Source organism: Brassica napus, chromosome C1 (assembly GCF_020379485.1).
Source record: "Brassica napus cultivar Da-Ae chromosome C1, Da-Ae, whole genome shotgun sequence".
NCBI lineage: Eukaryota > Viridiplantae > Streptophyta > Magnoliopsida > Brassicales > Brassicaceae > Brassica > Brassica napus.
The window spans coordinates 11,495,475-11,783,832 of NC_063444.1; the positions used below are offsets into that span (position 1 = coordinate 11,495,475).

General features: G+C 35.4%; 27 protein-coding genes, 2 long non-coding RNA genes, 4 other non-coding genes and 4 pseudogenes across 44 annotated transcripts in view; 20 read left to right on the plus strand and 17 right to left on the minus strand.

The window, feature by feature from the left end:
• The window catches only part of LOC106398134, a 2,784-nt gene extending 1,861 nt beyond the window's left edge, over window positions 1-923 (minus strand). The window contains exons 1-2 of the mRNA XM_022700382.2: window positions 145-923; window positions 1-71 (exon numbers count right to left, since the gene is read on the minus strand). The exon at window positions 1-71 is cut by the window's left edge and continues 16 nt beyond it. Coding sequence (XP_022556103.2) covers window positions 1-71; window positions 145-300 — 227 coding nt within the window. The 5' untranslated portion in view covers window positions 301-923. The remainder of the gene's footprint in view (window positions 72-144) is intronic.
• Window positions 924-22,795: 21,872 nt separating this feature from the next.
• LOC106399320 (tetraspanin-5) lies at window positions 22,796-24,645 on the plus strand. Its single transcript, XM_013839794.3, has 3 exons — window positions 22,796-23,716; window positions 23,937-24,256; window positions 24,415-24,645. The coding sequence occupies exons 1-3, from the start codon at window positions 23,225-23,227 to the stop codon at window positions 24,449-24,451; spliced, it is 849 nt and encodes a 282-aa protein (XP_013695248.1). The 5' UTR covers window positions 22,796-23,224; the 3' UTR covers window positions 24,452-24,645.
• Window positions 24,646-24,926: 281 nt separating this feature from the next.
• LOC125581040 lies at window positions 24,927-25,090 on the plus strand. The gene has a single exon (XR_007318751.1). It is a non-coding gene; the product is annotated as a U1 spliceosomal RNA (small nuclear RNA).
• A 1,106-nt stretch (window positions 25,091-26,196) lies between these two features.
• Window positions 26,197-28,835, plus strand: LOC106401807 (short-chain dehydrogenase TIC 32, chloroplastic). The gene is made up of 8 exons (XM_013842400.3): window positions 26,197-26,564; window positions 27,265-27,496; window positions 27,585-27,664; window positions 27,765-27,918; window positions 27,996-28,074; window positions 28,162-28,249; window positions 28,342-28,388; window positions 28,526-28,835. Exons 1-8 carry the CDS (start codon window positions 26,459-26,461, stop codon window positions 28,706-28,708), a joined length of 969 nt encoding a protein of 322 aa, XP_013697854.1. The 5' UTR covers window positions 26,197-26,458; the 3' UTR covers window positions 28,709-28,835.
• A 5,694-nt stretch (window positions 28,836-34,529) lies between these two features.
• Window positions 34,530-38,980, plus strand: LOC106397088. 2 transcript variants are annotated; one of them, XM_048744334.1, is made up of 3 exons: window positions 34,530-34,983; window positions 35,409-35,522; window positions 35,876-38,980. In XM_048744334.1, the coding sequence occupies exon 3, from the start codon at window positions 35,955-35,957 to the stop codon at window positions 38,772-38,774; it is 2,820 nt and encodes a 939-aa protein (XP_048600291.1). In that variant the 5' UTR covers window positions 34,530-34,983; window positions 35,409-35,522; window positions 35,876-35,954; the 3' UTR covers window positions 38,775-38,980. The 2 variants fall into 2 exon arrangements, with proteins under 2 accessions (XP_048600291.1, XP_048600292.1); XM_048744335.1 differs by lacking the exons at window positions 34,530-34,983; window positions 35,409-35,522 and adding an exon at window positions 35,613-35,779.
• A 24-nt stretch (window positions 38,981-39,004) lies between these two features.
• LOC106397089 (E3 ubiquitin-protein ligase AIRP1) lies at window positions 39,005-40,828 on the minus strand. Of its 2 annotated transcripts, none has more exons than XM_013837645.3 (5): window positions 40,623-40,828; window positions 39,979-40,078; window positions 39,563-39,899; window positions 39,367-39,476; window positions 39,005-39,275 (listed from the first exon to the last, which is right to left on the minus strand). In XM_013837645.3, the coding sequence occupies exons 2-5, from the start codon at window positions 40,015-40,017 to the stop codon at window positions 39,249-39,251; spliced, it is 513 nt and encodes a 170-aa protein (XP_013693099.1). In that variant the 5' UTR covers window positions 40,018-40,078; window positions 40,623-40,828; the 3' UTR covers window positions 39,005-39,248. The 2 variants fall into 2 exon arrangements, with proteins under 2 accessions (XP_013693099.1, XP_013693098.1); XM_013837644.3 differs by having other exon boundaries at window positions 40,608-40,826.
• Window positions 40,829-51,795: 10,967 nt separating this feature from the next.
• LOC106400550 (probable pectinesterase 56) lies at window positions 51,796-59,155 on the plus strand. The gene is made up of 3 exons (XM_048744336.1): window positions 51,796-52,605; window positions 53,903-54,167; window positions 54,252-59,155. The coding sequence occupies exons 1-3, from the start codon at window positions 52,432-52,434 to the stop codon at window positions 54,944-54,946; spliced, it is 1,134 nt and encodes a 377-aa protein (XP_048600293.1). The 5' UTR covers window positions 51,796-52,431; the 3' UTR covers window positions 54,947-59,155.
• A 2,791-nt stretch (window positions 59,156-61,946) lies between these two features.
• Window positions 61,947-73,109, plus strand: LOC106452707. 7 transcript variants are annotated; one of them, XM_048746273.1, is made up of 9 exons: window positions 61,947-65,754; window positions 65,847-65,932; window positions 66,063-66,162; window positions 66,246-66,332; window positions 66,430-66,505; window positions 66,580-67,001; window positions 67,127-67,187; window positions 67,341-67,632; window positions 67,730-73,109. In XM_048746273.1, the coding sequence occupies exon 9, from the start codon at window positions 71,033-71,035 to the stop codon at window positions 72,947-72,949; it is 1,917 nt and encodes a 638-aa protein (XP_048602230.1). In that variant the 5' UTR covers window positions 61,947-65,754; window positions 65,847-65,932; window positions 66,063-66,162; window positions 66,246-66,332; window positions 66,430-66,505; window positions 66,580-67,001; window positions 67,127-67,187; window positions 67,341-67,632; window positions 67,730-71,032; the 3' UTR covers window positions 72,950-73,109. The 7 variants fall into 7 exon arrangements, with proteins under 7 accessions (XP_048602230.1, XP_048602228.1, XP_048602229.1 ...); XM_048746271.1 differs by having other exon boundaries at window positions 66,074-66,162; XM_048746272.1 differs by having other exon boundaries at window positions 65,855-65,932.
• Window positions 73,110-73,167: 58 nt separating this feature from the next.
• LOC125580448 lies at window positions 73,168-76,125 on the plus strand. Its single transcript, XM_048744885.1, has one exon. The coding sequence runs from the start codon at window positions 74,523-74,525 to the stop codon at window positions 75,087-75,089; it is 567 nt and encodes a 188-aa protein (XP_048600842.1). The 5' UTR covers window positions 73,168-74,522; the 3' UTR covers window positions 75,090-76,125.
• A 142-nt stretch (window positions 76,126-76,267) lies between these two features.
• LOC106401357 lies at window positions 76,268-78,281 on the plus strand. The gene is made up of 8 exons (XM_013841861.3): window positions 76,268-76,588; window positions 76,660-76,681; window positions 76,836-76,892; window positions 76,978-77,059; window positions 77,208-77,303; window positions 77,406-77,530; window positions 77,613-77,631; window positions 77,736-78,281. The coding sequence occupies exons 1-8, from the start codon at window positions 76,489-76,491 to the stop codon at window positions 78,057-78,059; spliced, it is 825 nt and encodes a 274-aa protein (XP_013697315.2). The 5' UTR covers window positions 76,268-76,488; the 3' UTR covers window positions 78,060-78,281.
• A 142-nt stretch (window positions 78,282-78,423) lies between these two features.
• Window positions 78,424-81,080, minus strand: BNACNNG42070D. The gene is made up of 3 exons (XM_013841860.3): window positions 79,849-81,080; window positions 78,798-79,340; window positions 78,424-78,711 (listed from the first exon to the last, which is right to left on the minus strand). Exons 1-3 carry the CDS (start codon window positions 80,785-80,787, stop codon window positions 78,607-78,609), a joined length of 1,587 nt encoding a protein of 528 aa, XP_013697314.1. The 5' UTR covers window positions 80,788-81,080; the 3' UTR covers window positions 78,424-78,606.
• Window positions 81,081-85,954: 4,874 nt separating this feature from the next.
• Window positions 85,955-87,526, plus strand: LOC106398140. Its single transcript, XM_048743654.1, has 2 exons — window positions 85,955-86,392; window positions 86,783-87,526. Exons 1-2 carry the CDS (start codon window positions 85,955-85,957, stop codon window positions 87,524-87,526), a joined length of 1,182 nt encoding a protein of 393 aa, XP_048599611.1.
• Window positions 87,527-90,530: 3,004 nt separating this feature from the next.
• On the minus strand, window positions 90,531-92,427 carry BNACNNG42080D. 4 transcript variants are annotated; one of them, XM_013840372.3, is made up of 4 exons: window positions 91,758-92,427; window positions 91,638-91,679; window positions 91,066-91,195; window positions 90,531-90,974 (listed from the first exon to the last, which is right to left on the minus strand). In XM_013840372.3, exons 3-4 carry the CDS (start codon window positions 91,127-91,129, stop codon window positions 90,778-90,780), a joined length of 261 nt encoding a protein of 86 aa, XP_013695826.1. In that variant the 5' UTR covers window positions 91,130-91,195; window positions 91,638-91,679; window positions 91,758-92,427; the 3' UTR covers window positions 90,531-90,777. The 4 variants fall into 4 exon arrangements, with proteins under 4 accessions (XP_013695826.1, XP_013695827.1, XP_013695825.1 ...); XM_013840373.3 differs by lacking the exon at window positions 91,638-91,679; XM_013840371.3 differs by lacking the exon at window positions 91,638-91,679 and having other exon boundaries at window positions 90,577-90,974; window positions 91,737-92,427.
• Window positions 92,428-92,565: 138 nt separating this feature from the next.
• LOC106400289 (protein SPIRAL1-like 5) lies at window positions 92,566-93,321 on the minus strand. Its single transcript, XM_013840664.3, has 2 exons — window positions 92,968-93,321; window positions 92,566-92,895 (listed from the first exon to the last, which is right to left on the minus strand). The coding sequence occupies exons 1-2, from the start codon at window positions 93,190-93,192 to the stop codon at window positions 92,821-92,823; spliced, it is 300 nt and encodes a 99-aa protein (XP_013696118.1). The 5' UTR covers window positions 93,193-93,321; the 3' UTR covers window positions 92,566-92,820.
• Window positions 93,322-108,896: 15,575 nt separating this feature from the next.
• On the minus strand, window positions 108,897-113,802 carry LOC106351288. The gene is made up of 3 exons (XR_001271235.3): window positions 113,532-113,802; window positions 110,925-113,153; window positions 108,897-109,300 (listed from the first exon to the last, which is right to left on the minus strand). It is a non-coding gene; the product is annotated as an uncharacterized LOC106351288 (long non-coding RNA).
• A 404-nt stretch (window positions 113,803-114,206) lies between these two features.
• On the plus strand, window positions 114,207-117,648 carry LOC106399909. The gene is made up of 3 exons (XR_002658069.2): window positions 114,207-114,400; window positions 114,483-115,336; window positions 115,795-117,648. It is a non-coding gene; the product is annotated as an uncharacterized LOC106399909 (long non-coding RNA).
• A 24,402-nt stretch (window positions 117,649-142,050) lies between these two features.
• On the plus strand, window positions 142,051-146,581 carry LOC106397493 (annotated as a pseudogene).
• Window positions 146,582-151,639: 5,058 nt separating this feature from the next.
• Window positions 151,640-152,464, plus strand: LOC125579801 (glutathione S-transferase T3-like). The gene has a single exon (XM_048743655.1). It carries the CDS (start codon window positions 151,640-151,642, stop codon window positions 152,462-152,464), a length of 825 nt encoding a protein of 274 aa, XP_048599612.1.
• Window positions 152,465-160,155: 7,691 nt separating this feature from the next.
• On the plus strand, window positions 160,156-160,262 carry LOC125581004. Its single transcript, XR_007318715.1, has one exon. It is a non-coding gene; the product is annotated as a small nucleolar RNA R71 (small nucleolar RNA).
• A 10,625-nt stretch (window positions 160,263-170,887) lies between these two features.
• Window positions 170,888-170,994, plus strand: LOC125581011. The gene has a single exon (XR_007318722.1). It is a non-coding gene; the product is annotated as a small nucleolar RNA R71 (small nucleolar RNA).
• A 7,714-nt stretch (window positions 170,995-178,708) lies between these two features.
• LOC106360441 (probable polygalacturonase) lies at window positions 178,709-181,717 on the plus strand. Its single transcript, XM_013800037.3, has 6 exons — window positions 178,709-179,203; window positions 180,222-180,342; window positions 180,425-180,599; window positions 180,685-180,755; window positions 180,838-181,084; window positions 181,154-181,717. The coding sequence occupies exons 1-6, from the start codon at window positions 178,799-178,801 to the stop codon at window positions 181,614-181,616; spliced, it is 1,482 nt and encodes a 493-aa protein (XP_013655491.1). The 5' UTR covers window positions 178,709-178,798; the 3' UTR covers window positions 181,617-181,717.
• Window positions 181,718-181,743: 26 nt separating this feature from the next.
• On the minus strand, window positions 181,744-184,758 carry LOC106435857. Its single transcript, XM_048743575.1, has 4 exons — window positions 184,248-184,758; window positions 184,051-184,171; window positions 183,185-183,785; window positions 181,744-182,598 (listed from the first exon to the last, which is right to left on the minus strand). Exons 1-4 carry the CDS (start codon window positions 184,533-184,535, stop codon window positions 181,980-181,982), a joined length of 1,629 nt encoding a protein of 542 aa, XP_048599532.1. The 5' UTR covers window positions 184,536-184,758; the 3' UTR covers window positions 181,744-181,979.
• A 10,062-nt stretch (window positions 184,759-194,820) lies between these two features.
• On the minus strand, window positions 194,821-196,089 carry LOC106358888 (F-box protein At5g25290-like). The gene has a single exon (XM_013798684.3). It carries the CDS (start codon window positions 196,031-196,033, stop codon window positions 194,936-194,938), a length of 1,098 nt encoding a protein of 365 aa, XP_013654138.2. The 5' UTR covers window positions 196,034-196,089; the 3' UTR covers window positions 194,821-194,935.
• Window positions 196,090-199,217: 3,128 nt separating this feature from the next.
• LOC125579802 lies at window positions 199,218-199,622 on the minus strand. Its single transcript, XM_048743656.1, has one exon. It carries the CDS (start codon window positions 199,620-199,622, stop codon window positions 199,218-199,220), a length of 405 nt encoding a protein of 134 aa, XP_048599613.1.
• A 7,157-nt stretch (window positions 199,623-206,779) lies between these two features.
• On the plus strand, window positions 206,780-210,885 carry LOC111203679 (probable polygalacturonase). The gene is made up of 6 exons (XM_022697636.2): window positions 206,780-206,889; window positions 209,388-209,497; window positions 209,582-209,756; window positions 209,842-209,912; window positions 209,995-210,241; window positions 210,310-210,885. Exons 1-6 carry the CDS (start codon window positions 206,780-206,782, stop codon window positions 210,770-210,772), a joined length of 1,176 nt encoding a protein of 391 aa, XP_022553357.1. The 3' UTR covers window positions 210,773-210,885.
• LOC111204521 lies at window positions 210,857-214,155 on the minus strand (annotated as a pseudogene).
• Window positions 214,156-223,454: 9,299 nt separating this feature from the next.
• On the minus strand, window positions 223,455-224,818 carry LOC125579742 (annotated as a pseudogene).
• A 1,345-nt stretch (window positions 224,819-226,163) lies between these two features.
• On the minus strand, window positions 226,164-229,131 carry LOC125579803. The gene is made up of 5 exons (XM_048743657.1): window positions 228,286-229,131; window positions 228,090-228,207; window positions 227,157-227,835; window positions 226,765-227,080; window positions 226,164-226,673 (listed from the first exon to the last, which is right to left on the minus strand). Exons 1-5 carry the CDS (start codon window positions 229,129-229,131, stop codon window positions 226,164-226,166), a joined length of 2,469 nt encoding a protein of 822 aa, XP_048599614.1.
• An 819-nt stretch (window positions 229,132-229,950) lies between these two features.
• On the minus strand, window positions 229,951-231,407 carry LOC125580978. The gene is made up of 3 exons (XM_048746313.1): window positions 230,863-231,407; window positions 230,624-230,771; window positions 229,951-230,545 (listed from the first exon to the last, which is right to left on the minus strand). Exons 1-3 carry the CDS (start codon window positions 231,034-231,036, stop codon window positions 230,316-230,318), a joined length of 552 nt encoding a protein of 183 aa, XP_048602270.1. The 5' UTR covers window positions 231,037-231,407; the 3' UTR covers window positions 229,951-230,315.
• Window positions 231,163-231,854, minus strand: LOC125579804 (protein PHLOEM PROTEIN 2-LIKE A8-like). The gene is made up of 2 exons (XM_048743658.1): window positions 231,400-231,854; window positions 231,163-231,277 (listed from the first exon to the last, which is right to left on the minus strand). Exons 1-2 carry the CDS (start codon window positions 231,852-231,854, stop codon window positions 231,163-231,165), a joined length of 570 nt encoding a protein of 189 aa, XP_048599615.1.
• A 527-nt stretch (window positions 231,855-232,381) lies between these two features.
• Window positions 232,382-234,493, minus strand: LOC111203680 (protein PHLOEM PROTEIN 2-LIKE A8-like). Its single transcript, XM_048746312.1, has one exon. The coding sequence runs from the start codon at window positions 234,462-234,464 to the stop codon at window positions 233,973-233,975; it is 492 nt and encodes a 163-aa protein (XP_048602269.1). The 5' UTR covers window positions 234,465-234,493; the 3' UTR covers window positions 232,382-233,972.
• An 8,759-nt stretch (window positions 234,494-243,252) lies between these two features.
• Window positions 243,253-243,359, plus strand: LOC125581029. The gene has a single exon (XR_007318740.1). It is a non-coding gene; the product is annotated as a small nucleolar RNA R71 (small nucleolar RNA).
• Window positions 243,360-247,133: 3,774 nt separating this feature from the next.
• On the plus strand, window positions 247,134-248,299 carry LOC125579805 (uncharacterized mitochondrial protein AtMg00810-like). The gene is made up of 3 exons (XM_048743659.1): window positions 247,134-247,264; window positions 247,737-248,130; window positions 248,282-248,299. The coding sequence occupies exons 1-3, from the start codon at window positions 247,134-247,136 to the stop codon at window positions 248,297-248,299; spliced, it is 543 nt and encodes a 180-aa protein (XP_048599616.1).
• Window positions 248,300-250,108: 1,809 nt separating this feature from the next.
• On the minus strand, window positions 250,109-264,020 carry LOC111204523. The gene is made up of 6 exons (XM_048746154.1): window positions 263,006-264,020; window positions 251,870-251,990; window positions 251,206-251,773; window positions 250,756-251,128; window positions 250,525-250,678; window positions 250,109-250,423 (listed from the first exon to the last, which is right to left on the minus strand). Exons 1-6 carry the CDS (start codon window positions 263,855-263,857, stop codon window positions 250,392-250,394), a joined length of 2,100 nt encoding a protein of 699 aa, XP_048602111.1. The 5' UTR covers window positions 263,858-264,020; the 3' UTR covers window positions 250,109-250,391.
• Window positions 252,809-254,965, plus strand: LOC111204524. The gene is made up of 3 exons (XM_022699504.2): window positions 252,809-254,015; window positions 254,091-254,281; window positions 254,397-254,965. The coding sequence occupies exons 1-3, from the start codon at window positions 253,932-253,934 to the stop codon at window positions 254,521-254,523; spliced, it is 402 nt and encodes a 133-aa protein (XP_022555225.1). The 5' UTR covers window positions 252,809-253,931; the 3' UTR covers window positions 254,524-254,965.
• Window positions 264,021-269,129: 5,109 nt separating the features above from the next.
• Window positions 269,130-270,745, minus strand: LOC106384293 (F-box protein At5g25290-like). The gene has a single exon (XM_013824280.3). The coding sequence runs from the start codon at window positions 270,711-270,713 to the stop codon at window positions 269,649-269,651; it is 1,065 nt and encodes a 354-aa protein (XP_013679734.2). The 5' UTR covers window positions 270,714-270,745; the 3' UTR covers window positions 269,130-269,648.
• A 16,034-nt stretch (window positions 270,746-286,779) lies between these two features.
• LOC106389108 lies at window positions 286,780-288,017 on the plus strand (annotated as a pseudogene).
• The last annotated feature ends 341 nt before the right edge of the window (window positions 288,018-288,358 follow it).

Sequence of the window (288,358 nt, forward strand, 5' to 3'; positions counted from 1 at the left end):
TTGAGCAGAGGATGGTCAAAGGCTAGCTGCTTATTAATGTCAATGCAATCCAATATATCACCATGTTCAGTCTGTCGAAATGCAAAGCAATGAACTTGATTCTGGTCGCATAAAACATGATATCATATTTGTAGCAAAACTTACCTGGAAGCTCTTGATTGCAAGTTTATTGATAGAGGTGAGTGATCTCACCAGCTCCTTTTCATCCTTTTCCAGTGATAATGTTCTGTCGCTCTTGGCAACTATAATGAGACCTAATGCTGAAAAAGTCAGCAAAATAAGCTTCTTAGGGGAAATCATGGCAACTAGACAAAGACAAATGAAGGAAATCAACTATATATATGTGGTGCCACATCACTCAGAGACATTTTGTTAATACCAACAAAATGACAAATGGCTCTCATGGATAATCAAGGATCTTTAACTATTTTCTCAAAAGATGAATAAAACGTAGAAACTATATATGGTGTCACACTAATAAAAAATTTAAAAATTAAAAAGAAAATCTGAAACCATTAATAGAATCAGAAAACACCTAAAAAAATTAATAAATAAATGAAAATAAAATAAAATATATCCAAACTATTGAAACCAACAAAGAACCTATTGACTGGCATGGCTCTCTTATGTGGATTCTAATGAGCAGGGGCGTATGTAGGATTTTTTTAATATGAAGGCAAATCATGTATAAATACAAACATAAGGCTAAGATATGAAGTTTGATAGGAAAAAATAGCTAAATTATGGGTTGAGTTGTAAAGAATTTAGAAAATTTGTGGGGGCAAGTGCCACATCCTTAACACAAGTAGATTCGCCACTGCTAATGAGAGTCATAAATGTGCGAAGACGTAACTGGCCAGGGAACGTTCATTTTGAAACTTTTTTTCTTTATCTCAAAATGTAAGTGGTATATTAATGACCAGAGTACACGTGGGCATTTTAACCCGGACCCGAAGATCCGAACCGGAACCGATCCAAAAATACCCGACCCGGAACCGGACCAAAAATTTACAAGTATCTTTTGGGTCTAAGTTTTTTTTACCCGAAAGAACCGGAACCGAAAAGGAACCGACCCGAATAGATCCGGACCCGAAAAGAACCGACCCGAATAGACCCGACCCGATAAGAACCGATTTGTACCTGACTTAAAAACATGTATATCTAAAACTATGATGTTTTTGTGTTCTATTTTATATATATTATTTTATGATTTAGTTGAAATATCTTTTGTTAACAAAATTTGTTATTATTTTTTTAACATTTCTAAAGTAATATAAAGCTTTAAAATGTAAAATTTAGAGTTTTAAAATGTTTTATTTTAATTATTAATAGTTTTATTTAAGTTGTTTTGTAAAATTTTAGATATATATGACAAATATTCAACTAAAATTTATGTAATTGGGTATATCATGTCCTTTTCAGATCCTAAATATCCGAACCCGACCCAGACCCGATATGGATCCGAAAAATTATGGATATTTTATGGATATTTTAATTATAGATCCGAACCGACCCGGATCCGAGAAGAACCGACCCGAACCCGAACCGAAAATTTTTAAGTACCTATTGGGTCTAAATATTTAGAATCCGAAAAGACCCGGACCCGAAAGGAACCGGCCCGAACCCGACCCGAAGACCTGAACGCCCAGGCCTAGACCAGAGTATCTATCTATCTATTACAATAAAGTAACATTTTGTCACTTCTCTTTGAGCCACCTCGGCAAAGGGTGCTTTAAAAATGGACAAGTGTCATCTCATTTCCGTTCAACAATTTTTCTTCTTTCTCTCAGTTTGGGTTCATATTATTTGTTTGTTTGTTGGGCTAATTCAGAAAATATTCATATCTGGTCCATTTTTAATATTCTTCTAACCCTACCAATCTTCTCTCGCCGTATGTGACCTTTCGTCAATCATCTTCTGTTTTGAAAACTCCGGCATTCTCTTCTCCGTTAACTACACACTACAAGAAAACAGCGGTATTCTGACGGACATTCTGACGGAAAATGAAATCCTCGGAATATCCAGAGGAATTTCCGAGGAAATTCCGAGGAAACACAAAATTTGGTTTCCTCGAAATTCCGAGGAAATACTAATCCGTTGGAATATTCTTATGGAATACCAAGGAAAAACATATTCCTCGGAAAAAACCGATGAATTCCGAGGATATATTATAGCCGTTAGAGAGCCGTTGGGAGATTTTAAAAATTCAGAGGAAATTCCGACGAGCTAGCCGTTGGCGTCGGAATTCAGTCGGAATTTCCTCGGGCTGTCGGTAGGATTTCAACTATAAATACAAGCACCCCTCTTCCTCTTCATTCACTCCATATCTTCATCCTCCCTCTTACTCTCTTTACACACGAATTTGATTCATAAAAAACATGTCTTCTTCAAATTATTTTCGTTCTTGGATCGATCGACCTCATTTGGATCCGAACACGAGATTGCTTACGGAAGAATACCAACGAGGTATAACCGAATTCATGGGGTTAGTTCACCGACAACCGGAAGCAAAAACAGGTATGTTAAGATGTCCTTGCTCTAATTGTAAAAATAGAAAGGTTATTAAAGAGTGGGATGTTTGGACTCATCTATATTTGAGTGGGTTTACACGAAGTTACAAAATTTGGTATCATCATGGGGAAACTGATTATGAACATGGTAGTACTAGCGAACCTCAGCCAGCGGTTAGATTAGAAGAACCAATTAGAACGGATGTAGATTATGGTGTAGGTACTGAGCAGATGGTAAATGATCATTTTAGAGGGGAAGATTTACCCAATGCACAAGCTAGGAGATTTTATGATATGTTGGATGCTGGAAAGCAACCATTGTACGAAGGTTGCAGAGATGGTCATTCAGCTTTATCATCTGCTACAAGATTGATGGGCATTAAAACAGATTATAATTTGGCTGAAGACTGTGTGGATGCGATTGCTGATTTTGTAAAAGGTATTCTACCCGAGGATAATGTAGCTCCTGGTTCATACTACGAGGTTCAGAAACTCGTAGCTGGTCTTGGTTTATCGTATCAGGTAATAGATGTATGCAGCGACAACTGCATGATTTATTGGAGGGCGGATGAACAGCGGGTTACATGCAAATTTTGTGGAAAGCCTCGTTATAAAGATACGAGTGGAAGAGTTCCAGTGCCATATAAAAGGATGTGGTATTTGCCTTTGACGGAAAGGTTGCAGAGGTTGTATCTGTCTGAACGCACAGCGCAACCAATGAGATGGCATGCGGAGCACTCAACAGATGGTGAGATCAGACATCCTTCAGATGCAAAAGCGTGGAAGCATTTCCAATCAAAGTATCCCGACTTTGCGTATGAGAGAAGAAATGTCTACCTTGGATTATGTACTGATGGTTTCAGCCCGTTTGGCAAGAGTGGAAGACAATATTCTCTATGGCCCGTCATTCTTACACCATACAACTTACCCCCAAACTTGTGCTTGCGACGAGAGTTTTTGTTTCTCTCGATTCTCGTTCCCGGACCAGAGCATCCTAAGAGATCACTTGATGTGTTTCTTCAGCCACTAATATATGAGTTGCAACAACTATGGGCTCAAGGTGCTAAAACATACGATGTTTCGTGTAAAGAAAACTTTCAAATGCTGACAGTACTAATGTGGACAATAAGTGATTTTCCAGCATATGGTATGTTATCTGGATGGACAACGCATGGAAGGCTATCATGTCCATATTGTCAAGATAACACTGATGCTTTCCAACTAAAACACGGAAGGAAAACGTGTTGGTTTGACTGTCACAGGAGATTCCTACCACCTGATCATCCATATCGTAGGAGTAGGAATTTGTTTACGAATAACAAGAGGGTGTTTGACAGTCCACCTCCGGAAATTTGTGGGAAAGATTTGAAGATACAACTAAGAGATTTTGGTGCAAAAAGGACGCCAGACGTCGGTGGACATGAGCGTTTTCCGGTAGATGCTGTTGGAGACCTACATAACTGGCACAAAAAAAATATTTTCTGGGATCTGCCATACTGGGAGGATCATCTGCTAAGGCATAATTTAGATGTCATGCATATTGAGAAGAACTTTTTTGACAATCTCATGAACACGATCCTTAATGTTCAAGGTAAAACAAAGGATAATTTGAAGTCAAGACTGGATTTAGTCAATATATGTGCTCGTTCAGAACTTCATGTTGATGAGAATGGTAGTGCTCCTTTTCCCATATACCAACTTGATGCAGAGGGAAAAGATGCGTTCTTTGATTGGATTTCAAACGATGTGGAATTTCCAGACGGTTACGCATCAAATTTGCGTAACTGTATCGACAGAAAGGAAGGAAAGTTTACTGGCTTTAAAAGCCACGATTGCCATGTAATGATGCAGCGCCTCCTTTCGTTTGCCTTCAAGGAACTATTACCACGAAATGTTCATGAAGCAATTGCAGGGATAAGTGGTTTCTTCCGCGATTTATGCACGAGATCAGTGACTCTTGAAGGTATTGAAAATTTGAAGACTAACATAGCCGTGATTCAGTGCAACCTTGAGAAGATATTTCCTCCCTCATTTTTTGATGTTATGGAGCATCTTGTTATTCACCTGGCAAGAGAATTGGAACTTGGTGGTCCTGTGCAGTATAGATGGATGTATCTGTATGAGCGGTATATGTTCCATTTGAAGAAGATGGTGAAAAATTTAAGTAGGGTGGAAGGTTCTATAGTCGCACAGATGATCAATGAAGAAACTTCAAACTTTGCCGAGTACTACTTTCCAGCAGAAGTTCAGACCAAAAACAGAAGACCTGCTCGGCATGATGATAGAGGCGAACGGGCAACATATCATGTTACGGTTCCAGACATTTTCACAGACGTTGGACGACTTAGCAGAAAACCAAAGGACCGTCGACTTACTGAGCAGGAGCGCAGTAATTTGCAAACATATTTGCTCACCAACTGCGAAGATGTTCTTCAATATGAGAGGTAAATAAATTAGCTTACAAATTTTTATTTTAACAAGTTGAAATTTAAATCTTAATTAATTACATTATTGTCATCATATGTACAGGATTTTCATGGCAGAAAAGCGGTTCGAATATAGATACGCTACAGAGGACGAGCTAGAAGAAATGAAGCAGAGAGAATTTTCTGGATGGATGTTTACTTATGTGAGTGCTTTAAACAAATTAAAATATCATTTATCACATATTTATACTAATTCACATTTATTGATATAACATATATATGTGCTATTAATCTAGGTGTCGGCTGGTTTGGCCAGAGGTGAAACATTTGACGATTGGATACGCGAGATGGTCGTTGGACCAAACTTTGTTGTGAAGTCATATCCGAGATTTTGTACTCGAGGATATGCATTCACAACTCAGAAGAGGAAACGTTCGAGTACGACTTATGATGTTGGCGTTTGTTCTGCATCAGGAGATGATGTATACTACGGACACATACGTGAAATTTTGGAAATCAAGTATTTGGGCATGGTTGGATTGCGCTGTATTGTTTTCTATTGTGATTGGCACGACAACACTCTAGATCGAGGTGTGAGAACATATGCATTTGGTGTTACATCAGTAAATTCGAGGCGAAAGCTGCAATATTATGATCATTTCATTCTTGCTTCTCAGGCCGATCAGGTAATTAAATGTTAATTATTTAGAATGATTCACCATTATGTGTATTAATTTATAATTTTACTAATAATTTTTTTAATACTACAGGTTTGTTATATCAAGTACCCCCGGGTAAGGAACAGAAATGATCCATGGGTTACTGTTACAAGACTCAACCCGAGAGGCCGAGTTCAGGGAAGTTCTGAGCTGGAAGACCCACTACAACCAAGCACATCCGGCAACTTAACTGCAGCAGAAGATTTAGCTGGAGTTGGCCTTGTAGTCGATTTAACCGACTTCGGAGAGGAAGCCGTCGTTCACGTAGAGGATGAACCAGTGATTGGAGAGTTTCACCAAGATCCAGATTCAGATTCATCTGGTGATGATGACTCGGAAACAGAGTAGCATCGATTTTTTTTTTAATAAATATTCCGACGGAATTCCGACGAAGATAAGGGTTTCCTCGGAATTCCCTCGGAATATTCCGAGGAAATTCCAAGGAAATAGGGTTTTTAAACCGAAAACAACGTTTTGCAGTTTGAATAACACTTATATAACCCTTATTAAGTGTCTTAGACTGATTATGAAGTCAAAAATATGTTCCTTACCCTATAATAAACACTTTTCCGATTGTATGAACGAAATCTCCACAACATAAGAGAAACACTTATACACTTTAATGAACGGTAAAGGGAATACTTTCAATTCGTTTTGAAATTTGTTATTTCATGGTTTATGATCATCTATACAAAGAATCCTCAATGGTATGCATTACAATTGTATAAGAAATGAAATACGGCAAAAAAAATTGATGTTTTGAAACCCCAAACACTAGTTCCTCGGTATTTCCTCGGAATATTCCGACGGAATTCCAAGGAATATAAGGGTTTCCTCGGAATTCCCTTGGAATATTCCGAGGAAATTCCGAGCAAATAGGGTTTTTAAACCGAAAACAACGTTTTGCGGTTTGAATAACACTTATATAACCCTTATTAAGTGTCTTAGACTGATTATGAAGTCAAAAATTTGTTCCTTACCCTATAATAAACACTTTTCCAATTGTATGAACGAAATCCCCACAACATAAGAGAAACACTTATACACTTTAATGAACGGTAAAGGGAATACTTTTAATTCGTTTTGAAATATTTTATTTCATGGTTTATGATCATCTATACAAAGAATCATTAATGGTATGCATTACAATTTTATAAGAAATGAAATACGGCAAAAAAAATTGATGTTTTGAAACCCCAAACACTAGTTCCTCGGTATTTCCTCGGAATATTCCGACGGAATTCCGAGGAAGATAAGGGTTTCCTCGGAATTCCCTCGGAATATTCCGAGGAAATTCCGAGGAAATAGGGTTTTTAAACCAAAAACAACGTTTTGCGGTTTGAATAACACTTATATAACCCTTATTAAGTATCTTAGACTGATTATGCAGTCTTAGAAATGAAATACGGCAAAAAAAATTGATGTTTTGAAACCCCAAACACTAGTTCCTCGTTATTTCCTTAGAATATTCCGACGGATATTTTAGTATCCGTCGGAATTTCCTCGGAATATTTTCATTTAACCGGGCAAATATTTCGCGAAAATTGAAATTAGAATTCCGACGGAATTCCGACGGATAGTATCCGTCGGACCCTAGGTTTTATAACCACGAGCCGCTTCTTCTTCCCCATTTCTCTCTTCTTCCTATGTGCGGCTCCTCTCTCCTCTCCGACGATTTCCCCCTGAATTCCGACGATATCTCCGGCGATCTCCCCATTCTCTTACACAAATCATGTAAGGACTCTATACCACTCTCTTAGGTTCTATTTGTTAGGTTTTTGTGTAGATTTGATAGATTTTTGTTAGGATGATTGGTTAGGATTGTGATTTGGTTGTATAATAGGTTTAGAATTGTGATTTGGTTGAATAATTTGTTTTGTTGAATTGATTTAGAATTTTTTTTATAATTTTTTTATTTTTTTGTATTTATAAAATCGATTTTTGTATATAAATTCGACTTTTGTATTTTACAAAACGATTTTTGTATATAAATTCGATTTTTTGGATTTTACAAAACGTTTTTTGTATATAAATTCGATTTTTTGGATTTTACAAAACATTTTTAATATCTATAAAACTTTTTTTGTGATTAAAAACTATTATTTGGGATTTTAAATATATATATATATATATATATATATATTTTATAAATTTCAATATTTATTAAACATTTTTATTATTATTAAAACTATTTTTTGTAAATATTAAAATATTTTTTATTTATTAAAACTATTTTTTGTTTATTAGAACTATTTTTATATATTTATTAAACATTTTTAGTATCTATAAAACTTTTTTTGTGATTAAAAACTATTATTTGGAATTTTTTTAAAAAAATATATATATATACATATTTATATTATATAAATTTCTATATTTATTAAACAGTTTTAATATTATTAAAACTATTTTTTGTAATTATTAAACTATTTTTTATTTATTAAAACTATTTTTTGTTTATTAGAGCTATTTTTATATATTTATTAAACATTTTTAATATCTATATCTTTTTTGTGATTAAAAACTATTATTTGGGATTTTAAAAAAAAAAAAAAATAATTTATATATTTCTATATTTATTAAATATATTTTTTTTAATTTACAGGTCTCATGATGATCAGACCCAGCCTCGACAGCGTCGTGGTCGTGGTGGTACGGGGAGCCAGTCTCGGGATTTCAGCCATTTTCATGATTCCCCTTCGTCCCACAGCTCCTACCATACATCTCCCTCTGCTGCACACGCTCCTGCTCCTCTCGCTCCCGCTGCTGCACCCGCTCCTGCTCCTCCGGGTCCTCCGGGAGTGATGAGTGTTGCGGAGTTGGTTCGACAGCCCGGTCGTGACCATCTTCCCTATCTCACTCCGTATCCACATGGACGGGGTCAAACATGGTAATTAAACATATTTTTTTTTTCTTTAAAATTTGATTCATTATTAACCGTTTGTTCTTTTTATTAGGTTCAACCGATCCGGGAACGGGATCAGCGCATGGATCAACCGTATGATGTACTCGGCCCTCGACAGGGGACATCCGACTTTCACTCACTTCCCTACCGACAAGCAGCATCTGTGGTTTCGTCAGTTTGCGGTAAGTATTCTAATTTTTTACTTATATTTTTAATCTTTAATATAAATTTTTTATTAATTGTGTTTTTTTTCAGCAAGAGTTCAACTGGAATTCCGATGAGACGCTCTTTATCTATCACCACTTCTTCCATAAAGTTATGGACAACTATGGGAAGCAGATCCACGAGTGAAAGAAGAAGTGGGAAATCAACAAGGTTTGTTTTTAATTTATTAAACAATTTTTTAAATTTATTAAATGATTTTTTAATTTATTTAACTATTTTCTTTTTTTTTTATTAAAAGATCTCAAAGTCGATAAACAACACGGTCTGGACGGAGTTGTGTGCGCATTGGGATAAGGAAGAGACGAAAGAAACTTCTTCCACCAACTCCACCAACTCCACCAACCGCAGGAGCGACCGTAAAGGGAAGGGCGTCTTCAAGCATAACTTGGGTGCTCAATCTATTGCCTCTCTGGGAGATCGCATGGTAAGTTCAGTCGCTTTTTCTTCAATTATTTAAATTTTGAAATTTTATTTTTTTGTGCATTTCTTCTAATTTCTAATGTTTCTTTAATTTATGTTTTTTTCAAGGCGGAAGAAAATGATGGCGAGCCGGTTGATGATCTCGCCCTAATGAAGAGGGCGTATACCAACAAGAAGACCGGCCAAATTGATGACGGTCTTGTGAGGGAAGTGGTCACCCTGGTCCAAACTCAGGTGCAGGACGAAGTGTCTCAGCTTCAAACCGAGGATGACGCTTCGACGGCTTCGACCAACTTGTCCCGGTTTCAAATCAACGAAATCGTTGAATCCGTAAGTTCTTTTTAAAAAACTTTAATTCATTTATTTCTTGATTTAAATTTGGCTATTTTCTATTTCACTCGGTTCCAAAGAAGAAGGGACGTTTGGTCGGTTTGGGTCGTCGCACCCGGTCAGTTCCTCCTTCTTCTGCACCACCGCCCTTTGTTGATCCAGAAGTACTTACGGCTCAGTTGAAGGACAAGGATGATCGCATATCTTTGTTGGAGACCCAGATGGCGGCTCAACAGGCGGGCTATGAGGCACAGAGGAGGTTGAACCAGCAAATGATGGAGATGATGCAGAGGATGTACCCGAACGAGGTGTTCCCGGACGTGCCAGACCCATAGTTTTTTTTTTCTAAAACTCGGAATGTTTTATTTTTATTTGTATAACTTTGAATATTAACTAATATGATTTCAATTTTAATTTTAATTTTATATTTTCGAATTTAAATTTCAAAAATTTTATTTTTTTAAAAAAAATTAATTTTTTCAAAATTCCGAGGAAATAAACCCTCGGAATATACCGAGGGACTAGTTCCTCGGAATTTTCCGAGGGTTCAAATTCCGAGGAAATGAACCCTCAGAATATACTGAGGGACATGTTCCTCAGAATATACCGAGGGACCCTTGTTCCTCGGAATTTTCCGAGGGTTCATTTCCTCGGAATTTTCCGATGAAAATTCCGAGGAACATTTCGTCGGAACTTCCGAGGTAAATTCCGAGGACGTTCTCCCTCGGTATATTCCGAGGAGATTTCTGACGAACTGGTGGTCCTCGGAGTTTCCTCGAAAATTTGTTTCTCGGAATTCCGTCGGAAAATTCCGAGGGATTTCCGAGGAAAATGGAATTTCCGAGGAGTTATTTCCGAGGACTTGTTTTGTCGGTATGTCGTCGGAATAACGTTATTCCGACGACATACCGACGATTTTTTCCCTCAGTATGTCGCTGTTTTCTTGTAGTGACATCAGTAATAATAAAATTCAACACAGTTACAACTAACAGATGAAACTCTCTTCATATTCTCCTGCTTATCTCCCTTTCACGAAGGCCCGTTCATCACTCCTAATCATACCGAAACCACATCACTATTTCTCAAAAAGGCTCCAAATCGATCGTCACCAATCTCCCAACTGTTTTCTTCTATTAAATTTCCCCTGGTGTGTGTCTGAGGGGAATATGATTTTAAGCTGTACTTTTTCATCTGCTCATATCTTTTATTTGATCATATCAGCTATGATATTTATCTGCGGCGAATCCATTTCTTAATATATTCATCGGTATGTGTTATATGTTTCTCATAAATTGCATTCTTTTTATTTATCAAGATCATGTTTTAAACAGAATTTTTGGTTTGCATGATGAGTCCTAATTAATTGGAGCAAATCTTCTACCAAAGACATGGCTATGAAGAAGTAAGTTTTGTTTAGTGATTTTGTTCGAATTTGCTACATGATTTAGCGACATGATTTTCTATTTCTATTGCAGGGCGTTGACAAGGAAACTGGGTATGGAATATTACAGTTATGATCGTGGATCAGAGAGTGAGTACGAGGATGAAGAATTACCTCCAAAGGAAGAATTGGAGTATCTTGAATTAATCCAAAAGACAAAGGAGTCCATCAGGTAAAAAATGGTCAAGGGATATGTTAATGCTCAATTCCAGTATCATTTATGAAACATTAAAGAATATTGATTTCATTTTTGATGACATCTCTTTGTTTGTTTATAGTTTACTTCCATCATTAAACTCATAAGATCTAGCTAGCCTACAATGTAATGTCGAGTTTAAGCAAAGCTTTGAAGAGGTATGGTGTGTAACTGACATCTTTATTTCTTTTGATTTCTATATTTCTTTGTTGCTCAGTTTAGCTTTTGTAGCCACTTACATGTAGCTTATCTATGTTATCTCAAACTATTTACAGTGGACTTTGGATGATAAATCTTCGTCGTGTACCTTTTGTTTTCGACCTTATCTTCATAATACATTCTTTATACTTCATAATTTCAGACAGAAACTTCAGGTCAAAGTTCTGAATATGAGAACGATATTCTTCGACCAAGAAGTGGAGAGTGTTATTCTTCGGAAGACTCCAGCAGAACGACAACCAGTTACCTGAATATGAAACGATGATGAAATTCATGGAATAAATTTGGAAAAAGAAAACGAGTTCTTTGCAATCCAGTATGTCCATTACAAAGAAAAGACTAAAGGCAGAGAATTCAGATAGAAACTTGGATGCATCTGAGAAGGCTAGCTAGGACCCATGGGAGAAATAGAAGTCTAGGTGTCGGATTAAGTGTGATAAGCCGGTTAGTAGAAAGAGCTCAAGTGTTTGGAGATGACACAAAGTTGATGAAATTGAAATCTGGTAGAGTGGAAGCAAACTTGAATCCGAAAAGGGATCTTAGGAGGCTGAAAAGATGTTTAAGACATGGAAAAAGGATTATGAAGGAAGACTGAGAGAAACAAAACGACACTTAACAGACTTGAGAGTGAAGAAACTGGTGGTTCGGTGGAGAAGGTGAAGACAAAGTGGTTGGGGAAGTTAAGGAGCACCAGAGGTATATTGACCTGTTTCTTTTCTCGAGATGCACATTTTTTTACACGTTTTGTGTCATTTTAAATTTTGGTTTTGTTACGGAGAGAGATGAGAAGGCTTCATCGTACTAAAAATGACTCATGTTTCTCAAGTCCATCCAAATTCTAATGAAGAATTCAGTAAATATTTTAATATTAAACATGTGTCTAATGTCAGAGGATATAAAATCATGTGGACCGACTTATGTTGTGAACTGTTTTTTTTTTATCTTGATAAAGCCCATGGATTTTGAAATCAGAAATCAGATTTTAAAGACTTTTAAAACATCATATTTTAGAACTACATTTTTATTTTTATTTCTATTTTACAGAAATTCTAAATTTTTATGTATATAAGTTCACATAAATTCAAGCATATAATACTTCATAACATAAATACTTTTAAGTACAAATAAAATAAATTGATGTTTTTGTCAAATAAATTGATTTATTTAATAATTTTTACTGCCATTTTTTTTTGTTGAAATAATCATTTTCAACATAATAATATTGCACGGTTTAATAATATACAACAACCAGAAAATTAAATATTAACAATAAACAAGTGTCATCTCATTGTTTTAAACCGTTATTGTAAATTTGGTTACGAAACTGGCAGAAACTTTCAATACATATTTATTTGCAAATTTTGTCCGTCAATGATACATATATTACATTACTTAAATTTTTAATATATAAATATGTATCAAAATAATATATGTAAATGGCTTCCATATAGATAGATAAAAAAATATATTAAAAACGAGAAAAAATATATTTCAATTAGCCGAAATGAAGCAGTACTAAATACATGCCAAAAAACTAAAGCATAAAACAGTTATACATTGTAAATAGAAAAATTTACAAATATTATTTCTCATGAAAACATATACAATCTCAAAAAAAATTAATTACATTTTTAAAAACTTACTTAAAATTTTACATGCATAAATAACTAATTTAAGTTAGTTAGCTATACGCAAAATGTCCTCTAGCTGTTTAATAATGATTACTATGTACCACATTCTGAATATTAAAATATAAAGCTAAAAATAAAAAATGAACTAATTAGTAGAAAAAATACTTATCATATAAACAAAAAAATATATACATATTTTTTTGTGCTTATGAATGAAATCAGTTTACAACAAATATACAATATGAATAAAATGACTTAAAAACAAATATACAAATGAATCATTAAAATAATTAATTATTATGAACTGCATAAATGCATTATATTTTTAAATTATATTTTTTATATGTTTTAAAAATATTTACATCTTATTATATACTTATTAAATTTAAAAATAGGCATTACGCATTTTTCTATTATTACTTTCAAAACAATTGAACTAAACATTTCAAATGCTCATTAAAATCTATGTATATAAAGCAGAGATTTTTCTTTTCTTATAACATGTCAAATGACGGTTTGATGATTCCTGTCGAATCTTTAGAAAATATTGTTTCTTTTTGTTTTTTTTTTTTTTTTTTGTTTTTTGGCTATAAATGTTGATATGTAAGATTATTTGGGCTGATAAAATTGACAGTTTTTAAGAAAATGGAAAAGTTAAAATATTTTTCAGTCGATAAAACTAATCTTTAGTCTAATAAAAATAATTTATTCATATAAAATATCTCAAATTTAAAATTTAACATACTTATCTAAAAATATAAGAAATGAAAAAATAAACCTAAACATTAAAAAAGGGTTTGGAAAGGCACGAGTGGATAGCTAATGTCTGCATAGTTTTCAGTGTATCCCATAGACTAATATAACACAAAAGATTGAGTAGTCTAAATTTTTTGGATTTAAGTGAGTAATGAATGGAACGAGAGAAAATTCAGATCGAGTAAACAATGGTGTTGTTAAAGAGAGAAGTGGCTAAATAGTTGCACAAAATGGTTTGGTGTATATAAAGGCCAATTGTGATTAAAATGATATACATGGTAGATTGTGGGTCTCACGGAATATGAACACATGGTATAGTTCGTCGATTATGATTAGAAGATAACAATTATACACAAACCTAATGGTGAAAGACAATGATGACGAATATACGATTACAATAAATAAAATTAAAAGAAATCAGATAAATAACATTTATGGAAACTAAATAAAAATGTGGAAACATAAAAAAGAAACTATATATTTTTTAAAGCAAAGTAGACAAGTTTGTTCAAAAAAATCAGAAAGTTTTTATTTATTGCTTATAATTATAATAATTAATTTAAATATTTACACCAATTTCATAAAGTATGCATTAAAGATTTCAATCAAATTATAATAGTCAGATAACCAGATAATCTTTTTTTATTGTCAAACTAATAATAAAAAATCAATAAGTATATTAAACCAAGATTGCATACTATATATTTATTTAGAATCATAAATTTAATTTTGAAATAAACCAAGACTCATTGGTTTATACTTTCTTTGAGACAGAAGATAAATAAAATGGAAACTCAATGATTGTAAAGTCATTAAAAATTAAATCAATAGAAAATACAACAATTATAAAATAATTAAATAATTCAAAATAAAAAAAATTAGAAAAAACTAAGGTTTAATTAATTTCTAACTCACACACATTTATCTATAATTTGGAATAAAAACACACACAACAAACTATGAGTTCTAACATATCAAATTTAAGACAAAAATATTTAATATAAATAGTGTAAATTTAATGATAAATTCTGATGTTTATATGCAAATATATATATATTCATATAATAGAAAATAATCAAAATTGTAAAACAAAAAATTCCGGGCGTAGCCCGGGCAAACCTCTAGTACAAAAATAAAGCTAAAACAAACAACAAAGACATGGTAACAAAACTGCTCATGTACACGAATTTCAAATGGGATAATTTACAATTAGGCTCATAATCTGAAACAAAACTGCAAAAACATGGTAACAAAACTGCAAAAACATGGTATAATTTCCTTCATAAATAGACTCATAGTCTTTCTTCATCTTAGAAAGTAAGTGATGTCAACTAACATGATATAGCTCAGGGGCCAGAATATACGAATCTAAAGTGAAAACCAAACACACAAAACTTCTCCGATCGACAAGAATAAAATTTCACATTTACCTTGTTCCATGTAGGCCTGGGAATTTAAATCAAAGCCTGCGGGGCCCGCCCCATTTGACCCGCCGCGGGGCGGATGCGGGTCGAGCGTTTTGAAAAAATCAAGTCGCTGGTGCGGGTGCGGGTTAAGACTATTTTATGCGGGGCGGGTTGGTGGATTTTGATTTGCGGATATCCGCCAACCCACAAAATAAAATAAAAAATAAAAAAAAAATCTTTTTTTGAAAAATACGATTTTATTAGAAAAATAATTAATTTTTAAAAAAAATAATTAAATTTTTAAAAAATAATATAAAAAATTACTTATAAATATATTATTTTATAGAAAAACTAATTAAATGATTATTTTTTAATTAAAAATATAACCCGCGGGTCCCGCGGGTTACCCGCAAAATAAAGCAGGGCGGATGCGGATATTAGTTTATTTCTTTGCGGGTTGAGCGGGTCGAAATTTGAACTAAAAAAAAAGAAACGATCCGCGGGTTGGCGGGTCGTGCGGGACGGGTTGACCCGCAAAGCCAGGCCTAGTTCCATGCAGCACACATGTAAATCTTATGGGGGAGAAAACATTGCAATGTCTAAATGCTTGGTGCTTTTCCACATGGTACTGGTAAAATTCTACTAATAGAATCAAAAAACCGGATCTAGTCACATCTTTCAATTGTTTGATGCATCAACTCGGCCAAGAAAGTATGAGGGTTCAGGTTTCAACTACGATTGAGAAGCCCTAAGAGAGAGAGAGAGAGGATCTTGTGTAGCTTCAAGCGGATGGACGGAGGTTTCTATACCTTTCACACTACAAGAAAACACATGCTTAGCGAGGAAATTTAACGAGGAAAAACAATCCTCGTAAATTTACGTCGATTTTACGAGGAACTTACGTGGAAAACTAAAGTCATCGTTATTTCTTCGTAACGTAACGACAAAAGTGTTTCGTCGTAAAGTGGATGTAATTTAACGAGTATTTTACGAGGAAAAACTATTTCCTCGTAAATACGACGTAAACTTTGCGTGTTATTTACGAGAAAATAGTTTACGTGTATTTATCGAGGAAATTTTGAATCCACCAGCTTTGTAGGTGTTACACGTTTTTTTTTGCCACCTAATTAATTTTCGTCGTAAATTCATAGGAAAATTACAACTACTAGATTCGAAATTTCCTATAAATATGGATGTTTGAACATCATTTTAAACACACCAACAACAAAAAACGTGAAAGAAAATAAATGGCTGGCTCCGAGACTATTTACGAGTTGCGGAAGTGGATGTATATGCATAGAGATGCTAACGGGAGAGTGACGAAAGAATACCTTGCGGGTCTGGAGACATTTATGCATCAAGCAGATTCAACACCGCTCGCCCAAGAAAGTGGTAAGATGTTCTGTCCTTGTCGGAAATGCAACAATTTGAAACTGGCAAACCGTGACAATGTTTGGAAGCATTTAATAAATAGAGGTTACACGCCAAATTACTATATCTGGTTTCAACATGGAGAAGGTTTTAATTATGATCAGAATGAAGCTAGTAGTAGTAATAGCAATTTTCAGGAAAAAGAACCGATTGATCATCATTTGCATAATGAACATAGTTACCATCAGGAGGAGATGGTAGATTATGATAGGGTTCATGATATGGTAGATGATGCATTCGTAGCTCATGATGAAGATGAAGAACCTAATATAGATGCAAAAAAGTTTTACGAAATGTTAAACGCGGCGAATCAACCACTTTACAGTGGTTGTAGAGAAGGTCTCTCTAAATTGTCGTTAGCCGCTAGAATGATGAATATTAAAACTGATCACAATCTATCTGAAAGTTGTATGAACGAATGGGCGGACTTGTTTAAAGAGTATTTGCCGGAAGACAATGTGTCTGCTGATTCTTATTATGAGATTCAGAAACTGGTTTATAGTCTTGGGTTGCCTTCGGAGATGATAGATGTTTGCATCGACAACTGCATGATCTATTGGGGAGATGATGAGAAGCTAGAAGAATGTCGATTCTGCAAGAAGCCAGTAACTATGGAATATGTGTGAAAGGGGAAACAGATTTCTACGGGATCTTGACGGAGATTATTGAAGTCGAATTTCCAGGGATACTGAAGTTGAAATGCGTCCTCTTCAAATGTGAATGGTTCGACCCCGTCTTCAACAGAGGTGTTCGGTCAACAAATTCGGTGTAGTTGATGTCAACGGTGGACGAAGGTACAACAAATTCGAGCCTTTCATCTTAGCTTCACAAGCAGACCAAGTTAGCTTCCTTCCATACCCTCGGATGAGAGATTCAGGTATAAATTGGTTAGCAGTGATCAAAGTTACACCTCGAGGACGAATCAACAGTGGAGAAGAACCACCATTGCAAGAAAACAGATAAATGAAGTCGAGGAACCTGAACAAGAAATTGATGACATCCTTCTCATTGATCCGCATAATCACGAGTACGAAGATCTTACCGATGATGCCACAGACAAAGCTGTTGAAGACGAGTTTAATGAAAATGATGATGTTTCTAGTGATGACGAGAATGTCGATGTATCCGATTGATGTATTTGTTTTATGAATAAGATGAGGGAGTTTGTTTTATGAATAAGATAATGTGGGGTTTTTTTTATGAATAAGGTAATGTGGGAGTTTGTTTTATGAATAAGCAAATGTGGGAATTGTGGTTTGGAATAGAAATAAAGATGGGGTTTTAAATATATGAAGTAGAAAATAAGGAATAAGGGGTTTGGGGTTTGGGGTTTCGGATTCTAGGGATTTAAACATAACACTCGTTAATTTCACGTAAGCCAACGAGGAAATAACGACAAAATATTAAAATAAAGAACGCAGGCTCGTTAATTCCACGTAAGCACAAATCGTCGTAAAGACCACGTATAAGAAATCGTCGTAAATTCCACGTAGGCAGAAATCGTCGTAAAGACCACGTATAAGAAATCGTCGTAAATTCCACGTAAGCAGAAATCGTCGTAAATACCTCGTAAGCCAACGAGGAAATAACGATGAAATTTAAAAATAAAGATGGAGTTTGGAATATATGAAAATAAGGAATATGGAGTTTGGGGTTTGGAATATGGGGTTTGGGGTTTCGGTTTTGGGGTTTAGAGGTTTCGGGGTTTGAGGTTTGGGGGTTGGGGTTTCAGGTTAGGGGTTTTGGGTTTGGGGTTTGGGGTTTGGAGGTTTCGGGGTTTGAGGTTTGGGGTTTGGGGTTTCAGGTTTGGGGTTTGGGGTTTGGGGTTTGGGGTTTGGGGTTTGGAGGTTTCGGATTTTAGGGATTTAAACATAATACTCGTTAATTCCACGTAAGCAGAAATCGTCGTAAACACCACGTAAAGGGATTTAAACAAAACACTCGTTAATTACACGTAAGCAGAAATCGTTGTAAAGACCACGTTGGATGAAATCGTCGTAAATACCACGTAAAAGGATTTAAAAATAACACTCGTTAATTCCACGTAAGCAGAAATCGTCGTAAATACCTCGTAGTGTAAAAACTAGAGAAAAAGGGAAAAGGATAAAAATATCAGATTAACATGTGTCAAGACTTCCAGCAATTATAATACGTAAGTCTCGCCCACATGAATTCTAATATCTTATCATTTTCCTATTTTTTTCAAATATTTATAATTTGAATAGGATTTTACTGAGGAATGTGATTTCAGATAGGGTGTGATTTGGGAGTTTGTGTGTGGTTTGAGATTGAGAGTTGTGGGTATATTTATAGGAAAGCAAGGCTCGTTAATTCCACGTAAGCAAAATCGTCGTTAATACCTCGTATATAAAAACACGGGCCTTTGCGATTCCTCGTAATTTCCTCGTATTGAAAAACACGGGCCTTTGTAACTGCTCGCTATTTCGTCGTAACCTTACGACGAATTTGCGACGATATGTAATCTTATATATACCTCCGAGCGTTCACTCTTTCTTTCCTCTCTACTTCCTCTCCACCTTCTCTCCATTTCGTAGCAATGGTAAGTCTCTCTAATTCCTCTCTAATTTGGTTAGTTTAGGATATATTAGGTGGTTAGTATAGGGAATTTAGATAGGTTTACGGATTTTATGTTATTTAGTGTTCATTAGGTGGATAATGTTGGGAAATATACTATTGATATTAATTTTAAAAATTTAATTTTTTTCTCAGGTTCGAAAAGGAAGACTTACTGCCCATTACAGAGAGATCTTCGGTGAGCCCGGTAGTCGTTTAGACCCGGCCTCTTCTTCAGCCTCCGGTTCTTCGGGTCAGGAGACTGTCCCCGAGACTCAGTACACTCAGAGAGTCTCTGGGTCTACTTCTTCTAGTGCACCATCGGCTCCTCATGTGCCTTCCCCGATGGCTCATCCGACGATGCCTCCTCCTGTGCCTCCTCCGATGGCACCTTCGATGGCCGCCGATATTCATCCCGATTTGATGGTGCCTCCGAGTGCTCCTTACTCGCAGTACACTGTAGAGGACATTCTCCGTCTGCCAGGCAGAGAAGGTTTACCAGTCATCGACCCCGACCGACCGGATGGAACTTTGTGGTATGTTGCATTAATTTTTTTTTAATTCGTTTAAAATTCTTTTATAACATTAAAAAATAATTTATATTTTAAATTTGTATTTTCCAGGTGGGGGGTTGACGGATGTCTTGCATCGGACGTAACCGACACAATCAAAGGTTACTTCTCCATGGTACATCCGAACTGGAGTAAGACGCCTCACTACGTCAGAAAGACGTGGTTCAAAATTTACGCTGTAAGTTTCTATTAATTAATTATATATACTTTAATTTTTTCATGATTTATATATATACTTTCTAAAAAACTAATTGTTAATTTATTTTTTCCAACAGCAAAAATATAATTGGGCCTTGGGGATCACTGAGAGGGTGAGGAAGAAGTTTAACGCGAAGGCGGTTCGCTTGTTGGACACGGTCTCCAACTGGAAGGGTGACTGGATCGTGAAAGGGTATGAGCGTGGCAAACCCGCTGAGCTCACCACGGATGTGTGGGATGGCCTCATCCGTTATTGGCGCCTTCCTGATTCCATTAGAATCGCCCAGGCTTACTCTAACTCCCGTAACACGGTCGATGAGCACGGAAACGGGCCGATGCTTCACACTACGGGCCAAAAAACTCACGCCGGTGTCCGTTTGGAAATGTTAATTAAATATTTTATTAAATAATTTTTTTAATATATTTATTTTGATTCTAACTTTCTTAAATGTTTTTTAGGCCAAAGAGACGGGACATCTCCCGTCTCTTATGGAACTTTACGAGAGGACCCACAAGAACAAGGCGGACGTATTTGTAGATGGCAAGTCCGAGCAAATCTACAACGACGTGGTTGCTTGGGTTGAAGACCGCCAGACTCAGCTGACCCAGCAGTCTACCGACGGATTACCCGTCACCTTATCCACACTTGAAGTGGATAAGATTTACGAGGAGGTAAATTTTCAAAAATTTTAATTTTTTATTATTCATTTAATATAACTTTAAATTTTTACTAACAATATTTATTTTTTGTTTTTAAGGTTGTCCCTAAAAAAAAGCGACGGATGTTGGGGATTGGTTCCGTCAACGATGTTCCGAGAGCGACATCGTCTTATGGTCAGCGACGGGATGATGAAGTCACTGAGCTGCGTAGAGAGTCCGCTCAGCTGCGCAACGAGTTGGCCGCGACAAAATCTCGTATGGGTGGAGTCGAGGGCTTCTTGGACGTTATAGCGGCCACAAATCCGGAATGGGAGTCCATGTTGAGGAACATGCGACAACAACATCCCATTCGAGGCGAGTCATCCGACGTACATAACGAGGCGGATGTTACGAGGAGTAGTGATGAATTCTACCAAGCGATGAACGACCCTTAGTTTTTTTTTTCCGGTTGTTTTATTATAAATTCAAAACTTATTTATATATAAAATATTTTCATATTGATTTATTTTTATTTTAAATTTTAATTTTATTAATAAATTAAATAATTTTAATTATTTTTTAATTATATTTTTAAATTCTATAAAATAATAAAAACGAAGTAAATTCGAAGCTAATGTACGACCTATTTACGTGGAAACCTTACGAGGAAATGACGAGAAATAATAAACGAGTATTTTACGAGAAAACATTTACGAGGAAATAACGAGGAAAGATAAACGAGTATTTTACGAGGAAACACTTTCAAGGTATTTACGTGTAGTTTACGAGGAATTTGTTTCGAGGTATTTACGAGGAAATATAGCGACCTTCTTACGTGGAATGTTGACGTAGTCTTTACGACGAAATGATCTACTTCGTCTTTACGACGAAATATATTCCTCGCTACGTTACGACGAATTAGCGAGGAAATATGTGTTACGACAGATGAGTAACGAGCAAACGTGGTTCCTCGCTAATTCGCCGTAAAGCTTCTTTTACGATGAACTCACGAGGAAAACCGCCCTCATTAAGATTATGTTTTTTTGTAGTGTCACATCAGTTTGGTTGATTTGTTTCTTATATTCTTTTAATTTGTTCGATTGTCAATTTATTTTAAATCTGGCAAAGTCTTTTATTTTCTTTTGTGCATTTTTCAATGGATTTTGGAAGATAAAATTTTTGGTTTAATTAAACCGTTTAGAAAAGGTAATTGAAAATCTTAAAGCATACGGTGACGATGGTTCTTACTAGCATGGTGATAGAGTTCTTCCCGTCAACTGTATGGAATAGTGATCTCTTTAACTTTGTTATTGTCAATGGAATAATATAAAAAGTTGATTTTGTCTGGGTGGCTCCCACTAGAGCAATAAAAATGCAGCAACCGTTATCAATTTGAAGTATGATGTTTTAGATTATTATGAAAATTATCATTTGAGATTAAACTATTCTAAAAGTAAATATGTTGTTTTTGTATAAAAAAATTTAGTTATCTATACACAAAATAGATGATGTTATTTAATTTTGATCCTTATTGGTGTATTCATTTTCTAATTTTGTTTTCTAATTTTCATTGCGTAAGAACTTCTGCCTACATGGCTTAATAATACAATCATACCTTAAAAATAAAAAGTGTTTGACCTTAAGATAATACGTACTTACTGCTTTTGCTAAATGATACTTATCTGCCAAATAGTAATCAGAATAGTTCATTGTTTATTCTGTTAAAATCCCTTGAAATTTCTTCCTAATCCCTAAGAGACCAATGAAAATTAAGAATGGTCATCTAACTGATAAAGATAAATGGTTGATTAGCATCGAATATCCTGCAACTCACAAACAATTATGATGTAACTGTAGTTGATAAACGTAATATTATTTTAAAAGAATAGTTTTATCTTCCATATGTTAAAATTTTAAATTGTTGTGGCCACGTATATTCAACTTCGGATTAATCCGTCAGCAAAATTGCTATAAAAGTTGGGAGGGAAAAGTTACTTAATGGTTAAGAAGTTTGGCTTATGATTGCCCACTTCGTGAAATATGGACTCTTTTTGATCGATAGTCGAACTGAGTGAAGGTTTCTTAATCGCCAAGTTCCAACCAAAAAACCGTAAAGCCTATTTGAAAAAGACTCTCAACCAACAGTTTGAATTGATATGATATAAAGTTTCAAACATCCACATCTACGAAATAATAAAAATAATATTTCAAATTTTTAAATATATCATTTGAGAAAAGATAAAGCCACTCACCAAGATTCAAAAGCGATGAAATTAAAGCAAGTGAAGACGCATGCATTATTACATAAAAAGTAGGAAACACCAAGAAATTACATAAAAAGATGGGAGAATAATTTCATCAACTTTTTTTATTCATATGTTTTTATTTTTCTATGTTCAATCATATGTGTAAAAGAAAAAAATCCCAATTATATTAAAAATTGTATACCAAACAACATCGATTAATATTATTTTTATATAAAAATCCCAATTATAAAGTAGCTAAAACATATGTGAGTCAGATATATAGAGAGACAAGCAAGTTAGAGTGTTTAGTACACACACATACAAAAAGATTCATAAGAATCATTTCAAAGATTTAGAGTAACCAAAAAGAGTGAAAAAGAATGAACAGAATGAGCAATACAGTAATAGGATTCTTGAATATTCTAACACTAGTCTCATCCATAGTTATAATAGGATCGGCTCTATGGATGGGTAAGAGCAAGACAACATGCGAGCATTTCCTTCAGAAGCCACTTCTGGTCTTAGGCCTAGCGATCATGGTCTTATCACTAGCTGGTCTGATCGGTGCATGCTGCGACGTGGCTTGGGTCTTGTGGGTGTACCTCTTTTTCATGGTCTTCATCATAGTTGCCCTCATGGGTTTGACCCTTTTCGGGTTTATTGTAACTAGCCATGGAGGTGGTGTGGGTGTGACTGGTAGGGTTTATAAAGAGTTTAAGCTTGAAGAATATCATCCATGGCTTAAGACAAGGGTTATGGATGCTAATTATTGGTTGACTATAAAGACTTGTCTCTTGAGCTCACTCACTTGTTCCAAGCTCTCTCTTTGGACTCCTATTGATTATCTCCAAAAGGACTTGACTCCTCTACAGGTACTCCTAATTTTAATCTATGTTTGTAATAATTAATAAACATGTTCGATTGATCATCTAACGAATAGTTCTCCGGGTATGACAAATCATTCCAATATAGATAGTCTATATATGTATTAAAATCAATAGCTAAAATGAGTGTTCACTAGATATAGTATGACAAAGATATATAAAATGAAAGTTCAAGATATTGAAATATTCTAATATTATTGGGAAATAGTCTGGATGCTGCAAACCACCGACGTCGTGTGTATACAACACGGAGACGCCAATACAACAAGAATCCGATTGTTACCGGTGGAACAACGCTGCAACGGTGCTATGCTACGACTGTGACTCGTGTAGAGCTGGCGTTTTAGAGACAGTGCGGCGCGATTGGCATAAACTCTCTATAGTTAACGTCGTCATTGTTCTCTTCCTCATCGCCATTTACTGCGTTGGGTGTTGCGCGTTTAAAAACGCCAAACGCCCTCAATATTATGGTTTTCCTTACGGACGTTACGGCATGTCCAAGTCTCGACCCGGTTGGGAACAGTCCTGGTGAGATCAATTGTTTATTATTTACTCTCGATAATTACAAAATAAAAATTTAGAAATTCTTTATTTATTTTATTGAAAGTACTTTCATATATAATTGATAGTTTTCTTTTATTATTCTAATGAAACAAATGAATTATTTTTCTTTTCGTGGAATGTAGGTCGAGGTGGTGGCATGGTAGAGACCGGTATTACTAAAGATATATTTATGTAATGTGCATATCGAGTTGTCACTGAACTCATGGCCTCTAATTTATAAAATACATGTTGTACAGAGAGCCTTGTTTTTTTTTGTAGTGAAATGGCGATCTTTGTTATTTGTTGTTGAAAAGAATAACACTAATAGATAGATGATAGTTACAATGTCAAATAATAGGGACGTGTTGTTTCGATGAGGTGATTTATGATCTACCGAGGAAAAGAAAACAAAATCAAGAGCTAATCTTTTTAATCGAAGGATAATTGAAATCGTATAATACTGCAGCATGTTTGGGCTAGTCACGAAGGAGGGCCTTAAGTTGAGGCCCATCAAGATATAAACTATGGCTAATAAAAAGTTAAAAAGGTTAAAACAATTCAAATGTCCGTTAGCGCTCGTCCCACATCGGAAGTCTTGAGATGAACACTCCTCTTTCCCGTAGTATAAAAGAACACGAAGGTCGAACCATTAAAGGTACTTACCTGGACGGGGTCAACTCCTGATCAAGAAGATGAGTGGCCTAAGCTAGTGACCTCCATTGCACATAACGGAGGGGTGCTTAGCTTAAGGTCTCCCCAAGTGGGAGAGCCTGCGTCATTATTTGTGGCAGTTGGGGCCTGCGTTCGCGCGGCCCCTACCATTTTCCATAGTCTAATTTTATGAGATGGATGTCAGGTTCCAAAGCAGCCTCTTTGTGCTAGATCTATTTTATTCCCAGAAACACCCAAGACATTGTTGTCCTGGGCATAAAAATGTTAAAGTGCTCATTTTCATGAACAAAAATGTTTGTCCGAGATCCTTGCTAATTTTACTCATCTATTGATGGATGGATGTGTCTGTCCAATTATAGGTTCAACGGTATAGGAAGAGGCTAATCTCAGTCATAGTTGGAGAAAACAAATTAATCTCCATTCCTAGTATTGCAACCTTATTATTTTCTGAGTGATTTATCTAAAGCTTAATGAACACTATGATTAATACTGGAACCCAAACCACTGATATGGGGTGGTTCTGTTCCACATTGACTATGTAAGAGTTTATTAGAACAGTCTCATTGCCTTTCGTCATTAGTTTAGTACTACTGCACATGAAAAACAGTGGAAACAATTAGGAGTTTCAATATAGCCTTTGACATCCCACATTGGAAACTCTCTGAGACAGCTAGCACTTGTACAGTATCAAATAAGATGTTTTGAGTGGCCTGGGCTAGTGATATCCACTGCACTGTGGAAGTGTGCTGTAGCTTATGGTCTCTCCAAGTGGGAGACATCGAGGCCCCTCCCAAATCTCTGCAGTACAATTTCATAAGCGCACTGTTTTATTCTGATACATCTGAGGCCACTAAGCAGGACCTATCGACACATGCATCAGATTATGATTTAAATGGCAACAAGTTGTGAGCTTGCGAGATTAACAGCAATGGCAAACACCGCTTCGACTTGAGCCACAAACTACTAACTTGATGGGATCTTGTGTTGCATTTCATCCAAAATATCAGACTTTTAAACAGTGATAGGCGTTCTCATTGTTCTGCTTGCAAACCAGTAAGAAAGAAACAAGTTTGGTCAGAAAAATAAAGTCAACTACGAGCCACTATAGACCGGCTTGACTCTTTAATCTAAGTAAACAAACACACAAACATTGTCCAAGTTATTATAAGGTATGAACAGTTGGGAGACATTTTGTAAAAGTCGTTAAAAATGGAAACTTTAAGACTCTTGGTTCCAAAGGTGTGACGTGACGTAAGCTCATTTCGTGTTGGATTTGCACATCTTTCAACCTTTCTTTCTTCTCCACTTGCGTGAGGGATTCTATCTTCCTCTCATCGCTTTCTATTCTTTCTTTTACTAAAAAAAGTGATCATATTTCACATATGAACGAACAAAAACGTTACTAGATTAAATTAAAAAAAATAAAAGCGAAGTCTCTGAACCACTCGAGAAGAAACGTTCACCCTAGACAGTTTGTTATTGATCTTCATCTTTCTCTGACTCGGACAAAAAAAGATGTGGTTTTTCGGAAAGAAAGGAGCATCAGGATTCTCGGCTCGTTCCACAGCAGAAGAAGTAACACATGGTGTTGACGGAACTGGCCTCACTGCCATTGTCACAGGTTCCTTTCTTCTCTATCACAAAACCTTCACACATGGACTTGTTCTTTCGTCTAAAGCTGTTGACTTTCGTATAATTTCCCCATATCGGGTCTTCTCTGATTCTCTCTCAGAAATTGATTTTCACCTTTAGGCTAAGAGCCTAAGAGATTTGACTTTTATTGTTTATACACTTTGGTATTACCTGAGTCAAGGTCTGTTTTTTTTTAATTCGGTCTTTGTTTAAAAGTTGTCTTCTTTTCTTTTTTTCTTTGGTGTAATTCGATGTAAAACATGTTTGGAAGATAACTTCAGATCTGCGAAAACAACCATGTGCTTGTAGATATACTACTGTCTCTGTTTCAGCTTATTCATATCATTACAGAGACAAAAGTAAAGCTTAAAAAAACTATGTACCGTCTCTGTTTCAGCTTATTCATATCATTACAGAGACAAAAGTAAAGCTTAAAAAAACTATGTACTTCAATCCAGAATAATCTAATCCTTTTTGCTAAATTAGAGTCTAGCATCATATCAGAGTTGCTTATTTTCTTGGTATATTGACTTCTTTGGTTGATCATAATTGATGTGTTAGTAGACATATGAAGCAACTAAACGTTATGTAACAGATTATCACTGAATTGAAATAGCTACATTTATCTTGCTGGACTTGTTTGGTTTCTTTAAGGTTGTCTTTTTGTTTTGTGTGTTTTATGTTTTCAGGAGCATCGAGTGGTATAGGAGTGGAGACCGCGCGTGTTCTTGCACTGCGTGGTGTGCACGTGGTTATGGCGGTGAGGAACACTGGCTCGGGTGCTAAAGTCAAAGAAGATATTGTCAACCGGGTCCCTGGAGCTAAACTTGATGTCATGGAGTTAGATCTCAGCTCAATGGACTCTGTCAGGAAGTTTGCATCTGATTACAAATCATCTGGTCGTCCTCTCAACCTCTTGGTGTAAGCTATCACAAACACCGTGATATCAGTTTTGAATTCTATTAACTTCTTGGTTAATAATGTTACTGAATTCTCTCAATCTTGTAAGCAACAATGCTGGGATAATGGCATGTCCCTTTATGCTCTCCAAGGACAACATCGAGCTTCAGTTCGCAACCAACCATTTAGGTCAGTAAGATAATCAAACCAAAGATTATGACGTTGTCCTAGATTTATGAAGCTTGGTCATCATTAGTGTCTAATCACTGACATGGATTTAATGTTTCAGGTCATTTTCTGTTGACAAAGCTACTGCTAGATACAATGAAGAACACATCACGTGAGAGCAAAAGAGAAGGCAGGATTGTGAATCTATCATCGGAAGCTCATCGGTACTCGTATCCAGAAGGAGTCCGCTTCGATAAGATCAATGACAAGTCAAGGTACTAATGGTGAAACCAAATAGTAATCCGTACTTCAAGATGTAACATTGTTCCTTGGTTTTGTGACTCCACTGCAGTTACAGTAGTATCCGGGCTTATGGACAATCTAAACTCTGCAATATATTGCACGCCAACGAGCTTGCAAAGCAACTGAAGGTAACTGCAACACAACAGGATCTATCAGAGCAGGAATCTATGTTCCCATTGTTATCTTGACTTCGATAATGGTATGAATGTAAACAGGAAGATGGAGTCAATATAACAGCAAATTCACTTCATCCAGGAGCCATTATGACTAATCTTGGCCGCTACTTCAACAGCTATTTGGCTGGTATAACTTCTTTCTTCTGATTCCACGTTCATTATCTCTACTTATACTTTTGATTTACTTCTGATCACCTCTCTGTCACTGGTTTGATGCAGGAGCTGTTGGTGCAGTGGCTAAATATGTGCTCAAGACTGTCCCGCAGGTATGCTTCCAAATTCTAAACCTCACACTAACAACCAGTGAATTAAAAACCGGTCACAAGATTTTTCCGGTTAAGTTAAAGATGAACTCGTGTAGCTTTAGGTGTTGATTTGGTTTGTATTATCTTTGACTTTGTAGGGGGCGGCAACGACTTGCTACGTGGCATTGAATCCTCAGGTTACAGGAGTTACAGGGGAATACTTCTTGGACAGCAACATTGCTAAACCATTATCACTTGCTAAAGATTCAGAATTGGCCAAGAAGGTTTGGGACTTCAGCACTAAGCTTACCGAGTCCCAGTCAGGAGAAAGTAGTTCTTGAAACCATAATGTTCAGTGAATCTTTACGTTGTGATTTCTATTTGAGCCTTTACCAAAATAAATAAAATGTAATAACAAATCTGAATCATCTCAACTCTGCAAAATGTTGGTTTAGTTTTGGTTCTACCCGGTTTGGTTTCTAGCTTTCACCAAACCTTCCTTGGTATAGTCTAATAGAGAGCAGAGAGACTCAAGAAAAATGTTAAACATTTTGTGAACAATCATGAGAAAGATGTTAAAAACAACTTTTGAATTCAAACAGAAGAAGCTAAGGGGAGACAATACTGCCAATGCATTAATAAAGAGACATCAGAAATGAATATCAGTGAGGATTAGTTTAGTTTAAAATCACCCTTTAATAATTCTTCTTAGCAAAATTAACTTTTTGAGTTTTTAATTAATCTTTTGTGTTTAGACTGGAGCATTGACGTGCAGGTTTACGGACATCGAGTGTTATTTATTACTCCCTCCGTTTGATATTAAGTGTCGTTATAGAGAATTTTTTTCGTTACAAAATAAGTGTCGTTTTCGACTTTCAATGCAAAATTTATTAATTTATTAGTTTTATTCAGTAATTTATTTTTCTATTGGTTGAAATATGGTTAGGTGTATTGGTAATTGTATTTTTATATAAAAAATGTACAAAACTAATTGTTTATTTAATCTGTGTGCACAAACCCAAAACGACATTTAACATGAAACGGAGGGAGTATAGAAGATAGTCTCTGTAATTAATTCTGTTCACACCTCTATGTATAATTGTCTGTCCCTATAAGCTTTTTTTATTTGTTTGATTTTGGACCAAACGATATTCACATGATTTTGCATCTTCTAATATGCATATCTAAATGTTTAAATCTATAGTATAATACTATTTGTGATTGTTACATTGGACATAGTAAAACTGTGCATTATAATTATCTTTTGTATGTAAATACTGTTTGCAACAAGAAAATGTTTCCATGAAGTTCACATGTTCCAGTTTGAAGAGGTATAATATTTGTCACTAGATTCAGTGACAATGAAACATTACAATTCATTGCTATCGTCGGAAACATCAAAACAATTAACTTCCAAGAAGTCCAATCAATAATCACAGACCTCTACATTTTGGAGGTGATGGGTTTCTGAGTAAAAAATTTCCTCTTACTTGTTATCTTGTAATTTAATCCTTCAAGTTCTTTTCCGTTAGATTTTGTTATCCTCCGTCTATTGTTCCGTTATTTATGGACGGATATCGTTTACGCAGAGTTTTATTTTAGTGATAAATCCCCCCCCCAACTAAAGATTTTTCGAAGAAAATCTCCTCAACTTGTTATCTTGTAATTTAACCCCTCAAGTTCTATTATGTTAGATTTTGTTACCTCGATCTATTGTTCCGTTATTTATGAATGGATACCGTTTACACACAAATGCAAAGTTTCATTTAAACCTAAAAAAACATGTTTTCTTTATTAAATGTGTTTAGTCGAGTTGTTTTTTATTTTTGTTCTAGTTTAGTTATGAAAATTTAATTTGTAAAACATAAAAGAAATCATCGTTTGACACTAAATAAAGAGCAAACAACGCTAATTTTTATCTAAATTAGCGTTATCTTTTTTCAATGCTCTGTTTTATGGTTTTTTCAATGTTTTATGATCTTTGCATTGCTATTTTGGAACACCTAACTTTCGATTTGGGATTTTGAGCTTCATTGTCTGCTCTATTTCATTTAATAAAGAAAACATGTTTTATAGTTTAAATGAAACTTTCCGTTTGTGTGTAAACGGTATCCGTTCATAAATAACGGAACAATAGACAGAGGTAATTAACAAAATCTAACAGAAAAACTTGAGGGGTTAAATTACAAGATAATAAGTTGAAGAGATTTTGTACGAAAAATCTTTAGTTAGGGGAATTTATCACTAAAATGAAACTCTGCGTTTGTGTGTAAACGGTATCCGTCTATAAATAACAGAACAATAGACGGAGGGTAACAAAATCTAATGGAAAAGAACTTGAGGGGTTAAATTACAAGATAATAAGTTGGAGAAATTTTTTACGAAAAATATTTAGTTGAGAGGATTTATCACTAAAAACCCATATATATATAATTATTTATACTTATCTCTAGTAAAAGAACGTTGTTGGGCTCAAATAAAGTCTTTGTTCTTCTTGTATAAGTCTATCGGGCTGTGTACTATTTTGCTTAGTTCGTGGAAATAAATCCGGCTAGTCATAAACTGTTAAGTTTTTGCCCTTTTTATCTAGTGTTGATTTGTTTCTGGATTTGTCGAAGGAGTTCAGGATTTGGTTTAAATTTTAGTTGTTCATGTATCATCTGTCTGTTTGGGTTTTAGATCCTTTTTTTGGGTTTAGCTTCCGAAAAGATTTATGTGTTCTGCCGACTTCAGTGTTTCAACCTTGTATATTTTCTAATGTTATCAATGAAATACAGATGAAAAAAAAACAACGTTCGCACATTTTATTTATAAATAAATAGAAAAACTATATTCAAAATAACATGTTTCACAATCATAGATCGGCTCGTTGCGGGTTGGACTAATAATGAATATACAATAGTAATATTTCAGAACTCTCTGAGCAGAGCAGCCACAAAACCACATAGAAGAAAGGATACTAGTTCACACCTTTGTTTTACTCTCTATGCAAACTAATCCGTGGTACTACAATGTAATTTATTTTTGGTAATAGTAAGTTCCATATTTCTTATTACATTTTACTATTACCAAAAGGTCAATCATGCATGTTGTATTATCATAAGTACATGTACCATTCGGCCGCATTCGTTGTATGCTTCTGCCGTGCATACAGTATAACATTTTGCTATATAATACGTACTTTTCTATAGTTTGACATCAAAGGTAAATTATAGTACAACTAATCTCCATAATTGAGAGAGCTCATTTGACGTTACTCTTTTGGGTTAAGCCCAGTTTTCTTTCTTAATTAAGATAAATCTAAAGGTTTGTTTTCATTTTTAACCTAATCGTGTGTGCTTTCATGAGGACGATGGGCCACTTTCTAATTTTGAAGTGCGAGTGTTGGAGACGCGCTAATTTGGAGCCGTGGATGACTCGTGTGAAAATGGAGTGATCGAAGGAATCATGACCGTAGGTTAAATATCACGTGAAGACACGTGGGGGAGTGAGCATGTAGATACAAAATTGTCTTTTGGACCGACTTGGGAAGCAACGAGGGAAACATCGAACATCATTCGGTGTACCATGAAAACAACACATATCATTGAGTTGGTTTTGTGACTCCCAAAAAAACATATGGTATCAATAAGAAGACAGTTGCCTATTGTTGATTTCACATCTTACTACATTGTATAACCATCCAATCTTCTCAAGATTCGAGTTAGGGCTAGGCACTAGTTCATTACCAAGCTTTGTCCAATTGTGATTTTGACCAAGCAATCATAAGGGGCACAAAAAGAAGAAGAAAAAAGAACTCAAATGTAATTTTTTTTTTTTTTTGTCAGTGAACTCAAATGTAATACATCTACTATAATTGAAACTAGTTCAGATTATACGTTTAGTAGTTAAACCCTTTTGCAAATTGAGCCACGTCTAGATTATTCGTCTTCTTTATTAACCAAAATTTAAGCCGTACCCAATTTTAAGGCTCTAGCATAAATATATACATATCATAAACATAATGTAATGGAATTTATTTAAGGGGCTCAATAATTATTGATTGGAACGGCAGAGATTTGCATGAACTGCGTTCATGGGAAGGTCTACGTCTTCAATTATTGACCCACCCACAAAAACATTTGTCGTCAACACGTCTGATTAATACTAATTACGACCCAAATGTGCTAACATGTGTGTCATTCCGATCAGACTAGAACATTAGTTTTACGACTTCTTATGGACTAGGTAGATAGAATCATGAATGTAATATATATGGTTTAATTAATATTCGCACATGAATTAACCGAATGAAAAAGAAGCCTTAATCAGTACTACATATTATCGAATTATTTATTTCATATTTAAATTAGCCTGTAAGTATAACAAAAGCAACAAATCTTTAAGATCATTTGAATAGTAGATGTATAGTACGTTAAAATGTATGAATCAAATCAAATGTTATGTCAAATGGAAGTATATTGTCATAAACAAACAAATAAGAAGCACACTTTAATTAATAGAAAAATCAAACCAAACGATTATAATATGTTTCTAATATTGTCGTGCCATTATACAGAACGTGTGATCTATCAATTTGAATTGACCCGACCGTTAGTAGGCAAATTAACAAAGAAATTATCTAATTAATTGATTGTTTATTGTAATGCAAGTATTCAACTATGCAAGGTTCTTCATAATAGTAATAGTACATTAAACTACTAATAGTTATCTATTAATAAGTTTCATATCGTTGTTATTGATAAAGCCCCACCATATTCCATTTCTAATGGATAATTCATGCAACGAATTTATTATCTACGTGACCCTTTTGGTTACGACTTGCACGTCACAGCGTTTCATATTGTTGTGTCAACTATTCATGTAGGTTTTAAAGTCATCTATATATTGTCATTTTGTCAATGTCAACAACAATATGTATACAAGTAACAAGCATATGATGAACATTTTCAATCATTTTTTTTATAATTTATTATTTTCAGTCATACTACTGCAAATATAATCATTTGTTTGTTAACACGTTGCAGTTCATGTTTGAGAAAAGAGTCCTGTTATAAGCAAAAAAAAAAAGAGTAGAAAGAAAAAAATTCCCAAATCTATACACTATAAAATTTATCAAATCTCGGTCGAAACTTACCAAGCAATTAAATATAATTCAAATATATTTTAGCTACATGTAACTATTTTTTTTGTTAATCAGGGATACAAAATCTATGAAAGAATTCAGACTAATTAATCTCCAAAAAAGGTACAATCCACAAGTTGCTTTTTCTCGGATATTTAAAAGAGATCTAAAAAATGATTCATATCCGTATGACCACACATGTTTAATATCGTGAGGTTATTTCGAACCAGAGTCGTTTAACTCATCAGAATCCACCTATTACGTACTAAACCACATGTGTAGTTAAATGTAACTATTTCTGACAGTTTTGTAACTGGTTTTACAGCTGATTAAATACTTTATCGTCTAATTCACAAAGAATTTATAATCATAAAACTGTAATTATAATCTGAATTACATTTGGCAAAAAAAAAATCTGAATCACATCATATTTAATTATTTATGAAAATACTAATATTTATTTTGATTATGTTTGTCATATAGTTGATATTATGTTTTATATAATTTATGTATATATTTAGCTAATCTCTTTCTGTGTTACTCCAATTGTATAAACATTATTAAACTTAAAAGTTAACATACATGTTTAAAATTTTAATGTAAATTTTAAAATAATTAACAAAAAAATTGAATAGAAAAATTGAATTTGTTACTGTGAATCTAGATTTTAAACTTTTTTCTGCTGATTTGACCTCAGTGAGCTATTTGATATCATAAATCTATGTTTTGATATTTTTTTTGCTAATTGTTATTTTATAAACTTTTCACAATAATAACTATTGAATTAGTGAAATTAATTTACTACTCTTTCTAGTTGTTTTCTATTTTTTTTTTGTCAAAGTTGTTTTCTACTTAATAAAGTGTTTTTCTACTATTCTTTGAAATATTTTACTATTTCAAGAATATTTTATCAAATTGTATTTACCCATTAATGTGCAGCAAGATGGAGAAAATATATCAGTTGGACTATATATGCACTTAAAAAAATTATCAACAGTATAGCAGCTAAAAGGCACAGCGACGCCCATATCCTGATAGGGGAGGGACGTGACAATGAAACTCTGTTTTTATTTCTACCCCCAGAGACTAAACTTATGAAATTTTCTTATCAAAAACATTGTTCATCAGAAAGTCTCGAGACAGAAAGAAAGGATTGAAAATATATATAAAAAGAAAAAATGAGACTTGTATTGTGATGTGGAGCCCACAAGCCTTGAGCTCTCTTTTCGTTTTAGGTCTCAATTCTTTGTTTGTTTAATTTCGAAAATTCACTTCTCCCAATCTCTGTCTCTTCTTTCTTCCTTCTTTTGTAACAATTATAATATTTCAAGAGCGAACAGAAGAACAGCGAGGGGAAAGAGTGAGACTTTGTGTGTTTCTTTATGTGATTTGACAATGCCCATGTTTCTGTTTATTGGATAAGAACCCCCTAAAGACTAACCTTTTCCTACACATATTATCTTCTCTCTCGGTTGCTTCAAACACAAAACTGTAAGCCTCTCTTCTCTAAATTGATCAAAAATCTTTAAAAACCCCACGCTTGATAGATTTTTCCTTTTGTGGGTATCAGGAACCACTGCTTGTTCTCATCTTGGTTTTGCTCAAAATTCGATGTTTTTTTTATCTTTTGAATATTCCATTAAGACATATCTCAGTTTTTGTCTCCCCTGTTTTTGTTTTAAGAAAATAAAATAAAAAGAGAGTCCTTTTCAAAGTCTATCTGTAAATGGCGATGCACTCGACTACACCTCTATGAAAGCTTTTCTAGTGTTTTAATTCTTCTTCTTTATTCTCTCTCTCTCTCTCTCATTTACATCTCTCACTTTCAACTCCTTTCTCATTGATTGATACACTCTCTTAAAAGACTTCACAGACGTCGTTTTAATTCGAGCTGGCTTCTTCTTCTTCTTCTTCAGGTGGATTCTCTCATTCTTCATTCAAGTGGCTTCTGAAGTACCTGAGCTTTGATTGATTCTTGAACACACAGAGCTGAAGAAATTGATGGTTTCTTATTCAAGACGCAGAGCTATGTAAGTTCTCAGATCTAAATCCCTCTGTAACTTTCATTTTTATTAAAAATGATTATTTTATTTCCCTTTCTGCTTAGATCTGCAACGTCCTCAAAAATCAATTATTTTCCTTAATAAAAAGAATCATTTCTTCTTCTTCTTCTTATTATTATTATTGCTTTTGAGAAAGTGTTTTTATTTTGTGAAACTATTCACTCAAAAATAGAAAGTAGAAAAGCTTTATGGTAGTATACACTGTGGAAGATTTTCATCACCGTGTAATGTTCAATTTCTTGCCAAACCTACGCACATAAGCTGTTAACTTTCCTTGTTCTGTCCAAATCTTGACTTTTTGTTTCCTTTTTGTAAATCAGATTAGCTTCGATGGATTGATAGGGCAGCAGCATTGATGGGATTTGATAGACTATCAATAAAGGAAAAACAGTGGTTATTATGGATTCACGAGGTGACAGTTCCAGGTTCGGACATCAGCAGTATCCGACAAAGCCCTCCAGGAACATGTCTTCATCATCCTCAGCAGCTTTCTTCTCAGCTAACCAATCTCCCTTCTTCTCCCCGAGATCTCCCAAACTCCAACAAGAACACTCCGAATCAACTCGCTCCGATCCTCAATGCGACAGCTTCGATCCCCTCACCTCCAGCTCCGACATCGTGTTTCAGAATCTCGAACCTTCGAGCAGCGTGATCCCAAGATACGCCAGAGGAGGAGGAGGAGGGCATGACTCGTCTTCCTACACTCAGACATCTTCAGTCTCCGTCTCTTACAACAGGGTGAGATGCTGCGACGTGTTCTTAGGCCTGCACGGTAACAAACCATCTCTCCTTCGGTTCGCCGATTGGCTAAGAGCCGAGCTAGAGTTCCAAGGGATGAGCTGTTTCATGTCGGACAGAGGAAAGTGCAGAAGCTCGCGTAAACAGAGAATCATCGAGAGAGCCATGGACGGCGCTTCCTTCGGAGTCATCGTCCTCACCAGAAAGTCTTTCAAATCCCCTTACGCGATCGAGGAGCTTCGGTTCTTCTCCGAGAAGAAGAACCTCGTCCCCGTCTTCTTCGATCTTTCACAAGGAGAATGTCTCGTCCGCGACATAGTCGAGAAGAGGGGAGAGGTATGGGAGAAGCACGGAGGCGAGGTTTGGGAGTGTTACGGAGGGATCGAGAGAGAGTGGAGAGAAGCCGTTCACGGTCTATCTCGTGTAGTTGATGATTGGAAGCTCGAAGCTCACGAAGGTAACTGGAGAGACTGTGTTTTCAGAGCGGTTACGTTGCTGGCGATGAGGTTAGGGAGGAGGAGTATCGTCGAGAGGTTGAGTAGATGGCGCGATAAAGCTGAAAAAGAAGAGTTTCCTTATCCGAGGAACGATGGTTTCGTCGGGAGGAAGAAGGAGTTGTCAGAGCTAGAGTTCGTTTTGTTCGGAGACGTTGGTAAAGATTCCGAGAGAGATTACTTCGAGCTCAAGACAAGGAGGAAGAATAAGAAGAAGAAGAATGTGACGTTAGGGTGGAACAACAAGAAAGGGAAAGAGAAAGTCGTGTGGAAAGAGTCTGACAAAGAGATCGAGATGATGCAAAGCGCCGAGTTAAGACGGAACAACACGAGAAGGAGGAAACGGTCGACGAAAATCGCTTACGGGAAAGGCGTGGCGTGCGTCTCGGGCGAGTCCGGGATCGGTAAAACCGAGCTGCTTCTCGAGTTCGCTTACAGGCACCACCAGAGGTACAAGATGGTGCTTTGGATAGGCGGCGAGAGCCGTTACATCAGGCAGAACTATCTCAACCTCCACCACTACTTGGAGGTCGATGTCGGCGTTGAGAATTGTTCCGATAAGACGAGGATGAAGAGCTTCGAGGAGCAGGAGGACGCCGCGGTTTCGAGGATCAGGAAGGAGATGATGAGGAACATACCGTTCTTGGTCGTGATCGATAACTTGGAGAGCGAAAAAGACTGGTGGGATTCGAAGCTGGTGATGGATCTTCTTCCTAGGTTCGGAGGAGAGACGCATATTTTGATATCTACGCGTCTCTCCCGGGTTATGAACATGGAGCCGTTGAAGCTCTCTTACTTATCCGGCGCGGAAGCTATGGCCTTGATGCAGGGAAACAGCGTTAATAAAGACTATCCTGTCCCTGAAATGGACGCGTTGAGAGCGATTGAGGAGAAGCTTGGGAGGTTAACGTTGGGATTAGCTGTCGTGGGAGCGATTTTGTCGGAGCTTCCTATAAATCCTAGCAGGCTTTTGGATACTATAAACAGAATGCCGTTGAGAGAGATGTCTAGTGGTCGGGACGGGAGCTTGTTGAGGAGAAGTGTGTTTCTGTTGCAGCTGTTTGAAGTGTGTTTTTCGATCTTTGATCACGCGGATGGACCAAGGAGTTTGGCTACTAGGATGGTCGTTGCGGGCGGGTGGTTAGCTCCAGGGGTTGTACCGGCTTCTTTGTTAGCTTTGGCTGCTTATAAACTCCCTGAGAAACATAAGGGTCCGAAACGGCTGTGGAGGAGACTGAGACGGGCTATAACTTGCGGTTTTGCGTCTTCTAAGTCCAAACGATCAGGAGCTGAAGCTGCTTCTATGTTGCTTAGGTTCAACATTGCTAGAACCAGCAGTTTCAAGCTAGGGTTTATACAGATACACGAGCTGGTGAAGCTCTACGCCAGGAATCGAGTAGTGGTGAATGAGAATGCTCCGGCTATGGTTCGAGCTGTGATAAGCCGCGGCTCGACGGTTGAAACAGCAGAGCAGATGTGGGGGGTTTGCTTCTTGCTGTTCGGTTTCGGCAACGAAGCTCCAACCATTCAGCTTAAGATAACAGAGCTGCTGTTTCTTGTGAAGCAAGTAATCTTGCCTCTAGCGATTAGAACTTTCATAACGTTTTCTCGTTGCAGCGCTGCGGTTGAGCTGCTTAGAGTCTGCACTAACGCACTCGAAGCGGCTGACCAAACGCTGGTGACGCCGGTGGAGAAGTGGCTGGACAAGTCTCTTTGTTGGAGACCGGTTCAGACAAGCGCGCAGTTAAACCCTGTTCTGTGGGAAGAGCTTGCTCTGACTCGTGCCACTGTGTTAGAGACTAGAGCTAAGCTGATGTTACGTGGGGGGCAGTTCAGTGTGGCTGATGATCTGATTAGAAAAGCCATCTTTATAAGAACTTCGATCTCAGGAGAGGATCATCCTGCGACTGTGTCGGCTCGAGAGACATTAAGTAAGTTAACGAGACTCTTATCCAATGTTCATCAGATTCAGAACAGTTCACCGTGATAGATAGAGGTTTCTTAGGGCTGTCTCTTGTTGTAAAAGTTATAAAAGGTTAGAGTTTCTTGTTTTTTGTCATAATTATCATTATTTTTTAGTTATAAAAGTTAGATTTATACAGAGGCTTTAGTAATAAAGAAAACTATTATGCAAGAAAAATTGTCAGAGAATCCTTCTTTTTACACAGTAAAAATCTCTGTATTTTCAGGCTATTCTCAAACTGATTTAGAATCAAATCAAGAATTTTTTCAAAGTATATTAAACAATCAAATGTAATTTCTGTCTACATGCTAATGTCTTCTTCTGTATCTTTTGTCTGATGTGAATAATCCAAAGATTGGTAAGAGATAACAAAAGAAAAACAATCAAAAGGAAACTTCATAGCTGATGAATGAAATAGAGCAAACAATGTTTCATCATATACCACCACACTATAACCTAATGCCATCTAATCAAATCTTCTGTACCTTTCTGTCCTGATTATGACTCAGTGAGTAGTACCAATTCCTGCTCAAAAAACAAAAGAAAGAGACACTGTTGTCAAAGTGACTCGTAAAAGAAAACATGTGGTAAATGGAGTTTTTGAACTGACACAAACCTTGTCACAGACTGGACAAGCCTCGCTTCTTTCCATCCATTCAAGGATGCACGCGAGATGAAAATCGTGGCCACATTTAGTGAGTAACTTCGGGTTGTCAAAATCATATTCTGCAAGACAAACAACACAAAATGAAGATATTTAACTAAAGCTATCTTTGGTAATGTAACTTTGAATGATGCAAAACAAAACATACCTTCTAAGCAAATTGGACACTCGTCTATCGTCTCTCGATTCTTTTTCTTTAGATCAACTTCAGTAAAATCATCAACAGGCCAAGTTTCCTTTTCTGAGACCTTTTCTGGAACACTCTGTGTTGTGATTACACGAGACCCTTCGCTCGAGTTGGTCTGAGTTGTTGGGGGTTTCGATGGAGTTTGAAGATTTCTAGGCGCAACTGATACAGGAAGAGGCGGCTGAAGAGGAGAAGTGTATAGATTAGAGGCCAAATTTATATCTACTTCTCCTGTAGGTACAACAGAGGAAGGAGGGGCACGAGATAGAGGAACATGCTCATCTATAGTTCTTGAGCTCTGCAGAAAAACACAAAACATCAAGAAAAGAGAAACATCAAAACAACATTTTTCAGAATCATTTAGAAGACAGTTTTACTTCGGGTAGAATCGGGAAACAACAGCAGCAGCAACCCATTCTTTGGATGGTTATACCGGGTGGGTTTTCGACTATTCAAATATCAGTGAGTTCCTAAGACCTGAAAGTACCAGAACAAATATATTTAAACACTTCAATGTAACGTATAGCTTTGCACTAACGATGAGATAATAGCTAGCCATGAGATTCAAAAACAATACAATTGTACATACACTCATTGTAATCAAATTTCATTGGTGAGGGAAAAAACTATTTATATATCAATAGTATTAGTCATGGAAAGTAATATGATCCTTAGAACATCTTAAGCTTACAGATAAATCAATTAGGTTTACTATACCAGAGATACTATAACTCCCTAAATCAATTACAAAACCCTAATAGACTAAGAAAAAAATAGAAAAACAGAGAGATCAAAACCAGAGACAGTAGAACAAGAAACTAAACCAAGGGGTTGAAACAGAACAACGACAAAAAAACCTTCTACCTCAAAACTACCAAAATAAAAAGAGAACAAACAGAATTCGTGATCATACAAAACAAAATATAGGTACTTCTTTTGTAAAGAGGAATACGAAGTAAGAAGACTAAATTACCAGAAACACAGCAAAAAAAGCTTCGATCTTTACCTTAAAGGTCCTTACTTTTGATAGGATCCTCCTGCCTGGGAAGCTCTTGAGGCTTTGTGTTGAACAAGAAAAAATAGGGAGAATTTTCAGAAAAAGCTCGAAAGAAGAAGAAGAAGAAACACTGGGCTGCCAAGGCAGGCGACTTTATCAAAGAGATGAAAATCAAAACCACGTTAATTTTTAATGGTTATTTTTGGTTGTTAATCAAACTTTTTGTATTTATATTCATAAAAAATCACAAACCATATCGTACAAGGAAACTCGTCTTTTTTTTTTACTTCTTTAACAAAAAACATGAAAAAGCCTCCGGATTTATGAGACATTTTATTTTCTATTCACGCTCCTAGTTTATTCTTAATATTAATTAGTGTTACTTAAATCAATTGAAAAAATTAGATTAATAAATCAGCAATATATTTTAACACATTAAAAATGTTGGATATGAAATCACTAGATTTAAAACATTATCTATAGAGAAATTAATATAATATCTTGGTGGGGCCAGTAAATATTTTATTCAATTAGTAAAAAAATCTTTTGATATAAAATGAAAGAAAATATAAAATCTCAACTGTACGCTAATATAAGAATTAGACTTAACCTAATTATTGATACCGAAGAAATAATACATGAAACCGAGCTGTCGATAATCTAGATATTACGTCCATATATTTAAAGATTTAATGTAAAGTTTATCAAAACAAATTACAAAATAAGATAAAAACAATTTGGTCAATATCTTATCGTGAGTATAAAACAATCCTAACCACTATATAACAAACACGCTCGGTTACGGAAGCTGCTTATTCATTTAATACAAAGCGCCTGACTAAACTCTTATATTCGGTGGCATTACTCCCATGTCACGCTACTACACTGTCCTCATGTTTACGGGTTCAATTTTATTTGGTTTTTGCATTAGATTTTGCTAATATGAGCCTTGTATTTGACCTTATGTAGGTCTCTGAATCTTCTTCACTCATCATATCAACAATATCAGGAAGCTTATAACCGTATGTTACATAAGAACAATGATTCATACTAAGATACTCAACGTCGGCATAACGAGCACATTGTCTATATGCATCCATCTTGTGCATATCTGTTGTGAAGAAAATACCGAATTTTCAAACATTACAAGTAGTTTACGTGTAGGAATGTCTTTCGTTTCCACTTGGTGAACTTTTTGATTACATGTCGGTCACAAAAAATTACTAAATAACATTTTGCTTATCAGTTATCAGTATAAGAAGTCACCATCACAGAAGTAAATCAAATCAACAAGAAAATTCGCGTACATACCCCTAAATCCAACCTATATTAGCGAACTATCTCTTCTTTCTTAAACTCATTTTCATTCCAACTGGGGCCTATTGAATGTTGAACCCAGCTACAAACGCGTAACCGTAAATTAGAGATTGTAGAACCGGTTCGCAACTCCGGACAAATATCATTGAACCGGGTCATATTCATGTAAATTTCCAAGATTAAATAAAATACTTAGTTCAACGCATGAGCTCCATAAAGAGAGAGAACTCACGTTCACACCGGAAATTCATATAGTCGCCAGCCCTGAGACGACGAATCGGACTCGGAGTTCTGCCAACCTCCGACGGTCAAAATCTCACGTCAACGTATTCACCAAAAGATTTTGACTGATTTTAATTAAATTCTAGACCGACCCAAATCGGTAATTTGAACATTGAATCGGGTCGAATATTACGATTTGGACCGGGTCTTTTTAAAGTCAACGTTCGATCGCAGAATTTGGTGTGATACTTTCCATATTTGTGTTGTTTTACTTCCTTTAAAATAAATGTAAATTTGCAAATTTTGCTAGCAGAATTATTTAATTATGGCACATTACCTATTTAGCAACTAGTACTACGGCAACAAAGGAAAGAAAATAAAACAAAATCCGTGAATGTGAATATTTAGCAAAGATTTAATTCGTTTCACGAAAAAAGAACAAGTCAGTCGACTGTCGACCTAAATAAATCCTCATAAGTTGTCCAACTTTGGCAGCCACACCTTTAACATTAACATTGGCTCTACGCTTGCAACGGCGTCTACTTGTAGAGACGAGCTGTTAAATTTCAAGGCTAGTCCTCCAGAGCTCTTTAAGGAGAAACAACCCGGTATAATAATGTAGACCTTATGGTCACGCAATAAATCAACCGATCCTAAGATTATATGGTAGCAGAGATAGCTAGATCAAAATTTAGCGCGTGAGAGTCTCTTTTCAAAGAGAGTTTCTTTCTCCTTAAACACCAAGAAAGATGAGTGACCGAAATCCTCCATCGAAGAATCCAAGCCGAAAGAGAGTTAGTTACTTTCCCCATATTATCTGCATCCGTCGGACGTTCCGGGAACAACAATCTCTTCTGTACAACTCAGTGAACTCACATGGGAACAGCTAATTCCCTCTTTTTACACTCGCTTTTTGCACTATAAATAGTTTCCCATATACAGTATGTCCTAATTAACTAAAAAATTAGACCTCATGTGAACGTATATGACGAGCTTCACTATCCACGAATAGATTGTTACTCTATTTTTAAGCGTAAGTGTTGCATGTTAATAAAAACCACAGTTTGGCCGACTGGTCTTAGATTCTGGTCCGAAATGTCTTTTTTTTTTCTTAAATAGATCGTGACACTTGAAACATTCTCGCTTCTTCACTCTTCCAGTGAGTCAGTTGCGCCAATTTATATTCCAAATCCAATTGGCGAGATGGATATATGTGTGTTTTACTTCTCCGTCCACTGAGAATATATGTAACCAAGTTTCAAACTGAGTTTCAAACATTTAAAATGTGGAGAATTCACATCCACTGAAAAGTGTAAATAGCAGATCTATAATTTTTATTATCATATAGTGCTCTTTCAAAAGAAAATCTCATTGCGTAAAGAAATAATCAAAGACTTTTATTATATTAGTTTTCTATTATTATATTAATTTTCCTTTATATGTAACAGATTGTTAAAAAAACAAATTGGTTTGATATTAAGTTATTAACACTCATGTCCGATATATGCATGGATAATTATACATATCCTTTATTGATGGTCTTAATAAATATTTTTCCCGGACCATAGTTTCACATTAGTTTTGATCAAGTTTGTGTTTGAAAAGTATAATACCGCTAAAGAATATAATTAGATACAGTATTTAACATATTATTCTCAAAACTTCAGTAGGAAACTTGCCTCAATATAGATGTATGAGAAGGTATATTACGGTGTGTATGAACTATACATTTAAATGTTATCATATATAAATTTTGAACAGAAAGTGAAAATGATTTAATTTCAGTTGCAAGAATTGAACTAGAAAAACAAATAACCATCTTTTTGGTCTTAGGAGACATTAAAGAAAATATTGGAGCAAAGTCTTTACAAATGGCCAAAATAAAATATGAGAATATAAATTTTTGGGGAAAAAAAGAAAGATAAGAAGGTAACTAAGGATAATATAAGTGCTACAAAATCGAAAACGGGTATGTGACAGTGTACGGAGGGGCGTATCGAACACTTTAGCCTGGGGTTCAAAAGGAAAGAGTTTAAGGAAAGTGTACGGAGGGGCGTCTCAAACCATTTTATATTTTTAAAATATCAGTTGCAGTCTTCTTGTTTTTTTTTGGTTTTAGTATAAAGGTTGATGTCTTCTTGGTGAGCACACTGTTCAAAATAACAAAACAAAAAGATTATTAGATTGTATTTTACCAAAATAAATAATTTTCTTAAAATTGAACAAAAAATATGCAACGATCTTAGTTACTACTCCTTTTTTGGAACTCTAAAAAAAATTATCTTTAATGTCCCGAGAGGAAAAATATGATGGTGTTAATCGATAAAACGTTACAAACTATCTATATACGTTAAAAGAGTTTTATAGAGCCTCTTTCGATGGCGACGACGACTTTCTATTTCTAGGGTTTCTTGGGTTTGATGTTGATTTTTGAATGGGATCCGGGGGTCTATGGGAGTCGACTTGATCTCTATCATTATGATAGGATTGGAGGGATACATAATCATAACGAAGTATTGGAATCAAGGGTTTTCGAAGGAGAACATGGCATTGACGGGGTTAGAACAATGAGGGGGCTTCAATGGATCGGGATTTTTACGCGATCAAAGGAGAAGATGAGGAATTCGGAATATCAATCACGAGATCCGAGAGAGGAGCATGAGCAGGGGGGGACTGGAGAGCAGAGTATTCAAGAAGGAGATGAGGAGAAGAAGAAAGGAGCACGCAAGGCCTTGTTCAAGAGAATGACGGCGATCGCAGTAGGGATCTCTAGGATGAGGTTTGTCCAGGCAGTGCTTCCACCATGAAAGAATGATCCTGCTAAGCCAGGGAAGGGTCGGGGAGAAGGAGATGGAGCAAGGCAGACAGAGGATAAGGGCCCATTAAACCCTAAACTTTCCTCTTCCAAACCGTTTAAGACTCAGGAAGTATTGTGGTGGGGTTGGGGAGTTTTTCATTCTTTTTTATCAATAAGCTATATGAGCATTTCTTTGTTTTTGGGGCTTGGGGTTTTATGGCATTGGGTTGGACGTTTGGTTTATGTATTTCTAGTTTATCTGGTTCTGGTTTTATGCTGGAAGAAATTTGGTGTTTTTGATGTTTCTTGTATCTCTCGTTGGATATGTTTGATATGGACTATGAGAGACTTGGTACTGTACTGGTATATATTTAGGTGGAAGGAGGGATATTGGTCTTTGGATGGTTCTCAGGTTTTTTGGAATCCGAAAATGGATCACGGAAGGAGCTTGCAGATGTGGTCTCTGGTCTCATCAAACCGAAGACGGCCACATCGCGCATTAGTTGGATTTGGACATGGAGGTCATCAGCGAGTAGTGGGATATAGAGATTCTCTTGGACTTAGATATGGAGTTCAAAAGTGGGTACTTGGACTTATGGTTTTGTTATGGATGAAGTTCTTTTATAAACAACGTATTATGGGAATTTTTAGATCATCATGGCCTTATGTTTTGGAGTTTCCCCGATGCCACAAAGGATCACTTGTAATGGGTTTTATGAATTGGTGTAATATTTTATTGCTCATGATATGGAGCAGGAGTTTTATAAGTTATTTAAATTATAACTTTAGACAGATATTTTTGTTACGTATTAAAGGCTTTACGGAGGATGCTCGAGGTGCTTCAATGGGATCTTATATGGTATTTGGAAGAATAACGAATCACAACAGATGGTTGGAAATTAGGAACTTGTTGTTGGCTAGAGACCATTCTAATATTTTATTTCATCACGGGACACACAAGTGTTTTCTTTGGAGGTTTCAAGGAAAATTATTATGGGATGGGGAGATAGTAAAGTTAATAAGCTTGAAGGCGTTAACGTGGCGGAGAGCCTTTTTACTATGGGGGTTGGAGAGTTCAGGGTATCATTACATCCAATTTTGTCAGCTCAAAGGAGCCTTTCTATATATTTTTTAAATGAGAGCACTAAGTTGGAATTGTCGAGGAATGGGAAGTAAGTGGACTATAAGTTATTTAACGGAGATATGGCATAAACATAAGCCAGATTTTTTATTTATAACGGAGACAAAGCAAGAGTTTGAGTTTGTCCAGAAATTTCAATCTCATTTCGGATTTGATAATCTGGTCACAGTGGATCCAGTGGGACGAAGTGGTGGACTAGCGCTTTATTACAATAATGAGTATCAGGTTAATGTTTTATATTCAAGTAATCGAATGATAGATGTGGAAGCAGTGGCTATTGGGAAAATGGTATATATGACGTTTGTGTATGGAGATCCAGTTCAAGACCTACGTTTGTGGGAACGTTTAACTAGATATGTAATTTCGCGATCCGAACCTTGGTTTATTATTGGTGATTTAAATGAGATCACAGGAAATCATGAAAAAGAAGGTGGAGCTTTGAGAAGTGCGAACTCATTTGTTCCTTTTAACAATATGATAAGGAATTGTGGTTTACTGGAGTTTCCTGCCAAAGGAAATAAGTTGTCATGGCAAGGAAGAAGAGGCAAAGGCAAAGGGGCAGTAATGGTTAGATGTCGTTTAGATCGTGCATTAGCGAATGAGGAGTGGCACACGCTATTCCCCTGTTCGTATACAGAATATTTAGGGTTGGTGGCATCGGATCACCGCCCAGTGGTGGCTTATTTAGAAGATAAAGTTCTCAGGAGAAAAGGGCAGTTTAGATTTGATAAGAGATGGGTTGGACAAGAAGGCCTTCTAGAATCAATTACAATGGGATGGTCCGATAATAATGAAGGAACAAGAACTGGTATAGTGGCAAAAATTAGTAATTACCGCCATGAAATAGCCAAATGGAGGAAAAATAATCCACCTTATGAGAAGGAAAAAATATCAGACTTACAGAAAGCTCTTGAAGAGGTACAAACAGATGATACTAGATCTCAGGAGGATATTATGGAGGTGTCTAGGAAGTTGCAAGAGGCATACAAGGACGAAGAGGAGTACTGGCATCAAAAAAGTAGAAATATGTGGTATTCATCTGGAGACCTCAATACAAAATTCTATCACGCTTTAACTAAGCAACGAAGGGTCCGTAATAGGATCGTAGGGCTATATGATGTTGAGGGAAATTGGATTACAGAGAATAATGGAGTAGAGAAAGTTGCGGTTGATTATTTTGAAGAATTATTTACTACAACTTCTCCATCGGAGTTTGATGATTTTCTCTCAGAGGTAATACCGGGCATAACTCCACAGATGAATCAACGATTATTGAGGATAGCAACAGAGGATGAGGTCAGAGAGGCTCTGTTTATGATGCATCCAGAGAAGGCACCAGGACCGGATGGTATGACAGCTCTGTTCTTTCAGCATTCATGGCATATTATTAAAGGAGATTTGGTGGAGATGGTGAATGATTTTTTGGTGTCTGGAGAAATGGATACAAGGTTAAATATTACTAATATTTGCATGATTCCAAAGACAGAGAGACCTACAAGAATGACGGAGTTGCGACCTATCAGTTTATGTAATGTAGGGTACAAGATTATTTCAAAAGTTTTGTGTCAACGGTTGAAGGTATTGCTGTCTTCCCTAGTTTCAGAAACGCAATCGGCATTTGTGGCAGGGAGACTGATCTCTGATAATATCCTTATAGCACAGGAAATGTTTCATGGATTACAGACTAATGAGGCGTGTAAAGGAAAGTATATGGCAGTCAAAACGGATATGAGTAAGGCTTATGATCGGGTTGAATGGGACTTTATTAAGGCATTATTACAAAAAATGGGGTTCCATGATCATTGGATTAAACTAATGTTGGAATGTATATCATCAGTTCAATATCGAGTTCTTTTAAATGGCCAACCTAGAGGACTTATTATACCACAGAGGGGCTTACGTCAAGGAGATCCGTTATCTCCCTATTTATTTATTCTGTGTACCGAGGCGTTGATATCGAATATTAAAAAGGCGGAGAGGGAGAAACAATTAACGGGAATAAAGGTGGCCAGGGCATGCCCTTCAATATCTCATCTGCTTTTTGCGGATGATAATCTCTTCTTTTGTAAAGCTAAAAAGGAAGAGTGTCATACTATTCTAAGGATCTTAAAGGAATATGAGAAAGCTTCGGGTCAACTAATAAACTTTGATAAGTCTTCAATTCAATTTGGACACAAAATTGAAGAATCTGTCAGACAGGAGCTAAGAGATATTTTGGGCATACAAAATTTGGGAGGAATGGGAACATACTTAGGATTACCGGAGAGTCTTGGGGGTTCTAAGATACAAGTTTTTGTCTTTGTTCAAGAACGGTTAAATAATAGGGTCAATGGTTGGACTTTTAAGTTCTTTACGAAAGGAGGAAAAGAGGTGATTATCAAATCCGTGATTACGGTTTTGCCAAATCATGTGATGTCGTGTTATCGTTTACCCAAGGCTACTGCAAAAAAATTGACGAGTGCGGTAGCACAGTTTTGGTGGAGCCCATGCGGTAGTACAAGAGGGATGCATTGGAAATAATGGGACAAAGTATGTGTAAGTAAGGAAGATGGAGGTTTAGGTTTTAAAGATATCACTGACTTTAACACTGCGATGCTTGGTAAACAATTATGGCGGCTGATAGAAAAGCCAAATACTTTATTTTCTTGAGTTTTTAAAGGTCGGTACTACAGGAATGCTTCACCCCTGGAACCGATCCGTTCATACTCTCCGTCATATGGTTGGCGGAGTATTGTTTCTGCTAGATCTCTGGTAAGTAAAGGACTAATCAAAAGGGTGAGAACAGGATCTTCTATATCAGTATGGAATGATCCTTGGCTCCCAACCACTCGCACGAGACCAGCCAATAAAAATCAACACAATCTTTACCCAGACCTTACAGTGGAGTCACTTATTGATCCTCATTTGCGACGATGGAATTCGCAGGCGATTCAGGCTTTGGTGGATCCACAGGATGTGAAATTAATAGAGAGTATACCATTGAGTAGAACTCGGATAGCAGACAAGGATGGATGGCATTTCACAAATAATGGAAAATATACAGTTAAATCTGGATATCAGATTGAAAGGATATATCCAGATAAGGAAAAACCACCAGTCGTGTTTGGACCCACAGTGGATATTTTGAAAGCATATTGCTGGAAAATACGGTGTCCACCAAAGATTAAACATTTTATATGGCAATTGGTGACAGGGTGTATAGCAGTCAAGAAAAATCTGCATAAGCGAGGGATAACCAGCGACATTGTTTGTGCAAGATGTGGTGCGGAGGAGGAATCGATCAACCATGTGTTTTTTGAATGTCCTCCTGCACTTCAGACATGGGCTCTTTCAAAGATTCCAACATGTCCAACATTGTTTCCAACAAGTTCTCTCTTTGTGAACATGGATCATCTTTTTTGGAGAGTTGTTCCACAGATGGAGGGTCATCAATTTGCATGGATACTATGGTATATATGGAAGGGAAGAAATAATAAAGTCTTTAGTAATATGGATGTGGATCCGTTGGATACCCTTAAACTGGCTGAAACGGAATCAAAACTTTGGGCTGAGGCTCAAATTTTGAATGATAACAAAAGGATCCAATCGGTAGGGGCAATGATTCTTCCGTCAACCCCAGGAATATGGTGTTTTACGGATGGTTCCTGGAAAGAAAATGATATTTTTTCAGGCCAAGGATGGTATAGTACTCTAGAGGGATTTGCGGGTTTGATGGGTGCAAGGAATGTTCGGGCGTCACTTTCTCCCCTTCATGCAGAAATAGAAGCCTTATTATGGGCAATGCAATGTATGAAAAACTTACGACAATTTCAGGTTACGTTTGCAACGGATTGTTCTCAATTGGTGAAGATGGTTTCAACACCAGAGGAATGACCAGCATTTGCAAGTTATTTGGAGGATATAAACATCTTGAAAGAGAGTTTTTCCCACGTAGAGATTATCTATGTACCAAGAACGCAGAACAAGAAGGCGGATAGCTTAGCCCGTAGCGATAGGAAGGAAACGTCTTTTGTAGTTCACATGGATCAAGATCTCCCAGTTTGGTTCACAGAGTCTATACGAGTCTGTAAAGTTGTTGACAAAAAAAAAAAAAATCGATAAAACGTTACGACCGTAGCCAAAAACTGGTTATTAGACAAAACCGAATCCTTAATCCAAAGAAAATAAAAGAAGCACAATGGTTTATTGTTATACCATTTTACATATGAAGCTGATTTGAAGGGATAATTTTGCAAGCTGGTTATTAACAACAAATATATATATATATAAGTATATATGAAGGAATATTTATTTTGTCTACCTCAGTACGACTTGAAGTCAACATTATATTTCTTCTAGTCCTTGACATATGTTTTTATTTTAATACGCTTATTTCTGAAAGTCTTAGAAAACAATTCAGAATTAGAATGTGAAAATGAATATGTTGAAAAGCTGCATGTGATTACCTCTATACCTTTTGATTTTCGTTTATTGCCTGCTGACGTTGGAATGATCAGAGACCACATTAGAGAGTTTTAGTTTTTAGCAGTTTAGGGGTTGAATAAAATTATAAAAGACAAGTAGATGTTGACAGGGAATCTTTATTAATGTTACGACACAAATTAAATTAATTTCTTTACTGCAGTAAAACAACGGTTTTTTTGGTTAAACAAGTTCTTATCAGATTATAGTGATATTTACCAAACTTTGTAATTTTTGTAATCAAAATATTATTTTCTTTTTATAAATATATATACTTGATTTGAAAAAAAGAAGCAAAAACTGTTTGAGAAACATTATTCAATAAATTGTGGTATGTAAATTATCTTTTTATCCGTATTAAAATTCAGAAATAGAAGACTGTAGCTATATACGTTGTCTATATAAACTATCTATATGTCTCATCACTACCAATTGCGTTTTCTGTAAATAAAACATTTACTGGAACTAACACTAGACACAAAAATTTATGCATAAAACTACAGATGATCCAAATTTGAACCTGCATATTTTTACAATTGAGAATTTATTTAATTGGGTACACACAATGCGGCGGCATCCATTGCTCTTCGTTTAGGTGACATAACTTTATGAAAATATAGTTTAAAAAATAAAATAATTAATAATTAATAATATAAACCCTTTAACAAAAAAAAATACCGGATGACTAAGAAATTGGAAAAGTTAACAATAAGGAAAACTAACAGAAGAACTGGTGAACATTTTAAGTATACCTATGCTACTGCATAAATTAGTCATACATCATAACATAAAGACTTTCATTAATCTACGAAAATAGGTGTCAGTGGTCCATTCTCTGCGTTTCATCGAAGCACCGGTAATGATAAATCATAAATCTACAGTAGATTATCTACTATACACATCGTATACGCTTAGTATTATCCATTTGATTTTCCATTCCATAAGGATTCTTCAGAAAGTGCTTAAAATGTTGTTAGAAGTAGCTTAAAATCTAGCAATCGATTAGTTGGATAGCGCCGCTTAGATTAAAAATAGTGCGTAATTAGTATACGCAAGAAACATATGCTTTATATTATTGCAAGCTGACCAATACTTATATAGTTATATTTCTTTTTGTAACGCACACAAATTATCCTTTAGGCATGACTTCATAATTATTCATTGTATTATCAATTTAGCATTCACAAACATGAAAATTTGTGTGTCAATCATTATAGATTTTCCCTACCAAAAAAAAAAAATATCATTATAGATTTTAGGATGGGGAAAACCGGAAAAGTAATCAAACCCGAAATCCGCGTCTGACCAAAAACACCGAACCGATTTATAAACATAACTGAACGGATCCTGTTAGGCGATATTTTGTTTATCACATATATTCAAATTCCACCCAAACGAATACATGAAAGCCTCTATGAACATAATCCAAAAATCTCGAACCAGTTTTTTTTATTAAAAAAAACAAAAACCGGAAAAAATAAAATATCCGGAAAAATTCAAACCCGAAAATGAAAGAACATTAAATCTGTTAATTAAACCCGACCTGATTTTTAAAATTTTCCAAATAGGACTTAAACTTAGGCGGTCGAAAACTCAAAACCCTCTGAATCAACCCAACCCTTATAAATATAATCACAGAAAATTCAGTACCGTCTATTTCTTTTTCTTGCATGCATGCAAAATACAGTATTAAGTATTCCAATAACGTTTGAATACGATTTTATAATTATGTTTCATAAGTATTTGTTTTGTATCATAATATGTATTTTCGTACGTTAATATCATAATATGTATGTTATACAATTATACCTGTATATAAAAGCTACTTAATACAGCTTTAACAGTTTCCACAAGTTATATACAGGTATAAGTATAACCTATGCTACTATATATATATGTGTAAGTACCAAACCCTTCATCTTTCACATTTACACTTCTTCTTTCTCTCAAAAATGATGTTCTCAAGCGCCAAACCCTTAATCTTTCTCATGATCTTCACAAGTTGCTTGGCTTTGGCGGTTGATGAATTTCCTTCATGGATCGAGAAGAATTTCCTCCAAACTTCCAAGGTAAAAAAAATGATCTTATTCTACATATTTGATAAACCCCTGCATGTGTGATGTGTTAATGAATTGAGTTTCTTCTGCTCGTTTTGATATGAGATTTTTCGTGACCATTTTACAAAAAAAAAACTTGGAAGTCATTAAGAATTTCTTATAGAGAGTCTAGGCCCATTATAAAGAACCGACGAATATGTTTATAAAGAACCGACGAATATGTTTATTGTATGATCACATAAAAATTCCTTCCAAAGCAAACTGTTTCTCGCCATATCTGTCTCTCTTGTCTTTGTTTCAATGTCTTCTCCTTTGCCTCTTGATAATCTCTGAAAACTAGGAACTCTGTGTTTTTATGAGCTTGAAGACAAAGCAAAGAAAATCAGAGCAGTGTGATAGTTTTGGTAATTAATTAACTAAAAAGGGTAAAAACTTGTTTATTAGTTGTACATCGCTTTCTCAGTGACTTCATAAAACTATTAAATTCTATAACTTTTTCGTATATTAAAATTTAAACTTATTTCTTATTCAATTTTTCATTAAAAAACTGTAATTGAAGTTACTAAATGTTACGTTCATGAAACATTAATAGGCAAAACTTAAAGTAGATGTCAAAGCTGATGTCACTAACTAGTTCACGGTATACTTGAGGTACGAGTTTATATTACACTAAGCTCATTGTATAAGCACTAGTAGAACACAAAAATGATTTAAGTTTTTTGTATAAGCGTTTGTTGTTGCACTCACAGAGGTAACAAGTTGTTGATGTTTCCCGTTTTGGCTAAGCCTCTTTTGTGGAGAGTCGAGCTGCAATATGCCTCTTTTCAACCAGATAATCTTGTTCCTTAAGACAGTTGGTCTTGTATCTCTGATGAGATTTATAAACCCATTAGTGTTCCACAGTAGTACATCAGGAGAGTCATTAAGGGTTATTGTTATGAGATACTGCCATAACCTGTTTCATTGGATTTGATCTTGCAGGGGAGATTTTATTATTATCAATATAATCATCATGCATAGTAAAAACGATGTGGTAGTATGTTTTGAAATTTTTCTCGACAGATAAATCTTCAATTTTGGTTGTTCTGCTTCTATTGACTTTAACTAGCTGATCAAACTTGTTATTGTTTTGAGATACTGCCATAACCTGTTCCATTTGATTTGATCATGCATGATAAACTTATGTGGTAATATGTTTTGAAAATTTTGTCAATAGTAGATTTGTGTTGAAGTCTGATAACAGATGCTTCTATTGACTTTGACTAGCTGATCAAACTTATAATTGTTTCTTTGTGAAACTATTCTGTAGGTACTCAAGATGAACGCCAACCTTGTCGTGGCAAAAGATGGTTCTGGTGACTATGTGACCGTAAAGGAGGCGGTTGGAGCTGCTCCGGAGAATAGCCCCACGCGATTTATCATCTACATCAAACAAGGGGTTTACTCGGAGATTGTTGAGATTGGGAGTTCAAAAACAAACATCACCTTTGTTGGAGATGGCCAGGATTCGACCATACTCACTGGGAGCCTTAACAAGAAAGACGGTGTTAAAACATACTCCTCTGCCACACTTGGTATTGTTCCTTTTCCCTGTCCTTTTTAGCCAAACCATTCTTCATATGCAATTTTTGATTGTTGTTTGGATTTTTGTTCTGCAGCCGTTAATGGAGACGGATTTGTGGCTCAAGATCTCTGCTTTCAGAACACTGCGGGCCCCTCAAAGTCTCAGGCCGTAGCACTACGTGTGAGTGCTGAAAGAGCCGTCATATATCGCTGCCGCATCGACGGTTATCAAGACACTCTCTACGCTTTTAGTGGAAGCCAGTTATACCGCGAGAGCTACATCACCGGAACAGTTGACTTTATATTCGGGCATGCATCGGCTGTGTTTCAGTACTGTCAAATAGTGGCACGAAAGCCTAATCACGGACAGAGCAATATGGTGACGGCTCAGAACCGCGACAACTCAGGCGAAAACTCAGCATTTACATTACAGCGGTGCAACATAACCGCAAGTGCGGATCTTTCTCCGATCAAGTCAACAGTGAAGACATATCTTGGTCGTCCTTGGGGTGTTAGGTCAACTGTAGTCGTTATGGAGTCATTTATTGATGATCATATCGACCCTGCCGGTTGGTATCCATGGGACATCGGCAAAGAACCTTCACCTTCTATATACTATGGGGAGTTTGCTAATTATGGCCCTGGAGCAAACACAAGTGAACGTGTCGCATGGAAAGGATTTAGGGCAATACAAGATCCAAAGGAAGCTGAACGGTTTACAGTTGGTCAACTGATACATGGGGAGTTGTGGCTGAATACTACTGGAGTTCCGTATGAAACCGGTCTCTGATCACTTTATAGTATAAGGATATATGCTTATAATATGCTTACTTTAATTGTTTACAATATAAGCTTAGTTGTGGCTGAATTCTACTGGAGTTGTGGTTATTCGTACTTTAATTGATGACTTATTAGGTTATTATTTAAATATAAATGACTTGGTGGTTGATATATAACAGGATATCATCGTTCGTGTTGTTTGTTTGATCGAGTACATGTTTGTCAAAGCATAACTAATGTTGTGGTAAGAAAACTTGGACTCAAGCCATATAAATACTTAGTTGTAAAGTAATCTGTAAACAGAATGTGACCAACCAATGTTGTCAAAGCATAACTAATGTTGTGGTAAGAAAACTTGGACTCAAGCCATATAAATAGTACTTAGTTGGAAACTGAAGAAACCAAATGACCATCAGAGATTCAGAGAAAAGGGAGAAAATCAGAGATGTATCTTTAGTACAGATACAATAACTAAGTAAGAATCATTTCCTTACAAATGTGTCTTACAAGAACATAATGAAACGTAAGTATAAGTGGAAGTAACAAATATCACACATCTTGAAATGAAGCAAAGGATGAGAACACATCAAAGATAAATTAGCAAAGGATGAGATCACATCTTGGTCTAAATATGCTAGAGAGAAATGATGGCCTTAGCCAATTAAACTAAAAATAATACATTCTCACGTGAAACTCCTTGACATGTATCTAAAGTGACTCAGGCCCTGTTCTTTTTGGAGACGCGGAGTCAGCTTCAAGCGGCAATAAAATATAAAAGGATTTTAGATGCCAAGTCAGCAAGAAGTTACGATAGAGATTTAAAAGACAAGGATTTATGACGCGATCCACAGGTCAGCACATGTATTGGAGCAGCTAATATTCACGGCGACGATGAAAACACTGAAAATCAGCAGCTGAGAGTCGCCGGCGGCAACTTCATAATGACGCTGCAATTAAATTTCTCTGTTTTGTTTGTATTTTTTGGTCGCTTAACGCCGCGTCAGCGTTAGAGAAACGAACAGAGCTTCAATCAACCTTGCAGGCAGGTCAAATTCGGAGTTTGCAACAAACGACGCCGTCCAAGCAACAGATTCATCTTCAATATTAGAGAACAAGCAACAGAGAGAGAGAGAGGCATTATTAATTCATCAGAAAACTTGACCCAATACAACAATCATTTACACTATCCTTCTTATGACCCTAAAACCCATAATCAAAATGAAACAACACGACTTAAAGTGGCTACTCCACAACCAGAAACATATCGCTAGAATCCAGAAAATCGTCAAAATCAATTCGAGAGAGAACTCACTTTCACGCCGGAAATGTTTATAGTCGCTAGCCTGCGGCGACGAATCGGAGTCGGAGTGCTGCCATCATCGAATCCACCAAAAGATTCAACTCATCTTTTATATACTAAAGCACAAGTCAATTGAGTAATCAAAATTTGACGTGTGTAATTTTTTTTCAAAACCTTAAAAAAAATCAAAATTGTTTTTAAAAAGTTAAAATTCAACATTATACAAAAAAAGTCAAATCTCTATCACGTTGCACGTTGGTTTGATTTTAATGTTTAGTAACTGCAAAAAAAATTTGTTTCATCCCCTTTTTCTGCAATTCAAACTACCTAAATTTCTATTTTTTCTCATAATTTTGAACCCACGTTCAGGTTTACTTTTCCATCATCAAACTGCCTTTTCTCAAACTGTTTTTTTCTCTATATAATTTGGAATCGTCGTCAAGCTCCGCCATATTACTCTTCGGGTTTCTCTATATTCTCATAGTTTCAAATATTTTGGTTATCAATATAGTAAAGAACTCCTAAAATGTTTTACTGCATTTCCTTTGTGTCCTTATTCTCACAGTTTCACTTCACCATTCTCGACTTACGTTGCGTAGTACGAGAGGCGACATACTAAGATATTCAGACTGAAAATGGCACTTAAATATATTCTGGAGTCTGGTGTTTGAAGTTATAAAAGAAGTGGAAAAAGATTTTGGTCGAAAGTGGAAACAAAAAGTTAACAACAAAGAAGGTAACGAAGTATTTCTCTACTTTTTCTCGATAGGTTGTTTTTAATATCTGTTTTTGTGACTTATCTTTAGAAAATTTCTGTTACCTATTTCAAATGGAGAAAACATATTTGAAAAAAAAAATATTGTAGCTATTAATAAGGAACAAAAGAGAATGAAAAAAGAAGAAAATGAGTAACCATAAAAATATATAAGGGGTTTTTAGAGTTCAGAGGATGATGAACATGTTAGAGAAAAATGATGAAGAAAAAATTTCAAATGTTTTTCTATAACATCAAAATATGTATATTTTTCATAATTGATTTTTACTATTGGGTCTCTATGAGCTGTTAAATAATAAAAAATAGGTATACATTTTTAATAATATGTTGTCATAATTATAATGATTTTACTGTAACAAAAATAAGAATTATGGAAAATTTATTTATAAAACAGATACAAAGAAACAGAATGAATCAAATATAGTACTTTAAACTATATTTATATGTGTTGGTATATATCTTAATTTCTAAATACAAGAAATATTGTTATACCGTGACCAACTTTTTAGTTTGAATTTTACCAAAAAAAACTTTTTAGTTTGAATACAACTACCTCACAAGCCATTCATAAATATGTTTATATAGTATTTCGTTAAAATAATAATATATTCTGATTAATAATTATAAAATTACTATTTATTAATAAATAATTTTAAATTAAATTATTTTGACCCATGCATAGCATGGGAGTAACACTAGTTTTAGCTAAATCGAAAGCAACGGTGGTGGGTCAGGATATAGTAATTAAGACCGACCCAAACCGGTGGTTTGAACATTGAATTTGCTAATTCGAATTTTCTGATTTGAACCGGGTCTTTTTTTAAGTTTACGCAAAAAAGGGGAAAGCAAACTTAATTTAACCACAAAGTTTACGAAGAATTTTGCGTGATACTTTCCAAATTTGTGTTATTTTTATTTCCCTTAACATTAATGTAAATCTGCAAATTTTCACAAGTTTCACATTAATTTGCCATTTAATTATGGCACATTATCTAGTAGCATCTACCCAACAAAGGAAAGAAAATCTGTGAATATATATATTTAATTCGTTTCACCAAAAAATGGAAATTTTTTAAGTCGGTCGACCTTATATAAATCTTCATAAGTTGTCCCACTTTATTCTTGACCCTATCAAAAAAAAAGTTAGAAGAAGAAAGATGGTTGCATACATCAAAAATAACGTTTTTTTAGTTTTTATGATTGTTTTGCTTCGTGTTGTTTCATCATATGCAAGACTTAGTATGATGGTTACAAAAGGTGAGATCGAGTCCATTTGCAATAAAAAAGATGTCGATTCTACACTCTGTTTTGAGGTTCTAAAACCAAACCCTACGATTGTAAAGTTGGATTTTACTGGTCTCGCCAACTTTATGATCAATTATACGTCTCGAAACGTTTCGGATGTATTGAAGGAAATAAAGTTGTATGAAGGCAACACGACGGATTTACAGACAAATATGCGAAGAGATGTATAACCTTTCTCTTATTTGGGATGATCATGCTCTGAAAGCTTTGGGAGCCAAGGATTACGACAGCGTAAACTTTAATGTCGGAGGTACATTGGGCAACATGATTACGTGCAATGAGGAATTATCAACAATGGAGCCAGTACCACAATCCTTGATCGCAAAGAATACTGTTATAAAAAATCTGTCTAATATTATTTTAACGATTCTGGAATGTTTCATAAGAAAGGGAAGCATCTATTGTAGTCATTAGCCCAACTAATGAAGTTGTTTGGTTTTTAAGTTTTTTTTTTTCATTCAAGTTGTTTTTCTTAGCTTGTTATGCTTTAATCTTTATTTATCTACTAGGTTAAGAATATTATATATAAATTATTTTCAAGTATTATATATTTTTTACATATTATGAAATAATAAATTTATATTAAATAATTAAAAATTTAGTAACTATTACGTATATAATTAAATTGGTACAAATACTTAAATAGATTTTATTAATCCAACCAAACATTTTTGTCTATTTTATATGGCATAACATTAACTTTAAATGATATTAACATAGATATATAGTACTTTTTTAATATTAACATATGTTAAAAAATATTTTATACTCATATTATTTTTGATCATTTGTATTTATTTATAAAAAAAATTAAATCAATGATAACAGTAAAAAGATTTTGGGATTTGTTTAATAGTTTTATTAATTTATAATTTTAAAAACATTCAATGCAAAGTTTAAAATCTAAATATTAATTTGTCAATAATTGTTCAAAATGTTTATCAAAAAAATTCAAAACAAATTCGAAATTAAAATACTTATGTATTTTATATGGTATATAATTTATTTTTTTTTAAACTATTAATATAAATATATATAATATTTATTAAATGAGACTTCCTACTTATGTAATTTCGTAATCATTTGTATCTTCTTATAACATAAATTTTAAATCATGGATCATAAAAGTTTCTATGTGAGATTTTTAATAACTTTAGCCATTAATATTCGTTTTAAAAAATTCAAAATATAACATATACGAAAAAATATAAATTTTTATTATATAGTTAATGTAGTTCTTTAATTTATTTTAATAAGTTAAAGTTTTTAAAAAATGATAGAGAATATACTAATTTTTATCAAATCTTTATTATTCAAAATCATAAATTGTCATATATGATTTAGCCACATTAGGTAATTCCGTGATTTTTATTTAAGGAAACAATGAAGAACATTTATGATTAATTTATTGTTAGTTTAATAAAAAACTTATTATATATTTATATAGACCAACATATTTTTTTAAAGATTTTAAGAATGATTGTGGTGATGACATGTGGCTACAAAAATATGTTGTAATGCTTCTCTTTTAATATCTAGGGAATATACGAAAAAATCCAAATTTTTATTATATAGTTAATGTAGTTGTTTAATTTATTTTAATAAGATAAAGTTTTTAAAAAATGATAGAGAATATACTATTTTTTATCAAATCTTTATTATTCAAAATCATTAATTGTCATATATACTTTAGCCACATTAGGTAATTCCGTGATTTTTATTTAAGGAAACAATGAAGAACATTTATGATTAATTTATAGTTAGTTTAATAAAAAACTTATTATATATTTATATGAACCAACATATTTTTTTAAGGATTCTAAGAATGATTGTGGTGATGACATGTGGCTACAAAAATATGTTATACTGCTTCTCTTTTAATATATAGGGGATACTATTATTTATTAAGTGATTTTGCTGATTTGTCGCATTCTCCATGATTTTAGCTAATTTTATTTATTTGTCATATTCTTAGTAGTTGTTAGATTAAATCATCAATTTATTAATTTAGATAATATAAATATTTCAATTTCTAATTAATTTATTAATTTAAATAATAAAATATTTTGAAATTTCTAATTGGAATTATGGTAATAATTATTTTAAACAAGTTAGGACCAATTCTTATTTTCACATGATGTAAGATGTTTTAAACTCTATAGTTTCATTTTTTTTCATTCATTCCAAGTTGTTTCGATTATAGTTTTTGACATCTATATTTATGTACTTTTGATATTTGTTTCTTAGTTGGAGTTCTATGTTTTTTTTTTAGTTTGAAATACTAGGAGAAAATCGGTTTTGTTACATGGAGTTTTAGAATTATGAATTAGGTATTCTGATTTTTTTTCAATAGTTATTTCACATGTATGTTTTATTATTGTTTAAGCTGTAAGAAAAATATGCTTTGATATTAAGTTTAGAGAGTTGCCTATGTATTAATGTTATGAGCATGTGTTTAATGGTTTAGTTTCTAAAACGGCTAAAAGTAGATATATTTTTAATGAATAATTAGATTAATCATTATGTTTTTTTGTCATGAGCATAAACAGATTCATACAGACTCTGTGAACCAAACTGGGAGATGTCGATCCATGTGAACGATGAAAGACGGCTGTTTCTTGACACTACGTGCTAGGCTATCCGCCTTTGTATTTTGCATTCTTTGCACATGGACAATCTCTGATCGGGAAAAACTTTCTTTCAAGACTTTAACATCATCTAAATAACTTGCAAATGCTGGTCATTCTTCTGGTTCCGAAACCATCTTCACCAATTGAGAACAATCTGTTGCAAATAGGGCTGGGCAAATAAACCGAACCCGAAAATCCGAACCGAATCCGATCCGATAAAAATGAATCCGAACCAATCCGAACCCGACATAAATACCGATGGATCCTGTTTTTTGGTATTTTGGGTTATGGGTATTATCCGAACCGAACCCGGACATAAATGGATATCCGATAGAACCCGAAACATTTAAAATCACAAAAAAACTTCTACTAAATATGATCTTAATTCTTTATATGTATCCAAAATACTTTAAGATATTATTGAACTTCTAAAATAATTATATGTTACATGAAGGTTGATGGTGGAATATGGCAGTTGATGCCTGAAGTTTTTAGATTTTGGTTTTGTTTTTATTGAATAATGTTTCTCATTTCATGAGAACTTATTTTTTGTTTTATGATTTTATTTATCTGGTTTTCTTTTTATCACTAACTATGTTTATCTTTCGCTTGATTTTGAATGATCACGTTTGATATTTTTTCTTATTTTTGAATCGATTTTACTTATGTTTTGGCTATTAAAATATGTACAAATCATGTATTTTAAATCCGAAGAACCAATTTCATTTATGTTTTAGTTACAAAATAGGTACAAATCAGGTATTTTTATACCGAAGAACCGATTGGGACCCGAACCCGAAAGTACAATCGGTTATACCGGTTCTTTGCAGATTTACTAACCCCGACCCGAACCCAATAGAACCCGAACCGATCCCGAACCGAACTTTTATATAATCCGAATGGGGTTGATTTTGATAAACCCGAAAAACCAAAACCCGAATGGATAAAACCGAAACCCGATTGGGACCCCGAATGCCCATGCCTAGTTGCAAATGTAACCTGAAATTGACGTAAGTTCCTAATGGATTCCATTGCCCAAAGTAATGCTTCCATCTCCGCATGTAGAGGAGATAGACTAGCCCGAACATTCCTTGCCCCCATCAACCCTTCAAAACTTTCTAAAGTACTAAACCACCCCTGCCCGGAGAAACCGCTATCCTCTTTCCAGGAACCATTAGTGAAGCACCGTCTTCCTTGGATTAACGGTAATGCCAAAACCTCTGCATGTGGCCCTGCCGAAAAGATTTATCATTATGTAATTAACCATAAATTAACTTTAATAATAAAATTATCATTATCTATTGTTTCTTTTATTAAAATTAAACTTATGAAATATTAAGATAAGTCAATGTATATATTGATCAATTAAACCAATAAAATATTATCATTATCTCTATTTCATTTTTTTAAGTTTTCTTCTAAATTATCATTGAACTTTCTTTTTTATTTATTTTGTTCTTACTTGGATTGTGTGTGTTTCAGTTTTTTTTTTGGTTCAAAAATACAAAGTAGATTAAGAGAGATCAAAAGTTTACATTCTTACTTTACGTTATTGTGTGGAGTATTTGATATGTAATTATGCTTTTACGGTCTCATAGTTTTATAGCTTTTCTTTGTGTTAAGGAGACGTAGATCGAAATAAAAATCGAAGAAAACTAAAATGATTAAGAATGTAAAGAATAAGTTATCATGATGTTTAAATCATATTACATATATTAATAATTATTAGTAAAACGATAATGTCCGTGCGGGCAAAATATCTAATTTATATTAATAAAAGAGTTTAAATGACAATTCCACATTTTTTTAATATTTAAATCAGTATTGATATCAGTCCAAGGAAAACAAAAAGAACGTTCATCAAAAGAAGCTGAGGGTATAGTAATTAAGACTGACCCAAACCGGTGGTTTGAAAATTGTCTCATCATATGCAAGATTTAGCATGATGTTTACAGAAGGTGAGTTCGAGTCCATATGCAACAGAAAAGATGTCGATTCTACACTCTGTTTTGAGGTTTTAAAACCAAATCCAAAGTTGTCGATTCTACACTCTGATCAACTATACGTCTCGAAACGTTTCTGATACGTTGAAGCAATTAAAGTTGTATGAATCCAACACGACGGATTGGCAGACGATCAGATTATGCAAAGAGATGTATGAAAGCTCTCTTTATCGTGATGACGTTGTTCTAAAAGCTTTGGCAGCCAAGGATTATGACACCGTAAACATTAATGCCGGAGCTGCCTCGGACAATATGATTTCGTGCAATGAGGAATTGTCAACGTTAAAGCCAGTACCACAATCCTTGATCACAAAGAATACTGTCATAGAAAATCTGTCTAACATTGTTTTAACGATTCTTGAATGTTTCATAAGAAAAGAAAGTAGATTATGCAGTCATTAGCCTAACTAATGATATTGTTTGGTCTTTTTCTATAAGCTTTTTCATTCAAATTGTTTTTCTTAGCTTGTTATGCTTTAATCTTTTTTTTTTTAATATTAGAGAACAAGCAACAGAGAGAGAGAGGCATTATTAATTCATCAGAAAACTTGACCCAATACAACAATCATTTAATTACACTATCCTTCTCATGACCCTAAAACCCATAATCAAAATGAATCAACACGACTTAAAGTGGCTACTCCACAACCAGAAACATATCGCTAGAATCCAGAAAATCGTCAAAATCAATGCGAGAGAGAACTCACATTCACGCCGGAAATGTTTATAGTCGCTAGCTTGCGGCGACGAATCGGAGTCGGAGTGCTGCCATCATCGAATCCACCAAAAAATTCAACTCATTTTAGCTAAATCGAAAGCAGTGGTGGCGGGTCAGGATATAGTAATTAAGACCGACCCAAACCGGTGGTTTGAACATTGAATTGGCTAATTAGAATTTTCCGATTTGGACCGGGTCTTTTTTAAGTTTACGCAAAAAAATAAAGGGAAAACAATAATTTAACCACAAGTTTTTTTTTTGTAACTTAAAATGAGCTTTGGGACATTCGAACCTGAGAACCACTACCAGCATTTAATCACAAGTTTAGGAAGAATTTTGTGTGATACTTTCCAAATTTGTGAGTGTTCCAAAGAAATAACTTTCTAAATTTGTGTTATTTTTATTTCCTTTACCATTAATGTAATTCTGCAAATTTTCACAAGTTTCACATAATTTTGCTATTTAATTATGGCACATTATATATTAGCATCTACGGCAAAAAGGAAACAAAATCTGTGAAAATGTATATATTTTTAATTCGTTTCACAAAAAAATGGAAACTTTTAAGTCGGTCGACCTTATATAAATCCTCATAAGTTGTCCCACTTTTTTCGTGACCCTATCAAAAAATAAGTTAGAAGAAAAAAGATGGTTGCATACATCAAAAATAACTTCTTTTTGGTTTTTATGATTGTTTTACTTCTTGTTGTTTCATCATATGCAAGACTTAGTATGATGGTTACAAAAGGTGAGGTCGAGTCCATTTGCAATAAAAAAGATGTCGATTCTACACTCTGTTTTGAGGTTCTAAAACCAAATCCTACAATTGCAAAGTTGGATTTTACTGGTCTCGCCAACTTTTTGATCAATTATACGTCTCGAAACATTTCGGATGTATTGAAGGAAATAAAGTTGTATGAAAGCAACACGACGGATTTGCAGACAATCAAACTATGCGAAGAGTTGTATGACCTTTCTCTTTTTTCGGATGATCATGCTCTGAAAGCTTTGGCAGCCAAGAATTACGACAGCGTAAACTTTAAAGTCGGAGGTACATTGGAAAACATCGTTACGTGCAATGAGGAATTGTCAACAATGAAACCGGTGCCACAATCCTTGATCGCAAAGAATAATGTTATAAAAAATCTATCTGGTATTGTTTTAACTATTCTCGAATGTTTCATAAGAAAAGGTAGTAGATTATGTAGTCATTAGCCTAACTAAGGATATTGTTTGGTCTTTTTCTACAAGTCTTTTCATTCAAATTGTTTTTCTTAGCTTGTTATGCTTTAATCATTATTTATTTATATTAATAAAATAGTTTTAAGTGACAATTCCATTTTTTAATATTTAAATCAGTATTAACATCAATAAAGGAAAACAAAAAGAACATTCACCGAAATGTGGTGGCGGCTGAGGATATAGCAATCAAGACGGACTGATGGTTTGGACATTGAGTCGGTTAATCCGAATTTTCCAATTTGGACCGGGTCTTTTTTAAGTTTAAGCAGAATTTTGGGTGATACTTTCCATATCTGTGTTATTTTTATTTCCTTTACCATTATTGTAAATTTGCAAATTTTCACAAGTTTCACATAAATTTGCTATTTAATTAAGGCATACTATCTATTAGCATCTACAGCAGCAAAGGAAAGAAAATCAAAGAAAATCTGTGTATCTGAACAGTTTGTTCTCTTCTCATTAAGCCACATAGGCATCCACCTAGATAAGTCAATCTCTGCAGCGGTGACACGTGTTGAGTTTTGTCGAAACTCATCGTTTCATTAAAATAAGAGAATGCGAGTAGATCTTCTTTGATATTTTCTTTTTCCTTTCTAAAATCCTAAGCGTTTCACCTCCTACGGTTTCCAGATTGATAGTGAACTTTAATAATCATCAATAGAAACGTTCCCTTCAATCACATGTCCTAAATTCACATCTAATCCCTTTCAAGCTTTCTCTATCGTCATGAGATTCAAAGCTTTTAGTAAAAAGTTGGATTCATAAGATTCCTTAGTCCGACGTCACCGTCGCTCCAACAAATGAAGCCTCTGCCAGCCTCAGTCGTAAATGGAAGTGGAATCAAGGTATCGGATCCCTCTCCCCAGCTTCCTGTCTTCTTTAACGAACTATTTTCTCTTTGATTATTCTGAAGGAAAACAAAATTGAAACGTTGTAGTTGATCAGGTTGATTCAGAACGCTGTGCTGATTGCAGTCAGTTGATTGGATTGAAGGAAAGACATCTCTTTGCAAATCGAAATTAGGTTAGAGCTGGATATTGTTGCTTCCTTTTGCTTACCGATAAGATTGAATATTGATATTGACATCGTCTCTATGTATTAAATTTTATGATACTTTGATGATGATATATATTTTAATTTGATTGGAAATAAGTGGTTCAACAGATGCCACCAACTTTGGCTTCAAGCTCTATAACCACAGCTGGTGGTCCGCCTGCTCTAACTCCTGCACCACCTTCCAAACTGATGTTCAGGTAGTTTAGTTATCCAAAGTGTTTTTCCTCTCTTTCTTTTAGTTTATCACTCAATATATATCTCAAAGTCGATAGATCAACAGACCCGAGTTCTACCAAAAGCAGGAAGAAGTGACGCTATCAATTTTCTCCAAAGCATAACGTAAAAAGTCGAGTTTGATGACCAGATTGTGAGTATCATTCGATCAGATAAATGCATTACCTTTAACTGAACCTATCTTGCTTTGTGATTTAGCACTTACGTACTGATTTGAGATATCTATTCAGGTTATGTTTTCCAGTTGATGTTTCTCATTTTGCTGGAGAAGAAGCTTATCTTTCCTAACCAAGTTTGTTTGGGAAGGTGTATATATTCGTCAACTTGAATAGTGGGTTTTGTCCATGCCTTTACTAAATCAATATTCATGTGTTTTATAGATAGTACGTGAAGTGCATATATACAGTTTTTGGAACCAAATGTTGAGATCTGTCTCGCAAAAGCTGAGATAGTAACTTGGGCATCCCTTGAATATGGAAAAGGGATAGCTCTTCTGCCTAGACCTAATCTCGCATCAGTTTTTTTAAAACAGCGAAGTCTTTATTTCTGCTTACTTTTTCGCTTTGTTTTAATCTATTCATAACAGCCGTGTGTGCCGTGATACAGGACTCGGTGGACGTTGTGTTTATGAGAAGAACTGATGAATTCCAAGCTATGAAGAGACACAACAATGTACTGTTGCATCATGCATGGACGGTTAATAGATCAAAAGATTCTGGATGGAAATACTGAGGTTGCTCCTGTTGCAACTCGAGTCCATGTAAATGGATTGAAGGAAGGATTGAGAGGACTGTTTCCATTGGTATGTCCAGCTATTTTTTTTGTCTTTCTTTCCTTCACAAGAGAATAGTTGAGTTTGCTAACTGATTCTTTTGATGATTGCACTCATAAAGACTAAAACAAGCCACTGATTGTTGTGACAAGCAGTTGGAGGCAGGAAAAGAAGACTAGGAAGATGCACATCTCCTTCTGTGAGACACCTTCCAATGTAAGTGTTAATGACTCAGAGCTCGAGTCCGATGTAAGTGTCTGTGACGAATTTGATATGGTTTTATCTCTCCTTTGATGAATGTATGTGTTTACTGTATTAATTGTTTCTATATGGATAAAGAAAAGTTTTACATCAACATTGTCGTCGTAGGCCAAGACGACTCTGGAAAATCGACAGACACTGGTCACTTGATCGACAAGCTTCATGGTTTAGGAAGTTTTAGACCACCGAGTACTACTGCACTGTCTTTGCTGCTTCTTAACATCTTGATTTCATCAAGAACATGGTTAGTGGTACCTCCCAGGATGATTGTGCTGTTTTTATCATTGACTCCACCATTGGTGGTTTCGAAGTTGGTATCTCTAAGGATGGACAGACCCATGAGCACACTCTCCTTGCTTCACCCTTGATGTCAAGTAAATGATTTTTTTTCTGTAACAAGGTGAACTAGCTTTTCATTTTTCATTGCTTGATGTGACCATACTCTTTTGATACGATACTAACATCAATTCATGTCTTTTGTTGTTTTTCTGTTGCAGATGAATGCAACTACCCCCATATACTCCAAGGGTAAGTACAATGAGATTATCAGGGAGGTGTTTTCTTACTTAAAGAAGTTTGGATACGACACTTGAAAAATTTCAATCGTCCCCATCTCTGCTTTTGAGGATGACAACATGATTGAGACGTCCACCAACCTTGACTGGTATAATGGACCAACTCTCCTTGAGGTTTTTGACCAGATCAACGAGCCCAAGCGGCCCTCAGATAAGCCCCTCCGTCTTCCACTCCAGGATGTTTAAGGGTTGTATTGGAATGGTGCCAGTGGGTCGTGTGGAGCCTGGGTATGGTTGTCACCTCTGCACTCTGGCCAGCGTGTTGGATATGATCAGAGACAGATGTATTAATATACAAAAGCAGATAAAATGAGCAGAGAGTCATGCGTTTGTGGAGCAACTCTATGGATGAGAGCACTTTACTTTAGAAAAGGAGGCCACGATGGATCTGTATTTGTACAGCTTCATGGAATGCATAAGGAGCATCTTTTGGACATCACTTTTCCAAACATCCTTCACTTGCAAGTAAATGACGGTCAAAATATCTTTAATCAAGATTTGTGCTCACAAAAAATTATATGTATTTATTAAAGGTTTACAAGTGCTTTCAGTATTGTAACTGTGATTGGTCATATACGTTCTCTTCTGGGGAAGTTAGGAGAGGTACTTAGAACTAAAAGAGGAAGAGGATGTATTATTATATTAAGGCTCCCAAGAATAAAGATACAATACTTTGATCCAACCCAATAAAAAGAAACATGATTTTGGTAATGATAGTCTTAGTAGTTGTGTTATCCAATATTGTTTGTTCTCAATTACGTACGAGTAGTAAGTTTATGTTCACTTTTGGAGAATAACATATCATATGGTATAACATTTTTGTCTGGAAAAAAATTCAAGGGGGAAAGGTTTGGCTAAAAAATTTAGTCTATAGATATTCATATACTATAGAAAAACTACAAGAACAACTGACAATTTGAGTAGTTAATTTTTTTGGTTTAACTGGTTTAGTTTCTAGACAAGACCTTTTGATTGTATAGTTTCAACCTTCTCAGTTCTCACACTTTTTGAATATAATGTTATCCCTTAAGACTTCATTTGGAAGGCTTAATATTTATTTAAATTATATTTAAGGAAATATAGGAAATTGATATATACAAAAAATTCATTTGTCGGCGACTCATGTAATTTCAAACGGATTGTGTTTGTTAGAATTACAATTTTTAAATGAAAACAAACATCATCTATGAACAATCAATTTGCCTGGAAAACATATATTACTATTTCGTTCACATTACAAAAACAAAATGATGAGTTCAAATACAAATATTGGCAAAAAATAATAAAATATACAGGCGACGTAATTTTTTCATCAAATTTCATTTGATATTGAAATAGTTTTTATCTATGTTTTCAGTCTTTCAACCAATAAATATTAAAATAAATAAATTATTAACAATAATTTTGTGAATATATGGATGAACATTAGATGATACTAATATTGGTTAAGAAAAAAAATAATTTAAGGAAAATATCTATGTTTTTACTAAATTTAGAATTTTGTGTCTTGAAATGATACATCAGTTTTTATTACTAATTTAATATTTTTTTATAAAAGATATATTTTACCATATCAAATGCACTTAAATTGGGAAAATAACCTTTTTGTATAATATTTTATTCTATCATTATTAATAACTGTATTTCAGTTTAATTTTAGTATATCATATAAGGTGAAGAATGTGTATATTGCATAGATTTATTAGCCTAGAATTTAATATGATTCAAAATGTTTGTTGAAATAAAACAAAAACAATTGAATCACAACTAATTTTAGTTAATTATACATTCACCTTCTTATTGTGTACCATCCAAAATATGCTTTGTGTTATTTTATTTTATTTTGACTAAAGGCTTAGGCTTTGTGTTATTGTAACAACCAATTTTGAATTCTAATCTTCTAACTTCATTTTATAATATATTTTTATAAAATATGTGCATTACTTTTTCAAATAAAAAAAATTAAAATTAAATTTAAAATTTATGAAACTTAGACTAATATATTTTTATAAGGAATTTTTAGTGTATTTAAATCATTAAACTTAAAAAATATTTTTTTATTTTAACCATTGTATGTCTCTGTTTCGAAAAGGAGATACATCTTTTAATGATTATATTAAATAGACCATATTTACTATAATAGTAAGAAAACATGTTACAATCGTAAGAAATATTTATGAAAACTAATAATATATTAATAAAACAGGATTTGATAAATAAACAATAAAAAAATACATGTATAACAAAATTAAATATACAATGAATATATTTGTTCATTCTACTAATCATTTTATATATACTTTCCAATAAAAATGAATACAAAATTTAGATTTGCCTAAGACAAAAAACAATGAATAATTTAAAATTATTTTGTAATTATCTACCTACTTATATTTTTATGAAAGATTATATCATTTTATTTTAAAATAAACATACTAAATATATAATTAAAATTAAAATTCAAACAAAAAACCCGGGCGTAGCCCGGACCCGATCCTAGTATGTATATATTTAATTCGTTTCTACAAAAAAATGGAACTTTTTAAGTTAGCCGACCTTTATAAATTCTCATAAGTTGCCCAACTTTTTTTGACGCAAGAAAATAAGTTAGAAGAAAAAATGGTTGCACACATCCAAAAGAACCTTTTTTTTTTATGATTGTTTACTTCTTGTTGTCTCATCATACGTAAGATTTAGCATGATGGTTACAGAAGGTGAGACCGAGTCCATATGCAACATAAAAGATGTCGATTCTACACTCTGTTTTGAGGTTCTAAAACCAAACCCAAAGTTGGATTTTACTGGCCTCGCCAACTTTTTGACCAATTATACGTTTCGGATACGTTGAAGCAATTAAAGTTGCATGAAGGCAACATGACGGATTGGCAAACGATCAAATTATGCAAAGAGATTATGAAAGCTCTCTTTATCGTGATAACCTTGCTCTAAAAGCTTTGGCAGCCAAGGATTATGACACCGTAAACATTAATGCCGGAGCTGCCTCGGACAATATGATTTCGTGCAATGAGGAATTGTCAACGTTAAAGCCAGTACCACAATCCTTGATCACAAAGAATACTGTCATAGAAAATCAAAGCGACCTCGAACCCTAACAACGAAGCTCGTTCTCGTCGACCTCGCCGGCTGCAGCTTTGCTGGTTGGTCCCAGCTTTCACATCCTTGCCGTCTACTACTCATCTCTCCCTCTCTATCAATTTCTCTGCCATGGCCTCTCCGAACTCCACCTTGCCGTCTCCGTCGAGTAACAGTGGCAAGCTTCAAGATCATCTTCTTCTGACCTCAGGAGCTTCATCGGCAAAGTCTAATGGTGCTACGGGCTCTGAATCCTTGCTCCACCAAGAGACCAACTCAGCTACTCTGGCCTCTGTCTCTCCTCCTTTGTCTCCGTCTCCATCTGTTGAAACCAGCGGTACACTTGTTTCTCTGCCAGTTCTCAATGCACAAGCAGCTCCACTGGTTTACAAGTGTGACTCACAAGCACCTGTAGAAGCCAGTGACATTCAAGCACCCCATCATGTGCCTGCTCCTCCACTGATTGCTACCCAAGCTCCTCTTTCTCAGTTTGTGCCTTCTTTGGGTTCATGGGCTAAACCACTCATCTTTAAGCCCTCCGTTACTCCTCCTGACCCAAGTACTCCAAGAGGTTACGACCCTAACCTTGTGGGAAATCAACTTGCTGCTCTTTGGCCAACTCTTAATGATGAAATCTTGAACAAGCAACACAAGAGCAAGCATCCTACTCGCTCCCTGCAGATTCCGATAGAGAAAATGCCACTTCCGGAGCTTAAAGCTGATGGCACTCTCCGCTTCCCATGGGCTGCAAGATTGGGTCTCAAATCACGCAATCTGTATCGGGCAGCTTCACCTACCTACCAGCTCGATGGTACACCTGAGGTATCAATCCCTTCTAAAGTCCTTAAATTAGGACCCGAGAACAAGGATGAATATGTTATTGGAAAATTTCATAAATGTTCTTTACCTCCGGGTGGCCTAGTACATGCTGTAGTCAATAGACTCTGGGGAAGAAGCTGTAAGATTTCTTGTAAGAAGCTCAATGATTCATCGTATATGTTTCATATCCCACATCAACCTACTCGTCAATGGATTATTCAAAGAGGAGTATGGCATATTGACAATTGCTTGCTTTTTGTGTTGCCGTACACTCCAGAGGGTTCATTCAAAATTCCGGAATTTTCAACTCTTCCGGTATGGGTGACTTTGAAGGACATTCCCGATTGCTGCTACTCTAGATTGGGTATTAGTCATGTTGCCTCTGGTCTCGGTGAGCCCATCTTAACACATAAACCTTGTCTAGATCCTACCAACATGGGTGAAGCCAAAGTATTGGTGGAAATGGAATTGGATAAGGACTTTCCAAAGCTTATAGCTCTTGATGATAAACAAGGAAATATTTTTCTAGTTAAGGTTGACTATACTTGGATCCCTACTACATGTGAGAGGTGTGGGTGTTTAGGCCACAAAGAGAAGAGGTGCCTTCAGCCTCCCAAAGTTCCAGAAAATTCTACCTTGCCGTCAAATTCAGTGGCTATTAGTGCGGATGTACCTGTTGTGGATATTGATATAATTAGTCATCAAAATAAGAATGATGCCCCATCCACTTCAACATTTCAACAAAAAGAGCTCACTCACCAAAAAACCACCACTTCTAAAGTTGCTCCAAGCTCAGGTTCGGATTTTGTTACTAATCATGAACCACTGTTTGTTTCCTCAGATGTTTCTACGGAAAGCCAAGTTGCACCTGCCGCATCGCCAAGCTTGATCACTTCTACAGCCATCTTAGCAGATGTTCTATCTGCTCATGCTGCCACTACAACACCCATTATGGAATCTGTTCCATCAAACAATATCATCAAGGAGGTCCAAAAAACCTCGGTTGTTGACCCTGTAACCACAACACCTAACGCTAATTCATTCGAGAGTCCTTCTTGTTTCTCTGTGCTAGGTGACGTAGACGAAGCTGAGATAGAGCCGATGGGCTCTCTCAGCTTGACAAGAGGTGGGAGAGAAACAAAACCTCCCATCAAATACCAAGATTTGGAATGGAAGACATTACAAGGGAGAGGAAAACATGGTCCGCGTGGCCGTGGATCCAAACGCTAGCTACTGTCTTTTATCTCATAGTTGGTTTTGCTAATTACTACCTAAGAAGTTTTTTAGGTATAAGATTTTAACTATCATGATGTGCTCATGCAAGCTTTATCTCGCTATAGGGTTTTATCACTCTATCATGTAAACCTTTTATGCTATTTAAATTTGAAAGCCTTTAGTCAAAAAAAAAAAAAAAAAAAAATCTGTCTAACATTGTTTTAACGATTCTTGAATGTTTCATAAGAAAAGAAAGTAGATTATGCAGTCATTAGCCTAACTAATGATATTGTTTGGTCTTTTTCTATAAGCTTTTTCATTCAAATTGTTTTTCTTAGCTTGTTATGCTTTAATCTTTTTTTTTTTTTGAAACACGCTTGTTATGCTTTAATCATTATTTATTTATATTAATAAAAGAGTTTAAATTACAATGCCACGTTTTTAATATTTAAATCAGTATTAATATTAATCGAGGGAAAACAGAAAAAACGTTCATCACTTGTTTTTTTTTTGGTTGAAATGTGAATATTATTAATCAACAAAGGAACAAAAAAAATACTTACAATATCAAGCTCTAAGTCAAGGCCTGCAGAGAATCTCGATGGCTTCACAAAAAAATAAGAGGAGCTTATCTCAGGGGTTGGAGTCTTAACAGCACATATTGAGACCGGGTTGACCAACCGAGCACTTCTTGGCTTCCGTGAAGAACATGTTTGAAGCGGCAAGCAAGTCGAGTGTTGACTCCTTCAGCATATCACCAATGATCCAAATCATCTATCAAGATTCCAACATAGCAAGAGTATGAGTTTCACTGACATAAGATTTACTACGGCTCTAGCAGCTTCCAGCTATTTTACACCACACGAACAAATTTGTTTATTACCTTAGCTTCTGGTTCGCCCAATGTGTCTAGACTCTCACATAGTGTTGCAATTATGGACTCTCATACCTGTACGTTGCTATGAATGATCAAGATTAAAGAGGGTTATAGCACTTTAAGTTGCCACAGAAATATAAACCGACTTACGTGTTTGGATATCTTCTAAATATATCTTTGATGACTATGATGGCCTCTTGAACAACATAGTTTACTTTGATCTTGATCACTCAAGTAAAGCAGCGGTGGTGGGTAGGATATAGTAATTAAGACTGACCCAAACCGGTGGTTTGAACATTGAATTTGCTAATTCGAATTTTCCGATTTGGACCTGTACTTTTTTAAGTTTACGCAAAAAAAAAGGGAAAACAATAATTTAACCACAAGTTAGGAAGAATTTTGTGTGATACTTTCCAAATTTGTGAGTGTTCCAAAGAAATAACTTTCTAAATTTGTGATATTTTTATTTCCTTTACCATTAATGTAAATCTGCAAATTTTCACAAGTTTCACATAATTTTGCTATTTAATTATGGCACATTATATATTAGCATCTACGGCAAAAAGGAAACAAAATCTGTGAAAATGTATATATTTTTAATTCGTTTCACAAAAAAATGGAAACTTTTAAGTCGGTCGACCTTATATAAATCTTCATAAGTTGTCCCACTTTTTTCGTGACCCTATCAAAAAATAAGTTAGAAGAAAAAAGATGGTTGCATACATCAAAAATAACTTCTTTTTGGTTTTTATGATTGTTTTACTTCTTGTTGTTTCATCATATGCAAGATTTAGTATGATGGTTACAAAAGGTGAGGTCGAGTCCATTTGCAATAAAAAAGATGTCGATTCTACACTCTGTTTTGAGGTTCTAAAACCAAATCCTACAATTGCAAAGTTGGATTTTACTGGTCTCGCCAACTTTTTGATCAATTATACGTCTCGAAACATTTCGGATGTATTGAAGGAAATAAAGTTGTATGAAAGCAACACGACGGATTTGCAGACAATCAAACTATGCGAAGAGTTGTATGACCTTTCTCTTTTTTCGGATGATCATGCTCTGAAAGCTTTGGCAGCCAAGAATTACGACAGCGTAAACTTTAAAGTCGGAGGTACATTGGAAAACATCGTTACGTGCAATGAGGAATTGTCAACAATGAAGCCGGTGCCACAATCCTTGATCGCAAAAAATAATGTTATAAAAAATCTATCTGGTATTGTTTTAACTATTCTCGAATGTTTCATAAGAAAAGGTAGTAGATTATGTAGTCATTAGCCTAACTAAGGATATTGTTTGGTCTTTTTCTACAAGTCTTTTCATTCAAATTGTTTTTCTTAGCTTGTTATGCTTTAATCATTATTTATTTATATTAATAAAATAGTTTTAAGTGACAATTCCATTTTTTAATATTTAAATCAGTATTAACATCAATGAAGGAAAACAAAAAGAACGTTCATCACTTGTTTCTTTTTTTGGTGAAGAACGTTCATCACTTGGTTAATATTGTAAAACTCAAAGTCAAGGCCTGCAGAGAATCTCGATGGCTTCACACAAAAAAAAAAAGAGGAGCTTATCTCAGGGGTTGGAGTCTTGACTGCAGATATTGAGACCGGGTTGACCAACCGAGCACTTCTTGGCTTCCGTGAAGAACATGTTTGAAGGGGCAAGCAAGTCGAGTGTTGACTCCTTCAGCATATCACCAATGATCCAAATCATCTATCAAGATTCCAACATAGCAAGAGTATGAGTTTCACTGACATAAGATTTACTACGGCTCTAGCAGCTTCCAGCTATTTTACACCACACGAACAAATTTGTTTATTACCTTAGCTTCTGGTTCGCCCAATGTGTCTAGACTCTCACATAGTGTTGCAATTATGGACTCTCATACCTGTACGTTGCGATTAAAGAAGGTTACAGCACTTTAAGTTGCCACAGAAAGATAAACCGACTTACATGTTTGGATATCTTGTAAATATATCTTTGATGACTATAATGGCCTCTTGAACAACATAGTTGACTTTGATCTTGATCACTCAAGTAAAGCAGCACTGATGCAGCGTTCAGCTCCTCTTTCTAGTTTGATGGCACTATTGCACGAACAGCCTTCGCGAACAAAATCAACATCTACTTCCGTGGCATACTCTTTGAACTCCAGAAGAACCTACATTAGCAATAGTGCATAATCAAAAATCAAGAACCGCAAAGGCACGTGGTTGACAGTTTACAAAGAAGCTTAAGTTTTTTTTTTCTTTCTGTTTGGTTAGGAAACTAAAACGAGAAAGAGGAAGTATTTGGAACTGTGGCTCGTAAGTTACAAAAAACAAATGGAGAGGATTGATTTGTTAATTTTATAAAGTTAAAGAGTTTAGTTTAAAATTAAAGTTAACTTTTTCAATATAGTCCTTAAACTATTAGTATCTGCGAAACTGCCTTGTAACTTCTTCTAGTCAACGCCAGTTGTTTTCTTGTGTTTCTTTTTTTTTTTCCACAAGTTGATGACGATTGAGAGGGAGATGAAGTCAGATATACGTTTCTGAGAGAGAGAGGGAGCACAAAAAAAGAAAGAGCTGTAGATTTTGATTTGATCAGATATTCTCAAGACTTTTACGAGTCTGATCTGATCTGATCATCATCCTCTTCTCTCGCCTGTGAGTCACAGTGGTCATCGAAAATGGCGCCGAAATTCGACACGGAGAAGATGCAGGAACGCCAGAACTTCCGCAACGTCTGGCACACCGATCTCACTCACACCATCCAGGGCGATACTCCTTGTACTCCCTCTCTCTCTCTGTTTGATCGGGTTTTGGGGATTGATTGATTGATTATGTGTTGTTGTTCGCAGATTGCTGCTTTGCGCTGTGGTGGTAAGTCTCCGCTTCGATCTGAGCTTCTTCTCGTTGCTTTGAATGTCTCAAGTTTATGTGAATTGACCAAGATTTGACTTTAGGAGAAAAAACTTCACCACTGTATGATTCTTTTTATCTGTTTGTGTCATGTGTGTTCCTCTTCACCTTGCAGTGCCCCTTGTGCGTCATATTTGCTACGCAAGCGTGCGCTTTACAATGACATGTCAAGGTATTCAAGTGCCTTCGCATAGATGCATCGCAATTCGATCTTCTTTAGTTTTTTTAAAAAAAAAGGATGCTTCTTTGTCTCACAGGTACACTTGCTGCGCCGGTTACATGCCTTGTAGTGGCAGGTGTGGAGAAGCGAAATGTCCTCAACTCTGTCTTGCCACTGAGGTAAGGATCTTGAAGATCATGTCTTTTCTTATAACTCCAGTTATTCTAGAACGTTCATTTTTAGTATCTGAGTATTTTTATCTAACATAAGCATTCAATCTCAGTCATGACTAGTTAGCTAGTTCTAAGTAGCAGAACCATTTTGCAGGTCTTTTGCTGCTTTGGAACCTCTGTGGCATCCACTCGTTTTCTTCTTCAAGATGAGTTCCAGATTCAGACGACGCAGTGTGACAACTGCATCATTGTAAGTACCCTCATTTCCCAAGGCCACAAGCCATGCCATTTCAAGCAATTAGAGTGGAAACAAACAAGACTCATAATCTATGATATCTTCTTGGCTGTGTAGGGATTTATGGTTTGCCTTAGCCAAGTGGCGTGCATATTCTCCATAGTTGCATGTATCGTCGGCATTGATGAGCTTTCTGAAGCTTCTCAGCTGCTCTCTTGTTTAGCTGACATGGTTTACTGCACGTAAGAACCTCCCCATCTGTATTCTCATGTTCATTCCCTTTAACTTATTGTCCCTGATGATTCTTTTTTTCTTTGTTTGCAGGGTTTGCGCTTGTATGCAGGTAAAGTAATGAAATTATCAAACCCATTTCAACCTTACCTACTCAGAAAAGTAATATGTACAGTCTTCCTAATAAAATCTTGTTCATCTATTATGCTTTTGTAGACACAACACAAGGTGGAAATGGACAAGAGAGATGGCAAGTTCGGTCCACAGCCGATGGCGGTGCCTCCGCCTCAGGTAATGTCACGGATTGATCAAGCAACTCCACCCGCAATTGGTTATCCTCCACAAGGTTACCCACCTTCTGGTTATCCGCAACACCCGCCACAAGGTTATCCACAACACCCACCTCAAGGTTATCCACCTTCTGGTTATCCGCAACACCCTCCACAAGGTTATCCACCTTCTGGTTATCCTCAAAACCCTCCAGCATATCCTCAATACCCTCCCGGTCCAGCTTATCCTCCTCAGGCTTACCCAAAGTAACTACTCTTTGCCTGGTTTCTCTGGAGACTTCTTTTTCATCGTCCTTTTAAATTCACATTCAAGTCGTTGGTATATGATGTGCTCTTGGTCAAAAGTGTTGAACGTTGGCGGATTGTTTTGAGGTCATTGTTTGTGTAAGACATTACCTCTGCTGTTGTTGTTGTTACTGTCTGAGACATGCCTCTTGGACTGAGTCATTTGATGATTTTTTTTTCTTAAGTCTTCTAAATTCTTTTATGGTAAGTACAGAGTCCAGTACAATTCACCAACTGTTTACATTCAGTGCTAACAAACTGTTTCTCATAATAGAAAACAAAAGAGATCTTGTGGTTGTGGGTGATAAACTAAATTAGATAAAGTGTGCTTTGGAAGAATGTTGTATGAACCATCATCAGTAAGAGAATAACTACGACGGGATCTCAATGATTACAATGTTAAATAACGTGGCAAGAAATTACGAGGGGGTAAAGCAGCCTAAAAACTAATTTTCCTTCCCTTTCAAAAAATAAAATCAATACAAGCAAATAAAAATAAACTATATAAGAAGTTACTTAAGTTCAGTGACTTCAGCTTCTCTACATACACCAACATTGATCCATAACGTATTATTCCTCTTTGTTTGTAATACTCTGCAACAGTTCCTCCTCGGTGACTGTACCAAAACATTTGAAAACCATTAAGTCCATAACATTATTCACATTTTAACCACATGCTATTAAATGACATTGCGTTACTTACCCTTTCCCATAGATGCGGGTCTGGTTTCTTGTAGACTACGATGGTATTAATCTCAGCTGGATTCGTCATCTTCCACCGACACGAAGGATGAGGAACACGGTGTCTCGTGTATTCGCTAACAGTAGTATTCAGCTGCTTATCGAATCTCGTGGACGACATGTAGAACACGAACGGTTTCTGACACGGGTTACGGCTAACCGGCCTGGTGTTAAACGCGTACGCGGTGTAATCCGCTCTTTTGTACCAATTCAAGAACGTCCTCGAAGGCATTTCCATTTCTCTAGGAGAGAATATTCCGCGGAATATTTGGACTGCATAGCCCCACGAGACCGAGATGGACCAGCTCTTGTGCTTGTCGTAGCATATAGACTGCTGGAGAAGCCCAGCTGAGTCGAGCTTCATCGGTACGGTTAGCTTCTTGAGGGCACGGACTCTGGTCATGTTTGGGAAGATCGGTTCCACCACGTCGAGGTGGTGCATTGATACGAACGGTGTTACTGGGTGCGCGGCGAGGAGGCCGAAGAGGTTCCCGTAAACGTCGTACTGAAACGGTAACAACAAAACTTAAAACGTGGAGCGTGAAACGTACGCGTCATATGTGCGCGTAGTAAATAATGGGAAGAACCAAATCATTCAAGTATGGGAACAGAAAGGCGGGTCCCTCTCTTACACCTGTATTTAACCATCTAACATAAGTAAATTTGACGACACTGGGCTACTCACGCGCCGCTTTGTCGGTACCAAACCACGAAAAAATTGCCAAAACAGCGTCAAAGCAAACGAATTTGAAATCACAAAACCAGCATAAGCTTCTCTCACAAGAACATAATAAAATTGAATGCCTCTTCTAAGTTTAGTTACTCAAGACATTGCGCCCAAAACTTGTAGAGTAGATTCCATAACAAAAGTTAACTAATTGAATGAAACCCATTTCAATTAACATCAATACCCAATGTCACAAAATCATTGATAACGCTAAATTAGCCACAAATCATCAAAATAAGTTAAATTCTCTACACTAAACCAAACACACAAATCATTAGAACTGTACCTGGTGAAAGCCGATTTCTTTAGTGAGTGGAACACCGAGTTCAGCCATACAAGCTTGCATGCGATCGTCAGAACCATACAACGCTGGATACCTCTGTATACACCGATCCTGCATCTTACTCAATGCCTTAGCCAACGGGTAGCTAATCGCAAACCCTCCTCCACCGTAAGCCATACTGTACGAGAAAAATATGTTCTGTAGATGAGACTCCGACAAGCTCCCGATGTAATACATCTGCTCGTGGTCGTACTTCCTCAACACCCTTATGAGATTATCCGTTACGAACACCGTGTCGTCATCGCCCATCACGAACCACCTCACGTTCTTCAGACCCAAACGCAGCATCTCCGACACGATCCTCGAGATCCGCAACGCCGAGCGTTGCCCTTGTTTGTTCGTGTAAGGGAAATAAGCGGTCCCGGCGGAGATTTTTATCGGTGGAAGTAGATCGTCGTCGTCTTCGTCGTTGCTACTAATGTTCTTCTTCACCTCTTTGTCTAACCACACGTAGCCGCGCATGTGTTTCGGTTTGTACCAGATCTTGATATACTCTTTCCTCTGTTTCCACAGCTTCGCCGACGCGGCGATCCCGAACACCACGTGGTTGAGATCGGTCGGCTCGTCTGCGGCGTCTACCTTCTCCTCCTCCTCCTCGCGACGCCGCCGTGAAGCTACCTTTATGGAAGAGGAGGAGACGTTGGAGACGTTGGTGGAGAGGGCGGAGACTGTGGTGAAGGTAACGGAATCGTCGCAGGTGCGTGAGGTGGAGACGAGCTTAAGCATGTAGATAATGTAAGTGAAGACAATGAAGCAGATTAGCCAGACCATTAGCTTTGGACCGGGTCGGGTTACCGACAGCATTCCGGGTATGGAAGTAGTACTCGACGAGGTTCGATCCCATGTCGGTTTCTCCGACGAGTCTTTCTGGTTACCTTTCATCCACACAGATTGAAGAAACAATAACTTTTTGTAATGGAAAAAACAAACCCTCTATCAAGTATTGATTTGGGTCTGTTTTTGAAATTGGTGAAGACAGGAAGGCAAGTGTCTCTCTAGCTTCTTGATTCGTAACCCAGAGGGAGAGAACGAACCGAAAATAATGGATCTTTCTTTCCTAAATAAGAAAGATTAATGTGAATGAGCTTGGTGATTTCCTGAGAAATCGAGGGAAATTAAGGGAAAGACAATGTGAAACTCTTTTTATTTTTTTGCTTCTCTGTGGAGAGAGATAAAGGTGAGAGCGAACAGAAAAATAAAAATAAAAATAAAAAAAAACAGAAAAGAAGAAAATATTATTTAAATAAATAAATTGGGGTTGTTGTCATTATTTTGGTTGTTTCTTAATTTGTTTGACAAATTATCATGCTAAATAAATATTTTAATTTAATATTTTCGAGTTGTTTTGGTGCTAACCTAAAACCAAAAAGGTTTGTGTGTGAGATTAGTGTGGTGCAGATGTAAGGGAAAAGCATTAGTAAGAAAAAGACGAGCGGTCGGGTCAATGAATATGTGTGGGTCCTACTCTGACTCGTTTCCCCACGTGGGTCATTCGGAACTATCTACGTGTCACTTTCATTGCTCCTATAATTTAAAGTGAAAGCTACGTCGTTTCATAGGCTCGTCAGCAAAGAAAGGCTGTGGCTTTTTGCATTGGCTAGCTTCACCGTTGTTTCAGTGGAGGTAGCTAACTGGTGTACACCGTTCGATGTTCATTTTATTTTGGCGTTGCTCGACAATTTTAAAACAGAAGAAATGGGTTTGGGTAACACAAAACAATTAAAAAGGTTGTATAGAAAGAAATGACAAAGAAAAAGTAGTCTAAATTTATGAAAATAGACAAGTAAAAATGGACATTGTTTTCATAACAGTTAATTCTACGTGTTTTTATAATCGCTAATCACTAAAACGGTCTTTCAGGCTGCAATAAATTAAATGATTATCAATTCATAATCATTTATAGAGTTTAATGGGCTTCAGATTTAGTTATTAAAAATTTGGATATCTAGAGTAAGAGATAATTATCATGTCAATAGTAGAAATTTAACGTTATCAGGCATTAATGATAAAGAAAATCTCACTATGCAGCGCGTTATCGTTTTTATGTGAAAAATAGTTTCACAATTCAAAGATCCTCAACTGCTTGCTTCTTCATTGTCAGGTTATATTATTAATTTTGAGTATTATGATTTATGAATCCAAGTTAGTTAATAGATTTAGGTTCTCTTATTCTATGTTACAAAAAGGTTCTTTTATTTATTGTTGTCATCTTCTTTGGAAAAATCTCCAAAGAAACTTCTTAGAACAGGATTAACACATGTGCTTAGAGAGTGTTTAATAATTTTTGGATTTAAAAAAAAAAGAAAAAAATAAATAAGAGAAGAATCGCTGCTTAATTAAGCGGTACAAGCAACGCTGCTTGTGAGACACGTGTCATTAAACGCGTCCATCTCTCCCTCGACGATTCGGTTTCCTCATTTTTTCCCTCGACGACTCCGCTTGATTCTCTCTCTCCCTCGGCGACTCTGCGTTTGTGGATTGGATCGTCGACGATCCGAGTCGTTCTCCGTTAAAGTCGACGAAGCCGCTTCTCTCTTTCTCTTCCTCGACGACTCCGCCTTCCTTGATTCTCTCCGTCGACGACTCCGCCTCGTGTTGGTGAAACCTCGACCAATCGGCTTCTCTTTTTCTCTTCCTCGGCGGCTCCGCCTATCTCGATTATGTCCCTTGACGACTCCGCCTCGTTGTGGTGAAACCTCGACGACTCGCTTCTCTCTTTCTCTCCCTCGATGATTCCCCGCTTCTCTTGTGATCTTTCCCCGATGATGAAGAGTCCGCCTCTGTCTCGTGATCTTCCCCCGACGATGAAGACTCTGCCTCTATCTCCTCATCTTCCCCCGACGATGAAGACTCCGCCTCGGTCCTCTCCTTCGGTGGATCTCACAGACGGTCAGAACTTGTACATCTCTCTCTTTGTTATTTGATTTGGTTTGTTGTGTCCTTGTGATTAATTTTAATTTGTCTATGTATGTGTTTCTTAAGATGGAAGGATCAACAGACATGAAGGTTAGTTGAAGAAGATGACGACAACTGTAAAAAGGTAAACATATGTCTCTGTCTCTTGTTTTTATTTGCGAAATGTATTGAAAGTTTGTTCTTGTTTGTATTGATTAGATGATGTTAGGACTGTGGTCTCAAATGAATAGATTGTCAAAATATTTGTTCCTCGTTTATGATATTGAGTGAACGTTTTGTAGGACTGTGGTCTCAAATGAATTGATTGTCGCTCTTGTCTGTATTGATTAGATGTTGTTAGGTTAGTTCATATGTGTTTGCTGTTTTGGTTCTCATTTGTGAATTGCTTTTGTTTGTTTCTCTGTTGAGCTGCATGGATCAAGGCAAATGACGAAGCAGAGGAGTGCATATTCATGGATCAAGGCTAATGAGGAAGGATCGTCAATACATGTAAACGTTCTGCTTCTTCTAATAGAATTTATTGTCTTTTTGATGTTATGGTTGAGTTAGAGAGTTAATGTTTTGCTCTGGTGGTTAGAAACTGTGTAAAAAATAGGATTGATTGTCTGTTTGATGTGTTGAAATGAATAAAGGATTGGTTATGGTTGAGGAAGAGAGTTAAATGAATTGCTTGGTGTTTGATAATGTATTGAATAGTCAAAAATTAATGACTTGCTATGCCTTTGATAATGGTTGTGAGATGGTAATTAATATAAGTTAGATACATGTCAACTCGAGACTGTTTGTTGTTAGTTGTTGAATGATATCTGTAGAATGATATCTGCCTTCTTCCATCTCCATCTTCTTTTATAACTAAAACGACCTCTTCCGGAAATAACAGATTCCTATCTGTTATTTCTCTTTCACTTTGGAAATAGATTTTAATCCGTTTACATCGTCTTCAAACTTTGTTGCTCTGCTTAGCAGTCAACAACAAATGTTGTCTTCGGTAGTGTATCAGACAGTGTCTCATTGTCTTCATTGCAACCTCCCTTCTTTGGTGTTCAAGGCACCGAGAACTCAAACTTTGGGGTAGACACTCAAGCCAGAAGGAAAGAAAGAAGAACATGGTCGCCTACAGACGACGTTGTGCTCATCAGCTCGTGGTTAAACACGAGCAAAGATGCAGTAATAGGGAATGAGCAAAGGTCGCTTGCATTCTGAAATGATTATTTCAGTGAAACTTCAACGTATCCTGAAAATTATTTCAGACGGCGTTTTAGAATGAACAAGACATTGTTCATGGACATTGTTGATCGACTCTCCAACGAAGTTGACTTCTTTCGCCAAAAGAAAGATGGTCTTGGAAGGCTTGGTCTCTCAGCACTCCAAAAGTGTACAGCATCCGTTCGTGTTTTGGCATACGGTACTGCGGCTGATACAGTCGATGAATACCTCTGGCTCGGTGAAACTACAACTCGGTCATGTTTGGAGAATTTCGTGGAAGGAATAATTTATTTATTCGGCGGTGAGTACCTAAGAAGACCAACACCGGCTGATCTTCAACGTCTACTTGATGTTGGAGAGTATCATGGATTTTCCGGGATGATAGGAAGCATCAATTGTATGCATTGGGAGTGGAGGAATTGTCCCACCGCTTGGAAAGGGCAATATTCTCGTGGTTGGGGTAAACCAACAATCGGTTTAGAGGCGGTTGCTTCATATGATCTCTAGATATGACATGTGTTTTTTGGACCTCCAGGTACTTTAAATGATATCAATGTTCTTGATCGTTCACCTATTTTTGACGACATAATAAAAGGTCAAGCTCCGCAAGTGACTTATTCTGTCAGTGGAAGAGAGTATCATTTGGCTTACTATCTCACCGATGGTATCTATCCGAAATGGACAACTTTTATCCAATCTATCTCACTACCGCAAGGGACGAAAGCAGTTTTATTTGCTCAACGTCAAGAAGCTGTCCGAAAAGATGTCGAGCGTGCTTTTGGAGTCTTGCAAGCTCGCTTTGCCATCGTTAAAAATCCAGCACTTTTTTGGGATAAAGTCAAAATTTGTAAGATTATGAGAGCATGTATCATACTTCATAATATGATAGTAGAAGACAAACGAGATGGATACACTCAATTTGATGTTTCCGAGTTCCAACAAGGAGAAGACCACGGAAGTGCACATGTCGATTACACGTATTCTACAGATATCCCTACAAATATCGCCAATATGATGGGTGTTCGAACTAGAATTCGTGATCGAAAAATGCATGAACAACTAAAAGCGGATTTGGTTGAACATGTATGGAGTAAATTTGGACGTGATGAAGACAACAATTGAGCTCGAATTTTTCTTTCAAATTATTCTCGACTATTGTACTAATCTTTGTTTTTATGTTTTTTTTTCAATCTATGTTTTAAATATTATCATTAAATATGTTTTATATAATAAATAAATTTTATCTTATATAAAATAATATTAAATAATTATACTATTTTAAACACCTCAAAATAAGAAACTTGCATTGGAGGTCAAAAAAGTAGAAGTTTCTTAATAAAATGCTTAACACATTTTTAATACTAAAAAAGTAATGGAGGTGCTATGGATAATGGTGCTATTAGATAAATCAGAATTTGGATTTGATAAGTACAAATGCCAACTTACATGTATATCGGTACATATATATAAATATATATATATATTTTTCCATTATAGACGTATATGTATGTCTAAAAGCTAAAATGTCAAATTTTGGATAAATCGAAAGTCTATTGGATTTCTGATGTTGTGAAACTATAGCGATGATTGTTTTCTAATGTTGTTAAAGAAGATGATAGTTAATTATTAGTGGAAAATACGGTGTTTGCAAGTGAAATAGTTCATGGCTATCACAAGAATAAAGGAGCAAAAAAAAATCACCATTAAAGTGGACATTGCTAAAGCTTTTGATACCATCTCCTGGGAATTTCTCTTCTCCTGTCTCCAAGGCCTACAACTGCCTCCGCCATTCATCTCCCTGCTTAGAGCATGCATATGTACCACAAGCTTTATGGTTGGTTACAATGGAACAGTTAATGGATTTTTTAAAGGAAAAAGAGGTCTTAGGCAAGGGGATCCCCTCTCTCCATACCTGTTTGTAATCGCCATGAACTGTCTATCCTACATGCTAAATCAGGCGGCGGCTCAAGAGAAAGTGAAATATCACACTAACTGTCGAGCCATGAAGCTTACTCATCTCTCATTTGCCGACGACCTGCTTATCTTCATAGATGGATCGCTGGAATCTGTGCAAAATGTTCTTCAGGTGCTACACGAGTTCGAACAGAGATCAGACTTGGCAGTGAGCTTTCAGAAAACAAGTTTCTTTGCCTCCGGCCTAGATGACAGTGAAGTTGCAACTATACAAGCATCAACGGGTATGGTTTGTGGAACGCTGCCGGTGCGGTATCTTGGGGTCCCTCTCAGCTCGAAGAAGCTCAACCTCACAAATTGCGAACCTCTGATCCATCAGATAAAGGCTAGGCTCTCAAACTGGTCAGTCAAATCCCTCTCTTTCTCTGGTAGACTGCTTCTCATCAAAACAGTAATCACTGGCATAACAACTTTTTGGTGTTCTGCTTTTATCCTCCCTAAAATCTGCATATCAAGAATTAACTCTCTTTGTAGCACTTTTTTATGGAAAGGCAATATCGATAGTCATAACTCTGCAATGGCCTGGGACAGAGTGGTACTTACAAAATCTCAAGGAGGACTTGGAGTGAAGGATCTTTATACTTGGAATAAAGCTTGTTGCCTGAAGCTAATATGGCTTCTCTTCTTCCGAGGGGGCTCAATCTGGGTGGTCTGGTTTATAGAAGTCATTTTACAAGGGTCAATTCATAACTACTGGACAACCAAACCGAAAGTCTCATTCTCCTGGCTTGCGAACAAGTTGCTGAAATTAAAGGATGAAGTTTTCCCGCTTATCAAGTAGAGACTAGAGAATGGACTTACGGCAAGATTTTTGTTCGATAATTGGTCTCCCTTCGGGAACTTGGCAGCTCATCTTAATCTCTCATCTTCACGACTGGGAATCCCTCTCAGAGCAACTGTAGCTTCACTCCGCAGGAACGGCGTTTGGCGAATCCCTCAGGCAAGATCAGACGCACAGCTCGAGCTCCATGCCTTCCTTACAACAGTTGAGTTCTCTGAAAATGAGGATTATTATGAGTGGGAAATCGATGGTAAGGTCTCAAAGAAGTTCAATACAGCGGAGGCTTACACTTTCCTGCGAGGAAATATTGATGAAGTTAACTGGTCCTCCATAGTATTGATGCAATACAGCATACCTCGACATAATTTTCTTGTTTGGCTAGCAATTCTAGACAGATGTCCCACCAGAGATCGACTTATAAAATGGGGATTAAACGTGCCACCGACTTGTCTTCTTTGTAACTCAGCTGAAGAGGCTCGGAATCACCTCTTTCATGAATGCAACTTCAGTTTTGATCTGTGGTCATTGAGCGCAAACAGGCTAGGGATTCAGCCAAACCGACAATGGGATCATACAGTCAGTCATATGAGGCAGTTACCTCGACAACGAGCTCACCGGTCAAAGCGACTTCTCATCCTCCTTGCCTGGCAATCGACGATCTACTGGACTTGGTCTGAGAGAAACACCAGGCTTCATCAGAATACTTTCAAAACGGTTGACGCTATCTTCACTGTGGTTGATTGACAGCTTCAGAATAAAATTCTCAGTTTTAGAGAAACGAATCCGGTTCTCTCCTCTGCCATGATGCAACAATGGATCTGACACGCACCTTTTTCTGATCAACGAACCGTTCCTCTCTCGAATCATCCGCTTACCCTTTGTAATTTACCTCTTCAATTGGGTTCTGGGTTTTCTTTCTGTTGGGTTCTTTTCACTATGAGTTTTGGGAATTGGGCTGTGCCCTGAACTAAAGCACTTTGCTTGTAAACATTTTATTTTCCTGCATTTTAATTTGAAAGCTTAAGTTACAAAAAAAAAATGATAGATAATTGTAACTACTAATTCTTTTGGTGTTTGACATTTGTTAATCCATGATATAAAAGTATAGATGGATTTGGTAGATTTGTTTTTCTTTTGGTGACTTTCAGATGAATGTGATAGATACGAATACGTATCGAATTCAAAACGTCTTCTTTGAGAAAAGGAATTCAAACTATTTCCACAACTAACTAAACAAAAATTCGTAAGAAAACGATGGAACTCTTTGTTTTTTTGTTTAAATTCAATAATTAAGAACTAAGAAGATCAACGAGAGGGATTTGCCCCTATTTAATATTGTATTTACATTCTCCTTTGGATTCTTGATTCATAATTGCTTCTGTCGTCTCGTTAACAGCTTATTCTTAAAATAGAATTATAGTAATAGAATAACTAAAAGGTGTTTATTCACCTGCTCTATATTCTCTACTTATTATGATCTGGAGAGCTTTGGTCCCAGCATTAGGGCAACTGCACATGGATATCATATTTTATGACAACCTTACATTATTTGGTTTATAAAATTGTTCCCTACTAAATTATTTGCGTTGTTAGAAAACATTATTAAAACCTCTAAAAAGAAGAAGAACAAAACATTAGTATTTGATGTACCTGAACTGGCCAAGCCCATGAAACACCTTAAGCTCATTGATGTCTTCACAAAAATTACTCAAGTTCGAAATTGGTATACTCATGATTCATTTATAATGTCTTTTAAAAACAGTGAAGAGATTTTTTGGTCTTTGATCTGTAAATCATTCCAAAACTAAATATAGTCTTGATCTCTAAAGCCACAAGAATCACTAAACAAACATGTATCTATCTTGTTAAATTAGAATTACTTTAAGCTTTTGTTTGCCAACATAGATAATACTTAAAAGAAAATATAATGTTGTTTGAAAACGTATATAGCAATATATTTAAAAAAAAAGTAATGGACTTATGTTATCAAGAAAAATTAAAAATTCATTATATTATGAAAACTATATATATGAGCCAGCTTTAAAATATACGAAAATGGCTGGTCTAATCTAATTACCTAAAAACATCTTTGTCTAAAATAATCATAAAACAAAATTTAAATTTTATATACATATTTTAAATCAAAATATTAATTTAAAATTGATTTATATCAAAAATTGACTCAAAAATATACATATATTCAAAAATAGATTTTACTATTTTTTTTATAACCATTATAAAAATGTTTTAAATATATTTAAGAAAATACAATACAAAACAATTTCAAACACCAACGTAAATTATGATTTTTATATTTCATATTAAGTTTTAAAAATATAATATATATGATTATTTATATGATGGTACATATAAAATACTATTAATTATATGATTACTTATATGGTGGTAGGTAAAAAAACACGATTAATTATATGATGACACATATATGATATTTAATAATGACATGAAAAAATAAATAACAACATATTTTTGTAATATTATATGTTCTATCTTATTGAAGTAGAAGTACCTTTGGGAATGTTTGAAAACAAGAATAACATAATTAAAAAGAAATATAATGTTGTTTGAAAATATGGATAGCAATATATTAAAAAAATAATAATTGTCTTATATTATTAAAAAATCAAAGTCCATTATATTTTTTATAAATTATCTGTTTGGACCAGATTTAAAATATACGAAAATGACTCAATCTAAATTTTTTTTTTTTTTGCAACTGGTCCAATCTAATTAACTAAAAACATATTTTGTCTAAATTAATCATTAAAAAATTCAAAACAAAAATTGATTCAAAAATATACATGTATTCAAAAATTGACTTTTACTAATTTATTTTCCAATAACCATTATAAAATTGTTTTCAATATATATAAAAAATACAATACAAATGAACTAATAGATTGAGTAAACCTTCTTTTTAATTTTTTTATGAACCACCGAAATAGAATTAGATATACAATACTATAAATAATTATAATATTTGAGTTACAATATCAAATAAACAATGAAACAAAAAAAATGAATGTATTAGTATTACTTTATTCGTATTACAAATACAATAATAGTCAAACAAAAATATATAACGGGACCATAATTTTTAAATTCCAACAATTACCAATTAGTTCTGAATTTATAATGCTTTTACAAATTAAACGAAACACCCGCAAGTTAACTTTTAACTTGCTTGTCTACAAAGGAAAGATGTTACATTTATTCACGATGATTGTGATTATCATCTAGGCCTAGACAAAACTCAAAAGTTGGAGAGCAAAGAAGCTGCAACAATGGTTATTTGATTTCTCCGCGAGCTATTCAAGGCAACATTTGAACCACCATCGACTCTCCAGTTCACCATGTAGTATTTAGGTAACTCGGTTTCTTGACAAACACGTCATCTCTACCTACTTACCCAAATTTGCTTAAGAGAGTCAAGCGGCTAGCACAACCTAATTTTTGTTAACGAGTAGTGGTTTTGTTACTAACTTGCAAGTGTTAGCTACACCGTAAGACAAAAAACAGAGTAATACACAAATGTTCTCGTTTAGAACTTTTTGCTTCCATAGGATTTGGATCGCTTCTACATTCAGTGTTTTCCCAACAAGACTGATCACAACAAATGATGCGTAAACATGTAATTTATGTCACGTGTTCTTAAAATTGGTCCCAAAAAATTAGAAGCGAGTGGAACCAGATCATTTTTAGCTTTTACTAGATGCATATAACCACGTTGCTAAGAAACTCGTTTGATCACTATTAATTAGTACGCATGAAGCTTACAAAAACAAAACAATTGATCGGTTTACTATAAACAACATCAGACCTTTTAATGTCTCAGAGGAAAATCAGAACATATATCACAAGATTATGCTAAAAGGCTCGGTTAATATCTAGATTTTAGAGATTCTTGTCAAGAAAACTTAGGCATACATCTCATATAGTTATATATTAATATATGTATGCATTCCACGAAGTAACTAGCCATCTTCATCGCGGCTAGACCATGCTTGAAGAAGAGAATACATGACCAATGGACCAATAAATGGTGCAAATGGTGGTGGCCTACTGAAGGCAACCAGTGGCTCTACCGATTCCTCAATCTTCTTCATTGTTTCTCTTTCACCATTGCTCTCGTTCCCCGGTTTCTTCGGTACTATGGTTCTCACAACTTTACCTGCTTAACATACAACACAATCACCTGTTTCATTTTCTTCTTCATTAAACTGACATCGGATGAAAATGTACAGGATTAATACACGAGTTACCGTTTGATCCCGAAGCCGGGAAGATTGGTTTGAGATTGTTTATAAGAGCAGGAAAACGCCGCATGAGATTACGACCTACGTGATCTCTCTCTCTAGTTTGAGCTGTTTGAAAATGAATTTAAAAGATTACCTGGAACATCAAGAACATATAAAATAACAAATCAGCTCTCTGCAACATATGAGACACTCTAATATCTTAAAGAAAACCACCAACACAGATCAATATTTACACTTTGAAAACAACAAAAAGCGAAGGAAAGATTATATGTATATATATATATATATATATTTCGAGGCTTAATTTAATTTGAAACTGTGATCAAGAAAATAACTTCAAGAATCGCTTGTTTAAGACCTAGCTAGGAATTTATCAAGCAAAAAAACACACAGCACAAACCTTAATTGATTTAAAGAAGTTATACTGATTAACGAAGTTGACCTTCTTAAGAGAATCTAACAACAGAGGAACTCTAAAAACAATACCACTGATTAATTTCAGAAATATTTTGCATCAAACAAAAAATCAATTAAACCTAGAAACAAAGAAATTAACATTAATCTTGTAACTTAACATGAGGTGTTCTTCTTCCTTGGATATGTCTTGCATAATGTAACTAAAAGACAATATCAAATGAAAACAAAATCAGAAACCATCACAAAGATTAACGTACAAGATTAAGATGGTTTATTACAACAGCTGAGTAAAATGAAATGAGAGTCTCAATTACTCGTGTCGTTTTCTTCCAAGCTTTGTTTTGAATTGGATAATTTTGTTTTGTTTTTAGTGGTAGAGGAAGGTTTGAGAAGTTGATCAAAAAGAAGAAAGAGGAAGGTTTGAGAAGGTCCGGGACTCACGGAAAATTACACAATTTTATAAAAATAATAGCATATTTTGTATTTCTTTCCTATTTACCCCAATTATATAAATATAAATATATCTTTTTCGTTGACAAAAAAAAAAAATATATATATCTTTTTCAAACAGATCTAAATTTTTTTCCACGTGGCATTCATGCGGCGTACCACTGTCGTTGCCGGTCTGCTTCTTTGAAGACTTTACGAAGAATTTTTTGTTTGTGAACAAATGATTTATATTACTTTCATGAAAACGTTTCAAACGTTCTGGGACTTAGTTTCCTGACATTATTGTAAAATGATAAGAGAATCCGGCAAGAAAACATATATAGCATGTTATCTTCTAAGAATAAATTACAAAATCTATAAAACTGGAGTAAATTTATACAATTCTTGTGATCTAATAGTTGAAATTTTGTTTTGCTGGTCTGATAGTTTACTAACACTGTACATGACGATAAAATTCAGTTGTCTAACTCTAAATACTTTGAATTTAGTTTAGGCTTCATAATTACATTTTACAGGTATACAAACACACACAAATCTCATACGACAAGTCTAGCTAGTTTGCATTGCCTTGTGCAAAAGGAGAAGGTTTACTTTCCCAATTACTAAAGAGGAAAGAACTTCATGTGATCAGAAATGTATGGCAATATGCAATCTATTTGTAAAAAAGAAACTGAAAATGCATACAAATAAAAATTCATGAATCATGAGTTCATGACTAGAAAATCAATTATTCCACAACTTGAAAAAAATAAACTGCAAACTCAAAACACACGTCCGTACGCACAAATAAATGAGAAATACGTAGAGATCTAGACATGGATCACTACTACATATAAAATACACACAAGATCACAATACAAACCCTAGTTTTATAAATTCATTTGCCCTCCCTTATTTATTTCCGAACAAGTATCCAAGCGATGAACCTCCACCAGGAACCGATTTAACCTTCGTCGTTGGACGAGCCTGAATTTTTATTTATTTTTAAATGTTCAGAACTTGAATAATCGAATACTAAAAAGAAAAACAAAGACTTACTGTGACGAAGTTGCCAGAGTTTTGGCCCTGAGCTCTGGGGTAGTTGTTGTTTTCAGACAACGTAGGCTTTTGGTCAGATTTGTTGTCACCGTCGGTGAAATCTACACCGTACGGTGGTGTAGGCTTTGGGGCAGCCGGTGGGACACTTTTTGGAGTCTCATTGTCTGGCCCAAAAAGATAACCTAGCGAGCTTTTTCCGCCTCCAGAGCTCCCACCTAGGCTCATTATTCGATTAAGTGGCTTGATTGATTTACCTAGCTGTTGATCAAACTCTAGTTTGGCTTGATCAGGAATGCTAAGTATGAAAATATAAATATCAGAGATCTAGAGAGAAGCTTAAATAGATGCAGCTGTGGAGAGTAATGTGTAAGAAGTGATAAGAGGTATATTCTCATAAATAATCATTCCAACATTTAAAATGATTTTGATTAATTTTCAATTATTTTGTTTATTTTTAGAGTTAGTTTATAAACTTTGTTATATATGATTATTATCTAGAAATATTATTTAAACCATGAAGTTTTTTTATTATTATTTTAAATTGACTTTAAATATCTTTGTAAATGGAGGACCTAAAACCTTTTTGATAACATAATATTTGTAGGGTTTTTTTTGAAAAATGGTTTGAAGAATCTTATTTATAAGATTTATTCATAAATATTATGGAAATTTCTCAAAAGTACCACATTAAAAAAATAAAATAAAACATCACACATTTCAAAAGCTTAGTAATAGTTATCCTAACTATACGTTATGAAGTCTTCCTAAATCTAAAATTTGTTGGAACGTTTTAAACTTTAAGATAGGTGGGTATGTTTTGTGACTAGAATTTCATTTTGTTTTATTTCTAAGATATTCCAGAGGTTTTTTAATTAACATTTGTTACAAAATCAAACTAACAAATTTATATATGCAAGATAATATAAAGATAAATGCTAACTTATTAAATAATTTCGAAGAGAAATATTTTGAAGAAAGTACCACTTTTTTTTGGAACGCGAAAAATGTACCACCTTGAATTTGTTAAATCAATCACTCCTTCTAGCCCAACCAATGTTCCAAAGCTGAGAGCAATATTCGAGTATGATGATGAAAGAGACGATATTATTGGATTACGAATTTATGGCAGTTGGGCGAGCGTAGATTCCATACGTGATACTAAATGTGTTTTACCTACATGGTTTTATTCTAGTTTGCATTGCAACGGTCGAGTTTGAGTTGACTTAGTCAATCGATTTAGATCCACCGTTTGTCAAGTCTGACAGCTCGCATAGTATTTTTTGGACATTATGATGGTACATCCTCTAGGTTTACAAAATTCCAAAATGATTTTATGATTAACTTCTATAGAGAAACTCAAAATCGATTTGTGATTTCTAGACGTTTAACTTGTATAATTTTTAGGCTATGAAATCTAAAGGTACACGCACACTCGGAAATTTCAATCGAAGGAACAAAAAGAGAAGGAGTAGAGAAAACACAAGGGATAACGAAAAAGAAATATGATCATAGTCTAATTTTATTGTAACAAAACAAAATATCTTAGATACTTTTATGGTCTTTTTATTTTTAACAATATAAAATTTTAATTGTAACTAATATTTTCACAAAAATATGAAAATATAACAAACAAACATAAAATCTAAATATGATAAATAATTATTTATCAATTATAAATGATTAAAATATTAAATCAAATAGTAAAATAATATATATTACTCAAAAATAATATATAGTATCTTACATCTCTAAATATGTTATGTCTGATGTTTTACAACACTAGTGTGAAATTTGATGTTATGATTAAAAATAATAAAATATAACATCAAAACATTAAATCTAATATATTAATTTAGAGTCCTATTTTTTATCTACCATAAAAAGTTGTGACTTAAATTTTGTACCTATTCTAATTTGTGTCATTTATATTACACGCTAATGATACAAAATTATTCCTCATATCAACCGAGTCACTTAAATCAAACTAAACTTACACAAACCATAGTTTGGTTTTCTACTGATACAATAACAATACAAATTTCATAAATAACCAATAAACCGACATTTCACAAACAATAATGAGCTAAGCGTATGTTCATCTCTTTTTCTCTGAGCTAATCATTTGTACATCATCTTAATAGAAAAATCATACTCTCTCTGTTCCCTGAAAGTAAGATTTTATAGAGTATGCACGCTTATTAAAAATTTAATAAATGTTTATAATTTAATTTATTTTTTACTTTATTATACACTTTCCAATAACTTTCCACCAATGAAATTTAATCAATTCAAATATTTTCAATTAATGTTCATCAAAAACATAAAAAAGTACCTTAACAATATAGAAAATCTATCTTTGTGGAACAAAAAAAAAATCTAAAACATCTTACTTTCAGGAACGGAGGAAGTATTTGCTTATCTTTAGTACACAAACTAGACCTGCACCATCAAGTGCTTACCATTATCTAACCTACCATTATGAAAAGAACATATAGTCAGCCATGAAACTTGATTGTCCAGAATCATTTAATTCTACATCCGGTTCATCAGTAACATTACAAAAGGTGCAGTTTGGTACAAAGATAGTTAGACAATTCTTTATATTTCGTACCTATTCATCACGTTTACGTTTATAATATTAGCTAAAGTAATATATTTAAATGAAAAATATGTTAGTTAAATAAAAATCCATACACTGGAAAATATCGTATTTTCAAATTTTTAAAAATCTGTATATCTGACAAAGATCTACATTCAGTCAATTTAGGCAGAATATTCTAACTACATTTTAAGCCCATGTGATCAAATCTACACTGATTAATCTTCCTAAATTAATTAATTTTGTAATTAATAATATAATATTGTTATTAATCAATTTTACCTAAAATTTTACTATAAAAAATTAAAATTATAGACTCTTTTTATAAATACTATATTTATATTATGTATAATATAAAAATAGAAATGCTATATGAATTAAATATGACAAAATTATATTAAATAGGTAAATTTGAAAATTTATTTTTTAAATTGTTTCATTTTAATAAATTACCAGTCATCACTAAAATGAGTTAAAATTTGCAAACTATATAATATTTTATACACAAAAATAAATTTATTACCATAGACTAAAATTTTATATCTACAACTATATATTATCTTTTTTATTTATTTTTAAACTCTCAATATATTGTTTAAAATATTTATATACAACAATATAACAGCATATAATAATAACCTTTATTTCATATACTATTTAAAAAATATGTTATTAGAAAACTATGAAATTTTAGTAAATCATTAAAAATATAAATGACAAATCAAAATTTAATTATAGTTTTTTTTAATTATAACAAAATCTGTCGAGAAAAATTTATAAAATATTACCTAAAATTCAAATGTTTTTTATAAAATAATGTATTAACGTAGTATCAAAAAAAAATTCAAAACTCATGTAATCTTCCAAACTCGGAAATAGTAGTGTAATTTTTCAAAGTTTTCTTGACAAAATATAAAATTTTGAAAATTAAAATTCAAACCCAAAATGATAATATTTTTAAATTTTACAAAAGATAAAATCATATATAATAAAAATAACTTTTTGAAATGCACCACGAAAAAAACTATATATGTTGTAAAAATCAAACAATATAATATTTTGAAATCTTAATTAAAAATAAAAAGAAACTTAATATCATAACATCCAAAAAATATCATATATCGATAAATTTTACTAAAATAATATGATAGATGCTACTATGTATAATATTTACTATAATAATAAGACTATATTATTTAAACAAAATATTATTTTTACTTATAAATCCCGTAAAATACTAAAATAATATATGTTAAAGTATGTTTTTTAAACAAAATATGTAAATATAAATTATCTTAAACATATTTATTTTATATAATATAAATAAATTTTAATAATGTGTGATAGCAAAATATATAAATTAAAGAAAAACATTTTTTGAAGGAGGTTATCTATTTGATAATTTCATGTTATTATTTTATTGTAACTAACTCGAAAATATATTAGTAAGTAATAAAAATTAATAAAAAAGTAAAATGTATTAGACAAATCACTATATATTAATAATACCGAATAGGAAATATAAACAAATCACTATATATTTAAAACATTTGTAGTAATATCAATCCTTAATATCAATAAATTTATAAAATGAAAAATATCCGCACGGACGTGCGGGTTAAAATCTAGTTTAATATTTATTTCGACAACCAATTTGATATCATAGTTAGAGTTGTCCATAGAATTTAAACAAACCTTTCCAAAATAAGTTGGTAATCAATCCTGTCAAAACTAAAGACAATATTATCCATGATAAATCGGCTTAATCGACAGGACCATGTGGGCTGGGTCGAATCTTTATTTAAAAAATTTACATCTAAACCTTTTATCATTTAGTGAAAGGATGGATAAGAAATATATAGTATCTTAAAATAGTGGGGTTAAATCGAAGAGTGTGATTGCAACTTAGAAAATATTATATTACTTCTTTAAATGCGAAAATAATAACTAGAGAAAAATTACTAAATATATATTCCAGACCTAGGACTTTTATTGTTTATTTTGATGATTGTGTTTGGGTTTGTTCTTAAAGTTATTGTAATGTAAAGTTGTATAACCTTGATGGTTGTATATTTAAACTACACTAGATTGAGCGGGTTTTTTTTTCATTTATTTTTACATAAACTTTTTGTTTTCAATTCTAAATTGCTATATATTATAATATATATGTGTCTATCAATTTTTAAAACATAATAAGTTTACGGTATATTTTTTCATTGAATAGATTGTTTCAAACTATCACATGTATTTGTATCTTTTTCTATATATATATTTTCGAATTATTATTTCATTATTAAAAACGTAACTGTATATATAAAGATTAATGAAATATTGTTTTATTGTCATATTCAAAAATATTGTAACATTTCACAAATTTAGAAAGTGTTTTAAAAATTAAAATTTTTGCTTCATAGATTTATATTATAGAGTAAATAATTAAACATTTAGTTTTTGTTTAATTTTTAAAATAAACTATATAGTTTAAAATTTGTTTTCATTGGTTTAAGGTAGTAAAGATTAATCATTGTTAGATAATATGATTTTTGTTATTTAAGAAAAAATCTTTATAATTTTAAAAGTTAACATCGACAAATATTTAAATAATTAACATATGGACGTATAGTATTACAACATTAAATTATATCTATTTAATTTATAATATCTATAAATCCAATGGATCATTTATTGTTTAAATCCAATTATTGATAGCCCAATAAAAATTTCTGATCCAAAATTTAAATGATAAAATTAGAGATTAAATGTAACATGACTTCCTAGGAATATATCTATTTTTTAAAAAATCACATATGAATCAAAGTTCTGACTTCTGTTTTAATATATTAGATATGATAAAAATATAAACTAAAAGAATGATTAAAAAGTAAATAAATAAATATTTGGTAAACCGGCGGTTATAAAAAATACAAACATGTGTTTCATCCGGATATTCGTTTGTTTGATAATTGAAAGCGTTTCCCCCATCTTTCAGTCATAATCATATACTAAACCAAATAAATATCAAATATTTCTAACATATATATTAAAATATCCCAACTCTAGACGGCTACAGATTAATCTACAAAAGCAAATAAAAACCGTCCGCACATATCGTCAAATAAAATTTAACAAATACTAAAAAATGTTGGAGCCGTGCAAAGGAGTATAAGCTTCGCCCACTACGATAAGTTGGGTTGGAAGGGCACTGGTAGGACATCTATAGGAGTGAGCCATTGGTGCACAAAAAAGAAGAAAAAATGAGCCATTTCATTAACAATATTATTAAAGATAGATTGATCTTAAATTCTTAATAGCTAACATCTTGTAGGTAGTAGGTATGTCCTTAATTACATCTAATTAGTCTTTTTTAAAGCCACTTTAACCAACTAATCTATATATCTATCTATTACTATAAAGAAGAGGGTATCTCTTCTTCTAGGCTGCTACTTCAGAAAATAGTCTCACCAGAGCGCTGACACCTGTCCACTTAAATAAAACTTGCGTTTCATTTATTCATACTAGGAGTTAATCCGCGCTACGCGCGGAGCTATTTTGATTTTTAAATGTTAACTATATAGCTATTCATTTGGACGTTGTATTCTGAACAATAACAAAATTCTAAATTGTATGTTTGTGTAAATAGTTATTTCTTTTGAAAAAAACAGAAAACTATACATTTTTCATATAGATGTTTCATATAGTTTTCCATTTTTTATATTATATATTTACTTATTAATTAATTTTTCTTAATTTGTAGGGCAATTCTTTCAAATAGTCGTTTTTTCAGTTTTTGTCACAAAATAGTCATCAATAAGGAAATGATCAAAATAGCCCATTTTATTTTAAAAATTTTAATATTTCATTTTTATTTTAAAAATTTGAAATCATATCCACAAAACTACACCCCATAACTCTAAAGTCCAAGTCTAACTTAACCTTATAGCATAAATGTATTTTTACTCTTTAAAAATGTTTAATTCAGATAAATGTTTAATTTAGTTTTTCTATTTTTTATATTTTATATTTACTTACTGTTTATCTTCTCTTATTTTGTATAGTTATTTATTCTAAATTTCTTGTTTTTATATCAATCATAATATTACGATATATATTTAATATAATATTTTATTTCTTATATACTATATTTACTTCTTATTTATTTTTCTTATATTTTATATTTACTTATTATAATATATAACATTTCTATATGATTAATATTACTAACAATAATATTAAAATATTACATAATATTAAATTATAAATCTATTATAATATTAGAATAAAAATAAAATATCATAATAATATTACCTATTATTTATTTTTATACTAATATTTTATGTCTTTTTTTTACATCAATCATTTACAGACTCATGCTGACTCTGTAAACCAAACCGGTAACTCTGTCCATGTGAACGACGAAAGACAGTTGTTTCCTAGCATTGTGTGCTAAACTATCCGCCTTTTGATTTTCTGTATGAGGTACATGAACGTCTCTGGGTTTAGAAAGCTTCTTTTCAGCAGCTTAATGTCTTCCTGATAATTGTCAAACACTGGCCATTCTTCTGGTTCCGAAACAATCTTTACCAATTGAGAACAGTCTGTCGCAAATGTGACATGAAATTGCCGTAAATTCCTCATGCATTCCATTGCCCATATTAGCGCTTCTACCTCCGAATGAAGAGGTGAAAGACTTGCCCGGACATTCTGTGCCCCTAGCAATCCATCAAAACCCGCTAAAGTGATGTACCAACCTTGTCCAGAGAATTATTCTTTATCTTTCCATGAGCAATCTATGAAACGCCATTTTTCTGGTATTGTTGGTACAATTCTTTCATGTACTTGATTTGCAACCCTCTGATTATTTGTTACATGTGCCTCCGTCCAAAGTATTGATTATAATTCCGCTAGTTTAAGCGTATCTCTTGGATCAACATCCAAATTGCTAAAAACTTTGTTGTTTTGACCTTTACAATAATTACATTTTAAGATAGATGTTTAATATTTAATGTACTCTTTCCATATTTTAAAAATTGTGCATTTACTTATTATTGTATATATAATTCATATATTTATATATTTATAATATTTAATCATTATTTATTTTTCTATATATTGATTATTTCTCTTTCTTATACTTTATATTTAGTTAATATCTATATTTTATATTTTAAGATAGATATTTAAATCTTAATGTTTTTTTCTTTTTTTAATGTAAAACAGCAATGTTTAATTGAAGAAACTTGGACAAATAGTCAAATAGTTATATTTATGTTTTTTTTCTTTTTTTATAAAATGGTAATGTTACATTATGGAGATAAGCCGTTTTTTTTAGTGAAAAATAGTAATCTTACATATGTTTAATGTAGTTTTTCCATTTTTTTATGTTGTATGTTTACATATTATTATTATTTTTAAATGTAAAATGGCAATCTTACATATGTTTAATGTAGTATTTCTATTTTTTATGTTGTATGTTTACATATTATTTATTATTTTCGAAATTATATATAATGTTTTTTCTTACAAAATAGTAATGTTACATTATGGAGATAAACCGTCTTTTTTTAGTGAAAAATGGTAATCTTACATATGTTTAATGTTGTTTTTCCATTTTTTATGTTGTATGTTTACATATTATTTTTTTAAAATAAAAATGTAAAATGGTAATCTTACATATGTTTAATGTAGTATTTCCATTTTTTATGTTGTATGTTTACGTATATTTATTATTTTCGAAATTATATATAATATTTTGTTTTTTTATTATAAAACGGTAATGTTACATTATGTAGATAAGCCGTCTTTTTTTAAGTGAAAAATAGTAATTTAACATATGTTTAATGTAGTTTTTCCATTTTTATGCTGTATGTTTACATATTATTTATAATTTTCGAAAATTAGTAATATTAAAATGTAAAATTATATTTTATGCCACGTGTCATCTTTCGGGAGAAGTTTTTTTTTGCAGATGTGGACGTTCTATGGAGCCTTAAAATGTCCCTTTTATTAGTAAGGTTTAAGATAGATGTTTAAATCTTAATGTTTTTTTCCTTTTTTAATGTAAAACAGCAATGTTTAAAAGAAGAAACTTGGACAAATAGTCAAATAGTTATATTTATGTTTTTTTTCTTTTTTTTATAAAATGACAATGTTACATTATGGTGATAAGCCGTTTTTTTTAGTGAAAAATGGTAATCTTACATATATTTAATGTAGTTTTTCTATTTTTTTTATGTTGTATGTTTACATATTATTGTTATTTTTAAATGTAAAATGGTAATCTTACATATGTTTAATGTAGTATTTCCATATTTTATGTTGTATGTTTACATATTATTTATTATTTTCGAAATTATATATAATGTTTTTTCTTACAAAATAGTAATGTTACATTATGGAGATAAGCCGTCTTTTTTTAGTGAAAAATGGTAATCTTACATATGTTTAATGTTGTTTTTCCATTTTTTATGTTGTATGTTTACATATTATTATTTTTAAATAAAAATGTAAAATGGTAATCTTACATATGTTTAATGTAGTATTTCCATTTTTTATGTTGTATGTTTACGTATATTTATTATTTTTGAAATTATATATAATATTTTGTTTTTTATTATAAAACGGTAATGTTACATTATGTAGATAAGCCGTTTTTTTTTAAGTGAAAATAGTAATTTTACATATGCTTAATGTAGTTTGAATTATTATATTATATAATTGTGTATTTACTTATTATTATATATATAATTCATATATTATATATTTACATTATTTACTTATTATTTATTTTTCTATATATGTATTTCCATTTCTTGTACTTTTTATTTACTTAATATCTATATTTTACATTTTAAGATAGATGTTTAAATCTTAATGTACGTTTTTCGTTTTCTTTAAATTGTATATTTCCATTTGTTATACTTTCTATTTACGTAATATCTTTATTTTAAGATATATTTTTAAATTTTAATGTAATTTTCCATTTTTAAATTGTGTATTTTCTTATATCATATATTTACTTATTATTTATTTTTCTTTATATTGTGTATTTCTATTTCTTATACTTTCTATTTACTAATAATTTTATATTTTAAAATAGGTATTTAAATACTAATGTACTTTTTCCATATTTTTAAATTGTGTATTTCCTTTTCTTATACTTTCTATTTGCGTAATATTTATATTTTATATTTTAAGATAGATGTTTAAATATTAATATATTTTTTCCATTGTTTTTAAGTTATGTATTTCTTTTTCTTATACTTTCTATTTACTTAATATCTATATTTTACATTTTAAGATAGATTTTTAATATTTAAGGTACTCTTTCCATATTTTAAAAATTGTGCATTTACTTATTATTGTATATATAATTCATATATTTAAATATTTATAATATTTACTTATTATTTATTTTTCTACATATTGAGTATTTATCTTTCTTATACTTTATATTTAGTTAATATCTATATTTTATATTTTAATATAGATGTTTAAATCTTAATGTTTTTTTCCATTTTTAATGTAAAACGGCAATGTTTAATAGAAGAGCTTGGACAAATAGTCAAATAGTTATATTTATGTTTTTTTTCGTTTTTTATAAAATGGTAATGTTACATTATGGAGATAAGCCGTTTTTTTTAGTGAAAAATAGTAATCTTACATATGTTTAATGTAGTTTTTCCATTTTTTATGTTATATGTTTACAAATTATTGTTATTTTTAAATGTAAAATGGTAATCTTACATATGTTTAATGTAGTATTTCTGTTTTCTATGTTGTATGTTTACATATTATTTATTATTTTCGAAATTATATATAATATTTTTTTTACAAAATAGTAATGTTACATTATGGAGATAAGCCGTCTTTTTTTAGTGAAAAATAGTAATCTTAAATATGTTTAATGTAGTTTTTCTATTTTTTATGTTGTATGTTTACATATTATTTTTTAACAATAAAAATGTAAAATGTTAATCTTACATATGTTTAATGTAGTATTTCCACTTTTATGTTGTATGTTTACATATATTTATTATTTTCGAAATTATATATAATGTTTTTTGTTTTTTTTTATAAAACGGTGATATTACATTATGGAGATAAGCCGTATTTTTTTTTAAGTGAAAAATGGTAATGTTACTTATGTTTAATGTAATTTTTCCATTTTTATGTTGTATGTTTACATATTATTTATAATTTTCGAAAATTAGTAATATTAAAATGTAAAATTATATTTTATGCCACGTGTCATCTTTCGGGAGAATTTGTTTTCGCTGATGTGGACGCTCTATGGAGCCTCAAAAGGTCTCTTTTATTAGTAAGGATATCATTATTATTTTCGAAATTATATATAATGTTTTTTGTTTGTTTTTTATAAAACGGTAATGTTACATTATGGAGATAAACCGTCTTTTTTTTAAGTGAAAAATGGTAATTTTACATATGTTTAATGTAGTTTTTCCATTTTTTATGCGGTATTTTTACATATTATTTAAAAATTAGTAATATTAAAATGTAAAACTAAATTTTATACCAATAAAATGTAAAACTAAATTTTATGCCACGTGTCATCTTTCGAGAGAAGTATTTTTTGCTGATGTGGACGCAGCATGGAGCCTCAAAAGGTCTCTTTTATTAGTATATATATGTTTATCTTTTCTTATTTTGTACATTTGTTTATTCTAAATTTCTTGCTTTTATATCACTAATAATATTACGATATATATCTAATGTAATATTTTTATTTCCTACATACTATATTTACTTATTATTTATTTTTTCTTATATTTTATAGTTATTTATTGTAATATTACGATAAATATTTAATATAATATTTCTATTTCTTATATTGTGTATTTAGTTATTATTTATTCTACTATATATTTTTCATATATATGTTTAATTTAGTTTTTTTTATTTATTAATTGTATATTTACTTATAATTTATTTTCTTTATATTGTATATTTATTTATTAGTTTAATGCAATGTTTCTGTTTATTTATTTAATTATTATTTATTTTTTCTTATATTGCAAATTTACTTATTATTTATTTTCTACTTTTTTAAATAATAATGACACGTGTCATCTTTCAGGAGAATTGTTTTCGCTGATGTGGATGCTCTATGGAGCTTTAAAAGGTCTATTTTGTTAGTATAGATTCCGTTAGGGTTCATGTTCTTCTTCCACACTGAATCGAAAAGTCTTCTCCTTCGATCTCAGATACCAGCTATGGAGTTTTGAGATTTTCAATCCACGTGATGATTCGCTTTGTAAATCTTCAATCTCGACGTTTTGCCTTCCCTTCTATCAACGGAAATGTAAACCGTTACACATTCTTTAATGCATTTTTACTCCTGCTCTATCACTCGAAATGTGTATATATACATCGCAGGTGATATTTCTTGGCAAATCACTCTGAGATTTCCTATTATTATTACTAGGATGAATACCCCCGCGAATTCGCGGGGGAAACGATGCAATTTAAAATTACTAATCATATATATATATATATATATATATTTGGGTTGGTAATCTAAATGAATGTGAATTATAAATTTGGACATTATATTTGCACCCTTTATGTTTGCACTCTTTCAGTGACATTATGTTTGCCTTTCAGTGACATTATGTTTGTCCCTTTTTGGTAACTTTACTTTAACACACTTTCCATAATGTTATATATGAACCCTTTCGGTAAAGTGATGTTCACACCTCTTCAGTGATGATTCGTTCTCACACTTTCAGTGACAACATTTTGCACCACTTCGGTGATGATACATTCACACTTGTTTGTTCACAAAACGTTTGCACCTCTTGGACACAACACATTTGCGCTACTTTGGACACGACACGTTTGTGCCCCTTTGGACACTGTTCGCACCCTTTTGGTGACGAACTATTCGCACCTCTCTAGGCAAGACATGTTCGTACACCTAAGGTGATGACCCATTCACACCTCTTTGGTGACGACACTTTTCACCTTTTCGGTGACGACCTATTTGCACTCTTTAAGTGATAACTTCTTCGCACTCCTTTGGTGATGATCCGTTCGCATTTGGTATGTTGCACCTCTTCGGTGACAACATGTTTGCACCTCTTCGGTGACGATACATTCGCACCTCTTCGGTTACGACATGTACCTCTTCGGTTACGACAGGTTCGCACATGTTCAGGGTATCATAAGGTTATTAATAATTTCTAAAACAATCAATAACTTTATAGAATAGATATTAACAACTCTTTGGTATTTTATTCGATTATAGTATTTAAGATATGTGTTACACTGTCTAGACACTTAGAAATTTATATCATTTTGGTTAGAAATACAGAAGTATCGAATAATGAAGATGAAGAAGAAATGCGGAAGTGGTCAATATATATGTGTGTGAAAATGCAATTTTCAAAAGAGTGTGCATTTAGAAAAGTGTTGGTTAACAAAAGAAACGAAAAGACACCTTTTGCATTAGTAATTCGATGAACTCACACCTTTATCGATCAAATAAATTATATGAATTAGATTGCATAACCAAAACAAACTTAACCATAAGTTTTTAGTTAAACACTTCAATTTATTAATCAATAAAAAAGAGTGTATCACTCAAAAACTAAAAAGATATGCTAAAAGGTGCGTTGTTCAGAAAACTAAGGATGCACATGAAAGACTGTTTCATTCATAACTAAAAGAGTTGTATGAATAGGTGCATCGTTCAGAAATTAACAGATGCAAGGTGCATCAGAGAAAGACATGTTGTTTGCTAAAACATGTTGATGATGTTATGTCGTATTATTATAAAGAAAAAAAAATCGTGTTTGTTACATTATAGAACTGGGATAAACTAAACTATTGGATATAACTTTTTTTCCTATAAAAAAAATGATCACATCATCAGTTAAGAAAAAGAGGTTTACTAAACCATGTTGTTAAATAAACGTTCCGAATTTTAGTTTATCACAGTTCTATAATACGATCCGCACCGCACTGCAGTTAACAATAACAAAAATCTTTACATATACCATATACCTATACGTTTTTATTATTGTTTTAACCACACTGCAGCTCTACCGTTTGTCCCGCATCGCTCAATCCGTTGTTACCCTTCAGAGGCAAAGTTCATAAGATGTTTTTATTATTAAAGTGTCTTCAATTATTCAAATTTTCCAGAATCATTTTATTAGCATGGAAAATATGTTTTGTCAAAATTTAAATTAACTCCAACTAAATAATTTGATCGCATATTTTTATATGATAATCTATATTTAGCTTGAGACATTTCTATGCATATATTATCCCAGAGTTTCTTAAGAACACATATTGACAGATATATATATTTTTTTAATGTTTTCTCTATTGATGGTGTTGGAGAAATAAAACAGTAGTGGGATGGATACAAATTATGTGGTTATTGATATATTATTTTGAAGTTTCTAAGTACACATTTTGACACACACAAATTATTTGCGTTTACACGAGTTATTTGCAGATACAAGTTATTTTCTTATACTCCCTCTGTGTATTAAAGTACATTTTGACACATAATTTTAAAATATAGCAATCATTAATCATTTAAAAGTTATTTAGAAAATATTTGTAATCAAAATAAAACAAAAAAATATTTATGCTACTATGCGTCAACATATGTTTTTAAATGAAACATTTTTATGTGTGAGAATACACTATTTATAGAATAATACTATCTAAATGGTTTTCAAGATATAATGGCCAGTATTAATCATTATATGGAACCACTTTGTTTAAAACCATATCACTTACTTACTCAATGGGCAGTCCAAACTCTAGCAACATATAGCACCAGAGCCGATTTAAGTGGTGGGGCGAGACCTCCCAGGACCCATGCACAAAAGGAACCCATAAAATTTGTAATTTACTTATAGCGTTAAATTTTTTAGGTTTTAAAGATAATCATTTAGGGTTTAAATCTCCGCATTGGCCGATTGAAAATGGGTAGCGACTTGAATAAAAGATTTTGTAATTTCTCAATTTTAGACTTTAAAGTTATGTTTTCTTGTTTTTTACACAGTCATAAGATTATATATAATGCTTGTAGAGCAAAACCGAAACCATACTATGATACCATTATTGTTATTTGGTTATTTGTTGACACGTTTTCATCAAAAATCAGTGTATGCTTGAAGGTGGTCAGGAAGAAAACCCATAAGAGTAGGCCATATAGAATCACGAGTGTTTGTGAATGCATTTGTTAACGTTTTCTGTTTTTCTTAATATATTTTTGTTTCTTAAATACAGTTCATCTAATATTTACTGGTCTTTCCCAGCTTTGCTTTTTTCTTTTGGACGTTCAGATTTCTATTCCTAAGTGTTATTTTTCCTTTTATTTGAATTGTTTATTCAATCACACAAAAGGTGCTTCAAGTAGATTTGTGACAAGCTTAAGTGCTGATTAAAATTCGGGTTTGATAATGCTTCTCAGTCAAATGATTTCGTTTCTGTTGGTTTTAGATTACGACATTAGTTATTTCAGTGAGCATAATAAAATGCTACACATTTTTTTGCTTGTTTTGATTAACATCGTTGTTTTATTTAATTTGTTGCAATAAGCCATATTTTTCTTGCTTTACAGGGACAAAAATTTTTTTTGCCGCAGGCCCTAAGAATAGTTTTTTCTTCTCTTAGGGCTCAGAAAATGTTTAGAAAACTGCTATTTTCCAAAATAACATATCTCATCATCTTCTACAGATGTGTTTAATAAATCGATAAGATTCAGAATACTAATACGGTAATAAGACTTGACCAGGAAAATATATATTAACAAATAGCCTAGTTCATTACACAAAAATCTGTACAGTGGTTGAAATTGTGTATACCTTCTAAAGATCTCACTCAAAATTGTATACTATTACAAAGAGAAAAAATGTAACCACATTTATGGATCACTCTTTCAAATAATTTAGTTTTCATTTAAAAAGCATACAAAGATTCTTAAATTAAGAAGATAAATGAGAAATATATATGGTTTTTATTTAAAAAGCATACAAAGATTCATAAATTAAGAAAATAAATGAGAAAGATAATTTAAGTATATGTGACTTGTAGTTTGACAGCTTTGGTTCCAGTCTGCCAAGCTTTGCAAGTCGTTTTTGGTTTATGATCTTTTGAATGGCTGCTCGAGTGTCTGAGTCCATTTGGTTTAGTTTAAATTTACGGCTGGTTTCATAGGCAGAAGCCTTTTATTGTATTTGTTTCAGTTGTAACTCCATCTTTTCTTATCAATATTAGTTCAGACGTAAAAGAAAGGTAAAATTTGTTTCCATTGTTCTTCCCTCACAAAAGCTAAATATGGAATTTAAGGTTGTTCATAGATTAATTGTGTATTAGTTTTACATTTTATTTTTCTCTTCCCTTTTCCATGTTTATATATGGCCAACTCATCTTCTTATAAAGCTTCAAAACACACTTATTAATGTATTTTCATATATTTTTATGGATTCATTAACCCAATTCCATTACACAAGACGAAAAAAAAAATGATTGCTACAAAAAATGTTCACTCAGTAAGCTTCACACCGTAAAGTGAAAGGAAAAAATGAATGATTCAAAAAAGAGTAATGACCACAATGAACCCATCTCCATAACATAATGAACAAAAAAAACACACTTTTATGAATTTTCCAACGTTTGTTCACTTGATCTTGTTCTTCCCGTAACTTGGCTATTCCGTGACTCAGCTATGTTCTTCAAATACTCTAGACATATCTGCAAGAGACAAAGATGGCATCGTCAGAAAAACTGCAGTCAACTCATATGAACAAAGCTTAAGGAGCCAATCAGCATTTAAGGCGTCATGGCAACTTCCACTGAAGATGAAGCCATCATACTTGTTGAGATCCTTACCATCTTTAAACTCGCCATCTATCAACCAGATATATCAAATAAAGACAGGGAAACAAAAACAGATAATTCAAATTCAATCCAGAAAGAGGCAAACACGATAACTATAGAATAATCGTCTCAATTAATCAAATAATGTAACCATTCTCAATTAATCAATCACAATAATGGTTCTCGATAACACAAAATTTATATGAGAAAAGTTAGAGTTTGTTATTACTTGTATCATTTATTTTTAAGGGTAGTCCTACAATAAAAAAAGTTAGAGTTTGTTTATTTAATAAACATAAATTATAAATTCATAAAATATTATCACCTTGCTCATTATAAAATTTTGGTAACATAAATTTCTCATCTTCTTTACCATCATACATGGAAAAATACTTATTATTAAATCAACCCATTCCATAATTCTTCAATATGCATAGACAACCTCACACATCTCTCTCTCGACAGAAAAACTCTCAAACTCTTTTTGTTTGTTGTTATTTTGATATATTATTGAATAAGCATATAATTTAATACGCAATTAATGTCTTCTTCTTTCTTTCTTCCTCTTCTCCTCTCGGCAATCAAACCCCATTGTCCCAGGTGAAACCATTAGGTTCATTTAATTTTTCTGGTTATCAATCCTACACACAGGCCTGGGACGGATCGGATATCCGGGCAATTTTAAGGTATCCGAATCCGGATCCTTAGCCGATGGATCCATAATTTTATTATCCTTATCCGGATCCGGATCCGGGGTTCTCGGATATCCGGGTGTCAGATATCCTTCTAAAAATTGTAATATCCGGCGGATATCCGAATCCGGATTTGGATCCTTAAAATAAATAAAATAATAATAATAATATATATAAAATATTAAAAATAATTTAAAAATATATAACGTTTTAATTATTTCTATGTAGAATATTACAAAATTTACATAATATTTACATAAACTATTAAAAAAATGAAAATATATTAAACAAAGTTAGTTTTTATATATAGATATTACTATTTTTGAAATAGTTATTAATAAAACTTACGGATCCGGATATCCAGACTAAAAAATCAAGATATCCGGATCCGGCTTTGACGGATCCAACATTTTATTATCCGGATCCGGATTCGGCCCCGCCGGATATCCGGATTTTCGGATCGGATCCGGATCGAATCTCAGATCGAATCCGGATCTCGGATAAAAGTCTCAGGCCTACCTACGCACACTTATTTTCCCTAACCTAAACGTGTGAACTATATCTTTATATAATACATTTCCTTAATGCCACCCAAAGGACATTATCAATCTGCTTAAAATCAAATCAAGCCACTAATTGATAACTGTAACGATGTGCCATCACAGAGTTTTACAGATCAAATTGAAAAAGTTATAATTCGATACAGAAAGAGTTCGTCCCCAATCACTTTCAAAGACATTAAATCAGATAAGTTCCAAACCAAACACAGAGAAAGTAGAATGAAAAATAAACAGATATTTAGGAACCTTGAGGTTGAGTTGTGTAGGAGAGAGATGAAAGCTTTAAGAGTGATATAAAAAACGTGTACTCAATCCTTTATCTTCTTCTTTCTTTGGCCTTCAATCCTTTATGATTCCCTTTGATGAACAAAGGAATCTAAACCCTTCTATTACGTTTATCACGGTGGCTTATATGTTACGTATGGTTTTATTACCGACACAAACGTAATTCTTATTTATAAAGAAGCGATAGAGAGAGAAAGCGCAAAACCAAGAGACAGAGGTACAGAGAGAATAAAACATGTATTATGTAGTCCCCTTTTTTTTCTCGTGGTATTTAGGGTTTTCTCTTATCAATTGTTTTTGTATTACGATTTTCAGTTTTACTAAACGATTTTGTAAAACATTTCAGCCGTAAAAAGTAAAATATATAGATTATGAAGAGGTACATCAAAGGCTACTCAAGAAGGTATGTGTTGTTTGAAAAGAAAACTCTTTAGAAGGAGTTACAACAAGAAACAAGATATTTAAACCAAAATAGTTTTAGGACCATTTGATAAAAGAAACATACAATTATGACGGCCAGATTGTAACTCTTTGATTTTTTAAATAATATATATAAAATAAAATTATGAAAAGGTATGTTGTTAAGAGATGTGTTGTTTAAATAGATAACTGCTTAAGGAAGAGTTGCTATTATATTTTTTTAAGTTATGAAAAGGTATGTTTGTTAATGCATGTGTTGTTTAAATTGATAATAACTGTTAAAGGAAGAGTTGCCAATATAATTTTCTTGTTGACATCATCAAAAGTATTTTATGTCCGTTAGATCAAAGAAAAAAACAAATTCTGACCATTGGATTAATTTTTTTTTCCTATAAAAAACTGATGACGTCAGCGGCTAACAAAAAAATGGTTTTCTATATAAATCAAGCCACTAATTGATAACTGTAACGATGTGCCATCACAGAGTTTTACAGATCAAATTGAAAAAGTTATAATTCGATACAGAAAAAGTTCGTCCCCAATCACTTTCAAAGACATTAAATCAGATAAGTTCCAAACCAAACACAAAGAAAGTAGAATGAAAAATAAACATATATTTAGGAACCTTGAGGTTGAGTTGTGTAGGAGAGAGATGAAAGCTTTAAGATTGATAGAAAAAACGTGTACTCAATCCTTTATCTTCTTCTCTCTTTGGCCTTCAATCCTTTATGATTCCCTTTGATGAACAAAGGAATCTAAACCCTTCTATTACGTTTATCACGGTGGCTTATATGTTACGTATGGTTTTATTACCGACACAAACGTAATTCTTATTTACAAAGAAGCGATAGAGAGAGAAAGTGCAAAACCAAGAGACAGAGGTACATGGAGAATAAAACATGTATTATGTAGTCCCCTTTTTTTTCTCGGGGTGTTTAGGGTTTTCTCTTATCAATTGTTTTTGTATTCAATTTACGATTTTCAGTTTTACTAAACGATTCTGTAAAACATTTCAGCTGTAAAAAGTAAAATATATAGATCATGAAGAGGTACATCAAAGGCTACTCAAGAAAAGAAGGTATGTGTTGTTTGAAAAGAAAACTCTTTAGAGGGAGTTACAACAAGAAACAAGATATTTAAACCAAAATAGTTTTAGGACCATTAGATAAAAGAAACATACAATTATGACGGCCAGATTGTAACTCTTTGATTTTTTAAATAATATATATAAAATAAAATTATGAAAAGGTATGTTGTTAAGAGATGTGTTGTTTAAATAGAGGAAAAGTTGCTATTATATTTTTTTAAGTTATGAAAAGGTATGTTTGTTAATGGATGTATTGTTTAAATAGATAATAACTGTTAAAGGAAGAGTTGCCAATATAATTTTCTTGATGACATCATCAAAAGTATTTTATGTCCATTGGATTAATTTTTTTTTTCCTATAAAAAACTGATGACATCAGCGGCTAACAAAAAAATGGTTTGCTATTATATATAGATTAAATAAATCTTCTAAACACTCACAACTCAAAAGCGATAAATGCATTAAACTCGTACATCATATTATGAAGAGATTATATATGTATTGTTGTGTAATGATTTTGAAACCTTATAAATATTGAATTCTCATCGCAACTTGGCTTTCCACTTGTTGTTCATGTACAATCTTCCCCACTTAAACGCATGCACAGACAAGTGTTGCACTTGAGAAATATCAGTTTACTGAATAAGAAGAATAGATACTTAACTTCTTCGCGATTATCTGTTCTGGCGAAACGTCACGAAAAAACAGAATTAGGAAAATAAATACGAATCAATGAAATCTATTAGACTGTAATACAAAAACTGGGAGAGAAAGTACCAAAATCAGAGACGAAAGAAGTCAGTACCAATAAATTAATAAACTGAGAAGAGAGAAAAAAGCTACAAACGGAACCTTGATCGGCCAAAAAAATAAACGAAATTCACCCCGTCTCCTCTCACACATTACTAACCATTCAGAACGAAATCGGATCACAGAAACATTCAAATAGCTACAAGCGGTGTAAAGAAAACTTGCAGAAACAAAAACATATACCAAAAAAGGAGGAAATTAACAAAAGTAAAAAGGCAGAAAATAATCAGATATTCTGTTTGGAAAAGTACCTTCTCGATTTTAAGATAGGGACTGAGTTGTTCTGAATGTGAATCCTACGAAGACTAATTAAACAATGAAGCATGCACCAAGGCCATCTAAGCAATAGTATGCCCACTGTATTTGCAGAAACTCAGAGGGAATAAATTTAAGAATTAGAGAATTGCAGAGAAATAGTAATACTTTAATGGACTCTGTAATTGGAGAGAAAGGGCGAGAGAGAAAATTATCTGCAGCGGGACTGGAGAGAGTTAAGAAACAGAGAGGAGATTCACAAAAAAAAAAAGAAACAGAGAGGATAATCAAAGAAAACTTGAAACAATTAGGAGAACATAAACAATTTCTTTAATATATAAGCTTCTGATAAGATACCACTTTTAAGGGAAGATGATGACGTTGAACTGAAACGCTGCTTGTGAAAGTATACAACTCTTGAAGGGTTATAGTTTCTGCAGGGGACGCCTTTGAAGAGATACGGTGAAGGCGTCGATTGCAAAGCGATGGCGTCACATCCTTAGTCCTAAACAAAATTATATCCCTTAGATTATATTCTCAGAACTATCTTCACCGTTAGATTCTGATTTTTTTTTTCCTATAAAAAACTGATGACGTCAGCGGCTAACAAAAAATTGGTTTGCTATTATATATAGATTTTATAGTTTCTAATTTATAATTTATTTGACACTTTGATTTCTGATTAAGCTATTCCTTGAATCTTTTATTACTTTCTTGTTTTCAGTTATTCAAATCGGTGATTACTCTCTTTCGCTTCTCTTCTTTCCATTTTTAAAAAAATCTCAGGATATATGCGACGAGGTTCGATCGGTAACATCAGCTCCACAGGAACCTTCACGCCGCTTTCGGAACCACCAAATGGCAGGTTTCATTCTTTCTCTCCTTCTCTGCTCTCACTCTCTCTCATTGTGTAACGTTTATTGATTGTCAGTATTGTTTCTCTGTAGTTAGATGAGTTCCAACGACCTGTTCAATCTAGCTATGACAATGGTTTGAAAGGCGAAAATCGAGACAGGCATCGTGAGTTTACTTTCGACTCATGTTGTGAAGATAGAAAAGTCTCACAGAGAAGCGGGCAAAGGAAATCCGAGATGGGTTTGTTTGAACGAAGATGATCGTAATGAGCTTGCCCTTTCCTTGGCTGGACCATCTGACCCTGAAAGGAAACAACTTTCCACAAATGGTGTTAAAGTAAATCAGCTTCAAGGACATAGAAGGACGGCGAGTGCTACTAATGATATCGGTGCTTGGATTGCGGTTTCTAATGATGGGGTACTCCACAAAGCTTTGGGGAGCCATTTGTCCGACCTCCACGAAAAGTTCCCAGCTTCTCTGGCTTCTTAAACTATATGGAGTCTGGCTACAAAAAAAAAATCGTTAGAAAGTGTAAGGCCTTAGATTGTTACCTATCCAAACTATCCGAGCAAGATCTTCCAACGTAAGATCATTACCACGCCTAAATCATCTATTCTACTCGCTACTTCTACCGTCGAGGTGTGACTGCTCAGGATTTGGGAAGAAAGAAACGTGAAACCCGCTGGCGAGCTTTACGTAACCACTGGGATGTCACTGCTCGATTCTTCAACGACACGGAGCTTCCCATCCGGAGTTGACTCCACCGTAGACAACGATCAAGGAACATTGAGTCTGGTCAAAGCAAGCGGCGAAGGTACCAAAATTAGGAAAACCTGCAGAGGAGGAGGCGGAGGAAAGACTGATGTAAGGTACAAGTATCGGCAGTCGGTACCAGCTCCTCGGTGTGAGGGAGAGTCCACTCAGATATAACGAAATCTTCAAACAAGTAATCACAGATTCTACTCTTTAACAGTCTTGCGTTTAAAAGTTTTTTTTTTCTTTTCATATGACTTAAGTGAAGTGATTGTTTTCAAGCCATAGTGGATTATTCAACATGTCTGTAGTAGTTCTTATTGATGTAAACAATATAGCTGAGGTCCTGCATGTGTGTAGTAGTTCTTATTCATCATCGCCACTCTGATCATCTGATGAAGGTTATTTACATTTTTCTTATATTGCTGAAGTCCTGCATCAAGTTTACTTGCCATAAGGTTATTATTATATAATTTATCATCGGGGATACGTTGTTTCAATCTCTTAGACTTAATCTCTTTTTTAATGTGGGTGGTAACCAAATGGTTAGAGGATCAACACTATGATCAAGACTTTTCTTACTCTACTGATCAACTGTCTAATGCAATAGCTAAGAGAGTTGCTTCATTTTTGATTGATTGTCCATGAGAGGATGACGCCGAAGCTGGCGCAACCACCGCCGCGAATGGCCCAGAACAAATCTTCACCCATGGAGGCACGGTTCAAGATCTTGCCGTTGACATCAACTAACTGAGCATCGACCACATGATCCACCGAGATTCCGTATTTTCTCATCAGGTTTCCGTACCCTCCGCCGCTGATGTGTCCTCCAGCTCCTAGAGTGGGACAAACGCCAGCCGGAAACGCTAACGGTTTACTCGCTTCAGAGATTTTTGTGTAGAGCTCTCCCAGGGTCGCACCAGCTTGAACCCAAGCTTTCTTGCCGGACACGTCAACGGTAATAGAACTTAGATTGTTTATATAGAGAACAGCAACCACAGGGAAGAGGTGTATGAAAGGCCTTCATAGTCGTGACCGCCGCTTCGGATACGGATCTGGACTCGGTTGGACTTAGCGCATACCACGGTTGCTTGAACATGGGATTCATGTTTTGCGGCAACAGGTTTGTGTCGTTAGGGTTTGAGTACCTTTTGTTTTTCGTGTAGGACACGTAAGACGAGGCGAAGGTTGAGTTTTGGGGAGTAAAGATGGCTTTTGTGTTCGGATTCTTTGGATCGCTACGATCACGGAGGCACTGGAGGAAGTTTCCAATATTTGGTTTCTGTACTACTGCTTGTGATGAAACTGAAACAAGCAGAGCAAGAAACATAACAAAAACTACTTTTATTGGCATTGCGATTTATATATAAAAAAACTCTACAGAGAAAATTAATTCTAGAGTCTATTTTTGGTCAAATGGGTTTTACTTTTAATTGTAAAGCTAAGAAATCTGGAAACTGAATTAATGAAGGAATTAAATACAAGAGATTAGTGAAAACTTTCATTAGTGTATATTCAAGAAAGAAACAGACAGTTTGATGAAAAGTTATGATTTATTAAGTGAGGTGAAACTTCATTAGTATATTCAAGAAACATACCTTTTGTTTGATGAAAATCTGTTATGATTTAATTTTAGTGATTAAATTTTAAGATTTTCAAATCTACAATATTATCTTCTCTTTCTCTTTTTGAACTTTGTGTTGATTTTCTCTCCTACATTTGTTGCAGAATGGTGCATGGTTATGCTTACTCTGTATATGAATGCTACAAGATTATTGTAAAGAACGGGCCTGAGCAGCTTTGCCTTGGATGCCAATATTGTTATATGTTTGTTTATTCTTTCCTCTGTTCAAAAACTCGGGCGCCTAGCCGCCTAGGCGCCCGTTTAATCGCTGATCGGACTTAAGCCGCCGCGACTTTACTCAATTCGGACAAAAAAATCGCCAACTGAAAAATCGGCCCAACAAACCGATTAATCGGCCTATTTAGCGATTAGTCGGCCCATTATTTGGTTAGTCGGCCCGACTAAAAAATTGCAAACTATGAATGTATTTTTAGGCCTACTAAGAAGCCCAAACACTTGACTAAGTCTCTACTAGGAAGAAGACTATATATAGATTACAATTTCCCTTCTTTTTCCCTCACTCACCGATGTGGGACTTTTGTTAAACAACTTGATTAATAATCGAAAGTAAATAAAACACACACCCCTGCGGTTCGAAGACAGGTTGATTGGCGTCAGCACAAGGTCCAAGCCACCAGGAGACGTCAACTTGTTTGTCCATTCACACATATATTAATATATATACACATATAAATAGAATAAAAATATAAAAACTAGGCCCCAATTAATCCCCGCTTAATCCCCGATTTCTTGGTAACTCGCTAGGCCCGGGGTTCCCGCCCGACTAGCGCCTAGCGTAGTTTCGAACAGAGATTCTTTCATTTGATATTTATGATGATGTGGCTATTCTTTGGAAAATACGAACTATAGACCAAATAAACATTTAAAAGAAAACAGTCCCACATTTACCGAAATTTTTAAAAATGTTGAGACCGGAGACAACCACCAGAGTTCAACAGGGTGGTGAGATAAGAGCCTCTGTAATTGTCTGCGATGGGAGCGAAAGATTGGTCGTGGTGTGAGATTAACTCAGTGAATGTTATCGACTTAGCATCCATATCACTTAGCTGGTCATATACCAAAGATGGACTCACAAGCTCACTACTCGAAGTGTAAACAAACCAAACAAAGATGAAAAACATTAATTAATTAATTTGAAGGGTATCTCTTCTCTTACAATAGGATAGAAAATAATTATTAGTTTACAAATTAATCGATAGAAAACTTAGCAAATTGTTTTTTTTTTCATTTTAATTTTTATCTAAGAAACATATTGTGGTGAATAAACATCGATTAATCGGAAGTTAAAATAAACATTTGTTTTACCATGTTAAACATACACTGGAATTTTATTTTAAATAAAGGACAAATCTAACAAATAATTAAAATATTTAATAAAAATGTAATAAGATTCTCAAATTAAATAATAAATTTAGTATATATGGCATAATCAATCTTAAAAAAATATTCAAAAATAATGAGTAAATTTTATTGTTAAAAATATAATTGATTATTTGGATAATAAAGTTTACTTAGTCTATAAATATAGTAATATATATAATTCAGTAATATATTTATCTGAATAATAATAATATATGTTAAGATATATATAAATATATATATATGTTAAATTTTGAGCAAACATTTAAAAAACTATATAACAATTACAATAATAAAATTATTTTCTTCCTAATACAAATTATGATCTCTAACAAAACTAATAAAAATATAAAACTGTTAATTTTAATTAGATGTATACAAAGATGAGACGAGGATGTGTTTGCAAAAAGTATTAACAAAAAATAATATATGGATTGACTTTACTAAAGTGCAAATGTACAAATAACACAATAGATTGGTCTAGACAAGACTTATCAGTTGTATCAACTGCCAAACAAATGAACATACAAAAATTGTCACAATTTTTTTATATTTCCTCTAAATAAAAATCTCATTCTCCACTATTTTATAAACTCTCACAAAAAAAAGACGATACAATAGTATTAAAAAACTCGATCTCATTCTCTTTTGATCGAATCCGATTGATTTATATATTTTATAGTGTTATAAGACTTAAAACACTATAAAGCTTACAATTGAGGATTAAAACAACAACAATACCAAGAATTTGATTATTTTTAGTTATATAATTGAACTTTGATGTAAACAACATAATCATACTCACACTCAACTTAACATAAAAGAAAATTTACACAAAATTATATTTTTTATAAAAACCAATCCATCAAATCCCGCGCGAAGCGCGGACCTGCCCTAGTTTATCTATCTATCTATATATATAAAGAAGAGTTTTCTTCACTCCTATGCCATCCACATAGGATGCCACGTCAGAAAGTCGAAGGCTGTCGTCACGCCACGTGTCCCTGCATTCAAAATACATCACTTTCTTAAATGAATATATCTCTTCGCATTTCCATACATACAAGTAGTATGTAACTTACACTTTAATGCACATCAATAAGCGCTTATATGTATATAGAGAGATCCATCGCAGCCATTACATATCCTGGCAATATTCTAAGATCTTTTTAAAATAACTTTTAGTTATGGCCAAGAGATAAAACAGAAGAAAGGCTGGAGTAACAAGCAGATAGTGGATTAACATAAGACGTCGTCATCCTTTCTCAGTCACGAGCGCATATAACATTACCGACACCGCCTGACATCGGGTTCATTCTGCTTATGTATCTTTAAAACATCCAAAAGTTTTTTTTTTTTGATCATTGAAAAGTATTCTTATTCAGAGATTATATGTTTTTAGTATTGATTGTATAAGATATTTAGGCATATATATTAAACACGTATGTTTAAAGATACAAAATAGTACTCGATTTCTATTACATATTGTAATAGTGGATAAGACTAAAAAGGAAAAATGTGCTTATAATATGTTTTAGTTTTTAGTTTGAGGGAAATAAAAATAATAATAATAAATAGATGTAGTGTATTATACAGGGATTATTATGATTTTGAAGCTAAAACAAATATATGGGAAAATTACACATTTTGGACGCGAGTGTAATTCATATTAACCGGGTTTAGTTTAGAGTGCAATATTATCCTCAGAAAAATATTCAGATAGAAATTATATTTATATCACAAACTAGATAATTTTAGTTTTATAAAAAAATTTACATTTGTGTACATTAATTATTGGGGCCCCTTAATTATTTTACTTAATTTTTAAAAAGTTATGTTTTGAACTTCAGAAATATTATTATCACTATTTTATAAATATATTCTTAGTTTTAATATTTAAAGATTTGATGAGATAATTTATAAGAAAAGTCTTCTTTTACTATCAATTTGAGATGTTAATATATTCATATTTTAGATTTAAAAAGAATATTAATACAAATATCGAAATATATATATAGTTATTCTATTAACTAACGTGTACTATAGGGTAATAAAATAATTTTAAAATAATAGTTAGTTTAATATATATTTTACTGATTTATAATATTTTTGTACATAATAATATATGGTCGTATAAGTCCTGTTTGTGCATAATATTCTATAGCCAGTTTAAAATTTTATGTAAGTATAAATATATAATCATCAAAGCATACTATTCTTCCGTTTATTTGATGTGTTTTACATTTGATTTAGTTTATCTCTAGCAAATTACTGACATAATATAAAGTAAAAATAAATCCTCAAATATAACATAAATATAAAAAAATAACAACAAGTACTAATAGTAGCAACGACATTGTCCTAAACAACTACAAATATATTTTGAGTGACTAAGATTATCTCAAAGTTAAAACTTTATTTTTCACGGTATTAGATACTCTAACATAAAAAAAACAATTATGGCAATTGAAAATTCAATCTCATTCTCTTAACATAATCACACTTACAACCAACTGAACATAGAAGACAATTTACACAAAATTATATATTTCATAAAGACCGATATATTGAATTCCGCGCGTAGCGCAGACCTGCCCTAGTAATTAATAAAGTTGCCTTGACTCTTTCCTTATGCATCCATGTCATTATTCACGCAGGGGTATTTACTGCCGCATGGCAGCTTAACTTCGTTAGTACAAATAAACCGAATTGTGTTGTGTGTTATTTAATGGGCTTATGTACCGTAAGTTCCATTTGATTGCATACACTGAGCCTTATGTAACCAGTTATGACCCATTAATTTGTGATCCTTTATCAGACCTATTTCTTCCTGACGTAGAGATCTCCGCCTGAGCTCCGTACCTTTTGAACTTCCGATTTCATTTCACATTCAAGTTTCTGTGTATATATAGGCCGTCTGAGAAGCGTTGGTAAATCATGCTCTTCTTCCAGGTTAGTAGCTTACTTTCTTTCTCAAACAAAATCACAATTGCATTCCTCTAAGTTTAGACATATCTTGAAAGAAGCTTTATGAACCGAGTGTTTGATGTTACAAGATGCAACCTGAGTGTCTATCAGATTTTAGAGATGAAACTGTGTTCGTTGAAGTTGCAGAAACTATTCACCCAATCCCGACGGAGGGCTTCCGGTTCGGTAATTCTGACCAACTCATGCTCTTGCATAACACGAACACAGAATCGCAAGGTCCTTTTTTTTATTTTCTAACCTCATTAACAAATTTAAAGAGTTATTTAAAAGTTAAATCATGTAGGAAACTACCTGAAATTATAGTTTGTGGTGTTATATTTTGGTCAAGTCAGTTTGAGGTAAGAAATTGTCTCCGATAGAGCTTCATCGAGAGGCTATTCCTTCAGATACCTTGGAGATGTGTCGAAATGGAGATAACCGAGTTTGATGGCAACAACTGCTCCGGCTGTGGAGATGCGGTGGTTCCGAAACCTATAACCGCATTAGGTGATGATCAGATCCGATTGGGAGGTTGGAGACTGGGACTGTGATCAGAGCCATTAATTGCAAAAAGGTTCAAAAAATTTGCGAAAGTTTTTTCCTATAGAATCGTTTGTCAATGGCCCAAGCTATACTGAGTAGCCACCGTGACTGATGCTAATATTATTAATATACTCACTTCTACTTCTTTATTTTTTTTAAAGACTATGAATCGAATCTTCATGTATGGTCTATGTTCAGTGTTTGCTTCAGTGTGATGCTGTGAAAATGTCGAGTCTTGCTACAGCTTGTGCTGCTGTGTCTTTCCTTTTTGATTCTTTTGATGAAGACTCTTCTGTTAAACCTACAGACTCTGGCCTCTCTGTTTTCTGCAAACCAGGTTTGCTTTTTATTTCATATTCTTGCCTAATCTTAACTATGATTTTCTTGTCACTATTTTAGAGAAAATCTAGCTTGGTAAATGATGTTATGAGTATCTGGCTAGCTGCTTATTTAGTAACATGTATGTATTTCAGTTGTTTACATGTTCATTGTTTTCCAATGCCGTAATTCCAGATCGCCTTTTCGTTAAAGCAACCTCTGGAACTGATTTTCATTTCGACCATGAATTTGTTACAAGCCAAAGTTACCTCAAAAAGTAAGGTCTCTATCTTTTATTTTCTTTGTTAACACTTAACAAAAACGTATCAGTTATCTTCTGCAACCATTGGTATCACCAGGTGGGTCTCTTCAAGTAAAGAAGGTTCCATTATACCAATGGTTAACAAGTCTCTTATATTTCAGAGAACATAAACCTAAAGGTTTCAAACACCATATGCAAACAGTCTTGGTTAACAAGTCTCTTATATCCACATGGTTAAAAAGTATCTTATATCCACATTATTGGACTCTCATCGTTGAAAAATCACTGGATGTTTAACAGTCTTGGAGATGTATACAAAAGAATGGTGGCCAAAAAAGTGACAACCACAAAGGTTGCCGGTGTGAGAAGTTTTGTTTCAGTCTTTATACATGAAAGGAGAACAATATAACAACAAAACTAGATTTCGTTTGCCTAATGGCATCTCCAACCCTACTCCAAAACTCACTCCAAACTCCATTTTGCAGTAAAATCATCTCCAACCCCACTCCAAAATGGAGTAATAGATATGATTACTCCGAATATGGCTTCATTACTCCAAAATGGAGTTGAACTTTTTTATTTATAAAATGGCCTTCCATATTTAAATATTTTCGTTTTTAATAAAATATTATTATAAATAAATATATAAATATTATTTCACTATATATATTATAAAAATTACTGTTAATATTTCTTAATTATATAAATATCCATCTAGTGAACTATTTTATGCAACAAAATATATATAATATAAAACATAAAAGACCATACATATAAAAAATAAAAGATAAGCACTATATAAAAGATATATAATATAAAACATAAAAGATCATACATACGAAAATAGACTATTCTGCAAATAGTATAAATGAAAGATGATATTACTAATTTTTTTAATAACATAAAACATAATATATTAAAAATATTCTATTTTATAGTAGGAAATGGAGTAATACATTGGAGCAAAACTCAATTCCATTTTGGAGTTACTCTATTTTGGAGTACAAAATGTAGTAATACATTGGAGATGCTCTAAACAGTTTATTGTTGTTAGATCCTCTGTGTAATCAGTGCTGTATCAGCTGTAAATATAATATTAAATTGTAACAGATAAATTGTTAAAACCAAAAGCTAACCAAAAAGATCTACAAGACAAAACACTAATAAGTGATATATCGAGAGTGGACCATTAGCCTTGACAACATGCACATCATTAATACTCAAATTAACAAACCTTAACTCACAACATATATACTAAGCTTCGTCTTCCTAGCCACTCTCATATCTATTGGACAATGTTGAAAAAAAAAAAACCGAGTCGGAGAACAGAGCATAGTGAAAAACTAAAAGTTAGAGAAGTTAGCTCTTTGTCAGATAACTTCCCCCCCGATGAACTACAACTCAACCGTTTCTTATAAATAAACATAACAACTAAGGTGGGTACGTTAGACGGCCAATGTTAAACAACAGCTACGTGAACTCAAGTGGCAACCACCCAAACAAGTTCAAAGTCATGAAAGTTTTAGTTACACTATAAACACAGTAAGGACGACTTACAATATACACTCAATCGTATCAAATAAGTATCTTTCACCCGTATAGTGACTCTTCGAAAGATTTCCAGCAGTGTCAGGATGCATAGATGCAGGGCCAGCAGCTCAGAGGGCAAGCGGCCGATTAGGGCATACAGTTTTAAAGCGCATTTATTTATTTTGTTAGTATTTGTATGTAAATATAATTTATAACTATTTTGACAATAATAATATTTGTAAGAATTTTATCATTATTTATAAAACTTTTACTAATAAATATAAATAAGCGTACTGTTAGATAATTATTATTTTAAAAATGAAAAATTTTATATGAACAAATTCTTTTACTAAAATTAATTTACTACAATGAAATATTTATGATAACATTGACTAATATTTTTATGTATTTAATTTGATAAAATTTTATTTACCAGTCGTTAAAGAAATTGAATTATTTTATAAAGATTTAATATGACTTATATTATAAATATATGTATGATTTTGGATAAAATATAAAAGACATGTTGTTGATATTACATAAATTGCTCGGGACATGGTCACATCTCACATGCATAAGATTATTCAACAAAATATATGACAAAAAGTTAATAACACGAACACACAAATCTAAGCTCCCAAAAAGTTTTAAGAAATATTTTTTTAAAGAGAAACCTGCCAAACAACTACGATGTCTAACAATTCACATTACTAACATAACACACGAAAATAAGTTATTGTCCAACTTGTCCCACGCACCAAATCTCCTACAATCACATGGCACATAACTCAAATCCACGAAACCTAACAACAAAACATCTAAACACATGCGATGACATACACAATGTTCAACTTAAATCCAACACACATTACAATCAACAACCCGCACGAAGCGCGGACAAACCACTAGTTACTCCATACTTCGAATCAAAGGTCCAACCATGTATCATGTCATATTTAGACTCTTGAATGCAAATACGATGTTGCTATTCAAAAAATCGTTACCTGATTTATTAATAAGGGATATAAAAGAACTAAAAAGAATGAAAATGATAAGTTTCAAAACAAGAATGAAAATGATATCATTTAAAATGGATAATTTGGTAAAATTTAATTGAAAACCGAACATTTGATATCTTAAAAATACAAAAGAAAATCAGGGGATAATACTCATCCGTAAAATCTTTATCAATGGCAATATATATATATATATATATATTCCCAGAATATATTTTAATTTTAAATATATCAAATATTCCATTTGATAAAAAAAAAATTATCAAATATTTCCTACTTTCATTGGGTCTTTTTGCCAAAGGTTTCATTAGCAATTCTGAGTTACAAAGATAAATTAAGAAAAATGAATTACAAATAACAACTCGGATTTGAAGGCACTCTTCACTTTGTGGCCACGTAAATATGAAATCATACATTGAGCCTTATTTGAATATTCGGAGAAAATGTCTATCGGTAGGCTACACCTCCCGTTAAAAATTAGTCCAGATTTTACTTAGGTTTAAGATATCTTTAGACTAATCAGAAAAATGCAAAGTGATCGAGCTTTTGGGCAATTAAAAATATTTTTTTGAGATTAATTTAAGACACCTCAACAAATCTTTGTCAGATCATTTTCCAATATATAGAAGATAATTAGGGTACTAAGTATCTTCAGGATGAAAAACTCTGTCCCTTCAGACTTCGAATCCTTGGTCCCGTAGACCATCTTCAATGGTACACAAAAAATTTCTATATATTTCATTATATAATAGGGTTACTTTTTTTTAACTACTTTGCTCAAATAGTTAACTCTATAATACAGTTACTCTATAGTAGAGTGAAATATAAAGTAATGTTATTCTTTTACTCTATATTTGAATTAAAAAAGCAACATTATTCTATATTTCACTCATTTATAGAGTAAACCATTGGAACAAATCCAGCTCTATAATAGAATTACTCTATTTTAGAGTCATATATAGAGATAATTTTTGTGTGCTGTTGGAGATGTGTAAGATAACAAACTAAGTCTCACATTGGAGAATTAGACAAAGAATGTCTAATATATAAAGAGATGTCCAACTCTAATAGTACGAGGTCTTTTGGGAAGGAAACCAAAAGTAAATCAATGCGGACTTGCTAATTAGGTCCAAAGTGGACAATATCGTACTAATCAGATAATATATAGTTGGACATGGATTTCACAATCCCAACAATTGGTATCAGATCGGTTGACGAGAAATCTGCAAAAGACCAATATACCCTTCGAGAGATGAATGGTATCCTATGAGTTAGGATGAGAGGTGTCTGGCAGAGATCAAGTCAAAAGATTCTGGAAGTCAGTTGTGGAACACGAGATGAATGTGATCCTTAGTTTGAAGGGGAGAATGTGAGATAACAAACTAAATCCCACATTGGAGAATTAGACAAAGAGTGTCTAATATATAAAGAGATGTCCAACTCTAATAGTACGAGGTCTTTTGGAAAGGAAACCAAAAGTAAATCCATGCGGACTTGCTAATTAGGTCCAAAGTGAACAATATCGTACTAATCGGATAATATAGAGTTGGACATAGATTTCAAAATCCCAAGATGCCCTTATAAACAAGGACAAGCGTAATGAGTTTGAAGGAGTGATCTATGACATTTTTATGTTGTGTAACTCATTTGATTATATGTATCTAGACTAGGGAACGCTAAGGCAGTTTTTTGTACTCAAACTCGCCATTGCAGACTGAATAACTACTTTGGTCATTTATTTTGAATTTAAAAAACTAGGGTACTAGTTACAAAAATACGCTAAGCAATCTGAAAACTAGCGAGTATTCGTATGTGTATGACTAGGAGTAGTGGGTCAGAGACGAAGAATTGCCTCAGATATTTCCTTACAATATTTGATAAATAGCATAATTGACTATGATTTACAACTAGGCGGACTATCTATACTGATGCGCATCGACCGGATATGGCTTATAAATGGGCCGAATTTTTAATCAATGTGTCTGACATTATAATTGTTGGATCGGACTAGTCTTTAAACTAAATAAATTGGTTCTCGTAAGTCGTAATCCCAATCAAATTTTGGTAATAATATTTTCTTATTACAAGGGTTATGTTTTTTAACAAATCGATATATTTTCTTTTTCTTTTTAGATTAGGAAAACGTTTACAGTAAACTCCATTTTTGACCTGCCAATGCAAAGTGTCGAGCTAAATTCGATTTAAGGATGTATAGAAAACTGATAATTTATTTTTCTTAATTATAAATTCATTATTAGAATAATTATCTCTCTATATATCTCGTGTACTCCAACCACTATCGATGCGTAGCCGGTTGCTTCAAAATTTCCCGTGACTTGTGTATTTCCTTTTTTCAGGGTTTCGCAATTTTTATTATTATACCTATCCGACTTCGTTATACAAAATAATACTTTTCACAAACACAAAGGAATAAAGATTCTTCATCTGTAAAAGGCTCTGTTACATTATTCCATTGTATTGGTATAACAAATCTCCATCCATATGTACTTTATAATTTTATTTGCAAATATAGCTCATCTAAGAAGGAAAAAAAAAATCAAAATTACAAAATAAAGCGCGTAAATTATCTTTGAAATGTTCAAAATTGCATAAGCGTGAACATATCGTACATGACCTCCATCCATATGTATTTTATAATATGTTTGTATGTATTTTATAAATTATAGCATGTTTGTATGGAAAACAAACAAACAAATAATCAAAAATACAAAAATAAAGCGTAAATTCTCTTCGAAATGTTCAAAATGTCAATCAACTTGCATAGCCGTGAATTATACAATATAGAAAAGTAAAGATGAGGCATGTTGATTTTCCTTTAGATGTACTCTATCCAAAAAAAAAGTTATAGTACTTCTTAGGTCCTTTTTTGCTAAACACTTCTTAAGTTCTTGCATGTGACGGAAGATAAATACCTAAAAACAAGATAGATAAGAAAAAAATATAAACTATAAGAAGTGGGATAAGATAAAAAATATACTTCATGGGTTCATGTTATTGCTGAGGCTATCTCACGGGTAATGGGCAGAGTATTCGCGTGGCGTGCAAGCCGACATAGAAAGCTCAAATCATTATTCACTAATCACTATCACTTACAGAGTCCCTTTGCAGACACTATTCAGCCCCACTTCCAAAATCTCAGTTTCTCATATCAGACTCATCCATCTCGCTGGTTATAGTTCTTTTGTTAAACACTAAACTAATTAATCACATTTTCAGTAGGTTGATTTTAGTCTATTAGGTTTAGTTTGGTGTTCTTTTTGACTTTTGAGTTTGACAGGGTTTTGGATAAAGGTAGACTGGAGCTTGGAGGTGTACGTACCGGTTAGTTAGAAATTTTAACGATGAAAAGTCTCAACTACCAATAACATATCTATTCTATTAATTTGTGATTTTTTTTTAATTTGAACTATCTTTTAGAAATTTTATTAAATGTATTTTATTAAGACTAAAAATATATAAAATCTTTGAACTAATTTGATCATAATATCGTTTGATATCCTTTCATTAAATTTAAATATAGAGTATATATTTTAAAAAGTCTAACAAATCTGTTTAATTTTTTTAACAAGATCTTAATTTTCGAAAATTATATGTAACTGTTTTTACTAATTTCATAATTAGAGGGGTGTATTCAACTGAGAGTTTTAGGTGATTTGTATTAAAATGACAAATCAACTGTTATTCAAATATGAATTTTAAAAACTCATTTAAAATTCACTGTTATTGAACTTAACATTTCGTAGAGTACTCTAGAATTCACTGTTATTGAATATATTTTAAGTTGTGGAGTTTTAAAGCTTTCAGGTGACTTTAGGGTGTTTGGGTAGAGTTTTTTAGTTAAAAAAATTAAAACCCAAATCCCATGGTTTTAGATTATATTTTAGAGTGGTTTAACAAAAATCACTTAAATCTCTGCAAATTATTAAAATCATCTAAAACTCCATTAAAAATCAAATCACCTCAAATGTTATATTGAATACATCCCCTTAGTTTTGAAATATTATTATACATTAATATATTCAATTATCGTTTATAAAATAAAAAATAAAGATTTTATCCTAATTTTAGGGGATAAATATGGTAAAACAATTAAATTAATAAATTTATATATAATTTATTTTCATAATTATAAAATATTTATGTTCAAAAATATAATACATTGGTAAGACGGATTAACATTAAGAAACTAAAAAATACATGTATAAAAAATTAACATGTATTTCATTAAAGCTAATAATATAAAATCTTTGTAACTAGCTACTTTAATCATGATATATTTTCATTTAAAAAATACATATATATATATATATATAATTTTTTTTTTTTTTTAAATATATTTTTTTTAAACAAATATGTTGATAAATATGTTAACAATATCTTAATTTTCAGAAAGTTTATGTAAATATTTTCACTAATTTTGTAATTTGAAATGAACTATTAATATATAATTAGGTATCATTTATAAAATAAAATAAATTATATCCTATTTTTATCTATTTTATAATCATAGTCAATCATGTTAATAAAATTATTATATTGAAATAAATAAGATAAAGTTATATTAAATTTATAAATTTACTTTCATAAATAAAATATTATGTTAAAATATAATATGATGACAGAACTGCTTAATTATCAAAATATATAATTAATATATAAAAATTAAGATATTTCTATATACAATAATATATCATCTAAAATAAATAAGCGTAAAAAATATTGATAAAATAAAATCTATAAAAATTAAGATATTTCTATATACAATAATATATCATCTAAAATAAATAACATAAATTAAATACAAAATAATTTTCAAATATGTTGTTTTATGCATATATTATTTTGTTTAATAACTAAATCCAAATATAGTAAGATAAATATATAATAAAAAGCAAAAATACATATGAATTTTTTAAACAATTGATTAACTACAACATATAAACTATGAAATTATTAAATTATTTTATTTGAAATAGTTATATAATCATTTAAATATATAATGAACGTTAAAAATGTCAAATAATTATCTAAAACAAATATTTATGTTTATAAAACTGAAAACAAACATTCGCGCAGCCGCACATGATCTAGTCTCATTTAATAAGAACTAGATGATAACCCGCGCGCATGCGCGGATTGAGTTATTATAATAATGTTTGTCTGTGAAATGGTTTTAACATTTTGCAACACTGATATCATGCATATTTACATTATTTTGATCATCTATTCTTGTACATTTTAATCATTTAGCATTTAGGTTTGTTTAGGTTGTGTTGCGTTGCATTGCATTTGTGTGTTTTTAGGTTTGGAGAAGCATTAATGAGGTTTTGGAGCCAAATGAGTTATAAAACATTCAAATGAGTGGAGAATGGTGCAGTAGCAGGCAACTACCGCATGCAAATGGAGGCTGCTACGGCGCCGCAGGCTACTGTTGCAGGATAAGTCAGGTTGCGACCGTGTGTTGACGAAATTAGACAGGGCGTTTCGCAGGCTGCTGCCGCAGGATGTGGAGGTTGCGGCCGTCGTCCGAAATATAGCTTTTTACCATTTTACTCTTGAGTTTTTGAGCTATTATAAATACATTGTAAACCTAATTTTACGAGGTTATCTCATTTTCTCTCAATAATTTTTCTAAACTTGTAAAAGCTTGAATCTTTTGATAATCTAAGGAAGTACTTCATATTATATTTGTGTTTCTCTTGCTCATTAACATGATTAGCCTTGATCCTTACATGAGTTTAAGGTTTTTCATGGAGATTAGTGAGTAGTGACCTTGTGATTCATAGGTAAGATAGATTATGGTGATTAGGTGGATATTTAGGATGTTTATGGCTTGATTAACATTGTTCTACGCTTGCTAAGTGTTCTTAATGCTAGATTAGACTTGATCATTCTCATCTAGACCTTAAGCTATTTTACGCCCGAAAGGTGTTTGTTAAAATGCTTGAATGAACTTAGTATTGTCTTTTACATACTTGGCCAACGACAGTTGATGTCCGAGATGTTTAAGTGGTTAGTAGACTTGTGATTCGTGCATTCTTGATTGCGTTAGCCAACGATAGTTGATGTTTAATTCATGATTAGCATAGGGGTTTTTGCCACGACAGTGGATTAATCTATATTGAATGAGATCTAGACCTATAGACTTGTTGATTGTTTTGTTTGAACATCCTAGATTGAACTTTGATCACCTTATATCAATTATCATTGCCCATGGATCCATCCTTATAATTTGGTTGAATTCTTGCACTTATTTCTTGACTGGATTTGAGATCACCTTGTTTATATTCCTAGGACATTGGCTTGTTACAAAATTATCCATATTCTTGTTTGCTTAGATTAAGGAAGCTTGTGTATTATTGGTGTTATAGATCATTAGTTCCTTGTGGATTCGATCCTAAAATGCTACAATGACATACCATTCGATTGTGGTATTGTTGGCACATTAGGTTAATTGGTGTGTGCTTAAACGCATAATCAATTTGGCGCCGTTGCCGGGGAACTAAGTAGATTTGTCATTAGGATTTCAAACTTTCTTGAGATTAAGCTTTATTTTCTTATGTTTTGTTTTGCTTTTGTATAGCTACTAACCTTTTATTCTAGCTTTTGCTATTTTCAGTGATGGCAGCAAGCCACTTTGCTTGGCCACAAGAAGAGGAAGATACACTTGAAGATCACATTGATGATGATGATGAGCCATATATGGAGGAGCCATTTGATGAAAGTATACTCACACCAGAACAGAGTGTAAAGGTGGATGAGCTTTGCAAAGAGAATCCAATATTGACAAGGGAGGACATGGCAGTGATGCTTAGGTTAAATCTTATGTCACATCGGGCAGCACTAGAAGGAAGAGAGCTCACCGGCATTGAGATAAGAATGGCTCAACAGCTCAAAGAGGAATTTCATTGGGTTCCACCAACCGAGCTGGAAGGTATATGCAATTCGACTTTAGAACTTAATTTTGAGGATATTTGCTTGCCATGTGTTGAAGAGATAGCCTCTGATTTGAATTCTCATGTGCTCATCAATGAATGTCTTGATCTGATATGTGAAACTAGAAAACTAGATGACTTGAGAGTTGAAAAGCTTGTTAGATATCATATTGAAGTTTGTTTTGACAAGAACTATCTTTGTGCTTCGATTGATCTTGAATCTGAGTTTTTGATGCTTGATGAACCTAGACCTCTTCTTGAACTAGCTGATTTAGGGGATGAACTTGATGTTGATAGGCTCTTGTTTGAGATAGAAAACCCCCTTGTCAAAAACTTTCATGAGAATGAGAACATTGTGTTTTATTTGATTGATGGAGATAGAGTTGACTAATTTGTTAAAACTTCGTTTGAGCCTGTAGTTGAATTTGTGTCTCCACTAAATGCTTTTGATTCTTATGATCATCTGAACCTCAAAGAGCATTTCATAATTCATATCACATCTTTAGTGAAGCTCTTTGAGTAAAAATCTGTCTATTTTCTATGGACAGTAGTGTGCTCCTTTGCATACTTGGTTCCTTGTTCTTGTAGGAGAAGGACCAAAGGTGCATTGGCTCAACCTTTTGATACTTATGATTAGCAAGCACACAAAGTCAAGGTAGAGACTTAAAACAAGCTCACTTGGGAGGAAATCCCATGTTATCCATTGTATATATTTCTTAATTTTTCCTTTTTAGGTTATTTAATAAGTATGGTTGAGGATTTTCAAGTTGAATCTAGACACCTTCTTTCACTTCTCCGCTTCAGCCCATGTCTACAAGTGAAATAAATCTGAGGCCAAGGGTCCTCTACCACCCAATTTAGCCAATAACTCCAAGTAGGTGTCACCACAACCTTGTACATATTTAGTTTTCATGTTTATTTCTTTCCCTTAGATCTCTTCTTTGAGCTTACTCTCACACAAGGGACTGTGTGAAGTAAGTTTGGGGGAGAGTCTACTATCTCACATCATTTTCTTTTTTGTTTACTTGCCATGAGTCTCATGCATTGCATTGTGAATACTTATTTGCATAGAAAATCCATAAAATTTTGATTTTCTTTGAAAATATTCATGTAGTTTCACTTGATCCATTTGCATCTTTAGGATTGAGTCTAGAAACATTTAGACTGTATTCATGCATTGGGAGAAACCTTGTAAAGAACACATGTTTAGAACTCAATTTGACATCCTAGCTAAACATATCAAGTAGCTTAAGCATCTCTTGAAAAAGATTGTAAGCTTTGAGCCTTGAAAACTCTTCTTGAAACTTGTTGCTTGCTTGATGATTGACATTGTTCTTGAAACCAACTCCAAATGAACTAAAGCTTAATGAACTTAATCTCTCTTGCATATGGGCATTTGCATACTTGATCATGGATATTATACACATTTGGGTTATCTTTCTCCTTTGTACCAATCTTTGTTAACCCAAATGGCACTCCATACCCATTAACCCTCACCATTCTTTGAATCCAACATTAATTTGCTTGAGTGAGGTCTTTTATTGATAGCATGTCATATGCAAAATCTTGAGAGTATTAGGAGCGACAATGGGTTGTTCTCATCTTAGGCTAGCATTAGGACTTCATTTGAGGTAGTCTCTAGGATGGTTGTTGGGTTTGTGAGCTTAAATTCTTTTGATCTTGGGAATGAGAGAGATTGAGTGAAAGAGATGAACCAAAAAGAGTGGTTAAAGTAAGAAACCCCTAGAGACAAATAAAGTTAGAAAAGAGAAGCGCTAGAGTATAAATAGAACCCCCTCTCAAATTTAAAAAAAAAAAGAAAGAAAGAGAGAATCAAAGAAACAATAAGTGAGTGGGAAAAAGAAAAAAAGAAAAGAGCTGAGCCAAAAAGATCTAAAGTCTATATAAAGTCCCTACTTGGTTGAATCAAAGGAGAGAAAAGAGTGTTCATTGGGTGAGAGATGAAAGTGAGTGCATTTTGGGTTTGGGAATGATGAAAAAGAAGGGTAGAACTTGAAATCATTTGGGAAAAGGGTAAAACGATGAGAACAAAGCATTGTATGCATAAATTGCTCATTTTCTTAGATAAATTTTGCATAATGATCTTGCTCATATTCTTGAGTGTGAGTCACTATAAAAAAAATGCATTTGAAACCCATCTTTCTTCACATTAGACCATCTTCTCTCACCAAGCCAAATGACTGAGATCAAATATCCATTTGCAAGAGTTCACCTTGTGTGTGTGCGTTTGAATTAATGTGAGGGTTGTATAAAGAACTTGTTGGTTGAATGGCATTACAACTTGTGTAGAGATAAAAGAGTCTTGATAGGCCTTGAGAAGCCAGAGTGTAATAAAAGTGTTTGCTCATGCTATTTGCTATGTTTTTCTTAGGATGTCAACTTGAAAGCTAGAAAGTGTCTCTTTTGTTTATAAGCTCTCAATTTCAAATTTCTTATACTTGATTGATCTTAAATGTTTACTTGTGGACAAGTAAAGAGCAAGTTTAGGGGAATTGATATCATGCATATTTACATTGTTTTGATAATCTATTCTTGTATATTTTGATCATTTAGACTAGCATTTAGGTTTGTTTAGGTTGCATTGCATTGCATTTGTGTGTTTTTAGGTTTGGAGAAGCATTAATGAGGTTTTGGAGCCAAATGAGTTATAAAACATTCAAATGAGTGGAGAATGGTGCAGTAGCAGGCAACTACCGCAGGCAAATGGAGGTTGCTACAAATGGAGGTTGCTACAGGGCCGCAGGCTGCTGTAGCAGGCAAATGAAGGCTGCTACGGCACCGTAGACTACTGCCGCGGGATAAGTTTAGTTGCGGCCGTGTGTCAATGATATTAGACAGGGTGTTTCGCAAGCTGCTGCCGCAGGATGTGGAAGTTGCGGCCGTCGTCCGAAATATAGATTTTTACCATTTTACCCTTGAGTTTGTAAGCTACTATAAATACATTGTAAACCTAATCTTAGGAGGTTATCTCATTTTTCTCAAGACTTTTTCTAAACTTGTAAAAGCTTGAATCTTTTGATAATATAAGGAAGTACTTCATCTTATATTTGTGTTTCTCTTGCTCATTACAATGATTAGCCTTGATTCTTACATGAGTTTAAGGTTTCTCATGGAGATTAGTGAGTAGTGACCTTGTGATTCATGGGTTAGATAGATTAGGGTGATTAGCTGGATATTTAGGATGTTTATGGCTTGATTAAAATTGTTCTATGCTTGGTAAGTGTTCTTAATGCTAGATTATACTTGATCTTTCTCATTTAGAACTTAAGCTATTTTACGCCCGGAAGGTGTTTGTTAAAATGCTTTAATGAACTTAGTATTGTCTTTTACATACTTGGCGAAAGACAGTTGATGTCCGAGATGTTTAAGTGGTTAGTAGACTTGTGATTCATGCATGCTTGATTGCGTTAGCCAACGACGGTTGATGTTTAATTCATGATTAGCATAGGGGTTTTTGCCACGACAGTGGATTAATCTATATTGAATGAGATCTAGACCTATACACTTGTTGATTGTTTTGTTTGAACATCATAGATTGAACCTTGATCACCTTATATCAATTATCATTTCCCATGAATCCATCTTTAGCATTTGGTTGAATTCTTGCACTTATTTCTTGACTGGATTTGAGATCACCTTGTTTATATTCCTAGGACATTAGCTTGTTACAAAATCATCCATATTCTTGTTTGCTTAGATTAAGAAAGCTTGTGTATTCTTGGTGTTATAGATCATTAGTTCCTTGTTGATTCGATCCTAAAATGCTACAATGACATACCATTCGATTGTGGTATTGTTGGCACATTAGGTTAATTGGTGTGTGCTTAAACGCATAATCAAACACTACAATCTTTATCGATTATAAAATGATGAATACAAATATTGGTCTCTTAAATATATCATCGTTGTTAAAGATTTAACGTATTACATCTCATTTTAATTATTTTTAAGATTTCATATGCGCAAAATAAAATTAATTTTTGCGGCTGACACAAATCACCAAAGCCAAATAGGCAACATCGATTGTATAATGATGAAAGATGATTAGGTTTTCTGCTCTCGATTTGTTTACTATTGACTTTCCATAAGTGATTTCATTTTCTACCTCTATAGAATTTTGATTTCGTTCTTGTCTTTGTTTCATTGATATGAGTTAAGTTTCTTTTTTAACTTCTTTTATGAATTCAGTAAATTACATAAGTGTCAATTAAAAAATGGATATCTGTAAAAATTAATTTCACTCCATATACATATCTAAGAATCAAAAGTTTGAAAAAAAAATCACTGGCAAACTATATTAACAGTTTAGTGTTCAAATTTAATATATCAAGCTGTTATAGAATATAAGCTGTTATAGAATATAAGTGCAGACTTGAAATATAAATGTTTGTTTAGTATATATTCACCAGCTCGGTCTAAAAATCATCTAATTAGAACAACAAAATAAATTACTTATTTCACCAGTTCGAGTAATATCTGAACCCGAACGGATAATATCCGAACCCGAATGGATATCCGAAGATAACCAAACATAAGTATACTTGACTCTATATTTTTAGTTTATTTCTCTCATTTTATTCAAAATATTTATATTAATGATTCTTATTGCTCAAAATTAGATAATATACATATAATTATGGACAAAATCACTTGCTACTCACTTAAAATACATATCAAGTTCTTGTTTCTTGTATTAACAAAAGTTGCATCTAAAATTTCCAAACAACAACTAAATTACTGTCTTTCTATTTTTAAAGTTTTGTCTCCAAACCTATTAATAGTTTAATCTCTTAAAAATTAAAAATAAAACAGTTAAGTTAAAATATATTTTAAATACAAAAAACTTAAACAATGAATAATTTATTTATTTTTTCTTCAAAATTTAAATATCCGAACCCGAACATAAAATACCCGAACCCGACTCGAAGTGTAGAAATACCCGAACGGGTTCTATACCTTTATATTGAAATATCCGATACAAACCAGAATGTGTATCCAAACGCCAACCCCTATGATATATGATCATTTGTATCTTGCTTGAACAAAAAAAAAGTTAAACCATTGATCAAAATTTTTTAATGTGAGACTTTTACTTTTTTTAGTAATTTATGGTCGTTTTTAAAAATTCAAAATATAACATATAAGAAAAAAAAATCTAATTGTTTTAATTATATGTTTAATGTGATTGTTTAATTTCTTTTAATAGTATAAATTAAACAAAAAAGTGAGAGGTTGGAACTTTTTTATCAAATATGTATTATTTATAATCATTAATTGTCATATATATATTAACCATATTAGGTAATTCTGTAGCTTTTATTTAAGGAAAGAAAAAATGTTCTTTTGTACACTATTAATTAATTTGATAGTTAGTTTAATAAAAAACATAGTATATATTTATATGGACCAACTTATTTTTCTAACAATTCTAAGAATCATTCTCGTGATGATAGGTGACTACGAAAATATGTTGTAATGTTCCAAGATTAATATACATGGGATACTACACACAAATATTCACATAGATGTGCATCTACGTAATAGATCTTTTTTGGGTAAAATACGTAATAAGATCTTTCTAACCGTTACTGAGTTTGGCAAACGATATTTTACATTTGGACGATTAGGTAAGTTGTCCAAAGCAATTTTATATAGGTTATTGACATTCATAGTAAACTAATGGACATCACAGATCTGCAAATGAAATAAAATACACCATGGACATGTAAGTGAACTAGTTACAGACCATTCATTTGGGTTAAATTTTCAGGGATCCAGTATTAGTTCTTTTAAGTATACTATCAACAGGTTGTGGATCGTACATATTTTGGATCTTGATCACAGCTTATGCATATTATTTAGAGTAAGTAATAATATATGGTATAAATATTCTTTGTTCCTTATTTAGTAGTATATCAATACACAATTGTTGTAATTTAACAACCAACGGTAGGTCGATTATTTTAGAAAAGTAAGGAAATAATCGAAGTGGCGTAGCGGGTAGCATAATTTATGTCTATAGTTGCTGGTCCAATATACATAGAAATATTGGCAGCCACATATATTCTTGAAAATAATAAATTGTCAAATACAGTACCATCACTATTTGATAATATGCACTTTTCTGGACTTTGAAAAGGGAATTTAGCAGCCCACTATCTCCTAAACTCAAGTCTTTTTACATTTTATAATCTATTAGTTCCAAACAGTGTAGTTTGTTTTGTTTATTTAGGCAAGATTTTTTTATCAGCCCAATATATATATATATATATATATATTTTAAACCTTTTCTTGGTATACTATCATCTTTTTTTGTGCACCTTGGTATACTATATATCAACTAAAAGCACACATTTTGATCTCAACGGATTTTACGAGGTGTTCATGATATTCTCAGAAAACATATTTTAATAGTTGTTCTTTAGAGCGAAAAATGATTATTTGATAAATGGCGGACAATGCAAGATCTTAAAAGATAAACAGTCCAAACAGTTGACGTCAAAAAAGAAAATCCAATCAGTAACAAAATCTTCAACATACAATTGCTCAATTGTGGAAGTTTGATCCTAATGCTGGTTTCAAAGTTTTTTTTTTTTTTTTTTTTTTTTTTTTAACCTGGGGGTATCCCGGACATATAGAAGGGCCCAGACTAATCTACAAGGAGAGGTGCAACCCACGGATAGACCCTCTCTCCAGGTATGCAAATGGACCCTAAAGCATGGACTCATATCCGTGTGGGGTGTCCAGAGACATCATGAGGTAGTTCCCTCCGGCAGGGTTCGAACTCGCAACCTGGGTGCAGGAAGGAGCCTGTCCTAACCATTGGGCCATGATGTTCCGGACCAGTTTCAAAGTTAAGGGAGGTTACTGGTTGCATTTTCCAAATTATTGAAATATGACCCATCATAGGTCAGGACTATAGTGGTTCGGTTCTATTCTGAAGACGATAATGTATCCTTGTAAGGCATAGCTAGTTGTATTTATTTAATTTAAACAAAAGAGTAAACTATATATACTCCTAATATTGAAATAGTACTACATGTAAATACTAATATGATAAAAATATATATACATCTATATTATTATTTGAGAAGTGAATTTACTTATTTGTCATCTTTTCTACGATTTTAGTTAATTTACTTACTTGTCATCTTTTCATTGATTTTAGGATAAGTCATTAGTTTAATTAATATAATTATTATTTTTTTATTTTGATATCTATATATTTATCATGATATTAAGTTAATTAATAAACATTAATATATTTTAAAAATATATATACTATTATTTTAGTAATCAAAATTGCCAATAAAAATCATAGAAACATACTATAATATTAGTAATTAAAATTAAACTAAATATAAGATATAAGTAATGATGATATTATCGGTATATATTGTTAATATCTATTTATTAACTAAATGTCCTTAATATCATGATTGAAAAAATACTAATGTTGTTTTATCATATAATTCATAAATTTTTTTACTATGACTAAATTTTGTTCGAGATGCATGATCATGTAAACATTTCCAGTTTGCAAAACACGTAAACTAAAGTAATTAATACAAAAAATTGGTAGACATGAGGCAATTAGTCTCAAATCATTTTTAAAGTATGGATTTGAGTTTAGTCATAAATGTTTACCAATTAGTCTATTTTTTTTTGACGTGGAAAGGCCAATCTATTATTCAAGATAGATGTGGTCTGGCCGTCTGGGTAACCAGACCGGAATAGAACAACCAATAAAAAATAAATCCCTATGGAAGGATCTTGCAGTTTTTGCTAAAAAAATCTGAAATTTGATTGCGCGCTCTTGGCACATGAGTGATGCTAAAGTCTGGGAAGCATATTTGAAGCGTCTCTATCCTCCCAAATTCCGTCGCAAAGCTTGGCCACGCATGAGGTTCCTTTATCATTGCGATCAGGTCCTTACAGTCTGTCCCAAAGCTCTGACATGTCGAGTGTTGAAGCATATTCTCCATTGCCCATCGCAGTGCTTCTAGTTCCGAATGCAGGGCTGATTCGCGTCGAGTGATATTTCTGGTCTCCATAAGCTGTATGTTCCCACCACTGTCCATCCAAACCTATACACATCCGCTAAAGTGAGCAGCAGATGTCCAAGATCCATCTAACAAGCAGATATTACCCAAGCTTAAGACTTGGGGTTCCTCAGTATTGTTTTCCTGTATCACTGGTTGTGGCACTTCATTCGCATCAAACCAGGCTTGGCGTTCACTTTCTGCATATCTAACCAGCTCTAATGGGTCTCTGTCTATCCCCCTGAAGAGCTTGTCATTCCTAGCCTTCCAGATATACCAGATTATCCATGGATAATGATCTCTGTCTTGTTCTGGCTCAATGATGTCGTTTTTCCTCCAGAATAGGTAATCCATGTTTGTGTAGACGCTTGATACTGAGAATAAATTTGGACTTGTTGGAGTTGATGATAATGACCAGGCCTGCAGAGCTGGTGGACACTCAAAAATGGCATGGGTTACTGATTCTTCAGGTTCTCCGCATCATGGGTAGTAGTTATCACACCTCATATTGCGTCTTACTAAGTTCCTTGTTACTGCCACATGACCAGTTAACAATTGCCATATAAGATGACATATCTTCTTTGGCGCCTTTAGTTTCCAAGCAAAGACTTGAAGCTTAGTGATACTTGGCTCCAAAACTTCTTTTTCATCCTCAGTCGTTAATAAATTCTGAGCCACCCAGTAACCAGATTTAACTGTGTATTTTCCATTCCTGTGTAATTCCTGCAGAATTTATCCCGACGATGAGTTGAGCTGACGGCCAAACTTCTTATAAGTGGTATATCAGTAGGATTGACATATTGTCCCAAGAGATTAACATCTCAATCCATCGATACCTGATTAATAAGATCACTGACTCTCATATTATGCATAACAGGCACTATAGGAATGGGTGGTCTCGCAGAGGTCGTTGGGATCCACGGATCCTCTCATACTTTGACTTCATAGCCTGAATGGATCTTCTGCCTGATACCCAGTAGTAGCAATTTTCTTGCAGCAGAAATACTAGTCCACACATAAGATGGGCTACTGGTCGAGTTTACTCTCGGTGGAGAGCTCAATCGGTAATATCTTCCTCTCAAGACCCTGGCCACCAAAGAATCATGAACTTGAACTAGCCTCCATAATTTTTTTGCCAAAAGTGCCAGATTGAATTCATGAATCATACGGAAACCTATTAGTCTATTAACCGGGCAATTCAACTACTTTTTCACATTAATTAGAAAACAATACAAACTCGGATCAGACAATATAGTTCATTATGTAGTACTACTAATTACTAAATGCATTTTACTGGAGCTGATATATAAATAAACAAAAGAAAAAATTTCCAATTTTTTTAATTGAAAGGAATCGGAAAATGAGATAATTTACTTACTTGTCATCTTTTCCATGACAAGTAAGTGAATTATCTTACTTGTCATCTTTTCCATGAATTTTCTTACTTGCTTATTTGTCATTTTTTCCATGATTTTAATTAATTTACTTACTTGTCATTTTTTCCTTGATTTTAGGATAAGTCATTAGTTTAATTAATATAATTATTTATTTTTTTATTATTTTGATATCTATATATTTATCATGATATTAAGTTAATTAATAAACATTAACATATTTTAACAATATATATACTATTATTTTATAAAAATATATATTTACTATATAATTATCATGATATTAAGGACATTTAGTTAATAAATAGATATTAACAATATATACCGATAATATCATCATTACTTATATCTTATATTTACTTTAATTTTAATTGCTAATATTATAGTGTGATTCTATGATTTTTATTGGCAATTTTGATCAAATACAGATTATTATAAAATTTATATATAAGTATACTAATATATCTTAATTAATCGGTTTTATTGGTTTATTCGGTTTGATCGCTTAATATACTGAACCATATTCATATACTGCGGTTTCTTAAAAATAACATTCATTCATTTTATTCAGTACTACCAAATCCAAACTATTTTTTTTTTAATTCCGGTTTGGTTCGGCTTTAAATAGTTCGATTTTACTGGATTGAACACTCATAAACTATCGTTATTTTGTTAATGTTTTATATTTTTGATTTTTATCATCTTTTCAGTACTACATGATTTATTTTCAGTCCAGATAAAACATATGTTAGTTTCATATACAAATTTGTCCCTTTTCTTGCTTGACGATACGCTTTTAACCAAGCCTAATTCCTAATTTAATTATTAATATATAAAATATTTCGATCCAAAAGCTACATCACATAAATAAAACTGTAGAGCAAAATAACATAATTTAATATATTGATTACCAATATGAATATTGAAATTTTATAATTGATAATAATTTAAAGTTTGAATCTAATTTAATTATTATTATTTTAAAAAAAAAATTAGAATAAAAATTGTTAGATATACTTGTGCGGGACATCAACTATTACAAACATATTTTAGTTTAATGCAATCAGAAACTCGGTGTATTTATAAAAAAAAAATATTTTTTTTTGGTGAAAAATGTTAAGAAATTTATAAATAAATATGTATTGGGGTCCGGTCTCTTATATATAAACTCATCCTTTCATACAAAAGAAAAATAATACTACAATACATTTCTCATATTCTAAAAAACCGTCATGCGAAGCCTTCTCTACACCATCGGTTCCCTTCTCATTCTCCTTCTCAGCCACGATGGTGGCTTTACCGGAGCCGCCGATGCCGAACATACCTTCAGAGCCGCCGATGCCGAACATACCTTCAGAGCCACCGATATACATACTCATCGCCATCGTCGCAACCATGGCCACCGTCGCGGAGAAGAGTTTGAGTACTCAGCCTTATCGTGTAGAGCTTATTCAGCGTCTCTTGACGAGTTCGGCGCCGTAGGAGACGGTGTGACCTCAAATACAGCGGCGTTTCGCGATGCAGTGTCGCAGCTTAGTCGTTTCGCAGACTACGGTGGCTCATTGTTATTTGTTCCCGCCGGACGGTGGCTCACCGGAAGCTTTAACCTCACCAGCCATTTCACGCTTTTCCTCCACCGCGATGCAGTTCTCCTCGCCTCCCAGGTAAGTTTTTATTTATTTAATTAATTTTGTTCCATAAAAACGTTATTTTAATTTTCTAAAAATACCATAATTAATTAGGAATATATACCCCGTGACACAAAACTCCACAAACGTCTTTGATGAGTTAATTATTTTCCTTTGCAATTTTTTTGTTGTTTCAATTTATACATACAAAAGTTTCAAAAAACAAAAAAATTATACATACATACATTTATTCACGTGACATTTGCTTGACAGCTTCTGATGATATATGGTTGGGCCATTTAGTTTATGTTTATTTTTTCTTTGGTGAATAAATACTTTATATCAAAAGTAATACAATGCCCTGTGATGGCAAAACAATTTCTACCTGCAAATTAAGAGATTTGAAGAACTCGGAGTCACTCTGACAAAAAGAAAAAAAGAAGAACTCGGAGTTTTTAGTTGACCTATACTGTAAAGATTTCATTATTTTTTTGTTTTCTTTCTACTAAAAGCAAACTATTAGGTTTAGGATGCGTTACTATAAAAGTAGAGGGTAGAGTAATGAGGGAGTTACGCAAAGACACAAAAATAGGCAAAGACGCAAAGTTAGCGGGGATCGTTATCGGGCGGTTTTAAAAGTTTGAGACCCATTCATGTTAGGAAGATCTCACACGTCCATTTATACTACAAATCTCAGCCACATGTTACTTTTGGGCCTTAGCCTAAAATAGCTCTCCCATTTCATGAGCCCACAATATCACCAGCATACGAGACCCTTTTCAAAAATTTCCATGTAAAACCTTCCGAAGCTCCTGTAAAATAGCTGACAAAAAGCTGTAAAATACTGGTAAAATACAAAAAGCTGTAAAATACTGGTAAACTGTCTGCTCGGTTTTATATCATGATTTAGCAATTTAAAAGTTAATTATGGTTATAGAAGTTTACGTTCACGTTTACGTTCACCTGTCAATCCTATATCTTCAATACATTTCTCATTTTTGTGTCATTTTTTTTCATTTTGGCTATTGTTCGATATAAATATTGATTTTTTAGTTTATTCTCATTTCGTTATTTTGTTCTGGCCTGAGATTTAGAAATTGTTTTAGATTTAAAATTATTAAAGAGATACATACTTAGGTTAAGATCCACGCCTTGTTTATTCGCAATCATTTTAGGGTAAATAAATCAAAACAATCAATCTTATCTATCATATATGATATATAATTAAATTTAAATGATATTAACATAGATATATAGTATACTTTTAATATGAATATTTATTAAATGAGGTTTATACTCATATGATTTTATGATTATTTGCATATTTGTGTAATAAAATTTTACACCAACAATTTTTTTAATGTGGAATGTTTAATGGTTTCAATAATTTATAATCATTTTAAAAGAAGACAACGAATATTTCAAAATTAAAATATTAACTTTTCAATATATGTTCAACGTAAATATCAAAATATAAGTATATATTTTCATATTATGTATAGTTTAATTTAAACGAATATATATATATATATATATATATATATATATATATATATATTAACATAAACACCTATTAAAATAAAAAAAATTATTCATCTGATTTTATCATCATTGTATCTTATTATAGAAAAAAATTAAACCCTGATTACAAAAGTTTATGTGAGACTTTTAACAATTTTAGTAATTTATACTCGTTTTGAAAATTTGAAAATACAACATATAAAAAAAAAATCTTAATTTTTATTATATGATTAATGTATTGTGTAATTTATTTTAATAATAAATAATTAAACAAAAATGATAGAAAGTATACATATTGTTAACAAATCTAAGTATGTATCTTAATAACATTAGGTATTTCCGTAGGTTTTATTTAAGGAGAGAATATATAATAATTTCAATTTGATAAATGAATGGTCTATAATGAACATACTATATAATATAACATTCCCTAACAATTTAATTTTGGACTAACAAAATTCTCAACTGATTCTCAAGCCGTCACGTAAGCAAAATTAGTATTCCAATTACGTGACAACTCAGCATGACACTTTTTTTAATTAGTACAAACTACGTGTTATAATTTTTTAAATGTTTCTCTATTAATATATAGGGGATGTAGTTGTAAGATTATAGATTTAGAAATGTAATATTAATATGTGTTATTATGTCAAGTGAATAGTTAATAGTTTCTGTCAAGTGTGAAATAATAAAGTTTAACAAATTCTATACTAATTATGAAAATTGTTTGTCCTAATGTTATTTGTAGGAAGAAAGTGACTATGAAGTGATAGAGCCATTGCCTTCGTACGGACGGGGGAGAGAGACAGATGGTGGAAGAAGATTCATCAGTCTACGTTTCGGTTCCAACTTAACCGACGTGGTTATCACCAGTTAGTATCTCACTTAGTATCAAATTAACCAAAAATATCCGGAGATTCCCTGAACCGAATTGCAATTTTTTTTTAATTAAAAGGTGAAAATGGCACGATTGATGGACAAGGAGAGCCATGGTGGGGAAAATTCAAGGGAGGAGAATTAAAATACACAAGACCATATTTGATTGAGATTATGCATTCTGATGGTATTCAAATCTCCAATCTCACATTCTTGAATTCTCCTTCTTGGCACATTCACCCGGTCTACAGCAGGTTAAAAAAAAAACTCATTCGGTTTAACTATTCGGTTATCAAAATTTAAGATATATAAACCGGTTTTGTTTATGTTTTATACGCAGCAATATTGTTATCCAAGGCTTGACGATATTAGCACCGGTCACGGTACCAAACACGACGGGATCAACCCTGGTACGAAATCATACCGATAATCTCAAAATACCGATAACCGGTTTGTAAAATCTGGTTTAAAATTCGTTCCGGTTTATCATAGATTCTTGCACGAACACGAGGATCGAAGACTGCTACATTGTGTCCGGAGACGATTGTATGGCTGTGAAGAGTGGATGGGATCAGTACGGAATCAACTACGGCATGCCCACGAAACAGCTTTTGAGCCGACGGCTCACATGCATTTCCCCCGACAGTGCCGTGATCGCTTTAGGCAGCGAGATGTCCGGTGGTATTGAGGATGTTCGAGCTGAAGATATAGTCGCCATCAACTCTGAATCAGGAATAAGGTACGTAACCAAAACTCAAACCGGTTTAGTTCAGTTCGGTTTGATTAAACCGGAATCAAATCCGACAGGATCAAAACAGCTATTGGTCGAGGAGGGTACGTGAAGGATGTGTACGTAAGAGGCATGACGATGCAGACGATGAAATACGTTTTCTAGATGACCGGAAGCTACGGTTCGCATCCCGACGAGCATTATGATCCTAATGCATTACCGGTGATTCAAAACATTAACTATCAAGACATGGTGGCAGAGAACGTGACGATGCCGGCTCAATTGGCTGGGATCGCGGGAGATCAGTTCACTGGGATATGTATCTCTAACGTGACGATCACGCTTTCTAAGAAACCTAAGAAAGTGCTTTGGAATTGTACTGACGTGTCTGGTTACACGAGCGGTGTGACTCCGGAGCCGTGTCAGTTGTTGCCGGAGAAGCAGCCGGGGACGGTTGTGCCGTGTAACTTCCCTGAAAGTTCGATACCCATTGATGAAGTGAAGCTCCAACGTTGCTACTCCAGGAGAAGGCTCATGTGAAGATGAAAACGTTTTATTTTTCTTTTATAAATACATTTATTGGCTTATAAGAGAACGTTTTAACGAATGGGATGGACTTTAATGAATAAATGAAAAAGCTTTATGGGACAAAACTACCTGAGTCGGATCGTACATCTTTGATTATTTGAAGTAAAGCAATACAGAGGGTTAACGTGACACCCAAGTACCAAATAAAGCGTGTCCGGTCTCTAACTCAAAACATGTTTGCTTCTGAAGTTGTTTAGTCTGTAAATTTAGAGTAAAGGTATCTATATTTTAAGAGACGTAAAAGAAAACAGAGTAGTTATTTAACGAGGTATGCATATTGGACTTGCTAGGGATTTGAAACTGGTTTATGTGATATTGGTGATTTTGAGATGAGACGTTATCAAACCGTTGTTGGGGTTGAGATGATTCTATTTCAAGGACCCGGGAAGGCTCTTCAAATCTGCTGATACCGGGATGATTCAGACCAAAACCCTGCAGAGAATTAATACATAGAGAATGTCATAAGAAACCTGACTAAGGAATTCGAATGAGTCAGAACACCGAAAATGGACCAGCTTTTCAAGAGAATCCAAGTTCAGACATACTAGATTAGTGTGTCTTTTTAGGCTCAGAGATATGAGACCATTGTGCATCTCCGTGAAGCCCTCAAGGTCAGTAATTTCATGGTCTAGAGCTTGTAAGAACGAAGGTAGGGAGTAGAATAAGTCATCATCTAGGGATTTGACTGTTGGTATTGCTGGTGATGACTTCTGTTGATGCATTATAGGCTTTTCTTCAATCACTTGATTAGTAATTATATAGGAACTAGACTTCTTCGGTATAGCCTTAATTTCAAACAGTTCTTTGACCTTGGTCACGACATCAGTGAAGAACACTGGATCAGATCTGCAATTAGAAAACACAGTAAGTTAGAACAAATGTTTTTTTTTTTTTTTGGACAAATTTAGAATAAATGTTGACATAGAAGCAAACATATGCATTTATTTTTATTTTGTTTGAGTTCAAATCTTCCAAAAGATCCTAAAATGAGATTTTCGACCCAAAACACATACAACACACACAAAAGACCAAAACAGATTTTATTAAAGAGAGAAAATACCATTCTACATTTATTTTACAGATATATAAATATACATAAATATTTAAATATAAATCAGAATTTCTCGATTTTTTTGAATTTGAAAATTTTCAATTTTTTCAAAAATTAATTTTGAAACTCGAATTTTTTGAAACGATTTTTAATTATTATTTTAAATTTTAAATATTATTTAAAAAAAAATTCTAAACCTCTCATTCCGAATTCGCACACTTCAAATTCAAATCAAAATCATAAGTCTAGATTAGTTAATATATAAATGTTTTTCACCTTTTTAACTAAATAATTTGGTTATTTTGACCTGATATATTTATTATAAAAACTTTTAATGCTATTATAAGATATTTTTCTTTTTGAAACAGCATATGCATTTATTTATTTTTTTTCTGTGGGGCCAGGATACATATGCATTTATTTATATACCTATTTTCATTGCTCAAGCCTGATCTTGAGGAAATGGACGAGATAGCTTGTCTCCATTCCCAGATTCTAGCTTCGATATCTAGTATAGAGTTCACATTGTCCCTATTGACGGTTTTGCGCACTTCCTGTTCTATCTTAAGAAGCCTATTACGGAAACAGTACCCTTCAGTTGTTTAACTGATTGAGCTAGCCTAGGAACATCCTTCAGCTTGTAGAAAATAGGCGGAGGAGGGTTTATCATCATTGCAAAACGTTTCATAATGTTGCATAACAATGAAAAGCAGGTCAAAGAACAATCGGCGTTTTTATCTACACCAAGACGGTTCCAAGTATTTTCATTACTCTCTGCCATTGCTAACACATCTGCATATTCCGCTAAAGTTTAATCCAGAGGAATTAAGGATACATGTAACCAAAGTTCTAAAAATTGGCTGTATACGAAACAATTTTTTAAAAGTTGGTCTAGACATAGTATATATGTTTTGAATATATTCCATTTTGAGAGAGTTGAAAAATAGTGGAGCTTTAATTATCTATCAGAATTTGACCCGCGCTTAAAAAGCGAGAGTTTGTTTTCGAAATCAAATAAATTTTTTTGAAATTATTTTTTATAGATAATATATAGTTTGGGCATATTTATCCCGAACTGCGATCGAACCATACCCAAACTAAAAACAACAAAACCAATTGAACTGAATTTCATAAATAACCTAACAAATCATATATCTCTGGAATAAAAAAATGAACCGAACCGAAAACCAAACAGATACCTGAATTTTAAAAATTCAAATAATGTACTTAAAAATATTGGATTAGTTAAAACCTATTTATATATTCAAAGTTTGACAAAATCCAAAAACTTTTCATTAACCCGTGAACCGACACCGGTTAACCTGACAAAGACCCAGAACAATATTATAATATTTTCAAAATTTTGATTAAATTTCAGATATACATTATAATAGTATATAAAACCGAATCAACTATTTGATCCGCGATTTTAAAGCGCGAAAATATGTTTTGACAAAATTTTACTTTAACAAAAATAATGATATTTGTTCCTTGCGTTTTTATATTTGCAATATTTTATTTAAATACAAATTTTAAAATAAACTGCATCCAAATTTTATTTTCAAGAAATCATTTTATTAGAGAAAAATATAGAAATAATATTTTGTTGACAATATATTTTGAGGTGAATATTTTGTTTATTATTTATGGAAAAATAATATTATTCACCTAAAATAAAGAATTACGACACATATACAATACAATTCTAATTAATGATAATATAAAATTTGTTACTTCTAAAATTATACACTATTTATTCCATTTTTTTGAATGAAAGTATCTTCTTAAACACACAAAATATTTTGTGGCGTTGCAATTATATATACACACAATATCTGTCTCTTCTTACTGACGTTATTGTGTTCTCTTTCGTCCATCTCAAATATTGACTACCAGCTTTTTTCCATGACTGATGAATTCTCCCAAAAACGGTGGTATTATATTGTAAAATTTGTTACTTCTAAAAACTATATAATATTTATTCCATATTTTGAATTTTCTTATGTCCGCACAGGGTGCGGACCGGTCACCTAGTATATTTCTTAAAAGTTAAATTTGTAATATTTTATATACGCTAGAAAATAAATGAAGACATGTATTTAAGGAAATCAAATATTCTACATGTTAAGCTAGAAAATTAAATGAAACAACACGTTAGCAAATTATCTCAATAGATATGGTATTGTTAGAGAAAATAAAGGTAAGACCAAACAAATATTAATGAGTAGGTGCAACAACCTTTCATAAGTAGATTTTTTGAGGATTCGTTCTCTTTTAATAGTATAGATAAATGACCTAATTACTGCCTATCGATTTTTTTAACATAAGTATATAACGTGTAAGAGCATGCGCAACGGTGAGTTTTAGTGAGTCCTTAGCGCTAAATTATAGGGTAATGACATTAAAAATAAATGAAAAAAGGCAAATAAGCGAAGGATCAGTCCGTGTAGAAGGAACTTAAGGACTTAATCCTTAGAGCAGCTGGCACGCTTTGATTGGGTCGGGTTGTGTTTCGTTTAGACGGAAAAAAAATCATTCGACAGAAACTTTGAAAAAAAAACCTCTCGAGGAAACAAAAGGCGATTTTCGATCCATCTCCTTCCATCTTCTTCCCTCGAGTTCCAAGGTAAATCGATATACTATCTGTAGATTTATGGTATTAGATTAGGTTCCATGTAGTTTTCCTGTCAATTTAGGGTTCGTTTTGATTTTTTCAATTGAATTGGGGATTTTCGTTTCAAGTTAGGGTTTCAAATGATTTGGGTTTTCAATCGATTTGTAGAAGTTTTGGTTAGTAGTTACGGTTTCAATACTGAAATAGGTTTGATTAACGATTTGCTTTTCTGCTTTTAATCAATTATCCATCTGCTTCTGTCTGCTTTCAAACGATTAGTCAATCGATGAAGGGATCTTCCCTGATACTCGATCCCTTCGTCTGCTTTTCTGCTTTTACTCAAGGTTTTCTTTTCATGTGAAACTTAAAACACGATCCTTCGGATTTCTTTTCAGGGGATCTTCCGTGTGTTTGCTTTTCTGCTTTAGTTAATCTTCTGTGTGTTTACACGATCCTCCTCATCTATGCTTTGATAAATTTCTGTTTGGTTAGTCGTCTGATGAGGAATGCTCTGTGACAGTTGTTCTTTCACTTTTGTTGTTGTATTTTGTGCTTACATATTTTAAAATTTCAGGTTTAACAAACATGGGACAAGACTATAGCTACACCCAGCCTTCCTCATCAGACGAGTATGACTTGACCTCACTTCTTGAAGCTGAAGCTGCTTTGTACGCCGAAGAAGCTGAGAGTAGCTACAACATTGTTGAGCCTGTTCAGTGCCCACCTCAGCCGTTTCAGTACTTATGCGGGGGACATACAAATGCGGAGGAGATGCGTGCCTTTGAGACACAACTTAGTCTTCTTAAGGATCAAGTTCGTGAGAGTGACCAGAAGCTGGCTAAGCTCGAGAAGACCCTGTGTGATGAGTTATGCAAGAAGACATCATGGGTTACAATTCTTGGAGTTTGTCTTCTGCTGAGCCTTTTACTTTTAATAGCGGTGATAATTCTTGGAGGTTAGTTTCAATCCTTGTATTTTTTGAATGTTTATCTGCGGATTTTTAAAATTTTTTTTTGATGTTTTTCAGGAACAGCTTCGAAGGATAGTAGAAGAGTATCTGACGTGTAGACTGTCTTTAAGGTTAGAAACATATAAACTGAAGCTCTTAATCTGGTTTTTGCTTAGAGTATTAGATGTTATTCTCTGTGAAAAAAAACAAAACATTTAAACTGAAACTCTTTATCTTAAATGCTTACCTTCCTTACTCAGATTTGATAGGATATTAAACGTTATCACACTGGTACTTGTTTACTTTCTGTGTTACTAGTAGAGAACTTATTAGATTTGATTGGTGATAAATGCTTGTTTAGAGTTTTCTATCTGCCTAACTACTTAGTTTTGATTGATGATAAATGTTAGTTTAGAGCTTTCTTTCTTCTAGCTGGCTTATTTAAGGGTTGTGTTGCTAATAGAGTAACACAGACAATTAGATAAAATGAATAACAGCAGTGGTTTCCGTAACCTACTGTATAGTCAATGTCCCATTGACCTTGATTCACCTGAACGAGTTTGGTTCGGTAGCCAACCACCTGAGCCTGTTGGGTTCGGTAGCCAAGCTCCTGTTGGCGAGTCTGGTGAGGCTGTTGTCGAGTCTGCTATCAAAGAGAGGAGGAAATGGTCCCCGCAAGAGGATTTAATACTGATTGGTGCTTGGCTCAACACCAGTAAAGATGCAGTAAAAAATACTGAGCAGAAAGCTGGTGCATTCTGGAAGAGGATCATCGACTACTACAATGCAAGCCCTCTTCTGGTTGGGACAATTCCGAGAGAGCTTACTCCAGCCAAGCAGCGGTGGGCTAGGATTAACGCAGATGTCTCCAAGTTCGTTGGTTGCTATGACCAGGCTATGAGGGAGCAGAAAAGCGGTGAAAACGATGATGATCTGATGAAAGCCGCACTAGACTACTACTTCAAGGATCAAGGCCACAAGTTCGGCATGGAACACGCCTGGAGGGAGCTGAGGCGTGACCAGAAATGGTGCTCATCATGTAAAGACAGTGGGAAGGATAAGCGCAAACATGTCTTGGAGGTTGATATAGACGAGGACGAGGGTAGACCGGTCGGGGTCAAGGCAGCGAAAGCTGCTTCTAAGAAGAAGAAGAGTGGAAAAGAAGAGGAGTTGTCTCGTTTACAAACCATCATGGAGATTAAACAGAAACTCTCTAACCAGAAACTTCTCGATCGTTTATTAGCCAAAAAAGTGCCATTAACTGAGATGGAAACATCACTTAAGCTCAAGCTTATGTCTGACATGTTATGATGTTATTCTCTTTAAGGTAGATACTTGTCTTTGTGTTGCTTTGCGTAAATACTTGTCTTTGTGTTGCTAAGTCACATGTCTTTGTGATGATTTGTTAAGTCACATGTCTTTTTGTTGGTTTGCTAAGTCACTCACGGGTCTTTTATGTTTCAGGTTCAGCAGTAAAAGTGAAGCAAGTCCGGGTGCCTTTGGAGTGGTGAAAGTCTTTTCTTCTGTAGCTCATGTGAAGCAAGTCACGAGGAGTCCTTTTTGTGCTATAAGTTTGTGTTTCGTTTTCTATCTTGCCATCACTTCTTCCTTCCTTTTTTTCCCGATTCTACTCTGGTCGCGAAGAAGTTGTTTTAGATTGTTGGTACTAAAAGTTGTTGTAACATTTGGCTACTACTCCAAGTTGTAAGATATTGCGTATTTTTAGTAAGGTAACTTAATCCCTTTTGTTGATTATATAAGTGGTACGATAACTCAATCCCTTTAGTAACACATTTTTTTTTATGTTATTGCTTATATAAAAGGCTGTATATAACGCTTTAGTAATGTTTTAGTTGATTATATTAAGGCTTTAGGTTGATCAATTTTGTTGATTATTTGTTTGTTTGTTGATGAAGTAATCGAATTAGGGACAAACTTATATAGAGGTGTTATTCAACGATAGTGGTGGTTACCTCGTGAGGGCCATGTTCCTTTTTCCATTTTATATTGGAGACTTTTGTCCGTGCTGATTGGGATTTGTTTCAATTTCATTGAATTTTTGCAATAGATCTTTGAATACGAACTAGAGAAAGCAAGTCAAATTATTGTTTAAGTGAAGTTTTAGAATATCTAGAACATAGCATTCAACTATGTTTATGTAGAACCAAATTTTTTTTTTTTATAAACCATAATAAAATGTGAGATTAACTTATAGATAATTTTATTATTTTCTAGATATGTCATCATCTTCATCCGATGAAGTCGATGAAAGATTAGACGAAATTTGCGAAGAATACATAGAAGAAATATACAACGACATAGTGGAGGTCCAAACCATACCGCAAAGGACACGTGCGTATGTAGAACGACACCGCGAAGGAGGACAAGACCAATTATGGAATGACTACTTCAGAGAAGATTCGACATTCTCGACTTAATTATTCAGACGCCGTTTCCGCATGAATAAAGAATTATTCTTGCGTCTTGTTCATGGCCTATAAGCGTGCTTTCCATTCTTTCAGCAAAGAAGAGATGCAACCGGGAGGTGGAGTCTTACTGCACTACAAAAATGTACTGCAGCTATTCGTCTGCTCGCTTATGGTACTGCGGCTGACACCGTTGACGAATATCTCCGACTTGGTGAGACCACTGCACTTTCGTGTTTACATAATTTTACTGACGGAATAATACAGTTATTCGGAGAAGAGTATCTACGACGACGACCCACACCAGAGGATCTTCAACGACTACTCGATATTGGAGAGAAACGAGGGTTTCCTGGGATGGTCGGGAGCATTGACTGTATGCATTGGAAATGGAAAAATTGCCCAACCGCTTGGAAAGGACAATACGCACGTGGATCAGGAAAACCGACAATTGTATTAGAGGCTGTAGCTTCCCAAGATCTTTGGATATGAGTCCTAATTAGAGGCTGGTAAGGTGCTCGCCCAATGATCACTTTAAACACTTCTTTTGAACTCCAAATGCACCCAAATGTCTCCAAGAACTCCATGTGGTACTCCAATACCTGATAAGGACTCATATATGCAAAATGCAACCTAAACATGGCTAAATCCTAATCTATATGATCAAAATGCACATGGGTGAATGGATAAAACAATAGAAATATGCAAGATATCAACTCTCCCAAACTTGTTCTTTACTTGTCCACAAGTGAACTTTCTAGAACTCATAGGGAGAGAGGTTTGAAGGTGGGAGCTCATAGCCAAAAGAAACACAACTAGCAAACATAATTAGCACACTCTCTAATTACACTCTAGCTTCTCTAGGCCTATCTCAACTCCTTTTGCCCCTACACTCATCATCAAGCATCCACACATTCAAATCAACCAACTCTCACATTCATTAAGCACAAAACATCTAGTGAATTCTTGCAAATGGTCAGTCGGTCCAAGTCATTTGGGTAAGGAAAGGCTTTTATTCAAGTGATTCAAGAGGTTCGAAACATAAAATCTTTAAGGTGGTTTACTCTCGAAACAAGTAGCCTTGACATTGCACATGATATATCTAAGAAAGGGACCAACTCATGCATACAATGCTCAATCTCCATTGTTCTACCCTTCTCCCAAACATAAAATTACACAATCTTTCCCCAATGTCAAGCCCAACTCACATCTCTCACCAAAAGATCCCAAGAACACCCTGCACACAAAACTCTTTTCTTCGAAATCTCATAAGGATTTTTCTCAACTTCAAAAGAAAACTTAGCTCTAAACAGTTTTGCTAGCCCCATTTCTTTTTTTTTTTTTCTTTTTCTTTGTATATATATATTTTTTTTTTCTTTTCTTTTTCTTCGAACTTCTTTTTTTTTTTTTTTTCGGAGGCCAAGACTTTTCATAAACTGAGCTAGAAGTTTATCTACTTATCCCATAAAGACTAGTCAATTAAGCACAAGAGTTCACTCTTTTCCTTCCACTTTCTCATACTCCCAAATCAAACTTTACAACACTCACCCCCATCTATGGCTAGACAATGATGTGCCTAATCTAGCAAGAATGAAGATCAAGCATTGTCGTTCCCGATACTCTCAACATTATGCACATGTAAGACTTTCCTAAGAAGGCCTCACTCATCAAACAATGAAAGCTTAAAAGGAGGGAAAGGTTTTTGGGAGTGGTCTACCACTAGAGTTTGTCAAAAAAGATTGGCATAAAAGATGTGACAACTCAAGTGTGTATAGCCATGACTCAGTACACAAGGGACCCTAAGCAAGAAGCATTAAGTTCGTTTAGTTCAAATAGGTGATGTTAGGAGTTTTCAAGGCTCCTAAGACAAATGTTGTAGTATAAATGATTGTCGAACCAGTTCTGAGGGATATCAAAGCAATGATAATGCAAGTACTCACTTAATCTAAGTGCAACCAATGATTTAGATGGGTTTTAAGCTATGACTAAAACTAGAAAGCAATAACAGAATGATACTTTCTTGACTAAGGGAAAAGAGAACTCATGGGCATAGGGATTAGACCTTGGGTGATCAAGTATCGAACTAAGGATGGCAAATGATCAATCAAACTATCAACCTTAAGCCTAGACACAATTCTAAGCAAGCTCTATGTCTAGATGAATGCTCATTTGCTAACATATCTCAAACATCAAATGTCTTTGGTTGAATAATATGAAAGCAATCATTACTAACAAGTCTATTAGCTATCTTAGCACATTTAACAACAAATGTCTTTGGCAAAGTATACTAAAAGCCTAGGAGAGTTGTCTCAGGCATTTCATCAAACACCTTTTGGGTGGGAAATGTCTATTGATCAACTTTTGAGTGGCCAACTCAGAAGATGCATTATGAATACTCTACTAGCAAGGAACAAGAATGATCTACACTAAAACATCCTAGAACTAACCTAATCACCCTTGATCTCCCTAACCCATGAATTCAAAAGGTGATTACTCACTAATCTCCATGATTCCTCTTAAACCCATATTGGATTTCAGATTAATCATGTAGGGAAATAGATAAGAAATCAACAAGAACACAAGAACATAACAATAAAAATCCAAGAGATGAACTTCTCAAGAGAGTTTTTGTGTATTTCTCAATAGATCAAAAGATAATCTGCCTGCCGGCTACAAAAGATGTTTAAAACATAGGTTTTTCCAAGTGCAAAACGTCCAAAATAAATTGCAAAAAGGTCCTTGAGAAATCATGATTTTCGGCAGCAAAATAACACGGAGCGACTTGCAGGTGTCGCTCCCGGGCCGATTTTTGGTGTCTCCGGTCGAGAGGTCCCGAGCGACTTTGGTGTGTCGCTCCAACGGGTCGCTCTGGATCGGGAGCGACCTTGGTAGGTCGCTCTGAGAGGTCGCTCCATGGTCATCTAAGACTGTTCGGAGTAACGAGAATGCGAGCGACTTCATGGCGTCGCTTTAGGAAGGTCGCTCTGAGAAGTGGGACACAACGACTTCGTGATGTCGCTCCGGGAGGTCGCTCCCATGCTCGGTTCATCCAATGGTCACCTTTTCACCTCTTTTGAGCTCCAAATGCACTCGAATGTCTCCAATAACCTCATGTGGTACTCCAGTACCTAATAGAGACTCATGTATGCAAAATGCAACCTAAACATGGCTAAATCCTAGTCTATATGATCAAAATGCACATGGACGAATGGATAAGATAATGGAAATATGCAAGATATCAACTCCCCCAAACTTGTTCTTTTACTTGTCCACAAGTGAACTTTCTAGAACTCATAGGGAGAGAGGTTTGAAGGTGAGAGCTCATAGCCAAAAGAAACACACAAAACACTCAAATCAACATCTAAATTCAGCATTAGTACACCCTCTCTTATTATACTCTAGCTTCTCTAGGCCTATTCAACTCTTTTCATCCCTACACTCATCATCATGCATTCACACATGCAAATCAGCCAACTCTCAAGTTCATTAAGCATAGCATCAAGTGGATTCTTGCAAATGGTCAATTGGTACAAATCATTTGGTTGAGTAAAGGAAATCTTTTATTCAAGTGGGTCAAGAGGTTCAAAATCCATGATATTTTAAAGTGGTTTACTCTCAAAACAAGTAGCCTTGACATTGCACATAATATATCTAAGAAAGGGATCAACTCATGCATACAATGCTCAATCTCCATTGTTCTACCCTTTTCCCAAACATACAATTACACAATCATTCCCAAATGTCAAACCCAACTCACATCTCTCACCAAAAGATCCTAAGAACATTAACTCATTCTCTTTGAAATCTACAAGGGATTTTTCACAACCTCAAAACATTACTTAGCTCCTAACAACTTTGCTAGCCACCTTTTTCTTTCTTTTTCTTTTCTTTTCATATTTTATTTTTTTTTTTTTTTTTTTTTTAGATGGGGGCCAAGACTTTTCATAACTTGAGCTAGAGGTTTTTCTACTTATCCCAATAAGACAATTCACTTAAACACAAAGAGTCATTTCTTTTCCTTTTTCATTGCTCCCAAATCATAATCACAACTCTCACCCCCCACCTATAGCTAGACAATAGAGTGCCCAATCTAGCAAGAATGAAGATCAAGCATTGTCGTTCCCGATACTCTCAACATTATGCACATGTAAGACTTTCCGAAGAAGGCCTCACTCATCAAACAATGAAAGCTTAAAAGGAGGGAAAGGTTTTGGGAGTGGTCTACCACTAGAGTTTGTCAAAATAAGATTGGCATAAAGGATGTGACAACTCAAGTGTGTATAGCCATGACTCAGTACGCAAGGGACCATGAGCAAGAAGCATTAAGTTCGTTCAGTTCAAATAAGGTTGTAGTTGGCTTCAAAGACTGAGTTTCAGCAATCAACAAGTTTCAGGAAGAGTCTTCAAGGCTCGAAGCATACAAGTGTTTTTGAGAGGTGCATAAGCTATTCAGGTGCAAAGTAATGTTCTTTACAAGGCATTTCAAATCATTGCTCCCAATGCAAGTAAATGCAACCTATATGCTCTAGACTCTCCTAGAAATGCCAATGATGCAAACTAAATGAATTTTTTTTTTTTTTATGCAAATATATATGTATAATGCAATGCATGAGACTCAAAATCATCAAAGCAAACGTGATCAAATACTTGGTACCTCCCCCAAACTTAAATGACACAGTCTCTGTGTTGTCAAGGAGAGAGAGATACCCAAAAAGAGAAAACTAATATGCAAAAACGAAATGGTATATACAAGGGAAAGTAGTGGGTTACCTTCTATGGAGAATGAGTAGAGGGAGATGCTCCCTCCTCGTCGTCCTCAGGTGGTAACTCTTCAAGGTGCTCATCAGTAAGAGTGCCCATCTCTTCAATGTAGAAGGCTTGCCCGAACACAGTTGGTTTCTTCATTTTCTCCTTGATGTCAAAGTGGAGAACATGCCCTTTACCCAAATGGAGATCAATCGTGCCCTCTTTCACCTTAACAATTGCTCCTGCTGTAGCTAAGAATGGCCTTCCAAGAATCAATGGGTCCTGAGCCTCCTCACCCATCTCAAGCACCACAAAATCTGTAGGTATCTCATACCTTCCAATCTTCACAGGTAGGTCCTCTAAGATGCCCACAGGGTACTTCACTGAACGATCAGCTAACACCAGAGAGAGTTTACACTTCTTGTACTGAGTGAATCCAAGCTTCTTTGCAACAGACAAAGGCATCACGCTGACACTAGCTCCCAAATCGCAGAGACATTTCTCAAATACCATAGGTCCAAGAGCACAAGGTAGTGTGAAGCATCCTGGATCCTCTAACTTCTCTGGAACATCAAGCCTTTGGATGATGGCACTGCACTCATGGGTAAGAATCATCATGCTTTCCATTTCCTTCTTCTTTGCAGCTACAACATCTTTCAGGAACTTGTTGTATTGAGGAATCAACATGAAAGCATCGATGATGGGCATTGCAACCTGAGCTTCACTCATTTGCTTCTCAAACAAAGCCTTGTACTTCTCTAGCAGCTGCCTCTTGAATCTACCAGGGAATGGTAGTTTGGGTTCATAGGGAGGAGGAACAAAAGATTTCTCACTTGCTGGAGTAAGAACTTCACCATCTTTCACTGTTTTCTTCTCTTCCCCAACCTTTCCTTTACCCTTGGCTTCCACAATCTTCTCCAAGATTTCATCATTGATTTTCTCATCAACAATCACCACTTCATCATCTAAGTTGATGGCCACCTCCTCACCTAGTTTCTCAGCATCCCTGGTGAGGGTTGTAGGAGGTAACTGCTTACCACTCCTAAGGGTGATAGCTTTGGCCTCCTTGGGGTTTTGGTCAGATTTTCCAGGTAGAGATCCTTGCTGGCGAGTCTGGTGAGTGTTCATGGAAGCAAACTGATTCTCTAAATTTTGACTGTAGAAGCAAGATGTGAGAACTTGTTGTTGAGCTCATTGTAGCTCCCATCAATCTTGGAATGAAGGTTCTTCAACTCATAACCAACATGCTTCTCACTTCTAGTCTGAGACTCCAAGATTTGTTTCAGCAGGGTGTCAGTGCTGCTCTCTTGAGGAGCAGAGGAACCAGATGAGGGGTTTTGCTGAGGTTGATAGCTGCCTTGCTGGTTGTTTCGAGGCGGATAACCACTCTGTTGGTTGTTGGGATAGGATTTCTGTTGGTAGTTGTTGTACTGAAAGTTGGGCTCTTTTTTGTACCAGCTACCATTGTTGTTGATGAAACACAGCTCTTCCTGACCTTCCAAACCCTCAACCTCATGGACAACAGGTGGTGTCTCTTGGCTTGGGTTACCAACAAAGTGCAGCTGCTCTTGTGTGGCTTTATCAGCAAGGAGGATGTCTATCTTATCCTGTAGAGCTTTCAACTCCTTCCTCGTCTGCTTATCATCTGTTCGACTGCTTCTGTCGTGGTCTCCACTGTAGACTGCATCACTCTTTACCATGTTGTCAACCAGCTCCTCTGCATCTTCCTCAGTTCTCCCCAAGAAGAACCCATTGCTAGCTGTATCCAGTCTGGCCCTGTACTTAGGAAGAGCACCACGGTAGAATGTGCTCAGCAAGCTCTCCTTAGAGAAACCATGGTGTGGGCATTGAGCTTGGTAGCCCTTGAATCTCTCCCAGGCTTCACTGAAGCCTTCCAAGTTCTTCTGTTGGAAACTGGAGATCTCATTTCTCAGCTTAGCAGTTCTTGAGGATGAGAAGAATTTCTCCAAGAATGCTCTCTTGCACTCATCCCAAGTAGTGATAGAGTCGCTGGGTAGAGACTTCTCCCACTGACGTGCCTTATCCCCCAAAGAGAAAGGGAATAACTTCAGCTTTAAGGCATCCTCTGACACACCATTGGTTTTTGACAACCCACAGTAGCTGTCGAACCTGTCCAAGTGATCGAATGGGTCCTCTAAAGCCAAGCCATGATATTTGTTGTTCTCGATCACGTTGAGGAGTCCTGACTTGACCTCAAAGTTGTTGGCTGCCACAGCCGGTGCTCGGATTCCTAGTCTATGACCAAGAATGTTGGGCCGGTCATAAGTACCAATGGGTCGAGCTGCCCGCGGTTGGTGTTCTGCCCCTTGCGGTGGATCTGCCATATCAATATCCAATATCTGCAAGTGGGCTTGTTGTTCTTCTTCTCTTCTAGCTCTAGCACACTCCCTCTCGAAAGCTCTGATGTCTGCTACTATTGGAACTAGGTTTGATGGACCTCTGCTCCTCAAGTTCATACACCTGAAAGTGAAAGGTAGGTGAAGAAGAAGAATCAGTAACAAAACAAAATTAAAATGACTTAGTCTCAAGCAAGTGACTAAATCTCAATGTTTAAATCTACACAGAATTTGGCAACGGCGCCAATTTGATGTTAGGAGTTTTCAAGGCTCCTAAGACAAATGTTGTAGTATAAATGATTGTTGAACCAGTTCTGAGGGATATCAAAATAATGAGAATGCAAGTACTCACTTAATCTAAGTGCAACCAATGATTTAGATGAGTTTTAAGCTATGACTAAAACTAGAAAACAATAACAGAATGATACTTTCTTGACTAAGGGAAAAGAGAACTCATGGGCATAGGGATTAGACCTTGGGTGATCAAGTATCGAACTAAGGATGGCAAATGATCAATCAAACTATCAACCTTAAGCCTAGACACAATTCTAAGCAAGCTCTATGTCTAGATGAATGCTCATTTGCTAACATATCTCAAACATCAAATGTCTTTGGTTGAATAATATGAAAGCAATCATTACTAACAAGTCTATTAGCTATCTTAGCACCTTTAACAACAAATGTCTTTGGCAAAGTATACTAAAAGCCTAGGAGAGTTGTCTCAGGCATTTCATCAAACACCTTTTGGGTGGGAAATGTCTATTGATCAACTTTTGAGTGGCCAACTCAGAAGATGCATTATGAATACTCTACTAGCAAGGAACAAGAATGATCTACACTAAAACATCCTAGAACTAACCTAATCACCCTTGATCTCCCTAACCCATGAATTCAAAAGGTGATTACTCACTAATCTCCATGATTCCTCTTAAACCCATATTGGATTTCAGATTAATCATGTAGGAAAATAGATAAGAAATCAACAAGAACACAAGAACATAACAATAAAAATCCAAGAGATGAACTTCTCAAGAGAGTTTTTGTGTATTTCTCAATAGATCAAAAGATAATCTGCCTGCCGGCTACAAAAGATGTTTAAAACATAGGTTTTTCCAAGTACAAAATGTCCAAAATAAATTGCAAAAAGGTCCTTAGAAATCATGATTTTCGGCAGCAAAATAACGCGGAGCGACTTGCAGGTGTCGCTCCGGAAAGTCGCTCCAGGGCCGATTTTTGGTGTCTCCGGTCGAGAGGTCCCGAGCGACTTTGGTGTGTCGCTCCAATGGGTCGCTCTGGATCGGGAGCGACCTTGGTAGGTCGCTCTGAGAGGTCGCTCCAGGGTCATCTAAGACTGTTCGGAGTAACGAGAACGCGAGCGACTTCATGGCGTCGCTTTAGGAAGGTCGCTCTGAGAAGTGGGACACAGCGACTTCTTGATGTCACTCCGGGAGGTCGCTCCCATGCTCGGTTCGTCCAATGGTCACCTTTTCACCTCTTTTGAGCTCCAAATGCATTCGAATGTCTCCAATAACCTCATGTGGTACTCATGTACCTAATAGAGACTCATGTATACAAAATGCAACCTAAACATGGCTAAATCCTAGTCTATATGATCAAAATGCACATGGACGAATGGATAAGATAATGGAAATATGCAAGATATCAATAGGGTTGTAGTTGGCTTCAAAGACTAGGTTTCAGCAATCAACAAGTTTCAAGAAGTGTTTTCAAGGCACGAAACATACAAGTCTTTTCGAGAGGTGCATAGCTTTTCAGGTGAAACATAGTGTTCTTTATAAGGCATTTAAAATCATTGCTCCCAATGCAAGTGAATGCAACCTATATGCTCTAGACTCTCCTAGAAATGCAAAATGATGCAAACTAAATGAATTTATTTTTTTTTATGCAAATAGGTATGCAATGCATGACTCCATGAAACAACATCAAAGCAAACATGATCAAATGCTTGGTACCTCCCCCAAACTTGAGTTACACAGTCTCTGTGTTGTCAAGTAAAGAGAGAGATACCGAAAAGAAAAACTAATATGCAAAAAGGAAATGGTATATACAAGGGAGAGAAAGAAGTACCTCCTATGGATAGTAGGTGGGGGCAGATGCCCCAGCATCGTCGTCGTCAGGTGGAAAGGTGGTGTAGTAACCACCGGATGCTGAACCGGAGCCTCCATACCATGGTTGGCTCTCAACCTCTTCAATCTCGACCTCACTATCAGAAGAAGCGAGGGATGGGAACTTGTTACCGGAAGTGGAAGGTTGAGTGGGTGGGTTCATCCACTTACGCTGAAGTTGCGCAGCAGTGAGGGGGAAGCCAAGAGCATCAGGCGGAGGTGGAGGCTGAGGGTTTGAGGTGTTCGCGAAAGCGAAGTCTGCTGAGCTACATCCAGCTATTCCTCCCCTGGTTAAGACATCAGCTACTTTTTTCATGAATTTGGCTGAGGTCTTTGCCTGCTTCTTTACTGTCTTGCTTAGCGCCTTGCACTTATCCTTCAGCTTTTCTATCGTTCTGTCCTGAGCCTTGTTCCACCTCTGAAGGCGACCAATGTGGTCATGAGCATCACGAAGAGCTCCAGGGGGAAGAACTCCGTCATGTGGCTTGAAGTAGTAGCGCGGAGGTCCATAGATATGCTCAGAAGGGTCTGCAACAGGCGAGTCATGTCGCGTAGGAACACTCCTTCTCCTTGATGGAGCAGCATTAACTGGATCGAGAGGCCCGTGATCTCCAAGAAAGTACTCCTGGGGTATGTTGAAGCTGATAGCTCCAGGTATCTCTAAACTCGTCAGGTTCCGGTTTGGAAGAACCACTTCGACTGGCTTGCCGTGCAAGTAGTAGTGGTAGACGTAGTCCTTCCTATACATCCCACTAAAATAGGTAGCAATCCTCAAGTAGGTGCCATCAATGAACTTAGGTCCCGCTGCGTCCTTTCTCAAGGGAACATTCAGAAATTGGAGCAGTGGTGTGATCATTCCACCTATCCCCATCTTTGGGCGCGAATCAGTGGTATACCATGCCCAGTCTCTGTAGTGCTGGAGACGACCCACAAAGAAACTGACCATCCCGAAGGTAGCATAGATGTCGGTGCTGGGAAGGGGTAAAACTCCAGGTTGGGCGTAGGGACGGATAGCCGGACAGAGCAGTCGCATGTCTTCCTCAGTAACCGTACCAGCTTGCTTCCGTGGGTAGAATGCATGGACGAGCATCCTATGGAGGTAACGTACGGATAGGTGTCGGATGTGTGAGTTCTTGTCAGCCCCGGTAGTGTGTTTGTTTCCAGTGATCAACTTCCAAAGCTCCGTGGGAAGGTTCTCACACTTGGGTAGGGAGTGGTCTTCTAGGTCTTGGAACCCCATGACTCTCCCAATGTCCTTGAAGTTCATGTTGTATTCTCGTCCATTGACCTTGAAACTGATTTTGCCCCATCCTTGCCTCACATGCGCGGTGTCGTGGTAAGTGACCGCAAGAGAAGATAAGAACTGACAAGTGACATCCTTGTAGAAAGGATATGCCATGGTGAGGAGTTTTGGCATCTTCAAATGTCCTAGCATCTCTTCAATGTCAGATTCAAGACCCAACTCCTTCAGCAGATCAAGGTCGGCGAACCTGGTTGGAGTCCAAGTGACCTCATTCTTCAAGTGATCATACAGCTCCTCCACAGATGGAGTTTTCGCCCTATCTCGATCAACCACAACCCTTTTGCCTTTGGACATCTTGGCTTTCTTCGTAGGTGCCTGCTCATCAGCACTCTCAGTTTCACTTTCCTCATGGTTGGGAACTGCTACACTTTTCCCTGCCCTCTTCTCCTGTTCTTTCGATTTCCTTGCAGCCAAAGTCTGCTGTCGAATAGTCCTCTGCGTCCCTGAGCCAGTTGGCTCACAGGGTAAAGCTTTTCCTCTTAGTGCAAACTCTTGTCTTTCAGTTTCTTGCCTCTCAGCTTCCAACTTTCCCTTTGTCTTCTTAACCATTTTCACCTGAAAAATTAAAAACTTGAAAAGGGATAAGTAGACGGAAGTAAAGAAGGGCAAGACTTTGCAAGTGAAAATTACAAAAGTGAACTTAACAAATGAATTATCAATTTAAACTCAAGTTCAACACAATGCAACAATTCTCACTCTTGTAACACCTTAACGCATCTAGTTCACCCACAAACACACCCAATTAAGGTCAAATTCGAAAACCCTCAAATCCATGAACCCTAATTTTGCTAAAGTGCAAATTAAACTCAATTTCACCATTTATTCGACAACCCAACTTGATAGATAAGCTTTCCCTAGTCTATTTCACCACAATCTAGCAAGAAAATGACCAAATTTCGATTTTCAAATCCTAGGGTTCATGGACCTACGAATTTGAATTTAAAAACTCAATACCTTGCTTTGGATGAAAGGAAATGGTGAATGGGTGGTGAGGAATAGGCTACAGGGGCGAAAACTTGGATTTAGAAACAAGAACTAGTTGATTTGGGTGAGAATTGAGAAAGTTTTGGGATTTTTGGTGTGGGTGAGTTTGGGAGAGTTTGAGAGTTTATGAGAGGAGGGGAGAGTGATAGAGATGGAGTCGCGGGGGTTGGGGAGTAGGTTTAGGGTCGTCCGGTTCGGTCTAGGGTGGTTAGGGTCGGTTTACTTGAACTAAACCGGGGTTTAGAGTTAGAAAACTTACCTGGACCGGTTCGGGAGCGACGTGAGGGTGTCGCTGCGAGAGGTTGCTCCCGAGTCGTTTTCTCGCGTCGTGATTCGACGAAAATGCGAGCGACCTTGGAGTGTCGCTCTCGAAACCTCACTCTGGAGCTGGAGCGACTTCGAGGTGTCGCTCTAGGACGTCGCTCTAGGCCAGTTTTTGAGCTCCGTGACGACGAAAACGCGAGCGACTTCGAGGTGTCGCTCCCGTAATGTCGCTCCCAGCTGGAGCGACTTCATGTGCTCGCTTTGAGAGGTCGCTCCGAGAGTGTTTTTGGAGCACAAAACGTCTTTAAGCCGAGCGACCTCGAGGTGTCGCTCCCGTAACGTCGCTCCCAGCTGGAGCGACTTCGAGGTGTCGCTGTGAGACCTCGCTCCCACGCACGATTTTTGCTCAAACCTGCATCGATCAAGCACCTGCACACGACTTCTCTTTTTTTTTTTTTTTTATGCAATAAGATGAAAATGAAAATACCAATGCAATATATACAAGGATACGCATGGGACTTCCTCCCAAGTGAGCTTGTTTTAAGTCTCTAGCTTGACTTTGCCTCTTTTTGGATCAGGCCGGGGTAGGGTCAGACAGTGGAGTTGAAACCCCATCTTCCTCTGGTGCAGTAGCCATGTAGAGCTTAACCCTTTGCCCATTGACTGTGAAGTCTCTTCCATCAGTACTCCACAAAACTATTGCTCCATATGGCCTAACCTCTTTGACTTTGAAAGGACCTGACCACCTTGACTTAAGCTTTCCTGGAAATAGCTTCAGCCTAGAGTTGTAGAGAAGAACTTGATCTCCTTCTTTAAACTCTCTCTTCAGGATATTCTTGTCATGGAAAGCTTTAGTCTTCTCCTTGTAGATCCTTGAGTTCTCAAAAGCATCCATTCTTATCTCATCAAGCTCATGTAGCTGAAAAATCCTTTTCTCCTTGGCACTCTTGATGTCAAAGTTCAGCAACTTTATTGCCCATAGTGCCTTGTACTCAAGCTCCACTGGCAGATGGCAAGCTTTCCCATACACTAGGTTGAAAGGTGTGGTGCCCAGTGGTGTCTTGTACGCTGTCCTATAAGCCCAAAGTGCATCATCAAGCTTATTGGACCAATCCTTCCTTGTGATCCCCACAATCTTCTCCAAGATAGACTTGATCTCCCTGTTAGAAATCTCAACTTGGCCACTTGTTTGGGGGTGATAAGGAGTTGCCACCTTGTGCTTCACACCATTCTTCTTGAGAAGTCCCTCAAGCAGTTTGTTAATGAAGTGGGAACCTCCGTCACTGATCACAACTCTTGGGACTCCAAACCTTGGAAAGATGATGCTCTTGAACATCTTGGTTACAACTCTAGCATCATTGGTGGGGCTTGCAATAGCTTCCACCCATTTGGAGACATAATCAACAGCCACAAGGATGTATTTGTTTCCAAAAGATGATGGAAATGGTCCCATGAAGTCAATACCCCACACATCAAACACTTCAACTTCAAGGATTGGATTCTGAGGCATCTCATTCCTCTTGGTGATGTTTCCTCTTCTTTGGCAAGAATCACACTTTGAAACAAAGTCTTGTGTATCCTTGAACATATGTGGCCACCAGAATCCAGCTTGTAACACTTTCGCAACTGTCTTGAAGGTGGCAAAGTGGCCTCCATAAGATGATCCATGACACTGTGTAAGGATCCCATCAATCTCCTCATTTGCAACCACTCTTCTATAAAGCTGATCCTTGCAGAGAATGTAGAGATAGGGTTCATCCCAGTAGTATCTCTTCACATCCTTGTAGAACTTCTTCTTGGCATAGCCCACAAGATTCAAAGGTTCTCTTCCTGTGGCTAGGTAGTTCACCAAATCAGCATACCAAGGTTCCTTCTCTTCTGTTGCCTTGACTTCTTCCAGCTTCCTACCAGTCTCACAAACTGCTATCACTGCTTCAATAGCCATGATCTGCTCCTCAGGAAGTCCTTCGTCAATAGGAATACCAGACTCTACCCTCAACCTGGACAAATGATCAGCTACACCATTCTCAACTCCTGGCTTGTCCTTAATCTCCATATCAAACTCTTGAAGCAAAAGGATCCACCTCAAAAGCCTGGGTTTTGCATCCTTCTTGGCCAAAAGGTGTCTCAAGGCAGCATGATCTGTGTAGACAATGACTTTAGACCCAACCAAGTAGCTCCTGAACTTCTCAAAGGCAAAAACAATTGCCAGCATCTCCTTCTCTGTTGTGGCATACCTCATCTGAGCATCATTGAGGGTTTGGCTGGCATAGTAGATCACATGGGTTTTGCCATCTTTCTTCTGCCCCAAAACAGCTCCCACAGCATAGTCACTAGCGTCACACATGATCTCAAAAGGGAGATCCCAATCAGGTGGCTGGACAATTGGAGCACTAATGAGTTCACCTTTCAGCTTCTTGAAAGCTTGTAGACATTCCACATCAAAACTGAAGGTGGCTTCCTTGCACAGCAGCCTGGTCAAAGGTCTAGTGATCATGGAGAAGTCCTTGATGAACCTCCTGTAGAACCCAGCATGACCAAGAAAACTCCGGATGTCTTTCACTGTCTTTGGTGGGGGCAAACCAACCATAACATCGATTTTGGCTTTATCCACCTCAATCCCCTTCTCTGAAATCTTGTGTCCCAGCACAATCCCTTCCTTGACCATGAAGTGACACTTCTCCCAATTCAGCACAAGGTTGGTGTCTTCACATCTCTGTAGGACCCTGCACAAGTTTGACAAACAAGCAGAAAACGAAGATCCGTAGACAGAGAAATCATCCATAAATACCTCCACAACATCCTCAATCAGATCAGAGAAAATTGACATCATGCACCTTTGAAAGGTGGCTGGAGCATTACATAGACCAAATGGCATCCTTCGATATGCAAAGGTACCATAGGGACATGTGAATGTCGTTTTCTCTTGATCATTGGGATGTATGGGGATTTGGAAAAATCCTGAGTACCCATCAAGAAAGCAATAGAATGGGTGATTTGCAAGTCTCTCAAGCATCTGATCAATAAATGGTAATGGGAAATGATCCTTTCTAGATGCGGAGTTTAGTTTTCGGTAATCAATGCACATTCTATGACCTGTGATGGTTCTTGTTGGTATCAATTCATCCTTGTCATTTTTAATCACAGTGATACCACCTTTCTTTGGTACAACATGCACAGGTGATACCCATTTAGAATCTGAGATAGGGTAAATAACACCAGCATCTAAGAGTTTAAGAATCTCTTTCTTTACAACATCCTTCAGGTTAGGATTTAACCTTCTTTGATGCTCGATAGAAGTCATTGATTCATCCTCAAGATGTATCCTATGCATGCACAAAGAGGGTGATATTCCCTTGATGTCATCCAGTGAGTAACCTATTGCCTTTCTAAATCTTTTAAGCGTTTTCAAAAGTTCAGATAGCTCAGTTTCAGTAAGTTCACTACTCACAATGACAGGATAAGTTTCATTAGGACCAAGGAATGCATACCTTACACCATGGGGGAGAGGTTTAAGCTCCACTTTAGGTACCTTAAGCTCACTCCAGTCATTCTGCTGGGTGTCATCTTGCTGAGTGGCTGAGACTTCTTGGTGAACCATCTGTGGAAGCTCCTCGTACTGATCCTTACTGACAAACCCCTGGTGTGAATCCAGCATCATCCCATAGGCAGTACTCTCCAGGTTCTCAATCACCTCAGCCTCTCTCTCTACAGTCAAAGCATGCTGTAGAGGGTCCTCTAGTGACAACTCTTCAAGGATTTCATCAGCAAGGGCGTCCATCTCTTCAATGTAGAACACTTGCCCTTGAACTGTTGGCCTCCTCATTACCTCCTTGATGTCAAAATGGAGAATGTGCCCTTTACCCAGATGGAGATCAATCTTGCCTTCTTTCACATTAACAATAGCTCCTGCTGTGGCTAAGAAAGGCCTTCCAAGGATTAAAGGGTCTTGAGCTTCTTCACCCATTTCAAGCACCACAAAGTCTGTAGGGATCTCATAATTTCCAACCATCACTGGGAGGTCCTCTAAGATACCCACAGGGTACTTCACTGAACGATCAGCCAATACCAGAGAAAGTCTACACTTCTTGTACTGAGTGAAGCCGAGCTTCTTAGCAACAGATAGGGGCATCAAGCTGACACTAGCTCCCAAATCGCAGAGACATCTATCAAATACCATAGGTCCAAGAGCACAAGATAATGTGAAGCATCGTGGATCTTCTAGCTTCTTTGAAATGACAAGCCTCTGAATGATAGCACTGCACTCATGAGTGAGAATCACCATGCCCTCCATCTCTTTCTTCTTTGCAGCTACAAGATCTTTCAGGAACTTGCTGTATTGAGGAATCAGCATGAAAGCATCAATAATGAGCATTGTGACCTGGACTTCACTCATTTGCTTTTCAAATAGAGCTTGGTACTTCTCTAGCAGCTGCCTCTTGAATCGACCTGGGAATGGGAGCTTGGGTTCATAGGCAGGAGGAACAAAAGAACTTTCACTTGCAAGAGTAACAACTTCACCATCCTTAACTGTTTTCTTCTCTTCTCCAACCTTTCCTTTTCCTTTGGCTTCCACTATCTTCTCCAAGATCTCGTCATTGATCTTCTCATCAACAATCACCACTTCATCATCTATGTTGATGGCAACCCCCTCACTTTGTTTCTCAGCATCCTTGGTGAGAGCTCTCTGAGGTAACTCCTTACCACTCCTGAGAGTGATAGCTTTCATGGTTTCCTTTGGGTTTTGCTCAGATTTTCCAGGTAGAGAACCTTGTTGGCGATTTTGTTGAGTGTTCATGGCAGCAAACTGGTTCTCCAAAGCTCTGAACTTGTTGTTGAGCTCATTGTAGCTCCCATCAATCTTTGAGTGAAGGTTCTTCAACTCATAGCCAACATGCTTCTCACTTCTTGTTTGAGACTCCAGGATTTGTTTCAGTAGAGCTTCAGTGCTGCTGACTTGAGGAGTTGAGGTAGAGGGATTAGATTGCTGTTGGGAAGAATGGTTGCCCTTGTTGTTGAAACCAGGAGGAGGGTTTTGCTGAGGTTGATAGCTGCCTTGCTGATTATTCCGAGGCTGATAACCACTCTGTTGGTTGTTGGAATAGGATTTCTGTTGGTAGTTGTTGTACTGAAAGTTGGGCTCTTTCTTGTACCAGCTACCATTGTTGTTGATGAAACACAGCTCTTCCTGACCTTCCAAACCCTCAACTTCATGGACAACAACTGGTGTCTCTTGGCTTGGGTTGCCAACAAAGTGCAGCTGCTCTTGGGTAGCTTTATCAGCAATGAGGATGTCTATCTTATCCTGTAGAGCCTTCAACTCCTTCCTCGTCTGCTTATCATCTGTTCTACTACCTCTGTCGTGGTCTCCACTGTAGACTGCATCACTCTTAACCATGTTGTCAACCAGCTCCTCTGCATCCTCCTCAGTTCTCCCCAAGAAGAACCCATTGCTAGCTGTATCCAGTCTGGCCCTGTACTTAGGAAGAGCACCACGGTAGAATATGCTCAACAAACTATCCTTAGAGAAACCATGGTGTGGGCATTGAGCTTGGTAGCCCTTGAATCTCTCCCAGGCTTCACTGAAGCCTTCTAAGTTCTTCTGTTGAAAGCTGGAAATCTCGTTTCTCAGCTTAGCAGTTCTTGAAGTAGAGAAGAAATTCTCCAAGAATGCTTTCTTGCAGTCATCCCAAGTGGTGATGGAGTCGCTGGGTAGAGACTTCTCCCACTGACGTGCCTTATCCCCCGAAGAGAAGAGAAATAGCTTGAGCTTTAAGGCATCTTCGGACACACCATTGGTTTTTGACAACCCACAGTAGCTGTCGAACCTGTCCAAGTGATCAAATGGATCCTCTAGAGCCAAGCCATGATACTTGTTGTTCTCGATCACGTTGAGGAGTCCTGATTTGATCTCAAAGTTGTTGGCTGCCACAGCGGGTGCTCGGATTCCCAATCTATGACCATGAATGTTGGGACGGTCGTAAGTGCCAATGGGTCGAGCTGCTCGCTGTTGGTTAGCCGGAGCATTGTTACTAGCGCCATTGACGCCCGCATCATGCTGATGAACGTCTCCCATATCAGTGTTCAGTCTTTGCAGTTGAGCCTGTTGCTCTTCTTCTCTTTTCTTTCTAGCACACTCTCTCTCTAAAGCTCTGATGTCTGCAGCTCGTGGAACTAGGTTTGATGGACCCTTGCTCCGCAAGTTCATACACTTGTAGATTAAAGGGAGGTGAAAAAGAATCAGTAACAAAAGAAAATAAAAATGACTTAGTCTCAAGCAATTGACTAAATCTCAATGTTTAAATCTACTCAGAATTTGGCAACGGCGCCAATTTGATGTTAGGAGTTTTCAAGGCTCCTAAGACAAATGTTGTAGTATAAATGATTGTCGAACCAGTTCTGAGAGATATCAAGACACCGAGAATGCAAGTAATCACTTAATCTAAGTGCAACCAATGGTTTTTAAAAGGGTTTTTAAACTATAGCTAACTAAAAGGAATAACTAAATGATACTTTCTTAACAATGGGAAAAGAGAACTCATGGATATAGGGATTAGACCTCGGGTGATCAAGTTTCGAACTAAGGATGGCAAACGATCAATCAAACTATCATCCTTAAGCATAGACACAATCCTAAACAAACTCTATGTCTAGATGAATGTTTATTTACTAACACAATTCAAACATCAAATGTCTTTGGTTGAATAATATGAAAGCAATCATAACTAGCAAGTCCAATGGCTATCTTAGCACCTCTAACAACAAATGTCTTTGGCAAAGTATGCTAAAAGCTTAGAAGAGTTGTCTCGGGCATTTCCTCGAACACCTTTCAGGTGAGAAATGCCTAAGGATCAACAACTGAGTGGCCAACTCAGAAGATGCATTATGTTCACTCTGTTAGAAAGGAAATACGAATGATCTACACTAAAACATCCTAGCTCTAACCTAATCGCCCTTAATCTCCATAACCCATGAATTCAAAAGGTGATTACTCACTAATCTCCATGATTCCTCTTAAACCCATGTTGGATTTCAGATTAATCATGTAGAGAAACACAGAAAATAGATATAAGAACACAAAATTTCAATAACAAAACTGATCAATTGATTCAAGAGATGACTTTCCAAAAGTTTTTGGTGGTTTTTCTTAAGAACAAAGATGATCTGCCTCCTCGTGGCTTACAGAGTATTAAAACATAGGTTTAGAAAATAAAAACGTGCATAATGAAATGACCAAAAGGCCCTTGAGAAATCATAAGTTCGAGCACAAATAAGACGCGCAGCGACCTCCGCTCGTCGCTCCGACAAGTCGCTCCATGCTTCGGGAGCGACCTCGCTGTGTCGCTGCGAGAGGTCGCTCCGGACTCGTTCTCGCGTCTCTGGGTGATGAAAACGCGAGCGACTCTTCCCTGTCGCTCCGACAAGTCGCTCCATGCTTCGGGAGCGACCTCGCTGTGTCGCTGCGAGAGGTCGCTCCGGACTCGTTCTCGCATCTCCGAGTGATGAAAACGCGAGCGACTCCTCCCTGTCGCTCTGGTAAGGTCGCTCTGATAGGGAGATCAGAGCGACTTGATGGTGTCGCTCCGGACTGGTCGCTCTGGTAAGGTGCTCGCCCAATGATCACTTTAAACACTTCTTTTGAACTCCAAATGCACCCAAATGTCTCCAAGAACTCCATGTGGTACTCCAATACCTGATAAGGACTCATGTATGCAAAATGCAACCTAAACATAGCTAAATCCTAACCTATATGATCAAAATGCACATGGGTGAATGGATAAAACAATAGAAATATGCAAGATATCAGGCACGCCTTTTTTGGTCCTCCAGGTACCTTAAACGATATTAATGTCCTCGGTCGGTCTCCTGTTTTTGATGACATTTTACAAGGTCGAGCTCCGAGGGTAAAGTACGTGGTCAATGGACACACGTATAAGTTGGCGTACTACCTCACAGACGGTATATATCCAAAATGGTCAACATTTTTCCAATCTATCACACTCCCTCAAACTCCTCAACAAGAGTTATTTGCTAAAATTCAAGAAGCAACCCGAAAAGATGTGGAGCGGGCTTTTGGAGTATTGCAATCTCGATTTGCAATTGTGAGAAATCCGGTCAAAACATTGAACAAAGAAAAGATAGGGAAGATTATGCGAGTATGTATCATACTCCACAATATGATAGTCGAAGATGAACGGGATGGATACTCTCGTATTGATATATCTGAATTTGAAGAATGAGACGTCCCCAGATGTTCAGAGGTGGAATCCGAGTGGCCAACAAATCTGAATAATATATTTCCTAGTCGAAATGATCTTCGTGATAGGCAAACGCATAAAAGATTGAAAAATGATTTAATTCAAAATATTTAGAATAAATTTGGTGAAGAAGATTAGAAATTATTCTATCTTTATGTAAAATTATTGTTTTTTTCTTTAATTGTTGTATTTTTATGTTTAATTAATGTATTTTATGTTTAATTATTGAATTTTATGTTTATTTATTGTATTTAATGTTAAGTTATTATATTTAATCATCCAATATATAAAAATTATATTTTACAAAAAAAAACATTTTTTTTCCAAAAGATTCCAACTTCGGGATTACCATTGTACACCTATTTTTCACAAGAGTCCTTAACAATTCAAAAAAAAAAAAAAAAAAGACTAATCTAATCCTAAGGACTCCACAATGGGTATGACCATTGTGGATGCTCTAACAAAGCTGTACGTTCATGAAAGGAACTTACTGCTGACTTGAACTGGTGAAAAGTAGCTTTGCTCTTGAATTTCTTGAGGGGAGACAATAAGCTTGTTACCAGGAAATAGTCGAGGTTTCCTGGACAACAAGCGAGGCTTGAAATCAACATCCTACAAAAGTGACAATACCACATTAAATTACTATAACAGTTCAAGAAAGAAATATGGAAGGCTGAGAAAATAAACCTCAACGGAGCCGTCAACAGAACCTAGCAACACCAAGAAAATCATTCCATCCTGAACACGCTTGATTAGCCGCTGACCGAGGATAGGATTTTTAAGAGAGATCAGGTCAAGAAAAACCAGATGATCAGTGCCTCTGGTCTGAATGAAGGCAACCAGTCTGGCTCTTGATGGAGGCAGATTTCACTTCGTAGAATACAGGAAAAGCGTCAAGATACCCCGTCTCCATTTGCTTCTTGATCTCTACAAGCTCGTCTAAGCACCACTCTGAGTCGGAGTACTTGTTTGACAAGAGTATGAGTGCAACACCTGACTCTCTGATTGTTTCAAAGAGTGTTGTTATCCGTCTCCCTCTCGTCTCATCCTCGTCAATGAAAAAGTTGATTTTGCTCCTCTTTAATTCTTCTTTTAGATGGCTCACAAAAAAATTTCTTAAGCTAAAACACATAAAAAAGTAGAAAATAAGGTTTTGCTGAAAAAAGGAAAGTAAAAAATTAGGTAAGTACCTATAACACTAAAACGTGAAGTTTTCATATAATATAAAGACACAGTAAGTTACTTCTGTACCCCTACGAAAATTTGCTCTTGATTTTTTTACCTAAGATAAAAAATAATTATTAAAAATTTGTTAAATTTTTTTATATTTATCTAGATTTTGTAATGCAATAGGGTAAGGGTTGTTTGTTTCTCCATCCAGATGAGTTATCTGAGTGAAGATGAGAATTTTATTCATTTATACATTAAAAATACAGGTCATCTGGATGGCTCATCTAAATGAGTTTTAAAAATTTAGGTTTAATTTTGAAAATCAGCTGGCTGATCCAAATTGGATCATCTGGATGGAGATGAGTTTGTCAAAATTGTAAAATCCCTTAGACTATATTTGCGAAGTGATTTTGCCACATGAACAATTGCATTTAATGTTAATTTATACTTTTGGTAAAGTTTTTAAAATATGGTAATAACTCATATATTACAATTAATGTCAATTTATATTTTTGGAAAACTTTTTTAGAATATGGGAATAACTCATAAATCATCATTAAAATAAATATATTCAAATATAGCATTATAAATTTCGAAATATAATTTAATTATATATTTTTAAATTATACAATTTTATTACTAAAATTTCAAAAATGTATACAATTTTTTTAGAAAATTATAAAAATTGAATCGTAAAATCATTATTTTCTTATATATTTACAAATTTTATAAACATTGTTTAATTTTAATTTTTGGTAATTATGCAATTTTTACAAATTTATTTACTATATTTAATTAAAATAAATAGATAGAAAAATCTATCTAAGATTATAATTTCAAATATATACATGCATATTCTTAAATATAACTTTTATGTTTAATTAACTCAAATTTATATTAAATATTGATACAAAAATGAAAATTTACAATATTAATAAAATTTTATTTTAAAATATAATATATATTTATCTGTTAAAAAATATTTTAAATTTTATTTACTGCACATGGAGCACGAAGACGCCTAGTGTCTATTATACCTCACGTATGTAATTAACAAATTACAAACTCAAACCTAATATCATTTTATCACTCATAGAATAAGACAAAACCACAAAAAAAAAACATTTTTCCGCCAACACCACAACACAATTTTTCACCAAAATCGCACTTTTTCGTAAAAATGTATTTTCCCGCCAAAAAATATTTTCCCGTCAAAACAACAAAAATGCACTTTCACTTCAAAGCACGTTTTCCCGCAAAAACTGCAAACTAGCAAAAACATATTTCCCGCCAAAACCGCAAAAACGCATTTTCCCGCCAAAAATGTAAAAACGCGTTTTTCCACCGAAATCGTAAAAATGCGGTTTCTTGCCAAAAACACAAAAACACATTTTCCGCCAAAATTGTAAAATGTAATTTCCCACAAAACCGCAAAACACATTTTCCGCTAAAACCGCAAAAACGAAGTTTCCTGACAAAACCGCAAAAAATGTGTTTCCCACAAAAACCGTAAAGTCACATTTTTCTACCAAAACCGCAAAACACGTTTTCCGCTAAAACCGTAAAACGAAGTTTCCTTCCGAAACTACAAAAACACATTTTCCGCCAAAACAGCAAAAAACGCGTTTTCCACCAAAACGTAAAATTGCATTTTCCCGCCAAAGCCGCCAAAACACTTTTTCTGCTAAAATGAAGGTTTCTGCCAAAACCGCAAAAAATGCGTTTCCCACAAAAACCGTAAAGTCGCATTTTTTCGCCAAAACCGCAAAACACGTTTTCTGCTAAAACCGTAAAAACGAAGTTTCCTTCAAAAACTACAAAAACACATTTTCCCGCCAAAACAACAAAAAAAGCGTTTTCCACCAAAACGTAAAATTGCATTTTCCCGCCAAAACCGCAAAAACAGTTTTTCTGCTAAAACGAGGTTTTCTGCCAAAACCGCAAAAATGTGCTTTCCCGCCAAAACCGAAAACACAGTTTCTTCCCAAAACTGCAAAAACGTATTTTACTGCCAAAACCGCAAAAACGCGTTCCCCCCCCCCCAAAACCGCAAAACGTGTTTTCCAGCCAATATCACAAAAATGTGGTTTCTTGCCAAAACTGCAAAAACGCGTTTTACTGCCAAAACTGCAAAAACGCGTTTTTCCGTCAAAACCACAAAAATACATTTCCTGTCAAAATCGCAAAAAATGCGTCTTCCCGTATATATCATATACGATTGATTGGGTTGATTTATTTAATTTGAAATAATTGCGAGCAAGCAAGAGCGGTCATTTAATTTATATGTGCAAGCTAATTTATTATATAATTGTAACTGATTTCTTAGTTATTTAATATATAATTATTATTTTATTATTTCATAATATGCAGAAAAATATAAAATAAGTATTTATGTTGCACAATGCGCAGATCTTAGCCTAAGTATTTATCTCTTTAATAGTTTTGAATCTTAAACATTTTCTAAATCTGAGGTCAAAATAAAAGAAAGAAATGAGAATAAACTCAAAATCAATATTTATATCGAACAATAACCAAAATGACACAAAAGGAGAATAAACTCAAAAATCAATATTTATAAATTTTATTTTAATAGGTGTTTATGTTAATATATATATATACTTCATATCATTTAAATTTAATTATATATCATATACGATAGATAATATTGATTTTTTGATATATTTATTATTTAAAAAGATTGCGAATAAACAAGAGCAGTCATTTGATTTATATGTGCAAGCCGATTTATTACATAGCAGTAATTGATTTCTTAGTTATTTAATATATAATTACTATTTTATTATTTCATATTATGCAGAAAAATATAAAATAAGTATTAATTCTGCACAAGGCGAAGATCTTAACCTAAGTATGTATCTCTTTAATAATTTTGAATCTTAAACATTTTTTTAAATCTTAGGCCAAAATAAAAGAAAGAAATGAGAATAAACTCAAAAATCAATATTTAAATCGAGCAATAACCAAAATGAAAGAAAAATGAGAAAAATATCGTAGATAGATAAGATTGGCACGTGAACGTAAACTTCTCATAACCCTAATTAACTTTTAAATTGCTAAATCATGATATAAAACTGAGCTGACATAGTTTCATTGTAACCAAAGAGTATGCATGAGATTCTTCGGCCTAAATGTTAGGTTTCTATGCGATAAATAATTTTTGACCTAAAATATTTTTAAAAATAGGATCAGTTCATTAGTAAACAAATTATGTTATTAACAAAAAAGTTTTTAAAAATTGTTTTAGGGCCATATATATTTAAAATTTAAAAAATATTATAGTTAAATTCAGAAAAATAGATGCAATCTAATATACCCAAATGATAACTAAATCAAATATAAAAAACAACAAAACCGTCTAGATATAACATATCTAATATCATATGTCTAATTAAAATAATATAATATTATTAATACAAATTATGCATACAAATTATAAATTAATTTAAAATTAAAAAAAAAATAACAATCCATTATTATAGTATGTTTATTTTATGAATATTTATGTCCAAACAGTTGACGTCAAAAAAGAAAATCCAACCAGTAACAAAATCTTCAACATACAATTGCTCAAATTGTGGAAGTTTGATCCTAATGCTGGTTTCAAAGTTAAGGGAGGTTACTGGTTGCATTTTCCAAATTTTGTTGCTCATTTAAATTGAAATATGACCCATCATAGGTCAGGACTATAGTGGTCCGGTTCTGTTCTGAAGACGATAATGTATCCTTGTAAGGCATAGCTAGTTGTATTTATTTAATTTAAATAAAAGAGTAAACTACATATATACTCCTAATATTGAAATAGTACTACATGTAAATACTAATATGATAAAAAAATATATACGTAAAACGTATTTTAGTTTAATGCAATCAGAAACTCGGTGTATTTATAAGAAAATTGTATTGGGGTCCGCTCTCTTATATATAAACTCATCCTTTCATACAAAAGAAAAATAATACTGCAATATATTTCTCATATCTAAAAAAACCGTCATGCGAAGCCTTCTCTACACCATCGGTTCCCTTCTCATTCTCCTTCTCAGCCACGATGGTGGCTTTACCGGAGCCTCCGATGCCGAACATACCTTCAGAGCCACCGATATACATACTCATCGCCATCGTCGCAACCATGGCCACCGTCGCGGAGAAGAGTTTGAGTACTCAGCCTTATCGTGTAGAGCTTATTCAGCGTCTCTTGACGAGTTCGGTGCCGTAGGAGACGGTGTGACCTCAAATACAGCGGCGTTTCGCGATGCAGTGTCGCAGCTTAGTCGTTTCGCAGACTATGGTGGCTCCTTGTTATTTGTTCCCGCCGGACGGTGGCTCACCGGAAGCTTTAACCTCACCAGCCATTTCACGCTTTTCCTCCACCGCGATGCAGTTCTCCTCGCCTCCCAGGTAAGTTTTTATTTATTTAATTAATTTTGTTCCATAAAAACGTTATTTTAATTTTCTAAAAATACCATAATTAATTAGGAATATATACCCCGTGACACAAAACTCCACAAACGTCTTTGATGAGTTAATTATTTTCCTTTGCAATTTTTTTGTTGTTTCAATTTATACATACAAAAGTTTCAAAAAACAAAAAAATTATACATACATACATTTATTCACGTGACATTTGCTTGACAGCTTCTGATGATATATGGTTGGGCCATTTAGTTTATGTTTATTTTTTCTTTGGTGAATAAATACTTTATATCAAAAGTAATACAATGCCCTGTGATGGCAAAACAATTTCTACCTGCAAATTAAGAGATTTGAAGAACTCGGAGTCACTCTGACAAAAAGAAAAAAAGAAGAACTCCGAGTTTTTAGTTGACCTATACTGTAAAGATTTCATTATTTTTTTGTTTTCTTTCTACTAAAAGCAAACTATTAGGTTTAGGATGCGTTACTCTAAAAGTAGAGGGTAGAGTAATGAGGGAGTTACGCAAAGACAAAATAGGCAAAGACGCAAAGTTAGTGGGGATCGTTTTTATCGGACGGTTTTAAAAGTTTGAGACCCATTCATGTTAGGAAGATCTCACACGTCCATTTATACTACAAATCTCAGCCACATGTTACTTTTGGGCCTTAGCCTAAAATAGCTCTCCCATTTCTTGTGCCCACACCATCACCAGCATACGAAACCCTTTTCAAAAATTTCCATGTAAAACCTTCCGAAGCTCCTGTAAAATAGCTGACAAAAAAGCTCCTGTAAAATACTGGTAAATGTAGTTGTAAGATTATAGATTTAGAAATGTAATATTAATATGTGTTACAACATTTAAGTATTCTTGATAATATTAAAATTTTGTTCCTTATTATGTCAAGTTAATAATAGTTAATAGTTTCTGTCTAGGGTGAAATAATAAAGTCTAACAAATTCTAAACTAGTGATGAAAATTGTTTGTCCTAATGTTATTTGTAGGAAGAAAGTGACTATGAAGTGATAGAGCCATTGCCTTCGTACGGACGAGGGAGAGACACAGATGGCGGAAGATTCATCAGTCTACTATTTGGTTCCAACTTAACCGACGTGGTTATCACCGGTTAGTATCTCACTTAGTATCAAATTAACCAGAAATATCCGATGATTTCCTAAACCGGATTGCGAATTTTTAAAATTGGAAGGTGAGAATGGGACTATTGATGGACAAGGAGAGCCATGGTGGGGAAAATTCAAGAGAGGAGAATTAAAATACACAAGACCATATTTGATTGAGATCATGCATTCCGATGGTATCCAAATCTCCAATCTCACATTCTTGAATTCTCCTTCTTGGCACATTCACCCGGTCTACAGCAGGTTAAGAAAAAACTAATTCGGTTTAACTATTCGGTTATCAAAATTTAAGATATTAAAACCGGTTTTGTTTATGTTTTATACGCAGCAATATTGTTATCCAAGGGTTGACGATATTAGCACCGGTCACGGTACCAAACACCGACGGGATCAACCCTGGTACGAAACCATACCGATAATCTCAAAATATCGATAACCGGTTTGTAAAATCTGGTTTAAAATTCATTCCGGTTTATCTCAGATTCTTGTACAAACACGAGGATCGAAGACTGCCACATTGTGTCCGGAGACGATTGTATCGCTGTGAAGAGTGGATGGGATCAGTACGGGATCAACTACGGCATGCCCACGAAACAGCTTTTGATCCGACGGCTCACATGCATTTCCCCCGACAGTGCCGTGATCGCTTTAGGCAGCGAGATGTCCGGTGGAATTGAAGATGTTCGAGCTGAAGATATCGTCGCCATCAACTCTGAATCAGGAATAAGGTACGTAACCAAAACACAAAACCGGTTTAGTTCAGTTCGGTTTGATTAAACCGGAATCAAATCCGACAGGATCAAAACAGCTATTGGTCGAGGAGGGTACGTGAAGGATGTGTACGTAAGAGGCATGACGATGCAGACGATGAAATACGTTTTCTGGATGACCGGAAGCTACGGTTCGCATCCCGACGAGCATTATGATCCGAATGCTTTACCGGTGATCCAGAACATTAACTATCAAGACATGGTGGCGGAGAACGTGACGATGCCGGCTCAATTGGCTGGGATCACGGGAGATCAGTTCACTGGGATATGTATCTCTAACGTGACCATCACGCTATCGAAGAAACCTAAGAAAGTGCTTTGGAATTGTACTGACGTGTCTGGTTACACGAGCGGTGTGACTCCTGAGCCGTGTCAGTTGTTGCCGGAGAAGCAGCCGGGGACGGTTGTGCCGTGTAACTTCCCTGAAAGTTCTATTCCCATTGATGAAGTGAAGCTCCAACGTTGCTACTCCAGGAGAAGGCTCATGTGAAGATGAAAACGTTTTATTTTTCTTTTATAAATACATAAGTAAACGTTTTATCAAATGGGGTGGACTTTATTGAATAAATGACAAAGCTTCACGAGACAAAACTATTTGAATCGGATTGTACATGTTGATTATTTGAAGTAAAGCTAGACAGGGCTTAACGTGACGCCCAAGTACCAAATAAAGCGTCCTGTCTCTAACTCAAACACATCTCAAAACATGTTTGCTTCTGAAGTTGTTTAATCTGTAAATTTAAGTTTAAGGTTAATATAAGTATCATCTATATTTTAAGAGACGTAAAAGAAAACAGAGTGGTTATTTGTAACGAGGTATGCATATTGGACTTGCTATGGATTTGAACCTGGTTTATGTGATATTGGTGATTTTGAGATGAGACGATAAGACGTTATCAAACCGTTGTTGGGGTTGAGATGATTCTATTTCAAGGACCCGGGAAGGCTCTTCAAATCTGCTGATACCGGGATGATTCAGACCAAAACCCTGCAGAGAATTAATACATAAGTTTATTGCAGAGAAATAAAGAATGTCAAAAGAAACAACCAAAAGTTTATTGTAGTTGAAGAGAACAAAGTAGGGTTGGGGAGAGACCTGACTAAGGAATTCGAATGAGTCAGAACACCGAAAATGGACGAGCTTTTCAAGAGAACCCAAGTTCAGACATACTAGATTACTGTGTCTTTTTAGGCTCAGAGATATGAGACCACTGTGCATCTCGGTGAAGCCCTCAAAGTCAGTAATTTCAAGGTCTAGAGCTTGTAAGAACGAAGGTAGGGAGTAGAATAAGTCATCATCTACGGATTTGACTGTTGGTATTGCTGGTGCTGTCTTCTGTCGATGCATTATAGGCTTTTCTTCAATCACTTGATTAGTAATTATATAGGAACTTGACTTCTTCGGTATAGCCTTAAATTCAAACAGTTTTTTGACCTTGGTCACGACATCAGTGAAGAACACTGGATCAGAGCTGCAATTAGAAAACACAGTAAATTAGAACAAATGTTTTTTTTTTTGGTGTAAATGTTAAAAAGTTAGAACAAATGTTGACATAGAAGCAAATACATATGCATTTATTTTGTTTGAGTTCAAATCTTCCAAAAGATCCTAAAATGAGTTTTTCCACCCAAAAAACACACACACACACACACAAAAAAAAAGACCAAAACAGATTTTATAAAAGAGAGAAAATACCATTTTACCTTTATTTTACAGATACATAAATATTTAAATAAATCATATTTTTTTGATTTTTTCCAATTCGAAATTTTTCAATTTTTTTCAAAAATTTTATTTTAAAATTCGACTTTTTAAAACTATTTTTAATTATTATTTTAAATTTTAAATATTATTTAAAAAAAATTCTAAACCTCTCATTCCGAATTCCCACTTTTCAAATCTAATATAAGTCTGGATTAATTAATATAAATTTTTTTTTCATCTTTTTTAACTAAATAATTTGGTTATTTTGACCTGATATATTTATGATAAAAACTTTTTAATGCTATTATAAGACATTTTTCTTTTTGAAATAGCATATGCATTTATTTATATACCTATTTTCATTGCTCAAGCCTGGTCTTGAGGAAATGGACGAGATAGCTTGTCTCCATTCCCAGATTCTAGCTTCGGTATCTAGTATAGAGTTCACATTGTCCCTATTGACGGTTTTGCGCACTTCTTGTTCTATCTTGAGAAGCCTATTACGGAAACAACCCTTCAGTTGTTTAACTGATTGAGCTAGCCTAGGAACATCCTTTAGCTTGTAGAAAATAGGGAAGGGAGTGATCTCTCCTACGTCCATAAGCTTCTTGATCTCAACGAGCTCATCAAGACACTCTGGTGACTCAGGGTACTTGTCTGAGAAGACAACTATTGCAACCTTTGACTCTTTGATCCTCTCCTTTGTCTCATCTTCTATATATACCGAGATTTCGTTTGATTCAAATTCTGTTTTCAGAGAACTTACTAGGTTCATTTCGAGCTGCTTCTCGCCGAAACTGATGAACACTCTAGGCGGAGGAGGATTTATCATCATTTCAAAACGTTTCATAATGTTGCATAACAATGAAAAGCAGGTCAAAGAACAATCGGAGTTTTTATCTACACCAAGACGATTCCGAGTATTTTCATTACTCTCTGCCATTGCTAACACATCTGCATATTCCGCTAAAGTTTAATCCAGAGGAATTAAGGATACATGTAACCAAAGTTCTAAAAATTGGCTGTATACGAAACGATTTTTTAGAAGTTGGTCTAGACATAGTATATATGTTTAGAATATATTCCATTTTGAAAGAGTTAGAAAAATAATGGGGCTTTAATTATCTACAAATGACCTAATTACTGCCTATCGATTTTTTTAACATAAGTACATAACGTGTAACAAAGCTGTACGTTCAGTCATATGAAAGGAACTTACTGCTGACTTGAACTGGTGAAAAGTAGCTTTGCTCTTGAATTTCTTGAGGGGAGACAATAAGCTTGTTACCAGGAAATAGTCGAGGTTTCCTGGACAACAAGCGAGGCTTGAAATCAACATCCTAGAAAAGGGACAATACCACATTAACTTACTATAACAATTCAAGAAAGAAATTATGGAAGGCTGAGAAAATAAACCTCAACGGAGCCGTCAACAGAACCTAGCAACACCAAGAAAATCATTCCATCCTGAACACGCTTGATTAGCCGCTGACCGAGGATAGGATTTTTAAGAGAGATCAGGTCAAGAAAAACCAGATGATCAGTGCCTCTGGTCTGAATAAACGGCCTTGTAATAAGATCTTCAAGATCTGACTTCTTAATGTTTAGAGCTTGTAATAAGGACGTTAATGCCTCCTGGGGATGCATCAGAGACTTCTCTATGATAAAAAGATAATTTCTTCGATAAGAAATTTCATCTAACATTTTCTTAAGTTGAACCACAATATTAATAATTAAAGGCCCGTCCGGGTCTTCTTTTTTATGAGAAAAGCCGAATGATCCACCAATATAGACTAAAGCTTGCCTCCATCCCCAAATCCTAGCCTCTGTTTCAAGTATGGACTTGTAGCTTCCACGATCAACTTTTCTGCGAACTTTATTCTCAGTTTTAAGGAGAGTGTTACCGAAGCAACCAGTCTGGCTCTTGATGGAGGCAGATTTCACTTCGCAGAATACAGGAAAGCGTCAAGATACCCCGTCACTACAAGAAAACAGGGGGATTCTGATGGCGGAAATCGTCGGAATTTTCGTCGGAATAGACCGATTCCGACGAATTTCCGACGAACCCGTCCGTCGATATCGTTTCGTCGGAAAAAAAAAATTCGTCGGAATTTCGTCAGAACTTCCGACGACTTTTTGACGAATACCGAGAAACGTCATTCTGACGAACTTCCGACGATATTACGATGCGGATACACGAGACCAGAGTTCATCGGAAAAACTACGTACCGACGGAGAACGTTTCTCGGACAATTCCGACGTAGAGTGTTCCTCGGTGTATTCCGACGAACTTTAGGCGTCGGAATTTACCGACGGACAACGGTCGTCGGAATATACCGACGAACGAGTTCGTCGGTATATTCCGACGGAAATGGGGTTCATCGGTAAATTCTGACGGATATATGTCCGTCGGTATATTCCGACGACCACTGTCCGTCGGTATATACCCATTTTTAAAAAAAAAAAATAATTTTGCATTTTTATATATTTTTCGATATTAATAAATTTAAAAAATCAGAAATTTAAAACTAATAATATTATAAAATTTAAATTCATAAAAACCGAAATAGGAAAAAAACATTCATAAAGTTTAAAATTCATACAAACCGAAATAGAAAAAAAAACATTCCGAAAGTTTTAAAAAGCCGAAATAAACTAAGATGAACTCGAAGACATCAAACGATCTAGCTTCTGCATAATCTCGGTGTTGAACTTCTTCTGGGATGCCAACTCAGCAAGGATAGTGGCATTCTCCGAACGGATAGTGGCATTCTCCGAAAGGATAGTGGTGTTCTGCTCCTCCAATGCCCCAATCCGTTCATCTTTGTCATGTAGCTCCTCGAGAATCATGGGATCGGCATACGGAGCTTGCGAAGAAGATGCCGGATACGAAGAAGCACGACGGGCCAACCCAACTAAACGGCCTCCTTTCCTTTTAGGAACCGCCTACAAAAATATTTAAAGTAAGTAAATAGGGACAAGTAAGTAATCGACATTATAAAAAAAATATATTAATAAAAAAAATTACCTTTTCAACCATCTCATTTATTTGCAATAGAGACAGGTTGGTTGAAGCTCCCGTGGATTCGCCGTCATCAGAGAGAGGCTGAGATTGGGCAACTATTTCAGCTTCCACCAAATCAACTACACCTTTGATCACGGGGTCCTGAATTTGACCCGTCGTCTTGTTAGTGTGAGCCACCTTAATGAGTTGGAGACGATCAACGGGATTACCGTCATTTGCTTCGATCTAAAAAAACCGCCATTATTAGCCAAAAATATATAAAATATTTATTTAAAAAATATAAAGATAAATAATAATAAAAAAACTTACAAGTTCATCCTCCTTAGTAGACATAGAGCAAGCGCCGAGGTTGTGCACATACATACCTTTCCCGCCACGATCGCTCTTCCGGTTCCTGGAGTTCCTAGAAGACGTCTCTGCAGTTTCTTCCTTCTCCCAATGAGCTATCAACTGCTCCCACACCGTCCCGTTGATGAACCGTGGCTTCTTGTTCTTCTGCCAAACTGTCTTCCACGCGTTTATCTGCTTTGTGTAAGAGTCCATGGCCTTTTCGTTGAATTTCTTACGGACTGTTTCCGTAAGATCGGAGTGCCAGTTGAACTCTTGCTACAAAACAAACACAATTTAATAAGTAAATATATTTAAAAAAATGTAAAAACTTAAAAAAATGAAGAGTTACTATACCGCAAACTGACGAAACCACAACTCTCGTTCGTCGTTAGGGATCACACTCCACTTTGGATATCCAAAACGGAGCATGGAGTACATCATCTGGTTGATGCTCCGGCTAATGCCATTTTTCGACTTGGTGAACCTTTAAAAAAAATACAAGTTAGCAAGTTAATTAAAGGAAAAAATATAACGGTACAAATAAAAAAAATACTAACCAAGTGCTATGGCCTCGTCGTGGGTTGGGTTGGAGAAACGGGAGATGCTCTCGACCTGGTTGTTGAACCAATAGATGAACCGGCATGACCCCCGGATCCTGTTGAGCAGCAGCGTGAGGGGCAGAGGGAGCTGGAGCGGGAATATATGCGGGAACCGAGTCATGAGACGATCCCGATGCACGGGAACTGCTCACCGAACTACGTCGAAGACGGGCTGCAGGGCGGGCTTCATCCTCGGCCCTTAAAAAAAAATTAATACATCAAACATATTCTCAAATCATTTCTATTTTTAATGTTTTCATTTATATATTTACAAAAGGTTTTATAAACGTTTTAAAAAAAACTATTAAACCTTATATATATATATATATATATATGTATACAAAATTATTAAAAATTTATAAATATAAAAAATGTTGTTAAAAATTTATAAATGAAGAAAAATGTTGTTAAATATTATATTTTTTTTAAAAAAAAAGTTTTATTATACATAGTGTATTAGTGGAAACTTATAAAAATTATAAAAAATTTTAAAATTTTTATTATACATGATTTACATATATATATATATATATGTATACAAAATTATAAAAAAATTTATAAATATAGAAAAATGTTGTTAAAAATTTATAAATGAAGAAAAATGTTGTTAAATATTTATATTTTTTAAAAAAAAATGGTTTATTATACATAGTTTATTAGTGGAAACTTATAAAAAATTATAAAAAAATTTAAAATTTTTATTATACATGATTTACATATATATATATGTATACAAAATTATAAAAAATTTATAAATATAGAAAAATGTTGTTAAATATTTTTAAAAAATTTAAAAACGTTTTATTATATATATTTCATTACTGGAAACTTGAAAAAGGTTTTTAAAAAAAAAAAAAAACGTTTTAAAAAATCAAAAAACGTTTTTAAAAATCAAAAAACGTTTTTAAAAATCAAAAAATGTTCCAAAAAAAATAAAACAACAATCCAAACAACAATCCTAACTTATATATCCTAAACTATCAATCAAACAACCTAAAATCCGAGATCTAACATCCAAAACCCTAAACAATTGAGATTAAAGAAGGTTTGGGATGATTCTTACATGATTTAGGGTTTGGGGGAGGAATCGCCGGTGTAGAGGGATGAATCACCGGTTTTGGGGGAGGAATTGCCGGTGAATCGCCGGTGGAGAGAGGAATTTAGAGAGAGAGATGCGGAGATAACGAAGAAAGAAGGAGGAGGGTTATTATATCAGACGATTCCGACGGACACGGGTTCGTCGGTATTCCGTCGGTATAATTAAAATATACCAAATGCCAATTCGCGAAAATTTTCAAGCGGTTTGGTTCTCCCGGGCAAATTTAAATTCCGACGGAATGTGTCCGTCAGTATATTCCGACGGACACATTCCGTCGGTATATTCCGACGGAATTCCGACGACTTAGTGTTTAGGGTGTTGATTTCAAGTTTCTAAATGCAAAATCCAAATCTTTGATAATATATATAGTATTTGCATAAAGATTTAACAATAAAAATGTTTTATAACACGATTTTACACAATAACATTTTTTGTAGTGTAAGCTTATATAAATATGATTGTATAAGTATATAATGTTAAGATGAGATGTTATGAAAACAATGATATGCATACATAAATATTTTAATGAGTTGTTATATTTGAACGGTTGCGATCTAATACTATACTAAACACTTATTATGTGTTATTTTCATAGTTTTGGCATCTAAATTTATAGATTTTTATGATTGAAACTTTATAGAAACATATGTCGTCGGTATTTTCCGACGAAATACCGACGACCTTTCCAATTTTCAATGAAACCCATTGTCGTCGCTATGTCGTCGGTATATTGCGAGGGATTTCCGACGGACCATTAAAAAAAAAAAAAAAAAAAACTAATCAGAATCTTCTGAATCTTCATCAAACTCCCCAACCTCGGCTTCCGGCTCTGAATGTACGACAGCATCATGTCCAAACACAGTCAAATTCTCAACGAGTTGAACATTTTCCAAATCTTCAACTGCCTGGGCGTTGCTGGTAGACTCTGGTTGCAATGGTTCATCATCATCAGAAGTTCCATCCACTCGTCCTCTTGGGTTGATTTGCGTTACAGTAACCCATGGATCGTCTCTGTACGTCACCCGAGGGTAACTGATGTAGCACACCTATACATATCAATTATACAAGTATTAGTAAAATATATAACATTAATTAATTATATTGGTAAAAAATTATGAATAGATTGACATACCTGATCAGCTTGCGAACCAAGAATGAAGGGATCATAATATTGAAGTTTCCGCCGCGAATGAACTGATGTAACACCAAACGCATCAATCTTCACTCCTCTATCTGGGGTGGTGTCATACCAATCACAATAGAATACTACACAACGCAATCCAACCATTCCAGGAAATTGGATTTCCAATATTTCTTTTATGTTGCCGTAGTAGACATCGTCACCAGAAGAAGATGAAACACCAGCATCATATGTTGTCTTAGAATGACCTTTCCTTGTGAATGCATATCCTCGCGTACAAAATTTAGGATATGATTTGACCACATAGTTTGGTCCCTGCACAAATTCGCGTATCCAATCATCGAACACAAGACCTCTGGCCAAACCATCATTCACCTATAAATTAAAAACATATATGATTGAAAAGTTAATTAGTTTATATATATTAAATTTAAACTAATCATTTGCATAGGGTAATATGATATATGACTCACATAACTACGAAGCCACGCAGCAAATCCGTTATCTCTAAGTTGTCGAAGCTCATCTTCTGTTGCATGCCTGTGAGTCATACGCAACTCCGCCATATATACACTATATACAAAAATATTATCAATATGAAATAAATTTATTGAATATTAATCTAACAATAAATGAATAAATATTTTTACCTCTCATATTGTAGAACATCTTCACAGTTGGTGAGCAAATATGTTTGCAAATGAGCGTGCTCAGTGTCCGTAAGTCTCCGCTTCGTGAATTTTCCACTAAGTCGTCCTATTTCCTTGAACATGCTTGGGACAGTAACATGATATGTTGCTCTCTCCCCTCTATCATCATGCCGAGCAGGTCTTCGGTGTTTTGTATGCACTTCTGGTGGAAAATAATTTTCAGCAAAGATTGCAGTTTCTTCATTGATCACCTGTGCCACTATAGATCCTTCCACCCTGCTTTGATTTTTGACCATCTTCTTCAGATGATGCATATAACGCTCAAAAATATACATCCATCTGTACTGCACAGGACCACCAAGTTCCAATTCTCTTGCGAGATGAATAGCAAGATGTTCCATTACATCAAAGAATGATGGAGGAAATATCTTCTCAAGGTTGCACATGCTGACTGGTGCGTTTGTCTTCAAATTATTAATACCCTCTTCAGTCACTACTCTGCTGCATAAGTCGCGGAAGAAAACACTAATCCCTACATAGATAAAAGACATAATTTTCGTAAGTATTAAGTTTTTATAAGCATAATTGTTAAATATAAAAATAAATTAAATTGTAAAAATATAATATACCTGCAATTGCTTCATGAACATTACGTGGCAATAATGCTGAAAAAGCAAACGGAAGGAGGCGCTGCATAATTACATGACAATCATGACTCTTCAAGCCAGTAAACTTTCCTTCGCTTCTATCAACGCAGTTCCCCAAATTTGATGCATATCCGTCAGGAAATTTCACTTTATCTGTAATCCAATCAAAGAACTCTTCTTTTCTAGCACCATCCAGCCGATAAATGGGAAAAGGGGCCGTACCGTTCTCATCAACGTGAAGTTCAGAACGATCACAAATATCGACTAAATCCAACCTTGACTTCAAATTATCCTTCGTTTTACCTTGGATGTTAAGGACTGTGTTCATCAGATTATCGAAGAAGTTCTTCTCAATATGCATGACATCTAAATTATGCCGCAATAGATGACTCTCCCAATATGGCAGATCCCAGAAAATACTCTTTTTGTGCCAGTTATGTAGCTCTCCAACCGCATTGACTCGAATGTTTTCATGTCCACCTACATCTGGCGTCCTTTCTGCATCAAAATACCTAAACTGCTTCAACAAATCTTTCCCACTAACTTCCTCAGGTGGACCATCAAACACCTGCTTGTTCTTCGTAAACGAAGTCTTACTCCTGCGGTATGGATGATCAGGTGGTAGAAATCGTCTGTGACAGTCAAACCAACACGTTTTCCTTCCGTTCTTTAGTTGGAAAGCATCTGTGTCATCTTGACAATATGGACATGATAGCTTCCCATGTGTTGTCCATCCAGATAACATACCATATGCTGGAAAGTCACTTATTGTCCACATAAGTACTGCCCGCATCTGAAAGTTTTCTTTGCGCGAAACATCGTATGTCTCAAAACCATGCGCCCATAGTTGTTGCAACTCATATATTAGTGGTTGAAGAAACACATCTAGTGATCTTTTAGGATGATCTGGCCCGGGGACGAGAATTGAGAGAAACAAAAACTCTCGTCGCATGCACAAGCTCGGCCGTAAGTTGTACGGTGTCACAATAACTGGCCATAGAGAATACTGCCTTCCATGCTTTCCAAATGGGCTGAAACCATCAGTAGATAATCCAAGATAAACATTTCTTCTCTCTTCCGCAAATTCTGGATATGTTGACTGGAAATGTTTCCAAGCCTTTGCATCTGAAGGATGTCTAATCTCACCATTTGTGGAATGCTCTGCATGCCATCTCATTGCTTTTGCTGTGCGCTCACACTGATACAACCTCTTCAATCTTTCCGTCAAAGGCAAATACCACATTCTTTTGAATGGGATCGGAACTCTTCCCCTCGTCTCCTGATAACGAGGTTTCCCACAAAATTTGCATACATTCCGTGTCTCATCCGCTCTCCAGTAGATCATGCAGTTGTCAATACATACATCTATCACTTCATACGGTAGTTGAAGACCTGCAACAAGTTTCTGAACCTCGTAGTATGAACCCGGTGCAAGGTTATCCTCAGGTAGAATACCTTTGACAAAATCAGTAATCGCATCCATACATTCTTCAGCCAAATTATAGTCTGTCTTAATACCCATTAATCTAGTTGCAGATGATAAGACTGAATGACCATCTCTACAATTTTGATACAAAGGTTGTTTTCCTGCATCCAACATGTCAAAAAATCTCCTAGATTCGGGGTTTGGTTCTTCCCCTCTATAATGATCATGTACCATCTGCTCAGTACCTACACCATAATCTATATCCGTTCTAGATTCTTCTAACCTAATATCAGGCTGAGGTTCACTAACAGGCTGAGGTTCGCTAGTACTACCATATTCATAACCAGTTTCCCCATGAAGGTACCAAACTTTATAATTACGTGAAAACCCTTTCATATACAAATGAGTCCAAACATCAAATTCTTTTATAACCTTATTATTATTGCAAGAAGAGCAGGGACATCTTAACATACCACTTTTTGCATCCGGTTGCTGTTGAACAAGCCTCATGAATTCTCCAATCCCTTGAACGTATTCTTCCGTAAGCAAATTGGTGTTCGGATCCAAATGAGGTTTATCCATCCACGAACGATAATAAACTTCTGAAGACATGATTTTCACGGAATTGTTATGACTAAAGAGAATGAAGAGAGAATGAAGTGTGAATGAGTTGAATGAGGAGGGGTTGTATTTATAGGAAATTGCTTACGGACCTCCGACGACTTTCCGACGGAATTCCGACGGATGTAAAGCAGTCCGTCGGAATTCCGTCGGTATTGTCCAATCTCAAACGGCTATACAACGGTCATATATATTTGTCGGCAACGGTCACATGGTTCGTCGGAATTCCGTCGGAATTTTCCGACGAATTCCGACGACTTTGCTGTTAATCGGAATGTCGTCGGAAATTCGTCGGAATATACCGACGAACTTCCGACGACTACAACGGTTACATTTTTTATCGGAATGTCGTCGAAAAGTCGTCGGAAAGTTCCGACGAACCATATTTCGTCGGAATTCCGTCGGAAATGGCCGACGGAATTCCGACGACTTAATTTTTTTGGATTTGGTCAGAAATTTGTCAATATTCCGTCACAAATGTCCGACGACCTTGGTGTCCGTCGGAATCTCCGTCGGAATTCGGTGTGTTTTCTTGTAGTGCGTCTCCATTTGCTTCTTGATCTCTACAAGCTCGTCTAAGCACCACTCTGAGTCGGAGTACTTGTTTGACAAGAGTATGAGTGCAACACCTGACTCTCTGATTGTTTCAAAGAGTGTTGTTATCCGTCTCCCTCTCGTCTCATCCTCGTCAATGAAAAAGTTGATTTTTCTCCTCTTTAATTCTTCTTTTAGATGGCTCACAAATTTTTTTCTTAGAGGTTTACCTCTGAAACTGATGAACACTTGATCATGTTTCCACGAACGAGAGAAGTTCGTCATTTTGTGTTATGGTTGAAATATGTGTTGAAGACATGAAAAATGAAGAAGGATAAGTGTTTTATAATGTTTGTTATCGGTTACCTATTGAAGTCAATACACCAAAATTGTTCTTAATTTATCGATTATTTTCTTGCAAATGTCTAGACGTGGTTAGTGCACATCAGAACATGGGTCCATTTCTGTGGAAATAATGAAACGTAACCATGCGACGTTTGAAATATGAATGCTGAAATGTCATTTTTAATAACGAGGATAACAAACGGTACAAGTTGAATATCTGTGTTACTACTTGCGAACGATTATTGGCTCACGTTATACACGTTATCCATACTACAAGTGTTTCTGTAGAGCTTTTTATTTACGTGATACTAAATCCATACAAATCTCAAGCAAATGTGGGTTGCATCTAAAAGACATCATCTCCAACAATGGAATATATTACTGGTTAGAAGAGTCTCAATCTCCTTTTGCATTTATCTCTCTCCAACTTGCATCCTCATCTAGCCAACTGCTACATTGATCATATTAGGTTATACCTAAAAATAGGTTTTATATTATATCTTTGATGTGAAAATTTAATATAGTGGCAAAACACACCTGTAGCTAATTTTTTTTTTTTTTTTGCTGAAAACTTGTAGCTAAAATTGTCTAAATAAATGTTTATTATGGAGTCTTTGGTCTCTTGGTCTTAAACAAATAGTATTGTAGCCTACCAAGTCTTTCTTTATCTTATATCTTTTCGTCAACTAATCTTTCTTTGTCTTATTCGATTTGGCTAAATGATGTGTTCCTTTCATATAATATGACAACAACACGGTCCCAAAAAAAAACATATATATCATGTTATTTACTCACAGGTTCACTGTCCGATTAATCGATCTTTCTTTGACGTAAAATTAGATATAAGTATATACTCTCACTAAGGTGTTACATTTTCAGACAATAGTCACCGGTAGAAGATGATTAATAATTATAAACTTTTCTTAGAGAAAATCATTGAAAACAGAGGCTTTCTTAGTAAATATGATACATAATTAAAATAAAATGAATTTAACACAAAAAAATATAAATATATGAATTATTTATATATTTTTGATAGTTTTAATAATTTTTATCAGTTTAGTAACACTGAGATCCAGTCCGGCTACATGGTCAAGATCTAACCAATTATTATATTCAATCTGGTTATGTAATTGGTTCATGGTCGAATCTGGTTCAACTATCGGATTGGTCCAGTTTTAAAAACACTGAAATTAACCAAGATCAAATCCAAAGATTTTCAAAACCGAATTGCAATTTTTGAACTGAAAGATGAGAATGGAATAATTGATGGACAAGTAGAGCCATGGTGGGGAAAATTCAAGAGACGAGAACTGAAATACACAAGACCATATTTGATTGAGATTATGCATTTCAATGGTATCCAAATCCCCAGTCTCACATTCTTTTCTCCTTCTTGGCATATCCACCACCCGGTCTACAGCAGGTTAAAACTCACACGGTTTAACTGTTAGGTTATCAAATTGTAAACTACTAAACCGGTTTTATTCATCTTTAATTCATGCAAGTATGTTGATGACCGGCACCATTCTCATTCTCTCCACCACTCACTACGTCTTAATGTAAACAAAATGTCCAGCAAGATATGATGTTTCGTTAACTAAACAGAGGGGAAGTAGTAAGTCAACATCATAATTTTTTTTTTCAAAAGCATAAAATAAAAGGAAAATAACACAAGAAGAAAGAACTAATTCCCAGGGAGAAACCATCGAGCATCCATGAGATCCATCTTGTTAAGATTGTGATAGCGATGGAGGGACTGGGTTGCAAGATTGTACACACAGATGTCAAGGTCGCGAGGTGAGCAATGGCAGGGACGAAAGTGACGGGTGAAATAGATGGAGTCAGGTTTGATACCAAGGGCCTTGTTAGCAGGCACAGTGAAACCCAAGTCAAGAAGCAGAGCCTCACCACCAAGAGAATGTACCTCAGTAACCGTGTGGCAGGCGTGATCTGGGTCTTGTACATCAGGATCCTTCTTGTAGATGCGGAACCAGGTCCTACTGGATGGATCACTCTCAACCAACAAAACCTCTCCTGATGATGTTGTAACCGCAATGCTAGAATCGTAGGCGTAATCATGATGAGAAAGCATTGGGAATGGTGTTTGACCGGTAATGTCCTTGAAGAAACCTTGCGGTCCAGACAGATCAAAGATTCGAACAAAACGACGACTTGTTGAGACGTAGAGGCGGGTACCACATAGCAGCATATCGGACAAGCCATCAAACTTGTGAAAGGCATAGTCATCGAAAACGAGAGGAATGTCAGTGTAATGAGAATCCCCATTCTTGCAGAAGCTCATGTAAGAGTGGCCAGGGAGGTCGAAGAGCCACAACACGACGTACTCTTTTCCACTCTCGGAAACCCACAAAAGTCCCCTCACCACATCAGCACTCAGATCCTTGTAAATAGCGCCAGACTCATCCCTTATAAATTCTCTATCTCCCACGCGCTTGACAATACAATCAGCTGACTTAATCGAATCTAGAGACGGAAGAGGGATCTTCTTTTTCTCGCTAAACGCATCCACCATGTACAAATCGGATCTAGAATCTAACACCAAGAGCCAGTTACCCGAGTTTGCCAGGAATCGACACCCTGAAAAGTCTCCCACGTTCCTCTGGATATTGCCTTCTTTAGGGTCGTACAGCACAAACCCACCGTCCTTCGGAAAAAGCATCAGCCCTGGAGATCGGCTAAACTGGGGGATTGTCCGCCTTAGACTCCTCGGACGTAGATCCGGCGAGCTCCAGCTTCGTTTGAGGGAAGAAGATATCTTCATTATTATCACGAGGCAGGCTGATTCTCGCGTTTGTTCCCTGAGCAGCTATTGTGTCTGTCTTATATATAGATAGGGTACCGCTTAGGGTTTTCTCTTGCGCTACGAAGCCCGTTTTTTCTTGGGCTACGAATACAACTTAAGTTTATTATAGTTATTAGGATCAGATTTGTGCAATTTTGTTGAAGGTTTGTTACTAGTTGGACCTTTTCTTCTTCTGAGAATGTCATTTACTAACTCAGATGAACACCTCGTAGAATCCGTGGAGATCATAATGTATGCGTTTAGTTGATAGTAAACTGAGAAAATGTAATATATAAAAATATTGGATGCAGATATTGGATGGTAATACTTTATTGGCTAAATAAACTACACAAGACATTGTTTTTTTTTTTCTTTTTGAATGAAACAGAAGACAATTTTTGGCTTGAATAGATTATAATATGTAACAAGGCTTGGTTATAAGGAGATAGTGGGCAGTCAAATTCACTTTTTAAGTCCAGAAAAGTGTACATTATTATATTATAACTTTTACCAAACATAAGTGTATATTATTATAAAATAGTGATAGCAATATACGTAACAATTTATTAATTTCAAGACATACGTGGCTTCCGATAGGCATGCGCACGGATGTCGAATACTATCATATTTTTCAGTATTTTTGATTTATTCCGTACTTCACGAATATCTGATTTTTTATTTGTTTTGTTTCTAAAAAATACGGATATAAAATCGAATATCCAATTTTTTTTTAATATTTGTGAATATTTACGGATATTTACAGATACTTTATTCATTTTGTCTAATACCAATTTATTTTTTAGAAATATCTGTTACATAAAAAAATATAAAGTAAAAAAATATTAATAAAGCTATATATTTAATATATTTTTTTTTAAATTAAGAATTTTTCTTATAAAACAAATAATTTTAGAAAAATTGAAATTTTGTATAAAATTTTTACATTCTTTTTAATTTAATATTTTACCATATTTTATAAGTAACTTTTAAAATAAAATTTAATAAAGTATATGTTAAATAATTATTATATAATTTTATACATTTAAGGATTTGTATTTAATCCTAGATATACGTCTATTTGTATAAAATTTGGAGCAGATTGGATATCCGTTTCAAATTTATTAGTATTTGTGATTTTAGTATTTGCTTTATTTCGAAGACTTACGGATATCCAATTTTTTTTGGACGCAGTCGAAACAAATAACAAATCAAATTTAACGGATAAAATGCACATTTCTAGCTATCAATATCAACACAAAACTCAACCTAAAAAATCATGGGTTTGAGTGCCGCTGTGAGGTGATTATCTTAAGGTTTCAGACCCAATACGGAGAAGTCTGCTAACGTGTGGTCACTGGTGAAATTTACATGGGTGATCACCAGTCCTTCTGCTTGCCTCGGCAAGTTCTCCGACTAAGTTTCGATGGACAGTCATTGTTGCTAATCAGATCCTTTGGAAGCTTCGGATACCAGGATCATCAAAAAAAAAAATCTACTCAAAATAAAACAAGATAACAGTTATATATACAGTACGTATATTGGACAGTGTTACAAAAAAAATGTATATTGGACTAGCAACTACATACGTAATGCTACCTGCTACGCCACTTCAATTGTTTTCTTACTTTACCGCGACGTTGCATTCGGGTATTTCTTTATTTTCCTAAAATAATTGACCTACCATTGTTGTTTAAAAAATATTTTCGATAGATCATTTATTGATATTTAAAATATGCTAAACCGTAGTTATGAAGTTACCTATGCACAACTAACCGAAAAATAAATATACTATGGTAACATAATAGTCGAGTCAATAATTTAAAGTTTCTCCACGTGTATTTTTGTATATCAAAATTCTGAATACTTAAAATAAATGTCAAACAACTGATAAACTAAAATTTTCACAAATTTTTTTATCCACGAAAAATTGATGAGAAAAGAAAACGTTATATATGCATTTTTCAATCATATGTTTACTATTTTCAAAATGACTGAAAATTTTGAAACTGAAATTAAAAAAAAAAAAAAAAAATATATATATATATATATAAATATCAACCAAGAAATTTTAATGATAAAGCATCAAACAAAAGAACCACAAATAGTGAATAAAATTAGAGCCTGGCATATTTTATAAAAACTGAGTTGAAAGTTATAATATTATGATTTAATAATGTGGTTTGTGATTTTTGTCAAAATATAACAAACAAAAAATAATGTATTTCAGAACCTGTTATCTGAGATTCCTATTAGTTTATTTATTCTTGATAAAATATTCTATTGCTATTTTTTTTTATCATATATTTTAATGATTTATACAATTCACTGAATTGGGTCAAAAACAAGTAATTTGTAGAAGATGATGTAATTAAAGATATATGAAACTTAACGAGGAAGAAGAGGTAACGTTTACCAAAAAAAAAGAAGAGGTAAGTTAACGGCAAATAAATTAAAGAATAAACTTATTCAACTTGTTTTGCGTTTGCCCCGGGATCATTGGGTTAATTGGTGACAGAGAAAAAAAATTCTTCTAATTAAAGAAGTATCCAACTGATTTGATTTTTAGGTTTTAGAAGCTCTGATATCTGAATCCTTGCTTCCTTTTTTTTTTTGTTTTGTTTCTCTCTAACGTTCCTAAGGTTGTGTCACGAGAACTACAAGTACGAATTAAGGATCCTTTGAGCTCAGCAAAACTCAAGAGAAAGCAAATACTAAAGAAATATGTTCTCTGTCATAGCTTAATCCTAAAGAAAAATGTAAACTGTTTTAAAGTTTTGAACAGAAATCGATGGAGTCTCAATTGTTCTGCTACTAGTTGATCAACAACTGATACTCTATCTCTCTCTCTGACCTCGCACTGCTCCTCTCTTCAACAGATGCCTACGAATGTAAGACAAAAGAATAATCAAGGTGCGAATTTATAAGGGAACTGTGAGCAAAAATCGCAAATATGAACTAAGATTATTAAGTCAAACACCAATACCAGAGAGAATATATGAATGAGGTAAGGGCATCAACATCAGGGAATAGCACTAGACTGATTTTCTAATTAATTTATTCAATCAAACAGATAAGCGCACTACTACAAATTGTGTTTTTAAAGTGAACAAGGATAAAATCTCAACCGGAATTACTTACGTGTACGTTTCTAGTTGTGGACAGGTCAAAGGAACCTCTCAGAATATTGTCTGAGTCGGGCTTCAATCTTCTCGTGTGATTTCTGAACAAAGATATCATCTTCTAGTCTCTGATCAGCTAGCATGTTAAGGAGGTTGAAAGCTGGACTCCTGTGAGCATTCTGGGCGATAACCACCATATGAGCCGCAGTGAGGTTAAATTCAACCCCCTTCTTCACAAAAAATGTGAAGATTTTGTAGGGAATAGATATCTCCCGTGGCACTTCCCAACCGCATCTCTTCAAAAACGCAAGGTCTTCATCAGTGTCGAGGTTATTCACATAAGCCACCACTTGGTTTGTGTAGGCTTCTTTCGCCTCTTTGCTTTGATCCCACCACACTCTTCGTAGTTTATACTGCACAATGACCAAAAACAAAATGGTCACTATCATGATTAAGACACAGGAGACTAAAGAATTAGAAACAAACTTACATCGCCAGTGAAACACTCCTCAAAATTGTTGGAGTTAGCTTGAAGAAAACTTGAGGTGCAAGAAAGTCTTTTACTAGTTGGACTTGGATTAGTTTAATGGATAATGATCATAATATTTTTATGTTTATCAACTAGGATTAGGACTTTGTGGTGGCTATATATAAAACCTATCGTGTGATGATGATTTGTTGTGACTTTGGTGATTGAACATTGTGATTGAATAAAACTTGGACTTGTTGATTGGAACTCAAGATTCTATATTTGGTATCAGAGCCATCAAGATCTTTGAGACCTTTACACAAGAACGATGAGCGACGGTAAAGAAATCAAAGACGTAACCGTGAGCAACAAGGATGCAGGACCAATCCTGCTCAAATTTCCTATGCTCACGTCAACGAATTATACCGTCTGGGCTATGCGAATGAAAGTGGCTCTGAAAGTTGGTGAAGTTTGGGAAGCTATCGATCCAGGGTGCAAAGACGAGAAGAAGAATAATATGGCTATTAACTATGTGTTTCAATCCATACCAGAAGCTCTAATCTTACAAGTTGGAGACATTGACACAGCAAAGGCGGTGTGGGAAGCAATAAAGGCAAGGCACCTTGGAGCTGAAAGAGTGAAAGAAGCTAGGTTACAAACCTTAATGGCAGAATTTGATAGACTGCAGATGAAAGATGATGAAACAATTGATGCGTTTGCTGGAAAACTTTCTGAAATTACTTCAAAAGCGGCTTCATTGGGAGAAATAATAGAGGAATCAAAAGTTGTGAAAAAATTTCTTAAAAGTCTTCCATGGAATCGTTATATTCAGATTGTTGCCTCTCTTGAGCAAGTGTTGGATTTAAATACAGTTGCCTTTGAAGACATAGTTGGACGACTAAAAGCTTATGAGGAGAGAATCAATGTTGGAGGAAATAACATACCTAATGAACAAGACAAGCTAATGTATGCTAATAGCGATGCAGGTCAAAGCAGATATGATACAAGTAATAATGAGGGTCGAGGCAGAGGTCGCGGTGGTCGCTCTAACTGGAGAGAACGAGGGCGAGGCCGTACTGGAGCGTTTTACAGTCAACGAGAAGCATACAAACAACGTCAGAGTGGAGATCTATCTCACATTACATGTTTTTGCTGCGATAAACAAGGACATTACGCGTCTGAGTGCCCTGATAAGAAGCTTAAGCTCCAAGAAGCAGTCGAAAAGAAAGAAGATGACACTCAAGAGGCTGATGAACTAATGGTACACGAGATTGTCTATCTCAACGAGAAGAAAGTAAACCCTGCAATCTTTGAGTCGGATCTTGACACTGAAAAAACATGGTACCTAGATAATGGAGCTTCAAATCATATGTGTGGGGATCGAATGTTCTTCTTTCAACTTGATGAAGCAGTAGTAGGCAAAGTGAGGTTTGGTGACGATTCACGGATAGACATAAAAGGAAAAGGTTCCATCCGTTTTATCTTTGATGAAGGAGAGAAGAAGATACTAAACAATGTCTACTTTATTCCCGGATTAAGGAGTAATATTATCAGCTTGGGACAGGCAACTGAAGTAGGATGTGAGGTCAGAATGAAAGACAATAAGTTGATGCTATTTGACAAATATGGGGATCTTATGGTCCACACTACACGAACTCAAAATCGGCTCTACAAAGTAACCTTGAATGTTGATCGGATACAATGTCTTCAACTAACTACAGCATCAGCCTCTAGTATGTGGCATGCTCGTCTCGGGCATGTTAATACCGAGACATTAAAGCTAATGGCAAGAAAAGAACTCGTAGCCGGCCTACCTGAAGTTGTGATCAGAAAAGAAACCTGCGTCTCTTGTTTGCTTGGAAAACAAGCGAGAAAACCATTCCCGCATGCGACGTCTTTCCGAGCAGCGAGCTCACTTGAGTTGATACATTGCGACCTGTGTGGCCCAATCTCTCCACCTACACCGAGTCAGAAGAGATATGTTATGGTCCTTATTGATGATTATACAAGGTACATGTGGACCATATTGCTGAAAGGAAAGAGTGAGGCGTTCGAAAAATTTGTAACATTTAAGAACCTTGTCGAGCAAGAAACAAAGAACAAGATCACGATGCTGCGAACTGATAGAGGTGGTGAGTTTGTATCACAAGAGTTCGGTGCCTACTGTGACAAGAATGGAATAAAACGACACCTAACAGCTCCATATTCGCCACAACAGAATGGAGTAGTTGAAAGACGAAACCGCACTCTTATGGAGATGACAAGGAGTATCTTGAAGCATATGCACGTGCCAAACGAGATGTGGGGAGAGGCTGTGAGGCACTCAACTTATTTGATTAACCGACTAGCAACTAGATCACTGGATGGGATGACGCCATACGAGATGTTAAGATCAAAAAAGCCAAACATTAGTCATCTAAAGGTGTTCGGCTGTGTATGCTTTGCAAGAACAGAGACAGCAGGTAGAAAAAAGCTTGATGACAGAAAAAGGATGCTTGTCCATCTGGGAACTGAACCGGGATCAAAAGCATACAGGCTACTTGATCCGGTCACGAGACGTATAGTAGTAAGTCGTGATGTACACTTCACAGAAGAAAGAGAATGGAAGTGGAGCAACAAAGATAAAACAGAGCTTTCAAGGACGGGAGAGCTTGAAATGAACATATGGTTGCTCAATGATACGGATGATAAAATTGATGATGATCCGCAAGAAGAAGAAACACATGAAGAACCTGTCGTTGGTGAAGATAACTCGGAAGAGTATACTGTTGAAGAAAACGATGGGTCGCAGGCCCCAAGAAGGTCGCAGAGAGTTGGTAGAACGCCTTCTTACCTTGATGATTACGTTTTGATAGCTGAGATTGAGAGTGAACGACTTTTGATGGTTATAAATGAGGAGCCATGGGACTTTGATGAAGCTAGGAAGATGAAAGTTTGGATAGAAGCCTGCAAAGATGAGATATTTTCAATCGAAAAAAACAAGACATGGGTACTAACTGATCTGCCTGCAGGGATGAAACCGATTGGTCTTAAATGGGTCTTTAAGGTGAAACGCAATGCTGATGGGAGCATAAACAAATTTAAAGCTAGACTGGTGGCAAAGGGGTACGTTCAAAGACACGGAGTAGATTACGATGAAGTATTCGCACCGGTAGCTCGAATCGAAACCATACGCTTGATCGTAGCTCTAGCTGCCTCAAGAGGATGGGACGTTCATCACTTGGATGTTAAAACCGCGTTCCTTCATGGTGACCTGAAAGAAGAAGTGTATGTAAGTCAGCCAGAGGGTTTTGTTGTCAAGGGACAAGAGGATAAAGTTTATAAGCTCCACAAAGCTCTATACGGCTTGCGTCAAGCGCCGAGGGCGTGGAACGTGAAATTGAATCAGATTTTGCGCGGTTTAGGCTTCAGTCGATGCTTGAAGGAACCTTCTCTGTATCGTAAGGAGGTGAACAAAGATCTGCTTGTCATAGTTGTCTATGTAGACGATCTACTTATCACTGGTTCATCAAACCGGATGATAGACGGTTTCAAGAAGGATATGGCCACTGAGTTTGAGATGAGTGATCTAGGGAGATTGTCTTACTACCTGGGCATTGAAGTTCATCAACGAGAAGATGGTATTGTTCTTAGCCAGGACTGTTATGCACAAAAGATCCTTGAAGAAACAAAGATGGCTTCGTGTAATCCCACACATGTGCCCATGGAGATGAATGCGAAGTTTTCTAAAGCTTCGACTGAGACAAGTGTTGATGAAAAGGAATATCGACGGAGTATTGGTTGCTTGCGATATTTGCTGCACACACGCCCTGACCTCTCCTTTAGTGTTGGGGTGCTTAGCCGATATATGCAAGAGCCAAAAGTGTCACATGCTGCAGCTTTGAAGCAAGTACTAAGGTACCTACGAGGAACGTGCAGTCTTGGTCTTTTCTTTGAGCGTGGTGGTGATGTTGTACTCGAGGGATATAGTGATAGTTCACATAACGTGGATGAGGATGACGGTAAAAGCACAACGGGGCACGTGTTTTACTTTGGAAAGAGTCCGATAACTTGGTGCTCAACCAAGCAAGAGATCGTTGCGTTATCAAGCTGCGAGGCAGAGTTCATGGCTGCTACCGAAGCCGCCAAGCAGGCCATTTGGTTGCAGGAGTTGCTGAGTGAAGTCGTGAACAAGGAAAGTCGACGTGTGACTCTACATGTTGATAACAAGTCAGCGATACAGCTAGCCAAGAATCCTGTGTTTCATGGCCGGAGTAAACACATCCACAGAAGGTTCCACTTCATTCGTGAGTGCGTCGAGAATGAACAGGTTGAAGTTGAGCATGTACCAGGAAACGAACAGAGAGCTGACATACTAACCAAACCACTTGGAAGGATCAAGTTTGTTGAAATGAGAAATCTGATTGGAGTTAAAGATGTGAATGAGTTCAAGCTTAAGGGGGAGAATGTTGGAGTTAGCTTGAAGAAAACTTGAGGTGCAAGAAAGTCTTTTACTAGTTGGACTTGGATTAGTTTAATGGATAATGATCATAATATTTTTATGTTTATCAACTAGGATTAGGACTTTGTGGTGGCTATATATAAAGCCTATCGTGTGATGATGATTTGTTGTGACTTTGGTGATTGAACATTGTGATTGAATAAAACTTGGACTTGTTGATTGGAACTCAAGATTCTATAAAAATCAATCGGAGTCAGATGGTGCACTTTTTGAGCATCAATTTTTGTGACAGTGTTCCTATTGTGAGAGTCGGCACATCCAAACCGGAGATGGAAAATGGACAGCTTACTGATTCCTTCAGGAAGAGTACTGAACTGATAATGTTTGTGATCACCAATAACGCCATTGTTGTTCTCAACGAACCATACCAAGCATCCTGATGCTTCCTCTGTCCGGATGAAGACGGTGGGTGTGGCACCACCAAAGCCAGTGAGTTCGGAAGAAACGGAGCGGTGAGCAGATAGTGGGTGATCTAGTATATAGACCGCCGCTTCTTTCTTTGCATCTCTGGAAGCCTTACAGAGACACACAAGCTTGCCTTCATCATCGTAGACCTGTCCGACGTGTTTAAAAACTCGAAATATATCGAGTGTAGGAGTCTTGCTTTTAGTCTGTAGATAACAGCGAATCATTTCTTCAAACTGGCTAGCAATGCCCGGTGGAACCTCATCAAGTTTTGGGAACACCTCGAGTATTCCATTATCCATTTCCTGGAAAAGAACAAACACAAACAGTTCACTTCCATGTAAGCATCGATTGATGAAACAGTCTGGTGTCCCATTGCAAATCATAGAGAAATATTTATTATAACAGAAATGATTGGTGATGACTACACTAAAACAATGGGCCCTAAAAATTTGAGGCCTAAAGTTCCAATGGCCCTTCATCAAAGACGAATAGCGTTTTTCAGACCCTTTTTATTTTCTCTTTAAAAAAACTAGCAAGCCAAAACTGGTTTCAAGCTCGACATATGGACAAAGATTGTCACTTTCATAGAGACAAAGTCGTCAAGCCACTAAAGACGCACTCAGAAGCGTACAGACGCATTCAGAAGCGAGTACATGAAAGATTTCCATACAGATTTTCAAGTTTGTACTCGCTTTGGACTTTGTTTCTATGAAAGATTTCATAAAGATTGTCACTTCGTTTCTATCGAGAATCACTAAGAAAACTAGCTAGCAAAAACAAAACATCATTTCAAGTTCCTTTGTTGTTTACATAAAGTTAGATGCTTTCATAAAGTTCGTAACTTTTTTAGTCTACACAAAGACTAAAATTAGAATAAAACCCGAAATATACCCGAAGATTTCAGATCTAAGCAAAAAAACAAAACCCTAAATAGTAGATGAAGGTTCTATCATTTGTCATAACCGGGATTCATGGAAAAGACGAGCTAGGAACAAGATAAGACCTGATGACTAGGGAGACAACAAAAAGGAAGGAGGTGAAATTAGGGAGATTGTCTTTCACTCTATAGAGAATTTAGGGCAACATTATTGCAGGAACTTTAATTTTAGTCCTTAGAATTTTTTATTATTATTGTTATGGTAAGGACATTGTTAAGAAACTTTATGTAATGTGATGATTATTGGTGGGACTTTAACATATCCGACAACTTCCTCTTCTGCGTGTAAAATAAAGATTATCCTTGATCCTTGTACAATTTTTCCCGCAAAATAACAACAAAAATTGCTAGCAGACTAGAGACAAGTGTAACACAATGTCACCTTCTTGAGATAAAAATGGAACAGAAACAGCAACTCAAAAGTCTAGCAGACATCTAAAGATTGGTATCCTTCTGCAACATAACTTTACAATTTTGTTCACAATCAAATCTTTGTTGAGAGTACACGAATCATATAACCTAAAGTCAGCTTGCCCAGTTGAATATTAAAGAAAAGAGCTTACCCGTCGTTTGGTTTTGCTCATACTTTCTTCCTCTTTCTGAGGAGAAACATCTTTAGGACGCGGAGTTCTCTTGTACTTAGATTTTGTTGATCTTGAAGGCGCCATTAGCTAAGCCTCTTCTATACAACCTTTTCAAAACTGAAATCATGTTTAGTTTTACCAAAGATTCAAAACCCAATAGCACTATAAATCACAAAAGCTCAATCCTACATCTATCTGTTAATACAGCAAGCAGAAACCTAATTGATTCTACAATTGCTTCATCTATCAGTTTCAACAGTACTTCCGCTCAAACCCCGAAGAAATGATTAAGATATAGCTTTCTCCGAATTTGAAATCAATCTCCTTAAGCAACTCTAGGTTAGTTTATACTCGGCAAATTCGAATCACACGACCTGAAACCTCTCGATTTTAAGCTTCAAATTTCAAATCGAAAGCTCACAAATTCAAAGAAACAATGAATTGAGCTCAATTGTTTCAATATTTCATGAGAATAAACAAAATTAGAAATCAAAACTAATTGATCATAACAAAAATCAAACAAATTCGGTATACTGTTATCGTTTAGATGTATTCATCGACGAGGTAGATCAAAGATTCAACAAAAATTCAACGGAAAACAACATACTTTTTTTTATCGAAAACGGAGGAGAATCCAAGGATGTCGAGTCTGGAGACAACAGATCGGTCTTGTGTTGCGAACTAACCGAGAGGATTTCGTTTGCGGGATGAAATCGTCGGAACACCTATCTCCAAATGCTTCACCGTCGAGAGCGAAGCGAATCGGGAGAGGAAGAAGCACGACTTCAATCCGTGCTCACAAGCTGCCAGCTGGCACGTAAGGACCAAAAAAAAAAGTTCTTAGTTAAGGTCGTCCTTCATTTTATTGCTTATTTTTTATTTTTTTTCAGCCCAAAATATCTAAGGACGCGGCCCAAGGACATCAATAATGTTGCCCTTATAGAAAGTTCTATAAGTAGTTACACGATGCCGTTTAGGCCCAATCGGTTCTTTTTCTCTTGCATCAACCACACTTAAGGAATTTAATAAATTATAAATATATTTTAATAATAATGTGACAGGAAAATTATAAATACATGTTAGATAATGAGAAATCACTGGATACACATTTTTAGTTTATTTTCACATAATACCTTCCAAATTTTCTTGAACAGTCATTTTTAAATTTTTGTTACCACCAAAAATTTTTATGAAGAAAAATGATCAAAATAAATTTAACTAAAAACGTAAAAAAAAAACTCTTCTTCCCTTTGTTTTATAGATATATACTATATATAAACTCATGCGTTGCAACATAGTTTATTTGATGCTTTAATTTAATAAAAAAATATAAAATAATAAATCATTTTATTAGACTTTTATTATTTTTTTATATATATTGTACGAGATTTATTTTATTATTTAAAAAATCATAAATTTAAGGTAATATTTTTTATTTTATAATTATGGTGCATAAATGAATTGTTATCAAATTTGTATTTTAGATTAGAGAAAACACTATACCTAAAAATTTAAATTGAACCCAACCCGAAATAAGAAATTGAATGAAAAATAAAAAACAAACAAAAGTCAAATAGCGCCAATCGAGTCAATGACAACATCATACATTTTCTTATGTATTAATTTAATGTTTCATTAAATAATTTTTAAAAATTTTATGTTAGGAATTTTTTTTTACCAAAAGAACATATTCTATTTTATAAATCTACTTTTTATTTACAATTAAAAAAAACTATCAAATACTCTTTTACCTTTTTGTTTAGGATTTAGAAAAAGAAAAATTATTGTTATATAACCTTTTACAATTTATCTTCTCTTTGTAATTTTAGAAAAAAAAAATGCTATCAAATTTTTTTTTTCTAGCTGGGTAATTCTCCTAAATATACCATTTTCAAATTTTGATCACAAAAATAGACCACAAGGAGGAAAACGACAATAATGTTTCTTTTAATAGGTAAAATGATCCTAACACCTTAAATATATATGGGAAATTGCCACAAATAGCACATTCATAATACTATTTTTCATGTTTACACTAACCACTTTTACCCTCCCTTTTAATGAAGGGTAAAAGACAATTATACCCTTACGGTTAACTAATCTAGACTTAGGGTTTAGAGTTGAGGGAGTAGGGTAGGGTAGGGTTTTTGAAATGTGAAATTTAGGATTCTAATAAATATATAAATAAATACTTAAAAGATATATAAAAGATTTTAAAAAATAGTTTCAAACATTATTTTCGTTTTTCAAAAAGAAATTTGAAAAAAAATAAAATGAAAATTCTAAAAAAAATAATTTCAAAAAAAAATTTATAAAAAGTTCGAATTTGAAAAAGTATAATTCGAAAACATAAAAAAAATTACTTTTTCATTTAAATAATTATTTATTATATATATAAATAACAAGGGCATAAGAGTCTTTTGCCACTTAATGAAGAAGGTATTTTTGAAAATGTATCTTTAGTGGTAGTAAAAAATTAAAAATGAAAAATGGTACCATGAAAGTGGTAAACATGTAATTTCCCCCATATATATAAAAAAATAAAAAAATTATAAATTTTAGAATATATGTTTTCAAATTCGAAATTTTTTATAAGTTTAAAAAAAAAATTGGAATTTTTTTTTCAAATATTCTTTTTGTATTTCGAAAATATTTTTTGAAATTATTTTTAAAATTTTTATTTTCAAAATTTTAATATTTATTTTTTATTTTATAAAATTTTAAATCTAAATCCTAAATCTCCACCCTTTAAATCTAAATCCTAAGATTTGGATTAGTTAACCCTAGGGATATAAATGTATATTTATCTATTTAATGAAACATTTTGGTCATTTTGATACTTATAGTCTATATTTGTGACATAAACCTTTTAATGCTATCTTAGGGTATTTCCTTTCTAGTTACTAATAAATAATTTTAAAATTATGATTTTTACAATTTGTATCAATATTAATTTTACACTTCTTTGGTTGATTATAATTTTTAGTATCATATTCATCATCAAATTTTCTTTTAAAAATATTATTAAGTAACTTTTTATAACTCTTTTTTGGTTAGAGCATGTTCAATAGGTGAACCCCTAATTGGGATCTTAATGAATTTTTAAGTAATAAACTTAAATTAAGAACTTTTGTTATTTTGAATGCTCCAATGGTAGAACTTAATTAAAGGGTTCTTAAAAGTTTACACAAGCAAACAAATTTCACTTGATTCTTCCACTTCTAAAATTTCGCTTATGTCTTGTAATTAGAACGTGAGAAAGTGTATAAGTGTAAAAAATTCAATGTTATTTGTAGGAAGGAAGTGACTATGAAGTGAAGTGATAGAGCCATTGCCTTCGTACGGACGGGGGAGAGACACAGATGGTGGAAGAAGATTCATCAGTCTACTTTTCGGTTCCAACTTAACCGACGTGGTTATCACCGGTTAGTATCTCACTTTGTATCAAATTAATAAAAAATATCCGGAGATTCACTGAACCGAATTGCAATTTTTTTTTTAATTAAAAGGTGAAAATGGCACGATTGATGGACAAGGAGAGCCATGGTGGGGAAAATTCAAGGGAGGAGAATTAAAATACACAAGACCATATTTGATTGAGATTATGCATTCTGATGGTATTCAAATCTCCAATCTCACATTCTTGAATTCTCCTTCTTGGCACATTCACCCGGTCTACAGCAGGTTAAGAAAAAACTAATTCGGTTTAACTATTCGGTTATCAAAATTTAAGATATTAAAACCGGTTTTGTTTATGTTTTATACGCAGCAATATTGTTATCCAAGGGTTGACGATATTAGCACCGGTCACGGTACCAATCACCGACGGGATCAACCCTGGTACGAAACCATACCGATAATCTCAAAATACCTATAACCGGTTTGTAAAATCTGGTTTAAAATTCATTCCGGTTTATCTCAGATTCTTGTACAAACACGAGGATCGAAGACTGCTACATTGTGTCCGGAGACGATTGTATCGCTGTGAAGAGTGGATGGGATCAGTACGGAATCAACTACGGCATGCCCACGAAACAGCTTTTGATCCGACGGCTCACATGCATTACCCCTGACAGCGCCGTGATCGCTTTAGGCAGCGAGATGTCCGGTGGAATTGAAGATGTTCGAGCTGAAGATATCGTCGCCATCAACTCTGAATCAGGAATAAGGTACGTAACCAAAACACAAACCGGTTTAGTTCAGTTCGGTTTGATTAAACCGGAATCAAATCCGACAGGATCAAAACAGCTATTGGTCGAGGAGGGTACGTGAAGGATGTGTACGTAAGAGGCATGACGATGCAGACGATGAAATACGTTTTCTGGATGACCGGAAGCTACGGTTCGCATCCCGACGAGCATTATGATCCGAATGCTTTACCGGTGATTCAGAACATTAACTATCAAGACATGGTGGCGGAGAACGTGACGATGCCGGCTCAATTGGCCGGGATCACGGGAGATCAGTTCACTGGGATATGTATCTCTAACGTGACGATCACGCTTTCTAAGAAACCTAAGAAAGTGCTTTGGAATTGTACGGACGTGTCTGGTTACACGAGCGGTGTGACTCCGGAGCCGTGTCAGTTGTTGCCGGAGAAGCAGCCGGGGACGGTTGTGCCGTGTAACTTCCCTGAAAGTTCGATACCCATTGATGAAGTGAAGCTCCAACGTTGCTACTCCAGGAGAAGGCTCATGTGAAGATGAAAACGTTTTATTTTTCTTTTATAAATACATTTATTGGCTTATAAGAGAACGTTTTAACGAATGGGATGGACTTTAATGAATAAATGAAAAAGCTTTATGGGACAAAACTACCTGAGTCGGATCGTACATCTTTGATTATTTGAAGTAAAGCAATACAGAGGGTTAACGTGACACCCAAGTACCAAATAAAGCGTCCTGTCTCAAAACATGTTTGCTTTTGAAGTTGTTGAATCTGTAAATTTAAGTTTAAGGTTTATATAAGTATCATCTATATTTTAGAGACGTAAAAGAAAACAGAGTGGTTATTTATAACGAGGTATGCATATTGGACTTGCTAGGGATTTGAACCTGGTTTATGTGATATTGGTGATTTTGAGATGAGACGATAAGACGTTATCAAACCGTTGTTGGGGTTGAGATGATTCTATTTCAAGGACCCGAGAAGGTTCTTCAAATCTGCTGATACCAGGATGATTCAGACCAAAACCCTGCAGGGAATTAATACATAAAGAATGTAATAAGAAACCACCAAAAGTTTATTGTATTTTAAGAGAACAAAGTAGAGTTGGGGAGAAACCTGACTAAGGAAATCGAATGAGTCAGAACACCGAAAATGGACCAGCTTTTCAAGAGAACCCAAGTTCAGACATACTAGATTATTGTGTCTTTTTAGGCTCAGAGATATGAGACCATTGTGCATCTCGGTGAAGCCCTCAAGGTCAGTAATTTCAAAGTCTAGAGCTTGTAAGAACGAAGGTAGGGAGTAGAATAAGTCATCATCTAGGGATTTGACTGTTGGTATTTCTGGTGCTGTCTTCTGTTGATGCATTATAGGCTTTTCTTCAATCACTTGATTAGTAATTATATAGGAACTAGACTTCTTCGGTATAGCCTTAAATTCAAACAGTTCTTTGACCTTGGTGACGACATCAGTGAAGAACACTGGATCAGAGCTGCAATTAGAAAACGCAGTAAGTTAGAACAAATGCTGACATATAAGCAAATACATATGCATTTATTTTTATTTTATTTGAGTTCAAATCTTCCAAAAGATCCTAAAATGAGTTTTTAGACCCAAAAACACACACACACACACACACAAAAAGACCAAAACAGATTTTATTAAAAAGAGAAAATACCATTCTACCTTTATTTTACAGATATATAAATATTTAAATAATCATAATTTTCGATTTTTTCTAATTTGAAATTTTTCATTTTCTTTTCAAAAAATTTATTTTAAAATTCGACTTTTTAAAAACTATTTTTAATTTTAAATATTTTTTAAAAAAAATTCTAAACTTCTCATTTCGAATTCCCACTTTTCAAATCTAAATCATAAATCTAAATCATAACTCTAGATTAATTAATATATAAATGTTTTTTCACCTTTTTAACTAAATAATTTGGTTATTTTGACCTGATATATTTATGATAAAAACTTTTTAATGCTATTATAAGATATTTTTCTTTTTGAAACAGCATATGCATTTATTTATATACCTATTTTCATTGCTCAAGCCTGGTCTTGAGGAAATGGACGAGATAGCTTGTCTCCATTCCCAGATTCTAGCTTCGGTATCTAGTATAGAGTTCACATTGTCCCTATTGACGGTTTTGCGCACTTCTTGTTCTATCTTGAGAAGCCTATTACGGAAACAACCCTTCAGTTGTTTAACTGATTGAGCTAGCCTAGGAACATCCTTTAGCTTGTAGAAAATAGGGAAGGGAGTGATCTCTCCTACGTCCATAAGCTTCTTGATCTCAACGAGCTCATCAAGACACTCTGGTGACTCAGGGTACTTGTCTGAGAAGACAACTATTGCAACCTTTGACTCTTTGATCCTCTCCTTTGTCTCATCTTCTATATATACCGAGATTTCGTTTGATTCAAATTCTGTTTTCAGAGAACTTACTAGGTTCATTTCGAGCTGCTTCTCGCCGAAACTGATGAACACTCTAGGCGGAGGAGGATTTATCATCATTTCAAAACGTTTCATAATGTTGCATAACAATGAAAAGCAGGTCAAAGAACAATCGGAGTTTTTATCTACACCAAGACGATTCCGAGTATTTTCATTACTCTCTGCCATTGCTAACACATCTGCATATTCCGCTAAAGTTTAATCCAGAGGAATTAAGGATACATGTAACCAAAGTTCTAAAAATTGGCTGTATACGAAACGATTTTTTAGAAGTTGGTCTAGACATAGTATATATGTTTAGAATATATTCCATTTTGAAAGAGTTAGAAAAATAATGGGGCTTTAATTATCTACAAATGACCTAATTACTGCCTATCGATTTTTTTAACATAAGTACATAACGTGTAACAAAGCTGTACGTTCAGTCATATGAAAGGAACTTACTGCTGACTTGAACTGGTGAAAAGTAGCTTTGCTCTTGAATTTCTTGAGGGGAGACAATAAGCTTGTTACCAGGAAATAGTCGAGGTTTCCTGGACAACAAGCGAGGCTTGAAATCAACATCCTAGAAAAGGGACAATACCACATTAACTTACTATAACAATTCAAGAAAGAAATTATGGAAGGCTGAGAAAATAAACCTCAACGGAGCCGTCAACAGAACCTAGCAACACCAAGAAAATCATTCCATCCTGAACACGCTTGATTAGCCGCTGACCGAGGATAGGATTTTTAAGAGAGATCAGGTCAAGAAAAACCAGATGATCAGTGCCTCTGGTCTGAATGAAGGCAACCAGTCTGGCTCTTGATGGAGGCAGATTTCACTTCGTAGAATACAGGAAAAGCGTCAAGATACCCCGTCTCCATTTGCTTCTTGATCTCTACAAGCTCGTCTAAGCACCACTCTGAGTCGGAGTACTTGTTTGACAAGAGTATGAGTGCAACACCTGACTCTCTGATTGTTTCAAAGAGTGTTGTGATCCGTCTCCCTCTCGTCTCATCCTCGTCAATGAAAAAGTTGATTTTGCTCCTCTTTAATTCTTCTTTTAGATGGCTCACAAAATTTTTTCTTAGAGGTTTACCTCTGAAACTGATGAACACTTGATCATGTTTCCACGACCGAGAGAAGTTCGTCATTTTGTGTTATGTTTGAAATATGTGTTGAAGACATGAAAAATGAAGAAGTACAAGTGTTTTATAATGTTTGTTATCGGTTACCTATTGGAGTCAACACACCAAAATTGTTCTTAATTTATCGATTATTTTCTTGCCAAATGTCTAGACGCGGTTAGTAGGTGCACATCAGCACATGGGTCCAATTCTGTGGAAATAATGAAGTTGACAGACCACGTAACCATGCGACAGTTGAAAATATAAATGCTGAAATGTCATTTTTAATAACAAGGATAGCAAACGGTACAAGTTGAATATCTGTGTTATTACTTGCGAACGATTATTTTTTTTTTGCTAAAAATGTAAATATCATATAATGAAAGGAAGATTTTACAAGAAATATCTTAAATCTAAACCATTTTGACAAAAAAAAAAAAAAAACAAGATGTAACATAAAGTTTGCAACCTACAAAGAACCTTATCTCAACCACATCAACATGAGTGAATGAAAATGCTTACTACTTCTTCTAGCTGAAATAATGTTCCTCGAGTATTTATCAAAGACATAAAAGACAGATCTCGGCGACACCGAAATCTGATTATGCATTAACTCTCCTTGCGAACGATTATTGGCTCACGTTATACACGTTATCCATACTACAGTTCTGTAAAGCTTTTTATTTACGTGATACTAAATCCATAAAAATCTCAAGCAAATGTGGGTTGCATCCAACAAGAGAAAATATTACTGGTTAGAAGAGTCTCGATCTCCTTTTGCATTTATCTCTCTCCGATTTGCATCCTCATCTAGCCAACTGCTACATTTATAGGTTATACCTAAAAATACGTTTTATATTTTATATATCTTTGATCTGAAAATTTTATATAGTGACAAAAGACACCTGTAGCTAAAATTGTCTAAATGGATGTTTATTATGGAGTCTTTGGTCTCTTGGTCTTAAACAAATAGTATTGTAGCCTACCAAGTCTTTCTTTATCTTATATCTTTTGTCAACTAATCTTTCTTTGTCTTATTCGATTTGGCTAAATGGGTAAGAATATTTTATATTCTATATGACCTATGTATCTATTAGTTTAATATAAAGTTAAAGTTCATATTATTGTTTTAGATTCTAATATAAAAGACGATACCGTGATGGATCGGTTTCGATTAAGAATTAGAATCCGGGTGTATTGATAACCCTCATATTTTACCTTATGTTTAAATATGTCTTTAATCTCATAATCATATATATATGTTAAAGGTAATGATAATGGAATACATTACCATTATTAATATATATATCACTATACGTACGTTGTGGTACCGTTAATATAACGAATGGTTGTGATGAAGTCTTAGAGAGTTGTGTTGGTTAAGACTCATGTCTCTTTGACTAATATAAAACACAACACTCGTTCATCATTTTCTTCTTCACGTAAGACGAGAGTCTTTCTAAAAGATACACAAGAAAAAAAATACTGATTATTGAAGGAGAGATTAAAGGAAGGTTTGGGGTTTCTTGTCCATCAAGAAAACCACCAAAGAAAGAAGGTTAAAGAGGAGAACATCAATTGGTGGGATTGCATCCAAGCATGGATCAAGGTTAGTGTTCCTACCTTCTTTAGAATCATGTTAGGATTGAATTAAGTCAAATCTAACTTAGGTCTTGGTCTTGAAATAGATTAACATATGGTATCAGAGCCTATGTAGATTAGATTAATTCATCTGGAAATTTGTTTTGTGTTAAATGTTAACGGAAGTTACGAAACAAACCAAGTGCGTGCATGAAGTTTGTAATAAAATTTTTTTTTATTTACCTTCATGCGTTTATGAACATGTACGGATCAAACCATTTTAATGTGTGTTCATAAGCCGTGTCTAACGACATCGTAATTGGATCAAGCGTATGTTCTTGATTGCCGTTGCGTTAAAATTCTGGAATGCATTAGAAAGTCGCGTCGGTTCGTAAATGTTTAGAAGTAACTAACGTAAAATGCATGATTAAGTAATTCTGGAATATTGTTAATTCATGAAGTTTACATTTTCGGTAATAACCGTAAAGGAATTGCATTCATAATTAAACCGTTACGTGTTGTTGCATGCATGAAAGAGTGCTTTCTGTTATTCATTAACATTTGATAGCATACGCGTGACTGTTAATTAATTCTGTCTAGTATGCATAAACAGAAATCATTTATCAAAGTAAATGCATATTTGAATTAATAAAGTTGTTATTTTATTAAATTAAAATAAATAGTTAAAAAAAAATGCTTCCGCTGCATTTTAATGATCAAATAATTGTGTTATGAAATATTAACACAATTTAAGTAGTTTTCCTTTAGATATTTTAAGTTTATATATATATAATATGATAGTCACCAAAGTGACCTTGTTATATGACATATAGATATTAAAAATAATTATAAAGTTTATAATTGATCAAGATCAAGGATGCTAAATGAGATAAAAGTTTGATTGATCAATTAAATTATTATTTATATTCTAGGAGATCACCCAAAGGTGGATCATTGAATATAATTAATAATAAGAAAATAATTAATCATTTTTCTACTATAGTGAATAATATGTATATCCAAAGATAACATATTTATTTGACTAGTGTTGATTTGATTAATATTAAAGAATATATAATTAGCATCAATGAAAGTACTTATATTTAAATATTGCCCAAAGGTTATTTAAAATATAAGTGTTAAAAGTTTCTATTAGTCTGAATATATATTAAAGTCTCAAAGCACTAACGGGTAAACATGTATGAATGCTTGCAGCTTCATCAAAAGTGTTTGCATCTGCTATCTCTGTTGTAAAGTTTAATGGCCTCAACTATTGAGTGGTTCGAGCAAATCCGGTTTACACTAGGTGTAATGGCTTTGGACTCTGCCATACTAACTGATGAGGAACCCTCAGCTATTACAGTAGATAGCTTCGAATCTGAAAATTCTCGTTATGAGAGATGGGAGCGATCTAACAGGCTGAGCTTGAACCTTATGAGGTTGACGATGGCAGAAAGTATTAAGCCATCAATGCCTAAGACAGAGAAAGCAAGGGAATTCATAGAGAAAATTAAGGAGTGTTCACAATCGGAATTGGCTGACAAGTCGATTGTAGGAAGTCTCATGAATGAGCTAACTACAAAGAAGTTTGACTGGTCTCAGCCAATCCATGATCATTTGACGCACATGTCTAATTTGGCAGCAAAGTTAACGACCTTGGGAATGGAGGTACATGAGCAATTCTTAGTCCAATTCATCATGAACTCTCTACCTCTTGAATTTAACCAGTTCCAGGTGAATTACAACACCATTAAGGATAAATGGAACTTTAAAGAATTAAAGGCTATGCTAATTCAAGAGGAAGGGAGACTAAGGAAGATGAAAGATCAAGTTGCTAACCTCGTAGATCTTGGAAGTGCCAGTAGCAGCAAAAGAACATCAAGTAAGAAGGACAAAAGGAATGTAAAGAACTTCGTGAAAGGACCTCAAAGTCAAATCCAGAAGGAAAAGAAGTGTTTCTTTTGTAAGCAAGTAGGACACTTCAAGAAGGATTGTCCTAAAAGGAAGGATTGGTTCGACAAGAAAGGTAAACATTGCAGCTTTGTTTGCTATGAAATGAATCTTGTTGAAGTTCCTAATAATACTTGGTGGTTAGATTCTGGTGCTATTACTCATGTGTCTCATATTAAACAGGGATTCAGTTCGATCCAGCCCATAAGAGGACCTGAACAGTACTTGTTCATGGGAAACAGGATGAAGGCACAAATAGAAGGAATTGGGACGTATAGATTGATCTTGGACACTGGAAGTCATGTGGATCTTGAAGGGTGCTTTATGTACCTGAGTGTGCTAGAAATCTTGTTTCTGTTAGTAGGTTGGACAATTTAGGTTTTAGTATTAAGGTTGCACATGGTATTTTCTCATTGTACCGAAATGATTACTTTTATGGTAGTGGTATTTTATTTGATTCACTTTATAAGTTCAACCTTGATGCAAAGTTTTCTGAATCCCTATTTAATGTTGAAACTCGAGGCATTAAGCGTAGCGCAATTAATGAAAGTTCTGCTTTCTTGTGGCATAAACGACTAGGTCATATTTCCAAAGAAAGAATTAAGAGGTTAATAAATAATGAAATTCTTCCTCAGTTGGATTTTAGTGACTTAGATGTATGCATAGACTGCATTAAGGGTAAGCAGACGAAACATACTTTAAAGAAACCAGCCACAAGAAGCACTCAGCTTCTTGAGTTAATACACACCGACATATGTGGCCCTTTCGATGCTCCTTCATGGAGTGGCGAAAAATATTTCATCACATTTATTGATGATTACTCACGGTATGGATATACCTATCTACTGCATGAAAAGTCTAAGTCTGTGATTGTCCTAGAGGTATTCATTGACGAGGTGAAAAGGCAGTTAGATAAAAGGTGAAAGTAGTGAGATCTGACAGAGGTGGTGAATTTTATGGAAAATTCGATGAAAGTGGACAATGTCCTGGTCCATTTGCAAAGTTACTTGAAAGTAGGGGCATATGTGCACAATACACAATGCCTGGTACTCCTCAGCAGAATGGTGTAGCTGAGAGGCGGAACCGTACCTTAATAGAGATGGTTAGGAGCATGTTGAGTAATTACTCATTACCCCTTTCTTTGTGGATATATGCATTAAAAATTGTAACTTATGTGCTGAACCGGGTTCCTAGTAAGGCAGTTCCTAAGACTCCTTATGAGCTGTGGACGGGAAGGAAACCTAGTTTAAGACATCTACGTGTCTGGGGTTGTCCAGCAGAAGTAAGGCTATATAATCCACATGAAAAGAAACTTGATTCTAGGACTGTCAGTGGATTTTTCATTGGCTATCCTGAGAAATCAAAAGGGTATACATTTTATTGTTCTAACCATAGTACGAGAATAGTTGATTCGGGTAATGCTAGGTTCATTGAAAACGGTGAAACTAGTGGGAGTGGTGAACCACGAAAAGTGGACATTAATGAAGTTCAGGTTGAAGTTCCTTCACCTGTAGTTCCACCTGAAGTAGTTGTTCCTATTGTTGCATCAGACTCTAATGACACAATAGGACAACATAATGATGAGTCAATTCCACTAGCTGAAAATACTGTTGATGAACATGTCATAATTCAAGAAGAGAATAGTGAACCACAAATACCTTTAAGGCGATCTGGAAGAGAAAGAAGATCTGCCATTTCAAACAATTACGTGGTTTACACTATTGAAAATGAATGTGACTTAAGCATGGATGGCATGGATGACGATCCGATCTCATTCAAAATGGCCATGGAAAGTGACAATTCTGAAGAGAGGTTTGATGGCTCAAAAGAAGAAATGAAATCTATGGATGATAATCATGTATGGGACTTAGTAGAGTTGCCTGATGGTTTCAAAACCATTGATTGTAAATGGGTCTATAAGACTAAATGTGACTCGAAAGGTAAACCTGAAAGACGCAAGTCTCGCCTTGTTGCCAAAGGTTTCACCCAGAAAGATGGCATTGACTATAAAGAGACCTTCTCTCCGGTTTCAAAGAAGGATTCTCTTAGAATTGTTTTGGCTTTGGTGGCTCATTATGATCTTGAGCTTCACCAGATGGATGTGAAAACCGCCTTTCTGAATGGAGATCTTGAGGAGGAAGTATATATGGACCAACCAAAAGGATTCGTGGTCACAGGAAAAGAAAATTTGGTGTGTAAGCTGAGAAAGTCAATATATGGACTAAAACAAGCTTCTCGACAATGGTATATAAAGTTTAATGGTACCATCACATCATATGGTTTTGTAGAGATCATTGTTGATCGATGTATCTACATTAAGATCAGTGGGAGTAAGTTTGTGATCTTAGTCCTATATGTTGATGATATTTTGCTTGCTGCAAATGACATGAGTATGTTACATGATGTGAAGAAGTATCTCTCTAAGAACTTTGAAATGAAAGATATGGGTGAGGCATCTTATGTGATCGGGATAGAAATATTTCGAGATAGATCACAAGGACTGTTAAGTTTGTCTCAGGAAGGATATATCAATAAGATCTTAAAGAGATATAAAATGGAGAAATGCTCTGCAGGAATAACTCCAATTCAGAAAGGGGACAAGTTCAGTAAAATGCAATGTCCTAAAAATGAATTGGAGCGTAAAGAAATGGAAAGAATCCCTATGCATCGGTGGTTGGGAGTTTGAACTATGTTCAAACATGTACTCGACCTGATATCAACTTTGCTGTTGGAATGTTGGGTCGATATCAAAGTAATCCCGGAATGGACCACTGGAAAGCTGCAAAGAAGGTTCTCAGGTACTTGCAAGGCACCAAAGAGAACATGCTTACATATAGGAGATCTGATCAGCTGGAAGTCATTGGATATTCAGATTCAGACTATGCCGGATGCGTTGATAGCAGAAAATCGACGTTTGGCTACTTGTTCCTATTAGCTGGGGGAGCAATATCATGGAAGAGTGGAAAGCAGTCTGTCATTGCTACTTCCACTATGGAGGCTGAATTTGTGGCATGCTTTGAGGCCACAATTCATGCACTATGGCTGCAGAACTTTATCTCAGGGCTTCGGATTGTCGACACTATAGCCAAGCCGCTGAGAATTTACTGCGATAATTCTGCAGCTGTCTTCTTTTCGAAGAACGACAAGTACTCGAAGGGTGCTAAGCACATGGAGTTAAAGTACCTGTCAGTTAAAGAAGAAGTTCAGAAACAGAGAGTGTCATTCGAGCACATAAGGACGGACATGATGGTAGCAGATCCGCTAACTAAAGGTTTACCACCCAAGGCGTTCAATGGCCATGTAGAACGTATGGGTATTATAGATAAGGCTTTGCTATTTTAGTTATGGGATGCTCATTATGTATTTGACACTAAGAATTCACTTAAAGATTATGTTTCTGATTTATTAATTATGTTATCAATAAAGTATGTGTATACACTTATGGTTTGTAGATAACATATGTTTGGTTTGAGAAATAAAAGTTCTTCTCATATAAGGATTGATATAAAATTAAAATTGATTATGTGATACATGGAAGGGACTATGCCGATTAAATGACATACAACCGCCATGATTCGATCAATTTAAATTTTAATAAAGATCAAGTGAACTTGATATAAAAGTGCGCATTAAAGTTATTAAACTCTTAAGTTGATACAAAGGTCAAGTGGGAGAATGTAAGAATATTTTATATTCTATATGACCTATGTATCTATTAGTTTAATATAAAATTCAAGTTCATATTATTGTTTTAGATTCTAATATAAAAGACGATACCGTGATGGATCGGTTTCGATTAAGAATTAGAATCCGGGTGTATTGATAACCCTCCTACTTTACCTTATGTTTAAATATGTCTTTAATCTCATAATCATATATATATATTAAAGGTAATGATAATGGAATACATTACCATTATTAATATATATATCAGTATACGTACGTTGTGGTACCGTTAATATAACGAATGGTTGTGATGAAGTCTTAGAGAGTTGTGTTGGTTAAAACTCATGTCTCTTTGACTAATATAAAACACAACACTCGTTCATCATTTTCTTCTTCACGTAAGACGAGAGTCTTTCTAAAAGATACACAAGAAAAAAAATACTGATTATTGAAGGAGAGATTAAAGGAAGGTTTGGGGTTTCTTGTCCATCAAGGAAACCACCAAAGAAAGAAGGTTAAAGAAGAGAACATCAATTGCTGGGATTGCATCCAAGTATGGATCAAGGTTAATGTTCCTACATTCTTTAGAATCATGTTAGGATTGAATTAAGTCAAATCTAAATTAGGTCTTGGTCTTGAAATAGATTAACAAAATGATGTGTTCCCTTCATATAATATGACAAAAACACGGTTCAAAAGAAAATACAGATCATGGATCCATTTGTGTCGGTGCTTAAACTTCCACAACTGCGATGCTTAGAACATATACTCACAGGTTCACTGTCTGATTATCGATCTTTCTTTGAAGTAAAATTAGATATAAGTATACTCTCAATAAGGTGTTACATTTTCAGACAGTAGTCACCGATTCACCGGTAGAAGATGATTAATAATTATAAACTTTTCTAAGAGAAAAAAAATTGAAAAACAGAGGCTTTTGCTTAGGACACAAGTACAGGTAAGAGTAGCAGTTCCTTGCAAGCTGAGCGGATAGTTCATCTCGACTAGTCCTCAGTCATCTTATTTTGCTGCCTATGTAAGAGCGAAACAATGTTCGAAAAAGTAACACAACAATGAAATACAATTCGTTTTGTCTCCCTGCTTCTCCGCATCATTAGATATTGGAAGCATAAGACAGTCCATGCTTTGGTTGATATGGTATGGAGCCTTCCTCTTTTGACTCATCACACAACGGAAATATACAATTGTCCAGGCATGCTTGATGATGCATGGTAGGGTATTGGTTTACACCCATTTCATCTGTTGATTTAAAAATTCGAAGTCGTTAGTCCCTAGTCAGAAGATATACCCAGGTATATGTCAAAGATCTGAACTTACAAGGTGAAGGGTGATATTGATTTATATTGTTATATGAACTGCTTCGTATATAACCTTGATGCACTTTAGGCTCCAACAGACTGATAAGTGATGCACATCAGTTAGATTTGATGCTTCCCTCTATAAAAATTCAGCCACAATGTCTAATTATAGAAGAAAAAAAACTACTACATCTACATGTATTTCAGAAGGCAAAACTAAAAACACACCTTAGACGTCTCAGGACTATTTCTATCCTTTGGTGCAATTTTTGCTTACGTAAAATCCTTTCAACAATCTTCTTGATGAAATCCAACTCTGAAATTGAACTGCAAGAAAATACATGTTTAAATAAATAACCCTTTAAATCATCAATCTTGTAGGTACATGTCCTAAATCACACATTCTTTTAACAAAAAAACATAATAACTAAACTTTAAATCAGACCTAATTATGTTCCTTATTATGTCAAGTGAATAGTTAATAGTTTCTGTCTAGTGTGCAATAATTTTTTTTAAACAAATCCTAAACTAATTATGAAAATTGTTTGTCCGAATGTTATTTGTAGGAAGAAAGTGACTATGAGTGGTAGAGCCATTGCCTTCGTACGCACGCGGGAGAGAAACTGATGGTGGAAGATTCATCAGTCTACTTTTCGGTTATCACCGGTTAGTATCTCACTTAGTATTAAATTAAGCAGTGTTTTTAAAACCGTAACGGAAGCTGAACAAGATAATTTTTGGGTCACGGTTCAATATGGTTTGACCGATCAAACCTGATTCAACAATCTGGTTTATAGATTTTTGATAGTTTTAATGGTTTTTATCAGTTTAATAACTTTGAGATTCAATTCGTCTACGTGACCGGTTTATGGTCCAACCAATTACTAGACCCAATCCGGCTATGTAACCGGTTCATGGCCGAATCCGGTTCAACTATTGGGTTGGTCCGGTTTTAAAAACACTGAAATTAACCAAGAATATCCGAAAGATTTCCTAAACCGAATTGCAATTTTTTGAATTGAAAGGTGAGAATGGCACGGTTGATGGATAAGGAGAGCCATGGTGGGGAAAATTCAAGAGAGGAGAATTGAAATACACAAGACCATATTTGATTGAGATTATGAATTCCGATGGTATCCAAATCTCCAATCTCACATTCTTGAATTCTCCTTCTTGGCATATCCACCCGGTCTACAGCAGGTTAAAACTCACTCGTTTTAACTATTAAGTTATCAAATTGTAAACTACTAAACAGGTTTTGTTTATCTTTAATTCATATAAGTATGTTGATGACCGGCTTCATTCTCATTCTCTCCACCACTCACTAGGTCTTAATGTAAACAAAATGTCCAGCAAGATATAAGTATGTTGATGTTTCGTTAACTAAACAGAGGGGAAGTAAGTCAACATCATAAAGTATAAATAAAAGGAAAATACCACAAGAAGAAAGAACTAATTCCCAGGGAGAAACCATCGAGCATCCATGAGATTCATCTTGTCAAGATCGGGAAAGCGAACGAGGGACTTGGTTGCAAGATTGTACACACAAATGTCAAGGTCGCGAGGTGAGCAATGGCAGGGACGAAAGTGACGGGTGAAATAGATGGAGTCAGGTTTGATACCAAGGGCCTTGTTAGCAGGCACAGTGAAACCCAAGTCAAGAAGCAGAGCCTCACCACCAAGAGAATGTACCTCAGTAACCGTGTGGCAGGCGTGATCTGGATCTTCTACATCAGGATCCTTCTTGTAGAGGCGGAACCAGGTCCTACTGCGTGGATCACTCTCGACCAACAGAACCTCTCCTGATGTTTTAACCGCAATGCTAGAATCGTACCTCTGATCATGACGAGAAAGCATTGGGAATGGTGTTTGACCGGTAATGTCCTTGAAGAAACCTTGCGGTCCAGACAGATCAAAGGCTCGAACAAAACGACGACTTGTTGAGACGTAGAGGCGGGTACCACGTAGCACCATATCCGACAAGCCATCAAACTTGTGAAAGGCATAGTCATCGAAAACGAGAGGAATGTCAGTGTAATGAGTATCCCAGAAGCTCATGTAAGAGTGTCCAGGGAGGTCGAACAACCACACCACAACGTACTGTTTTGCACTCTCGGAAACCCACAAAAGGCCCCTCACCACATCAGCACTCAGATCGCTGAAAATACTGTCAGAATCTTGCCTTACAAATTTTCTATCTCCCACACTCTTGACAATACAATCAGCTGAATCAATCGACTCTAGAGACGGAAGACGGATCTTTTTCTCGCTAAACGCATCTACGATGTACAAATTGGATCCTGAATCCAACAACAAGAGCCAGTTACCCGAGTTTGCCAGGAATCGACACCCTGAAAAGTCTCCCAGTTTCCTTTGGAACGTGCCTTCTTTGGGTTGTACAGCACACAACCACCTTCTTTAGGAAAAAGCATCAGCCCTGGAGATCCGCTGCGTCGTTTGAGGGAAGAAGTCATTATCAGGAGGCAGATTATCGCGTTGCAGTTATTGTGTGTAATATAGGATACCGCTTAGGGTTTGTGGCACACACTGAAAAAGTGATAGTTTGTAATTAGTCCCATTTTTTTCCTCTTTTCCTATATGAACAAATACAACCTATTCATCAAAAATTCAAAATTTCTATTTCATTTTCACAGAAATAATGTTTATTTGATAGATGAGTGCTAATGTTATTGGTTAATTTATATATTTTGATTGATTTATAAATCCATGTAGTATTTATAAATCCAAGTAAAATATGCAGATTTTTAATTTTTTCGGATTAGTATTTACAAATCCGGAGGTTTATTTTCGGATTTGAGTCTTTGTATTTTTAACAAAAAAATCCAAAAAAATCTATTCAAATCGATTATAAAATCAAATTTATTAGTAAATCCGTACGATTGAAGAACACTTGATTTAATATAGAATTTATGAATTATTAAACCAATAACACATGGTTTTAATACAGATTTAAAAATCATAGAATCAATAACACTAGATTTAGTTCAGATTTTCAAATCCATTAAAATACAACAACCAATAACTCTTCATAGAATTTTTTATCAATAGATTGTATTTTTTAAATAATTTTTTGAAATCTTTTCTAAAATAGAAGTTTTTAAAAGTTTATTTTAAAAAATACGACCAACAGAAATGTAACGGTTTTATCTTCACATAAGCCTTCTCTTGGACTCAAACACAAAGTTAGATAGCAATAACATTACATTTTTGTTTGAATGAAAATGTTTTATTTTTCTTTTACAAATCCATTTCTTGGGTTATAAGTTAACGTTTTATGAAATGGGATAGACCTTATTGAATAAATGACAAATCTTCATTCATGGGACATAACTACTTAAGTCGGATCGTACATCTTTGATTATTTGAAGCAAAGCAATATATAGGCTTAACGTGACACCCAAGTACCAAATAAGAACTCCTTTCTGGCGACCTGTCTCTAACTCGACCCATCTCAAAACATTTTTGCTTCTGAAGTTGTATCATCTGTAAATTGAAGCTAAAGGTATATATATACGTACCATCTATATTTTAGAAACGTAAGAGGAAACAGAGTGGTTATTTAACGAGATAGGCATATTAGTAGGGTTTTTTAAAATTAAATTGGTGCATTATATTTGAAGTAACAAAGTTTACAATTGTTAGACAAGATCTTACAATTGAGAAAGCATACATTTTGAACACATACGAGAAAAGATAGTTTTTTTTTTGTGCACCACGAGAAAAGATAGCTAGTAACTAGAAGATCTTGAGATGACTCTCCAGAAACCCTAAAATGGTGGGCCACAGCCTCCTCGGCCTCCACTTCCCATGTTCTTATGTCCTTCTCGCCAAGGTCCACTGCATCTCTAGGACTTTTTGAGTAGGTTTTATTAACCTTCCTCCTCGGGTTCTTTGGGAAGTATCACCCTTCTCAAATCTTGAACCCGTGTCTAAAGCCTCAAAAGTGCTACCAGATACATTTCCTTCAACTTCATTGGTCAATGAATTTGAAATAGGAGCAGGGAGAGTTACCAAATTAGTAGTAGTGAGTTCACTCGTAGTGACAGGAGGAGTTGCTGGTTCTGCTTCTACTGGAGAAGTTGGAGTAAATGTAGCTACATCAGATGCAACAACAACAGTGCTAGAGGTGTCATCAGCTACTCCTAGAGGAGTATCAGGAGGAGCAAAAGCCAGTAAAGATCTTTGCGGCGTAGTGGGACTAGCAACATGTCTACTACTAGGGTTTTGAACCTGGTTAATGTGATATTGGTGATTCTGAGATGAGACAAGGACCCAAGAAGGCTCTTCAAATCTGCTGATACTGTGATGATTCATACCAAGACCCTGCAGAGAATTAATACATAAAGAATGTCATAAGAAGCCACCAAAAAGTGTATTGTAATTATGAGAACAAAGTAGGGTTGGGGGAGAGAACCTTTATAAGGAATTCGAATGACTTAGAACACTTAAATTCGACCATATTGTCAAAAGAACCCAAGTTCAGAAACACTAGATTAGGGTATCTTTTTAGGCTCAGCGATATGAGACCATTGTGCTCCCTGAAGCCTTCAAGATCTGTATTTTCAAGGTTTAGTGCTTGTAAGAACGAAGCTAGGGAGTAGAACAAGTCATCATGCTGATGCATTAGAGGCGTTTCTTCAATCATTTGACTAGACTTCTTCGGTCTGTCCTTAAATTCAAACATTTCCTTGACCTTGGTCATAACAGCAGTCAAGAACAAAGGATCAGAGCTGCGAAAAGTAAACACAGTAAGTAAGAACTATTGTTGACATAAATGCAATTATACATATGCATTTATTTAAATACCTATATTCATTGCTAAAGCCTGGTTTTGAGGAAATGGACCGGATAGCTTGTCTCCATCCCCAGATTCTAGCTTCGGTATCAAGTATAGACTTCACACTTTTTCTATTGACGTCTTTCCGCACTTCTTGCTCTATCTTGAGAAGCCTATAAAGGAACCAGCCTTGTATTAGCTTAACTGATTGAGCTAGGTTAGAAACATTTTCCATCTTGTAGAAAATGGGGAAGGGATCGATCTCTCTTGCGTCCATAAGCTTCTTGATCTCAAAGAGCTCATCAAGACACTGTGGTGACTCAGGGTACTTGGCTGAGAAGACAACTATTGCAACCTTTGACTCTTTGATCCTCTCCTTCGTCTCATTTTCTACATATACCGAGATTCCTTTCGCTTCAAGTTCTATTTTAAGAGAGCTCACTAGGGTTTTTTCAAGCTGCTTATCTCCGAAACTGATGAACGCTCTATCCGGGGGAGGGCTTATCAGAGAGCTCACTAGGGTTTCTTCAAGCTGCTCCTCACCGAAACTGATGACCGCTCTATCCGGGGGAGGTCTCATCATCATTGCACAATGTTTCATAATGTTGCATAAGAATGTAAAGCAGGCCAAAGTATCATCATCCGAGTTTTTATCATCACCAAGACGGTTCCGAGTATTGTCATTACTCTCTACCGTTGCTAACACGTCTGCAGTTTTTTGTCAAATTTAATGCATACATTTAAAAAATTCAATGTTCAAGAAAGCTTTAGTTAGGCTATATGTTGAAAACTATCCTAGTTTGATTATTAGGAGCCTAGGAATTAACAAATTATTGATTTATTTTTATATATTTTAAAAAATTGTTTCGGTTAGGAGAGATTTCCCGTTTTGGCGTTGTCTAGACCAATTTTTAGAACCATGAACAAATCTATACATTGAATCATATGCAAAATAAACTTACTAGTGACTTGAACTGGTGACGGGTAGCTTTGATCTTGAATTTCTTGAGAGACAACAGGTTTGTTACCAGGAAACCGTTGAGGTTTCTTGGACAACAAAAGAGGCTGGAACTCAAATTCCTACAGAAGTGACAAAATACCATTTAACTTTCTATAAACAATTCAAAGAAGAAACTTTGAAAGGCTGAGAAAATAAACCTTATCATAGACGTCAAGAGAACCTAGCAACAACAAGATTATACTTCCAGCTTGACCATGCTTGGTTAATCCCTGACCGAGTTCAGGATTCTTGAGAGAGATCAGGTCAAGAAACACCAGATCATCAAGTATCATGGAAACGGAATGAATGGACGGTTTGGTAATAAGATCTTTAAGAACTGATTTCTTAAGGTTTAGAGCTTGTAATAAAGACGTTACTGCCTTCTGGGGATGCATCAAAAACTTATCTATGTTAAAATGATCATCTCTTGGATAAGAAATTTCGCGTAACCTTTTCTTAAGTTTGACCACAATATCAGTAACTAGAGGCCCCTCAGGGCCTCCTTTCTTATGAGGAGAGCCTAGTATACCTCCAATATAGACTAAAGCTTCCCTCCATCCCCAAATCCAAGCCTCTGTTTCAAGTATCGACTCGTAGCTTCCCCGATCAACTTGGTAGCGAACCAAATCCGCCGTTTTGAGTAGGTTGCTGCCGAAGGAACCAGTCTGTCTCTTGACAGAGTCAGGTGCCACTTCGTAGAATACTGGAAAAGCGTTAAGATTACCTATCTCTACTTGCTTCTTGATCTCAGCAAGCTCGTCTAAGCACCAGTATGACTCGGGGTACGTGTTTGAGAAGAGGATGAGTGCAACACCTGACTCTCTGATTCGTTTGAAGAGTGTTGTGATCGGACGCCCTCTCGTCTCATCCTCGTCAATGAAATAATTGATTTTTTTCCTCTTAAATTCTTCTATTAGATTGCTCACTAAATTCTTTCTTAGACTTTCGCCTCTGAAACTGATGAACACTTGATCATGTTTCCACGACCGAGAGAATTTCGTCATTTGTGTTGTGTTTGAAATGTAAGTTGAAGAGTTAGATATGAAAAATGAAGCAAGAGAAGTGTATATGTAATGTTTTTCTTATCGGTTAAATGTTGAAGTCAACACACCAAGAATGTTCTTTATGTTACTATTGTTTTCTTGCCAAGTGTTCAGACGCGTTTAGTAAGTACCTCAGCACATGGGTCCATTTATGTGGTAATACTGAAGTTGACAAACCAACGTAACCAACGTAACCATGTTGAAAATATGAATGCTAAAATGTCTTTTTTAACTAAATAGAAATTAAAAAAGATAACAAACGGTACATGTTGAATTCTGTGTTACTACTTACAAACGATTAATGGCTCACATATACACGTGATCCATACTACATGTTTTTCTGTAGAGCTTCTTGTATACGTGATATGGAATCTATACAAATCTAGTCAAGTTAATCTGGGTTGACGCTCAACGTAATACGTTGCTAACCAATATGTAAACTCTTTAAAAATTGTATGAATTTAACAGGATTACCAGTTAATTAATCTGGGTTGCATCTAAAATTATATGATCTCCAACAATGGAATACAGTACTATATATTGTTTCAGAAGAGTCAGTTTACGTTTACAACTTGCATCCTCAACTAGTCAACTGCTACATAGTGACAATTCTGTAGTTAAACTGTCTTAATAGATGTTTTATTATGGAGACCTGGGTTTCTTGGTCTTAAACAAATAGTACTTCAGCCTACCAAGTCTTTCTTTATCTTATATCCTTTTGTCAACTAATCTTTCTCTGTCCTACTCGATTTGGCTAAATGATGTGTTTCTTTCATATTATATGACAACGACGCGGTACAAAGTTCCAAATCATGGATCCCTTTGTGTCTGTGCTTTTAACTTCCAAAACTGCGATGCGATGCTAACACACAGATTCACTATTTGATTGATCGATCTTTCTTTGACGTAAAATTAGATATAGCGCTCTACTCCCAATAAGGTGTTACACATGCAGACAGCAGTCACCGATATAGGTTGAAAAGTAATCATAAACACTTTTATTAGAGAGAAAAAAACATCTAAACACAGAGGCTTTTGCGTAAAACATCTAAGTAGCAGTTCCTTGCAAGTTGAGCGGATAGTTCATGTCGACTAGTCCTCGGATAGTTCATGTCGACTAGTCCTCAGCCATCTTATTTTTATCCCTATGTAAAAGAGAAACAACGTTCGAAAAAGTAACACAACAATGAAATACAATTCGTTTTGTCTCCTTGCTTCTCCGCATCATTAGATGTTGGAAGCATAAGACAGTCCATGCTTGGTTGATATGGTATGGAGTATTCATCTTTTGACTTATCACACAACGGAAATCTACAATTATTGTCCACGCATGTTTGATGATGCAAGGTAGGGTATTGGTTGAAACCCATTTCATCTGTCGATTTAAAAATTCGAAGTCGTTAGTCACTAGTCAGAAGATATATCCAGGTATATATCAAAGATCTGAACTTACAAGGCGAAGGGTGATAATGATTTATATTGTGATATGAGCTGCTTCGTATATAACCTTGAGGCACTTTAGGCTCCACCAGCCTATTCCATCTTGGTACTTCCACGAAAGAACCAAAATTTGGGGACAAAAAAGGCCTCGAATGAAAACCCTGTGGAGTCATACCCACATATTAAAAAGTGAGAAACATTCTAGAGAACAAAATAAATCAAGAGACACGGAACAAAGACAGAGATACAGACCCAATTGTAGTCCCTAAACTGAAGAGGGTTTCCATGATGAGAAATTCTGAAACTAGGGCTGCTACTATGCATCGACGAGATAACCGCATCTTTCCAGACAGAGCCAACCATGAAGCCTTGATAAGAAGATCTTTCCAGTTGCAGAGCTTCCAGTGTCCTTGACGTGTGGATCATCTCGTTTAAGTGATGCACATCAGTTGGACTTGATGCTTCCCCCTGTAAAGATTCAGCCACAATGTCTAACTATTGAAGACAAAAAAAAAAAAGACAAACTATCTATATGTATCTCAGAAGACAAAACTAAGAACACACCTTAGATGTCTCAGGACTATTTTTATCCTTTGATGAAATTTTGGTTAAAGTAAAATCAACCCTTTCCACAATCTTCTTGATGAAATCCAACTCTGAAATTGAACTGCAAGAAAATACAAGTTTAAATAAATATCCCTTTAAATAATCAATCTTGTAATTACGTCCCAAATCACACATTCTTTTAACAAAAAAAATAATAACTAAGAAAAAGACTAAAAATCAGACCTTCTTTTCTCATAAGTCAGTCCAATTGATTTAGCCACGTATCTCACAGCTTTCTTCCATCTCTTGACCTTAGATTTGCGATGCTTCTCCTGCAAAGCTACAAACTTCTTTCCGAATTTTCCGCTCAGTTTCTTGACATGGGAAGTCTCAACTTTATAAAAGATTGGTATGGCAAAGTCAACCTTCTTACACTCCAAGCATTTCTGGATCTCAACCAGCTCGTCTAAACACCAATGTGACTCCAAGTAGTTAATGGAGAAGATGACGATCACAGTCCGTGACCTTCTAATATATTTGAAGATCTTCTCAACTTGTTCTCCAAAAGCGTCGTCGTCAGTGAACACATTCACATTTCTATCTTTCAAATGATGTTTGAGATGTGGCAATAGTTTCTTCCGCACGTCTTTGCCCCTGAAGTTGATGAACACTTGTGGCCTGTTCTTCCTTTTCCCCATCTCACACCATCACTATTTTGGATTTATTCTTGCTTGTTTGGGATGATACTTTTAAGTTTGAGAATGATTAGAGAAAAAGTCAATAAAAATTATTAACGCTCACTTTACCAGGCTCGGGTATTATTATTATTATTATTTTATTTTCACGACAAACACAATTCTTAATTAATTAAGCAAAAAGATTCTTGCCGCATTAACAACTAATCATAATGGTAAAATCGTAAAAAATGCATCGTACTATTAAAATAAGAACATGATCTATTAATACAGGTGTGGTTCAACTATTTTAATATAATTATTAAAACTTTTTATTAATCATTTAAGATAAATATTATACGAAGAAAAAAATATATATTACTAAAAACACAAATATAAAAATTAAATTTCAACAAAAATGTAAAACAAAAAAAAAAACGGATTAAAATCTAGTACAAATTAAAAGAGAAACAGTAAAGCTAGTGTAAACCAAAGCAAAGCATAGTCGGGGGGGGGGGGGGGGGGGGGGGGGAGCCATCTCTGGATCATATATCCCATTCACAAAGCCTTTGTGGAGATACTTAGATTTGTGTGTAGTTGAATATCTAAAGTTGTGATTGCATTATAATTATATAGTTCTATACAAGTGTATGTATCTGAACCTTTTATCAATATGAATGCAAATCCAAGTCTTCCAATAATCTCCCATCAGTCTAACACCTACATAACCTAATCCTGATTTGCAGATCTCATTTATTTTGCATATAAATATTATTTATGAATATAATTATGGATATTTTTCTCTAATAGAAGGCGTTAGACAATTTATCAATTAACATTATAGATTATAGAAATTATCTAATTTATTCATTCTGTACAAAGTTGATCGTTTGATATTTCTTCTGGATAAAGTCCATAAAATTTATACATTCATTCTATACAAATTTGATAGACTTATCCATTGAGGATATTTATAAATACTTCACTAAGATTTGTATTACTATGGGAGTGCATACTATTATTTCAATCATATCACTCAATTACAAACAAATAACATGTTTGGTAGTATTAGACTAATTGGACAATGAAATATCTTTTATCAATTGATCTTCAACGTAAATCAGTGCGAATACAATCTCAAGAAGGTGAAACAAAGGCTTTGCTTAAGTCACAAGCAAACAAAAGATGGCCAGTTGCTTGCAGCGGAAGGTTCAATTCTTTGAATCCTTGGATCATCTTTTGCTGGGGATGTAAGACAAACAAATCTTTAACCAATAACACAGAAACGAAATGCAAGTAGTACGCTCCTTGGTATTATTATTTTCCGGGACAATACTGTCATTGCTCCCTTGTTCCCCGCCCCGATTTTCAGTCATGGCCGATTCAACTGTGAATTTTTAAGTCAATTCATTAGTCAATATCCAGAAGACATATGTAGGTCCATGTAATGATTTGAACTTACCAGACAAACGAGAAGTTTGATCTATGTGGTTCTGATATGAGATGGCGCGTCTATGATTACCAGGCAAAGAATCCAAATTTGAACTTGCTAGAGACAGAGCTTCTAATGACTGTGAAACATGTAGCTCGCTGATGCTTAACTGATTGACATGGAACACATACATGTTTGATACGTTTCCCTGTGTTATCTGTAATGAGAGATTTAGTCACCACGTTTATTTTAACACAAAATCTACTCATCATTAGGAAAAAAAACTATGAATGGTGACCAAAGGAACGAAGACGAATAATGCATTCTTTAATGTTCTTAAAAAAATTACCATTCATAAGAAATATCTTTTTCATTTTTATTCCTTCATTTCTTTTGTTGTAAAAAAATATAAAACAAATTTGTTCTTCCCTAAATATGATAAGAAATAATAATTCTTCTTCATTCCTATAATTTTATTCATGTCCATTCTTTTCCTAACTGTTTCCAATGTTCATGTGATGGTTAAGTATTAACACACCGTAATATTTTGTGGAATACTGTAACGCCCTTCCTTTGCAGCAATTTGGGCTAAATTTATGTTAACCTTTTCGACGATCTTCTTCGCGAAATCCGAGTCTGACCTGCAAACAAAGAGGGGTTTAAAATTAAAGATGTGGTATTAGTTCAACATCTTGATCATGCACCAAGTCTTACATCCTCTTGTCATAAGACACTCCAATCATTCGAGCAACAAACGTTAGAGCTTTCTTCCATCTCTTGATCTTGGAATTGGCACGCTTCTTCTTCTTCCTCTCATCACCTGCTTCAACAAGCAAAGCCTCTTGATAAGCCAGAAACTTTTCCCCAAACCTCCCGCTCTGCTTCTTGACGTGATGAGTCTTCACCTTATAGAAGACGGGTATGACGAAATCAAGCTTCTTGGTCTCTATGCATTTCTTGATCTCAACCAGCTCGTTCAAACACCAATGTGACTCTGCGTAGTTCTTGGAAAGGAGAACAACTGCGATTCGTGAGTTTCGAATCTCTTCCAATAGATGTTCGAGGGGTACTCCAGACGCGTCTTCGTCGGTGAACACATTCACTTTGCTCCTTTTCAAACGATCTTTGAGAAGGGGCAAGAACTTTTCACGCGCGTCTTCTCCCCTGAAACTGATGAACACTTGAGGATTAGTATTCTCCATCTCAAACACACAGCAGTTTGGTTGTTAAGAAGAATACTAAGTTTGAGAGTGATAGATAAAAGTCCACCACATTATCTAGGCTCTATATAGACTTACTATAACTTGGTTTGTGGTTACGTAAGTATCAAAATTTTATTATTTTATACAAAAGATAGAAATTAAGAACTAATCATGATACATTGACCAGTTTTGCCAGGTCATGAGCCCTCGCCGTACGCGTTTCACAACGTAACTTGAAACGATACCATTTGTATGGTCTTTTTTCTATTCAGAAAATATGTTATCCAGTTTGGTAAAAAATGGTATACATGTTATTATTCCTGTTTTATATCCAAGTCAAACAACCTAACATGGGAGATAAGACAGAGTGACAAACTAAAATAAATTCAATTACTAAACTACGTACCAAAATGTTATAAAATGATTTACGTCAGTGTCATTGTACTGGCACGTCCATGATTATGCAGACTCTACATTTTAACATCTGTTGACCGAATAATCTGACATCATTGTCTGCGGTTTAATGATGACCTATGAGCTGCAAAAGAGAAAACAGTTTCTAGTGCAAGGTACGTAAAACTCACCATCCCTCAATGTCAAGCCATCTCTGGAGCTAAGGCTGATAAATGCCCACTACTCAGATTAAAAGAAATGCGAACCACATCCATTTAATCTATCACAAAGTGTGTAATGTATATTTTATGTTGCATATATATGATAAGCGTATATATCGTCAAAACCAGATTGTTTATCGAAGCGAAAAAGTATACACAGAGATGATTTCCTTGGAGACGCGCGCCATCTTGACCCGAAACACTACCCTTCCAAGATCTATCCATTCTACCGGTAAAGTTGACAATTCTATACGTCACGCAACCATTGATCAGTCCAACAACGTCTCCGACTCTCCATATATAGGATTTTATTTTAGTTTATTAGGATATGTATCCCAACGTCTCCGACTCTCTATGCGGGTATTTCAACGGGACTAAAGGGCTTAGACAAGGGGACCCCCTTTCTTCATCCCTTTTTGTGATCGCCATGGAAGTTCTAGCAAGACAGTTGGAAAACAAGTTCACTGATGGCACTATAGGTTACCATCCTAAGGCTAGTGAAGTAAAGGTATCTAGCTTGGCTTTCGCGGACGATCTGATGATATTCTACGATGGGAGACCCTCTTCCTTAGCAGGCATCAATGCGGTACTGACCTCATTCAAACGTCTCTCTGGCCTCGGAATGAACACCGAGAAATCTGCAGTTTACACCGCAGGGTTAGAAGACACAGAGTCAGAGGAAACTCGTCCCTTTGGGTTCGTAAATGGCACCTTTCCATTCCGGTACCTAGGCCTTCCTCTTCTGCATAGGAAGTTTCGGAACTCTGACTACTCAGCTCTCATCGACAACGTGGCCGCTAGATTTAACCATTGGGAAACTAAGACGCTTTCATTTGCGGGAAGATTACAGCTAATCTCCTCTGTCATCTACAGCACAGTCAACTTCTGGCTCTCAACATTCATCCTGCCGAAGTGTTGTCTTAAAACTATTGAGCAAATGTGCAACCGCTTCCTCTGGAGTAGTGATATAACGAAGAAGGGAGGCATCAAAGTGGCTTGGGGCAGCGTCTGTTTTCCCAAATCCGAAGGAGGTCTTGGGTTACGAAACTTCTGGGCCTGGAACAAAACGCTTAACCTCAGACTTATTTGGATGTTATTCTCAAAGAGAGACTCTCTGTGGGTCACCTGGAACCACTCTACTAGGCTCAGGAACTCAAACTTCTGGAATGCTGAGAGCTCTGCTCATCACTCTTGGATATGGAAGGCTTTGCTTGCTCTGAGAACCCTTGCAAAAAGATTTCTCAGAAGTACTGTTGGAGATGACAAGTCAATCAGCTACTGGTACGATCACTGGAACACACTCGGTCCTCTTATTGATTTTATAGGCACCTCGGGCCCCATGCTCACAGGAATCTCTGATAATGCTACGGTTGTTGATGGTATCAACTCCACTGATTGGATCCTTCCCTGATCTACGCGAACTCGAAACGCAGCTCTCTCTGAACTCAGGAGCACTCTGCTTAACACAGCCCCTCCTGCGAGCAATGGAGGAACTGATCGGTTCTGGTGGCTGGTCAATGGCTCCACTACTGCCACCTTCTCGACTAAACTCACTTGGGAGGTACTCCGGCCTGCACAGGTTCCCCAAAGTTGGACGAAGGCAGTTTGGTATAAGGGAAACATTCCTAAGCATGCTTTCACCTTTTGGGTTGCTCATCTCAACTGACTTCCCACTAGAGATGGGGGCTAAACAACCCAACTCTATGTTGTGTGTGTTGACATGAAGCAGAATTAAGCTGATAGACTTGAGAATTAAGCTGTCAGACTTGAAAATACTTATAAGGTTTTATAAGGCTTTATAATGATCATCAGATTTGAGTAAAGCACCAAACTTGAATTTAGAATCAGAAGACCAGACTTGAGAAGCAAAGAAGAAGAAGAAGAGAGAAGGAGACCGTTGAAGATATTTTAAATAATAAATATTTTATTGTATTGTGTACTGAGAACTTGCCTTTAAAAGACTTGTATCCATATCCACAATTTAAAATTAAGGGAATAAAGTTTCTCCCAGATCTACTTTCTCTCTCTCTCTGTGTGTTCTTCAATGTTCTTCATCTAAATATCTTTATCCTCACATTCTTTCATGGTATCAGAGCAAGTAAGCTCCTGAGATTCATTCTTCTCTACTTTATTCTCTTTACTTCCGCAAATCTCTGATTTTCCCTTTCTATTTTTGGTAAAGTTCATCCTATTCTTGAGTTGTTCTTCATTCCCAGAAAAGAAAAAAAAATGGAAAACTTCTACACTGATGTCTTTAAATCCATGTCTATTCCAGTTACCCTCAAGGGAACCAACTACTTACTATGGTCTAGACTTGTCAAAACCTCTCTTGGAGGCAGAGGTCTTTGGGAGTATATTGTTGACGGCAAAGACACCAAAAAAACCATCCTAGGAGAGGATGGTAAAGAAGTTGTTGCTGCGGCTGAAGGAGGTGGAAAGAGAAGTCAGAAGGATCTCATGGTCCTTTCCATCATTAAGAATAGTCTTGAAACTTCTATCTTGGAAGCTTACTCCTAGTGTGAAACTTCCAAGGAGTTGTGGGATACTCTCCAGAAGGTATATGGAAATATATCTAACATCAGTAGGGTGTTTGAAGTCAAGAGGGCTATCAACACTCTCAGTCAAGAGGACACTGAATTTTCCAAGCATTTTGGGAAGTTCAGATCGTTGTGGGCCGAGTTAGGGATGCTAAGACCGGCCAGTCTTGATCTGGATGTACTTAATGAGAGAAATGAGCAAGACAAGGTCTTTGCTTTGCTGTTCACTCTCAACCCGGGTTATAGTGATCTAATCAAACACATTCTAAGAAGTGAGAAGCTTCCATCACTTGAGGAGCTTTGTGCTCAGATTCAAAAGGAGCAAGGCTCAGTGGGACTCTTTGGTGGCAAAGGAGACCTCATCATAGCTAACAAGGCTGAAGGAAATAAGCACAAACATGAGGACATAGCTAACAAGGGATATTACAAGCCAGAAGACAAGAAAGTGTGGGTGTGTGACCATTGCAAGAAAAAAGGTCACGGCAAAGACAAATGCTGGATCCTTCACCCACACTTCAAGCCTCAGAAGTTCAGGACACCTTACTCTGATGCAAGGGGGAATTTCTCTGGTGAAATGGGCTAGCCATCTACTCCTCGTCCCATGAACTCGGTTGCGGCTGGAGAAGGGAAGACCTTGGGATTCAGTGGCTGTTCTATCATGAGGACTACCCAAGATGACACAATCAAGAGGTTTGACCTTGATGCTCTCATCAAAGCCCTCAAGAAGAACTCTGGTAACACACTTGGTTTATCTTTGAATGCCTCTTATAAACTGTCCAATGCTCTTGTTACAACCTTGAATGCATCTGATAGCTTTAAGCCAGTAGTTATAGATTCTGGAGCTTCTCACCACATGATTAGTGATGCTAGGTTAATCAGTAATGTTAAGCCTGCCTTAGGTATTTGATGTTAGGAGTTTTCAAGGCTCCTAAGACAAATGTTGTAGTATAGTGATTGTCGAACCAGTTCTGAGGGATATCAAAGCACTGAGAATGCAAGTACTCACTTAATCTAAGTGCAACCAATGATTTAGATGGGTTTTAAGCTATGACTAAAACTAGAAAGCAATAACAGAATGATACTTTCTTGACTAAGGGAAAAGAGAACTCATGGGCATAGGGATTAGACCTTGGGTGATCAAGTATCGAACTAAGGATGGCAAATGATCAATCAAACTATCAACCTTAAGCCTAGACACAATTCTAAACAAGCTCTATGTCTAGATGAATGCTCATTTGCTAACATATCTCAAACATCAAATGTCTTTGGTCGAATAATATGAAAGCAATCATTACTAACAAGTCTATTAGCTATCTTAGCATCTTTAACAACAAATGTCTTTGGCAAAGTATACTAAAAGCCTAGGAGAGTTGTCTCAGGCATTTCATCAAACACCTTTCGGGTGGAAAATGCCTATTGATCAACTTTTGAGTGGCCAACTCAGAAGATGCATTAAGAATACTCTACTAGCAAGGAACAAGAATGATCTACACTAAAACATCCTAGAACTAACCTAATCACCCTTAATCTCCCTAACCCATGAATTCAAAAGGTGATTACTCACTAATCTCCATGATTCCTCTTAAACCCATATTGGATTTCAGATTAATCATGTAGAGAAATAGATAAGAAATCAACAATAACACAAGAACATAACAATCAAAATCCAAGAGATGAACTTCTCAAGAGAGTTTTTGTGTATCTCTCCATAGATCAAAAGATAGTCTGCCTGGTGGCTACAAAAGATGTTTAAAACATAGGTTTTTCCAAGTGCAAAACGTCCAAAATAAATTGCAAAAAGGTCCTCGGGAAATCATGATTTTCGGCAGCAAAGTAACGCGGAGCGACTTGCAGGTGTCGCTCCGGGAAGTCGCTCCAAGGCCGATTTTTGGTGTCTCCGGGTGAGAGGTCGCGAGCGACTTTGGTGTGTCGCTCCAACGGGTCGCTCTGGATCGGGAGCGACCTTGGTAGGTCGCTCTGAGAGGTCACTCCAGGGTCATCTAAGACGGTTCGAAGTAACGAGAACGCGAGCGACTTCATGGCGTCGCTTTAGGAAGGTCGCTCTGAGAGGTGGGACACAGCGACTCCGTGATGTCGCTCCGGGAGGTCGCTCCCATGCTCTGCTCGTTTAATGATCACCTATTTCACCTCCTTCGAGCTCCAAATGCATCCAAATGTCCCCAAGAACTCCATGTGGTACTCCAGTACCTAATAGAGACTCATGTATGCAAAATGCAACCTAAACATGTCTAAATCCTAATCTCTATGATGAAAATGTTTATGAATGAATGGATAAAACAATGCAAATATGCAAGATATCAACTCCCCCAAACTTGTTCTTTTACTTGTCCACAAGTGAACTTTCTAGAACTCATAGGGAGAGAGGTTTGAAGATGGGAGCTCTTAGCCAAAAGAAACACAACTAGCACTCAATTCAACATCTAATCCAACATGAGCACACTCTCTTATTACACTCTAGCTTCTCTAGGCCTATCTCAACTCTTTTTGCCCTTACATTCGTCATCAAGCATCCACACATTCAAATCAACCAACTCTCACATTCATTAAGCACAAAACATCAGGTGGATTCTTGCAAATGGTCAATTGGTCTAAATCATTTGGTTGGGTAGGGGAAGGCTTTTATTTAAGAGAGTCAAGAGGTTCAAGATATATGATCTTTAAGGTGGTTTACTCTCGAAACAAGTAGCCTTGACATTGCACATAATATATCTAAGAAAGAGACCAACTCATGCATACAATGCTCAATCTCCATTGTTCTACCCTTTTCCCAAACATACAATCACACAATCATTCCCAATGTCAAAACCAACTCACATCTCTCACCAAAAGATCCTAAGAACATTAACTCCTTCTCTTTGAAATATACAAGGGATTTTTCACAACCTCAAAACATTACTTAGCTCCTAACAACTTTGCTAGCCCCCTTTTTCTTTCTTTTTCTTTTCTTTTCATATTTTTTTTTTTTTTTTTTTTTTTTTTTTTAATGGGGGCCAAGACTTTTCATAACTTGAGCTAGAGGTTTTTCTACTTATCCCATAAGACAATTCACTTAAACACAAAGAGTCATTTCTTTTCCTTTTTCATTGCTCCCAAATCATAATCACAACTCTCACCCCCACCTATAGCTAGACAATAAGTGCCCAATCTAGCAAGAATGAAGATCAAGCATTGTCGTTCCCGATACTCTCAACATTATGCACATGTAAGACTTTCCGAAGAGGGCCTCACTCATCAAACAATGAAAGCTTAAAAGAAGGGAAATGTTTTGGGAGTGGTCTACCACTAGAGTTTGTCAAAATAAGATTGGCATAAAGGATGTGACAACTCAAGTGTGTATAGCCATGACTCAGTACACAAGGGACCATGAGCAAGAAGTATTAAGTTCGTTCAGTTCAAATAAGGTTGTAGTTGGCTTCAAAGACTGAGTTTCAGCAATCAACAAGTTTCAGGAAGAGTCTTCAAGGCTCGAAGCATACAAGTGTTTTTGAGAGGTGCAAAAGCTACTCAGGTGCAACGTAGTGTTCTTTACAAGGCATTTAAAGTCATTGCTCCCAATGCAACCTATATGCTCTAGACTCTCCTAGAAATGCCAATGAAGCAAACTAAATGAAATTTTTTTTTATGCAAATATATATGTATAATGCAATGCATGAGACTCAAATCATCAAAGCAAACGTGATCAAATACTTGGTACCTCCCCCAAACTTAAATGACACAGTCTCTGTGTTGTCAAGGAGAGAGAGATACCCAAAAAGAGAAAACTAATATGCAAAAACGAAATGGTATATACAAGGGAAAGTAGTGGGTTACCTTCTATGGAGAATGAGTAGAGGGAGATGCTCCCTCCTCGTCGTCCTCAGGTGGTAACTCTTCAAGGTGCTCATCAGTAAGAGTGCCCATCTCTTCAATGTAGAAGGCTTGCCCGAACACAGTTGGTTTCTTCATTTTCTCCCTTATGTCAAAGTGGAGAACATGCCCTTTACCCAAATGGAGATCAATCGTGCCCTCTTTCACCTTAACAATTGCTCCTGCTGTAGCTAAGAATGGCCTTCCAAGAATCAATGGGTCTTGAGCCTCCTCACCCATCTCAAGCACCACAAAATCTGTAGGTATCTCATATTTTCCAATCTTCACAGGTAGGTCCTCTAAGATGCCCACAGGGTACTTCACTGAACGATCAGCTAACACCAGAGAGAGTTTACACTTCTTGTACTGAGTGAATCCAAGCTTCTTTGCAACAGACAAAGGCATCACGCTGACACTAGCTCCCAAATCGCAGAGACATTTCTCAAATACCATAGGTCCAAGAGCACAAGGTAGTGTGAAGCATCCTGGATCCTCTAACTTCTCTGGAACATCAAGCCTTTGGATGATGGCACTGCACTCATGGGTAAGAATCATCATGCTTTCCATTTCCTTCTTCTTTGCAGCTACAACATCTTTCAGGAACTTGTTGTATTGAGGAATCAACATGAAAGCATCGATGATGGGCATTGCAACCTGAGCTTCACTCATTTGCTTGTCAAACAAAGCCTTGTACTTCTCTAGCAGCTGCCTCTTGAATCTACCAGGGAATGGTAGTTTGGGTTCATAGGGAGGAGGAACAAAAGAATTCTCACTTGCTGGAGCAAGAACTTCACCATCCTTCACTGTTTTCTTCTCTTCCCCAACCTTTCCTTTACCCTTGGCTTCCACAATCTTCTCCAAGATTTCATCATTGATTTTCTCATCAACAATCACCACTTCATCATCTAAGTTGATGGCCACCTCCTCACCTAGTTTCTCAGCATCCCTGGTGAGGGTTGTAGGAGGTAACTGCTTACCACTCCTAAGGGTGATAGCTTTGGCCTCCTTGGGGTTTTGGTCAGATTTTCCAGGTAGAGATCCTTGCTGGCGAGTCTGGTGAGTGTTCATGGAAGCAAACTGATTCTCTAAATTCTTGACTGTAGAAGCAAGATGTGAGAACTTGTTGTTGAGCTCATTGTAGCTCCCATCAATCTTGGAATGAAGGTTTTTCAACTCATATCCAACATGCTTCTCACTTCTAGTCTGAGACTCCAAGATTTGTTTCAGCAGGGTGTCAGTGCTGCTCTCTTGAGGAGCAGAGGAACCAGATGAGGGGTTTTGCTGAGGTTGATAGCTGCCTTGCTGGTTGTTTCGAGGCGGATAACCACTCTGTTGGTTGTTGGGATAGGATTTCTGTTGGTAGTTGTTGTACTGAAAGTTGGGCTCTTTTTTGTACCAGCTACCATTGTTGTTGATGAAACACAGCTCTTCCTGACCTTCCAAACCCTCAACCTCATGGACAACAGGTGGTGTATCTTGGCTTGGGTTACCAACAAAGTGCAGCTGCTCTTGTGTGGCTTTATCAGCAAGGAGGATGTCTATCTTATCCTGTAGAGCTTTCAACTCCTTCCTCGTCTGCTTATCATCTGTTCGACTGCTTCTGTCGTGGTCTCCACTGTAGACTGCATCACTTTTACCATGTTGTCAACCAGCTCCTCTGCATCTTCCTCAGTTCTCCCCAAGAAGAACCCATTGCTAGCTGTATCCAGTCTGGCCCTGTACTTAGGAAGAGCACCACGGTAGAATGTGCTCAGCAAGCTCTCCTTAGAGAAACCATGGTGTGGGCATTGAGCTTGGTAGCCCTTGAATCTCTCCCAGGCTTCACTGAATCCTTCCAAGTTCTTCTGTTGGAAACTGGAGATCTCATTTCTCAGCTTAGCAGTTCTTGAGGATGAGAAGAATTTCTCCAAGAATGCTCTCTTGCACTCATCCCAAGTGGTGATAGAGTCGCTGGGTAGAGACTTCTCCCACTGACGTGCCTTATCCCCCAAAGAGAAAGGGAATAGCTTGAGCTTTAAGGCATCTTCGGACACACCATTGGTTTTTGACAACCCACAGTAGCTGTCGAACCTATCCAAGTGATCAAATGGGTCCTCCAGAGCCAAGCCATGATACTTGTTGTTCTCGATCACGTTGAGGAGTCCTGACTTGACCTCAAAGTTGTTGGCTGCCACAGCTGGTGCTCGGATTCCGAATCTGTGACCATGTATGTTGGGGAGGTCGTAAGTGCCAATGGGTCGAGCTGCCCGCGGTTGGTGTTCTGCCCCTTGCGGTGGATCTGCCATATCAATATCCAAGTGGGACTGGTGTTCTTCTTCTCTTCTAGCTCTAGCACACTCCCTCTCAAAAGCTCTGATGTCTGCTACTATTGGAACTAGGTTTGATGGACCCCTGCTCCTCAAGTTCATACACCTGAAAGTGAAAGGTAGGTGAAGAAGAAGAATCAGTAACAAAACAAAATTAAAATGACTTAGTCTCAAGCAAGTGACTAAATCTCAATGTTTAAATCTACTCAGAATTTGGCAACGGCGCCAATTTGATGTTAGGAGTTTTCAAGGCTCCTAAGACAAATGTTGTAGTATAGTGATTGTCGAACCAGTTCTGAGGGATATCAAAGCACTGAGAATGCAAGTACTCACTTAATCTAAGTGCAACCAATGATTTAGATGGGTTTTAAGCTATGACTAAAACTAGAAAGCAATAACAGAATGATACTTTCTTGACTAAGGGAAAAGAGAACTCATGGGCATAGGGATTAGACCTTGGGTGATCAAGTATCGAACTAAGGATGGCAAATGATCAATCAAACTATCAACCTTAAGCCTAGACACAATTCTAAGCAAGCTCTATGTCTAGATGAATGCTCATTTGCTAACATATCTCAAACATCAAATGTCTTTGGTTGAATAATATGAAAGCAATCATTACTAACAAGTCTATTAGCTATCTTAGCATCTTTAACAACAAATGTCTTTGGCAAAGTATACTAAAAGCCTAGGAGAGTTGTCTCAGGCATTTCATCAAACACCTTTCGGGTGGAAAATGCCTATTGATCAACTTTTGAGTGGCCAACTCAGAAGATGCATTAAGAATACTCTACTAGCAAGGAACAAGAATGATCTACACTAAAACATCCTAGAACTAACCTAATCACCCTTAATCTCCCTAACCCATGAATTCAAAAGGTGATTACTCACTAATCTCCATGATTCCTCTTAAACCCATATTGGATTTCAGATTAATCATGTAGAGAAATAGATAAGAAATCAACAATAACACAAGAACATAACAATCAAAATCCAAGAGATGAACTTCTCAAGAGAGTTTTTGTGTATCTCTCCATAGATCAAAAGATAGTCTGCCTGGTGGCTACAAAAGATGTTTAAAACATAGGTTTTTCCAAGTGCAAAACGTCCAAAATAAATTGCAAAAAGGTCCTCGGGAAATCATGATTTTCGGCAGCAAAGTAACGCGGAGCGACTTGCAGGTGTCGCTCCGGGAAGTCGCTCCAAGGCCGATTTTTGGTGTCTCCGGGTGAGAGGTCGCGAGCGACTTTGGTGTGTCGCTCCAACGGGTCGCTCTGGATCGGGAGCGACCTTGGTAGGTCGCTCTGAGAGGTCGCTCCAGGGTCATCTAAGACGGTTCGGAGTAACGAGAACGCGAGCGACTTCATGGCGTCGCTTTAGGAAGGTCGCTCTGAGAGGTGGGACACAGCGACTTCGTGATGTCGCTCCGGGAGGTCGCTCCCATGCTCTGCTCGTTTAATGATCACCTATTTCACCTCCTTCGAGCTCCAAATGCATCCAAATGTCCCCAAGAACTCCATGTGGCACTCCAGTACCTAATAGAGACTCATGTATGCAAAATACAACCTAAACATGTCTAAATCCTAATCTCTATGATGAAAATGTTTATGAATGAATGGATAAAACAATGCAAATATGCAAGATATCAGTAATGTTATGATTGCAAATGGCGACAGCATACCAATAAAAGGTGTAGGAAACTTGAAACTATTTGAGAAAGATACTAAAGCATTTTATATGCCATCTTTTGCATCTAATCTATTATATGTCAAGAAGGTTGCCACTGATCTTAATTGCAAGGTTATTTTTAGTCCTAATGATGTTGTGTTTTAGGATATTGAGACTCTTAAGATGATCGGAAAGGGTGTTACTAAAGGGGACTTGTACCTGCTTGAAGACACCAACACTAGATCATGTTTACCTTATGCTTTTAGTTCAATCTCTGTCTTAGAAAATGATGTATTGTGGCATGCTAGGTTAGGCCATCCCCATTCTAGAGCATTGAACCTGTTATTGCCTAATGTTTATTTCAAAAATGATGGTTGTGAAGCATGTATTCTTGGCAAACGTTGCAAGACTGTGTTTCCCAAGTCACCTACTATCTATGAGAAATGCTTTGATCTTATACACTCTGATGTCTGGACTGCACCATGCACTTCTTGGGAAAATCATAGATATTTTGTCACCTTCATAGACCAGAAATCTAAATATACATGGCTGACTATGATACCATCTAAAGATAGAGTACTGGATGCATTTATAAACTTCCAGAGCTACATAACTAATCAGTTCAATGTTAAGATCAAAGTATTCAGGTCAGATAATGGAGGGGAATATACAAGCACAGCTTTCAAATCCCACTTGGCCAAGCATGGAATAAGCCATCAAACCAGCTGCCCTTACACTCCACAGAAAAATGGTGTAGCTGAGAGGAAAAACCGACATCTGATGGAAGTGGCCAGGTCCATGATGTTCTACACCAACATGCCTAAGAGGTTCTGGAGTGATGCAGTCATGACAGCATGCTATCTCATCAACCGAACTCCAACAAGAGTCCTTGATGATGCCACACCTTATGAGGTATTGAACAAAAGAAAACCATCTATTGACCATTTACGGGTATTTGGATGCTTGTGCTATGTATTGCAAACAGGTGATCATAGGAACAAACTTGAGGCCAGAAGCATAAAGGCAGTGTTCATTGGGTATTCTACCACTCAAAAAGGTTACAAATGCTACTCTCCAAAGACAAGAAGAGTCTTAGTATCCAGAGAGGTCAAGTTTGTGGAATCTAGAGGCTATTATGAGGAGAAGAGTTGGGTCAATCCCAAGGATCTATCTCAAGGGGCCTCAGATAGGGCAAACAATCTAAGGATTATCATGGAGAGCCTAGGTATCATCATGACACCAAATGAAAGAACTACTGGTTCAGCACATAGTTTAGATCAAGCCAATGGTATGGATGCCGCTGAAGAGGCTTCTCATCCTAATCCTGAAGGGGGGAATCAAGAGGATTCGTCTACTGGTCAAGAGGAACCACACATGGGTCAAGAGGATCCGCAGACTACTGATCAAGAGCAAGAGTTTCATGATCAGGATGAAAGCTAACAACAAGAGGAATCAGATCAACAAAATGAAGTTGAAGCTGAGATTGTTGGGGAGGTCCAGACGCTTAGGAGAAGCACAAGGGTGAGAAAGCGTCCATCAAATTGGAAGTATTTCAACAGTCAAGCAGTAGCCCATTCTACTCAAGCAACTTGCTCCCTTTCTTACTATCCAAGAGATCATCAAGCCTTCATCACCAACATAGATCAAGAGTATATTCTGAGGACCTATGAGGAGGCAATGGAGATAAAGGAATGGAGAGACTTAGTAGATGATGAGGTCAGTGCCATGATCCGAAATGGAACTTGGTTTGAGAGTGAGCTTTCCAAAGGCAAGAAGGCTGTCACAAGCATGTTACTATTCACTATCAAGTACTTGGCTAATGGGCAACCAGAAAGAAAAAAAACCAGGCTTGTTGCAAGAGGTGTTACTATTCACTATCAAGTACTTGGCTAATGGGCAACCAGAAAGAAAAAAAACCAGGCTTGTTGCAAGAGGCTACACTCAAGTCTATGGTGAAGATTACCTTGACACCTTTGCACCAGTAGCTAAGCTTCACACGATACGGATTGTACTCTCATTGGTTGTGAACTTAGAATGGGATCTGTGGCAAATGGATGTTAGGAATGCTTTTCTACAAGGAGAGTTAGAAGATGAGGTCTACATGAGACCACCACCTGGTATGGAACACCTTACCAAACCAGGAAATGTATTGAGGCTGAAGAAAGCCATCTATGGTTTGAAACAATCACCAAGAGCGTGGTACCACAAACTAAGCACCACACTCAATGGAAGAGGTTTTGTCAAGTCTGAAGCTGATCATACCCTATTCACTCTCACTAGCCAGCAAGGAATCATTGTCATTCTCATCTATGTTGATGACATTATCCACACGGGCAGTGACAAAGAAGAGATCATCTCGACCAAAGCGTTCCTTAAGGCTACATTTGATATCAAGGACTTGGGAGAGCTCAAATACTTACTAGGGATCGAGATGTGTAGGTCTAAGGAAGGGTTGTTTCTATCTCAAAGGAAATACACCCTTGACTTACTAAATGAGGCTGGAGATCTTGGTGGAAGAGCTGCCAAAACACCTCTAGAGGAAGGATACAAAGTGATGCGTAAGGGGGAGACTGAAGACAAGTCATATGAAGATGTAAAGCACTATAGGAGAATGGTGGGAAAACTCATCTATCTTACCATTACCCGACCAGATGTATGCTTTGCAGTAAACCAAGTAAGCCAACACATGCAAGCTCCCAAGGTACACCACTGGAACATGGTTGAGAGGATTCTCAGGTACCTAAGAGAGGCACCAGGCCAAGGAGTATGGATGGGATGCAATAGAAACAGTGAGATTGTTGGGTACTGTGATACGGATTGGGCAGGAGATCGAGTTGATATGAGATCAACTACTGGATATTGTACCTTCATTGGAGGCAATTTGGTAACATGGAAGAGCAAGAAGCAGAAGGTGGTGTCTTGTTCAAGTGCTGAGGCAGAATATAGAGCTATGAGGAAGCTCACAAGCGAGTTGATTTGGATCAAGGAACTTCTTAAGGACTTGGGAATTGAAGTTACAACGCCAATCACGATGCATTGTGATAACCAGGCTGCTATACACATTGCTAGCAACTCAGTCTTCCATGAAAGGACCAAACATATAGAGGTAGATTGCCACAAAGTGAGACAAGCCGTGGAGCAGAAGATCATATTGCCGTGCTACACAAGGAGTGAAGATCAGCTAGCTGATATCTTCACCAAGGCAGCAAGCACTAAGGTATGTGAGTTCATTCATCCAAAATTGGGACTCATAGACCTATCATGTCAATGTTCTCTTTTTCATGAAGTGTTCTACTCTTTTTCCTTGACTTGGGTTTTCTCTCAAAGAATTTTACCTAGTTGAGGTTTTAATGAGGGAATACTTTATGGCTTCCAAGCTTGACTTGTTCCACATGGTCAAACTTGAGGGGGAGTGTTGACATGAAGCATAATTAAGCTGCTAGACTTGAGAATTAAGCTGCCAGACTTAAAAATACTTATAAAGTTTTATAAGGCTTTATAAGGATCACCAGATTTGAGTAAAGCATCAGACTTGAGTTTAGAATCAGAAGACCAGACTTGAGAAGCAAAGAAGAAGAAGAAGAAGAGAGAAAGAGACCGTTGAAGATATTTTAAACAATAAATATTTTATTGTATTGTGTACTGAGGCAACTTGCCTTTAAAAGACTTGTATCCAGATCCACAATTTAAAATTAAGGGAATAGAGTTTCTCCCAGATCTACTTTCTCTCTCTCTGTGTTTTTCAATGTTCTTCATCTAAATTTCTTTATCCTCACATTCTTTCAGTGTGTGCGGAGCTAGCTCAGAATCGAGGGACCATCTCTTCCTGCACTGCTCCCTCAGCGAGAGTATTTGGAAAACTGTCCTACACAGGTTTGGGAGACAACATCTTTTCTGTGATTGGTCTGAAATGATTGCTTGGATATCATTGAACTCTGGCCAGTTCAGTTTGACTCTAAAAAGGCTAGCAGCTCAGACAGTGATCTTCTACATCTTGAAAGAACGGAATGCGCGCCTCCACAGCTCCATCATCTCCTCCCCAACAACAGTCTTCAGGCGGATTGATCGTAGCGTCCGGGACTCTATCTTAGCTCGCTCAACCCGCAAAAACTTCAGAGGACTACTTTCGCAATGGTTCACATTTGAATAGTAGCTTCTCCTTTTTCTAGTATCTTTGTTATTTGTAGGCTTTTTTCCATCTGTTTTTGGACCTTAGATAACGTTTAGCTCCGCTGAGCTGCTAGCTTGTAACCGTTCCAGTTTTGGTAAATAAAATTCACATTTTATCAAAAAAAAAATTCGATGAAACCTAAGAAAGTGTTTGGAAATGCATGTACGGACGTCTTGGGTACACAAGCGGTGTGACTCCGGAGAGACGTGTCAGTTTTTGCCAGAGAAGCAGCCGGGGACTATTGTGCCGTGTAACATTCCCTATCACTAACGCTTGCTGCCTGTCTGAATTCCACTCCATCCCAAGAAATATTACTTAAATCTAACAGATTTATATATGAATATGACAAGCGTAGCAGCTCCTGTAATAATTAAGATGAGTTCAGAGTTCGTACAGTTTCTTCTCCAGACAAACACACACCAAATCATTTTCAGAAAATCACACTATTAGTCTATTACACAACTGGCCATACATTGTCTACAGCACAATATGGAACTATATAAAATTCCTCGGGTCAAACCCTTATTTATCATTAACGAAAAAAAAACAAACTTATTTGTCGGGAAATTGCTAAAAGTCCCTTCAAATCACAAAAAAAGTTGAAATAAAAACGTGGAGTTCGCACGACACATGATACTACTTTTGGCGGGATGCTACAACATCATCCGTCCATCTTATTTATATGAAGAAAAACAACACAAAGACACACAAGTAAACAACGAAGAGCTTCTTTTTGAGCATCCTGTCGTTTAGTTGAATCAGCCTCAAAACATGCTTGCTTCCAAATTTGTATCATCTGTAAATTTTCATTTAAAGATATATATATAAAGTATCTTCTAGTTATGAGTGTAAACGACACAGAGGGATTATTTAATGTGGCAGGCATATTTAACTTACTATTGATTCGGGCTGGGAAATGGTTACTGGGATGATCCTGTTCTGAGGCAATAAGACGATTATCAGACCATTGTTGGGATTGGTTTGGTTCTAATGCCAAGACCCGTGACGGCTCTTCAATTATGCTGACACCGGAAGGAGTCAAAGCCAAAACCTGCAGTGTAACAATAGTACATGAAGAATGTCATGAGAAATCACAAAAGTTGCTTGAGACTAGGTTAGGGATTAGACCTTCTGAAGACACTGAAATGAGTCTGAACCTTGAAACTTGACCAGGTCGTCAGGAGAACTCAAGCTGAAGAACACTAGGTTAGCGTGTCCCTTCAGACTCAGGGATGCAAGACCATCGGGGATCTGTTTGAAACCCTTAATGTCTGTAGCTTCAAGGTTAAGAGCTTGTAAGAACGAATTTGGAGAGTAGAACAAGTCATTATTATGGCATTGGACTGTTGTTATTGCTGCCATCTCCTGTCTATGCATCGGAGTCTCTTCTACGACCAAAAGATCAGTAGTTACATAGGAATAATTAGGGCTAGGCTTTCTCTCCCTATATGCAAACATTTTCTTGACCTTGGTCACGATATCACGGACAAACGCGATATTGCTGCAAAAGAATAAAGACATCCAGTACAGTGAAGAAGTAACGTCGACATACACATAAATATACACATATTGTTATACCTATGTTGAGAGCTCAAGCCCCGTCTTGAGGAGATAGACAAGAGAGCTTGTCTCCATCCCCAAATTTTAGCTTCGGTATCAAGAATAGACTTCTCACTACCTCTATCGACTTTCTTACGTACTTGGTCCTCTATCTTGAGAAGCCTATGGAGGAACCACCCCTTCAGTTCCCGAACTGATTTATCTTTCAGCTGGTAGAAGATTGGCAAGGGATCAATCTCTCCTGCGTCCATAAGCCTCTTGATCTCAACGAGCTCATCCAGGCACTGTTGTGATTCAGGATACTTGGAAGAGAAGACGACTATTGCAACCTTTGACTCTTTGATCCTTTCCTTCATCTCACCCTCTTCAGGCACTGAGAACCGGTTAGAAGTCAGTTCAGTTCTCAGCAAGTTCACTAGGTTATGCTCGAGCTGCTGTTCACCAAAACTGATGGACACTCCTCGATACGGAGGGATAATAATCATTGCCAAATTCTTCATAATGTTACATAATAACGAAAAGCAGTTAAAAGTATCATCGGAGTTGGTATCTTGGCCAGGAAGGTTTTGAGGATTGTCATTACTCTCTACAATTGTAACCACAGAGCAATTTTGTCAGTTGTGAGGATTATTAAGGATACATGAAACAGAGTGATACGTTGGGTGACATGCAAGAAACTCACTAGTGACTTCAACTGGTAAAGAGTGGCTTCGATCTTGAATTTCTTGAGAGGATAATAAAGGCTTGTTTCCAGTAAATTTCTGAGGTTTCTTGCGAAACAAGAGAGGCGCGAAGGCAAAGCTCTACAAAATATTAATATAATAAATATTTGGATAATTAAGAATTAGTAATGATTCGCATCTTAAAGTTTACTTTGAACTAAATAACTAGATCTCGATCCGCGTAACCGCGCAGGTTTTTTTTTTCATTTATTTTTATATAAATATTTTGTTTTCAATTCTAAATTGATATATGTTATAATATATATGTGTCTATCAATTTTTAAAACATAATAAGTTTACTGTATATTTTTTCATTGAATAGATTGTTTCAAACTTTCACATGTATTCGTATCTTCTTCAATATATATATTTTCGGATTATTATTTTATTATTAAAATTGTAACTATATATATAAATATTAGTAAAATATTGTTTTATTGTCATATTCAAAGATATTGTAACATTTCACAAATTTATAAAATTTTTTAAAAATTGAACTTTTCGCTTCATAGATTTATATTATCGAGTAAATAATTAAACATTTAGGTTTTGTTTCATTTTTTAAATAAACTATATAGTTTAAAATTTGTTTTCATTGGTTTAAGGTAGTAAAGATTAATCATTGTTAGATAATATGATTTTTGTTATTTAAAAAAAAAAGCTTTATAATTTTAAAAGTTAACATCGATAAATATTTTTAAATATTTAGCATATATAGGTATAGTATTACAACATTAAATTATATCTATTTAATTTATACTATCTATAATTCCAATGAATCATCTATTGTTTAAATCCAATTATTGATAGCCCAATAAAAATTTCTGTTAGGTCCAAAATTTAAATGATAAGATTAGATATTAAATGTAACATGACTTTTTAGGAATAGGTCCATTAGGTCCATTTTTTAAAAAATCACACATCAATGAAGGTTGTGACTTCTGTTTTAAATTAATATATAAGATTTTTCCGTGCAAGAGTATAAATATTTGTAAAGTGATTATAATAATTGATTAATATTTTATTTTTGTGTTTAAATTATTTGATAATTTCTATGTATAATTTAAATTAATAGTATTATATTATTTTAATTAGACATGTCATTTTGGATATGTAATATCTAGTCGGTATGGTTATCATTTGTGTATATTGAATTTCATTTACTTCTTTGAATTTAACTTAATTTTTTTTTATTCTAAATAGATTAAAATTTTGATTACTTTTTATCTGCATTTATATTTGTTTTTTCACAGATATGTAAACATATTTTAGGAAGTTTATGTATAAAAAAAATATTGTTCTGAGAGTGAAACAGAAAAAAATAAACTAAAGTGCTCAATTCAAAATTACATAAATGAATATAAGATAGTATTTTGTAATCTCATGCATATATAAATTTTACAAAATAACTAAATTGTAATAGCTGATTAATATTTTATTTTGATTTATTAAATTTTAGTATGATCTTTGATTTTGGATATAATAAATTGGATTAGTTGAATTACTCATTTTGTGAATATATCAAATTACATATATTCTATTAACTTCAGATTGTAGTATTCTTATTTTTTTCTTATAAGAAAGCCAAATCTTTTTTGTCCAGCTGATTATAATAGAAATTAAGAAAACTAACGGCTTCAGGCCCAACAGTCTAGCCCACTGGGGCAAATTGGTGACCCGTCAGGGTTTGTTTAGCCAAACAATCGGCTTGAACATTTTCTAATCTAGGGAGGAAACAGAAAGAGATATCGACAAAAACAGTTAAGATTTGCCGTATATCCTTTATGATTCCGTAAATCTCTTTGATCTGTATGTCGTTTTTCATTGCTCTGATGAGCGTTTGATTGTCAGAAAGCATCTTGATCTTTGGGAGATCAAGATTCACTACTGTGATGATTCCAAGTCGGAGAGCTAGGGCTTCTGCGATGAGCGGTGATACGACGAACTCCTGGGTGGTTGATCCTTGTTTTTTTATGTTGTTTTGCGCTTCCGAAATAATCCAAGCTAGTCCCGCCTTGTTCGATGATTTGTCCCATGTCGCGTCTGATCTACAAATCGGGGTTTGAGGATCTGCATGTTGACCTGCCTTGTGTAGAACGCTTCCAGGTAAAGGCTTAGAACCTTTTTCCTTCGGTCTCTGGGCTAGGCCCCATTCTCTTGCTAATCGTATTCCTTTTGTAGCTATTTCCTCATATGAGATATGTCGATCTTCGAAGAGCAGCGTATTTCTCTCTGTCCATAGAGACACCAGCATATCCACGGGAGTATGGGTCCTGTTATGCCATAGGGAGGAAGACAGATGCTCTTCCTGAAGGCACCCATAGCGTTTTTGAAGTCCATTGTTGTAGCTATGTCAACTACTTTTTGAAGAGGTATTCTTTTCCATACTTCCTTAGCGAAAGGGCAATAAAAAAAGATGTGCTTTGCTGTTTCTTTTTCTTTGCATCTTACACACATCGCTTGTGTTTGAATACCTCTGCTTTGCAGGTTCTCTCGAGGCAGGGCTCTTTGGACGATGGACCAGGTGAACACTTTCATCTTCGGGGAGCAGTGGCTGGACCAGATGTCTTTCACCCAGCAGTGGCTGGACCAGAAAGCCAAATCTAATTTTTGATTTATCTAAGTATACTTTTGTAATATTATTAGTAATTTTTTTTTTAAATAATAAAAAGCAAGGATTGATAGGAAATTGCATAGATGAACAAAATTGATTATTTCTTTTCTTAAAGTTATGTTATAAGGGGAAGGTTATTTCTTTTCTTAATATCAAAATTATTTTTGTGAACTTTTTTTTTTATGAAAACACATCATATATAAATATATTTTCGTTTTTAAACGTCATAAATGTTTCCTTTTTACTATGTATGTTTTTAGTAAAAAATAAAAAGGAAACTAAACTTAAAATATACTAAAATAAATTACTAAATAAAAAATGAGTAATAGTATTTAAATGTAAAATCTTTAATTCATTAAGGGTACCTCATGTAGATCCTAAATATACACTAAGTATTTGATAGTGATCGGGAGTTTGATCTAGGGAAGATAAAATGATATAGGCAACGATATCTTTAGAACACAACGATGTAATCAGTTTCCAGTAGGCAAAGATGGATTTTATTGATGAATAAAGGTGAATACAGTGAATGAATTAAGATCGAATGTTACAAGTGAGATCCATAAGATAAAAGACATCTTGCTTCGGTGTCAAACCCTTCCCTTAGTCGCCTCGAGCTTCCTGAGGTTTCTGGTGACTCGGTCAATCAAGATTGATGTGAAGATTGATCCAATTATTTAGAGTTTGTAGTTTGTTAAGTTTAAATTTTCCTTTTGTGTTTTTGTTGTTGAAGAAACATATATATGTCTTCAAATGGATTATCGGGTTAATACCTTTCTAATCGAATGCTTGGTTTATTTTTAGCTTCATCGAGCCTGTTATTTTATCCTTTAGAAGGCGTAGAACAGAGACTGATCAAGAATCTGTTTTGTGGGCCTTTATATGGCCTGATAGCGTAGTTGATTGGGTGGGCTATGCTCGTTGAATTTTCTAAGTAATGGAAGGAAAGCAACAGAGGTTTGTTTGGTTGTTTGGGCTGCGCTCGGTATCGAGCTGCCTACGTACCCTCTTCGAGGGATCAAGCCTATTCGTAGTTCTGTTTCGTTTTATTGAGATGTAGATGCCGGTAGCCTCCCAGCTCAAAGCTTGACAGATTTGGTCGAGGTTCGGGCTTGTACTATTTGTAGTATTTCTTTAAGTTGTAAGCGTTCCAAGGTCTCATTTCAGGGAGGCCGGTTTTGCATTTTTCTAGCTTGTAGACTCCGGTTCGAATTTCTTTGGTTACTTTGTATGGGCCTTCCTAACTTGTTCCCAGTTTTTCTGCCCCTGGTTCCTTTGTTCCGTCGAATACTTTTCGAAGGACTAGGTCGCCGACGGAAAAAGTGCGGTTTCTTACATTGGAGTCATAGTAACGTGTCGCGGCTTGTTGGTAATTTTGTACACGCACTGCCGCTTTTTCTCGTCGTTCTTCGATCATATCTAGTTGATCGATCAGTAGTTCTTCGTTGAGTTCGACGTCTTTTGGGCATATTCTGCGTCGTTGGCTCGGGACGTCAATTTCGGATGGGATTACCGCCTCGATTCTGGAAGATAGTGAGAATGGGTTTCTTGGGTTGCTGTGTGAGGAGTTGTTCGGTAGGCCCAGAGGACGCCGTACAGTTCTTCGCCCCACCTCTCTTTTTTTAGGTCAAGTCGTTTTTTGAGGTTGTTCATTATGGTTTTATTTGTGGCTTCGGCATGACCGTTACATTTTGGATATCGGGGGTTTGCGGCCTTAATCTTGATTTTCCACTTTTGGCAGAATTCCATGAATATTTTTGAGATGAACTGCGGTCCATTATCGGTAACTATCTCGTACGGTAGACCATGTCGGCATATAATGTTTTTCCAAATGAAGTTCGTTACCGTCGTCGAGGTGATTTTGTGGTATGCCTCGGCCTCGATCCACTTTCTAAAGTAGTCTTTTAATACTAGAAGGGACCAGCAACTGGGCCGGTCCCGAAGATATCAGCGGACCTACTATATCCATGGACCATTTCATGAAAGGGTATGGTGATGATATCATAGATAGGTTTTGTGTCGGTTGATGTATCATCGGTGCGTGTCTTTGGCATTTGTCGCATTTTAGTGCGAATTGTTCGCTGTCATCGGCGATTGTTGCCCAAAAATAGCCTAGTTTTTTTTATTTTGATCGCTAAAGATCGCCCGCCAGAGTGGCTCCTGCACGACCCTCCGTGGGTTTGTTTTAAGATTGTGAATGCGTCTTTGGGAGATACACCGAGCAAATAGGGGGCTTTATTTTTTGGGCTTCCCATCTTTCTCCGGGGAGCTTGCCTTCTTTTATATAAACAATTATTGGGGTTCTCCAGTCTTGTCTGGCCTCGAGTTCTTTTTGGAAGGCTTCGTGCGCTTCATTGCTAGTTTCATGAACGGCCCCTTCGGGGCTGGTTGTGGTGGTCGCTGTCCTCCTAGTCCTGACGGGTGGCTCGCTAGGGGATGGTTGATCGTTGAGCTCGCTATCGGTTTCGTCATCAATATTTTGGGTTTCTCTCTGGGCTCTGCTTTGTGTTATGATTGCGCCGATGCGAGGAGGATTATCCTCTTGAAGGTCGGTTACCTTGCATGGGAGGTCTATGATGGGCTTCTCTATTCCTTCTACTGGTATTACCCTTCTTATTGATGGGTTGGAAGTTGAGGCTAACGCGGCTAGGGTGTCGGCTGACGTGTTATCTCCCTTTGGGATTTTTGTGAGCTCGAATTTGTCGAACAGCTAAGCGATCTCTCGTAGAATTGCAAGGTATGCTTCCATTCTTTCGTTTTTTGCTTCATATTCTCTGTGGAATTGGCTCGTGACTAATTGCAAGTCGTTGAATGCGCTAATTTCCCGGGCGCCGATGCTCCATGCGAGCCGTAACCCGGCGATCAGAGATTCGTATTCGGCTTTGTTGTTTGATGAGTTGAATCCTAGGCGGAATGATTTTTCAATCATTTCTCCTGTCGGGGATTCGAGTTGTATTCCGATTCCGGATCCTTGTTTCGATGAGGCTCCATCGACGTGTAATTTCCATTTTTCGGTATTCGTTCCCACGTTATCCTCTTTCGGGACGAGTTCGATGACAAAGCCAGCTAGTACATGTGCTTTCGAGCTCGTTCGCGGTTTGTACTCGATGTCGTATTCGCTGAGCTCGATTGCCCATTTTGCCATCCTTCCGGATTGGCTTGGACTGTGGAGTACTGTTCGTAGAGGTTGCAACGTCATGACTGTGATCGAATGCGACTGTAAGTAAGGTCTTAATTTTTGAGTGGCGGTAACCACTGCTAGTGCTAGCTTTTCCATTACGGGGTATCTAGTTTCGCCGTCGACCAGTGACCTACTTACATAGTATATTGGCCTTTGCTATCCGCTTTCCTCGCGGATCAGCCCTCCGCTCACTGCGTGTTCGGAAGCTGCGACATATAGAAAGAGAGTTTCCCCTACGATCGGTTTTGATAGTTCTTTTAAGGCGGAATCACATTCGGTGTTCCATTCGAACTTCGTATTTCCTTTCAATAGCTTGTAGAAAGGAAGGCATATGTTGGTTGATCTGGAGATGAAGTGCTTTAACGCAGCTATTTTTCCGGTGAGGCGCTGTACTTCTCGGATCGACCTCGGAGGTAAGGTATCGACGAGCGCCACTATCTGCTTTGGGTTGGCTTTGATTCCTCTTCAGTCAAGAGGTATCCGAGGAATTCCCCAGAGGCTACTCCAAAAATGCATTTTGTAGGGTTCAGTTTTATCCCGAACTTGTTGAGGATGTTGAAACACTCCTGGAGCTGGAGAACGTGGTCACTGGCCCTTGATGATTTCACCAGCATGTCATCTATGTAAACTTCCATCGTTCTTCCGAGTTGCTTGGAGAACATCTTGTTCACCAGTCTTTGGTAAGTGGCTCCGAAGTTCTTTAACCCGAATGGCATCACTTTATAGCCGTATGTTCCTCGTTAGATGATGAAGCTCGTTTTTTCTTGATCGTCGGGATTCATAAGGATCTGGTTATAGCCGTAAAATGCATCCATGAAGAAGAGTAGTTCGTGCCCGGTCGTGGCTTCTACCAGCCGGTCGATGTGTGGTAATGAGAAGCTGTCTTTTGGGCATGCTTTGTCGAGATCGGTGAAATCGATGCAAACTCTCCATTTTCCATTTTTCTTTTTTACCACGACTGGATTTGCGAGCCATTCGGGGTATTGGACTTCACGAATGGAACCAATTTTTAGGAGCTTGTCTACTTCGTCGTTTACAGCCTTGGCTCGTTCGGGTCCCAGCTTTCTTCATTTCTGTTTGATAGGCATATACGTGGGATCGGCGTTTAGGTCGTGGGAGGTGATACCGATGTCGATTCCGGGCATGTTTGTTGCAAACCATGCAGATGTTTTGATATTTTGCTTGAGGAAGGGCAAGAGATCATGCCTGACTTCAGGAGGGAGGTCGTTTATGATGTTGACGCTTTTTTCTGGGGAGTTTTCGTCCAGAGCGACGACGCTTGATAGGTCTCTGGCGGGGTCTTGTACCGTGAGGTCACAGATGAGTGAGACATTCTCTGCTAGCGGGGGCATCCTTCGGAATCCGGTCATATAACAGGCTCGGGATTGTCTATGGCTCCCGCACATGGTTTTCTCACCGGTTGGTGATAAAAACTTCAAGCACTAGTGGTAAACCGAAGGGACCGCCTTCATCTGGTGTAGCCAGGGACGTACAACGATGGCGTCGAAGGGCATGAAATGATTGACTACGGTGAATTCGGTCTTTAATTCGACGTCGTAAGTTTTGTTGGTTAGTGACACGATCCCAAGTGATCGGACTGACTTTCCTTCAAAACTATTGAGAGGAGTCGTTTCGTGATCGATTACTCGGGTTGGTTGGCTAATCGATTGTAATGTATTTTGTGAAACGACGTTGACAGCGCTTCCGGTGTCGACGAGAATCTTCGAGAAGATGGTGCTCGCAAGGTCCAACGTGATGACTAGGGCATCGCCGTGGGGCATATAGAGCCTAGCGATTTCGTGTTTATGGAAAGTTATATTCTCGACTTCGCGCGTTATCTCTTCGAAAGGCGCGACGCCAGGCTCGTTAGTTGCTTGTCGCGAGGTCTCGGGTCGTTTGTCACCGGAGAGATGATATTGTCTTTGGAAAGAGATGCTTTGATCCTTCGTGGCGTGGACGGTTTTCGACGACTTTGGTTTTCCCGATCTAGAGAGGTCGAGACTGATCGGTTCGCTGCAGTCGGATCGAGCGTGATTAGGATCCATAGTCACATTTAGGAAACTTAGATCGGTTTCTTAGCAAAGATGTTTTTCGTTTATCTTTCCCACAGTCGGAGCCAAAATGTGGATCCTAAAATCTACAATAAGTATTTGATAGTGATCGGAAGTTTGATCTAGGGGAGATAAAATGATGTAGGCAACGATATCTTTAGAACACAACGATGTAATCAGTTTCCAGTAGGTAAAGATGGATTTTTGATGCAGCGTAGGATCTATTTCTAATGAGCTTTGGTTTTCTAGTTTCCTTTTTATTCTTGTTCTAGATAAACATTAGTATTCTTAATATTTAGAAAGATAATGATTAAAGAACTTTAGGATAGAAGGTTAAATCCTAATCCTTAAGGACTTAGGTCTTTTCTTATAAGTATAAATAGTGAGCTCTTGATTTGTAAGAGTCACAACTTTGATTATTATTTTATAAAAACTTAGAGTTTTGTTTTACAACATCTCTTGAATCCTTGCAATCGGCTAGAACAAAGGTGTTCTTAACGATCACAAGAAGATTTTGATCTTAGGCATTCTCAGACTAAATAGGATCATCGTGTTATCGGTTACTAAACGCTACTTCCGCTCCGTTAGTTGGTATCAGAGACAGTCATGTTAGATTTCTCAATCTAAAACATGATCATGGCACCAAGAAAAGTTACATACGAACAGTTGGATGAAATATGCCAGATGTTCGAGACGTTTACAGATGGGTTACAAACTGCTTTACTAACCTCAGTAGAAAACGCCTTAACAATCGCTCTGCAGAATCTACGCAATCGGCTTGCAGTTCAATCTCAACAGGCGATTTTCATGGAGATAAATTCTAAAGATGATCTCTGCGGAGAATATAGAGACCCAATTTTTGATATTTATGATGATGATAATCATATTCAAGACTTGAGCAACGAATTGAATGTTCAAGATCAAGAAGCAGAATATCTAAAGTTTTCTTCAGAAAAACGTGTCCAAATATTTAACAAAATCAACAGCAAAGATGTCTATGGTCACGAGAAGCAGAATATGAATGGTGTATCTTGGAAAGAGGATTGTCTAGGATTTTTATCTTATCAGGACATGGTAGCTAACATAACTACGAAAAACCAAGGTAAATTTATTTATCCTGTAAATCATCCTCAATATATCCCAGAAGAACCGCCAGATAATGTTTACCAAAGTGAGGAAGGTCGCTACAAAGAGATCTATGTTCGATTCTGGTTTCATGGAGAATTTGTTCGTGCAAAGCGAAGTAATTGTTTACAAAGAAATTATGGGTCCTGCCATCTATGATCGATATGTTGAGGACATGATGATGCTCGAGCCCATTGATTTTGTTTTCAGCAAGGATGCATTCAAGACCACAAAAGCATACGTGAGAGATTTCTTGAGTGCAATCAAAACTGAAGAAAGTAACTGCACTACACGTACATTGGAAGATTGAGAATCGTTTGGCTACTCATTGATCAAGACATTAAAAATAAAAGAACTGTGTGACTACACGGTGGATCAAGAAAAATATATTGAAGATATATTCATGAAGATGAATAATTCAAAGATGTATCAAGGGTGGAATCAACGATCAAAGAAGATTAAAGAAAAAGAATATTTACAGAAGAACAAGATTCAAGGGCGAATCATCTCCAACCTGGAGAGAATGATGCATATAAGTATTTGGAATATTTTCAAATATCTTATTGTTTATTTTATTAAATTTAGATAATTATCTTTATTATTTTAGGGTTGTTTGGTTTTATTATATATAGCCATCTAGGCTTATGTTTGTATACAGTTGAATGATTTGATTAATAAAAGTTAAGAGATTTTTCTCTTTAATCCTTGTTTTCGGCTAGAACATAGGTGTTCTCAACGAATTTAAGAAGACATTGATCTTAGGCATTCTTAGACTAAATAAGATCATTGTGATTATCCTAGTTTTCCGGGTATTCTAAGAATCAACGGATCTCTAGTTCTATTCTATAAAGCTTCCGCTACATCAATTTTATTGATGAATAAAGGTGAATACAATGAATGAATTGAGATCGAATGTTACAAGTGAGATCGATAAGATAAAAGGCTAAAGCTAGATGAAAACAAGGTCAAAGTATGGGTGTCGCTCTCTCTAGGGTTTTCAACGTGTCCTTCTTCATGTGCCTCGATTTCCTTTTGTAGTGAATTGAGTCCGGGATCCCCGTAACCGCTCCGCGATCTTCAGGCTTTCGATCTCTCTTCGACAGCTCGTAACGGGCCTCCTGCTTGTCCTACATCGTTTGGCCCAGACCGATGCTGGCCCATTTAACTTATTGACCAATATTGGGTCTAATAGTACCTTTGTAATTAACTGTCATAAGAACTAATGTGAGTGCGTCACGTAAGAAATTGACTTTTCAAATAATATTATAGAGATAGTTTTGAGATAGCCAGTTATTAATATATTACTATTTTAGTTTAATATTTTTGGAAACATTAATAAGATTCTTTTAATGATGATGCTCTTAGGGTTGTAAAAAAAAGAACTGACCAAACCAAACCAACTTAGATGAATCCAAATGGACCGGGACCCAAACCAAATCAATGCATATGTCAAAACCATTTAGTTAAAAAATGTATCACCCCAAATAGTTAGGTTTGGTTTGTTCGGTTTTAAACCGAACCAAACCGAAAAACTATAGTGTTTATCTAATTAGATTAACTAAATATATTAATAATATTAAAATTTAAATTATTAGGATTTGAGATATTTAAACATCTACCTACACAACTAAACACACTTTTATATATTTTCCTTCTAAATGAATAGAAGAAACATAACTAACAATAAAATAAAAGAATATGAATATGAATTTCATACACTATGTTCAAAACTAAAAGAATAAGTATGATATTCATATTAGGTCTTAAAATAATTAAAAAAAATTAGACTACATCTTTTACTTTTTTACTGTGATGTTTGACTTTATGTTTAAATATGAAAACAATAATAATCTAGTGTCAAATGATGATTTGTTCTATGCTTTATAAATTATATTTTGTAATCAAACTAGAACAAAACTAAAAACTAACTCGACTAATTGAATAAACACAAATAAATAAAACTGAACTAAACCAAACCGAATTCAAATTGAATCAGACCGATTTTGGTTGACTTCAGTTAAAGTTTTCTTTAGACCCAAACAAACCAAACCGAACTAAAATCAAACCCGAATTTAAAGCAAATGATCTAACAGTTTTAATAAACTTCCAAGGGTTGAGAAATAACCTCATTGTAGTATTCTAGAAAACCTAGCAGCACCAAGAGAATCTTTCCATCTTGACCCGTCTTGAATGGTGTCTGAGAAAGGCCAGGGTTCATAAGAGAGTTCAGGTCGAGAAACACCAGATGATCAGTGCTCATGGAACCGAGGCCATTGATATGAATGAACGGCTTTGCAATAAGATCTTTAAGGTCCGATATCCTAAGGTTTAAAGCTTGTAATAACAACGTCACTGCCTCCTGAGGATGCATCAACGGTTTCTCTATAACAGTCTGAATATTTCTTGGAGAAGAATTTTTGTCTAGTAGTTCCTTAACTTCGACGACAAGTTCACTTAGGAAAACCTGATCAGATTTATGTTTATAAGAAAACCCCATTATTCCTCCAACAGACTCTAAGGCTTGCCTCCTCTCCCAGATCTTTAACTCTGTTTCAAGAATCGACTTGTTGCTTCCGCGATCAACTTTCTTGCGGACAAGATCCTCAGTTCTGAGGAGAGTGTTTCCGAACCAACCAGTCTGCTTCTTGACGGACTCAGCTCCCACTTTGTAGAATACTGGAAAAGGGATAATAGATCCTATCTCCATTTGCTTCTTGATCTCGACGAGCTCGTCTAAGCACCAGCATGACTCGGGGTACTTGGCTGAGAAGAAGACGAGTGCAACACCTGACTCTCTGATTCGTTGGAAAACTATTGTGATGGGATACCCTCTCGTCTCGTGGTAGTCCACGTAATAATTGATACCGCTCGTCTCTAATTTTTCTGTAAGAAAACTCACAAGGCCTTCTCTGTGAGTTTGACCTCTGAAAGTGATGAACACTTGATCACGTTTCCAATATGGAGAGACGTTCATCATTTTCGTTATGGTGGAAATGTAAATGTTAAAGATTTAGAGAGTGCTTGCTAGCTTGGAGATGAAAATGAAGAAGATGAAGTGTATTTGTAATGTTTTTTTTGGTTAACTATTGAAGTCAACACCCCAAAATATTGCACCTGTATCCTTTTTTTTTATTTTTTTGTAACACTTGTGCACATGTATCTAGGCCTGGGACGGATCGGGTATCCGGACAATTTTAAGGTATCCGGATCCAGATCCTTATCCGGCGGATCCATAATTTTACTATCCTTATCCAGATCCGGGGTTCTCGGATATCCGGATGTCGAATATCCTTTTAAAAATTGCAATATCCGGCGGATATCTGGATCCGGATTTGGATCCTTAAAATAAATAAAAAATAATATTAATATATATAAAATATTAACAATAATTTAAAAAAAAATATATATATAATGTTTTTAGTTATTTCTATGTATAATATTACAAAATTTACATAAAATTTATATATACTATTACAAAAATGAAAATATATTAAGTAAAATTAATTTTTATATATAGATATTATTATTTTTGAAATATTTATTAATAAAACTTACGGATCCGGATCCGGCTTTGACGAATCCAACATTTTACTATCCGGATCCGGATTCGGCCCCTCCGGATATCCGGATTTTCGGATCGGATCCGGATCGAATCTCGGATCGAATCCGGATCTCGGATAAAAGTCTCGGGCCTACATGTATCCATATATTATAAATTTCTTACCAACTGTCCAGACGCGGACATGATCCATTGATGTGGTAATGATGAAATGGCGAGACAGATGTAACTCTGCTACAGTTTTAAATATGAAAGCTGAGTTGAACAAACTGTACTCGTTTAATATTCTGTGTTATTTACTTCGTTTATACAAAAAGTGGGAGTCTTTCCAAATCTCTAATCGTTTTTGATATCTTGTGTAGCGGTTGGTACAACAGATCTTGGATCGATGATATGTGGATTAGGTGTCAACGTCACTATTTAAAGTGAGTAAATTTCAATCTTTCGGCATTACTGTGAATTTTGTTTCGACGCTTTCCATCCTTTCTCGGAATTCACTATCATTTTATTTTTGAGATTTTTCTATTCCTATCATTTATGTTTTATGGTCTTATGCTTATACTGCTATGATTAGCTTTTCATGTAGTCCGAATGTTTAAGTTGTTAATAAAGTGGTGTTTCATAAAAAAGTAATACAAAGCCCATCACTAAAACTCGGTTCCAAAGATTGAGAACAATGTCGGTCTCGCTACCTCTAGTCCGTCTTGCGAGCGTATTAGAATATAGAATACCGTAGTTATGGCCCTATATTCCATGTAGTTATGATCGTATTACTATTGTTTATATATGTCTTGTATAGTCCTTCTCTACTGTATAAAACTTGAGCATTGTTCTTAAGAATAAATCATTCAATATCATAATAACTACTACGTTAAACAAATTAAATTCAAGCCTTTGATAACAATTTTCTTAGTGACGAAAGTTGTTTAATAGATGTGTATTACGATATATCTTTGGTCGTTGGTCATAAACAATGTAGTACTGCAAGTCTGCAATATATCTGGTGTTGTCTTGTATCTTTCTGTCAAGTAATCTAGCCTTATCTTGTATATATCTGTCAACCAATCTGTCTTTGTCGTGTTAGTTTTTATATAACATTGTTTACGTAAAATTATAACTACTAGGTTAAACAAATTAAATTCAAACTTTGATGTGCAATTTTTATATAGTGACGAAAAAGAAATCTATCGCTAACAGAAAGTTGTTTTTTTCTTCCTTTTTTGGTCAAACAGAAAGAAAGTTGTTTTAATCCCTTATATATTAAAAGAGAACCGTTGTAATAAATGCAATCACACTACAATAGACACGTGACAGTTTCACAATGATTTGATAATAAATATGCTAACGCGTTCACACTATATTCATAAATGTGTTCACACTATGTATTTTGCGTTTTTTTAAATATAAAACTCACATACATGGTTCCAATAAAACTCTGAATTTTTCGGTTCGAATAAAAATAGATAACGAATCAAAAGCCAAACTATATATATATTATTTTTATTGTTTATGGATAAAGTTAGAGCAAAATATTCATAAATTTTGATTCGATTCGTTATCCGTTTTAATTTGAACCAAAAAAATCTGGGTATCTGTAACTCTACGAAACAAATCAAATACTAAAATACAATATCCAAAAAAGAATCAAATCACAAATACCAATATTTTTATGAACATATATCTAATTCGATATGTTATATGCATATATATACATATATGTAAGGAATTGTATATATATATATATGTTATATATATTATACTTTATATCAGTTTTACAATATGAATTAAATTTATTATACTAGGTACTAGAAAATAAAAAGTTAAATAATGTTTTATTTTTGTAATAAAATGTTATTATTAAAATTTTCAATTATTTTTAAAATTTTATTTTATTTATGGATCAAATCGGATATTCTTTAAAATCCTAAAACATTTCGGATATCCGAGTCATCGAATATCTAGGTGGCTAAAGATCGAATCGACACGAATGCTTCCAAATACCCATATATTCGATCTGTGTCCACCCCAATTTACGGATACAATTTTATTTTCTTTATATGAAAAATGACTAATGTCAAGACCTTTTTTATTTTAAATTAATTTTAATTTTATCTTTCATGCATTATTTTGAACGAAAATGTCATTTAATATTGATTAAAAATATTTTTATATATTTGTCAACTATTTTTATATACTTTTTACATACACATATATGTGCATCTCGATGTGAGCACCTTGTAACTAAGTATTCACCACAACTGAAGTATCTAATTTTTTTGAAAGTTGAAATATTTTTTTTCTTAATGCTTCTTTCACTACCGACCAAATTGTAGTGAAATGATTTGTCTTAATAATTTTTTTTTTTAAACTATTATCTGTTTAGAAACTATAATATGAAATTATTGGTTCGACATGAGGACTATCTAAAATTCATAACATGAAAATAAATAAATAATATTAATTTTTAGTTTTTACCAAAAAAAAACAAAAAAATAATCAAACATTTTAACCGAATAAACTAAAATGAATATTAATTTAAAATAATAGTTATATTTTAGAAGATTAAAAATCAAAAATAAAACTTAAAACCGAACTAATATCCAAATTAAAAATAACGAAACTAATAATCACATTTCGTGCAAGGCGCGGATTACTAGATGTGTATTACGATGTCTCTGGTTTTTTTTGGAGTTTTGGTCGTAAACAATATGTAGTAGTACTGGTCAGAAGAGTCTCGATCTCCTTTTGCATTTATCTCTCTCCAATTTGCATCCTCATCTAGCCAACTGCTACATTGATCTTATTAGGTTATACCTAAAAATAGGTTTTATATTTTATATATATTTGATGTGAAAATTTTATATAGTGACAAAAGACACCTGTAGCTAAAATTGTCTAAATAGAGTTTATTATGGAGTCTTTGGTCTCTTGGTCTTAAACAAATAGTATTGTAGCCTACCAAGTCTTTCTTTATCTTATATCTTTTGTCAACTAATCTTTCTTTGTCTTATTCGATTTGGCTAAATGATGTGTTCCTTTCATATAATATGACAAAAACACGGTTCAAAAGAAAATACAGATCATGGATCCATTTGTGTCGGTGCTTAAACTTCCACAACTGCGATGCTTAGAACATATACTCACAGGTTCACTGTCTGATTATCGATCTTTCTTTGACGTAAAATTAGATATAAGTATACTCTCAATAAGGTGTTACATTTTCAGACAGTAGTCACCGACTCACCGGTAGAAGATGATTAATAATTATAAACTTTTCTTAGAGAAAAAAACATTGAAAAACAGAGGCTTTTGCTTAGGACACAAGTACAGGTAAGAGTAGCAGTTCCTTGCAAGCTGAGCGGATAGTTCATGTCGACTAGTCCTCAGTCATCTTATTTTGCTGCCTATGCAAGAGCGAAACAACGTTCGAAAAAGTAACACAACAATGAAATACAATTCGTTTTGTCTCCCTGCTTCTCCGCATCATTAGATATTGGAAGCATAAGACAGTCCATGCTTTGGTTGATATGGTATGGAGCCTTCCTCTTTTGACTCATCACACAACGGAAATATACAATTGTCCAGGCATGCTTGATGATGCATGGTAGGGTATTGGTTTAAACCCATTTCATCTGTTTTTTTTTTTTTTTTTTTTCCATTTCATCTGTTGATTTAAAAATTCGAAGTCGTTAGTCACTAGTCAGAAGATATACCCAGGTATATGTCAAAGATCTGAACTTACAAGGTGAAGGGTGATATTGATTTATATTGTTATATGAACTGCTTCGTATATAACCTTGATGCACTTAAGGCTCCAACAGACTGATAAGTGATGCACATCAGTTAGATTTGATGCTTCCCTCTATAAAAATTCAGCCACAATGTCTAATTATAGAAGAAAAAAAACTACTACATCTACATGTATCTCAGAAGGCAAAACTAAAAACACACCTTAGACGTCTCAGGACTATTTCTATCCTTTGATGCAATTTTTGTTTACGTAAAATCCTTTCAACAATCTTCTTGATGAAATCCAACTCTGAAATTGAACTGCAAGAAAATACAGGTTTAAATAAATAACCCTTTAAATCATCAATCTTGTAGGTACTTGTCCTAAATCACACATTCTTTTAACAAAAAAACATAATAACTAAACTTTAAATCAGACCTAATTATGTTCCTTATTATGTCAAGTGAATAGTTAATAGTTTCTGTCTAGTGTGCAATAATTTTTTTAAACAAATCCTAAACTAATTATGAAAATTGTTTGTCCGAATGTTATTTGTAGGAAGAAAGTGACTATGAGTGATAGAGCCATTGCCTTCGTACGCACGCGGGAGAGAAACTGATGGTGGAAGATTCATCAGTCTACTTTTCGGTTATCACCGGTTAGTATCTCACTTAGCATTAAATTAAGCAGTGTTTTTAAAACCGTAATGGAAGCTGTAACGGAAGCTGAACAAGATAATTTTTGGGTCACGGTTCAATATTGTTCGACCGGATCAAACCTGATTCAACAATCTGGTTTATAGATTTTTGATAGTTTTAATGGTTTTTATCAGTTTAATAACTTTGAGATTCAATCCGGCTACGTGACCGTTTCATGGTTCAACCAATTACTAGACCCAATCCGGCTATGTAATTGGTTCATGGCCGAACCCGGTTCAATTATTGGGTTGATCCGGTTTTAAAAACACTGAAATTAACCAAGAATATCCAAAAGATTTCCTAAACCGAATTGCAATTTTTTGAATTGAAAGGTGAGAATGGCACGGTTGATGGATAAGGAGAATTCCGATGGTCCATGGTGGGGAAAATTCAAGAGAGAAGAATTGAAATACACAAGACCATATTTGATTGAGATTATGAATTCCGATGGTATCCAAATCTCCAACCTCACATTCTTGAATTCTCCTTCTTGGCATATCCACCCGGTCTACAGCAGGTTAAAACTCACTCGTTATAACTATTAAGTTATCAAATTGTAAACTACTAAACAGGTTTTGTTTATCTTTAATTCATATAAGTATGTTGATGACCGGCTTCATTCTCATTCTCTCCACCACTCACTAGGTCTTAATGTAAACAAAATGTCCAGCAAGATATAAGTATGTTGATGTTTAGTTAACTAAACAGAGGGGAAGTAAGTCAACACCATAATTGTTATTCAAAAGTATAAATAAAAGGAAAATACCACAAGAAGAAAGAACTAATTCCCAGGGAGAAACCATCGAGCATCCATGAGATTCATCTTGTCAAGACCGGGAAAGCGAACGAGGGACTTGGTTGCAAGATTGTACACACAGATGTCAAGGTCGCGAGGTGAGCAATGGCAGGGACGAAAGTGTCGGGTGAAATAGATGGAGTCTGGTTTGATACCAAGGGCCTTGTTAGCAGGCACAGTGAAACCCAAGTCAAGAAGCAGTGCCTCACCACCAAGAGAATGTACCTCAGTAACCGTGTGGCAGGCGTGATCTGGATCTTCTACATCAGGATCCTTCTTGTAGAGGCGGAACCAGGTCCTATTGGATGGATCACTCTCAACCAACAAAACCTCTCCTGATGATGTTGTAACCGCAATGCTAGAATCGTAGGCGTAATCATGACGAGAAAGCATTGGGAATGGTGTTTGACCGGTAATGTCCTTGAAGAAACCTTGCGGTCCAGACAGATCAAAGACTCGAACAAAACGACGACTTGTTGAGACGTAGAGGCGGGTACCACGTAGCACCATATCCGACAAGCCATCATACTTGTGAAAGGCATAGTCATCGAAAACGAGAGGAATGTCAGTGTAATGAGAATCCCCATTCTTGCAGAAGCTCATGTAAGAGTGGCCAGGGAGGTCGAAGAGCCACAACACGACGTACTCTTTTCCACTCTCGGAAACCCACAAAAGTCCCCTCACCACATCAGCACTCAGATCCTTGTAAATAGCGCCAGACTCCTCCCTTATAAATTCTCTATCTCCCACGCGCTTGACAATACAATCAGCTGACTCAATCGACTCTAGAGACGGAAGAGGGATCGTTTCCTTACTAAACACGTCTATGATATATAAACTGGATCCAGAATCTAACACCAAGAGCCAGTTACCCGAGTTTGCCAGGAATCTACACTCTGGAAAGTCTCCCACGTTCCTCTGGATATTGTCTTCTTTAGGGTCGTACAGCACAAAACCACCGTCCTTCGGAAAAAGCATCAGCCCTGGAGATCGGCTAAACTGGGGCATTGTCCGCTTTAAACTCCGATGTAGATCAGGCGAGCTCATCATGAGGCAGATTCTCGCGTTTGTGGCCTGACTCTGAGCAGTTATTGTGTGTATATATTATAGGGTACTGCTTAGGTTTTTTTTTGGACTACGAAGACAATTTAAGTTTATTAAAGTAACAGCCGCGAATCATATTGCCACATAATTTATATGTTGCATAATTTCAAACTTGTAGAAACTTATTTTTTTTGAATGAAAAAATAAGAAGATTTAAATGGTCTGAGAACCCGGGCTTGTGGAAACTTAACATATTATTAGATGTTTTATATGTTAAGATAAATACGATAAAAAAATCTAGAAATAGGAAAATAAAATTTTCTATTTATATTAGGTTTGTGTTTTCTATATTCCACGTGTTAAAAGAGAATTAATTGTATTTTCATATGAATAGAGGTCTAATAGGAAAATATATAAGAAACATTGTGAGTTTTAGTTTTGAGTAGTTTGTAAAGCTAATAGAAAAATTTGTTCTTATCAATTTTTGTGTTTCTAGATATGTCATAGATTTGAGAATAGGTTCAAAATTCTTTAGAGAAAAATCATTGCCTTCGTACGGACGAGGTAGAGATACAGATGGTGAAAGATTCATCAGCCTTCTTTTCGGTTCCACCGTTCCAACTTAACCGACGTGTAACTTCCCTCAAAGTGCAATTCCCGTTGAAAAAGTGAAGCTCCAACGTTTTGTTACTCTAGGAGAAAGCTTATGTGAAGATGAAAACGTTTGTTTTTTCTTTTACAGATACATTTCTTGGGTAATAAGTTAACGTGTTTTCAAATGGTATGGACTTAATTGAATAAATGACAAAGCTTCATGGGACATAACTACTTGAGTCGGATCGTACATCTTAATTATTTGACGTAAAGCAAGACAAAGACTTACCGTGACACCCAGGTACCAAATACAGCGTCCTTTCTCTAACTCAACCATCTCAAAACATATTTGCTTTTGAACTTGTATCATCTGTAAATTTAAGTATAAGGTTTATATAAGTATCATCTATATGTTAGAAACGTATAAGAAAACAGAGTGGTTATTTAGCGAGGTAGGTATATATAGGTTCATTTAAAACAAAGTTTACAATTGTTAGACAATACCTTAATCATACATTTGAAACAAACATACGAGAAAAGATAATAAATAGAGGATCTTGAGATGACTCTCCAAAAACTCCCATAATGGTGGGTCACAGGCTCACAGCCTCCTCGGCCTCCACGTCCAATGTTCTTACGTCCTCTCACCAAGGTCCATTGCATCTCTTTGACTTTTTTGAGAAGGTTTTATTAACCTCCCTCCTCGGGTTCTTTGAGAACTATCACCCATCTCAAATTTTGAATTCGTGGCGCAGAAGTGCTACCAAATATATTTCCTTCAACTTCATTGGTCAGTGAATTTGATATAGGAGTAGAGATTGTTATCAAATTAGTAGAAGATCCAAAAACAAGAGGAGTTTCGGTGTTTAGAGACTTAGTAGTAGTAGTGGGTTCACTTTTAGTGTCAAGAGGAGTTGCTGGTTCTGCTTCCACTGGAGAAGTTGAAGTAAATGTAGCTACATTAGATGAAACAACAACACTAGAGGTGTCATCAGCTACTCCTAGAGGAGTATCAGGAGGAGCAAAAGCCAGTAAAAATCTTTGCTGCGTAGTGGGACTAGCAACATGTCTAACCGTTGTTGGGGTTGGGTTGATTCTGTTGCAAGGACTCGAGAAGGCTCTTCAAATCTTCTGAAACCGGGATGATACAGAGCAAAACTCTGCAGAGAATTAGTGAATAAAGAATGTCATGAGAATATTTTGTTTTACGTCTAAATTTAAAGATGTATATGAGATGATGAGTATATAAATTTTTTTTTTACATTTCTATACACTACAAAAGAAAACATATTTTTTACTAGAGCAGTATTCGTTGTAAATTCGTCGTAAACGGGGTGTTACGACGAATTAAAGTTGAAAGACGTTTCGTTGTTAAACGTCTGTCGTAACGTAGGTTTCGTCGTAAACGACTCGTTACGTTTACGACGAAATATATTCCTCGTAAAGCGCAGGGAAAGGATTCGTCGTAAACGACACGTAAACATTTCGATGTAAAACCCTCGTAAATCTTTCGATGTTAATCACTCGTAAACATTCGATGTAAACTCCATGTAATGTTTACGAGGAGTTTACATCTTTTCTTATTATATTATTATTAATTAGTATATAATAAATTTTAATTTATATTTAATATTCAGAATTTAAAATAATTTAAATTTTAAAACGAAATATGAAATTGAAAAACATATTTTAAAAAGTCATACAATAATATTTAAATTCATAATACAAACAGAAAAATAAAAAAAACTACATATTCTCGAAGTAGTTGGTGGGGTTGCTCGGCTGTTGACGGGTTGGATCGGACTCTTGGGGATCTCGTGGTGGCATTCCAAGAGCGGCTCGTCTCTCACTCAACATTCTCTGCATATCCGGGTTTTCCACGGCCATCACGTCTAGCAAATCCTCAAGAGAGTCTAAACGAACCTGCTGGCTATCCATTCGAGCCTTCATCTGAGCAGTCTCTTCATCCCGTCTCGAAGTGTATGACGAAGTTGCCCTTGCAACTTCGTTAACAGAGCCTATACCGACTATCCGTCCCTTCTTTTTAGGAGCCACCTATAAAATCAAAACATATATTAATATAGTTAATTATGTTAAAATATTTAAAATAATGTAAACAAAAATTTTAAGTTGTACCTCTTCGAAGATTCTGTCGACCTCTTCGGTGGACAATGTGACTGGTAATCCATCGGGAGACTCCTGGGTTAGTTGCGTCTCCCGTTCTTCAATCCGACCAGCCACTGTTTGGAAGAGTTTCTCAGATGCAGGATCCACAAAAACTCCGTCGGATGTGGCGTGAGTCATCTTGAATAGGTCAGACAGAGAAGGTAAGACTCCCGTCTTCTCGAACTACAAAAAAAAAATTAAATTAAATATTATAAATTATATTAATTGAATATTTTAAAATATATATTTAAAACAAAACTTACAGCTTCTAGACGGACTCCTGCATGAGGTTTTTGTCCGGTTCTGTGAAGCATGGGCAAATGACCATCTTTATCCTTCGTCCTTCGAGAAGCCGAGCACGAATTGACCTTTTTGATCGAAGAGGGGTGCTCCCAATAGGCGATGAGGCCATCCCACACATCCGTCGTGAGCTCAGTGGGCTTTCTCTCATACCCGTAGATCTCCCACTTGTCCTTCCAATAAGAGACTGTGTTGCAGAGGCGTATCTTTGCCTTTGCAACGAATTCCGCCTTCACCCTCTCGGTGATTCCCAAAGACCAATGTCACTTTTGCTGAAACATAAAAATTTTGAAAAAATTACAATTAATAATAAATATTAAAAAAATATAAATATATTTAAAAGTGAAAATTTAATTAAATTTAAAAATCTTACCGCAAAACATTTAAACCACGTGATCTTAACGTGCTTTGGTGTCTTGCTCCAGTTCGGGTATGCCCCGTCGTAGTAACCCTTAATCGTCGCCGAAACACTCCGGCTAACACGGTTGTTAGCCCCAAACCTGAAAAAAAAACAATTTAACCGTTAGAAAATAAAAATTAATTAAATTTTAATGTAATAAAAATTAATAACTTACCAATAAGTTCCTCGGGGTCTATCGGGGTCTAGAACATCCAAACCCTCCCGTCCAGGCTGGGCAAGCAAATCCTCCACCGTATATCTCGCGAAGGGAGCATATGAAGGCACACGCAAATCCGGATGAACTGCACCTTCTGGGACAGGCTGAGGTGCAGCCGCTGGAGGAGGAGGTGGAGGCATCTGCGGTGGAAGAGGAGGACTCGAAAAAACTCTCTGAGAAGTCTGAGAGTCTGGAACTGCATCGGAAGACGATGGACCGGAAGAAGATGTACCGGAACCATCGCCAAACAACTGGGCATAAGTAGGTGCTGCTGGTTTCCTTCTAGGAGCCATCTAAAAAAATTTAAATAAATTTAATCAATTATGACGACATAATTAAAAAATTATTCCGTTACCTAACTAATCACCTAAACTATAGTATTCCGTCATCTAACTAATCACCTAAACTAATTATCTAACTAATCACCTAAACTAATTACCTAACTAATTAATAACCTAAACTAACTTAAAAAAAAAAAAAAGGAGGAAAGAGAGTGTACCTTAGATGGAGAGGAGAGGAGTTTGGGAGGAATGAACGAGGAAGCCTCGTCTCGGCGTCTCAATATATAGAAAAGGATTCGTCGTAAAAGCGACGTAAAATTACGACGAAGTTACCAGGCCCACGTTTTTTCATTTACGACGAAGTTACCAGGCCCGCGTTTTTCGATTTACGACGAAATTACGTCGAAACGTCGGTTTACGACGAATTTACCAGGCCCGCGTTTACGACGAAGTTACCAGGCCCGCGTTTTTCCATTTACGACGAAATTACGTGGAATAGATAACCATTTACGACGATTTTACAACGCTTAACCCTAAACACCGAGAATGAAATCCCTAAACCCCAAAGTCACATATCATCTAACATCATATCTCTTCTCTACTACTTTGTGCTCTTTCTCCAACTTAAACTCTAAAACCCTAAAACTCCAAATAATTTTTTAAAAACTAAAGAAATACATCTTATATAAAAAAACATTTGTTACACATACATTAAGATGGTAAAAAAACAATATTTCTTTAAACATACGTTACAATAGAGAAATACAACATTTGTTACATATATTACATCACTCTAAATCGTTTTCGTTCTCATCAATATTACATCACTCTAAATCGTTTTCGTTCTCATCACTATCATTACAATCATCATCGTCGCTTCTCTCGAACTCGTCTTCACGTGCTTCATCTGTCGCATCTTCGGGAATATCTTCATATTGAAAGTTTTGCGGGTCGATCAAAAGGATTTCATCAGTTGGTTGTTCTGGTACCTCAACTTCATTGATAGCGTCTTCTTCTTGCAAGGGCGGTTCTTCTCCAGCGACAATGCGTCCACGAGGTGTAATTTTGATAGCAGCTAACCAGTTTATCCCGGAAGTTCGAAGCCGAGGATAAGGAAGGAAGCTAACTTGCTCGGCTTGTGAAGCTAAAATGAAAGGCTCAAATTTGTTGTATCTTCTCCCAAAATTGACATCCACAACACCAAATTTGTTATACCGAATCCCTCGGTTCACAACAGGATCGAACCATTCACATTTGAAGAGGACGCATTTTAGCTTCAATAACCCCGGAAATTCCACTTCAATAATCTCCTGCAAGATCCCGTAAAAGTCCGTTTCACCTTTCACACATATTCCGTAGTTACTCGTTGCCCGATGTCTCCCATACTCGTATGTGTGAAAGGTAAATCCTCGTGTGAAATACATAGGTGATGTGGTGACCTTTGCAACTGGACCTTGAACCAATTCGTGAAACCATACGGGATAATAAGGATCGTCATAATCAACCTGCAAAAAGCAGTTATTCTTAATTAATATTGAAGTATCAAAACACTTACTTAATTAATCAATGTATGAGATATATTACGTACCTGTGATTTTAACCACTTGACAAAGTGCTTATCTTTACGTGTGTCCACATCAGTTGCAGATATTCCTGGTATTGCTTCTTCAACTTGAGATACAAACATGCTGCAAATTAAACAAATAATCAAGTCATACATAATTAACTTCAATTCATATAATTAACATTCACAAAAATATTTACCTTTCAAAGTAACGGGTCACTGCATCCTCGCAGTTGAGCAGAATATAAGTGTGGGCACTATGTTTATCCTCTTCACATGACCACCATACTTCTTTCGTTTTACCACCAAACCGTGCAATTTCGCAGAAAATGTCAGGAACACCATCAATTGGATATGATGTCGGTACTCCACCATCATCATATCTTCTAGGAACTCTTTTTCTCGTACGAACAGTTGGAGCAAAGTAGTATGATGTGAAGTTAGATGTTTCGGCTGTCAAACTCCCCGCAACTATTGAACCTTCCACCTTTGCAAGATTTCTTGCTTTCCCCTTCAAATGTTTCATCTGTCGCTCATACGGATACATCCATCCGTTGTGAACAGGTCCACGAAGCAATGCTTCATACGGTAGGTGGACAACTAGATGCTCCATGACGTCAAAAAATGAAGGAGGAAATATCTTCTCCAGGTTGCACAATATGATCGGAATGTTATGATGAAGTTGTTCGATGACTTCTTCCTTGAACGTACGTGTGCTAAGATCTCTGAAAAAAGCGCCGATGGCTGTATATTGCAAAAGTAATCAAATTAATAACATTTCATAACATATGTATATATATTATAAAATTATAATTACCTGCAAGTGCTTCATGGACATTTGCTGGAAGGAGCTCGGCAAAAGCAAATGGAAGTAGTCGTTGCATAAACACATGACAATCATGACTCTTCATTCCGGAGAACTTTTGACCTCGTTCAACACATCTTGACAGATTTGAAACATAACCATCAGGAAACTTAACTTCTGATGCAACCCAGTCAAACAAGGTTGTTTTGGCTTCTGATGACAACCGGAAGATGGGAACAGGAACGTTTCCATTGCTCTTGATATGTAACTCACTTCTTGAGCAAATATCAGGTAAGTCCATCCTTGACTTTTTGTTATCTTTTGTCTTCCCAGGGACGTTAAGTAATGTATTCATGATGTTCTCAAAAAAGTTCTTCTCAATATGCATGACATCCAGATTGTGGCGTAAGAGAAGATCCTTCCAATAGGGTAGCTCCCAAAATATACTCTTCTTATGCCAATTGTGAGACACACCATACCCATCAGGCATATTTCCAGGAACATGCCAATTTCCTCCAACTTTAACTGTTTCCTGAGCTCCGTAATAATCAATGTCTGCTTCGATCTGCTGGCCGGTGAGATATGGAGGAGGACCGTCTCTGACAATTTTTTTGTGCCGAAACAATGTCTTATTTCTTCTGTACGGATGGGCAAGTGGAAGAAAGCGACGATGACAATCAAACCAACAACTCTTCCTACCATTCTTCAGTTGAAAAGCATCCGTCGATCCAAGACAATATGGACAAGATAATCTTCCATGTGTTGTCCAGCCAGACAACATCCCATAAGCAGGGAAATCACTTATCGTCCACAGCAGAACTGCTCGCATCGTAAAATTGTTTTTCAAGGAACAATCGTACGTCCTCACCCCTTCTGACCACAATTGCTTTAGCTCTTCTATCAACGGTTGAAGAAAAACATCAAGAGACCGTTTTGGATGCTTCGGCCCAGGGATTAATATGGTCAAAAATAGAAATTCTTGTTCCATGCACATATCCGGCGGTAAATTGTACGGCGTAAGAATGACTGGCCACAAAGAATATTGTCTACCAGACATTCCAAATGGACTAAATCCATCGGTGCATAACCCAAGATAGACATTCCGAATATTTGTAGCAAAATCTGCGTGTACCTTGTTGAAATGTTTCCACGCTCTTGCGTCTGATGGATGTGCAACCTCACCATCTCTCTGGACATGTTCCGCATGCCACCTCATCGACGCAGCAGTCCTCTCAGATTGATATAATCTTTTCAATCTGTCTGTAATTGGTAGGTACCACATCCTTTGGTACGGTACCCTATTCCTCCCACGGCCTTGCGGTTTGAATCGTGGTTTTTTGCAGAATCGACACTCTTCTAACTTGTCATCTTCTTTCCAGTAGATCATGCAGTTGTCGATGCAAACATCAATCATCTCCGAAGGCAACCCAAGACTATAAACCAATTTCTGAATCTCATAATAAGATTCAGCAGACACGTTGTCTTCTGGCAAATACTCTTTAAACAACTCCGCCCATGCATCCATGCAATTCTCAGGTAAATTATGATCCGTTTTAATATTCATCATCCTAGCTGCTAGAGACAATTTAGAGAGACCTTCTCTACAACCAGTGTAGATTGGTTGATTTGCAGCATCTAGCATTTCATAAAACCTTTTTGCATCCAAATTAGGTTCTTCTACATTTCCAGTTCCATCAGCTATTGTTGTAGTTGTTTCTAAAAATGCATCACTAATCATATCTTGAACCCTATCATGATCTACCATCTGCTCATGATCTTGATGATAATTATATTCATTATGCAAATGATTCGGTTCTTCACTATGATGACCATCCTCAAAATTATTATTACTATACTAGCTTCATTTCCCCCATAACCCTCTCCATGTTGATACCAAATGTAGTACTGTGGTGTAAATCCTCTGTTTACTAAATGCTTCCATACAGTTTCACTACGTGCAAATTTTGAATTCTTGCATTTCCGACAAAGGCAGAACATCTTACCGCTTTCCTGTGTGATCGGTGTACAGCCCGCCTGGCGCATGAATGTCTCTAGCCCGCTCATAAATGCGTTCGTCACCCTCCCGTCGAAATCTTTGTGCAAATACATCCAACTCCGTAACTCGTAAATACTACCGCCACCGGCCATTTTTTTCTTAGATTTTTTTTTGAAATCTTTTTTTTTTCTGATTTTTTTCGGATTTTTTTTTTCCATTTGTGTGTTGTGAGGAAGAGAGTTGTGGGAAATGACATATATATAGAGAAATTTTCGAGTTGGGTAGTTGAAATATAACAACGATTTTACAAGGAATATTTTACATGGATTTTACATGGTTTTAACATAATATTTACAACGACTTTACGATGAAATTAGGTAAGTTAAAGCACATTGAATACACGTTTTCACCTAAATATAATGGTAACATGTTTCGTTGTAATGTCGATGTAATGATTACGACGTATTTCTCATTCCACGTACATTCGTCGTAAACTTACATGGATTTCACGACGAACATTATTCATCGTAAATTTACATGGCGTTTACGACGAAAGTTGGATTCCTTGTAACTGAGTTGTAAACACCATGTAAATTTACGACGAAATATTTTCGTCGTAAATTTTTGTTATTATGGGCACGTTTTCTTGTAGTGATATATCTAAAACTTTTTGGTTTTACATTTTAATTTTAGAAGATAAATAAGATTAACATAGAAATTATCCCAAGTTACTTTGGATATTGCCTTCTATAGGGTCGTACAGCACAAAACCACACAAAACCATGGTCTCTCGGAAAAAGCATCGGCCCTGGATTTTGGATTGTGATTTAGAAATCAAGATAAAAAAATAATTGTTGATATATGAGTAAGTTTTATAATTTTTGATTAATAGGTTGTATTTTTTAATAAATTTTAAATTTTTTATATTATAGAAAAATTATCAGTTTTTAGAGAAAAAAAAGTAGATTTGAGATTGAGATTTAGAAACTAGGATAAAAGAATATTTGTTGATAGATGAGTATTTTATTAGAATATTTGATCAATAGGTTGTATTTTATAAATAACTAGGTGGACCGCCCGCACGCATGTGCGGGTATTAACATTAATATTAAATTGATAATTACATATTTACAATTAAATAATACTTATGTTACATGTATGTGGTTAATATGCAACTGATCTTAACTCTAGGTGACCGGCCCGCATCATTATAGTGAGTTTCAAAGTTTTTAAAAAGCTTTGAGATTACTTTTGGCTCTGAGACGTACATGAAGAGGATCACGCACAATAAATAAATTTCAATTGATTAGCATACACATCTTATATTATATTTTTGATAAGTGATTTAACTTTATAAAAAAAAAGAATTATTTTTTTCGAAAGGGATGATCAGTTCCTAGATACAGAGAGTCGTCTCTTTTTGTTAGTTGAATCACTACTGATGCAAAAATATAGATAGAGATACAACATGAAGAGAAAGAGAACAAAAATAAACAGAGAAGAAGAATCCCCCATAAAATTATCAGTAATAGTGTTCCCGACTATGAGTTTCTTATTGATTATCATACACCTGCGCAAGATCACAAAAGTAGAATTTAAATTAGAACGATCAAAAACATATGAAAATTCGTGAAACTAATGGGGGTGGCGTGATATATATATAGCAAATTGGTATAAGTTTCTAAATGACCTAGCTTTCAAGAGAAACTATGAGATAGAATATTCTCTAATAAATTTTTAACTCAGCTACGAGATAGAATATTTTCTAATAAAATTTTAAAGATATTCTAGTTATATTATACACATAATTTTGGTAACTCAAATCTTGATATATATATATATATATATATATATTTAAATATTAAATGCATGATATTAGAAAAGAAGATATCTCGTCAGTTGATTGCAACTGGTTTTTGATAAAACAAATCTCACTATAAGGATTTAAATAATAGATAATAAGGAAAGAATAAAGAATTTTAACATTAAAACCCCTCAACTAAGTTTGTTTTGCGTAAAAATCCTCTGACTAAGTATTTAACGAAAAACCGCCTAAACTAAATTTATTTAATGAATTAAACTTTAACAGGTCATAATTACCATTACTACTAGTAAATTTTTAGTTTAGGGGTTTCTACAGTAAGTAAACATAGTTGAAGAATTTTACCATTAAAAATGAAAAAAATTCAAAATGTTGTAATAGGAGGATAAATTTCAAAATACATTTTAGAAATTAATGTATAAGTTTCTATAAATGACTTAGAACCTCTTATAATAATTTAAAACATCTGATAAGCCAATAGAATTAATTTCATAAATGTATTTATAATTTTATAAATGATTTATAAAAGCACGCATTGAATTATTAGACATTAATTTTTATTATGATACTTTATATACAAATATAATTCTTTCTATACGAATATAAAATCATTATATCAATTCAAATAAACATTTTTGTTTATTATCTTATGTAATTTATAAATATATAAAAAAATTGATCGCATTATTACTCTTTCATAGTTTCAACAATTAGTTACCATAAAAAATATTTCTAATATTATGTCGATTATTTGGAAAGTGGTAATTGAATTATCCTTTCCTTTTAGATATAATTATAATAAATAAAATTAAAAATCATTGGCCAATCAAATTATAACATTTTGAAGAGTTCATTTATGATCAACACGTAATAAAAAATCACTTATGTGACTTCTCAATCAATATATAGTAGGATTTATATTTTTATTAATAATTTATAACATTATATAAATAATTTTAAAATTCTGATAAATTTATTCTGTAAACAACGATAAATAACTTAAAAATCATATAAATAAAGATGTTTGGATTTTGTAATATTTAAAATAGTTATTATATAATTATATTTGAATACAACTCATCAAGTAGAGTATAAAACTATTATAATTATCTTATATAAAAATTCGTTCATTATATTTTATAGTCTATAATTATTAAAAGTAATAAATAAAACATTATTAATCTTTCTATAATTTCGAGAATTAGTTGCCATAAATTGTTATTTGTAATATGTTTTAGATTATATGTCAAGTGATGTTAAATGTTATTAGACTTACCTTAAATTTTTAGATCTAATTTAAATAAATAAAAATTGAAAACAATCGACCAATCAAATTATAATAATTTCTTGAAACTTCACCTATGAGCGACACGTCATCAGAAATCACTAAATTGACTTCTCATTTAATATATAGGGGGATTTTAAAATTTTTTTTTTTTTTGGAAAGTTGTCACTTTTTTGAGAAAATAATGTAAATTTAGAATTGTGATTTATAAATTAACATAACAAGAATATTTTGTTAGTTATTTTTTTTGAGCAACTAAATATTCCGTTAGTAACTTAGTATAATACTATTATTATGAGATGTTACTTTATTAAATTGTCTCCTTAGCCCAAGAAAAAAAACATAAGCGGTGCCCTATAGTACACGCAATAATTGCAAGGCGAGAATCTGCCTCCTGAAGTCCTGATAATGACTTCTTCCCTCAAAGGACGCATCAGATCACCAGGGGTGATGCCTTTTTTCGGAAAGACGGTGGTTGTGTGCTGTATAACCTGAAAGAAGGCACGTTCCAAAGGAAACTGGGAGACTTTTCAGGGTGTCAATTCCTGGCAAACTCGGGTAACTGGCTCTTGTTGTTTGATTCAGGATCCAATTTGTACATCGTAGATGCTGTTATACACTGTTCAATGGCTGTGAAAACTGAAGTCAGCAAAGCCTATGATAGGCTGAAATGGTCGTTTATCAGATATGTATTTGAAAGAATGGGATTCTATCTCACCTTTGTTGGCTAGATCATGGAGTGCATAACAACGCTATCCTACTCTTTTCTCCTCAATGATGAAGCAGTTGGATGTGTAATCCCCCAAAGATGCATCAGGCAGGGTGATCCGATATCACCGTATATCTTCATAGTGCGTGGAGAAGTATTGTCGGGCCTCTGCATTAAGGCACAAGAAGAAGGATCACTACTAGGGATCATAGTGTCTCGAAATAGTCTAAAAATAAATCACCTTCTATTCGCTGACGACACAATGTTTTTCACCGAAAATGACAGCCATGCCTGTTCCACTCTAGTTTAGTGGACATCTTACGCAGCTATGAAGCAGCTTCAGGTCAGAAAATAAATTCCATGAAATCCTCAATCTACTTCTCTAGAAAAACACATGCAGATATTCACAGTCGAGTTAAAGCACAACTAGGTATAGAGAAGGAGGATTGTGTCGGCAAATACATGAGCCTACCAGAACACTTTGGACGAAAGAAAAAGGATATGTTCTCGTCAATCGTGGACAAGATGAAGCAACACTCCCTGAACTGGTCTACACAATTCCTCTCCACTGCAGGCAAAGCGATCATGATCAAATCAGTTCTATCTGTGATCCCATCTTTTGCTATGACTTGTTTTGAACTCTCTTTGCAAACGTATACAATCGGTTCTCACCAGGTTTTGGTGGGACTCGAAGGACGAAGTTAGAAAGATCTGCTGGATCTACTGGGACACACTGACACAACCAAAAAACTTAGGAAGGCTAGGTTTTTGTGACATACAAGCGTTCAATCACGCCCTGCTAGCTAAAATAGGATGGAGACTGCTTACCAATCCAGATTGCCTCCTAGCAAAGGTCTTGCTGGGGAAATACTGCCATAAGACCTCCTTTTTAAAGACTTAGACGACCTCACACGGCTGGAGAGGGATCATGTGAGGGAGAGACCTACTACTGGAACACCTAGGCAAGGCAATAGACACTGGAGAATCAACTTCCATCTGGAATGATTCGTGGATAAATACAGAATTAAAACTCAAACCAATAGGCCATGTCCTACTTCAAGATAGAGATTTAATGGTCTCCGATCTACTTACACGGGAAACACGAGAATGGAATGCTGGTCTTGCGGAGAACCTCCTTCCTGAGTTAAAGGATCATATCATGAAGCTGCGTCCTAGTGTCTTGGGCAAACATGATTCCTTTGTTTGGCCCCTACAGAAATGAGGGATTTATAGCGTTAAATCGGGTCACTACTCTACTTTCCTCCCTACTTGGGGAAAAAAAAGAGGTAAATGGAAAAAACTTATATGGTCCCGACATCTCTCACCGAAGCTGAAGTTCTTCCTTTGGAAGATATGATCAAATGCATTGTTAACTGAGGAAAATCTGCGAAAGAGAGGTCTACTTTCGAACACCACTTGCATTCGATGTGGAGCACCGGAGAGTATCAATCATATACTCTTTCATTGCCAATATGAAACTGAGGTGTGGACCTACGACCCCTGGGATCACCCCATCGACATCACCATGACGATTCCCTTTTTCGAGAAGCTCGAGGAATCCTGGAAAAGAACTCCTCTCCCACCGTATGGATTCACTGGTAACGCGTTTATTTGGTTTTGCTGGTTCATTTGGATATCCAGAAACCAGCTTGTCTTCAAGAGCCAGACTCAATCGCCGATGTACACTGCTCTAAAAGCTCTTTTGTCCCTCAAAGAATGGGAAATTGCTCAACCACCACGATCCAGGATGACGATCAAATCAGGTCCGTCACATCAACATCAAGCGAACCTTAATTTCTCGGAAATCTTATGTAATACCGACGGCTCTTGGAGCCCCATTTCGGGAGAGGCAGGCTTAGCTTGGATCACGGATGGTGCAGCAGAAGAGTTATTCTACGGATCTTCCAATCAATCTTCAGTCTCCTCGCCATGCATGGGAGAAGTCCTGGTCATTTCACTTTTATTTCTAGGGGCAACAATAGTTTGGACCTAAATTATTTTTAAACATTTGGGAATTAAGTTTATGTTGCTTAAAAAAAAATAAAGTGTGCCACGTACAACCGATGATTAGGGTGTTAGTATAATATCTCTTAGACCATCATTATCCCAGATCCTTAAGTGGGGTTTTTAAGAAAATCAGGGATTTAATTAAATCAAAAGTAATTAAAATAAGAGTAATCGATCCTTAATAGGTGATTTTGGTAACCGATTTAGAATGGGTTTTTTAGAACACGTGTCAATCTTCCCTAAGTTTCAATTTTTTTTCTTATGTTTCTCTCGTGTTCTCCGTCTTCTGTCGTCGTCTCCATCTCCTCTGGCTTCTCCGCTGGACGACACAATCTTCCCTAAGTTAACAACAAAAGCACTCTCCTTTCGTTTCTTCAGCTACCAAATCACTCTCTCCCTCTCTGATAAGCCTTAGGTTTCAACCAAGCACCGCCGTTGTTTTATATGCATAATTTTTGTTGGTAGGCCCTTTTTGCCAAAGGGTGTTGTTGACTATGGAGGAGAAGCATGTGCCTTATGACATGAAAATGGTGGATTTGAGTAACAAGCCTGAGTGGTGAGTGCTTGGGATCTTCTTTTAATGTGTTTAAAGATTACATGATTCTTGATTAAATGACAGTGGTTTCCTTACTTGTATTCTTGTTTAAATGTTTACAGGTTCTTGAAAATTAGTGCAGAAGGAAAAGTCCCAGTGGTGAAGTTTGATGAGAAATGGGTTCCGGATTCTGATGTCATAACACAGACTTTGGAAGACAAGTACCCTGAGCCTCCTCTAGCAACCCCACCCGAAAAGGCTTCAGTGTAATTTCTCAGTCCTATGTTGTGTACCTAATAGTTTTCTTGGCTGAAAATTTGTAACTTCCAGTTAAGAACTTTTAATTTGTGTGTGCAGTGGGTCAAAGATCTTCTCCACGTTTATCGGTTTGATGTTATAATTGCAGCCGATACTTTGTCATTCTATTGTGGAGAGGAAATGGTTATGTTACAATTTTTGCTCAAGGTGTGTGGTAACTTTATCTGACAGTTAGAGTCAATGATTGAGATGGGTTTACTTGAAAAAGACATTCTTTACTACTTAGTTAGGACCAACGCTAGCAAACTAGTTAATCTTGAACAGTTTATTTACCTGATATGGTGGTGGGTATGTGAAGCTGAATCTTTGCTAGATACATCATTTGATCTTTGATCGTTAATGTGGCAGTTGAAGCGCCACACATGATTTCCACAGGCTCGAAGACTACAAAGCAAGAGGAACTCAAGCGGCTCCTTACCTGACTAGCACCTTCTACATCGAGCTTTCAGAGACAAAAGACTTGGTGTTTATCCGAGGTGATGTTGTGTTCATAAGCAAACTCACTGACGAGGAGGCGAAATGGATCATGGAGACCGCTCAGTCGTTTTACTTGAACGACACTCGGTACAAGCTGCTCGAGAGGTAATAAAAACTTGTATTCTTGTGTTCTTGAGACACGCTTGTATTAGAATTGTTTTTGTATGGTAATAAAAACTACATCACACAAATGGTTGAGAATACTTCTCTTTAGTATGATTTATATAGTACAAACTATATGTATACTGATAAGAACTGAAGTGTATATTGATGAAAGAACCTCCCAATAACACTTCTCTTCATTCTTGAATCCTTCCTCATGTGTTTCTTCTTTCTCCAATCTTATCTTTAATTTTTTTTTTTTTTTTAAGAAACTCCTTATTAAGAAACTCCCATTGGAGCAAGAAAATTAGGTGACTCTTAACTAAATTTCTTAACTAAAATTTAATATTTAAATAGTCATTAAGAAACCTAATGGATTTCTAGGGATAATCATGCTCTTATTAACTATAATAAACTTAAGTTGTCTTGGTAGCCCAAGAGAAAACCCTAAGCAGGACTCGACACAATAACTGCTCAGGCCACAAACTCGAGAAACTGCCTCCCTGATAATGACGATATCATCTTCCCTCAAACGAAGCTGTAGCTCGCCGGATCTACGTGGATCTCCAGGGCTGATGCTTTTTTCCGAAAGACGGTGGTTGTGTGCTGTACAACCCGAAAGAAGGCACGTTCCAAAGGAAACTGGGAGACTTTTGTGGGTGTCGATTCCTGGCAAACTCGGGTAACTGGCTTTTGTTGTTAGATTCTGGATCCAATTTGTACATGGTAGATGCGTTTAGCGAGAAAAAGATCCGTCTTCCGTCTCTAGAGTCGATTGATTCAGCTGATTGTATTGTCAAGTGCGTGGGAGATAGAAAGTTTATAAGGCAAGATTCTGACAGTATTTTCAGCGATCTGAGTGCTGATGTGGTGAGGGGACTTTTGTGGGTTTCCGAGAGTGGAAAAGAGTACGTTGTGGTGTGGTTGTTCGACCTCCCTGGCCACTCTTACATGAGCTTCTGCAAGAATGGGGATACTCATTACACTGACATTCCACTGTTTCACCACCAAGACTTGCACTGGTTAGATGGCTTGTCGGAGATGGTGCTATGGGGTACCCGTCTTTATCTCTCAACAAATCGTCGTTATGTTCGAGTCCTAGATCTGTCTGGACCGCAAGGTTTCTTTAAAGACGACATTACCGATGGTACACCATTCCCAATGCTTTCTGCGGATATGTCCTGCGATTCTAGCATTGCGGTTACAGCATCAGGGCAGGTTCTGTTGGTTGAGAGTGATCCATGCAATAGGACCTGCTTCCGCCTCTACAAGAAGAATCCTGATATTGAAAACCCTCATCTCTTCGGCCACACGGTTACTGAGGTAGATTCTCTTAATGGTGAGGCCCTGCTTCTTGACTTGGGTTACACTGTGCCTGCTAACAAGGCCCTTGGTATCGAACCTGACTCCATTTATTTCACCCGCCACTATCGTCCCTGCCAATGTGCATCTCCCGACCTTGACATCTGTGTGTTCAATCTTGCAACCAAGTCCCTCGATCGCTATCCCGATCTTGACAAGATGGATCTCATTGATGCTCGATGGTTTCTCCCTTCTGGGAATTAATTTGGTCTTCCTTTTATTTATGCTTTTGAATAAAAATTATGTCCTCTCCCCCTCTGTTTAGTTAACGAAACATCATATCTTGCTTGACATTTTGTTTACATTAAGACGTAGTGAGTGGTGGAGAGCTCTCATGTTATTTATTTATCCTCACTTTTGTTTCTCCTAATACCAACCTTGCAACTGTGATTTCTTTCATGGACGTTGTCCCCTTAGATTGCAAACCGATTTTGCTCAATTTGATTTGAATGGCTTCAACCAATCTGCTCCTCCATATTATTGGACCAAATTCACTCAGATGGGGCTTTCAAGTTATACTTATCATATTAGCTAGGCCTGGCTCAAAGATAAACATGCTTAAATACATTCATGATTCCCTTAAAGAGTAGATGTTCTGTTCTGGTTGGTTTGCTAGATTATTATCTCAAAATGGTGAACAGTTGCCTTAGCTATGCCTATCCACGCTATGTCCTGTTTTAGGCTTTCGAAAACCACTTGCCAATCTTTTAC

Coding starts and splice junctions, on each gene's coding strand:
- LOC106399320 (XM_013839794.3), top strand. CDS start 23,225: ATGAACAGAATGAGCAATACAGTAATAGGATTCTTGAATATTCTAACA. Junction 23,717..23,936: donor AGGACTTGACTCCTCTACAG/GTACTCCTAATT, acceptor ATTGGGAAATAG/TCTGGATGCTGCAAACCACC. Junction 24,257..24,414: donor CCCGGTTGGGAACAGTCCTG/GTGAGATCAATT, acceptor CGTGGAATGTAG/GTCGAGGTGGTGGCATGGTA.
- LOC106360441 (XM_013800037.3), top strand. CDS start 178,799: ATGCGAAGCCTTCTCTACACCATCGGTTCCCTTCTCATTCTCCTTCTC. Junction 179,204..180,221: donor CAGTTCTCCTCGCCTCCCAG/GTAAGTTTTTAT, acceptor TGTTATTTGTAG/GAAGAAAGTGACTATGAAGT. Junction 180,343..180,424: donor AACCGACGTGGTTATCACCG/GTTAGTATCTCA, acceptor TAAAATTGGAAG/GTGAGAATGGGACTATTGAT.
- LOC106400550 (XM_048744336.1), top strand. CDS start 52,432: ATGTGTAAGTACCAAACCCTTCATCTTTCACATTTACACTTCTTCTTT. Junction 52,606..53,902: donor ATTTCCTCCAAACTTCCAAG/GTAAAAAAAATG, acceptor ACTATTCTGTAG/GTACTCAAGATGAACGCCAA. Junction 54,168..54,251: donor ATACTCCTCTGCCACACTTG/GTATTGTTCCTT, acceptor TTTGTTCTGCAG/CCGTTAATGGAGACGGATTT.
- LOC106401807 (XM_013842400.3), top strand. CDS start 26,459: ATGTGGTTTTTCGGAAAGAAAGGAGCATCAGGATTCTCGGCTCGTTCC. Junction 27,497..27,584: donor CGTCCTCTCAACCTCTTGGT/GTAAGCTATCAC, acceptor CAATCTTGTAAG/CAACAATGCTGGGATAATGG. Junction 28,075..28,161: donor AGCTTGCAAAGCAACTGAAG/GTAACTGCAACA, acceptor GAATGTAAACAG/GAAGATGGAGTCAATATAAC.
- BNACNNG42080D (XM_013840373.3), bottom strand. CDS start 91,129: ATGCGGCGTTTTCCTGCTCTTATAAACAATCTCAAACCAATCTTCCCG. Junction 90,975..91,065: donor CCCGGCTTCGGGATCAAACG/GTAACTCGTGTA, acceptor TATGTTAAGCAG/GTAAAGTTGTGAGAACCATA.
- BNACNNG42070D (XM_013841860.3), bottom strand. CDS start 80,787: ATGAAAGGTAACCAGAAAGACTCGTCGGAGAAACCGACATGGGATCGA. Junction 79,341..79,848: donor AAGAAATCGGCTTTCACCAG/GTACAGTTCTAA, acceptor TTACCGTTTCAG/TACGACGTTTACGGGAACCT. Junction 78,712..78,797: donor ACCCGCATCTATGGGAAAGG/GTAAGTAACGCA, acceptor GTTTTGGTACAG/TCACCGAGGAGGAACTGTTG.
- LOC125580978 (XM_048746313.1), bottom strand. CDS start 231,036: ATGATCCACACGTCAAGGACACTGGAAGCTCTGCAACTGGAAAGATCT. Junction 230,772..230,862: donor AGTTTAGGGACTACAATTGG/GTCTGTATCTCT, acceptor ATGACTCCACAG/GGTTTTCATTCGAGGCCTTT. Junction 230,546..230,623: donor TCATTATCACCCTTCGCCTT/GTAAGTTCAGAT, acceptor TTAAATCGACAG/ATGAAATGGGTTTCAACCAA.
- LOC125579804 (XM_048743658.1), bottom strand. CDS start 231,854: ATGGGGAAAAGGAAGAACAGGCCACAAGTGTTCATCAACTTCAGGGGC. Junction 231,278..231,399: donor CTGACTTATGAGAAAAGAAG/GTCTGATTTTTA, acceptor ATTTTCTTGCAG/TTCAATTTCAGAGTTGGATT.
- LOC106452707 (XM_048746273.1), top strand. CDS start 71,033: ATGGCCTCTCCGAACTCCACCTTGCCGTCTCCGTCGAGTAACAGTGGC.
- LOC106398140 (XM_048743654.1), top strand. CDS start 85,955: ATGAACTGTCTATCCTACATGCTAAATCAGGCGGCGGCTCAAGAGAAA. Junction 86,393..86,782: donor GACTGCTTCTCATCAAAACA/GTAATCACTGGC, acceptor CTTATCAAGTAG/AGACTAGAGAATGGACTTAC.
- LOC111204524 (XM_022699504.2), top strand. CDS start 253,932: ATGATTTGTCCCATGTCGCGTCTGATCTACAAATCGGGGTTTGAGGAT. Junction 254,016..254,090: donor CTTGTGTAGAACGCTTCCAG/GTAAAGGCTTAG, acceptor TTCCTTTTGTAG/CTATTTCCTCATATGAGATA. Junction 254,282..254,396: donor GTCAACTACTTTTTGAAGAG/GTATTCTTTTCC, acceptor TCTGCTTTGCAG/GTTCTCTCGAGGCAGGGCTC.
- LOC106384293 (XM_013824280.3), bottom strand. CDS start 270,713: ATGATGAGCTCGCCTGATCTACATCGGAGTTTAAAGCGGACAATGCCC.
- LOC125579805 (XM_048743659.1), top strand. CDS start 247,134: ATGGAGATAAAGGAATGGAGAGACTTAGTAGATGATGAGGTCAGTGCC. Junction 247,265..247,736: donor ATGTTACTATTCACTATCAA/GTACTTGGCTAA, acceptor CACTCTCACTAG/CCAGCAAGGAATCATTGTCA.
- LOC111204523 (XM_048746154.1), bottom strand. CDS start 263,857: ATGATGAACGTCTCTCCATATTGGAAACGTGATCAAGTGTTCATCACT. Junction 251,774..251,869: donor TTTACCAGTTGAAGTCACTA/GTGAGTTTCTTG, acceptor TTACAATTGTAG/AGAGTAATGACAATCCTCAA. Junction 250,679..250,755: donor CATTTCAGTGTCTTCAGAAG/GTCTAATCCCTA, acceptor GTTACACTGCAG/GTTTTGGCTTTGACTCCTTC.
- LOC106401357 (XM_013841861.3), top strand. CDS start 76,489: ATGGCGCCGAAATTCGACACGGAGAAGATGCAGGAACGCCAGAACTTC. Junction 76,893..76,977: donor CTTTACAATGACATGTCAAG/GTATTCAAGTGC, acceptor TTTGTCTCACAG/GTACACTTGCTGCGCCGGTT. Junction 77,304..77,405: donor AGTGTGACAACTGCATCATT/GTAAGTACCCTC, acceptor TTGGCTGTGTAG/GGATTTATGGTTTGCCTTAG.
- LOC125579802 (XM_048743656.1), bottom strand. CDS start 199,622: ATGATAGTGACCATTTTGTTTTTGGTCATTGTGCAGTATAAACTACGA.
- LOC106435857 (XM_048743575.1), bottom strand. CDS start 184,535: ATGTTAGATGAAATTTCTTATCGAAGAAATTATCTTTTTATCATAGAG. Junction 183,786..184,050: donor TTCACCAGTTCAAGTCAGCA/GTAAGTTCCTTT, acceptor CGGAATATGCAG/ATGTGTTAGCAATGGCAGAG. Junction 182,599..183,184: donor GGCTTGAGCAATGAAAATAG/GTATATAAATAA, acceptor TTCTAATTGCAG/CTCTGATCCAGTGTTCTTCA.
- LOC125580448 (XM_048744885.1), top strand. CDS start 74,523: ATGGTTGCATACATCAAAAATAACTTCTTTTTGGTTTTTATGATTGTT.
- LOC106397088 (XM_048744334.1), top strand. CDS start 35,955: ATGGATTCACGAGGTGACAGTTCCAGGTTCGGACATCAGCAGTATCCG.
- LOC106400289 (XM_013840664.3), bottom strand. CDS start 93,192: ATGAGCCTAGGTGGGAGCTCTGGAGGCGGAAAAAGCTCGCTAGGTTAT. Junction 92,896..92,967: donor ACTCTGGCAACTTCGTCACA/GTAAGTCTTTGT, acceptor ATAAAAATTCAG/GCTCGTCCAACGACGAAGGT.
- LOC111203679 (XM_022697636.2), top strand. CDS start 206,780: ATGAAATCGTCGGAACACCTATCTCCAAATGCTTCACCGTCGAGAGCG. Junction 209,757..209,841: donor ATTCACCCGGTCTACAGCAG/GTTAAGAAAAAA, acceptor TTTTATACGCAG/CAATATTGTTATCCAAGGGT. Junction 210,242..210,309: donor AACTCTGAATCAGGAATAAG/GTACGTAACCAA, acceptor CAAATCCGACAG/GATCAAAACAGCTATTGGTC.
- LOC125579803 (XM_048743657.1), bottom strand. CDS start 229,131: ATGACGAAATTCTCTCGGTCGTGGAAACATGATCAAGTGTTCATCAGT. Junction 228,208..228,285: donor CTCTTGACGTCTATGATAAG/GTTTATTTTCTC, acceptor TCACTTCTGTAG/GAATTTGAGTTCCAGCCTCT. Junction 227,081..227,156: donor GGCTTTAGCAATGAATATAG/GTATTTAAATAA, acceptor TACTTTTCGCAG/CTCTGATCCTTTGTTCTTGA.
- LOC106358888 (XM_013798684.3), bottom strand. CDS start 196,033: ATGAAGATATCTTCTTCCCTCAAACGAAGCTGGAGCTCGCCGGATCTA.
- LOC106397089 (XM_013837645.3), bottom strand. CDS start 40,017: ATGGGTTGCTGCTGCTGTTGTTTCCCGATTCTACCCGAA. Junction 39,900..39,978: donor GTTTCCCGATTCTACCCGAA/GTAAAACTGTCT, acceptor GTTTTTCTGCAG/AGCTCAAGAACTATAGATGA. Junction 39,276..39,366: donor CTTGTCCAGTCTGTGACAAG/GTTTGTGTCAGT, acceptor TTTTTTGAGCAG/GAATTGGTACTACTCACTGA.
- LOC125579801 (XM_048743655.1), top strand. CDS start 151,640: ATGAATAACAGCAGTGGTTTCCGTAACCTACTGTATAGTCAATGTCCC.
- LOC111203680 (XM_048746312.1), bottom strand. CDS start 234,464: ATGGAGAATACTAATCCTCAAGTGTTCATCAGTTTCAGGGGAGAAGAC.